This window comes from Notolabrus celidotus, chromosome 4, assembly GCF_009762535.1.
Source record: "Notolabrus celidotus isolate fNotCel1 chromosome 4, fNotCel1.pri, whole genome shotgun sequence".
NCBI classification, from domain to species: Eukaryota; Metazoa; Chordata; class Actinopteri; order Labriformes; family Labridae; genus Notolabrus; species Notolabrus celidotus.
The window spans coordinates 25287771-25512664 of record NC_048275.1 but is presented as its reverse complement, the minus strand read 5'-3'; the positions used below and the strand labels follow the sequence as shown (position 1 = coordinate 25512664).

General features: G+C 39.4%; 3 protein-coding genes and 2 long non-coding RNA genes across 17 annotated transcripts in view; 2 read left to right on the top strand and 3 right to left on the bottom strand.

The window, feature by feature from the left end:
- Positions 1–15088: 15088 nt before the first annotated feature.
- Positions 15089–136104, bottom strand: gfra1a (gdnf family receptor alpha 1a). Of its 5 annotated transcripts, XM_034681753.1 has the most exons (12): positions 136018–136104; positions 134689–134765; positions 132483–132779; positions 131215–131295; positions 112875–113012; positions 48313–48491; positions 46437–46609; positions 42953–43062; positions 40468–40602; positions 32651–32832; positions 23737–23784; positions 18765–19338 (listed from the first exon to the last, which is right to left on the bottom strand). In XM_034681753.1, the coding sequence occupies exons 1-12, from the start codon at positions 136038–136040 to the stop codon at positions 19186–19188; spliced, it is 1596 nt and encodes a 531-aa protein (XP_034537644.1). In that variant the 5' UTR covers positions 136041–136104; the 3' UTR covers positions 18765–19185. The 5 variants fall into 5 exon arrangements, with proteins under 5 accessions (XP_034537647.1, XP_034537644.1, XP_034537648.1 ...); XM_034681756.1 differs by lacking the exon at positions 112875–113012 and having other exon boundaries at positions 15089–19338; positions 133339–134765; positions 136018–136034; XM_034681757.1 differs by lacking the exon at positions 134689–134765 and having other exon boundaries at positions 136018–136074.
- Positions 63093–66505, top strand: LOC117811474. Of its 2 annotated transcripts, none has more exons than XR_004631009.1 (3): positions 63093–63361; positions 64676–64801; positions 65300–66505. It is a non-coding gene; the product is annotated as an uncharacterized LOC117811474 (long non-coding RNA). The 2 variants fall into 2 exon arrangements; XR_004631008.1 differs by having other exon boundaries at positions 64639–64801.
- Positions 136105–136263: 159 nt separating the features above from the next.
- ccdc172 (coiled-coil domain containing 172) lies at positions 136264–194728 on the top strand. 5 transcript variants are annotated; one of them, XM_034681758.1, is made up of 9 exons: positions 136264–136442; positions 136668–136753; positions 137961–138077; positions 138840–139005; positions 139782–139883; positions 141488–141590; positions 156179–156221; positions 189134–189263; positions 194691–194728. In XM_034681758.1, the coding sequence occupies exons 1-9, from the start codon at positions 136364–136366 to the stop codon at positions 194711–194713; spliced, it is 849 nt and encodes a 282-aa protein (XP_034537649.1). In that variant the 5' UTR covers positions 136264–136363; the 3' UTR covers positions 194714–194728. The 5 variants fall into 5 exon arrangements, 4 of the variants coding, with proteins under 4 accessions (XP_034537649.1, XP_034537652.1, XP_034537653.1 ...); XR_004631007.1 differs by lacking the exons at positions 156179–156221; positions 189134–189263; positions 194691–194728 and adding exons at positions 143400–143537; positions 144266–144632; XM_034681759.1 differs by lacking the exons at positions 156179–156221; positions 189134–189263; positions 194691–194728 and adding exons at positions 147915–148002; positions 148252–148575 and having other exon boundaries at positions 136266–136442.
- On the bottom strand, positions 152280–171179 carry si:ch1073-126c3.2 (uncharacterized protein LOC555816 homolog). 3 transcript variants are annotated; one of them, XM_034681765.1, is made up of 6 exons: positions 171152–171179; positions 155495–155586; positions 155234–155348; positions 153444–153556; positions 153213–153327; positions 152280–152969 (listed from the first exon to the last, which is right to left on the bottom strand). In XM_034681765.1, exons 1-6 carry the CDS (start codon positions 171162–171164, stop codon positions 152788–152790), a joined length of 630 nt encoding a protein of 209 aa, XP_034537656.1. In that variant the 5' UTR covers positions 171165–171179; the 3' UTR covers positions 152280–152787. The 3 variants fall into 3 exon arrangements, with proteins under 3 accessions (XP_034537656.1, XP_034537654.1, XP_034537655.1); XM_034681763.1 differs by lacking the exon at positions 171152–171179 and adding an exon at positions 169841–170057; XM_034681764.1 differs by lacking the exon at positions 171152–171179 and adding an exon at positions 155745–156056.
- A 27982-nt stretch (positions 194729–222710) lies between the features above and the next one.
- Positions 222711–224894, bottom strand: part of LOC117811978 — a 3010-nt gene continuing 826 nt past the window's right edge. The window contains exons 1-3 of one of the 2 annotated variants that reach the window (XR_004631100.1): positions 223605–223816; positions 223154–223511; positions 222711–222827 (exon numbers count right to left, since the gene is read on the bottom strand). This is a non-coding gene — a long non-coding RNA (uncharacterized LOC117811978). Of the gene's footprint in view, positions 222828–223153; positions 223512–223604; positions 223817–224894 lie in introns of those variants that run through there. The other variant, XR_004631101.1, reaches the window with a different exon arrangement.

Sequence of the window (224894 nt, the reverse complement as noted above, 5' to 3'; positions counted from 1 at the left end):
GTCCGTCATCAAGGTGGGAGTTCTGTGTGATCCAAACCAGATGTCTTGACAGCAAGAGGAAAGACTTAAATCTGCTGTCAAATGATGCAGTGCAGCCCCCATAATTCATCAGACGAGGAGACTCCTAGTCATTGGTTTAAGTTGCATCTTTGCACTACTGTAAGCACAGCATCAACAGCAATAAAGGCTTTAAAGTTTGCAAACCTAGCCTGCACTATGTTTGTGCATGGTTATGCTCCAATGCGCAATACTCAACTGGAAATGTTCAGCTGCCCCTGCAAAAGTACAAAATCATGTAAGAAGTCAACAAGATGATGTGTAAGTATCAAAACTGTTAAAACCCTCCCAACTGTCTTGGAAGGGAAGCATAGCCAGAAGTCTGTGCATGGTGTTTTATTTTGAAATTGACTGCATGCTATATGCTGTTCCTGTGTCTGACAGTCCAGGTTGATCTGCTCTGTTCAGCTTGATGCAGCTTTTGAAAACAGGATTGGTACATATCTTCTGCGGAGAGACACATTTCAAACGCACCGCCTGGCAGTGTGGTGGAATTCATCAATAAACTGGACACTAGACACAGAAGACTCAGGAGACTCTAATGGTTTATGCTGAAAATACTTTATGTTGAACTTGATGAAGGAGAAATGACATAACAATACACAGGCTCGAGAGTGCAGTGCAATGCCAAGTCAGTTCTGTCAGACAATCCCTCAGGCGTGGTACTTATCCCCAAAGACAACACTAAAGTTAGATACCCTTATTTGGACAAGAAGTAATAAAACAATTGGGAAGAAGAACGGTGTTCTAGTCTGGAGACACTAAGTCTGTCACAACATACCGATAAAGACAGGAGCAGGGAGAAGGACCTTGATTACTACAGTAACCCTGTCTCGCCTATCACTCAGTGGCGTCGGATGACATTGAAAGGAAGTAACTCTGCCCCTGACACTTAGACTGGCAAGATATAAGTGTTAAACATTCTTACATACATATATGAGACTACGAAAATTCCACAACAGGCAGAACCGCATCTCAAATGTTCTTTGTTTTTTTGGTTTGGTTTTTGATCTGATGCTCATGTGCAACGTTCTGACATTCAAGATTCATGTATAAATGGTATAAATGGTAAATATAGGCCACTGGGCAGGTTCCCATCAAATACGGGATAAAACATCTAACATTTTGCATGGTCCACAGAACAAGCCTAAAATTGTCAGTAAATTGGTTATTTCATCCATATATGTATATATTTTTTTCTCCGTCAAATACAGTAATTGAAGCGTTAACAATGACTGTATTCCATCAAGGTTTGCCTCCAAAGGCGCTGCTTCTGTGCACACATATAATTATACCTTTATATGCAGTGGGTATTGGAGAAGAACGTTATTTACAAACGTGGTGCCACATACAGATGCATTTTATAGACGTACATATAAAATCAGTCCGGTCTTTTTTTATGTCTGTAATGCTTCACTAACAAATGGCTGCTGCGTGCCTTAAATTGGACCACGGATTATATCCTCAGTCATGAAACGCTGGGGGCTGGATTGCAGAGGTGATCTTCGAAACATTTGATATTTTAATGCAAATGTGGTACTGTAAGCAGGAGGAAAAAACAGCAACATACATTATTTTCAGGGAACAGCAGTGGGGATCTAGTGACTCCAGCACTCAACAGTCTGGCTGCATTTCAAAGTCCTTCACAGTCTGTGATGTATTGGTAAATAAAAGCTGGGTTAACAATGCTCTCATGTCAGGAATTATTAGCATATCCTTTTTTTTAACCTTAAAATACCTCATTATCACGCCATCATTGTGCTACTGCTAACTAAGCCATTTATTCACCTGTAGATTATTTAAAATAAACTGCACGTCTGGTTAAGTACAATCTATTATTATCTGTATTGGGGGTCATATTTCCTCTGACTTCTGCTCTTGATTTGTTTCTTTAAAAGCCTACTTTGGAACTTGTAAGGGTCTCTCAACACAACATGAAGCCAATGCTGCTACTGTCGCCACCATTAGTGACCAGGAGGAGATAAGTGCTCCATTTAATGCTCTCAGCTTACTGTTATGTTGGATTTTTTTCTCAAGATAAAAGAGTGCTGCATTTAGCATTAAGTGGGCTGCTGGCATCTCCTCTGTGCTCAATACCTGCACGTCAAGAGGCTGCAGGGTGTGGTGCACTCTCCTTTTTATCCTGATCTAAGATGTTTTCAAACCAGTTCTGAGGATGAAAGGAGGGGTTTGTGTTTTTAGTGTAAAGTCAATGCGAGTCGCTCGATACCTGAGCACACAAAACGATGTCTAACATACAGGACAAAGAGGGAGAGGAGAAGAAAAGAGACCCTGCTCTTTCAGATTAATGACATTCTGCCACTGTTTGAGTGGGGTTACATGGGAGTGTTTTGGTTATCCCTTCACAGCTGTTTATCCTCATCAAGGAGACACAGAGACTCATCCTTTCAGACACAGGTCCCACATATTCACATATATGCATACAACTTGTTCTTTAATGAATGATGCTCATGTGTTCAGATAAAGGGATGGTTTGGGGTTTTGAATTTAGGTTGTATGAAGCACTAACCAAGATTAAGAACAGTACTGAAGGTATTCGTTAGCATGGTCCCTGATTAGAGAAGCTAGCTGGAGTTCCTGTATGGAAGCTAAGCCACAGCGTACTTTGGCTATTAAAAAAGTCCCATATATTAAATAAAAAAACAGTTCAACTGTATATATTATATATATTTTTATTGCATGTCACAGCCATGTATTCTTGTACATGCAGCACACAAGTCAGCTATCTGGGTCAATGGTAATTATAAGAGACAGACACAAAATAAAAGACAATGAATTATCATGGAAACAAAGCTGGTTACAATGGAGACAAGAGGACAATTAAATGAAACAGAAAACCCAGAGGAATAACGTTTACAAATGAGGGTGGCTGACAGACAGACAGGGGAAACTTCTGTAGATATTTGATGAGTTATTTTATGGAGCTGGAGCTGTGTAGTGTAGTGTTGGTGTTAGAGCAGTTCCAGCCACAGCTGTTCAATGGCATTACCATCAGAAAAAAACTCTATCACAAACCAGTTGAAAAATGAAGTCAATGTGGAGTTACAAAAAACTGCAGTTCCCCAAGTGTCCACTTGCGGCTGGTTCCAAAAGCCTGGGAAGCCCCACTGACACTCATTTCAAAATGTCCATTTCAGCATATTGTTAATGGCAGAAATGAACAAGCTTATAGCCTGGTTCAAAAACTTTGAAGGCCTCTATGGCTCATTTCTGTATTTGTAGTTAGCTGTTTTCATTTTCTACAAGTCACCTGATTTAGATATATTAAGAGCAAGAGTTATTCATAGCCAGGGCCCGCCCCAGCACCGTCTTATTGACTGTATCGGAATGTTAGGTTGAGTCAGCATGCCCAAATGGCTCCACTAGGCTTCAAAAATCCTCTTCAGAAACCCACATAGAGCTTAGCTTGGGTGTAGGACCTCATGCCTGCTTCTCCTAGTAGAGGCCAAGCTGGAAAAAATATTATTATTAGTAAGTACCTCATACAACTCCAATTCAAAAAACCCATACGATACCTTCAATGAGTAACGATCAGTGAAGCTTTGTGTGGAGATGCACCTCAAGGCTTTTGCTTAACCCAAGATCAGAAGCATTTACTGTTTTATTCTTGACTTTAGCTCCACAAATCGTTTGAACATAATCTCAGTGCTTAAAGTTACTATAAGCAACTTGTGTTGTGTGATAGCCAATTACAACTCTCATGTACTCAGTTTCAGTGTTTCTTTTCAAAGGTAAGCTCCTACTTGCATGAGTGTGTACCACAAAAAAAAAGTTAGTTATCCAGATTAGACAAAATGGTCTCAATGGCACAATGAGATTGAAAGAATAGAGACTGCTTGTTCTAATTTACATGAACAATCATAAGTACTAAAATGGTTCAAAGTAAAAAAAAAAATTCATGCAATACAATTTGATTTTCAATTTGAAAAGTAAGCTTTACCTACACTTTGTGTAACACTTCAGTTGGGTTAAAGTCCTATCTGCACACTCATGGTGTTGTATTCACAGTGGTGCCATCAAGCTAAGAGGAGGATGAATAGCATTTGTCATTTGGCCCAGGTTCAAGCCTGAATTTGTAAAACAAAGTGCAACAATGAGCCTGAGATATATCCTCAATTTCAGTAGCAAAATCCACCTCATGTCACCTCAGCCATTGCAGTTTCTGCAGGCACCAGTTATGTCCCTCAACTCAAAGGCACACAGACACACACTCTGAGCCAAGCTTTGTATCAGCACAGTGAATGTCATTTTGACTCTACCGTAAAACATACTGCATACTTCCGGTGTCTTTCTCCCTTGCTCTTCTCACAGCCTTATCCCATGCTCTCTCACCCCTCCATCCCCCTGTCTCTTACCCCCCTCTTGTCGAGGACTCAGGGTCAGCTGAGTCATGTCCTCCTGATTGATGCCCTATTCAGACCTCAATCTTTATGCCATTACTTGCCAATTGCGGCGGGTAATTTAGGCCGCAGTCTGAAGACGAGTGACCGCGTCGGGGGCTGACACAGGATTACAAAGCACACTGCTGTCCTCTACACCCCTACACACACACACACACACACACACACACACACACACACACACACACACACACACACACACACACACACACACACACACACACACACACACATATCCAACCTAACCACCAACCAGTCAGCCAGCCTCTGTGACGCTGTGAAGAATGTCGCCCCTGTCAGCTACGTCCTCTGCTCTGTCCCAGCATGCATTGCTCTGTCATAAGTGGCCTTCTGCACTAACAATGGGAGCCTTTTTTTCCCACTCAGCACACTAAGTGCAAAGACATGAAGGATGAAAGAGAGGGGGAGAAGCTATTGATGCACTGCATCAGCTTGATTATATGAGCTGTAACCGCCGACACATCATGGACGCCTGCACGAGGGTCAGCTGACAGGTCGAGGTGACCACTCTCCTGCTTTGTCACAGAGGTTTTTCCATCCAGGAGGAAAGACTGTATGTTGCACTGTAATCCTTTTTGTTGAATTGTACCTTTTTACTCCAGTGTAGCTCTATGGTCGATGGTTTTTGCTTGTTTTTGGTTAAATTTAAGCACAGGGCCAAAGAGTTTTTAAAAGCAAATCAAGGCTACATTTTTTAAAGAGGCCAAGTATGAAACAAGTGAAGTGTGTTGAACTGAGGAAAAAGTCTACTTCAATAAAGTTATTTCATAAGGGTTTATTGATGGCATGTTTTGGGTTAGTTCTAATAAACTAACACTTTTATCTGTGTCAATATCTTGCTGTAAAACGGGGCCTTGTTCTTTTACGACATCACTTAAACTAACAGCACAACAGAAATGACGACCAACACTAAAATTTGGGCATAGATTTGAATGCAAAAATTGCATTCTTATTTCAAACCATACTATAAAAAGGCGCTGAATGGTTACTCATTGACAGACACACCTTTACATTAAAATATACTGTGTATGTCAAAGCTGTGGCTCAGTGGGACGGTCGGTCGTCTCTCAATCAGAAGATCGGGAGTTGGATCCCTGCTGTCTACATGCCTTTGGGCAAGACACTTAAACCGGAACGGCTGTGCCATTGGTGTGTGAATGGGATTAATCAAAGACTCTACATAGCAGTCTCTGCCATCAGTATATGAATGTGGTGTGATTGGTTAAATCTGACATGTAATGTAAAAGCGCTTTCAGTGGTCAGAAGACTAGAGAAAGTGTTATATATACACAGTCCATTTACCATTCACTATTTTCACAGAAATGTTAAACAGTCACTAGTTTGAGCATCTCTAAAGTGAAATTTTCAACTAACTGAGTATTTAGTTTGGAACTGATACAAAATTGTCAATTATCTTTGGAAAATTCAGATGGCAAATTTTCACAATTTTTCAAATTTTCTGATAAACAAAGAAAAAAATGTTATCATTGTATGGTATTTCCCTTTGTTGATATGAACACAGAGAAAGTACTTTGTTGTATGTAAATCTCACAGACACTGTTCTAGTGCACCAAACACTACCAAGAGAATCAATTTTGGATTAATCCAATCTGAAAGTCCTCAAGTAATTTGCTATTTCTTTTGTTTGTTTTGTGAAAAGCAATATAGGTCACTAGAAATAGAATTACCTTAAAAGTGGGTGCATAAGACGCACTTGCTACTTTTGGTGCTCCAAGAAGCAATTGACTGCCTTAATGCATAAAGCATGCTGGATACATTGCAAAGGAACATCAGTCTAGTGGCACCACTCATTCTCCCTCAGTAGTCTATAATCATACATTTCAAGAAAATGGTTGTACACTTTTAAGTAAGAAAAAACCTGGTGGAGTGCTGGTTTGCTTGAAAACATTCTTAGACAACAAGTGACCGTTGGAGGGGGAGTGGCCTGAGTCTCTGCAAATGAGTCGTAGCTTGGGAGTCCATCTGTACCTTACAACTGTCAGCGTTACCACTAAGTTCAAGTTCAAATGAGTATCTGGCAGAGTGGCAGTAATATATTAATTAGAAAGAGCTACACATCTGTATGTAAACTGCACATTGCTGAATGCAACAGAAGTATTTATGCAAGAACAGCTCTCACCTTCTTCCTTGTTGGAGCCACCCAAAACAGACTGCAGTCTTTTAATCCAGTGCAACTATAATTCCAGACTGGACTGTGCTTGGACTTAAAAAAACACAACCATTACATATTTTTTTACTACTTTCAAGAAAGATATTTTTCATTAGGAGTAAACAAAAGGCTTGCAGAGTCACATAAAACAGAAGGCTAACTGAAAGAGAAAACATTTCTGATATTTTTGAAGGGATTGAACACCTGCCTTGTCCTCTAAGTGCTAAGCATAAGACATTCATTGACGTCTCTCCACTGTTTTACTGCAATCTGTCTTCAACAAACATGCAGATCATTTTTTGTATCAGCTCCTGACTTAACCAGCCCCTTTATTGTCCCAGTTACTGTCTGTTTTACAGCAGAACAGATAAAGAAAAAACTGTTCTGACATTAGTGTTGTAAACAAGCTGCCTAATTAAACTATGATCGTAAAGAACCGCAGATCATTACGACAAACACATCTATTAGTATTCATCACCTATTTATCATAGTGACATGAATTGGCCACACAGGACTTCAATGCGCTCAACAACCATTCCCTCATGATGCATTAATAGTCTTTAATTCATGCTGGTGTCAGAAAAGCCAACATGTTTATGAGAAGTTTTATGATCTCCTCTTACAAACTGTCCATAATGAATAGAGATTGGGTATTGATAAACTATAAAAATACATATAATATCTGGGAGCTCATTGTGTGTGTGGGCAGATGAGACTGCAGCATGAGGGTCAATTCTAATGATCAGTCTGGTCCATTTTTATTCCTGTTATTACTCATCATGTATCACCTGTTCTGGAGGACCTTGGAGCTTAAGTCAAGGTGTTTATGGGACTATGGTTACAAGTCTTTAAAACATGGGGGCACAGCAACATGTACAATATTACTCAATGGTAATGCTCCATCTCTATTTACTCACATAGGTCCTGTTTTCTGTGGCTTAACTACGGTGTGCCAAAAGGGACAAAATAGAATGCGATCAGAAGGAGATCACCCATTGATTTCTGTCCTTAACTATATTTCAATTAAGATGTTAATTTAATATATCTATGTATGTATCATACGTGTATCATACAAACACTGACAACTGCAAGGTAATGCATTTTTTAGAACTAATAAACCATAAAAGCAGTCCCTTAGCTTTGCTTTCTTCATTTGTTCTCTTTTTCTTAATTTTTGGGCAACAAATGCCAAAGAATCAGCAGGTGCAGTCACCATGTTTCAACTGTTTCCCATAGCTATCAACCACTATGAATCTAAAAGATAGGCCTCAGACTTTTTTTCTGCAATAGGTCTCAGGAGGGATTTCCGATGTTAAATGTCAGAAGTTTGTTATTTTCTTAATTTGGGAAAAAATCCAAGCAAACGATAAAACAGACTAAAAAACAAAATGAAGAAAGAAAGTAGTCTAAACCTCTTGATTTACAGAGATCATTCTATAAAAAGTCAACCTTCAGTGATCTTATTTCTGATTGAAATAAACCTACATGAAAATCAGGTTCTGAAGAGTCAGCAATCTTTGTTCAAAGGAGATTTCTTCTGTGTGGAGAGCAGAGATGAAACTCATTCCTGTCTATTGTATGAATGATTAAATGTACATGTATGACTAGCTGCCACTCTGTCTTCATAAGTCACTCTATTATTACTGCATAAAGGCCAGGTAATACAGAACCTGACTGTGCTCCACAGCTTTCATCACACCTCACAGTGCTCATATCTTCAGAAACCACCCCACAGTAAGAAAATAGTCCTTTAATGACTCTTAATAAGCTCAGTCTCTGCATGTGAAATGCTGCCTGCCATCAAAAAATCACATTCCCCACATTCAGTGGAAGTATTATTTGATGGCTGTCTTTACAGTTCTGTTTTGAAGCTTTGGGGGATTAATTTCAGGGTCAAATAATGTATCTGAGTGACTCTATTAGCTTTATTTTACAGCGGGGTGGTAAGTTGGCCCCTTGGAGCATATGCTGTTTGAATCTTTTCCTGCTCAAGGAGGTAAATGAAGACTGAGTACAATAATGGACATTTTATCTAACTTAGAAATCTAACTGAGAAATGATAAAGGTGGATGGTACCGTTTCAAACCTTTAAAGGTTATCGTGTCCTACTGTGTTTTTAAGGTATTAAAAAAAGCTTTAGGGTGTAAATTAGTCAAAATTTAACATTTGGGTACACAGAGGGATAGAAAAAGGTAAAAAAAAAAACAAAAAAAACAGCCTGGACAAAACTCAAAGTTTGAGCTTTTCATTGCAAAAAAAAGACATTCATTTTTAATTATATTATAAATAAGTATTGTGTTATAATTTAGGCATCTAAACCAGAACCTTTCTCTTAATGTCGTTTGTAATATACATCAACTGACATCATAACAGCTGTTGCAGTCCTCATCAGTGATCAGAGAAATGGCACAGCAAAGTTGTTCTGCCAGCATCAGAGGAAAGTAGGAAGCCAGCATGACTGTGTGTCAGCACTGAACCACGGCAGAAATATGTGTGTGTATGAGGTAATGCGCCTCTTCTATTTCCTCAATACAATAATAAAACACTGGTACACCAACATTATGCCCTTGTGTGATTCAGTGTAAAAAAAGTACAGAGGTATATGGAGCTTTGACATGGTGCTATGACAAAATCTCTATGAGAAAAGTTCTATGAGAAGAGAGAGGTGTTCTCAGTCTAAGCCTATAGCAGCTAAACTAGCTGTTAGTCTAACTCAAGCCTGAGCCAGCCCGAAGGTTTATTAAAACGAAAAATTTCAAGTCATCTCTTAAAAACAGAGAGGGTGTCTGCCACCTGGAGTCCAGGGCTCATATGCACGTCCAGCCATTACTCAAACAGGACCATTAGTCTTAACGTACCGTTATGAAACGGTCCATTTGGCCGTAGCATTAGCCGCATACACGGCTGCAAATAATCGTCCAATTAACTAATTGCGCCATGAGAGCGAGGCTTGTGCAAAACATCATATGTCCAGGGAACTTCCTGGAAAACCCCTATCAAACAAATTCAAATTGTGCATGCCTACTACGCATAAACAACAATAAACGTGGCAAGCAGTACCGATGTGACTGAGAGAAGATCAAGAAAAAACAACTTTTCAGTGGCAGAAGAAATGGACATTTTATAACAAGAATATAGAATGAACAAACAGCTATTATCAGCAAGTCAATCATCAAAGATAACAAACAAGGAGAAAGGGAAAGTTTGGCTTAAGATCTTGAACCATGGCATGTGGTGTTTCTGAGCGTACAGTAGAAGACCTAAAAAGTAAAATAAGCAACATGAAAGCGGCTTTTCACAACAAGCACCGCCACCAACGTGGTCCAGCTACCACCTGTCCCCCCCATTGAAGGAACAGGACTTGTTAATGGAGGTGTTTGGGAAGGATTCACTCCACGGTATTGCTGGTAGGTTACCTAAGAATCATGTTGCGTCTCCTAAATCTAAATTTGCTGTATATTTCGACATTGTCATACTTTTCCAAAGGATTAATTCGATCCCTAAATATCTGTTGTCTTTGCATATTTTGTCTTAAACGGTAACGCATAAGCACGATGTCCGCCATCCTTTAAACAGCCTAACAGGTGCGATAATCCTGCCGTTAGCACCTGTGATGGTGGGGTCTACCACCATTAAATTTAATGCTTTGTTGGGCAATAACCTAGCGCATGCATACCGCTAATCCATTTTTTTTTCACTATTAGTACAAATGGCCCATTTACATTGCTAATGGCTGGACGTGCATACGGGCCCAGATGATTGAAAGAGAAACCTCATAATTAAAGGCTCTACCCCCCCCATACTACTTTTGGAGATTTGAGACACCATTAGTAGGTCTTTGTTCCAGTGCAATGTTCCATAGGTGTAAGATGTGGGTCATTGTGTCTCTTATTTGATAAGAATGCATCATCATACTGAATTTCCATGTATGCATGTTCATATATTAGGTTTCCTTGAGTTAGTTAATGCAGACAATTAAAAATAAAGGAATGGGAATGAATATTGGTGAACATTATTTTGCAGTATTTAACCAGGTCTAAAGATTTTTTGACTAAGATTTTTTGTTTGGAGCTTCTTGCAATGTGACTTGGCATTTATGCACTGAATTATTTCTTGGAAATGTGGTTACACTGCAGTCACTGTTATTATAGTTCACTGTAATAGGGCTTAAGTATGTGCATTTAGTCCAAAGGCTGTGAAAGATAATGCAGAGGTATGACTAAAAAAGTATATTCAAATGTCAGACTCATTTTCCGCCATTTCATAATGATGATGTGCACGTCAGGCCATTTTCCCATCACTTCTTTCTGTTTTACATTGATGTTTTATTCATAATGTCAAGAATGCGTCAGTGAGTGTCCTTTATGACTATCAGTACCATTTTATATGACACACAGAGCCATAAATTGGCCTGTTCAAGTCATCACTTTTCTATTCAACTCATTAACATTTTCATTAAATTATGAGTGTTTTAATTAAAGACTCTCAAGCTCTCTCTGAGTGTTGCTCGTTATTGTCTTCAGTAACAATGGTGATGTTTTGACTCGCGTGGAGAATTTAGGTATAACTTGGGGAATTATCATTTCAGAAAATGTGATGAGATGTCAAACCGAGCCAATTTGCATAAACTCTTCTTCGAAAAATGAACCACATCTTTTAAGCTAGGTTTTACTCCTGTCATTTGAAATGTAAAATTGTACATGCATTTCTACAGGGGCAGTTCTTGGTTTTGTGCATCTTCCAAAGTAGATTTTTGGTGCAATCTGTGCCTGAAAAGAATGACAGTAGGTCTGCAAGCATCCTCCAACACATGCGCCTTCATGTCTTTGTTAAATATTAAGGGTGGACACATTGCACATACTGTACATACAATAAACTGCATTCAAAGATACACATATCAAACTGGTTAATGTTAAATTTTATGGCTAGAATTAAAGATCTTTTGTGGCCCAGTGAAGCTTAGATATTCTCCCACTGATCACTGAGAGAGGTCAGTTAAATAATTTTAAGAAGAAAAAAAAATTGTGAGCTAATAGAAATGATTCCAATATCACTTGTACTGTCAAACACTGAACAATTGTTTCCTTTCAGTCTTATTTAGCATTTTCCTTGAAGTCTGGAAGAGAAAGGAAGTCATTGATGGCTAATATTTGTTGTAGTGCTTTGTGTTCCATTTTTGTGATCTTTTGAAGTTTGTGATGCATTCAGTGTTGCTCTGACGTTTTGATTATGCAACGTACTCTTGATCTTTTCATTTTTATGACTCTTGGATTTTCTTGCTGCTAAAATGAGCAATCTCCATTCTAGCCCTGGCTTACATGTATTTATTGAGCCTTGTAAAGCCATGCAGACTGGTCACAACTGCATGGGACGATAACAATCAATCCATCGATTTAGTAAACTGAATTTAGTTTATTATAAAATTGTAAACTGTGTATGAGAGACAGACAGAGCCTACATGATGTCATCCACTGGTTTGTGGAAAATCATTTTGTAGCATCAAGCTTGACATTTTGGCCATAGCCATCTTGTTTTTTTGGAGCCAGATGTGATTATGTTTGGACAGGAGGGTGAAAACACATTGTGACATCCAGGTTGAAAGGCCATGAGTGACTTATCATTCACAGGTAACCATGCCTTAAAACTTAGCTCAATTGATGTTTTTTTTCCTCGCTAAAAGACCCAAATTACAAAACAGGCTTCCTATAGGGGGACAGAACCCTCAAAATTGAACAAAAAAACCACCAGCACAAAATATAACAGGTCTGTGGATGCTGCAGTGGTTAGAAACACTATTTATAAAGTACATAAATCAAATAAACCAGAACTTCCAATACAATGGCAGCAGAGTACAACTCCTGAAAGCAATATCAACAGCACGTGAAACCCATATGCATGACTTCAGAAATTCATGAAATAGCCAAGACCTGCACGTTTTTCTAAAAACTCAACAGTCAATATTTTCCTGTGAAGAGAGAGAGAATCCTTGAGTTAGTTTGTAATTGCAATAACCTGTCTAAACAGGATTCTGGCAGCTTCCACACAGTGAAGTCCTCCACAGTCTGCCTCAGGGTCCAACTTATTAGCTGGCTCGCTCTCAGTGTTTAATATAACACATTCAGTCAGCCGTTTTGTCCCGCTGCGCCCCTCAAACACTTTGGAATATTTATGAGCTGAGAATGAGATCTCAGCTCTGGCTGCAGGGATTGTTTCAAACAGCAGAGAGTCTTTGTTGGTGTCACTGCAGGTAGAAGTCACAGCTCAGAGATTCACCTTGAGTTCTCAAGTCAGGCTCAGCATGCACCTGTTAGCTGCACCACCATGGGTGTGTTTCATTTGGCTTACTTTGTGCAATGGTCGGGTGGTGCAGTGTTCACCATCAACATTCTCAGCATTAAATCATTTCAGTATTTATTGCTCAGACATACAGCGTCATCAGAAATGTTCAACAGTTGATAGACAGGTACCAAAGGTCCAGTCCAGTGGTGCCGCAAGGGGTGACATGGGCCTTCTGATTTGCAACCTCAGGGGCGAACCCAAAATTTGAAACTGTGCTTGGCTTTTTGCTTTAACAGATGTGGGGTTTTATGTTCGAACAACTATTTGGTCTACAGTTTGTAGAAAAAAACTAAATTCATCGATTTCATTGGACAGGCCAAGGACAGTACCTAGATGTTAAAATTAAATGTGTTTTTGTCAGTGACATCTTCTTTTTAAGTTCTTAAAGAATCAAGCCTAGTATATTTAAATGTTGACGCGTTCTTGAGGTGTTTCTGGATCATGTTCATTTATGGTTTCCTCTTTGCATGGACAGTTTTATCCTGCATTTGTGGATGCAGCAACAAACTGTGTTCCCAGACAATGGTTTTTGGAAGTTATTTTGAGCCCATGCAGTGATTTCCACTACTGTTCCACACTGTTTTTAATGCAGTGATGCCTGAGAGCCCAAAATTCACATGCATCCAGTATTGATTTTGGTCCTTGTCCCTTTTGAACAGGGAGTTATCCAGATTCTCTGAATCTTTTAATTATATTATGTACTGTAGATGATGAAATACCCAAATTCCCAAAAACTACTTGCTCACGTGGTCTCTCACCGAGTGATGAACCTCTTCCCATCTTTACTTCTGAGAGACTTAGCCTCTCTGGAGTGCCCTTTTTAGACCCATTCATGTTGCTTACCTGTTGGAAATTGATCTAATTATGAGAGATGTTGCTCCAGGTGTTTGTTTCTTATAGTTTTAATGCACAACTTTTCAGTTGTTGTTCCTGTCCCAACTTTTTAAAAACATGCTGTTGGCATCAAACTTAAAATAAACATCATATTTTTAATAAACAATATTTTTCCAGGTTCAAAATTTAATATTTTCAATTAAGTATAGTGTTCAAATGATTTACAAACCTTTATAAATCTGTTTAATCAACATTTTACACAGTGTTCCAACTTTTTTGAAACTGGGGTTTTACACAGGATAGTGAAGTCTGTATGTTCCTTTAATGTTAGTAGTTAAAGTAGATATGATAAGTGGTGACAAAAAGGTTACATAAATGCTAATACATGTGTGTGTGTATGTGTGCACTCACTTGTATAACCCCAGTTTGGTCAACTCAGTCACAGAAGTCTGACAATGCTCCAAATTAACAAGGTAAAAATGTAAAAAGTACAGCATACACTTAAGCTGATGTGTTTTTTAAACAGGTAAGCCTTTTTTAAGGGGCTAAAGGAGGTGTTTATGTTGGCCCCAGATGCAGCTGCTTAGCTTCTGTAGCCAGCTTCACCAAAAAGGGGCCGTGGTGACTGCTATATACTGTACATATATACTTTACTTTGACAAGTACCTCATTCAACCCTACTTCAGGAAGTGATTCCACTCTTAATAACTTTCTTACTTCAAAAGAACCCTTCTCATATCTTTTGTGCGAGACAGCTCTCAAGAAGAGTTAACAAGTATCAATAAAGTGTCGGTTATGCAGTTGTGGTATAGTCTATTCTTGCTTCACCCTCACTAAAGTGCAGTTATATTTTGACTGACATGCACTCCTGTAAGTATAACAATCACCTTCTTCTCTTTTTTATGTTGTTTTTTTTTACCTTTTATTTCTCCTCATGAAGCACTGGATGATACAGAATTGCAGTCTGTATGGATGAACTTATGCGACCCCTCTGCATCCTGCCTAAGCTACGAACCTCAGATGACTTTTTCTTTATCCAGTCTCATCTCCTTGCTCTTTAAGTTTCCTCCAGCTCGGTAACTCAAAGCCCGCAACATAAACTCATAAGCTCTTATCAGGATCAGGTCGACTCCAAACCCTCTAATCCATCATGTCACCTTTCTATCTGTCTTTTCCATGTGTCTGCCTGTTTGTCTGAAGGTTGCTTTTCAGCTCTGTTCAGTGAAATGACAAAACGTACAAACAGTGTGGGTGATTTGACAGTTTTTAATCATAACTTTTGTACAATAGATTTTACATTTTCACAAGCTAAGAAGTTAATGATGCCGGATATCTGGGGGACTCTGCATCTCCAAAAAGCCTTTTTTGGTATTTTTCAACAACACATGGGATGGAGATTGGCAGCAAACATATGTAACATCTTTAACTTTTTGGCCTAAAGTGGTATCCTTATCAGGAGGAGATGACCTCGGGAAGTCTCAACCACCTCCATACACTGTACTTTATCTAATAGGCCAGACCCAATGGAGATATGACTCTGAGATCAATATAAAATCAGTGGATGCACTGAAAGACCCAAATCTGTGAAATCTAATTCGTCCCCAGTAGAGACCTCTAAAATTGTTCCTCCATCCCAACTGCATACGTCCAACCCTCCTCTAGTCAGACTATAAAAAAGCCTTCATTGGTACCATATAGAATAAATTTGTCCTCAAAGTTTCATCTATTTTCTTTCCAACACCATGCAATGACCATTTTTGTCCTTGCTTAATTCCTAGTTATAGTGACCATAGTTATTTAAGCAGAACCAAAATAACCATAGAGACCACGCTGAGCAGTCTTTAAGAACTTGAGATTTTTAATACAATCTATCTCATTCACTTCGACTCATTCAAAAAGTAAAAATCAGTAAAATATAGAAAAATAAGCTCAAATCTTAGCCAAAAAACAAAATAACATTTATGCAATGTAATAAATGTGGCTATTTAACTAGAGTAGGAGTTTACCACTGATATCCTCTTTCACAGATGCAATAATATTCCATAATCATGTACATACAGGGAGAAATATACACAATATAAAAAACAATATTCTGGCTTCTTCAATGTAATCTATGTTGTATCTGAATGTCAAAATAGCTCACAATGCTCTGGAATAGAATATCATCAGACATTTATTTGTCCAATTTTTAGTTTCAGCCAAGTACATACAGTGCATATACCATGTTTATGCTCGGTAAATAACATTTAGGTCCTACTATACATTAATTATGTTCGAGAAGCTACATAAACCCAAGCAGCATGTTGTAAATGCTCCTGTCCAAATGGCGAAAGTAACTTTGCTGAACATGCCACAGTGATGTATGAAAACATCTTGATCATGTGTCATATGGAAGCCTGGAGAAATGAAAAGCTTGTATCTCTAAGGGGAGAATCTAAAACAATATGGCTTTATTTAAAAGGTTGATGAAAACAGATGCATCAGAAAGCGTCGAACATAAAAAGCTGATTGCAATGCTGTGGCCTTTTTTTAACTCTCCCAGCAGTCCTTTGAAGGAGACATGGAAAATGTTTTTACATACAGTATATAAGTCACATGTCCCACTTTGTCTAAAGTTGGTTGACTTGGCCATTTGCTAAACCCCTTTCTGTAAACAATGATTGTTTAACTAAAATTTAGCTTGACAGGAGATATAATGGGATGAACAGCATTAGCTTGTAGCCTCAAACATTAGCATACCTGGCTAAACAGCCCATCAAGCAGTTATACCATGTTGTTTACAAAGTTAGGGAGCACAACAAATCTAATGCCTGTAATCAGACTGTGGGGCAGCAGGTCCAGTGACTAAAGAGAACGTTTGGTCAGGTCACTTGGTCCCACTAAGTATTGCTATTACTAGCATACCTTGCTAAACAGCCTTCTAGCTGCAGTGGTACCATATCACATATCACTATCCCCAAAGTTAGAAGCATAACAAATGTATGGCTTGTGAATCAGACTGTGGGGCTTTGGGTACAGTGATACTATAGAGCAGGGGTTCCCAAAATTTTCAGCCTGTGACCCCCAAAATATAGGTGCCAAAGACTTGCGACCCCCACTGTCCCTCAGAGTCATTTAATGTGGCTTCATTTAGCTGGTCTGTGGAAATTAGCCTACCTATATGAGTATGTGGCTGTTTCCTGTGCTGTTATGAATTAACCTACTGCTACTGATGCTTTAATAATTAACTGTTCACTAACCCTAAACTTAGGAATCATCAGGCAAAAAGAAAGGCAGAAAACTCATTACATTTTCTATTTTCAAGGTTTCATTTCAAATTAAGCGACTATTTTTGTTGATATTTTGTGCTATAATGGGTAATATGTACTATTTTTAGATATCTTAAAAAAAAACAAATTCTGGAAGACATCTCACAACCCCCCGTTTGTGTTTCGCAACCCCCCATGGGGTCCAGACCCACACTTTGGGAACCCCTGCTATAGAGAGTGCACAGTGAAGAAAGCATCTCTGTTTTGTTAGGTGTAAAGATGTCTGGATAGGTTTGTCTCCACCAGCGCTTTTTTAACAGACTGTGTGAACTTTAAGGAGTGACTTAAGGACTGATTAAGAAGGTTTCCATTACACATATACAAGTGTGCTCATAAGTTTACATACACTGGCAGAACTTGTGATTTTTTTTGGGCATTTTTTCAGAGAATATGAATGATAAGAGAAAAACTTTTCTTTCACTCATGGTTAGTGGTTACGGGCAGCCGTTTACTGTCAAACAACTGTGTTTACTCTTTTTATATCGTAATGACAACAGAAACTATCCAAGAAATCATAAATTCTGCCAGGGTATGTACACTTATGAGCACAACTATAATAATCAATTAATTCAGTTAAAATTCATGCCAGTGACAGTTTTGGCTTTCAACAGGTTTGATGATCACTTGCTACAGTTAATACACAAGGACCAGTTTGTCTGCTTGTAACTTGAATTGAAGGCAAATTATGAAAAAAAGACAACCATTAGTTTTGGGAAGCAAATCTCCCACAGTTAATACATATCACACTGTATATTTGCAATTGGAATAGCTTGTTGGGTTTGGTGACAGTAACTATAAGTGGTTGGGTTTGGCAAATGGTCAATTTCAAGCTCTCACTCCCTCTCCAAACACATGCTGACAGTTTCACAACTGAGGCAACAAGTTGTAGCACTAAACTGAGAACACAGAAAATGATACTTGGAGCTCATGGGCAATGGAGCTGTACGTTTCTTTACAACACTTAGGTTTTGTTTTTCCTCAGCTCTTGTTTTTGTGGACACAGTGCAGCAGAGTACATAAAAACAAAACAAAAAAAAAAGACATAAAAAACTCCTTCAGGTGAAACTTTAGCAGCGTTCCAAAGAGAAATATGGAACATGGCTTGGACTTCTGACAATTACAAATATGTACAATCACAAATGAGTGGAGTGGGTTTCCACAGCAGCGTATAACCTACTGCCTTGTGATCACTCTGTTGGTGTAAAAAAAGATGCAGAAAGCCTGGCGCTGTGTTTGCTTTTTGTATCTGAGTGTGTGAATATGTGCAGTGTGTGTTTGTGGGTCTTTGCTTGTGTGCTTCTGCCAGCGGCGATGTTTGTTCAGTAAAGACAATTTGGGCACACATCTTCTTACTTTTCTGATGTTTTAAGTTATTGGTGTTCACCCTGAAAAACAAGGCTTTCAAGTGACTTTTTTGTAAGGTATATATCCACGACCTTTCATAAAAATGTTAAACACCAGATTACATCATTATCAAAACACACGAACCACAGAGGAGACTGAATAACACCGAAAAGGCTGCCCAAGTGATAAAATGAAGCCATTACTGAACTGACTGCAACTTTTAAGCAAAAGATCCCACCCTTAGCCTCAACACACAAACAGACACGAGTGGAAACTCTTCTGATCTTTACTCACTCACATTTTGTATGTACCTTTCCAAGAGCCACCAGCTGTGGTTTATTGGAATGTAGTCCTCGAGTATTTTTTCATTTCTGTCCAACACATAAACTTGAAATCCAATTTTTTTTTCACCAAACCCAAAGGGGACACACGGCCAAACTGAGTTAACACATAGAGTAGATCACTGTTTAAGCACACAGCTGCAATGCAAAGAAAACAGAAACATAAAACACCAAAGCTTCTCAAAAATTCATAAAAAAAACGGAGTAGGAATCAAAAGAGAGATAGAATCCAGAGGGAAATAAAAGTACAACAGGTATCACCGAGAAGGATATAATTTCTTGTTTTGCTTTTTCTTTTATACAAATGTGTTTGTCAGTCCGTTCTTGCTTGTTGCTGTGACGCAGCAAGGCTACAAGACCCCCAGCAAGGAGAGTGCATGCAGGCTGCAGTACCAAAGCAAGAGCAGCGAGGGCAGCAGAGAGGCCAGGCCTGCAGGCCGTCTGGACACAGCAGAGTCCCTCAGGATGGCGTTGGATGTGCTTGGACCATCGATCTGAGGGTCCTGAAGAAAGGCAGAGAGGGATAGGAGAGAGAGATTTTACCAAGTGTCCAAGTGAGTGATCTGAATATGTTCTCCTCATTGATTCTAATTAGCAATATAAACTTTCGATCAAACTCATTTCTTACTGGTAGCATCATTTTCAGCCTCAGCCTTGTTTATGTCTTTACAATTCAATCATTTCAGAAATGTTATATGCACAATGAATCTGCTTCATCACTCTTGGAAGTTCCTGTAAGGAACTTTTGTTTATGTCAAATTTGGTGACCCCTGTGGACAAAGTGTGTAGTGCAGTCCAGTAGTGGTGGGCACCAGATGGACAGCCAAGTCTGTTTAGTCTAAGTCTAAGGGCAAAATCAGCATTTTTCTTTGTAAGACAAATTCTCACATTGCTTTTGTTTAACAGTCAAATGTATCATGATCCATTCAACCTCCACCCACAACTCAGACCTTGTGTGATCGCAGATCAATGGAAAATATATTATCATGGTGCACAATAACAAGTTGCGACTAGCTTCTACTGTTTTCAGAAGCTTTTTCCTCTGCTTTAAATCAATACAAGCATGACAAAGATGCCTGTCTGTCTGTGTTAGCCCTGGCCCTGCATGCTCTGAGTGTGTGAGTGATAAGAGGCGGGAGCACAAACTTCAGTGTTCGATAGATGTTCGCAAAATGATTAAAACAAGAAGAACTGCTTTTTGCTGCACTGAAAGGAGTGATCATCATGCATGAAGTAATGAGATGGACAGATTAGATTTTTACTGATATAACTATAAATTGTAATGTTTTGGTCTTCTCCTCCTCCGAGCTGCTAGAAGGTACTCAATCTTTATGCCTATGGTCTTTTTTTTGCTTTTGTACATTGTAATATGGCATCAGTATTGATTTCATTCTGTTTCATAACCAGTTAAAACTCCTCACAGTAGCTTGAACAGCATGGAGAAAATTAAGGTGTAATAGATTTTCCAACCTAATACACATGTGTAACGCTGCAACAGCTAATTATGCTAGTTAAAATTTGGTATTGGCAGTCTTTTTGCAGTCATTCTGTCATTGGTGGCTGTGTAGCAAAGGCTGTTTTTGTGAAGTTGTTTGTTTTATATGAATATTGCTGAAAAATTATGCCAGGCTTTTAGTAAAAATATACAAAGCTTGGATTAAAAATTGTACAAAATGTCAAGCTTGATAATACAAATAAGGAAGGATATCACCACTTTATATAACAACTGAGCTGCAGGTTATGCACCAAAGTGACTTAAAGAAACACTAAGAAACAATATACATATGAATATATTCATATTTTTATTTAATGAGTGAAGTAAATTAATCTGTGGGATAAAATCTGACTTTGAAGCATATCCTAGGTCTCGTTACAATAAAGAGGTTCCAGCATCATCATCTTCTGGAACACTTCTAATGAGAGACATTTTTGGCACAACAGTTGTCTGGTCTCTTCACTTAGACTGAGGAATAAGGAATCTTTCATGACTCATCTGAAGCAGCTAACTCTTGGTAATAACCTCAGCTTTTTCATTAATATTTTTCGTCATCTTAATAAATCAAAAAACAAACAACAACAACAACAACAACAACAACAACAACAACAATAACAACAACAAAAAGCCCATGGAAATTTACCTCCTGTGATGCCAGGTGCAACTGTGACTCTTTTTGGTATTTGGCCTTTTTATTCAACTAGGCACCAGACTCTGGCAAAAAGCCATTTGTTGCCCTCAAAGAAATACTTTTTTGCTCCATAATCTTATACCCACTGGGACAACAGCTCTAAGTTGTACTTTATTCATGCACACAAGATGTGGAACACCACCAGACATTGGACTGTTAAATTCAACATTATCACCTATAAAAACTCCAAAATGTATTCCTCCAGATTGATGCAGTAAAAATCCAAAAGGTTATTCTAAATCTAAAATGCCACATTGGAATGCTGAAAAGTACATATGTATTCATACGTGCGAATTTGCATGTGCCCCCATGCATGTGTATGTATATAAAGACCTTCATCATAAGTCTTTGGCCTGCTAATAAAGCTGCAAGCTAACGGCTGGGTCCTCTCCTCCAGACCTGTGCCTGCCTCTATTAAATGTCAGTCCAGTGCATAACAGTGCCTTATTATTGTACAATGACATTTACTGTGAACTTTAAAAGCCAACAGATAAGCAACAATCCCATTCCAGCCTCAAAAAAACTACAAAGACCAGGAGTTTACAAAGGAGGCAGGAAGGATTGCTGTGGCAATCACTCTCTGTAGGAGGTCAGTGACTTTCAACACCAAGGTGGGATTAGAGCTTGTGATTTTTAGCAACTGAAGGAATTGCCTCGTGGTTGTGGGATAAAATTGCTCTCTGTGATAAACAGGTGAGGCAGTTTAAGAGGGCATCACCGACAACAAGTTGTGAACAGGTTTTGACATACTGTTAATTCATTAAAGAGAGAAATGGTACTTTTGCTATCACCATCTTGTTTTTTGTTTGCCTCCTTTCTTTCTTTGTAAATAGATTATATTGCTACACTTAAGTGTATGACAGGTTTCTGTGGTCGGTATCAATCTTAGGTAAACATGCTTGAAAGCACAAACATTATTTTGCTATGAAGGGTCATTCATTAACAAAAACAACATAATGTGGGAGGGAAGAAGACTTTAAAAAAGTAATATAGACCCAGTGTTGTTGTCCAGTCGCCCAACATTGAGTCTGAGTTGAGTCTCGAGTAGGGATGCACATAATTAATCGATTATCGATTAATTGATTGTTAAGCCACGAAACACACGTTTTTGTTTTCAATTTTCCATAACGTGGAACAGACAACATGTGGTCTCATATTACATTCATCTATCAGGGAGGTGTTTTAAGTTTAAAGCATGTTGCGCACAGCGGAGACGCTCAGCTGGCGGCTGCGTCTGTGCGTCAGGTCTCCATGTGCGCTTTTAAAGAGGATCAATACGCAACTGCTGCCAACAACGACACGAAGGTTGACAACTTTAAACAGGAAATTTCCCCACCTTTAGATACAAATCCAACAGACTGTTGGGAATTGCTAGTACGCTATTTTTGCAGACCAGCAGCATCAGAGCCGTCTCGGCTTTTCTGCAGCTGGACTGATTATGACCCGGTTGCGCTCCTGGCTGACACCTGACCGAATACACATGTTTATTTTCTCAATAGGAACGAGTAGACAGAAAACTGGACACTGTGGGTCTGAAGTACTTTTTGTTAGTATTTTAAGCTTCACTTTATACGATTATGTCCGCAGAGAATATTTTTATGAGCCTGATCATTGATAATCAGTGTTAAACCTGTACCTGTATTCAATACCGTCCGTTTTATGCATTTTGTTGCTGTAGAAAATACAGTTTTGATGGAAAAAACGTATTTGGCCTTGTTTTTCACATGAAAATAATATATCTATTTTTTTTAATTGATTAATCGATAATTAATCGTTGAAATTTCAAAAAATCGATCACGGAAAATACTTAAAATCTACATCCCTAGTCTCGAGTGCTCAGTGTTCAACTTCGAGTCGAGTATAAGTCATTGAAGGAGAATCTGGGTCAAGTCCAAGTCAAGTCCCTTTTACCTGAGTTCTGTCCGAGTCAAGTTCTCTAAAGTTTTCACTGTCTGAGCTTTGACTAAGTGTTTGGGACCTTTTGGGTGTGTAGAAAACACATTTAATGTACTTACTTTAGATTGTGTCTGGTTCTGTCGGCGTGCTATCACTATTTTTTCAAAACTATTTTCAAGTGTAAATTTGCATAATAGATCTCTTAGTTGGAGACACAATCATTCATTCTGCTGGAATCACCACAGGTGTATAATATACTCAAAAATACCTGTGACCCATCTGCCATTGGTCAGAGTTTCAGTTAACCACACATCTAGGATCCAGTGGTTGAGTCAACCTAAGCTTCTCACATACTTATCTGGTTCTCAGTTCAGTCTATGCATGGAACAAACCAGCTACCAGTTTGTAAATGTACTTCAGACTTCTCTTGTTAAAAAACTGTTTATGCATAGAGGGATGATCATAAAAAATTTAGTTTGCCATCTTCATTTTGATGCTCTTTTATCTGAAACAAGGTTCTCACAGAGAACAGCACAGGAAAGGTGAGTGAGAGAAAAACAGTGAAACTAATAACCCAAAGCTGCATATCTTTCGTCTAACCTTGAGGTCATTATTAAAACTAATTAAGTAATTTTGTCTTGTTCTACTGAGTCATGCAGTTACTTCAAGTTGACCGGAGGTTTAATTAGAAGGAGACTATGGTATTTGTTACTCATCGAGTATGACACAATGTCTGATGGTAAAATTGTGGATTTTTCAAAATGCAAAAAGCCACAAAGTGCATCAATTTTGGGTTTTTATCAGTGTTAATGAACTTACCACACAGAGGACCCCGTCAACAGTTGAGTTCGACTTTAACTTCTGAGCCTGCAACAGAGAGATATAAAGAATCACAATCTGAGTTACAACACAAAAACAATCACATAGACAGATTTTTGTTGGCAGAGCAAAAATCTGGTGATAAAGATGACATTTCATATTAATACATTAATGGAGCTCCAGGGTTTACTTAATAAAGTTGCTTGTTACCTCATAATGCAACAACAGTTTAGTGCTTTTACAACTTAGCATACACAGAGACTGAAATGAGAGTTGACAGAGGAGCCGCAGTAATTAATTTGCTGTGATCAACAATCGATGGAACAATCTACAATCTAATTACACTGAAAATATTCTGTCGATACATTTAAACAGCAGGTACAAACAACACACAGACATCAGTGTTCAAACACCGTGACCAAAATTCTAATAACCATCACATTCAATCGCTACATTTGTGAAAGCTGGGTGCCGATCCGATCATAAAAGCAGATTGGGGACTAAAGCCAAATTGGAAAAACTACAATAACCTTGGAGTGTTTACCCTGAGAGCCTGTTAAACTTTTAAAGCCTCTGATATTCTTTCACTCACAGGAGAAGAGGAGTGTGCCTGAGCACAGAGGGACAGTCAAACCCAGACTGTGATTTCATCTCACATTTATCATTCGGTGGTTGTAGCATGCTCAAACACACTGTCTTTGATTCTCCTGCTCTCTAATACACACACACAAAAACAGATTTCCACCGAGTGTAAGTAGAGGTTAGAGGCTGTTTTGTGTTGACGGTAATGACTGCTACTCTGATTCCTTTCTGTGTTATTTAACATTTTACATCAACTGTTGGTTTTTTTTCAATTTTGAAACTTTCCCATGAGTGTACCCCAGGTTTAGATTAGGGTAAAACCTAGATTTCACAAATAAATCACAGTCGAGGAATGGTTTTTGTTTGTCAACAAAAATTGGAAGTTTGAGTAAAAAAAACCCCAAATATTGTTATGGCTGATTTAAAGGAAAATTGCAGGTGTTAAGGTAACAAATGCAAACTCCAATCTTGTCTGACAATCTCACAGCAATCCACCAACCTTTCCTCACCACATTTTTTTCATTTTCAATCATTACAATTATAATCCTCTTATTTTCACGTTGGTACTAAGTGTGCAAAGGGGATGTAAAGGGCAGCTTCCTTAACAAGGAACAACTTCCTCTCTAGAGCAGGGGTTCCCAAACTTTTCAGCCTGTAACCCCTAAATATAGGAGCCAAAAGACTCAACCCTCCAGTGTTCCTCGAAGTGATTAAATGTTGCTACATACTTCATTTACCTGGTCTGCATAAAATATGCCTAGTTACATACCCATGTGGCTGTGTTTCCTGTGTGGTTATGTGCATCAGTAGCAGTAGGTATTAACCTGCTGCTACTGATGCTTTCGTGTTAATTGACTGTTAACTAACCACAACCTCAGGAGCGGGCTGGCAACATACCAAGGCAGAAAACGAACAATATTTTTACAACAATTGATAAAATATGCAATTTTGGATTGCTTTAAAAAAAGACAGAGAAACATTCTGGTAGACATCTATCGACCTCCCAGGGGGTCCCAACCCTCGCTTTGGGAACCCCCGCTCTAGAGAAATAGGGAACATTCAAAGGTATCTAAACACAACAGCAATTCGATTTTAAATACAAGACCTTTAAGGAAAATGTTGTTTTGAAAAAAAAAGTCAATAAAATTGGTTGGCCCCTAACAGGACACAGAATCATTCCGCACTCAGCTTTGAACAGAAAATGAATTTGCAGTTTTTAGAACATGTGAGAAGTGATTATCTCTCATGTTGATTACAAGTCCACCATGAGTTGATTTGCTTATTTGCAGCACATGCCGTGTAATCAGCAGCAGAACACGCTGTTTCTGTTGTGATTTTGCTAAGTTAAGGATCTGATTGCATGTTTGATATTTAGCCCAGAGGTTTAAAGCCTCTCTGTTGCCACTAATGACCTGCATACTTAATCTCAGTATTCACGATAAATGCTGTAAGTGAATTTACTCACAGTTTTGGCTCCTGGGTCTTACAGTGTGTATGTATGTGTGTTTGAGGTTAGTCCGTGTGACTATAAAAAATGGCTCTGGTGTACAGTATCTTGAATCCAGACCAAAAACAGGGAAATACAGGATGTGCCATACATGGTAATATAAAAAGTGAGGAACTGTGTTTTGTTATTGCACCTTTGCTTCAGCACTTAATGAAAACAGAACAGAGGCAAGGCTTAGGTGGAATGAGGTCTATAAATCACAGTGCATTTGCAGGCCTCTGCATAGAGACCTAAACAAAACAACAAGCCAACAATCCAAAAGCATGATATCCAAAAATATAAGCAGTTGTGTCATTGTTGTGAATGCTATGATTAAGCACATCTTACATCAGTTTGGGTTTCACAATGAGGTCCCATCTGTGTTTCCAGTCATTAAGATGCATTAAAAGTTTCAAGACATTTTCACACAGAGAGATTATAATGATAAAGTTTCCCCGCTTGTTTTTGTACTCTGAAATCCTGAGGGCATTTTTAGTGTTTCACAGAAAAACATTTGCAAATTTTATTACAAAATGTGACTTTAGAAAGTGGATTCCATTTATGAAGCGAGGCTCCATCTGCCACAGCATATATTTTAACTGTTATGCCTTCAATATTTACACCAAAATTCAGAAGCTTAGAAGCTGATATTGAGATGTATTGACTTGCTAATGTAAATGCCAAAATGCTCCATGCATGCAGATGTGTAAAAAAGGATAAGGGTTATGCAAGAGCCAAAAAATGCACCTTGTCACACAGTCTTTCATTTGCATAATATTTGTCAGGCCTTTAAACAAAGACAAGTACAAAACACGGGCCTGCATACAGAAAGAAGTTCCAAGCCTTTGCATGCCTGTCTCCAAATATTTGTCCAGAACTGAAAGGTACAATCCTAAGTCTTTATTAGTTATGTGATCTGTTTCTTAGATCAAACACGTCTGAATTTGATACAGTATGTTAAAACCCCATAAATAAAGCCACAACTAAATTCCATTGTTATGTTGTTTTCCATGTTTCTGTTTTTACATCATCTGTAGTGAGGGTTAAACGGACTTTATCAGATCAGCCCATTGAAACCTTCCTCGTGATCATTGAGATCTATGTAAACTTCTGTATACCCTGTAAGTCTTTATGATACTAAACACTTTAATGCTTAATACAAATTCAAAAAGATTCAGATGTCAACTAATTCAAATACATATTCTAGCCTTGTGTCCACATGTTCTGGATTTACCTAATACCTGCCTCTTCTGAAAAGTCACATTAGCATGTGCTACATTTCCATATTTGTCCAGGGCATGTCCTACCCGCTTCCGAGTCAGCTGTATTCATAAGAACAGGCTGATGGCACCCGGGGGCCCGCACACTCTGTATATGTATGTATATAGCCTCTCTGTTTTGGCATGTGTGTACATGTAGCTTTATCTGTGTTGGGTGCTGTGGGCCAAGCTTTGTCTGTTGGGTGATTGAAAAGGTAAAGCAGTCCTTCCGGTGTTTTTATCTCCTTTGGAACCTCAAGGGGAAGAACAAGAACACTGTGTGCTCACATAATAAAAGGCAAAGCAGAGAGAAATCTAAGCAAAAGTAGCTTTCAACCATCCTGTGTTGCCTGGTTGAAACTATTGACTGTATATGAAGATGGACGATGCATTTCCCCCTCCTCCCTAATCCAAAAGAGACGCAGAAATACTCCCTGATTGATGCCGATATATTGCGCTAGTGAGCTAAAGTTGGCACAGTAGAGATCAGCAAGTGGAGCTGCGGAATCAACATGTCCTTTGTTGATTGTATTATTCACTGTGAATATCCGATTTGGTAACACAAATGTAAAACCATGTTCTCATTATGCTGCCAATCATCTCGTCTGGCACCTACCTCCTTACAGGGGTTACAGCCATTAAAAAAATGCAATATAGAAATTGTCAATATCGTTGCTGATGCTTGTTTTTGTTACTCATGAAGAGGTATCCCAAAAAGTTTCAGTTTGTTTCATAACCAGCTAGAACTTCCTCATAGGACCTTTCATTTACCAGTATAATGACAGCAAACAACTTATTGTGTTGGTTAAAGGTGGACGGTTAGGCCATGAAGAGTCAAATGACTTTTGTGTTATTGTTTGCTTGGTTTTCTCTTGACATTCCCCTACACTGCTAATCTGCTTACAGACAGGAGGTGGAACAGCTGGCTCTCTGGTGTAGTCAGAACCATCTGGAGCTGAACCCGCTCAAGACGGTAGAGATGACAGTGGACTTCAGGAGAAGCCCCCCCCCACTCCCCCCCCTCACCATCCTGAACAGCACTGTGTCTACTGTGGACTCGTTCAGGTTCCTGGGATCCACTATTTCCCGGGACCTGAGGTGGACCTCCCACATAGACACAATCAGAAAAAAGGCCCAGCAGAGGATGTACTTCCTGCGTCAGCTCAGGAAGTTCAACCTTCCCCAGGAGCTGCTGATCATGTTCTACACCTCCATCATCCAGTCTGTTCTGTGTACCTCCATCACTGTCTGGTTTGGCTCTGCAACCAAACTAGACAAACACAGACTGCAGCGGACTATAAGGACTGCAGAAAAAATCATCGGTGTCGACCTGCCCCCCATCCAGGACTTGTACCGGTCCCGGGCCAGGAAACGGGCAGGTAGCATCACTGCTGACCCCTCACAACCTGGACACAAATTCTTTAAACTCCTCCCCTCCGGCAGGCGCTACAGATCACTGTGCGCCAAAACAACCCGCCATAAGAACAGTTTCTTCCCCCAGGCTGTCACTCTGATGAACACTAAACCATAACAGTGTCACACCTGTCAGATAAATACTCTCTGTAAATATACATGTAGATACACAATGCAACAATTCTCAAAGCAGAATTCCATATTTCTATTTTTTGTACTATTTAACTTCTATTTTATAATGTAAAACTACCTCTGCAACTCACCACTGCACTTTATCATATCATTTTAGCCTGTACATATTAGTCAAGCCTATTTGTTGTTTCTTTGTATTTATAGCTGATGTTATTGTTATTATATTTTTATTTTATTTTTTATTGTAGTTCTTATTCTTATTCCTATTCTGCCTTGTACAAAGAGAGCACAGTTTACTGAAGTCAAATTCCTTGTGTGTTCAAGCATACTTGGCGAATAAAGCTGATTCTGATTCTGATACAGCACCACAGGAGCTGCATTTGTCAACTGAGCCTTTTATCATGGTGTTATAACCCTTTTCATGGCTTACCAGAACTAACTGACTGACTGAATTTGTAGAGTGACCATGACCCATTTGTAAAACTCCAGCCAGTCAGTATAAGGAGCTCCAAATGTTTTGGCTTCACTTTGAGGCAGTAGTCATGTTGTCCATCTTTTTATACACTTTCTGATTAAAACCAACTCAAACCCCATCCTTTAGTACGATAGGAAACCTAGTTGGTATGATGCATTTAATGTATTGTTCAAGTTATATATGGAGCATAGGAACAAAAGGAACAAGGCCACTTAAAAAGGTGAGACCTAGTATGCTATGATTTTGACTCCGGCGATATTTATTTGTGCTGGTGTTGTCCAAAAAAGAGTTTTGGATTACAAAAGTCAGTTGGATTCCTCTTCTGGGGACCAAGAATATATTTTCAAAATTTCAGGATAACCCTTTGAAACTGCTGGTTCTGATATCCAGGTTGAACCAGTCAGCCAATCAACTAACAGACTGGTATCTCCATTAATAGATCATTTCATTTACTTGTTAAAACAGGTAATAGCTACAATCTTTATTGCAGGCATCAGAGACAAAACATTTACTGGATCACGTCACATTTGATTTGAGGCTTACTGGGAAAAGCAACTTCCTTCTGTTGTCTTTCTCACAAAGGAGTCAAAGTCAATTTGTGAACCTCAAGAAAGAGAATGGGGAAGGAGCTTGAGTCTCAGTTCAAGCTGAGGAGCTTTTCACCATCCATTTTTCTCTCAACCCTTTGACTCTTTTCTTTCAAGTAAAGGTAAATGCAGCACTGTAAGTGTTGTTGGGTTGTCATTTGCCAGAAGTGAAGAGGTTCTGAGTCACCGGTAAATGGGTATTATATTCTTCATTTGTGTGTCTGTGTCTGTGTGTGTTTGTGTATAAGTGTGTAAGTTTGTGTGAACAAAAGAGAGATCAATGAGGAGAGTGGAGGGAATCTTCTCATAGGGCTGTCCCCCGAGTGTGTCATTACAACAGCCAAGCCTGCTTTGATGCTTGCATACACACACATTCACACACACTGAGATGCATACAACTCCTCTCCAATATACAGAGAAATTGCACACTCACACACACACACACACACACACACACACACACACACACACACACACACACACACACACAAACAAAAAGTGGTTTAACACAACTCTCTCATTAACTTGTACTTGACATGCTATCAGAACAGTGCCAACAGCACACACGCACCAGTACACCAGCAAAGCTCATTATCAGTGCAGACTGTGTGAGAGTGTGGGAATGTGTGTGTCCGCAAGTAAGTTCAACTGCATCTAGTGTGTGCAGAAATAAGTGTGTAAAGGCATCTATCTACAAAATCTGGCTGTGGGAAGTAAACTTGCTAGACGGTACCCCTGCATGTTTGTGTGTTAGTAAGTGTGTGTTTATATCCTTGTGGGGCAATCCTATTAAATTCTATTCTTGTTTTTCTAAAACAGTCTGGACAGATGCAAAGCTGTGATATAAATCTAATCAAAGTGGGTTACCCAGGCCACTAATTACTTTGACTTGACTTTTATCTTTAGGTTTTCAATCAGGTGCCCAATTAAACGAGGATTTGGAACTGACCCTAACTCCAACTTTAAAGCTAATTAATATCTGCATGTTAAAAATGGGTAAACTGACCATCTGTAATGTGAAAAAGGATGACTAAAGATACTTGTTTTGCAAAATTTCCCCAATTTCAGTATCTGTCAATTGATTATTTCGTTTGATAACGGGCTTGTAGCTTTACTGTATTGCCGGCTAACTCTCACTTGGTGATATTAGAGGGCTCTGATCAACCCAGTAACAAACTGGAGGAACACAAAGTAAGTATCTAGCTGGTGAACACAGAAGTGCCTTTAGCAGCTTGGTGTCAGCGATTACCTTTAGTGAAGGGTTGAGACCCAAAACAGAGACAAAAGTTAGTTTCAATATAAAGTGTGTTTAACCAATGTCAGCACAATTAATACATTAACTAATAAACAAGGCAAACAAGTATGTCATTATTTATGGAATGTTTTGTGAGGTAACACAATGTGATAGTTTACATCTTTCAATGTGTTATTATTGGGGCCATGAGGCAGTAGGAGGCAAATAAATATGAACTAAATTTTCACAAACAAGTCAAATACTGTTTTAAAAACAATGATAACAACAAACAAAAACTGAGATTTATATATAAGATTTATTTTTGGCAAGGTTTGGCTTAGTGCTTAAATTGTACACCACATTTAAAGAGGCCATAGTATGGAAAGCAGGCTCTTTGCCAATAGTCATTCCTCTCTACACAGTTTTCTTAAAGACTAAACTTTAAAAGAACTATGGAGGATTTCCTGTGTAATAGGTAAAAACTAACTTTAGTGATTTCATGATGCTCCATCAGCTTGCAGTATTATTATATCCGAAATGGTTCGCTGAGTCTCTGTCATCACTCTGCAGGTAATGACAGTATTATTCCCACTTCCGCCCTGACCCAGGAGGAGCCCATCAACATTGTTCAGGATTGCTACTTGTGATCCCTCTGTTTCATCAGCCAGATAACTGTTGTTCCTGTGGAGCAGTGGCTGCTCCAACTGAGAAATACACTTTGACAGTCTGATTTGACGCAAAGGAAAAGTCACACGTAGGTACACATCTGCCTGATCCAGATCAGGACAAATACAGGATAAAGAAAGAGGGTGAATTACCTTTTTAAACCATAACTCAAGCTAAAGATGACCCAGGGCAGTATTTTGCAGGACCATTTGTAATTTTTTTAAATGTCAAGCCCCAATAAAGGCAATTTATCACCATTATTTTAGAGAAATTCCAATTGAAGTTGTTAAAGTTGATGGAGGAGTAAATGGTTTGTCTGTTGTTTTCCCTGTTATTCGTTGAGGCACTGTATTTAAGGAGAACTGGTGGTTTTTGACTACTAAAAGATAGAATTAACCTTGATAAAAATCAGCCCTGCTGTACTTATGACCTATATAACTGTTTTTGTTCACCAAGTAATTCTCTTCTTATTTCCACCTGTCCAGGCACAAGAACAACATATTTAGCTCTGGTTTGGTCTTTACCAACACTAGCAAAAATATCTGTCTCTGCAGCAGCTTCACTTTTCAACCATCTTTGTTGATTAAGGCTCCTCCAATAGTGTATACTGTCTACTTGTTCAGGGTTTATGCACGACATTTACCAGCATTTTCAAAATGAATTAAAAAATATATTCACTGTTTTGACATATTTGGTATGATATGGAAAAAAACAGGGACTGGCTCTGGAGTACAAAGAAATAGGGTGTGCCAGAGCAGGGTGAGGTGCTGAGGGAACTGAAACAAAGAAATAGCAGTATAACTTTACACAAAATGCCCAGGGACACTGAGACTGATGGACATGAAGTACACAAGGAAAGAAAAATCAGCAGTCCAGACAAACAGCATTGGTAACTTCCCAAACTTCTGCAAGTACGGTCTTTCCACCCCAGAAAAACATTTTAAAGTATATATATATTCATGTCATGGGATCTGATCTGCCCAAGTCTACTTGGAACCCTTCGGCCTAACAGCCATCTTCCAAACTTAAAACTACTTTTTTATTGAAAGTGTGTTTTTTGTAAATATGTGTGTGTCTTACCTGTAGGTTGCCACAGAAGTGGTAGATGCCAGGGTCTGTGTTGATGTGGTTGTCGATGGTGTTGGGGTTGCGTTCACGGTTCCTTTGGTAGGGTGTAGTAGTGGAGGTGGTGGTCTGGACAGGGGACATCGGCTGCCACACTCCAACATCTGTCCCATTCCCAAAGGCCTGGATGGCATTACCTAAAAAGTAAGAGGTTGAACTAATTAGCCATGAAAACAAAGAGAAAATGGGCAAAGTGTTTGGTAGGTATGAAATTAAAAATACAATCAAATACTTGAATACTCTCTGAACGATTCATTCAATTGGCAATCTCAGAACCGTTGGAAACCATTGTCCATCACCATTTTGAGACGCTATGCAATATATGCCTCTGGGAATAGATGACAACATTTTAGTTATTCCAGGGTAACTACCAGTTAACGTAACATGGCCCCAAACCAAGACTCCCTTTTCTGTGCAGTGAAGACGCTGTCGTTTTTGGTCCATCACATCCCCCTGAGTAGGGCCTGTTCATCTATTTTAAGTAGGTCTCTGTTCAACTTTAGGCAGTAAATTAAACCATGGCTTCACTCTGGCTTACTTCAGCAGTACGAGCCCAAAAAAAGAAATGCATGCAAATGACATTAGACACAAAAGTAAAGAGAAGTCACTACTAACCTCATTCTCTCTTTGGTAATGCTCACAATGGCAATTGGCCACCTAACTATAAACACGATGATGTGTTGTAACAAGCTTGGATGGACATTCTACCTTCAGCATATGATATATAGCTTGAATAAGATGTACTTCATTAGCTAAATTTGACTTATAAAGTTTCCAAACACATCTCTTGTCTCTCGTCTGACTCTGTGTATATGCTGAGCTGGCAAATAATGACGCACCAGAAATACTACGTTGCAATTCAAAGCAGGTCACTTTAGCACTGAGCTGGATCTCATCATGAATCACAAGCTTGTTAGTCCCCATGTTCAAATAAAGCTTTATACTGCACCAGTCTAAAACCACAATTAAAGGTGAGTTAGAAGGTACTTAAGTTTTGTTATCACTTCCCTCCATTATAAATTCACCACACAGTCAAAAACCTGAGTGCTGATGTGGCTATTTACCATTAGAGTCCATTAGTGGCCCTATTAATAGCGTCCTATGGCATTGATGTAAAAGACACACACACACACACACACACACACTCACACACATATACTCACACATCAGAGGAAAGCTGAGCTATACAGAGATGCTGTTTGAACGTAATGATATTCTTCCCTCCAACAGTGAATTATGACCCTGGTGCTGTGGTAAAGGAAAGGAGAGCTTATCTGCATAACGGCTCTTTAACCCCACTGAAATATTCATGCTACATGTGCACAGACACAGAGATATGTCTACATAATGATCAGCATATAGATAAACTGCATGAATGGACAATCTTTCCGGAATACTTTGGATGAATTAAAACAAAGGAAATTAAAATTGGTGTCATACCACTCATGTAGACTTCATTAAAAAGTAGCAACTGAAGTGAACACAAAGTCACCAGTCACGGTTTTCTGTCTGTTCATCTGTCTTGTACAGAACTCTAGGCATCTTTAACAAGTCCTACTCTCGGTTTATCAGCTTTTACTCAAAAGTGACACCATTAACTCCTTATTTTATTTCCTTAAATGACTTCTTCTTTAGTCTTAAAAAAATATTATACAGAACAAAAGATGTTGAAAGATGTTGGCATTAAAATCTTAGGCGCAATAATCAGCACAAAACGTCTATGCGTCAACATCTTGCAGTCTTTATAAGTGCAACTTTCCTCATGAGTGTGCATGTGCATATTCAGTTTTTGCTTATGCGTGTGAGCATGTGTTTTTGTAGCTGTCAGCTTTATGCAGAGACAGCAGAAGGCTGATGAGCTTATCGTAAGTGTTGATGGACTCCATTTTTTAACCTCAGGCCTAATTACACTCACAGTAGTGTCTGTGTGTGTGAAACACTGTTCAGATCTCTGATTAAGCCTCAGGATGAAATTAAATATGAAATATTGTACAAGTTTCTTTAAGGAGCCTCCCAGATATAAATGAAGCACTCTGTTATTCTTAATCAATTATTGTTATTTTTTCCTTTTTATCTTTAGGAAGATGGTAGTTGAAGGTTTTGATAAAGTTTTCATCAGGATGTTACAGAAACACTTTCACAAGTGTTAAAGTTACTGTTCACATACCGCTAACTTCATGCTTCTTTGAGATCTGCTACTTTTACAGTTACCCATAGTAATGAATAATACAAACACATTTGACCTGAAATCTTGAATATAAGCATCACATTGGTACAACAATCTATCATGGACACAGTTCTAAACACTAAAAAAAGCCCTTTTAAATAAACAGTTCTCAGACCAAATGCCCCTGTTTTCATCATTACGTCAAAGTCTTAAACTCCCCGTGGCTTTTAAAGAAATGTAAAAAAAACAACACCTACAGAGCATTTTTAAAGCATTACACCAAATAATGAAAAATGAAAATATCATGGTGCAGTTGAACAAACACAATGTCATCTTCCCACTGATGCAATGTCTGCGTTAACACCTGTTTCACTTTGCATGTACAAGGTTTGCTCTAATAATAGAATGATGTCCATGTTGGATGGTGTGACCTTTGCATATTCAGTACATCTTCCAGAAATGGGAAGGAAACACATGAAATACTTTGAATATATTAAGCCTTCAGACGAAACCAAATTTCTATGAAAAATGAACCCTTGCATAATTCTGCATAAGAACCAACTGCTGTGACATTAAAGAATGTTTGAGAAAAAGTTATGTTTGGCTATTTCATTTTCTAGTTAGACCCATATTCCATCTGTTATACAGGAGGGGGAAGGCTTTTTGACCTATGCTGCAGCCAGTCATCAGGGGGAGCGCCATAAGTTTTTGGTGTCCCTGTGAGGAAGCTGTTGTGCAGTCCATTTTTTTTCAAGTTATATTTTTTGGGCATTTTTGCTTTTATTTAACAGACAGCTATAGAGAGACAGGAAATCTGGGAAGCAGCGAAAAAACACAGTAATATAAACATGTAAGGTCATTTTTGACTGTTTTATATATGTTAGGAACATTGGAACTGACTGTTCCGCGTGTGTGTCGTCAACGGTATCTTCACGCCTACAGTGCTGTCTAGACCTGACTGCAGAACTGGGGTCTCATTTATAAAGGTTGCTTACGCACAAAACGGGGCCTGAAACTGGCGTACGCCTGTTTTCACGCCAAGTTTGTGATTTATAAAAAACAAACTTGACGTGAAAATGTGACTACCGGTAAACAAACTCTGACCCAGGCGTACGTACATTTTAGAGGCAGGGGGAAATTGGCGACGCAGTTGGTGAGAGGGAGAAGTGAAGTCAGATTATATTTTGATGCCTTTTACACATTTCATTCATTGAATAAGAACATATTAACAGACCCGCGTCATCATCATCACTAAAATATGCATATTCTATTTGAACGTGTGTTTGTTGTGAGTCGTTTCCAATAAGCTGTCATTAAAAGATAAAAGCGTGTCTTAAAGTTCATCAAATGTTTCATCAGCTTTGTCTCACCTTTACATTCCTCTGAGGTGTAGACGAAACACACGGGCTGTATCCTAACGTGTTCGTCGGGAGGTAAAAACCAAAGTTACATCAGAGGACGTAAATTGGCCGCGGAGCAAAGTGACAGTCATGTTTTCAATGTTTCTAACGCTGTCCAGAGTCACTACGTGTAGTTATACTTTTAATAAAGATTGCTGTACGACGCACACGGAGCGCACAGACACGGCCCCGGCTGCCTCACACACTGATCACATCTTCATCACCTGCATGTGTTTACTGTGTTAATGAGAAAAGTGTGGAAGTAAAGCCATGCCCGGTTCTCACAGTTATTATCTTACATATCATCATAATCAGTCAGAGCCCAGACCAAGCTGCCCGTGATGAAACCAGCACATTAAAACTTATATTCACGGATCAAACTTCTGTCAGATAATATCAGAGAGGAGATCTCTGAATGACGTGAGCTCTCTGTAATGTGAAATAAAAGTGTGTGTCCTGTAAACATGAAACACTGCAGTGAGACATGTGGGTAATGATGAATGATGGATGCTCTGGCACTGCTGACGGATACACGCTGCAGCGACGTGGAGTCACTCCATATTTTTATTTTGTTTTTATTTCTTTTGTGTCCCTCCTGCAGAAAGAAACAAACAATAAGGGCTCTCTGAACTCCGCTTCATTCACGAGGATCACGGTTTGTGTGTCAGAAACTTTATTTTCTCCGTCTTCCTCTCTGTTGTTGCCGTGATTCACCGTGAGAACCTTTGATCTTCCGGCTCATTTGTATGCATCTTCATTCATAAAGCTCTTTGCATTGACCGTATATGGTTGAATGTGGGCGTGAAAAGGGCGGAATACGAGGCTGATCTACGTGCGCATATCTCCAGGTGGTTTGTGATTTATAAACGGAACATTGCGTAAAGTTTGCGTGCGAACGGTTTTATAAATCAGAATTATTTTTGGCGCACGCCATTTCCGGGTTTTTGGAGTACGTACTCTTTTAGTAGGGATTCTACGCACTCTTTTATAAATGAGACCCCTGGTCTGGACAAGTTGGCCTTAGCCTGGGCTAGCAGTTCAGACACACACCCAATATAAAGAGGCTATGTCCTCATTGCAGTCGCAGGTTCGACTCCCAACCTCTACCATTTGCTGCATGGCTTCCCCCTCTCTCTGCTCCCCACATTTCCTGTCTATTTCACGCTTTCCTATCCAATAAAGACAAAAAATGCCCCAAAACATAACTTTAAAAGTTGTCCTTAGCCTTACCTTCTCTGGAAGAGGAACTAACTATAGACGGGCACATTCTCTATTATAAAGGTAAGCTTGTTTCATCTGATTTTTGTCACACCCTGCAGAACTGCATAGCCCTCTGTATGACTGTCACCTTCTTTGCAGAGAATAATTCACTCAAAAGACAGTTTGGTGTTCAAGTCTTTGTTTCAGATTTCACCCGACTACAACATAAAGCAAATAAACTAAAGCTATGAATAAAACAATGTTGACAGCTGGCACTGGTATCTAAGGAGTGCTCAAATCTTTTACAAAAAGTTTCAACTCTGTAGGCGTCCCCTCCTAAATGTTCTCAAAAAAGAACAACTATCTTGACCACCAATTGGTGGCAAAAACAATCCCTTTTGGTAATGTCTTGTGATTGGTGGCAGAAATTTGGCATATCGCCCAGCTGTTTTGCGAAGAATCAACTGGAAAAATTATTTTGCATGTTAGTGATTCTGATCCCACAATAATGAAAAATAGGGTGGACAGAATCCCCCTTTAAGGTTTCAAGAGTCCTAAAATGAATGAAAATGTGTTATTATGAGTCTGCCACAATTTGATTTGTGGATAAAGGGATATTCATCTCTGGCATTTCTATTTCATCCCTTAACAATAACACATCTAAAGTTTTGTCTAAGAACAAAAAGTCCTTTGCTCAGTCTTTTAGTTTTCCCTTCTTTTGTCTCTGCTCTTTCTTCCTCTCTTGAAGTTTCTCTCTAGTCATGACCCTGTAGCTGACGGTGTCAGGATCTTCTGAGTTGTCAGTTCCAGTTACTGCTGAGCAAACTTAATGAGTGTAGAAGGAGGGAGGGCATGAAAGGAGGGAGATGGAGACACAGAGATGGGATGAAGAATTTAGGTGAAGCATGAGCAGGAAACCAGGGGAAAGAAAGAGATGGTAATGGTGAAATAAGTAGGGAGATGAAAAATGAGAAATAAGACAAATAATGAAAATTTAGACAAGGCACTTTCCTACACTCTTCTCTCTGCTTGCCTCTCTACAGCTGGTAAAAGTACATGTTAAATATACATAGAGAGAGAGTGTGTATTCACCCACATTAACTTCCTGTGATCTGCAAATCTCACATCTATATACTTGAACTCACATATGCCAACCCCTGCCAACATGCAGAGGTAAAGACACATATGGCTCGCACCTCACACATAAAGTTCAGACACGCACGCACACACACCTACTAACACTGACTGTGGCAGCCCTTATTATCTTCAGCAGACCAACCCTGTTAACCCTGTTAGGTAGAAAGAGAACAAAGCAAAGACAACACGAGGACCAGGAGGGAGGAGGGTAATAGAAGAGGAGAAGAGGAAATTTAAGCTGCACTCTCAGCCTGTGTAGAGCTGAACTGCAAGAGGTAACTAATCCACCTCATTTTGACTTGGGCTCATTATTTGAGATACATCACATTCAAACATCTAGTGAGGACACACTGATCAGTTAGTGGCTTGAAATTGGTACTAATTTTAATTGCTTGGTCATTGATTACTGGCAAACAAAACTGCAAATGAACATTGTGGTTGTCAAAATGTGCTGCAACTGTACGCTTATGTATAATCTGTTACTGGTCGACTGTAAACAGCAGTCTAAAGTTATACCCACTTTACTAAACTTATGTTAGAGTTAGAGCTGATAAATGTTGAGCAGCGGTTACTCATACTGCAATTATTGCAAAGAAGAAAAGAGAGGAGACATCGAAGGAGATGGAAAATGCGTCTGTTGAATCTGTGTAGGCAGTGGTACCAGAAATGTTTTAAATGCAGGAAATTACAATGCTACACAGTGGACCAATCACAGAGCTTCTGGTCTGCATTGCTGGTTCCCAGCTAAAGAAGCCAACAGCACCACATCATCTGCAAAACAGTGAGATGAAATTCTGAGACCCTGAACTGGAAACCGTCCTCCAGATGGCAATGTCTTGGGATTCTGTCCATGGATGGTTTCACAGACAGGAAAGAGTTCTGCCTGGGGGGCTTCAATGCCCAATTACATTTTTGCGATGGGTTAATTCCCTAAATGCTCAAGCTTTACCTGTTCTATATTTGTAATTCAACCTGAAACAGTAGGTGCACTTAACAACTCAATCCAGTTGCACACATTTATCAAAATACATACATCACTTTGTATCCCTGACATTCATTTGATAACCCTTGTTAGAATAACTTATTACAAAGGGTTTCATTAAACAGACGTTCAAATACATTACACTGGATCTCAACCATCAGTCAGAGGTATGTGATTACATGTATCCATCTCAGGTGTCCTTGAGGAAGACACTCCCTATGACCCTGTGTTCTGACCTCCGTACAGCGATCAATAAGGAATCATGTTACACTTTAACCGGACGACGACTGCAGGCAGACTGACACTGTGTGGGCTATCAAAACAAAAGGAGCAGAATTAGCTCTTGTTACAGAGAAACACTGAATTCATCTGTCTCTTAACTCAACACCTCAGAACAAATGTCCTGTAATGTATTAATGGTGACTGGGAATAGGTGCGAGAGAGAGTGTGTAGGGGGGGTTGAGACAGGCAGTGCGGTTGTTAATTAAAGTCGTTGTGTAAGGAGGCTGGATGAAAAAGCGGCTTTCTGTCAAAGATGTGGAGCGGGAGTTCTGCTATGGCTTTTGGGCACGCACACACATATACACACACACACACACACACACACACACACACACACACACACACACACATTCAGGCACGGTGGTGCAATCTGACTGGATTCTCCATAATGCGGAGAGGATAACAATACAAGCATGGCAATGGGATATATTTGGTTAGAAGGGGAGACAGGGAAAGAAAAGAGGGGATAAAAAGATTCCAGCACAGTGAAGTGGGTGAAAACACAAAGTTAGAGAGCAGAACTGAAAGGCACAGATACCACTAGAGCACATTAGGACAGAGCAGAAGAACATATAGTAGAATAGTGATCAGATGGATAACTTACGGAGGCAGGTGTTCTCTGTGAAAAACTCTGTGAATTTGTCACACTCGTCCTTGTTGTTGCCACTGTTGCTGCAGTCGCAGTAAGGTGAGACGCTGATTTTGGGTGAGCGCAGGTAGTTGGGAGTCATCACGGTGCCTACAACACATGCAGGAAGAGGTTGTTACTCATGTATTATCAACTTTTGATACATAAACAAAGTGTATATGTCAATTGTTCTAGTCAAGAACCTCAATATAAAACAGACTGTCAGGAAAAATGACGATCAAAAGCCTGTAAGACTCAGTCATCATCCTCCCTCTGTGTTAAACGATAAATCCCATCATAACAGAGTTAAATGTTGTGATATTTATTTCTCTTTCTGTCCTCTCCATGTAGAGTAGTAACACAGTGTGGTGGAGTTTCTGCAGGGAGCATAATGCAGAGAAGCTGGAGTGAAGAATAGGCTTTCTCTCTGCGAGGGAAAGTAAATAGCCTCAGTCAGTGATTTCTCACTCCCCCAATGGATTGTTCCCTTGTGCTGGCTGCGCTCCAAAACAGGCCTTTTTGTTTTGCAGTAGGCAGAATGAATTGGCACTGTGTGGACTGGGTGTGCATGTGTGGTCTGGTTTAGTGAATTGTGAGGACCGATTCTTGACAGCTCATTAGGTGTTTTCGTACCAGAGGAACTTTTAGTTTAGATTAGTTCTAAGAACAGTTGCAGGACCATGTCCCTGCAAGAACTCTGAACACTCCTTAGAGGGACTTTTTCAACGCCTTTTCCAGAGTTGCTGCTCTCCAAGCAAGAGAGGCACCTTGAGTGGCACAATGCATGGTGATTGGTCGAGGCATAACTGGGGGGTCAAAATTCATAAGCCAATAACACGCAGTTATTTGCCATGCAAGGGAAATGAGAAGTTGTTTGTTTGGCTTGTCCATATTCTGACTCCCTGAGTAAACTTTAACTCAAATGACTTGCATTGATTGTGCACTTTGGATCAGTAGGAGCTTAATGCAGCTATGCCAAACAGCAACTTCGGTTGTACCTGTATATACTTAAAAAAAAAATCCTAATAATAAATGATATAAACCGGGGTCATATTTCTTGTGATTTGTTCTTGCTGTATTGTGCAGCTCCGTCTCCACCCCTGTGTAGTGTAGATGTGTGCCTATTCGGTGCTGATGCAAATGCTGCATCTGATTGGTCTGTTTAGACAGATTTGCTGCAACAGGATTGGTTGCATGTTACACATTGCTTGTTTAAACTCTAACTGCTACAGCCTGCTCTCGTCTTCTCCTGCAATTCTCAACAGACCGGCATTAGACTGTGTATTTGAACTTTTACATTGGAGTAAACTATGTTGGCCTGACATGTTAGATATTTAGTTTAGACATAAATAGATTGTTTGATGGATTGTTAGCTTGTAAGAGCACCTTCAGCAGCAGAGTGGGAGAGAGTAGCATTTTTAGTTCCTTTTTCTCCTCTTGGTTCTGTATTAGGAGCTCATGTAAGATGTTTCTCATTTGGTGAGGGACTTATTTTCTTTTAGGGAAAATTGGGCTTAATTTAGACAACTCTTGTGTATTGTTTTGGCTTTTGCTCATCTCTGAAGTTCATTAAAATTGCAGCTGTAACACTGACTTGACCTGTGCTGCTGGCTTTCTTGGGAGTGGGGAGAGTTGGGGTCACACGTGTTGTGTCTAGGTTTCCCTAAGGTCAAGAACATAATATAAAGTTCAAAATCCTGGATCAACCTTGGTTGGTTAGAACTTTCCAGATCACGTTTTTTGTTTTTTTGTTATGAAGTTCTTAAATTAACAAAACCACAGCTCCTTCACCCCCACCTCCAAAAACATGACTGTTCATGATTCAGGGTAACTATACAACAGCTTCTGAAAGGAGAACGTTTTAAAACTTTTATCACAGTTTTTCTTTATTTTTGGAACTGTGTTGAATGTGGAGATGCCAATGACCCCAAGCTCTCTTACGTCTTCCTTTGCAATGGTTTATAAAATGATAGTGTTTTTTAATTTTAACCTTTTCCCCCAACTTTTTTAATCATTGTTTCATTTTTAATCATTTTAAATGTGATGATGTCAAGGACTCCAAGCCCTCTCAATCTTTTACTGTTTTTGAATCTTTTCTTTTATGTGATCCATGTCATTGTGTTTCTCTGTGAGGCCAAAGACAGCTTTCCATTTTCTTCTTTTTACCTTGCTGGGTAAAATTGTAGCTAGCATAGCCCTGATGGAATCTGGGTTTTAAAATGCATGATCAATGATACCTTTTTTCTGATTTGCTCCCTTTTGGTTCACCTGATTACAACTAGTCTGTAAATCTCACTGCTGGTCTTACATGTCCCATCAAACTCTATCGGCTACAGAACAGTTCAATGAAAAGAAGCTGAAAAAGGAACAGTGTTTACTCTTCTTTAAGACATAGAAAGTTAGAACATTCCGCTTAACCCTGGTGCAAATGCCAAAAACAATCAAATGTCAGTGAACTCACCAATCAGCCCAGAGTATGAAAGGAGGCAGTCTGCGTAGTTCTCCTTCAGACAGCCTGACAGTGAGCGCGGCTCCGACTGGCAGTTGACAAAGAAGTCAGCCAGTCGTGACCTGAAACAAACACACGTCCCCAAAAAATGTCAGAGCCAAACATCATTAGAGCTTGGATAGATTTCATATGAGAAATATAGATGGCCAATGTGACGGGAATGTGCAGCAATATGCCTGGTCCAAATGAGCGTTCACTGGAAGTCATTTCTCTCAATGTAATTAAGCATCTTAATGGCTGCCGTCAGTGCAGTGAGATGACCCTCTTATGTACGCTGCGGCTGGTTTATATCCTGGAATGAACGAGGCTAAAGGCAATTCTCCAGCAGGTCTGCTCTCTTTCATTTAGTGCCTTCATAAATGTTTGTTTACACTTTGCTACAGGTGCAGTGGCATGTGAAATTGGAATGGAGTTTGGATTCCAAAGGAAGTCACCATAAGAAATTAGATAGAGTGTGATATACTAACTCTTTGATGCAAAGCCAAACCTTCTGATGATACTCTTAATGTAACATCTTTGTGCAGAGGTTATTTCATCAACAGTCTTTCTCAAAAGTGTCTTAAATCCTGTATTTTAGCAATGTTACCATCACTTTGGATTAATACTAGTTGAGATGCTTTCCACAATAAAACTGAAATGATCATAATCAGTATGACACCTTAGGTCCCCTCTCATCAGACCAGGGCTGTTTTGGCCCTGACCTGATGCAATATAGATTCCACTAGACCTCAGAAGGTGTGCTGAGGTATCTGGCACACAGACGTTAGCAGTAGATCCTTTAAGTCCTGGTAGTTGTGAGGGGGGGGCCACCATTGATCAGACTTCTTTGTCCAGCAAACCTCACAGGTATTTAATTAGATTGAGATCCCGGAAATTTGCAAGCCAAGTCAACACCTTGAACTCATTGTCTTTGTTCATCCAGGCCACTTTCTTTCATTGCTTTGTGGTAAAGTTCTGATGCTCATGATCCCATCATAGGTGTTTTTAGCGGTGGAAAGGGGTCAACATGAGCACCACCCTGACTGTCCTGTGGCTCCGCAACTCCACAAACACAAACTTGCAAAGTCTTTTGTGTTCTGACACCTTCCATTAGAACCAGTAACTTTCCTGTTGGATCAGACCAGAGGAACCAGCCTTAGCCAATCATGACCACTGGTTTTCCGTCCTTTTTTTCCATCCTTCCTGCTTTTTTGAAGTAAAAACTGACTGACCACTATGGACTATGGAAAACCCACTTAAGCCTGCAGTTTTGGAGACGCCCTGACCCAATCGTTCGGCAATTACAATTTGGCAGATATCAAGATCGCTCACACCCTTAAGCCAATGGTTCCAACATATCCCACCCACTGAAAGTGACCATTGTCCTGAGATTATCAGTATTATTAACCTGTGAGTGGGTATAATGTTGTGGCTGATGACAGGTGCAATTCCTCGTTTCCCAATAAAGAAGAGGTACTAAGTTGAGCAAGAGAGTCACTCTCTATAAAAACATGTTTTTATGACAAACCAAATTTGGGTGAGCTTGGTGAGTAAAGTTCTACTAACGACAATGTGAATAATCTATACAAAACTTAATAAAATAAAATAAGAGTATGGAATGAAAATAAAATGATTAAAAAAATCCTATTTCAACAAAACATGTTAATTTCCTATAAATAGAATGTCATTAATTTGTGTTTGTTTCTTTTATATGATCAACAAAATTGTAAATGAGGGCTTTGCTCTCAATAATTTTCAGGTCTAAATAAAGAGAGTTATTAATGATGCCTAAGAAAAAATAAATAATGCAAACAAGGAAGCTATTTTCCTTTTGGGTAAAATGACCTTCCATCAGGTAGACACGACTTACAGGTTAACAAATTAATATTTGCTCTCAGTATTTTCAACCAAAACTAAATTTTTGAGGCTTAACCTACAAGGTTATTGAATTTTCCTCCATTCAAAAAAAAATATTTTCAATTCTTCCTTTTACAGGCAAACTGATGGATTCTTATAATAGTCAAAAAAATATATTTTCATAGTACCAGCGTTTAAAAGAAGTAGAGCTATTTTTAAAACTCACAAGATGGTATTAAAATTCTGAAAAAAAGAGGCACTATAATTGAACAGATTTCTCTATCTATCTTAACGGGTGAAAGTTATATCTTGCTACCAGAAAAAGTTGCAGGCATGAACCAGAACTCACAAAACCTCACAAGGGTGCATTCACAATGCAGTCTATCTAACACACCAATCTGGTGCAGAGTTGACAAAAACTGTAGATAGGTGGTATAGGAGTTTTCAACGCAGCTACTGTGCTACTCATGACATACGGTGAGAAAGCTGGTGAAAATGCACAGCTTTAATCTGTCTGCGCTAACCAACAAATGGACCAGAAGAAGCTGAGCTGCAGTGAGACCTGTTTTTCAGCCCTGAGCGTATGTCTGACGGATAGAGAGCGCTGTGTAGATTAAAAAAAAAGGTAAAGATCAGAGGACAGAAAGTTGTAGTATGAATTTCCTGTTGTCATGCTGCTTGTTGTTAAGTAGAGACAGACTGTGAGGAGAAAGAGAGGGAGGAAGACCTGAGGCCATAGTCCAAATGGAGCTCATTTATGATGCCTAATGCTTCCATTTAATCCCAGAGAACCACATGACTGCTGACTGTGGGCTCCAGAGACAACATTATACACATACACACTCCAGCACCGGTGATGTCAGATGTCTATCACAGGGTTACTTTTTCGGAACCATGAATCTCTCTCACTCTCTCTATCTCTTGCCTCTGCTGTTTAGGTGACTACAGAGTACAAAATATAAAAGGGTCTCAAAAAGGGGAATGCTTGGTGTTTGCACCTGTGTGAAATGATTTATAATGTGAAGACACAGACACTTAATGCAGACACTAAAACACTAACAGTTAATGGTTAAGTCAAAGTGGTTAAGACCAGGTTTATGTTTAAGATTAGCGTCTGAGAAAGCTCTCAGTTGGATTAAGTCTCCAGGGAAATAGCTTCAGTTAATGTAGTGTCCTCAAGAGCTACTAAAGCCAGTTCATGTATGTTTAAGAGCAAGTTATATGCATTGTCATACACATGGATCTTGATCTAATTCTAAACAGTATGATTTTCTTTTCTTTTTAAAGTTGATGCATCCTTTGGGGCAATATTTTATACCCTAAGGAAGTTGTGCCAGCAGCAATTATGTCCTAATGGCACAATTGTTGGAATTAGCCAAACTCTTCATGGTGTAATCCACATGTTATGTTGTGATTTGTACCCACAAACATGTCTGCCATGTTGTCCTTGGAACACTCTAGATATAATGAAACCCAGACTTTAACATTTCTGTGCCTTGAGTTCCAATCAACCCTTTACTTTATATTTTACAATAAAAAAAACCCTTAAAAAGTAGCAGAAAAGACACTGAATATATTTTGAAGGTCCTCAGGTTCTTACCTGCAGATGTAGTTGGTCTTGCAGGAGGCCTGCAGTTCCAGACAGTTGGGCTTCTGTTTTTCTTCATAAGAGCAGACGGGGACGATTGTCTGACGCCTGCGCTCAGAACAAGCCGTCTGGTCACTGAGCGGGCATGAGCAGAACAGCATGCCATAGCTGTGCTTGGGAGGAACCTGTGCAACAAAGAATGACAAAACAACATTAAGTGAACATACCTCAAAGACTTTTCTTGTTCTTCCTTTTCTGTTGGTCGAATCATTCTGTTCTTTACTTTGTTGACCTTCCACAGCAGCTGATGGGTTTGCCCTATAAAGGAAGCCAACTGTACCAAGTTTTTTTTTTAAAGAAGCTGGCTTGACAAAGCCTGAAGTGCCTGTTAGAGACAGTAGGTTTTACTCGGATGTTATAGCTTCATGCTGTTGATTTGTAACGTAATGTTATAGTTGCAAACGTTTCCTTCTGCACATTACCTCAACTGGGGATCTCTAGTCTCCAAAGAAGAGATTGGAAAGCATTAGTCTATGAAAATATGACACTTTACAGCTAATTTAAAGCTAAAACACCGAACACAACATGCAATGCTGACGTTAGCTCCCAATTCAACTGTTCAAGGGAAAGTTAAGAGAACTGGATACTGATACAGAAGCACTATAGTCAGACACACATTCTAAGATTGAAGTAAAACCTCTATTTTATTTGTCAAAATGCAAAAAAGGGAGATTTCACTACTTTTTTTCACCTCTATATTACACTGGACCAGGTCCTGATCCAGAACCACTCTGAACTTTCTGTAGCCTCTCTATGATAATCTGCTCCAGGTCAGCAAGTCTATGTAAAGTGGTTCTGGATCAGTATGTAATTCCCTTAACTTTCCCCTTCACAAGTGAATCAGAAGCTTACCGTAACACTGTGTCCAGACCAGGATATGAATTTGGATAAGGTTACCATAGTGATATAGCTAGGTTGACATGCTTTATACTTGACTGACCCGGTTACCCATTAATCTCACAAGTTTCCTGGTGTACCCTCCTGCTAAAGCTAACTTCCTATTTACTTTGTTTATTAGAAATCAAAAAGGTCATGCTATTGCAATTTTAAATTCATGACTTCCTGCATGCTGGAAGACTTTTTCAAGAAGGATCAACCAATCCTCATTTTTCTTGCATGAAGGATCCAGATAGAAATTTAGACACTAAACCTTCAAGTAAGGGATACATTATAGTTCATATTTAACAGAAATGGTTATCAACTAAATGCAGATGTGATTATTTATTTTAAAAAAGGCCTAACAATACAGCTATGATGCAAAAAAAAACAAAAAAAAACAAAAAACAAGTGTCATCACAGTTGTATGTCAAATAGTGAAAATCAGAGCTTAAGGCTGTTTACACAGAGAACTCTGTTGTGAAAAAAGAGAAAACAATGCACATCATATTAAGATGAACACTGTCATGCAGTCTTTGTACTTTTCTATTTATTCATATTGTTGCTTATTTGAAGCAATCCCCGTTAAGTTATTCCACTGGGGCATGATGGGAGCTGGGCTGTAATTACAATGTTTCACATCATTTTTTTCAATACAGCACAGACAGCCAAAACATCTTTTGTGTTTGATGACCGAATCAATGTCAAAGCTTGCCGCTGCTGGAAAAGCAAAGCCTGGACAAAAAAGACCCACATGATTATTTATTGTTTTTTTGAAAACCTCTCTAACTTATGCACTTCAACATCATTCTGCTTTTTGAAGCAGGTCATTTGTGGTGGACATTCAGCTTTTATCAGATATCAGTGGAGTGGAAACCTCTAGTGTTGTGCTTTTTAGTGCTTTCCTTTTTTTCTTTTATTTTTTGATGAGCTTGTGTCAGAAGTGCCTTGCCTTGTCGAAGAATTGCCGCAGGGCCTTGTGGCACTTCCTCTTGTTGCAGACTTCCGCGGTGGAGACTCGGCTGGTGCAGGGACTGATGTAGGCCGAGCGGTACTTCTTACATGTGTCGTTCAGGTTGCAGGCCTTGGCTGCATTCAGACAGTTGTTCTCTCTGGCCACTGCAGGCTCACCTGAAGATGGGAAGAGAAGAAAAGGGACAACAAAGGTTAAAAAAATGAGCAGGTATCATCAATCTTATGGTGAAAATTTGTTTTTCTGTTCTTGTTTTTTTTAAATGTATTTTCTGGAGTTAAAGAGGAATATTAGTATGTCATCTTCAAATAGAGAGATTAGCAAATATAGCCAGACTAGTCTTGATTTTTACACATTAATAAAGAAGTTCTTCAAAATGCAAAAACGGACAAAAAATGCATAATGCAATTGTAAAAGTCTGGTGAGAAGTGACATATTTAAAAAAAAGAAATGCATAACATCATGTGTTCTTTGTGGTATTGAAACAAGTGTGAGCAGATTTTTTTCTCAAAAAAATCTCATGTTTCTTGGGGCTCTCTTTCCATCAAATTTCATTGAAATCTGTTCATTTATTAAGAAACTCTGCTTTCTCATGAACCAAAATCAGACTTTTTTATCTGATAGGTTTGATCAACCTGTTCCATGTCCTCAGGCAATTCTTGGTAGGTAAAATACCATATGAAACCCATAAAATAAAAAAATAATAACAATGAAACATTTTCACACATGTCCTTTTATGACACTGGGCAATTAGATATGTAAATAACTAGAGAGAAAAAAATCTGTGGTAGTCAATATTGTGCTTTGGAGGCAAACCTGAAAAGTTTCAATCTTGCCTTTATCTTGCCACCATATTTACAATATTGGACTACTACGAAAAAAAATCACTGCATCATGTTAATTCATTCGAAATCTTTATTTGTTGTGTAATACATGTCTACTGGAGATTTCAAGAGCCTTATAGTCATTCTGTGTTTGTATAAAATGAGAGTGTTTAGAAAACTTGAGGGGAAATGTGTCTTTTACTGTCTCAATAACTGACAGAGAACACTAAATATCTTTAAGTATAAAAGAAATTCTAGATCAACATAGATTTATCTCCATGTTTTTTTTGTTTAACTTTTTTTTTTAAAACGTGGGGAACTCATTCAGATTAAAACTCTCTTTTACAAGAGTGTTCTGGAGAAGATAGGCAACACATATAACAAAGATTTTGATAGACACAGAGCAGCCATACACACCAACATAATACAAGGGATAACTGTAATATATTAAAAGAACAGAACAAGTACAAAAATTGATCATAATATTAATATATAGAGCAGAACATCTACGGCCATATGTTTGCCTCTGCGTGATTAAAAAGCACTTTAAGGGGCGCTGGTGGCCTAGTGGTCTAACCGCCCCACGTACAGAGGCTAAAGTCCTCGTCGCAGGGGTTGCCGGTTTGATTCCCGGCCGGTTGACCATTTCTTGCATGTCTTCCCCCGCTATCTACTCCCCACATTTCCTGTCTCTCTTCAGCTGTCCTATAGAATAAAGGCAAAAAGCCCAAAAAATAAAAAAAATAAAAAGCACTTTAAAAACATCTAAAATAATGAGTTTGAATCTTACGTTTCAGGTCTTTTAGTAATTAATTTCAAGTAAAGGGAACTGATTTCACTTTCCAATATTGACATCTGTACCAGCCTCAAAAGCTGGAGCACTATTAGGGTTCTACAAAGCAAACTGAGAATTCACCTACAAGTCAACACAATAAAACAAAAGCAATGTGGAACCCCAGGCTGCAACATTTAAAGTACAGTGAACAAAGTTATACGCGTATAGAACGAAGCAGAGACAACTGTATAATGGTGTTTATGAAACAAGTAAATGACCCCAGCAACACATTATTCTTTCTGTATGATATTTCTGTTTGTGTGAGTGTGTGTGCATGTGTGTGTGCCTGTGTATTTGTGTGTTGGCTGACATGAATGTTTATTCTCATGTCTATCTTTTATCTGTTCAAATATATTTCCATGTGTGTGTTTATGATAAATACGAAGACGACACAGTTTGCAGGCCTGGCCTAAATCAATAGTGGCCCTCTTCCACATGGCTCTGGTGGCTAACTGAGCATGTTTCTCTGTGTGTGTTTGTGTGGAGAGATTCTCTAGGCATCACAGTATCTAGCACAGTGCCTTGCTCATCTTTCAGCCTGCACTAATTGCCACGGCTGTCCTCGATCCACTATCAGTTAACATTTTTATACACTTCCCCCTCCCTACAAATTTTAAGGCAAAAATGGAGCAAAACCAGCATTTTTTTTCTCCCTCTAATGAACACCAATTAAAAAACGAGTCAAGGCAGGCGTGACAAACATACAGAAATGTTGCAGGTCAGGCGGCAGAGGTGAACAGGGAGAGTCATGTAGGCAAATCAACAAACTGAGCAGCTGATGGAGCGTGGGCTGCGTAGTGATGGCAGAAAGATTCAACACATGAAGAGAGGGAGGAGAGGGAGATGAAAGGGACACAGAAACTTGAGTTTGGGGTCAGCTGTATTATTAAGTTACAGGGAGGATGGTGCTTGTTCTGCTTGAGAGAGGTTACTAAAAATGAGCTTACAGCAGCCTGTGAACACTTTTGGCTTGATGCTTAAGAATGGTTTGATATATAGAAAAAGAGGGATTGCTAAGTACCAAATTAAACCTTATCTAACTATGATTGTATAATGTCTTTTATAAAAACAAACAACCAAAAGACAAATAACTTTGTGAATCACCATTTGTATCAGTAGCAGTCAATCAGATTTGACATACTTCTAATTTATTAACTCAGACAAGGATTTCCAGTTATGACTTATACTATATATCAAATATTAAATGTGTTATATCATGTCAACACAATGCAGTGAGACAATTTCCTCCAAAAGTTATCAGTATCATTAAGAAAAAAAGTCATGATTTTTTTTTTCGTTGCATTTTTCAGTAATTGCAAAAAATAATGTTTTTTTACTTTAATAGACCTGCTATTTATAGAAATATTGACCTCTACTGAACAGATGAGATGTGTATTTATGGTAAAATCCTAGGACTGCAATATTAGAATCATTGTTTTAACATGTATTTATCTTATTTATTTAGCTATCTATTCATTTATTTCATTTATCTGATCTTTTTTACTTTAATTTATTTTTAATTTCGCTTTCTTTCCTTACTTATTTATTTATTTCACTTTATTGATCTTATTTTATCAATTTTTTATTATTTATTATTAGTATTTTTTTTAGGATTCTGTCTTTTATTATTTTACCCATTTCTGTTGTTTTCTGTCTTCCTGTTCTTTTGTGAAGCACTTTTGGCAACATGCTTGTATGTATGAAAGGTGTTTTACAAATAAAGTTGAAGAGAAGAAAGTGTTGAGTAAAGTTGAGGCCTCTGACATTATAATATGCCAAAAAAGCTATCTTCTTCATGTCAAGATTGACTTCTAATTTCTGTCTTCCTGGTAGAAGGGAGACTGAAAAGCCTTACCACTTTAAGAAACATGATATCTACTGATTTTCTTCTGCATTACACACCACATCTAAGCTGAAGTGACAGCCACATCAGGTGAAGAGTAGTTCAACACATCTATCAATGAGATACAGTGACTCAAAACATGGTCTCGGTCTACCAAGAGGTCAGGCATGTTTTAAAGTGTTAAGTGTAAAAAAACAGAATGTAAGGAAAACAGAATGATCGGCCTTCTCATTCTGTGCACATCTCTTCTTCTTACCATCAATATACCTGAATGGTTATTTGGTTTGGTTTGATTATCTTTGTGAAGTTAGCATTAGGTTATATTGCATACAGCCTTTGTAGTGTACTCAATGTGTTATTTAAGACCCATGACCATTGTGCTTAATGGCTTGGTTGGTAAATTGAAGCTTTGTTTTACACCTTGTGATGTACCTGTTAAATTATGATCTGTTTTGTATTTCTGGGATGGAAGCCTGCATGTCTGAATAAGCCTCTCGATGACCAGGCTGTATATTAATGTTCACACTGCACATATTTTTGTCATACAACAGTGCTGCTCACTGCCATTTAGACATTTAAACACTGAAGAATCTATTTAACAAGACAAGTTAAGCCACTTACTTGTATTCAATGATATTTTTAAACAAGGATATTTTTAAACACTGGATTTACTTTAAAATCAAGTCAAATAAACACTTTGATTCTTTCCTCAAACTTTTCTTTTCTCTCCGTCACTTCAAAACTCTCAAGCACCACTTCTTATGCACTTCTCCCACTTTCCAGCCCTCATGTCCGCCTTCTATTTTCCCCTTCCTCCTCTCCTCTGCTGTCTCTCCTATGTATGAGTGTACAGGCTTACATTTTTACTGGTCTTTCTTTCTTTTGTTTTTTCTGGCCGCCTTTGATCCACTGACTGTCTGTCATCTGCTAACCCTGCAGTCGTCTCTCAGCTGAGTAAAGTTTGTGTTGTGTGAATTTTTCTTCGTATCTTTTGCCTTTATTTGAACAGATATAGGCTGTGCACTCATGTTATATGCTTTTGCAAACAAGAACACTTGTATTTAAACAGTGTGGTGGGCTAATCCTTAACCTGATAGATTCACAGCCCAAATTTAAATAAAAGCAGATATCACTTTCTCCTTCAATGATAAAAGGTCTTTAAGATCACTTATTGAGAGCATTTTCGTCGAAGAGACAAATATATTAAAGGAAAAACTTAAATGAGAGGAGAAGAGGTAATGTAAGAGGAAGGAAAAGCAAAAGGAGGAGAACTTAAAAGCCACTTAGCCACAGCTTCAGCTTGTGTTGTAGGATTAGTTCATATCAAGAGTTTTGAAGACCCTTTGAGGTTGAAGGCGGTCCACATTTAAAACCATAAAGTCTGACTGTTTAAAGGCTTTTAATATACTTTTAATCCTTACCCTGCCCTGAGTGCCTAAAGAGCATTTTTTTCTCCTCTGTGAACATCTTCTTTTTATCTTTAAGAGCACCTTAAAAATTCCTGGACTTGATGTAAGCAAAGCCAACTGAACGCTTAGTCTCTTCATTCCCATTATATGACTACCAGTGACCAGAATTTTAAGTAATATGGTGTCAGCTCTGTAAACTCAAGATGCCTCCTGAACTTTGGGAATCTTTGAGTATATAGTGAGGTGAGAGATAGGCCAGTTTTCAAGTCACTATTAGACTCAGACCTACTCAATAAATATTGGCTGTATAATAAGATTAGGCAGGTTTAAATTAAAGGTGACATATCACGCTTTTTTCATCAATATATATTGGTCTAAGAGGTCCCCAAAACATGTCTTTAAAGTTTATGCTCAAAAAAACACTTTGAAATCAGATTTTGGCATGCCTGAAAAGCCCTCTTCTTCAGCCCTCCTCAGAACAGTCTGTTTTCCCTCTGACCACGCCCCCTCCGGAAGTGGATGTGCCCTCGGCTCTCCAGCACGTTGATCTAATGTTTACATGTTGGCTGAATATACACGGCTGCTCAGAGATCACGTTACTTCAACCCTCTGAATCTGATCCAGAATCTGATCCTGACAGAGAGGCGCCTGCAGCAGGACCTTTCTGAAGGATTGGTCACAGATTTAGTGTTTCTTGTTGTTTTATTTATCAGTATGTTGACGTGCGTCTTGGTACACAGCGACGAACATGTAGCTATGTGGCTATGCTAACTAGCGCTTGCACTTATCCATGAAAAATAAAAATCATCCACTAGATCTTCAAATCTGCAGACGTGGGGAGTAAAACCGACCTTTGTGTTTATTAAGACAGCCTACAACTAGCATGCCTCCCTCCTAAGCTCCTTGTTAGCACACATGTGTGCAGGGAATAAAAAACGGAGGAGGGGGTTCAGTATTATTTTATACAGTCTATGGGCTGAACAAGCTCTGAGCTCTGACTCCGTGACAGACCGAATATTGTTGTGACGTAACAAAAACACGGAAGTTTGAAACGGCTCGTTTCACAAACATTTACAGAAAGGTGGAGAAATCAGAACAGGGCAAAATGGATTTTTTCATTCTCTGGGGTTTTGTAGACATGCCAGGGACACATATTTCAGGTAGAGAACCATTAAAAAGTCAATTTTGCATGATACGTCACCTTTAAGATAAATTAACGTCATGTTCCAAACACTGCCAAGGAACAGACACAGGGCCTGATTTTAGCCACAAAGATATTGAACTACTATGCAAAAAATATAAAAGAAACTTTTATAAAACTGTTAAGAAGGACATCAACAATAACAGTGTGGAGCTTTATCTCCATCAAAAGCACACTGATGTTTTTCCTTGGGTTATCAGCATCAGTTTCACTGCTGGATAGCTTTGTATATATTCACATTATGGAACACAACCTCTAATTATTTGCCTTTCAGATTCATGGGAAAACTAAACGCTGTTGTGTTTTGGTACAAAACCATAAACCAAACCAATCAGTGCATCTGCTCTCATTCCCTCTAAGAGCCAGGTGCACCTGCGGACAGGCGTGTTACTATTTACTCAGTAGATTTCAATTTTCTACGTAAATATACTGGCCTCAAGCCAGCATATCTAACCTCTTGCCTTCCATTGTGCTGCTAACCACACACAGAAAACACACACAGGTCACTGTGACAGTGGAATTGATTTCTATATCCCCTGAAAGAAATACACAGGAGTGACTTTCCATTTGACAGATGTGTACATTTACGCACGAGACAAAGCAGCGTAACTTTGTAAGTTATTCTCATTCATCCTCAAGATAGTAACACACTATCCACTTTGTGCTTCACCACACTTAAGTTTAAGACAAACACACCCAATAGCGCTAATATGGGCGCAAGTTAATTTGCTGTTTACACAACTAAGGCACTGGGTGTAAAAACAAGCACTACGTAGGATAGAAAACAACACTTGAGCTGCACGCCAAGACGCTTTCCACTGGGTGTATGATAGGGCCCTTGGATTTTCATGATATAGTGTTACACAAATTTAGCAAACTTGTGTCATTTGCATCCCCAGTATGATTTGTGGTCGCACCACCAAATACAAACTATCATCTAGTCCTGCTTCTTCATATTGACATTCATTTCCTACCCCCAAATTTTTGCTTTTTTATGGACTGAGCACAACATTTCTGTCAAAATCTCTTAAATAATAAGGAGTTTATTATGTTGTATATTTCAAGGCAAACAGCCAGAACTCAACAACTTTAGCTTTTACCTCAAGGCCACAGATGTATCTTCACAAACCCTCAGTGTGTGTGATTTTGTGATGTGGGTCTTTTGGATTTGGTCTCATGGTATTAACCATCAACCAAAGCCTGTTGAAGTTTTGACACTTGTAAAGATAAATGTGTGCTGTCCTGGCATAAAGCGTCACTTATCCTTTAGTCAGTACACACACACACACACACACACACACACACACACACACACATACACACGCAAGCATGTGTGCAGCCATTGTCTATACCCCACTGCGCCCCTAGTGTCAGCAAATACATCTGCTGAACTCCCTTTGCACTCCTGGCAGATGGCATTGTCTCTCAAACACACAGAAACACACACATAAACACACACACACACACACACACACACACACACACACACACACACACACACACACACACACACACACACACACACACACACACACACACGTATATACAGTGTATGCTCTGACAGCGCCCACACGGGGTTGGGGCTGGGGCCATCTGGAGGCCTGGTAGGGGGAACGAGGCCCCCCCAGTGGCTCATGTTTCCGATCCAGCCTCAAATTGATTATCATGTCGCCTGTTTCCTCCAGTCCCACTGCACCCCTCAACCCCCACCCCCAGCCCCACCCCCTCCCAACTTCAATTACCATGGGACACCACAGGGTCGAATCCTGACCTCACCCACCTCTGTACCGCCTTACAGCACTTCTGGAGTCCCTCTCTTCATCTGCTCTCTTCGTTCCTACCCGGTACTCTGGACCTCCCTTCCTCATTCTCACAAAGTCCCCCTTTTCTGTTTTTTTTCTGTCACTGCTCTTTCATGTCTTTCTCCATGTGGCGCTGAATGTGCTTCACTCATTACCTCCCTTCCTCTTTCTCAATCATCATTATCCATCTCTACACTTCTCTCTTGTGACTTCTTTCTCTCTTATCTCTTCCTGTGTCTCTCCTCTCCTCTGCCATCTGTCCTTTATTTTGTCTTTGGAGTAACATGGAGTCATTTAATGGCCTTTGGTGGATTTTGGACTCCTGTTCAGAGCCCCCATTAACACTGAACTTCCATGTGTGTCAACAGTCAAAGTTTCAACAGGAATGTTTACCACAGATTTATTATTTTATCTCCTCTTACAGTGAGAGCAGAAAGTATTGTGTCCATACCAAGCGGCAACCTCTGGCCGCAAGAATTGAAGCCAATGCGCTTGAGGCTGGCTCTGGAAGTACCGGAAACCACATACATACAATTTCAAAAAAAGCAGATTTTTCGGAAGAAATAAACATGTTCACAGCCTAGTACAAAAAAAGAGTTCAGTCTGGAAAGCTGATTTCTCGATCGGCACACACCGTATGGGTGCAGAATTTTTTCAGAATGCAGCAATTTTGAAAACATTAAGATTCCAACATTTCCATTATGAGAGGTGCAGCTGACTTGACTGACAGGCGGGAACAATGTAGCTGTTGGCGAGGAGGCTCAAAGCCCGCCTCTTAACCTTTCACTAGCTCGACAGCAGTTAGGTTGAGTTCAGCATTTCCAATATGGCTCCCCCCGATGAGTGGCTTCAAAACAGCGCTTCAGAAACAGATGGGATATGTCACGGATATTATGTCCATTATTCATACAGAATATGGTCCATACTCCGGACACAATGAACACAGAAATGTGGCATGACAAAAATATACAGTATCTTCCCAAAGTGTTTGAACTGGAAAAATAAAGATGTGTCCGCCCCTACCCATTCAGGGAAATTTTATCTGATCTCATCACCGGTGAGCCAACTGCGTGTTTATCTAATGTAAGCACTGTTGAGGCATTTGATTCTACAATACCAAGATGGCTGCAGCTTATGTGGAATGTTCTTAGGTGAAAATTGAAGTAACTGGTCGGTGGCTCACATAACACTCAAATGGTAAATGCTAGCTTCTCATTATTGCATGCAACATGTGCATTTCTTAAACTTAAAGCCAAATCAATTGGATTTTTTAACTAGTTACCTAGCATAGCAGCTTTCTGTTGGCCTGACTGGTTGGCTTTAGCTCTGAATCTGTTCACAACGACCTTTTCAAAATACGGAAATATTCCAGACTTACTGGCGTTTGCAAATTAGTGTTGGAATGTGAAGAAGTAACCACAAAATTATGAGTGTAGAACTTACATCATTGTACTTCTACAAGCATGGCAATTTGATCTAGATGGTTGCTAACACAACCAAGCAAGGACTGAAACAATATATTGAGTACAAAGTGAAACATTCAAGGTTGACATGTAAAAAGTTCAAGAAGTACATGAGTGAGACCTCGAGCAAGTTTTGAACCCCGCCCCACCCCTACTTCCACACTTTCCTAATTCACGTGACCATCCTGTCATGAGTCTAGCTAATGTCATGGTGTGTAAATATCCGTTATGCACAGTGCTTAAAATACGATGCCATGCAACAATCCCAGTGGATCATCATCTTTTTTTACCCCAGCCCAGCAGAACCCATTTCAGCTCTGCATTCAGCCAACCGAGGGTCACTGAGGGGAAACTAGGAGCACTTGACAGGTGTATGTGTTTCCACTACTCAAAGCTCTGCAGCAGTGGAAACAGTCAGCGGCTGTATGTTGTGCCTCTGAGTGTCTGACTATAATTCACTGCCTCTTTGTTTGCTAAGTACAATAAAAGAGCAGGGATTTGTGCTGCTGGCATGGCTGCAGGGGATTACAGAACAAACAGGCTGACGCCGAGGGGTAACGAGACTTCATATACTGTGAAAGGAAACAGTTTGTATATGTGGCTTAAGATTAATATTATACATTCAGTTTAGTTATGTGCTGTACTCTCAAACTGCAGATGTCCTCTGCTAGAAGTACAGAAAACTTTTACTTATACAATGCTCCAGTCTGTCAATTAAAAAGTTACCAGACAACCTTTTGTTACTTGAGACAATTCAAAAAGTCTATTATCAAGCACAAACTCTGTGACTTCAGACTTTCGAATATAAAGACTTAAACCCTTGATATTTTCATTGCTTTTTTCTGCTTATTAAATACTTGAGGGTTCCAAAGTTAACAGAGGGCTACTTGAATTTGTACTTTTTTCAGCAGCTTTTCAGACACGTACTTATAGTCTAGAAAAAGTAATTTCAGCTATTATTTTTCCAATCAAAATGTTACTCTTTTTAAACTTATTCATTTAGCGGAAATTTATATCAAGGTTATACCAAGAGTTCACTTTTTAAAATAACATTCCTCTCTGGACATTTTTACTTCTGTCACATCTGGATTCCTTACCTTAGCTGAATAATCCAGCCTAGACTCTCCCACAATGCAATGGAAAATGAAATGCAATAAACACACCTATGTATGTTCATAAAGAAAAGGCACCTTCTCAACAGACGCTGGACACACATTAAGTTCATGACGCTCTCAGCTGCATCGTCATCTTTGATGATTTAGAGTAGATCCTAACTGTGAAACGTCTCACTAAATACACTATGTATCGCCAAGCTAGGAAACAACAAAGCTTTGAAACAGATCTATTGAAGTTAACAGCATCAAAAAACAGCATGTCAAATATTAAATTGGCCCCGGTAGCTGGTTTTGGCTTTGTCGCTGACATGCATGGGAAAGAAAATCATCAGTAACAAAGAGAAATATGCGGCAGTGTGAAGTATTTTGCCTGCAGCACAGGTATTGGGAATGATGATCTATATCTAAATTGTTATCATCTGAACTTTGTCTTGGACAAAAAGGTTGTTGATTAACATTTTTCGTAGTAATTTTCATGAACAAAACGAGCACCAGTTGAGGCATGAATTTTACTGGATGGAGCACAAGAAATTATATGAATGACCTGAAACACTTTTATTATTAGAGAGTTTATTAGAAAATGTATAGTAATTTGAGGGGAATAGAGAGTAGGGAATACTATGCCGCAAATGTTTGTGGCTGGGAGTTAAACCAGCAAACACTGCTTGACAACTGTAGCTGGTTGTCAACTGTAGCTACAGTATATGGGGCGCTTACTCTAACCATTGAGCTAATCAGCGCCATAGACTGTATAAAATATGGACGTAGGATCCGTGACGTCACCCATCTGTTTCTGAAGAGCTGTTTTGAGACCAATCGGCTGCGGCAGCCATATTGCTTCTGTCGAGCCAGTGTGACGTAAAGAGGCGGGCTTTGAGCCTCTTAGCCAACAGCTGCAGTGTTCCTGCAGGCAGCTGTGCCTCTCATTGGAAGACTGGTAATCTCAATATCTTCTAAATTACCGAATTAGAAAAAAATTCACCCCCCTCACAGTGAGAGGACATCGAGAAATTAGCTATTCAGACTACACTCATCTTTTGTACCAGGCTGTAAACATGTTTATTAATGCTGCAAAGATCGTCTTTTCCCCATTCATGTGTATGTGACTTCCGGTACTTCCGGAGCCAGCCTCAAGCGGATCCTCGATGAACTGCAGCTTCTAACACTTCCGCATTGGACTCATATTTTTAGACCGGAGGTTGCCGCTTGATCAGCGCTCAACCTTCTCTTTGTTTTCATTAATCATTGTGATTTGATTTGGAAATCCAAATGTTACTTATTTGTGTCATACATGTGGCAGGCCTGTAAATCTGTTGTCTTCCTGTAGTGTAAACACTATTGATTGAAAATGCATCGTTCAGGCCTTCATTAGAAAATGTGGCATTGGCTTTTTATCTCTCTCCAATAAATTGAAAACTAAATTTGTTCAAACTTTGTCTTCACACGCTTTTATCATTCATTGTGTAAATCATTCTCCAGCTCGTTCTCACTTTGAGGAATTGCAGCTCAGTCAGATTCCTAAGAAAAATCTAACATAATAAACAAGGTCTGAGATCTCCTCTTTCGGAGAATTTGCTCTCTCCCTCTCTCTACTTTGATTATCAGTGGTGAGTTACACTGTCATCCACTTTAATGGGCTCCACGCGTAAAAGTGCAAGACAAGCAGAAATGAAGAGAGAGTGGAGGATTGCAAGAGGAGGAATGAAGAGAGAGCCTCAAGGTTTACTCATCTTTTTTTCAGCCTCTCCCCTTTTTTCTTTCCCTTCTTAACTTTCTAACTCTCTTTCAATACTGTCTGATTTTCCGTCAGCTCTCTTTCCTTCACTTTCTCTCTCTTTTAGTGTGGTTAATAATCTCCCTCTCCCTCTCCCTCCCTTCACTGTCCCAGTGCAATAAAGCCACATGGCACTTGGTGCAGAAAATACCATAACTCACAGTTCCTAGTAATTGATCCCTGTAGTGCAACAGTCTCTTTCTCTCTTTCTTCGTTCTTTCCACACTTCCATCTATATCTCCTCCTCTTCCATCACCGCTTGCCGTCTCGACCAGCACTTTCTCTCCAATTCCGTAGAATTTATTGAGCTTTATTGGCACAGAGTCCAATAAAAATCTGCCAAAGACAATTACTTCTGTCTCTTCCATTAGCTGTTTTTTTCAGACTCCTGACATCTTATGCTATAGAAGTGTTATATTTTTCTCTTTATCAACAAAACCCCTCCACCTCACCCCATCTTTCCACTTTTACCAACATTTCCAGCTAGGTCTCGACAGGAATGCTCACCCGAATACAAAACATGCTCTCAGTACCTCATCAGCTCTTCCAATTTCATACATGAAACTTATTTCCAGTCCTGAAAATTCACTTTGGGTCCAAATTGCTCTTCCCAATACCTGGGATTCTGTGAGCTGGAACTGATGGAGGAGTAGCAAAAACGAGCCTTCGGCAAATCTTGTGAATTGGCAAAAAGTTTCACTTCTCTCAGTTTTATGTTGGCCCTCTATCCTTTCCCAAACTTGTTCCCTTTCGAACCCTCCGGTCTACCATGTGATATCAACATGGTATTAACTCTATTCCCAGTTAAGTGGCTAACTTTAAAGCCACTGCTAGAAGGTTACCTGCTGGCTCCTATACTAGCTAAGTTTATGTGTCATGATTCTCCTACTTAAAATCTGTCCAAGCTTTGATTTATGTATCATATCATTCCATTTTGAGTCAAAAACACAGTTTCTGAAATGTAGAAAAAAAAACAAGTTAGTGAGCTAAGGATTCTTTAAGCATTGCTTTCTTTTGCCGCCACTGCCTTCCTATCTTAGCTTATTTTAACTCACTTTAACCTAATTTTATTTTTGACATATTTCTAACTTTCCTTTTCTTTTCTATGTTTCTTATATTTTTCATTTTAATTGTGTTCTTTTATTCTTGTCTGAATGTTTCCAATGCTTTTAATGTTTTAATGTAAAGCACATTGAGTTGCCCTCAAGGATGAAATGCGCTATACAAATAAATTTGCCTTGCCTTGCCTTAAGCAAGTTAGCTGTGTCTCTTCTTGTAAATGTAGCAGATGTGTTGCATATATCCTCATCACAGATAGCAGTGTTTTTTCTCTAATAGTTAGCACAAACAACTAAAAGTACTGTTCATTTTTTCAAATTCATTTTTAATAGCCCAAGATTGAAGCAGAGTGCTCGAAGAAGGCTGGTAGATATCTTGGCAGATAATTACTATGGAAAATGTTCCTGATAATGCTTTGCAAGGAATTAGTTTCCTATTAAAAATAAGAAAAATAAGAATTCAAATGTTGCAATAGTCATTAGTAAGGTAATAGTCAGGTAAGTGCACTAGCGCCCTTTGGTAACTCACACACTTCACAAGCAGGTTCAAAATGTACACAATACACTACATGGTAGCATATGAACTCTAATTATCAAACTGAAACTGACTGTTAGTGATAATGCGTGATGTGCAATGCAATTAAGATCTTACATCTGTTATTTTATTCAATCCTGTGCAATGTTGTCCCTTTTGCACATCGGAGTTAAGCTGCTGCAGTGTCTTCCTGCTTCCTTTTGCCACCATGATGAAAAATAATGGCACTTTTGAATGGCACATTTCACTTTAATAAACTTCCAGACAAATCAGTTGACATGTCTTTGGTAATGAGGGAATTTAAGTATCACTGAACATACTGATGCAGCTTATCAAAGTGATGTCAGCAAGCAACTGCTAAAAAAGCAGGCAACGAACCATTTCGGAGTGTACGAATCGCCCACAGGAGACCTGTGTGTAAAACTAATTTACAGAAGTTAGCTACAGCGCTGGCTAAATGGGTGGCAACTGACTGATGGCAAGTCCACACTGTAAAAGACTCGCTTATTCTAATAAGAAATCTACACATCAAGATTACGGTACATTTCATTGCATTCATTTGGTTACCAAACCAAGAAACTGGTAAGAATTTCTTAACAATATGGACTAAGTGTTTTTACAGTATGTTTTGAAATGGCAAATCTTCATGTAGACATCTCATTCACTAGCAAGCTAACCACTCCAGCTAGCAGAGGATGAAGGGGCTGTAGGCCAAACAGCTGGAAGATGTTAGGCACCCTTTGCAAGTCTTTTTTAACAGCCAAATGGGCGTCAGAATGTGAGTTTGCATATAGTTTTCTTGCTCATAAGATAGTTAGCTTGAGTGCTGGCGGATAGACTCTGGGGGCTTTGAACCAACCAAAAGACTTCATTTACACTCTCCTGCCATGAAAGAGGAGCAGTAACTGACAGGACAGAGACAAACAGAGAGTCATGGTGTTGGGACAGAAAGTTTGACAAGATGTGAGTTTGTGTATGCTGTGTTTGAACCAAATGCACTGTAACACATTCAACAGACCAAAACTGATAAAGAGAGAGAGAAAAAAAACAGCTTGAGAAAAAGAGAAGAGTGGGAGGAAGACAGGGAGAGTATCGCCTTGGCTCTACACAGTGATGAATCTCCAGCGAGGCCTGTTTCATTACCCGTCTGCCAGAGTGGAGATCAGCCGGTAAGAGCAGGCCCTTTGGGGCTGCAGCAGAAATATATGTCTCTTTAATAATCTCCACAAACACATTCCCGTACAGTACTGTACAGTACACCGCCCCCACAATGCTCCCCGGCTGTCGGGGGCAAGAGCCCTGCACACTATCCATACTCCTACATCAGCTTTTCTGACTTCAAGTCTGTGACCGTGAGTCAGCTGCAGCAAACACAAGATTTATTTTACAAATATACAACTATTACTTCTTACAAGTTCTATCTACCATAAAGAGTAAGGGGTTTGTTTCATAATTATTTATCACCTAAAGGTTTTTTTACTTTGTTCTTTTCTGATAATTTTAGTGCCTGACTAAAACTTGTGCTACTTTTGCGTGTGCAACATATAAGTTGAATATCATCCCCATAGAAAGAAGAAAAGAGCCGATATTTGCTTTACCTGTCAAGACGTGTTGTTAAATGTGCAAGATCTGCTTCCTCCCTTTGCATCATCGCTGTTGTGAAAATGAATTTAAGTGCCCACCATTCCAACAGTCGCAACAAGACTTTATAGCGTTGAAATACTGAGAGATCACAAAGTGCCAACATCAACACTTTGTGTTTCCAATGTCTGCAGAGAGTTCAAGAGGTTGTTCAAGTCCTCTTAAGGTGCGTTTAGACTCAAAGCAAAGCAGATTATTTTCATGGCATGATAACAAACAAGAGCAGTCTAAAGAAGAGGGTGAGAAAAAAAGACTCCCTGCAGATCCTGACTGGGTAGATCAGGATCTTGATGTACTGTAATATTCCAGGTGTGACTTACATTCTGGATTTTACAGTAATACCTCCTGATCAGTTTTGAAAGGCCCAGACAAATGGTGTACATGCCACACAAGTAACTTTACTAGACGGAGCAGGCTCCATCTTTGGGTCTGATATTCATGTCTTACAAAATACATTCATGAATGAAAGATACAACTGTCCCAATTGGCGTTGTTCACTCCCAATTCCCCTCAACTGTTGGGTCCCTTCAATGAGGCACCTCAATTGGGATAGTTGTTACTGATGAAGCTACTGCTACTGTACCCTTAAAGCTAAAGAACACTACAAATACTACTGTTATAAACTGGCACAGCTCTAAACCTGTCTTGATGTTGGGTCCTACCTCCTAGAAAGTACTTCAATAGCTAATGCATCACCCCACCATCTTACCCCCAGCTGCCACCTCCATATCTGTACAAAACCCTAAGCACCCATTTCCTTGTGTTTAATATATCTCGCCATTCGCTCTCCACCATCTCTGACCAGAGGTTCCCTTCTCAAATCGCCTGTCCCTGCTCCCCAGCCTCCAATATCTCCAAGCTCTCCTGGCCTCACCGTCCCCCACCTGAGGTCCCTCTCTGAACATCAAACAGTCCGCCGCAGAGATGGATGTGGACATCTAACAACTGGATAGCCTGTTCACTCCTGTGTGAGTACAAATTGCAGCACAAGCACATGGCGCATAATTGTATTCAGTAGCCTACCTCAGAGTCTGTCAGATTGATTTACAATAGTGGCAGCGATGTGCCAATGAATTTGTTACGCATCTGGGAGTGTAGTGGAGCTGAGGGGGGGAGTTATTGTTGGTCCATAATTAGTCCTGCTGGTGCCCTTTCAGGTGTGTATGAGTGAGAGTGAAGAAGAGATAGAAAAGAGTAGGAGTAAAGGAGCTTTACACTCAGGGTAGCCATCTAACAGAAGCTTTTGACAATGCGGGAGCTCAGTTTGAGAAAGTTACCAATGAGGGAATATTTCTGTCATCATGAGCGCAAAGCTCATCAATAAAAACATCATCACATTTCCAATCCTTGCATATGATGCACTCCAAATAAAAGCGACAACACCCCGGCCTTGACTCCATGAGCAATCTTTTTTTTCCTGTCCACTAAAACAGGGTGAAATTTGTGCTGCTTTTCCTTTATGACAGGAGGAGGTGATGGCTGCTGAAAGCAATCTGGCGGCCCAGGACTTTTGAATCAATACTGAAGGACGGCAGCACAGTCAGCTAACTCTGCACACTGACAGCTGAAAGAGTAAAGAGAGAGAAAGTGTTTGTCACTGTCTGGATGGAAAGATCACCGGGATTACCAGCAGTTGGATCTAACAACTAAAGACACTGTCTGTCTTATCTGTCAGACTGACAGAGGTATCTTGGACTGAATGAGAAATAGGTAATAATTCATAGATCTGTTACCAAGGACCTAAAAATATATCTTGCGTTTGACGGAAATGATACACTCAGGAAATATCCACTTCAATGACAGGGCAGCTAAGGGGTTAATTTTGGGTCCAGTCTTTTAAACTTATATCCTTTTCAAATGCCCCGCAGCAAGACACTGAATCCCTAAGTGCTGCCCGGGTCCATAGTAAAACCTGTGCTTCAATTATTAAGTAGTCATTAATACAAAGGAGTATCAAGCTTTTTATTTAACAAAGTGCAAACCACTCTCCCAATTCCTTTAAAAATCCCTCACTACAGCATGATTTTGTTGGACTCAGGTGCCTTTATGTGTTGTCCAGAGTTTTATTCTCGTGTCTATGTTGTTGTTGTTTTTGTGTTGTCTTGGGAGTTGCTCGGTAAACGCAGTCAAATCATCATAAGAACAAGTTGATGAAAGTTCATTGGGTCATTTTTCTGAATGTATAACAGCTGACTATGAGTAAAATGTTTTGATGTTTATGTTTGACTAGCCAAGAAACAAAACCGCACAAACACTAAAAGAGTTTCAAACTCAACATTGTAAATACTGATGCCATTACAGAGCCTCAAATCTTTAATGATTCAACTATTGATACTTTTCATACTTTTACAATTACAAAGTATAAAGACAAGACAACATGCACTTTTTTACAGGACTGGTACTGCTTTTACGGATGACAATTTATTTACCTTCGCCTAATACTTATTTTACCAACCTGACCTTGATGTAACCAAATGTCACCTTGTTTAGATATTTTGATAGCTTTTATCCTGCTGATCTCAACACTGGACTACTATTTGTAACAAGATTTGCAACTCAAGTTTTTCAATCTGAAGACAGTCAAAGGTATCCTTCTGCATTTTGGTTTAATTTGATGCACAATGCTGATGTGCTTGGCCATAGAGGTTGTGTTCCCCCTAATAAAACAATATTTTGCGACTTAACTTGTCTTTTGCTTCCTCTTTATAATTTGCTTTAGCATAATGTAGCCAAACTTTAGACTTCTTTGCTTGTTCAGCCATCTTTGCAAGAAACTTACCACCAGAATTCTTTGTATATAAATGTCAGACCTGTTAGCTGACATTCAATTTTAGTCAAAAACTTTTTATGAGACCATGGATGCACTTTTTTTGACATGATATGGCTCTACCAAGCGGCAATCTCCGGCCACTGTTAAAAACAGCATTTTCTTGAGTCTCCGCTTGAGGCTGGCTCCAGAAGAACCGGAAACTACACAAATTTAAAAAAGACGATCTTTACAGCAGAAATAAACATGTTTACTGCCTGGTTAAAAAAACAAGTGTAGCCGGGGAACTAATTTCTCTATCAGCACACACTGTACGTGGGTGAATTTTTTCCATAACGCAGTCGTTTCGAGGACATTAAGATTATGAGTTTTCCATTATGAGCAGCACAACTGACTTGATTGACAGGCGGGAACCAAGTGGCAACGTCTGGTCTAAAAATATGAGTCAATGCGAAAGTGTTAAAAGCTGCAGTTCATCAAGGATCCGCTTGAGGCTGGCTCCGGAAGTACCGGAAGTCACATACACATGAATGGGAAAAAGACGATCTTTACAGCAGAAATAAACATGTTTACAGCCTGGTACAAAAGACGAGTGTAGTCTGAATAGCTCATTTCTCGATGTCCTCTCACTGTGAGGGGGGTGAATTTTTTTCTAATGCAGCAATTTCGAAGATACTGAGATTACTAGTCTTCCAATGAGAGGCACAGCTGCCTGTGGGAACACTGCAGCTGTTGGCTAGGAGGCTCAAAGCCCGCCTCTTTACGTCACACTGGCTCGACAGAAGCAATATGGCTGCTGCCGACGATTGGCTTCAAAACAGCGTTCAGAAACAGATGGATGACGTCACGGATACTACGTCCATATTTTATACAGTCTATGGCGGGAACACTGTAGCTGTTGGCTAGGAGGCTCAATGCCCACCTCTTTACCTCACACTAGCTCAACAGAAGTTAGGTCGAGTTTAGCATTTCCAATATGGCTCCCGCCGACAATTGGCTTGGGTGACGTCACGGATACCACGTCCATTATTTATACAGTCTATGGGCTCGACTTATGAGACAACATTCCATTGTAGGACCCACAAGAACCTGAGAGTAGAATGGATAAGCCCAAACATGGTGATTCTGGAAAATGCTGAACCAGCTCTGTAACTGAACCAAGTTTCAATCACCGTCCCCAATGACAAGTACCTCCAGGCATGATGTTATTATAAGCCTAAAAGATTGGGAACCACTGGCCTAACGCATCCATACTTTAAGACAAATGGTGTGACAAAATGTCTCCAAACCAAAAAAAAAACCTAGACCAGACAAAAGGACAAAAACCGCTAAATCTAGATCACTACTGCAATCTACTGAAATTAACTGGAAACGTAGAGTCTTTAAGCTACAAGCTTGTACAACTTCTGCTATCAGAGTTTCCTGCCTATGTAGATGGAGAAACCATCTATCACACCTGTTGTGATGTACAGATTAATGGATGTGCAAAAATGCAAACAGTGTCTTTCACACACACCCAGCCTTGCTATTTCAGTCTTTTGTGTGTCACCGCTCCTCAAATGTTGTACCTCTGGAGAACAAGACACACACACACACACTGTCACTGAAACAACTGGAACATCACAGAGAACTGATGACACATCCTTTTCTGTCGCTTTGGCTCGTTCCTGTGTGGTTTTATTGTTTTAAGGATGCAAATACATGTGTGTGAACTTGCAAAGTTTGTACACACAACCACCCTATAATTGGCTATTTGGTTGGCCGATGTCAGACAGCACTTTCTCCTCTACAAGCTTTTGCAAAGATGCAGGAAGCTTTTGATGGATGATGTTCATTTTCGAAGGCGTGTCTTGGACACTTTGGGTGCATACAACCCATTTTTTTTGGGCTATATGTTTTTAATTTAACATCCAGGCGTGTCAAAGTCTGGCTGCAAGATGGATGAGAACTCCTTTACCTCTGCTGGCAGGTTGAAAGCTAAAAAACACAGTAGGAGGGGTCGAGGTTTGTGTAGGAGTTGTTGTATAGATAGCAAGATAGAGAGTGTATGAGAGCAGCCTTATAAGGACTGAAAAAGAAAGTGAAGTGAGTGCTGCTGACACCATCCAGACGACTAACAAAGGCAGATGAGAGGAGAAACAAAGAAAAAGGAAGACAGGCAGAGTGAAAGAGGGAAGAGAGAGTGAGAGGAGCACAGACAAAGTGGAGTTTGGGAAGAGGAGAGAACAATCCCATTTAAAAAGTTGAAACAAAGAAAGGTAGACAACCAAGAGAAAGAGCTGATATCTTTCTCAAGCAGAGAATCAAAATTGTGTTTTAAAAAAGCCACTGTAAAATTCGCTTTGCAATGAAGCTTGACTCAACTACTGAATTTTTCAAGAGTAGAAAAATAATCCACTTTTTTATTATCATACCTTAAGTCAAGCAAAGAAGAAATACCACTTCAGCTTCTTAGAAATATGAGATTTGCAAGGGCAGCTTTTGCACCTTTGATACTGCTGTATATCTGTTTGGTCATCAGTAAGGCTGTATCATACATGTGCAGTGATCTGAGCTTGTGATGTCTGTAAAACAATCTGGTTCTGATGGTTGCATGGGTGTGCATGGGGGGGTGAGGTCATGATTAAATGAGATTAGTTAATGATTACTTAATGACTTGACAGGCGACCCCAGGCTCATTTACTGACCGATGACTTCCCCTTCATGCTCATTATTTGGAAACATGAGAACAATGGGTCAGTGTGCTCAGGCGCGCACTTATTGCATCCACTCTGGACGCCGTCTCCAAAAAGAGTCACCAAAACAGAGAAAACAGACCAAAGACGACTACAACTGTTATTTTCCCAAAGCAGTTTTTTTTGTCAGCTTGCATGATTAAGTCTGACTCAAAACGCTGTTTCATCACTAGGTTTTTAGTTCATTGAAGATATTTTGCATTTTAAAGATGATTTCAAGCTTTGCAACTCACTGCATCATCTCATGTTGTTGTCTTTACCATCATCTGTTTTATTTTTTTTGCTCTCTCTGTATCTCTCTTCGTCTCTCACTGTCCATGTTTAGTTCAACCACTCCATCCAGTTCCTTTCAATAAAATCAACGGAAACAGAAAGCACTCAAAGGAAATAAACCGTGGCCTCCAGCGTCTTGGTTGTCCATTTGACTTTAGTGCAACAGCTACAACACATTGCCTTCACTTATTTCATACAGAGAGGAAGCCTGCTGAGTTAATCAGGATCTGTTATCTTTTTCTATCCATCACAACAATGTTGAGTGAATTTGGTAGATATAAAAGGCGAAATGCTCTGCAAAGTTGTCTTGAGTGTGTCTGACAGTGGTATATAGTTAGTTGGCCTTTTCTAAACTGTTACAGGAAGTCTGGAAATCTAGAAATGTGATTTTTACCTTTGCCTTAAGACCCATCTTGATTCACTTAGTTTAAAGTTCTAAGTTGTTTGACTTGTCATGTGTAAGTTTCCTCTGTATCCACCTTGTACCTGAAAAGTTAACTTTTTAAAGTAATCTATTCATTGAAAAGAACAGCTGAAGAGCGACAGGAAGTGTGGGGAGAAGTGCACATTAGCAGAGTAAAAGTTAGGAGTGACAAATGAGACATTAACTTTTTCCCCATTCCAAACTTTCAGAGTTTCACCCAAACTAACCACTTCCACGCCAACACTGTCTTAACAACCAACCAAGAATCCAGCTGAAGTGCCACATTAATTTACTGTTACTAGGTAACGAAAGTCCAAAAAAAGGTACTTCCACGTCCCGTTAGGTCTGTTTTAAAATGCTCTGTATGGTTCATACATGCTTTCATTCAATGGCATTTTAAAATGAAACTTTAAAAAATATTGATAGAAATCGTGTAGGAGCAGATCTAAACCAGGAAATTATATCTTGACAAAACAAGTGTGATGACTTCTCTCCTCCGCACGGACCTCCGCCATTCTGTTGACAAAGATGATTGCAGAAGTCCCAACTCTTCTTGATTCTGATTGGTCGGTGATCAAGAGGTGACATTGATGAGCACGGTGATGTTCCAAAAGTTGAACTAATTTCAAATGAGAGCGCTGTGACAAAAATCAGCTGACACTGAGGGCACTGAGTGCTGAAAATGCTGAATCACATTGAGTTTGAAAAGAAAAACAGTGTTGCCAGCACCAAAAACGCCAGCAGTGGACATGCTCCTTAATGGTTACTGCCATAATGTTATAATGCGCTTCTACTCAGATGTAAGCAAGCACAGATAGCAGATGGCATCTCATAGTGTGGCACGGTTTGAAAGTATCTAGACCGAAGGCTTGTAGTGCTTGCTCTGCTAACGTTAGCCACACTCAGCAAAACAATTTGACATCATTTTCCTGCAGATGCTGTGATCAAATGTTTAGCCGTGTTAAATAAATTGTGCTGATATCGTGAGTGTTTTCTCAAGACTTGACTTGCTGGTTTGTCGTAAATTAAATTTCAGTTTAAATGACTAGGAAATGAGTCACCTTGGCAAATTCCTAGTTCAGACTGAGTTTAAAGATCACTTCCCACCAAACAAACCATAGGACAGGTGCACACAAAAACAAACAGGACTGTGAATTAACAAAAATTGTCTGCATTAGTAAATTACTTGACAATTATTTAAGTGGAAGGCTAGCATAAAATTTATAGATTTAATAACTGAGTTAGTATGATCCAGATAATGCAGCCTCACCTCTCTGGTGTCCAACAACATCGTTTTATTGCTATTTTAGTTATCTTTTTACCGTCACAGCACATAACGTATTTTGGATTTGCTAAATAGGGATGTAATGGTATTTCATGAGACAATTCAAAAATCTATACATATGACAGACAGCGCAAATTAAAGATACATTAAAACCAGTTTTTGAACAGTAGAGGGCACTAACTTTGACATCTCTTGTAAGACCTCATTATGCATCTGCTATTGCCCTCAAAGATGTACCACAAGTAGCTCCCACTCATTGACTATACCTGAGGGGCCTTCCAAGCTGACTGCTCTAGCATTTATCTTTTGTTTCCCCCACAATTGAGATCACCATCTGCTATTAAAGAACTAGTAAACAACCTTTCACAAGTCTCTAATCCTTGTGGGGGAAACGTGCAGCTAGTAGCTTAGAGAGACGTAATGAAGAACTTTAGGAACTTAGAGCTTAGACCTCTTTTGGGAATGGTAATACGTCCAACCTTTTCTACTGTTGATCTTTTTTTTCCCGGCTGTTGTTATTTGCTCATGTAACTTGAGGATCTAACGGAAGAACCTTTTGTGTCCTTTCAAAATAAAAGCACATTTATATTGAAAAAGGAAATGTAGTTTAGAGGTAGGGCAGCTAAAGGGGGAAAAATAATCACAAATAAGGGGAGTTTTTTTGTTTTTGAGTCAAAGGTACACATACATAGTTCACAGTTGTAGCTTTGAGCGTTTTTTCTCTTAGTGGTTATACGTGTACATTTGTAAACCTGTATTTTCATCCAGGTTTGTGTGAGCATGGCAATGTGTATGTGTAGGTGTGTGTACGGATGCCTGCCTGTGGTTTATGGATATTCATTACAGAACCATTACAGCAGAGGTTACACGGGGCGGCAGGAATGTTTTATCTACTAATGCATAAAATACAATCACACACATACACACACACAAATGTCCATATCTCTTGACATCTGAGGAATGAAAGCATCTATCAGCCTGCATGGCAGATCGACCTGTGCGTCTGCAGAGGCTGTGTTGTGAGATGATGAGAAACAAATCAAACAAACACACTCCTATCTGCTACTTTCCGGACTATTGAATCACAGGAAGTCACAGTGGCGAATCGCAGCCTCGCAGACATGCCATTAGTAAAGAAGACTCACTCGTAATTGAGCTTTATTAGAATGAGAGTGTCAACAATGAACAGATTACAGGCACGGGCAAACTTTCATCACGTTCAACTATCATTCCCTACCATGGGGGATCAATCCCATATCCCTCGCCTGATCAATAGCATTGATCACAATGCCTGATTGCATCATGTGACAGTAACTGCCAGCAGATGTCCTGCCTGAGGTGCTGTCAGATGAAATAATGGCTGTTTTTATTTACTACTCACTCCATTAAAATGAAATATAACAACGATGTGCGTCAAACGTTCACCTTTGATGGTGATCATTGGAAACCTAGACAGCATGTTACAGCAGTTATGGGAATATAAATCAAGTTAAATATTACGCCTTCAATTAAGGAGCTACTTAAATCAGATCACAAGTGGAAATTGGTGTTTTTTTCACTGGTTAAAAATGGCGCCCATCAAAGAGCTAATGCAGTTTCTGAAGGCCGTTTTTTTCAACAGCTTCTTCAAAAGCACAGATGAAACTGTGTCAGGCTATTAATAATGCAGACATGTGTTCCTTAAATGTTCTTCCAACAGTCCTGTAAGTGCTCAACCATGACACAGATTGCAAAAAAGAGAGACTGACAAAATAACCCAAAAGTGTTACTTAGTTAGTTTGTTAGAGCCCAAACAAGAAAAGCAAATTAATTATGGGGTAGACCCAGTTTCTTGAAAAGTAGGTCTCTCAAACAAAATAATACCAGGTTTATCATTCTTGCTGAGCTCGCAGTGTTATTCAGCTCTTTGTTTAAAGAAACTTTTTACAAATAAGGCTGAGGCTTTGTTTGAGTGCAGAGGATGGGAGGAAGTGAGCTCCCAGTGTGCCTGTGGTCATGTTCAGGAGATTAATACAGGACATTAGCCTTAGGCTGGATGAGCCTCAGGGGCTACATGAACTAATCTGCTCTAATAGACAGCACACATTCACTCATTTAACCCAGAGTGTTCACAGTGTTGGTCACTTCATCACTGTTTGAGCTGTGCAAACAAGAGAAGGGCAAGGGAAGAAAAAGAGAGGCTAAGTAAGCCCCTGGCAAGGACACCAGGCGGTAATCAGTGCCAGAGATTGCGCTTTATGATTTAGAAAAAATCTTCAGAGTAAAAACTCAGTTTTTTTTTTCCAGCCTAACCTTGACACGCTTCAGAAACACTCACATTCTGAGTTTGAACTCTTGTAAGGTAAATGTTAAAAACCCTGCAGCCAAGTTATTGAATGAACAATGAAGCTGGATAACAAGTAGTGCTGCAGTTTGAAATTCAATATCACATACCGAATAAAAACTGCAAAAAAATACTCCACACAGATCTGAAGATCATTTGCAAACAAATGCAAGTAAAAATGAAATACTATAAACTGTATTAAGATACAATGGGGTATAGATAATTACAGTCTCTATCTCACGACACACTATGGAAGCAAAATAGATCTCAGCCTTTCAGAATGCCATTCTTCTCTTCAGTTTCAAACTTATTAAAATGTATATATGTATGTAATATATTTAACTCATATAGACTGTGCATATAAAGTGGTTTGTGGACTTTCATTCAAAAACCTTGAGTTTTCCATTGTGGCCCAGCCATCTTTGTTATTTGTAGCCAGAGGTCACTGTTATTTGAATAACAATGTTGACACCAAGCGGCAACCACTGGTCTCAAAATATGAAGCCCATGCTGAAGTGTTATAAACTGCAGTTCATTGAGTGTCCGCTTGAGGCTGGCTGCAGAAACACCAGAAAACACATACACACCAATTCAAAAAAGACAATCTTTATAGCATAAATAAACATGTTTACAGCCTGGTTCAAAAAACAGTTTTGGTCTGAGTAGCTAATTTCTCTATCCCCACACACTGTACAGGGGTAAATTTATTCATAACACGACAGTTTAGAAGCTATTTACATTGCGAGTTTTGCTCAAATAAGGACGACTGACTTGACTGACAGGCGGGAACACTGTAGCTGTTAGTGAGGAGGCTCAAAGCCCGCCTCTTTACCTCACACTAGCTCGACAACAGGTTCAGCATTTCCAATATGGTTTCTGCCAACGATTGGCTTCAAAACAGCGCTCAGGAACATATGGGTGACTTCACGGATACTACGTCCATATTTTATACAGTCTATGGGTGATACCCATTGCTACACTTCTAAAACTTCTAACTTGGGGATTAAAACCAATCAACATCTTAATAAAATGTGTATTGGGTTGACAAATGAATGCAGACAAAGACATATTTCTGGTGATCTTCTGTACAAACAGACTTTTCCTACAGCCACTTGAATTGCCCTTTGCCTATAAGACATGTTCAAGTGCATGTTCAATGGAACCTACTATGGCTTTACTCTTGAATCCAAGATGCTAGGTCAACTTATTATGTGTCTTCGTTGGTTTTGAGAATGTTTCACCTCTTAAACTACAAATCAGTTGGTGTCAGGGAATCTGCTCTCTGGCAATCCTTTAAATAAACATGGTCGGAGAAGACAGTCAAACTTTGGTGGAGTTTCTCAAAACCCACAGACATAAAACCTGCGAGAGGTCTGAGCCAGCTTCGGGCTGCGACTCAACGCAGAAAAGATTCAATGTGTGAATCTTAACCCTTGGGAAGAAGTTCTGAGATTAATCGAATGAATAAAGATTCATTTCAGTGAAGACAAGACCAGTTGTGATTCTGTATCCGGCGGGACAGTAAGACTCTGCAAGTTACGGACTTCAGAGCAGCGAAGGGGGGTGATTATTTAGTTATTTGTTAAGTTACATAAGTACAGAGAGAGAGAGAGAGTAGATCAAACATAATTGGCGGCATATAACATTTAAATGTCTTAAGTGTTTTCTGTATGTTTATGTTGATTGTTACTGTTCCGGTTTTTGTTTTTAACTCTGTAAAGCACTTTGAATTGCTCTTGTATGAATGGTGCTTTATAAATAAACTTGCCTTGACTTGTGACAGGAGATCAAGCAGCATCGGGGCTAAAAGGTTGGAAACTACTGCCTTCTGTCTGCCTTTGTTCTAATGTGAAAAGGCTTTTGCTTCAACGGACAGCTGCTGACACTGAGGCATTAGTTTTAGCCTTGTACTGGAGACAGTGACGACAAGACTGAGGCAGAGAGTGACGGTGTGACAGTGACAAGGAGAGGGGCAGGCAAAGTGAGACAGAGATGGATCGGGAAAGACACTGATGGAGAAAAAAGAGAAGTGACAGGAAGCTTTCTTTAAGGTTTCAATTGAAGAGAGATATTTTATTTGTACTCATAAGCACAAAGCCAAGACAGACAACAATGCATATTTAGCCTTTTGTTTTCTAACTTGTTTGAGTTTAAGGTGTTATGCCTCTTCTGTATGCATGCGCATCAAAGAAGCTGTGCTGAAATTCAAAGGAGTAACTGTGCTGCAGGTCACATGCGTATTCAAAGTGAAAAGCACATTACACCCGCAGTGATTGACCACATTTCCCCTGGAAGGAAACGTAATGTCTGAGCGTCGCAGCATGCATCACCCAGTGAGCCGAGAGCCCGCCAATAAACCTGCAACAGCCTGATTACCTGCCCGCTAGATTCACTCACTCAACAAATCCCGCTGAGGCCGAGGCCATGTTGCAGATTTGTATTCATCAACACACACTTTACCCAGAGTCAATCTCGGAGGTGTGCGCTAATCAGGACCTTCACAACAGCACTGGAGACTATTAAGTAGGACTCAACACAGTCGAGTCCACTCCATTTCTTAAAGTACGCCCGGAGAGGCACGGATGGAGCCGTCACCTCTAGCTGTTGTTAATTCACTCCTTTTCACTCTGTTGCTCCCTGTCTCTTGGTAAGTCTTTTTTTCTGTTTGTCTTTTTGCCTCTCTCTCTCTTGCTAACCGCTCCTTAGCGACTCGCTCATGCCAGTTTTGTCTCCTGTGAACTTTCCTCCTGTCCTACTGCATTTCTTATGGCTGATTCTCTCAACCCCCCCCCCCCCCCCCCCTGCCCACCTCTCTCTTGTTGATAAGAGGAACTCTATCGAGTGCTGTGGCTGTATTAATCAGGGACACATGGAGCCATTCCAGAGGCTCTCGACCCATTACTGAAACGATTAATAATTGATCAAGAAACTCAGAAACACATAAGAGTGTACACACATAGACACAAGTAAGTACTTGCTCAGATGAACTGCGTTTCCAAACTTTGTCAGCACTGCAGTATGTCTTACTCATTGATTGGATACGATGCTGCCAGGTATAGAGTGGACATAAACAACATCTTAACTTACAAACATTCACATAAAAGTTTGAAATGGCCACAGTTTCACATCTTTAAAATATGAAAGGTAGAAGTTGAATGTGAAAAATGCAGGCCTTTGCTTTCAGGTGTTTTCACATATCGAAAGGGTTTTAAGGACAGTAGACAAACACAGAACAAGAAGTAGAAGTAAGGCTTTTCGTATTGACTGCACCTGCCTAAACTTAAAAAACAGTAATGAAATATGATTTGTAGGAATACAGAAAATCATAAGCCAATTTGAATACCTTTTGGACTCATTCAGTGCCCTATTGGTAACAGAAGAAAATGTGCACAAGGTAAAAAGTGTGACCATTATAGTCTAGTCTCTAGTAGTGTAGGTCAAACATCACAGAACCTTCCCAAGACACCAGGGTTCAACTTTTGTCTGCTGAAACACAAAGTCACCATTGAATGTAAAAAACTCAAAAAAGTCAACCCAAGTGGTTTTGCTTGCCTAAACCTTACCAACCAGACTGCTTCACATGAACTATTTCAAGAAACAAATACTACAAATAGGCTAACATTGGATAAATGAGAACACTTTGACCATTCATATGAAACATCTTAAGCAGATATGTTTGAGTAAGGTTATCTTGGCCATGATGCTTCAATTATAACCATCCGTCGTCCATCAAAAATGCTTTAACTTAGTGGAGGTGCAGGTTAAAATCACTACAATTAGTAGAATTAGCATTCCAAACTATCAGATAAGCATAAAATGTTGATAAAACCAGGTAATTGTATACAAGTAAACTAAATTTTATTACATTGGGGGTCTGAATTCCATTGGTCCTGTTTCAGCTGAGAAGAACCTGTTCCTATGTTTCCAGTGAGTCTCAGTTTCACTGTATATAGTCATATAGCCTAAGTCATACAGAGGCTGCACTGAGGCCAACTTTAATTAAATGTAATTAACTAGTCAAAACTTTGTTGAAATGGCATCTTGATCTACATTTGTTAGTAAAAGTGCAAGCTTCATCAGGTCTGTCTGTGAGGATAAGAAATACTAAATCATCAATGAATGTTCATGTTTAGTTGAAATGTCAGAATTTCCACGAGGACACAAATTGATTTAATTTCATGTGTTCGCAATGAGTTGTTCGTAATAACCAAGGCCAAACTCCAGCCAAGTTAAATAATTCACAACTCTTTTGCTCTTCCATTTTTTCTTCTTCTTCTCCTCGGTTTTAATTTATTGAAACTTTCTTCAAGATGCCATTATGACACAATCAAGTTTACTGTCTAAGACCTTTTTAGTTTTTTTCTATATAGTGATAGAAAACTTATTTTACAGGCTGACTGACTCAAAAATCATCTTAGCTTGTAGTTTGTTTGGGTTGCCCTATTTTGTTCAAAAGATGTCGTTCCAAAGGGCCTTAAGCAAACTGTTAAGACTGAATCTTGTGAGGACAGTTTGAGATTTATGTAACTGAAACATTGGTTGAGGCTTGGTAAGTACAACTCATTAAATACAGTTGTTGGTCATGAATAATGAATAAATAAAAAACACCAGAGAAGAAGAAAACTTAACAATCCTCTTGCCTGACTTAGAACTGAGAACAGATGTATGAACACCCACCCACCACTCTGACACATCACCCTTACTTTCCTCAGCATTATTTCTCTGAAATTTTTCCCCCAGTTTTGTCTGCTGTAGAATCGTTTTATGGATATTTTTCTTCTTTTTTTCTAATTTGTTTTGCACTCCAAAGCTTGAACACCTTATTTGCATTTTGAGATTTTTTGCTCATTTATGAATACCTCCAGGAGGCCACACTGCCGAGAGACAATGAGGAAGGACAGAAAGACTGAACATTTCAGATGGTAGGAGTCTCAAACACCCTTGGAGGATCGTGAAGGGGATGGAAACCCTTGTACCTGACTTCCAGTGACACCCTCCCCCTTCTCAAAATGACTCCTCAGTGTTCAGGGTAGAAGACATTTAAACTACTAACCCTTTTTTTTTGCCCAGCAGGTGGAGAGAAAGGAGACTGTTACATAAACATTGTCAGGATTAGACTAGTCACAGCTGGAAATGTTCAGGCTTGCACTAGTTGCCCCAAAATACAATCTAACCAATCAATCAACCATTATTTATAATTTAGACCCTCACTGACGATGAAACCGAGTCAATTGTAAAATCAAATTGAAGGACAACAACAGCATGGAGATATAGAAACAGAAATCTCTTGCGTTTGCTTCAAAAATGTGTAAAACTTTAAATCTCTCTTTTTTCTTCAAAGCATAATACAGTTTGTATTAATGGAAAAAAATAGAACAATCTGTATGTCTGTGCCAAAAAATCGAAGGGTTTTGCAGGGTGCAGTTTTGATTCTCTAAGTCTAAAGAGACTGTATGAAACATGGACATAGTTTCAGAGATGTCACCCATTGGTTGAGGCTGGCCTTAAAGGTGACATATCACGCTTTTTTCATCAACATATATTGGTCTAAGACATCCCCAAAACACGTCTTTAAAGTTTATGCTCAAAAAAACACTTTGAAATCAGATTTTGGCAAGCCTGAAGAACCCTCTTCTTCAGCCCTGTTCAGAACGGTCTGTTTTCCCTCTGACCACGCCCCCTCCGGAAGTGGATGTGCCATCGGCTCTCCAGCACGTTCATCTAATGTTTACATGTTGGCTGAATATACACGGCTGCTCAGAGACCCTCATTACTTCAACCCTCTTAATTTGATCCAGAATCTGATCCTGACGGATAGGCACCTGCAGCAGGACCTTTCTGAAAGATTGGTCACAGATTTTGTGTTTCTTGTTGTTTTTTTGTCAGTATGTCGACGTGTGTCTTGGTACACAGCTACGAACATGTAGCTATGTGGCTATGCTAACTAGCGCTAGCACTTTTCCATGAAAAATAAAAATCATCCACTAAATCTTCAAATCTGCAGACGTGGGGAGTAAAACCGACCTTTGTGTTTATTAAGACAGCCTACAACTAGCATGCCTCCCTCCTAAGCTCCTTGTTAGCACATTTGTGCAGGTAATGAAAAACGGAGGAGGAGTTGAGTTGTATTTTATACAGTCTATGAGCTGAACAAGCTCCGAGCTCTGACTCCGTGACAGACCGGATATTGTTGTGACGTAACAAAAACACGGAAGTCTGAAACAGCTTGTTTCAGCACACATTTACAGAAAGGTGTAGAAATCAAAACAGGGGCAGAATGGATTTTTTTCATTTTCGGTGGGTTTGTAGACATGCCAGGGAAACATATTTCAGGTAGAGAACCATTAAAAAGTTGATTTTGCATGATATGTCACCTTTAAGCCTTCTGGCAGCTACATCCTGCCCACCTGTCAGTCATCTCAGCTGGGCCTCTAAGTACGCTAATTTAAAGAAAACCTTTAATCTTAATATTTTCAAAATAGATGAGGTATGACAAAGTTGCGATAAAAACAGGCTTTTTAACATGGGACCTAACTGAAATTCCTTGGCTTTTGGAGCCAGCTCCAAGTGGACACTCTAGGAACTCCAGTTTCTGGCACTTCAGCAATGGCTCCATTTCTCAACACTGGAGGTTGCCGCTTGATCTAAACATAGTTTGGCTTAAACACAAAGAAATGCCACACTGATTCAGTTTTTGTTTTGTTTTTTTTCTTAAGTAAAAATCCTCTCTGAAAAAAAAATGGAATCAAAACACCCCAAGCCACTTCACTCCAGCACAGATTGTACAACATGACAAAGTAATAAATACGGCTTCATGTGCTTGAGAGAATTTGTCACTAGACATTTATTAGGTGTGTTGAGGGAAGTTGCTTTGCTCAAAGGGTCTGACTGTGGGTATGTTTCACAGTCCTAACAAACTGGTTCAATATCTGTTATTACTCTGAGAGTTCCCCTGGCAGACGCCATCTTTCATTTTAATTATGATCTGTCATTACAAAATCAAATGATGTAATATTACTTATGGCTTGTGGACTTCACTGTTTCTTTCTTAACAAATTTAATTCAGGGGAATTTTGTGGACAAGAAGCAGCTTACCTAAATGTTCTACTTAATTTAATCCGACTGTCTGTAACCTGTTATGTGTTTCGACATTTAATACTATCTTGGTAATAAATAGTTTTGTAGTAGTTTAAAGTTTCATTACCAAAATAAAGAAAAGGTTCTTGACTTAATATGTATATACGTAGAACAAGAGAGCACTGTCAACCTTTCATTATATATTTAAATATGTAATCATGCAGATGGCCACAGAGAACCATACAACACTACACAGATCCAACTGTTGATGTCCACCAGGATAATGTCATAATACTGATCCTATCTGTTTATAAGAGGAAGACTCCACACAGACACACACACACACTTGTGGCGTAATGTGTAAAACCTGCTTTATCATCCATCAGCCATGATAGCAGAGCTTCACCTCGCTGACAGTGTTTAAAAACACTGTCCGAACAAATCTGTGAGGATGGGAGAGCGACCGCTCTGTGAATCCTCATGTGATCTTTGACCTCACAGAGATACTCCAGATAACATTGATTGCCCCTGTGGTATGCATCATTTTGTCAACAGTAAAGAGAGAGAGAGCTATAGAGGAAAAGGCTGGTATTTGTCCCTTTAATTGTTTGCTTTCATCACTTTTTCTTTTATTCATCATTCTCTTGCCACATAATTCAGTTACAATAAATAAAAACAAAAACATAGTGCAGAACCAGTTCGTAGCAACCCAACGACAAGTCAAGATTTGGATTAGATTTACTCAACAAAAGTGGAGATAAGAAAAACGAATCATACATTATGACTGCTTTAATATAACTTGTGTACTTAACTTTTTCTGATTGTATGTGGTTGAATGAGTTTAAGTGGTTATTAAATTGTTGTAAATTTTATGGCATTGAATTTTATAACTGTAGCATGAGCCTCAAGAAGCTGATGTTCATCCAACTCAGTGAGAAAAAGCGAGACAAATTTACTTATGGGGACAATGAAGTGTCCTGTGTTGCGATGGGTCGCATCTTAATGTACTGCACTGTATCTTACTGTATCATATTGTATGGTATGATATGGTGTGGTATAGAGATGGGATTAATCAGGCAGATTAATGGAATTTTGATATTATCTGCGTCAGAAGGTGTCTTCACTCACAAGGTTTATTATAATAAAAAATCAATTAATGTCTGCCGATACTGCAGGCGGTCTTGTCAGTGTGGCTACTGTCATGCATTGTTAACATTTTTCCATATTCCCCATTCCACATTCTGATGTAAGCTTCCTGAGTCACAATTTTGTTTTCTAAATGACAATCTTTTCCCATCCTAATCGACTGCAAATCAAATGTAAAACACTGGCTAGTGTTTAATATAAAATCTGTTATGATGTAAAGAATAATGCAGTTTAATATAAGTCATGTTCTGAAATCTACAGCATAATCTAATGTATTTTCATATTCGATAAATTAATAAAAGATCCATCCACCAAAAAATGTTACTGGCTAAGATAACCATGTATATTGGATTGTAATGTGCATGGACTAATGGATGTTATTATTCATTTGTTGTTGATATCGACATTTATTAGCCATTGGCCAACCTTTCTAAGAATCAGCATCGGCCTTTGAAAAAAACTTTATTGGATGACTTCTGGTATGGTAACTTAAATTCTGGTGAACAATAAAACAGGGAAGTTTAAGTCAACTTGCTCAAGCTCAATATTTTTTTGCGGACTAAAAGAACAGAAATGTTAAACGTTAATATTAAAACAATGGAAATGTAGCATGAATGCCCTGAATTGACCTCATAGGTGCTTATAGCAAAGCCTCTCCCAAAGTGCATGAACTGTATTTTTAAAAATAGGTTCCAAAATTCCCATCAAATCTTACAATTTCCTATCTCAACGACACTGTTGCTCCTACCAGATGTTTAATTTCCTTGACAACTTATCTTTCAGTGGAGCAACACATTGTCTTCATCAGTGTCCAGGCTCACCCTCTCCATCTTCTGGACACAGTCCAGATGTCTGATTCTCTCAACGCCAGTGAAAAGTGAGGATGTTCCCAGGTTGTAAACATGATGGGAAAGATAAACAACATGGAGAGGCAACCAGGGAGCGGGAAGGGGAAAGCAGGGTCCCCTGTTGTTTTGCTTGAGCGGCCATTCATCAGGTGCTCAAGTTGTTGGGCAATTTATTTCGCTATCCTTATAGTCATGTCATTGAGCTATGGTCTGGCAGACCTGTGGGCAAAGGAAATGGGCTGTGTGTCTGTTCCCTCAGGGTAGCTGAGTTTATTTCCTTTCGAATAAAATAGGATTCTATATAACCCAAGGTCTTTGCTACAACAGACCTAGGTGGGCAAACAAACTACTGACTTAGATCAGAGTTTTCTTCCTATTAAACATTGGAGTTGCAAGTCAATTATATGAGAACAGAGACCACAAGATTAAAACTGCACTTGCTTTAATAACTACTGTACTGGAAACTACCAATGCATGACCTATAGAGGCCTGAGGATGACCTTTGGCAGTCATGCCTGTAATAGTCACACTCTTTAAGAATCAATGGGGAAGGTAGCCTTGCTTTTTATGGCCCTGAAACCATTTAGGAAGGAACTTCAGAGCTTGGTTGGAAGTTTAATCTCCCACTCTTATCTTTAAACCATCAAGGAGTTTATTCCTGAACCACAACGTATCACTTTGTGTTGCTTTAACTCAGTTGAACCTGGAAGGTAGAGTTGAAAGAGGAAACCTTGAAACTGCATGGGGACTATTTGCATTAGTACTATTAGAGTTTTGAGCCTGAACCCAGCACCTAAAAATAAAGACAAGAATATGAAGAAACAGAGACAAAAGCACCTCTTGCCTCTGAAAAAATCCAAACACATTCACCTGTGTTTTCTATAAAGAAGCATGTTCCAGCATCAATGGTTTTAGAGTAACTGAGGGAGGAAGAAAAATCCAGCCTTAGATTCAAAATGCTGAAGTACCAAGCTGATTCATGGGAGAGAAAGTCTCCCCAAAATGAAACGCGGCAAGCTGTGCTCCTCTTGAACGCTGGCTAAAACACCTGACTTATCGTTGCACTTTTGCAGCATTGGATAGCACTTAAATAATATGTTTCCCCTGACCATTTATAAAGGGAGGGCTGCTCTTGTTCCTGAGACATAACATCTCAGGACATGGTTTCCAGCTGTGAAATATGATTTCAATCTATCCAAGTATCTACTTTCTCTTCTCTCTCTCTCTGTACCTTTGCTTCAGAGGTGGCAGTGTCAGGGGGGCTAGTGATGGAAGCAGAGAAAATTGAGGTAGTGGATGACGGTTTCACGATCCCCTGCTGGGCTTTTGATGTGTTTGAGTGGTCGTGTGAACGTGATGGGAGCTAAGGGGAACAATGGAGGTGAACTTTAGAACAGGAGGATGACAGGGGTTGGCGATTAAAGAACAGGTAAAGGCTTTTTGACCCACAGGTGGGCCACAGTGAAAGGCTAAGCAAGACTAAGAGGAACAAAGGTAAGAAGGGAGGAGGGGGAGCAAACACATGCAGCGAAAGGAAAAATACATAACATATAAAACACAGACAAGGAAATGAATCTGTTCTGTTTCCTTATGAGCGGGATGAAAGACAAAACAGATCAGAAGAAGAGGAAATTTTAGAATAACTTCCGTTATATCCATTTCCTTTTATGCTATTAAAGCAAGAGCGCTAATCAAACTTACCTTTCATTAACATGGTTAGCTCAAATAATTACTCTGTGAAAAAAAATCCATTTGAGCAAGAAACAGCTTTATTTATTCAATTAAAAGAGACAATGTTGAAGTGGAGAATTAATTCTCTTTTAACTGCTGCCAGCACAATATGGCTCAACCGACATCCATATTAAACACCCAAGTGCATTAATTAAAATCTGAAGCAACCAGTGCACTCAACTGCAATTTGAGCACACAAAAGAATTCATTCATTTGGCCTAAAATAATCATTAAAAAGCAGCATATCCTGTTCCACTAACTCACTGTTGGGTTTTCCTGTTATTTATTCATTGAATGTCTATTAACCTGAAGGCATTTCACAGAGAGGGTAATTTATTATTCAATAAGGTTGATATTGCGGCGCCAATGCTCGGAAACAATACTTATTTGAGACAAATGCGAAATAAATCTGTGGTTAAAAGATGGAGAGACGGCAGGGAAGGCAGAGAAGGAGAGAGAAGTTTGAGAGAGAGACAATAATGTGAGTGTTACTGATTGATAGTGTCTTACAACAAATCACACACACTTTTTTATGTCTCTTTTTGCCGCTGGCAAACATTTTAACAACAATGTGGATTTCAGCCCTCAGGCTAAGACTGGCACACGCATAGTTTCACAACTTATTGACTGTCTAATTCTGTGGACCTAGGTTGACCTTGAATGGCACCAACAGATCTGGGTCAAACAGATCCACATGCTCATACACATGCAGCGTACACGCATACACAGAGTTGTAGAGGCCAAAGAAACACGCCCCTACTCTGCCCTGTAACCTAATGTTTGCTTCCAGCTTTTGAACATCAGAGCATCTACACTCTGTGACACCTTGTGCATCAAAGGGATATACTATTTACTCATACCTTATTTCATTTAATTCTAATGTATTTCGGCACACACTCACAATGCAACAAAAGCTGTAACCTGAGCTACTCTTGGCTCATCCGTCAGTACAGAGATCTTTTCTCACTGTGTTATAATGCAAACTTACAGATACTTAACACACTATTTGACTCCCTGGGGGACTTTCCTCAAGGGTTTCAGTCTTTAAAAGGAAGAGTTTTTCATTGCTACTGTTGTAAAGTGGTGTCTCATACTAGGAATTATTGGATCCCTGAACATAATAATATTAATATGGTCCACATGTGCTGAATATGGCAATAGCATGTGTTGGATTTCACCATTACACCAGTATTTGTTCCCTCTTCAGTTGGAGCTCTATTATCTTTTTAAAGAAAATGGAAAACAAGTTGAGGTACATCTGTATGTGTGTGACTATTATTCTCAAAAATACAATATTTGAGTGAAAAACACTCATACAGGAACTATTTATTTAATGCAACTACAGTAACTGCGCTCAGATTGTAAATAGATAGCTAACATTGCTTAAGGGAAATTGAAGCTAGTGGTTCAGTTCGATCATGTAGACATCCATGAGAAAAATGACTACACTCATCATTTGATTTGAACCTCAATAACCATTTTAGCAATGAGTGTATGGCCTCGTTGCAGAAAGTTTTGAGCCTTCTTAGATGAAGCTTAATCTTCATTTAATAAAGGATTGGGCACACTCAGCACACGGCTAGTTTGTTGTTGAGGATTATATAACAGGTTGGCCTTTACAGAGTATAGAGGTGAAGCAACACACCTTTATTCAAGATTCAAGAGATTCAAAGGTTTTTATTGTCAATTTTCACTGTATATACGAGACATACAGGAAAAACGAGATGCTGTTTCTCTCTTCCAGCTTTTTAATATCTAAAATTTAAATAGAAAATACAATAAAATATAATAAAATACAATTTCATAAAAACAGCCTATGTACACAGTGCAGGTAGTGCAGTGACAGTTATCAACCCTCTCTACCAAATAGGCTAAGTTCTGGCTATGAAAGCAAGACGGTGATGGCTGGAATGGCATTCTTGAGGCTTCATATTTAGCCCCCATATGAGAGTGAACTCATAGTCACATGCATCCAACTCCAAAATGCTATAGACCCCCTTACTGTTCATAAACAGTTATAGCTGCACAACTGAAGTACTGCGGAGTACAGAAGTTGCCAAGCTACGCAATTGTTACCTCTCAAAACTGAGTCTCAATAGTCTTATTTGGTCATAACCTTGGCACAAAACCAACTTTTTACGGTGAAAACTGGGTTCACATGTTCAGCAGTTAATATCATTTAATTACAGTCAAACTTGATTGAACCAAGGTGGGGTAAAGAAGACATTTAATAGCTTACAGTCACAGCCGCTGGTGTTTCAGTATAAAGTGTGACCCTGTAAACTGCTGACTGTACAAATGCTTGTAGTTTTCATTCACATATCTGATGAGTTTATTTTTATATTACAATACTCAATAAACTAGGATGCATTTGCGAGGACTCTTTTCATGTTTCAACAGCTGTTGTAATTGAGACAATCACTGACACGTTTGGTTGAACGTCACTAGTTAGCATGGTCACTCTTAAACGAAACACTGGTTGCTCAAAATGGTCGTAATCCTGTGTGAATCATGCAGCTTGAGTCCGTGGTGAACCACGGAACAACCAGACACTTTGAAGCAACTCAGTGCTTACAGCTCACTAAACGCTGCTTCTGTTGGCAAAATGCGCACGTACCTCTTCGATGGCGTAGGCTGTGGAGGGGTCTATAGATGCCAAGCTAAGCAAATAATAGGAGTAGATTTACAGTTTTCCATTTGGTTATACATAATTTACACAAAGTAAATTATGTAGGATATAAGTGGCTTGGAATTCATCAGTCCTGTATACCTATAATTACATCTAATTTACAGAACATGTTTAAAAGGTCTGTTAAAAGCACAAATCTGATTTTGAAAGACTATTATAATTACAGAGGTAGCCTTTCAAAAAAATATCCTTATCCTGCATCTAAGCTACAATTATCTTCAAGCGGTTCTAAAACAGCCTCTATGCCAACCATTATTCAATTTTCTGATAGAGCTGAGTTCATGCATTGTCCCAGAAAGAGGCAATCTTTAAAGCCACAGAAGAACCTGACGGAGGGTTTCTGGTACCTTTTAACGGCTGAAAATGCTTAAACCAAAGTTTTCTCAGTGGTAAAGGATCAATCACAGCAAAGTGTAAAAAGTCAGCCTCAGCACTGCTTATAAGTAAAGTGCAATCCTTATCATTTTTGATAGTTTCCTGCAGACAAATGCAAGTCATCCCACCCAAGTGCACTCCGAGTGGACTGTAGTAAAGAATAAAAAAAATCAGCTCCTCAGACTCCATTATTTTCTTGGCTTTCTCCCAGCATGTGGATATTTTTCAGCGTTTAGCGAGTGGAGATAAAACAAGCACACACCAAGTGGTTGCCGTCAAATTTCCATCACGCTGTATGATAGCTGCAGGTGTAGAACACAGCCAGCGTGTTTCTCTCTGGAAATCTTCCTGTTTAATTTCCCTGTCCGCCCGCCCGCCTGCCTGCCATCCTGAGAGGATATGTTAAATGTGCTTGGCCTGGGGATGTTTGATTTCTCTCTGCTGTGCTCCCTTCCATCTGACAGATTGGAATAATAAGGAGAGCTAATTGGAGAGGCTGCTCATATGCTGATTAAATGTTTTCTTGTTTTTTTTAGGAACATTTGCCTCTTTCTTTCGCTCTCTCTCTACATATTCCTCTCTGTCTCCTTTTTGATTTCACACATGGGAGTGTGTGCTTGTACGACAGCAGATATACTGCAGTGGAGCGTGCCATTATATATGTCCTGGGCATTGCCTTGACTCTCTCCAGCCAGCTGATAACAGCATATCAGGACACATTTCCAATTCCGACTGCTTAGCATTACGACGCCTCTTAATCCGGGGGAAAATCAATGCCTAATAACATATGAAAATGTACATTTGCTGTTTTTACCATTGCCAGAGGCCTCATCTGCCTCCCCTGGGTGCTTGGCTATAAATATGCCTGCATTAGCACTCAAAAAAAAAAAAACACAGGATCTGGCCAAAGTTTCAGCTGAAACTGAAAACTTGAGAGGGGGAAAGCAAACAGCTCCTTTTGCTTTAAATCACTACAGAGCTTTTGTACAGCTTCTATTTGAGTTGTAATTTCAAATTTTAGTGTGCAGATGTGAAAGGGTGTGTTTGTGTGTGTAAGGCAGAAAAGGAGACAGACAGTGATCACCCATCAGGAGGAGCGTTCCTAATGCTCTCTGTTTGCTGCTACTGTGTTCACTTCATACTGCATATATGGAGTCTGCAAACTACTTTGAAAAGAGTCCTAATACTCGAGACGTCCAGACTTGAACACATTTCACATCATATGCTCCACTGTTGAGCAGTTTCAAACCAGTAATCTTCATCCGAGCAAGAACAAGGAACAAGCAGCACTTTAAGACGAGCTTATGTTCCCAATATGGAATATTCTTTTTAACTGAGTTTTCAAATTCCCCTGTGGGAGCTTTGATTTTTAATTTCACTGGATGGAAGACGGATGCCTCGCCTGAGAGGAGCAAACAAAAGGAGATATTATTTTTTTACAAATCTTTCACTCTATAGCTTTAACTTCTGTTGTTCATCTCAAATGGAGTTAGCATTGACTTATATTCAACAAACTCAACTTTTCATTAAGACTTTTTAAATCTAACCATGTGTGGATTAAGCCTACACATTGCTGTTACAGTCATGTAGTTTGGAATACCTGTTGACTTTAACAGATAGAGATGTTTCTTTGTGGCGGTTTCGTCCCATCCTGCCACTTCCTTTGAATTTCAGCAGGGTATATAACGTATTCTTTCATCTTCATGTGGTATGCAGGCAAGTACAGATTTTAAAAATCTGCTCACTTGACATCCTCAATCTTTTTTGTATGGCTTAAACACTGTTACGGTACACCACTCATCAGTCAGATTCTCTATGCGTATCTGAGCTAATACATGTTCCCCTCACGTATGTATGTACTTATTACTTACATGTTGAGATCTCTCCAGCGGTATATCTGCCCTGCTGTTGAGATAATTTGTCACTGCTGGTTGCTGAGCATGGGAAAGCCTGACCTTGCTGGATGTAAACAGCTTCAGATGAATACAGGGGCTTAGCAAGCAGGCTGGCTAGAAGGATGAAAGACTGCAGGGCTTAGCTACGTCCTCCATCGACATACCTACACACACACACAAACACACACACACACACACACACACACACACACACACACATATACAGTTCACACATATCACAAATAATTGCCACCATTCCTGTGACCGAAGCTCTCCATCTTGGAGTTCAATTTTGCTCAGTCCTGCTCTCATGAATGCATATAGATGCGTTGAGCTGATCGCTAGCAGCCATGATATTAAATCCATAAGACTGCCTCTGCCTCAAGTGGAAAATATTCACCTGAGCACAAACAAAAAGATAAACAAACAAGGGAGGCCCCAACATTTGCAACCTCAAATGAAGGGGTGTATCTCGTTCCTTAAATGAGTTGTTGGACTGAGCATCAACAGTCAAAAATTACCCAGCATTCTTTTCCCTCCATATTTTATGGACAACTAATGATGAAAATAATGCTGCAACTACAACAAAGATAATTCATACAGTCAAAGCTGCATGCAAAACACACACACACACACACACACACACACACACACACACACACACACACACACACACACACACACACACACACACACACACACACAAAGTGTCTGTGTTGTTGTGTCATCCGTCTTTTTATTTTCTTGTTGCCTTCCTTCCAGAAGCATCTTCTTAATAACGTTCATAACTTGTGCCTGGCGAGAGCACTTCTGCCTGGCCTTGACAACTCCGATAGCTCTTTGGAAAATCAATGCTCAGATAGGACTGAATCAGAGCCTGAGGGTGAAAGGAGAGGAGGGCGTGCTGGCTAAGTGAACTTTTGAAAGAAAAGGTAGCGAGGAAGACAGTCAGGAGATGAGAGGAATTAAGATATCAGATGAGAAAAAAAGAGGAAAGGAAAAGTTAAACACTAAGAGCTGATGTCGTGCCTCTGAAACACTGTCCTTTTTCTTTGTTTCTAAATGCATCCATTCAACTTAAATATACGTATATTGCATTGCAGGTGGAATAACAAAGCAAAAACAGCTGTTCCTGCCTTTGAACTACAGCTCTGAATAAACTTACTGCAGCATGAACCTAGAGCATAACCAACATCTTCCAGATTTTCAAATAACCATGTTTGATTTGATCAGCCAGTAATCATTGATTCAACCAAAGCAAGCCAAAAGAGACCTGACAGAACAAGCTCTTAGTAGGACAAAGATCTGGAATAAAAAAATTGTGGTGCAGGTGTATGTTGGTGGGTCTGATCTGCATGTTGAGTAAAACTGAATCAAGTTGTATCGCCACTTGGACAACCATTTAGTAAAGAAGGAGGGTCAAAAGTGAGGTCATAACTTCACTATAGTTACAGTGTCCTTTTTAGGGACACATTTAGTCGACTAAACAAAAATTGTTGGCAGGGCGCTGATGGCCTTGCGGTCTAAGCACCCCACATACAGAGGCTATTAGTCCTCATTGCAGAGGTTGCCGATTTGACTCCCGGCTGCGTCCATTTGCTGCATGTCTTCCCCCTCTCTCTACTCCCCACATTTCCTGTTTCTCTTCAGCTGTCCTATCAATAAAGGACGAAATGCCCCAAAAATATAACTTAAAAAAATAAATAAATGTTGTCATCCTTGCTAGGTGGCATCAAAATCACTAGTTGGTGGTCGTGGCTTTAGCCTGATGGTTAAGTTGCACACACATATGGAGGGTGGCCCGGGTTCCATTCTGGCCTGTGACCCCTTTCCTGCATGTCACTCCTCCACTGTCTCCCAGTTTCATGCTAAGTAAAGATGTAAAAGCCACAAAATATAACTTTAAGAAAATAATAATTTCTTGTTGGTTTAACAAATGATTATCTTTATTATTGTAGGAACAAAAAATGAAGGTAATTTGTTTGTAATCTGTAGCAGTCACATGTCTAGCCAGGGATGTAGCTTTGGTTAGAGGCTACTACCATAATGCTATACTGCTCTGTTACACGGATGTAAACAGGCGCAGATGATAGATGACATTTTGTAGTGAAGCACAGTTTGTCAGTACTTCAATCTAGAAAATAGAGATAAAGTTGTATGTTGGCTATCTTTGGTTAAACTGGCATATAGACACTCGACCAGGGGCGTGGTCTAAACGGCCTACATACAGGGGCGCAGAGGTCGCCGGTTCGACTCCCGGCTGCGTCCATTTGCTGCATGTCTTCCCCCTCTCTCTACTCCCCATGTTTCCTGTCTCTCTTCAGCTGCCCTATCCAATAAAGACGAAAAATGTCCAAAAAATATAACTTTAAACACTCGACCAGAGCCATGTGTAACCTGCACAGCATGTTCATGTTAATCTGCAAGGAGGTTAAACGTCCACTCTGGAAACCAATTTGGCATTGTACCCACAGTGGGAGTGACATTTCCACAAAAATGTCATGTATTTGCCTAAATAATAATTACAAAGAGATGCTGGGAAATATTAGCACAATTCAAACCAATCTAGTGTAAAGGTTTGTCGGCTTTTGTTAGGGCCAAAAAAAATGTACTCTATTAATTCCAACTTGTGCAAAATTACAACTGAATGATGAATTGAATCCACTTTAAAAGGACAAATTCAAACTATTCTACATCGCAATTGTCATTGAACTGAACATAGAATATATCATTCTGCTTTTAATTTTTCATCAAGGTGTCATCCAGAGGTGCTGGCATACAGGATGGATAAGTTATGCTCTAAAGGAAGAAGGACAAATGCTAATTCTGGCAGGATTTCGGGGCAGTATCGATGAATGATTAATGACTCAGGATTTACTATCAGCAGAGGATAAAGGAATACAATTTTTATACAGAGGAACTGTCTTTCTGCAGTGAGTGATAATTAATCATTGTCAGTTCCTTTCAAAAGAAAGTGGGCAAACTGAAGACTTCAAGAGAGTTCTACTTATAAGCTGGCCACAAACGCTGTACAAGATGATCGTTGAGAAAACTCATGGTTAATGGATGTAAGAACAACAAGAATGAAATACTTGTCAAAGTTCTCATTGAGTGACTTTTGTCCTTTTGACAGTAGATGCACATTCAGGAAAAAATATCTAGAACAATCGTTTTAAAAATAGCATAAGTGCTTATCTAGGTTTCAGAAGTCCAGCATACACTGTTAAAACAAATATGGGTGTAAAAAAAATATTCATACCCAGAAAACTACACTGCATGTAAACCCACCCAGGAGATGGTCCACATTACTGGAACAAGCAGGTAGATGGACCTAACATACAAGGTCTAGATTGGAATGTGACACATTATTTGTGCAATCCTGGAACTCATCAGCTATCATCTACAAACAATATTTTATTCAGTTAGCAACAGCGACGTTTTTTGGACTTCCCAAGTAAGCCAGCAGATAACAATTTAAGACTTCTGGCAAAGATTTCAGATTCCATGTGTGTCAATGTTTACAGTCAGACAGACAGTACAGACCAGGCATTCCAAAACAACACTCAGGAAGGGGCTGTTAGCTTCAATTGCGTGCAGATATGTTTTTATAGACATTAATTAAGGCTAAACTGTCATTAAATGACTGCCATTAGGTTGTTAGGATTACATTACAGCTGATGCATCCCACACAGACTGTTTCCCTGAGCGCAACTAATGCCAGCTGAAACGTTTGAGTGGACAGTACCACTCTTGTGGGCTACAAACTTAAACCAAAACACTTCAGACACTTGAATGCAGCGTCTGAAGCTGCACTCTTCAGTGTTGAAAAATGAAGTCAATATGGAAATGCAAATCTACAGTCTAAGAAGGGCTTTAATGACGTTTTCATTGGCTTTTGGAGCCATTCTCAAGTAAACACCTATTTCTACAGTAGGAATGTTAACAGTTACGAATTACGATTATTGCTCTACATACCTTGTAGTTTTATTGGTGAAATCTAATAACTTGGGGCATGATTTGACTGACAGGTGGGCTTGTTAAAACGTTTTGCCTGGAGGAAAGGCGATTGCCAAAACTATAACTATTGGCTGGTTTCTACATCAGGCAGAAGTTAGTTGGAGTCAGCGTTTTCAGCATGGCGACCACCATCATTGCACTTCATTGCACCTCTTCAGGAACCATTAGATGATGCCACTGAGACTGCATCCATCTGATACACAGTCTATTGTCTTGCACCTACAGATTTAGCATCTTATGCAATATCTGTAAATAGAGATTATGCTTTGTGCAAGGAGGCTGAACATGCTGGTAAACTTCTCCAACTGTAGTTCACTAACTGGCTTTACATGCAAAACACAATCACTTGTTCAGGACACAAGGTGAAGAGGGCACGCATGTGGTAATACAACTGCAATATATCCTCAGTGTGAAGATCTATCTAATGTGAGTGAGTAACCAACAGAGATCACACAGAGGCTAAATCTAGTAAATAACCCACATATCACAAGCCTTAAGTCTATTACCGTGATGTTAGCGGTGATCAGGCATGATTTGAGACTTTGGATATGGCTGATGGCTTCTGGGAAAAGCCATTATTTAGTTTCTCTGAAAAGCCATTATACTCTGAGTCATGGTGACACAAACCCCAGGTCAAATAATTGCACCAGATGAAATGATGTAACTTTGAGCTATGTAGTTTTATCCTAGAGAGGTTGTCATAGTTATAATCTGCTCTTTTGGGACTTATCTGATCTGTAAGCAAACTTCCTGTGTCCTAATATAAAAAATACTTCCTGGAGCCCAGGACACTTAGTTCCAACTTGTTTTAGAGTACCACATAATTCTGCTCCACCTCATACACGCAAATGCATATGCTAATGAAATCTGGAGCTTAGCAGGGTTACCACAGCAACCGCCTCCTCAGATGTGTTTCTCCCTCTCCTTCCTTAAATGAGAGTCACCCACATGGAAATGTCTGTGAAGTATCGTTCCTGACAGAGGAGGACAAATAGTGCTAAACAAACAGTGCATTACACTGTCTCCTTACCTGTGAGCAGTAGATATAATGCACACAAATGATTCCTGCCACTGCGCCTGTTGGGAAATCCACAGGAATTTTAGCCTGAGTTGACTTCTCCAGTTGAGTTTTTATGCAAGTGATTGTGTATCTGAGAGTCTGTACGTGCACGTATGTGTCCGTAAATCTATATTTGTGTTTTATGTGTTTTAATCTAACTTTGAGACGGTGATATTTTTTCTTGATTCACAGTGCTTTCTCTGCGTGGACGTAAATGTGCCGCTCCTCGTCCGTCTATCAGGCGACTGATTAGATCTAGTGTCAGCGCCTAAACAGATTACTCGGGCAAGAGGCAAGAAACAAAGCAATAACACACTCCCAGCCTCAATCTGTTGATGTTTAACTTCATTTCACAAACACACTCCTCTCACTTTCAATATCTGCAGCAGCATCACAGTTTCAGCTGAGAGCAACGAGAGCTTTCGCAGGATGAATGGGTCTGCAGCTGACTGACAGACATATGTAGTGTGAGCAGAGGGCTGAGAACACGCATGCAGCCCAGAGAGGTGTCACTCAAAGCTACGAGAGCTGGCAAAAAGCATTGTGTCATCAAAACACATGTAACAGTGTGAGATTGATGAAATCATGTTTTTTTTTAAACTTCCGCCCAGAAAACAAATGAGTTTCTACAGAATTTGAATCATCTTTTTGTTGTTGAGTGCAGACAGAGGAGAAAGCAAAAGAAAACCAATATGCACTCTTATGTCATGTCATTATTCAATTCTCATCAGCATAAATAAATAAAAAGTCTCATGCTCTGACTCTCTCTCTCTCTCTCTCTCTCTCTACTAGTTGCCCATTTATTGCTTTCAATGAGCTATTGCCACATCAGGCGTTATGTTCACCTGATGTCTGCCAAGACCTACTTCATTTCCTCTCAATCTTCTTCCTCTGTGTTGCAGCCATGATAATGGGCACAGGTACGGTGTGTTTTACTCACAGACTGTATAAAATATGGACGTAGTATCTGTGACGCCACCCATCTGTTTCTGAAGAGCTGTTGTGAGGCCAATCGTCGACGGCAGCCATATTGCTGCTGTCGAGTGATTGTGACATAAAGAGGCGGGCTTTGAGCCTCCTAGCCAACAGGTACAGTGTTCCTGCAGTCAGCTGTGCCTCTCATTGGAAGACTCGGAATCTCAATATCTTCAAATTTGCCGCGTTAGAAAAAAATTCACCCTCCCCTACAGTGTGTGCCTATTGAGAAATGAGCTACCCAGACCACACTCGTCTTTTGTACCAGGCTGTAAACATGTTTATTTCTGCAGTAAAGATCGGCTTTTTGCAATTGGTGTGTATGTGGCTTGGTGCGCTTGGTTTTACTACATGTTTTGTTCGTTGTTTTATAACTGTCTTCAAATTATATCTGACAGGGCTAGCCACATCATGGAGCCACATTGTGTACTGTATTTATGCATACATTTGAACATCAGTCAAAGCAACACAAAATGTGGGTAGCGGTAACCTAATCAGGCTGCAATTAAGAAAACTACAGATATGAATGTAAGGTATAGTTAGGATGGTTAAGTAAAACAGAATAACCACAGGGTGAGACAAGAGCTTGACAGGAAGTGGAGAGGTCTTATCTACCCTGAAGTTTTTACCCAGCTACCAACTAAAGACACAAACAAGTTGACAAGTTTTTTACTCTCAAAATAAACAAAGAGTGATATTAAAATATCCTCCATGTTGTATACTGATGTTACATTACTAGAAAGAAATGTTTTTGCCACATGGTCAACAGGAAGAGGTAAAATCTTGAGCTTGACTAACTTGCAGGACTCCTTTCAACAGATTGATCTGACATCACTTGTTTGATGTGGTTGTCCCTTGCGACCCTCTTGCTATTAAGAATTAAAAAATCCTTGTTATGGACACGGATTAAGCCGAATGGTTAAAATCTGTGCCCATGTAGCCAGCCTGTGACCTCTTTCCCACATGTCATTCCCCGCTGTCTCCCAGTTTCCTGCTCTATCTACTGTCCTCTTCTCTCTGGAAAAAGATGTAAAAAGCCCCAGAAAAATAACAACAAAAACAATCATTGTTATGGGGTTGTGACCAATCAGAATCAAGTATTCAAACACAGGTAAAATTATTAAAATTAGATAATTACAACAATTCACAAAAAAATAAGTAAATGGAAATAAATCAAAAGTAAAAGCAAAGCTTTCCAGACACTTTTTTTACAACCTAAAAAGTAAAATTGTGAGCATTTGTGCTAACCCAGCGCTAGTAAAGCTGTCTGAACCTTTAAAGATAGGTCTAACAAAAAGAAGAAGAGGATCTGGCTTCACTCTGCACACACTGTGCTGCCACAGGAGTGTGATAACGTCTTTGTTTTGGCAACAAAATTCAGTGCCATAATCTCAACATTTCCCCCCACATAGCTGCCAAAGTTAAACTCAATACCTCTAAATTGCAGCTGCCACTTCTTTTATTGGATATCACCTTTCAGTAAATACTTGTGTTGCATGTCTGTGGAGAGTGCAGGACTTTTTTCCTGAAAGAGCAGCACAATTATGATCAGGACCATGTGATTTGTAAATCAGAATATCTCATTAACGTGGACAAGAATGTTGTCCTCACAAAACAACAACAACAACAAAGAGAATCTGAAAATGAAGGTCATATACCCATGATGCCCAGGCAGAGTTGAGAGACACAAATTAATTGCCCTTGCGAGACTTCACGCTGGCTTTGTGTAATTACCTTCAGCCATGTCTGCGGCCACTGGAGCTGCCATATGATCTAGTGTGTAGACAATCAGATTAGCTGCAGTCACAGACATGCCAGGCCAGGCTTGAACGGGTAACATCTGTTCTCTACATCCAGATTTATGGCTTAGGAATTAAGCTTTCCTACACCGAGGCTCTAAAGACACACAGGGGAGAGTTTCAGGGTCTATTTCCCTCAGTGGGACAATGTCGAGCCTGGGTTTAGCTGCAACAACAGGTTTCATGTTGGCGAGGGATTCTGGTAAACGTGAAGAAAATAAGAGTTTCTTCTTAAAAAACAACTTAACACATTTAGTTCCGTCTCCTCTGCTTGGATTTTAACATGCATGCTAGGATATGAAGGCTCAAATATGTGATTAATAAGGAAATGCTTTTCCTCTTCCCCACGTTTGATGCACAAAATGAATTGAAACAGGCGCCTTCGCCATCTATTTGAGAAACCAAATCTTCATATTCATAACTCTTCCAGAGCTTAATATTAGGAAATAGTTTCAGGCCTTCCTCCAACTGATTCAATTCCTTGTGTAAATAGGCCGTAGGCCAAGAGGCGTAGAGCGAGCAAGCCTAGCATAACTGGCAGCCTGAGCACATAATCCCAACTACAACATGGCACAAAGCAGAGAGGAGGAGAGGAGGGGATTGTGGAGGAAAGAGGAAAAATATAAAAAAAGAAGGGAGGGGTAGAGACTGCAGAGTTGAGCGGAGAAAATACGAGAGCAGATCATTTGGAGATGATGGAATGTAAAAGACAAACAGGAAAACAAGTTATGGGGTGTGTAATTGATCTACAACACCATTGACAAACAGAGGAATTATCGTGTCGTCACTTTAATTGAACATTTGCATGTTTTACCTGAACTTTCTGCGCTTCACTCAGACTTAAGTATTGGCTTCAGGAGAATAAATGGCTGTAGCATTAAAACACATGAACAATGCACTATGGATGTGCTTTACATATGTATTCCCACATTCTGCATAACAATAAACTGTTGCTTTCATAGACAGCTAGACAGACTGAGTTGAATTATCCCAGAGGGGAGATTAGATACATCTCTTATTGTGTTTCTAGTTTTGCCAGCAGTACGTTTTCCTGCTATTGAGCTCTTAAACATTTCAGTGACCTTCCACTCTAAAAGTTTCAGAGTGAGTCATCCTAACACATGACAAATCAAAGCACAAGTACAGAGTCTGACCCTGGAAATAAACTCTATCAGATACACTTTCAACAACTTCCTGAAAGCAGACGGCTGCAGATTTTTGTTGGAATAAAAAGTATTCTGAATAAATATGGAACAGAAATGTATGTCATGCCAAGTAATCAATAAATGAATAACTGCCTTGTTGTTGTATGCTCTCTGACAAAGCCAAGTTGCCGTTTACATTCATCAGTGTTTCCCACAGATTTATGGCATAACTAACAGCATAAGTAGGCCTTAACTGAGGCCTACGCGGTCTCATCACAATAATAAGAGGGAAATAAAACCATATAATGTCTCTCTCTTCCTATTTCTGCCGTTCCTTCTCTCTCTCTCTTTTTCTTTCAGAGTGAGTAACTGTCAGTAGACCCTTTTCAAAACAAAGGAATAAACAGGAATGTAAGGTAGTATGAGCCAGCTATGGATAGAGGAAGGTTTTCTCTCTCAAACAGATTGAACAAATAAAAGTAAAACAGACGGAAGACCGACAAATTATAATCACTTCATGTTTTAGACATGGTGGACCTTTCTGTCACAGATCTGTTTTCTACAAGGCTGTATAGAGATAACTGGGGCTGTCACCTTAAACAGACAGAAATGAACCCTCCTGTTATGTTGCGGGTCAAATTGACCCTTTTTAAAGTCTATTTTAGGCAATATATGCCTTCCAAACCAGCTAAATGCAGCATACAAATCTGGGCAGCATGTGACAGAAGAGGAGTCGTGTTAATCTATCAACATCACTTAATAAAAAACAAAAAAATAAAAAATGTAAAATAAAATAAACAAAAATCAATGTCAATGTAAAACTATTGTATTTACATTCAGGGCTTTTCAATGCACATTAAAAAAAGTTTTAACTTTAATTTAAATGAAAAATGAGTGAGTTATTTTCATTGAACCATGATCTGTGAGAATTAGAGAACATCATTGCACTAAATCTGGATTTAAATTGTTATTAATGGAGTTAAAAAATAGATTTAAAAAAATGGGTCTTGGGATTTTTTGGGTTCTGACACACTGTTCCAGAGAAACGAACATAACAGGAGGGTTAAAGTGTGCGGTAACGACATCACTGGGCTTTACTTTGTGTAAAACAGAATTAAATTGTCACCAAAATATTTCAAGTTTGAGCTACCACCTTTGAGCTAAGCATACAGGTGCAGCTAATTAGATTGATGTGGGTAACCACATCACCAAAATGGCAGCAATCACATAACCACACAAAAGGCTGCAACTTGCGTGTGTGTGTGTATGTGTGTGTGTGTGTGTGTGTGTGTGTGTGTATGTGTGCGTGTGTGTGTGTGTGTGTGTGCGCGTCTGTAAATGTGTCTGTAAAACCTCTCCACTGATTGTTCTGAGCCTGTTTGGTTTCGCCCATCAGCTGTACTGAAGGTTTGTATATGCATGTGTGTGTGGCAGCATGTTTGTTTGGTTAAATGTCTATGCAGTAGCAGAGCACAGAGTGACTAAAACAGATGCCGACCAGCAGGAGCATGGCAAGCAAGCAGCTACTGAACTAGTTCCGAAAAAGAAACATCTGCTAAAAAGGAAAATTTGGATTCAGTAAGAAGTGCTGTGCAAAAACTTACAAAGATAAAGTTGCTACATCGCGTGACACAGAGAGAAGTATGATGAGTGCATGGCAGTGAAGGTCCAGGCCAGTAAAGACAAAATACCACAAAGTAAAACCACAGCAGAGCACAGTTACAGAGAGTCAGGAGTCATTTACACCTGCTTTCAACATGCCTCCTGGGTGATCAGATCATGGGCAGCTCTGAGTACAGGTAGTAAAAATGTACATTAACATACAACTCCACTGAGTCTCCAGTGTGCTTTTGTTCATAGTCAGAAAATCATGTACATCATTTCTGCTTTGTATTTTAAAAATGCAAATCGTATTTACTTAATATTTGTATGTTTTAAATGTAAAATGCCTCCATACATGGGGCGCCTGCTCCACCAACCAAATCAAATTGGTGTACCAATGAATGAATTGTTGAACGTGTTGCATGATCAGAGTTACATTCAATCTCGGACCACATAAAGTCTAATCAGTTTGAGTTAATTGGAGATTTTTATTGAAAAACACATCATTGCCTCCAGATGCCTCAGAATTCCACAATGGCTGTCCGAACTGAAGGGCATCACAACACTTTTACAGATCTCAAATTAAGATCCATACACAGAGTCTTTATCATAAGTATGACCCCACAATACACGACTTTATCGCCTCTAATTCACCTAGTATGTAATATGTGCTGCTCAGATTTGACTTTTACTTTGAATTATTAAACTACTTAATATGATAATGTAAGAGCTGGCTGAGAAGCAAAGGGCAACATACCTGACTTTGATTCTTCAAGTTTCAAATACACTTGTTCTCCCCACTTGAAATAACTTTCTTGCACATTTCACCTTAATCTGAAGAAAGGCTTGAAAGTTTTAAAATTAAAGAGCTCTGCTCCCTCGTGAAAGCCAAGCCAAATTACAAAAATGACCTCGGACTCCATCGGGATCAAATTTGCTCTCATCCAACAAATGAACCACTGCATTAATATATACTTTCAGGTTCATTTACACAGGAACACCTTTCTCCTTCTTTTTATCCGTATAACCCCACTGCAACCCTGAGGACAAGTGTACTTAACATGATGTCGGCTTGTAAGACATGTCAGACTCAAGTACTTCATATAAATGGGAATATAAGATAAAAAATGTTCATCACAGAGTGTCTGCACTGTAAAATTCCTTACTAAGTGTGCACAGGGCGGCTAATTCTGCCTCAAAGTGCATCTGCCAAACAGCTGTGGATAAAATTAACTTATCATATCCCTGCCTTGTTATTCTGGGGTGTAAATCTCTTTCCCTACAAAAACAAGTCAAACATCTTAAGATGGAGTGCGGTTGAGTGTGCGAATACATTACTTTGAGTTCCCACTTGTAAATGAAATTGGTTTCCTCGCTAGTGGTAAGCGCATTTGCACTGAGTACTTTTCAACCTTCACTTCCCCAAGTTAAGATGCAGGAGCACCGGCGCTTTGCATGTAAATCTCTCAAGTTTAAGCACACAGCCTACGCTCACTGGCTCTCTCTGTCTCTTTCTTTCTCAAACACACTCTCTCTCCATCTCTCTCTCTCTCTCATGCCCCCACTCTCACAAAGCTGCACAGCAAATCCAACTCTGACTTAAACTCTCTAAAACCCTATAACTTGTATTCCCTGTGAAATTCACTGTGGGGCAATTCCTAAACGAGTCACTGGCGGAGATGCAAATTCAAGCGCGCACACACACTCTCAGTACCACACCTGCAAGCCTAAGTCACTGGCAAGTATACACATACACGCCTACACACACAAATCAATATTCTCCTGTAATCTTAAAGTGCCAATATCTTATTTTCTCCAGACTAAACATACACTGTCTCGCAGAATATGGTAGAAACATAAGAGTGCTTTTAACTCTAACTGATACAATGTTTCAGTTACTGAAGACCAGAAATATATTTCACAAATGTGGTGGGTTGACAATGAAAATAAAACATGATTGTTTTCTGCTTGCCAGAGGTCAGCAGACTTCTTTAAAATGTTAATTCTCATATTGCAAAATTTCAGGAAAATGTAATGTTTTATTCACATAATCGAGAAAGCAAATAAAGAAAAAAGTGAAAGTTTTACCACACCTTTAGTGACTTCAAGTCACTAATGAAGGAAATGTCTTTTGTTCACTTTTCCAGCAAAGCCACGATTTACAAATCCAGGCCTCTGACATATAAAACCTGCACATTGAATCTCCACAGGTCTGACATCATAGAAACCTGGACTTGATTTGAGTGACAGGACCACACATGCTAAGCACAGAAAAAATAAACCATGTTCTGTAATGATACTCACATGTCTGTACACAGCAGAGCTCCAAACCAGACCAGAGAATGACTCCAAACACTCAATGCAGCACATTTCAAGAGTTTATGCAGCAAAATAACCACATTGTGGGTCGAAACATTCACTACTTATATCATTATCCACTCCATCTTCTTCTCCACTTCCAGAGCTCAACCAGCCCTGCAGCAATCTGGCACAAGCCGCTTTATGCCGTCTTGATAAGTAACAACACTGGATAAGACATTTTGACGTTTTTAAAATGTGCAAAAGGGACCAAAAACTCTGTGCTTGTTGTTGTAGTTTTGTAAACAACCTCCAGAACTGAAGCCTATGCGGAAGTGTTAAAAACTGCAGTTTCTCGAGTGTCCACTTGAGGCTAGCTCTGGAAGTACCGGAAACCACATACACACCAATTCAAAAAAGACGACGATTAACGATTAACGATTAACGATTAAAGATTAAAGATTAAAGATTAAAGATTAACAGCAGAAATAAACGTATTTACAGCCTGGTACAAAAATGTGTTTAGTCTGGATAGTTAATTTCTCGATCGGCACACACTGTACGGGGGGGGGTGAATTTCTCAGAACGCGGTAGTTTCGGAGGTATTAAGATTACGAGTTTTCCATTATTAGAGGCACAGCTGACTTGACTGACAGGTGGGAGCACTGTAGCTGTTGGCGAGGAGGCTCAAAGCCCGCCTCTTTACCTCTTTACCACCTACAGATGGGTGACGTCACGGATTCTACATCCATTATTTATACAGTCTATGATGACACATAGCCTCTCAATCGAAGCAATGCGTAACCACCACAGGCATGTGGATGTCAATATTATGTTGTGGGGACAAGAGGTGTTGTGGTATATACATCAGAGGAAAGGTTTACTTACTTTTTAAAACAGGCTCAGTGTAAAGTGAATGTCCCTAAACGCTTCTTATACACAAAGAAGAATGTCTCTTTATGATGGGTCAGAGTCTAAAATGGGAAAATATTGTCTCATTTAAACCAATTACAGTGCAGAGCTGTCTGAAGCTGAATTTACCCAAAAGCCCACTTACATTGTGTTGAGCCACAGTGAGAAATGAACACATTTAATGGTCTCCCCGTGGAGGAGAGGTATCTGTGATTTAGGTGCATTCTCTAAACTTTGATGCTTGTTATATGAAGAATTACAACTTCTAATTTTGAGACTGTAGTTTCATCTCTGCCATTCATTTTGAGTGAAAGTAAAGTTTAATGTGAAAAGTTGAGTTTTGCGTTGTTTCATCACTCTTGCTGTATGTTTGATGTCTTATTCCCTTAAAAATAAAAATAAAAAGCTGCAAATCAGCTCTGCTTCCTGCACACTGAAATACCACCACTCCTCTGCCAAGTCCTCCAGCTTGTCTTCAAGAGCGCAATGTGCCGAGTCAAAACAGCTCGTCAAACTACCCGCCGGGGTCCGAGCCACTGCCCGCATTCCACTATCGCTGCATACTGGGAGCAGTGGGAAGGAAATGCCCCCGCTCATTTTTCAGTCCGCAGAACAGAACGGTGGCAGCACTCTGATTGTCGTACGTGAATGTGTGTGTGTGTGTGTGTGTGTGTGTGTGTGTGTGTGTGTGTGTGTGTCAGCATTGGCGATTTAAATGGATGCTCTCCACAGGCACGACAGCAGAGTAATGTGAATCACACATCGGGACACCTGGCTCTCTGCAGCACGCACAACACAGCTGACTAGATGCTTACAAACACATAAACACCTGCACACACACACACGCACACATTAGTGCAGTTGGCCATGGTATTGCACATTACGTCCCTTTCACCTCTCCCTCCCTCTGGCTGGACTGTGATAAGTCCCTCACTCTCAGTCAATGTGGAGCTGTGAATAATGGATGAAGTACAAGTTGTGAGCGACCGCAGCAGAGCGCTCACATGATGGACGCAGACACAAAAGGAGACATGGCAGGGACAGCGGGCATCTGTCTCTGCCTTTTTTTTTACTGCCTCTGTCCTCCCATCTTTGACTCTCGCTCTCTATCACCACAAATCAGCGGGATAATACTCGTCTTTTTACTTGATAATAACACGCTTCACATTTCTGAAAAACTAATTTCACCCTGCGAGTGGTCCTCTCTGACAGCCTCAAGTGATTTTTTTGACCCCTGGGTCGCTCAGCTTCACTGTTTACCGCCTCTTTTGACCTTAAAACCACTCACACCGTGTCTGTCTCCATCTATGAATAATAGCACCGCCAACACACACAGCTACACTCACACACCGCTCTCCATCCCCTCAAGGTGGCACGATCATGCCAGCTCCGATTCTCATAATGCTCTTTCTGTGTGTTATTTCGAGCTCTCCTGGAATGCTCTCTCTGTCATTATCTTTTATTTTTTCTCAGCAGGCATGTGTACAGAGAACACGTGTGGCCATCAGAGGAGACATGATCGCAGAGTGGTGAACAGTCAGTGATATTTTGCGAGGTGTTCGTGGCTCAGTGCCAGTAACCTCTGGGGGGGAAGTGGTGGGGTATCTCGCTCCCGCCTGGTTAGTCGACTGCCATGGTTTCCTTCAGGGCTCAGCCCAGGCTCAGTGACCTGTGCTTTGCTGCTTGAAGAAACAACACAGACGGAGGTGAAGAAGGAGGGAGAGGAAGACGGTCTGAAGAAGATGAAAATTACATCTTATAGTGTAATGTTATTGACCCTACCTTTATTTTAAAGAGGCTATTGATGAAGTTTGAGAATTTGGTCTGCTTATCCTCTTTAAATAAGTGTTTATGAATTTCTCATGAAATGTTTTAGTACAGACAACGACAAGAGTGAAATGTAATACTTGCTCTAGATACATAGTGCTCTGTTTTGGAGCCTTTAATGGCAATTTTAAGCCAAGTGGTATCGATCTATGTTCCTCAAATAGATAATGGTTGTATTCATAATGTCCCAATTAATTATTTCAAACTGCAATTTCATTGGGCAAATTGGTCATCCATATTTTGCTCAGTTTTTTTTTGCAACATCTCAGCTAATGATAACATGACTCAGACACATGTTGAAGGTAATGCATATAAAGTCGAATACAGTTTGCAAAAGAAGTTGATTTCCAGGCTCATTAGTACTCTTATTTGTGCTTACTGTAAAACTTCATTATGTTTCCTCAAATGAAAAATCTTAATGGACAGTGTACAGGATTCTGGTTAATTTCAATCCAGTTTTTGAAAAAAGTTGTTTATATGCAGGTCACTTAAACGTGTAAAGTAATTCTGAAATGCCAGAAAATAACAGATTTTCAAATAATGCCAGCGAAAGTTGTAAAAAGAGTTGCTCACATGCTCTCACTGATCATGAGCAAAACAAGCTGAAAGAGCTGCATGTGGCTGCCGACTTAAAGCACCTCATTTGTGTGCAACCAAAAGTGAGACTATCAGTTTCCCATCTTCCATAGTGGTACACTATGAACAAGGTTTTGACTTCACACACAGCTGGAAATGTTGCAAGGTGTTATTCTGACATCTGTGAATGGAGGGGGCATAACAGTTTCATCGGTTTCAGTGAAAATGAATACAAACTCTGAATAAAAACTCTTTTGCTGGAGGTGCACAAGCTGTTGAGGCTGTTCTACACTGTTCCAATCCCCACTGCTAGTACTGAAAGGTCCCTTAATCTAAAAACATCTGAGGTCAACAATGACACAAGACAGAGGTGGATATTTGGAAGACTTCGAGGGACCACCCACAGCTTGACAATACACAGACAACTGCTCCTGTTGAGTTTGACATTACATTTTAAACTTTCAAATCTATTTACAGGTCTAATTATACTTTTACCTGTAAAATACACATTATACATTTCTGTTTGCGTTATTGTTCCTCACTTCTCACCTCAACATCTTTCCTATCTTTTCTTCTCGCTGTATTTTTGCTTATTTTATGCAGATTAGATATATTTGCATTATTATGAGGTGTAATAAGTTTTCTCTAAAAATGCAAATTTAAAACATTTAACACCGGTACAGGGCTAAATAATATATTAACCTTAAAGCTCTGTTTTTAATTAATCATCAGTATTTCATATTAACTCTATGAGAAGTTGCAAAGTTTCCAAGAATGGAATAAGAGGATAAACGCTCTGGGCGTGGCCCATCTTAAGCTCCTCTGACTAAAAATGCTGATTTGAAATAAGCTCTCTCTTTCAGACAGTCATGACTCATTTGGTTCCGGAGAAGATTTTCAGCTTCCTCATTTAATGATAATGCTTCATCCAAGAGACGACGGGCTTTTGGCCAAATCTCCTGAGCTGATGAGACTACAAGATGACGGCAGTTTATGTCTGGGCGGTGGGAAGAATGATGGGGGATATCACAGGTTTGATTCCTGGGGTGGAAATCACAGTATGCTTAACCTGCGTTGTGTGTTTTAAATCTTAATATGAGTCCTAAATATAAAAAACAACTTCATTTAGAATCATGCAAGTCATCTGATAAAAAATATGTCCCATGTTGCAGGTAAAAGTTCAACGAACAATGCTTCCTTCAGCAAAATTACTTCAATATTTTAAGACCAGTGTGATGGGGAAAATACAGACATGATAGTATGTTGTTCTTGCTTTGATTAGAAGCTAGAAACATTCACACATACCAGACCTTCTGTGATTTGCATACTGTTATCTGTTCCCATGGCTGAGGAGCAGACCAAAGGGTGAGAAGTCAGGAAGGTGACCAGGAAGCAAGAGGTCGTAAAAAGCTCTCTTGTTTGTCTTACAGTTCTTTGAAGATGTTTAATGATGTGTTAATCTTATTCTCTGAAGAGAATAAGTAACGTGTTGTATCTTCACTCTGGGTCAGTTGAGCAGACCTTGTCTCGGTTGTAAGATCACTCTGCCAGCTGACCGCTTTGCAAAGCTCACTGAAGCCCGGAATAAAGCTCACAAAAACAAACCGTTGTTGTTTGAGTCTATCATTTCCAGGTTTCCACCACATCAGTTAAAGTTGTAAGGTCTCCTAAAGGTTAAAGGTTAAATATGTCAATGCACTCAAGTTAAACTCAAGAGTATTGTTGTTATTAGTGGTAGTTCTATCAAAGCTTATACATCTTTGATTGACACACTGCATTTTCCTTCTAAGAAAATTAATAGTTCGTGGACATTTTATTTCCATGTTCAACCCAAGATGTTTTAAACCCTGCATTTCAAGGGCCAATTGGCCCAGCGATCTAAGCACACCCCATATACAGAGACAAGAGCGCTCGTCGCAGCGGTCGCAGGTTCAGCTCCTGGCCCCTACCATTTGTGGTCTGTTTTCCCCCACTCTCTACCACGCACATTTCTCCTCTCTCTTCAGCATTCCTATCTAATAAAGACAAAAATGCACAAAAACACAACTTAAAAAAACCCTGCATTTCCAATCCAATAAAAACTCAACAAAGGCTAACTCTCAGATAATGCTGAGGATTATGAAGAACAATGTTAACTAATGATATGTAGTGGTGATCACGCATTATATCTTGGTACCTGTTACACAAAAATGCATGTGGTGTCGTGTTTGAATCGGTTACAGAACCGCACACATGTATGTAATGAAATAACTTTTACAATTTTGATTAATCAAAAAACTGCTTCACTGCACTGAGTCTACAATCTACTGTCTTACTTTTCTTCCTATTCTCATTTTCAATATTGCTGTTTTCCAGTCTTATTAGATCAGTGACAACCAGAAATTTAACTTAACTATTTCAATCTGCCTGAAAATCTCTAATCAAAGCCCACGGTGAAGCTGTTCTGCAGTGGGTTTGCTTTTCATCTGACATATCATTGTTCTCCATGTGACAGACTTTGGGAATATGAAGCATTTGAACGTGAAAAAAAATCATCTGTCAGTTTGGTTCATGTGTTACATTTAAAAAAAAAGGCTATTTGACTTCTTTGTCAGAGGGTCTCCACGGACATAACATGCAACTCTGATCTCTGATCCAATCTGATTACACAGACCTCACTGTACTCAGATTTTGATCCACCAGTCCTCTCCTACCAGAATCTTCGATGTTTTATAGCAGAGCTGATACGTTACATGCTCATCTGGTTAACCTATAGTGACATTTGTCTCCTGCTTTCAATGCAAATAAACAACTCTCATACATTTGTATGATTTGAGATGATGCATGTTTACTCTTTGATCTGTTTGAGTGTTTAAATATTTAAGGTTCAGTAAAACCTAATATTATATAATCTTATATATAACCTAATATGTCTTTATAGAAGGTCAGTTGACACTGTTTGTCAGGCGGGGACAGCAGTTGTACTCAAAGAAGAAGGTTAAAACTATAATAACCTGATAAAGAATAAATCTGATCTTGGATGGTTGCACGTTTACTCTTTGTCTCAAGATTATTTCAAATAAGGGATACTACAGGAGGTGCTGAAAGGCAATTTATTAAGTCCATTTATGTATTCCTGTTCAATTCCTCACTGTAGTGCTTTATACAATAAGTACTACCTGTCAGAGACTTTGAATCTTTTTAAATTACTATTTTGGAGGAACAGTATTTACAGTTAAACCACAGGCGGCATCCATACTCCTGTCAGAAAACAGGGGGATGGAAGTTTTTAATTAATCTGAACGCTGTGATCCCCCAAGGTACACAGTAGTACTCACTCCCTCTCTTCTATACAAAAACATACACAGACAGAAACACTAACCCAGGCACAAACTCCCATGGTGCAGACTATGTAAAGGTTTATTAGGACTTTGCAACTTTGGAGCATTCACGCCAAAAATGGTTGAGCTTAAAGATCTCACTGAGATACTTTGTTAAGATTAAGTGTCTGAAGATTGGCCAATGCTAAGTACCCAAGGCTTGTGCTATTCCGTCTCTGGAACTCATTGCCACCTCAACTCAGAAACACAGATTCTTTCCCCCATTTCAAATCACAACTCAAAACATATCTGTTCAAAACCGCTTACTCCGTCTGACTCCAATTGCTCTGTCATTTTGTTATTGTTTCTATTTTCTTCTTACCCCTTGTTAGTTTATATTGTTTTCATTTCTGACTCTGATCTTGTTTCCTTTAATGTGAAATTCGTGTATATATATATTTCTATCTGTGCGGTGTCCTTGAGTGCCGAGAAAGGCGCCTTTAAATAAAATTTATTATTATTATTATTATTATTATTAAAAACACTGGTTGGAAAAAAACCTTTTTGATAGCAACACAGTTTTTGTCTATTGTTATGCAATCACTATGTTTCGGCAGGGTGTGGATTTGTCCTTGGGAACTACCAATTTACTTTAGTGTTCTTTGAATTGCAATGCAGAACTTCTCTATGTTTATCTCTTTTTCATATTGTATACCATTCATTCTAGTCATCCTGTAAATTTGTCTGTGATATTATATCCTGAATTGAATTGACAATATTCAACTTGAGTTTGTGCCAGCACTGAAAAGGCAACAAGTTCTTCAGTAAGTCCATGCCTTCAGTAGAAAAATATTTTGGGTAGGATACTACAGCTTTAAGTCTTTTTGTGGCTCAGTGTTGGCAGTTATTTTTTGCATTTAATTGTATTATTCAAGTTAGGTATTCCTTTTTTAAAACATCTATTCTGCTTTAATGTAATGTGTCATCAGCAGCTGTAATGTAGAGCTCTATGACCAGCTGAAAACCCTTGATAAATATGTATTCTAATTTTTTTCCTGGATCCTGACTTACTTAATCATTTGTGAAGTGAAGCAACTGTTAAATTCAGTCTCACCTTTGAAAAACAAAACAAAACAAAACAGAGTCTTTAAATGTTTTTTTGTTCCCTTTCTTCCTTTGTCGTAGGTGACCGTGATGCAGTCTTTGCTTATACAATCATATTCACCATATTGTATGAGAAATGTAACACAACAACATGTTATGACGTGATGACAGAATCAGAACACTGTAACTGCCTTAAGATAAATATGAAGCATGCATGCCCAAAGGAACTAGTCTGAAAGCTTGTAAGGGCGGAACACTTGCACCATGGATGTTTTTTATGGTTGCAAGATGAGATGGATTTGATTCAGAGTTATGAAGAGTGAGAAAAAGATGCATTTTAGTCTTTAAATAAAGCACCATTAAAACTCTGGAGAGAATATTCAATAAATGTTAATCAAGTCATGTTTCTTTAAATGATGGTGGTCCATGATTAACATTTTTACTATGTAATAAGGGTTTATTGTGAGGCTCATTTTGGGGATGCTGCAGTAATGTAGTAGCAACTTAAAACACCAGGCCTCATGGTACCGGGTCTCTTTTCATCCTTAACTTTTTAGTCTTCCTGCCATAGACTATAAATAATGGACGTAGTATCCGTGACGTCACCCATCTGTTGCTGCAGCACTGTTTTGAATCTGATCGTCGGAGAGAGCCATATTGGAAATGCTGAACTCACCCTAATCTCTGTCGAGCTAGTGTGAGGTAAAATGGCGGGCTTTGAGCCTCCTAGCCAACAGCTCCAGTGTTCCTGCCTGTCAGTCAGGTTTTCTGTACTTCCGGAGCCAGTCTCAAGTGGACACTCGAGAAACTGCAGTTTTTAACAATTCCGCATTGGTTTCATTTCTCGTGGCCGGAGGTTGCCGCTTGCTTCCTGCCCAGTAAAACATGTGATAGTAGGTGAACTTGGGAGATTTGTACTCTGTTTAGGAAGATGGTAACATGTATCACATTAATGTTTGCTGCAGTTGCATGTACCATATCTGCTCTTGATGAATGAAACTTGGAATTCAGGCACATTTCAGAACCACTTTGGATTTTCAGCCATGTGAACACTTTTAAAGTTGAAAAAGTGCAAAAAAACAGGTGAATGGAAATGCAGCTAGTGAAACTGAGAGTAAAGCTTGGAGACTGTGTGGGCCTCCCCTCAGGTTTTAGTCAGAAAGATTCAGCATGGTTCAACCTCAAAACCTTGTTGATATAATCCCTCTTCAACAAGACTCACAGTGGGAAATGTGCCCTCATGTTTGCTTTTAGGCTGCATTCAAGAAGAAGAAGTGTACCAATACACCTGATGGATTGTGTGTGTGTGTGTGTGTGTGTGTGTGTGTGTGTGTGTGTGTGTGTGTGTGTTCACAAGGAAAGCTTTTTGCAGTCCAGCAACAGATTGTATCAGTGTGCCTGTGTTTGGTGTGTGCACACTTTAGGCACATGTGCATCTAAATTGGAACATTGCAGCGATTTACTAAATAATTACTGAATTTGTTAACACAGGCATAGCAAGTTAATTTTTCAGAACGCCAAATGCAACAATTCCCACGCAGCATCACAGCCAGCAATAAGCTGTTTTTGGCCATAAAACTAATGTAGCAGTCACAGACATTGACTGCCCTCTAAAATGGAAATTTATAAGCCAAAATGGCACAGAGGGAATATCAAAATATGACATATCCTCTCCTTTTTTCTACACCCCCACTTTTCAATGTCTCTCGCCGCCTCCATCCCCAGAGTTTTTCAACAGAGAGCACATCTGCTGTAGAAACTCCTCTGAAGGACATGTCAACCCTCCTTGACACAGCTGACTAAGCAGACAGACGGACAGACAGAGAAGTGGTCCGACACCACCCTCACATGGTCCCAAGAGAATCAAAATCTATAAGTGGCGTAATCTGCTACCAAGAAGGCAACAGTCAATGTGGACAGATCGAATGATCAAGAAAAACAGAGATGACAAGCCCTGTATCTCAATCTGTAGACTAACACGTAAGCTTCTGAAATGTGACTGTGAGTTTGGGTATCAGTTACAAGGCCAGCTAAATAGGCCACCTAAATTATTTGGTGCTAGTCTAGTTTAGATGCCTTCTTTGTCTTAACTGACTGCAAGAAAACAACCCTACAATGTTGCTTTCTGAGTACAAACATGCAGATATTAAGAGAAATGTGCAAAGCACAGAGTGAGTACATCACAATTTGATGTGACCCAGTGGTTTAAAACTGCTTTTAACCTGCAAGTCCTTCTCATGGACGGGCAAAGGGCATCTCTAAAGGTAATAACAAGCAGTCCAAATGTGGAGACGTAGATAAGAAAATGACCCCACTCCTCACTTGATTTTTTACCTCAGTGAACAGAGTGGTTTTAAATCTTCTCCAATACAGTAAGAAATGTTTGTTTTAAGAGTGTAATAGACCAAAGAGGATGATGGGCTTCCTGGTGTGGCCACCTTTAAATTACAAGCTGCCACTACAATGGCATTCCAATTAAGGGCCTTGCAATGTGTGTCCAAACTCTTCAAATATGGACACCTCTGGCTTAAAAACCAAGATGGCAGCCGCTATATGGAAGGCTTCCAACTGCACAGTCCGTCAATGAACGGGTTTCAAAACAGTGGTTACTACAACAAACGAAAAAAGTCTTGCTTTTGGGTTGAAGTCTGAAACCTCATATGAAGACAACTACATCAAGAGCAACTATCTTAAAAATAAGTACAGTAATTCTGCAGCAAACTACATATAAAAAAAACTGACTGCCATATGGCTCATATTTAAGTACTATAAACAATGTGTGTATTCTATCTCTGACTACATAAAGACATTGAACATGCACTATCAAGTACACACAAGAACACAGCTCAAATTTGTTACCCAGTATGGCCCAATTGGGATGAGCTCTCCTGTTTCTACTGGGATCCTGGAGTTCCGTGGAGGAGGGGCTCCCTCTGCCCTGGGCGCCCCCCCTGCTTGGAGCCGAAGTGGCCGAGCTGCTCCAAGGTTCCCCACCCTCTGTAAGAGATGCGCTTCATTCAGGACCACCAACCACCAAAACAGCCATCTGGGGTCATCACAGGAAGGTCAAGACTCCAAATGATAAAAAAAAAAAAAAAGGGGATACTCACAGGTCAGAGGGGGGGAAAGGTCAAACAAGAGCCGGAAAGAGTGCATTCAGATCAGTCAGCTGACAGGGGGGGAAGTTGCATTCTGGGTGTTTTCCAGGTAGGGGAAAAGTGAAGGCAGAGAGGGCACACAGGAGCGAGGTTTAGACAGATCCTGAGTTTCTTTGAAAGAATATTTGTAGAAGATCAGAGTGCTACAGAGAAGAAAAAAGGAAAGAGGAACTGTTGCCTGTAACATCGCTGAGGGAGTATAGTTCTTATCTGCAGGGGAGAGGAAGATGTAAGCCTTTTAATTTACTGCCAGAGTCAATCAGTGAAATCACAGCTGAGACTGAGCACGATCCCTACCTGACATCTTTCCACACCAGTCTTTTCTGAATGTCTCTCACAAACTCAAATCAAGGCAGGTACGCTTAAACTGCAAATAAAACAACGTGACTACAACAAAAGATCAACTCCAGTGGTGTTTACTGATCGACAAACTGCATAGTCCATGTGGGGAAAAGATCACTGTTTAGCCCACTTATGTGTGAAGGGAGGGAACACACACCAAATCGATTGACAGTCACGCTACACTCACATAAACACAATGGTAGCATCTGAAGCTGCCTGGCAAATTGGGGGCATGCAGTTATAGATTTTTAGTTAGCAGGACTGTGCGGATGAAACAAATGCAAATTTATGTATCAATGCCCTCATTTAACATCTCCGAGAACAAGACTGGCACGGAACAAGAGCTCAGCTGGATGCCGTTTCTGTGTATATGTGTTTTTGGATGCCAGTGGGTGCATGTACACTCTAGGCTGTGTGTGTATGTGTGTGTGTGTGTGTGTGTGTGTGTGTGTGTGTGTGTGTGTTAAAGGCTGTGTTTGCTTTTCAGGGATGCTGCTGTTCTGTGATCAAAAGAAGAGGCACAAAGGGAGAAGGGAGAGGAGAAAAAGGGTGAAGCTATTATTCTCCACAAAGCGGGGTTTGTTCGTTAGAGGCACTGCTTTAATCAGACACACTGTGACTGTTGACAAACGTGATAACAGGGGAGAAGGCTGTAAATACCAATCAAGTGGAGGAGACATTTAAAGTGTGCTAAGCAAGAAAAAGAACATGTAGGTAGCGGGAATGTCTTGAAAAACTCCAAAAAAACTGATAAAAACTATAAAAACTGTGTGTGATGACAACAAACTTCTCCAGTTAACCCTTGTTCATACACTAGAATATAATATAAACATAATAAAGACATATTTAACACAGCACTACTACAAAGGGAACTGCTTGAACCATCAAACAGAATAAGCTAAGGCCCCATGGAGAAGGAAAATAAGACAATATCAAAATAAGACATTCATGTCCTTTATAAATTAATGAGTACAGGAAAGCCAATGTGCTGTACAAAGACAGAACCAACCAGCTGTTGTGACAGAAACACTATCCTACATTAGCATTCACATTGTTGTGTCGATGCATTTTTGAACCAAATACATAAATTCACAGCGTGTACTGGATGTACTAGAATAACAGTCTTGGCTCGTACAGTAGAGTGAGATGTTACACTCCCTACCAGGACATCTTATTATTGTAATTATTGCAGAACTACTACTATGCTAATATTGTCCTAGTTGAAGTGTGCTGATGAAAGCTGTCTCGCATACATTCAACAACATCCATGATGTTACAAAACTTTGGCAAAAGAGGTCAAACAGTGAGACTCAGCTGAAAGCAGAGCTTTTGCATTATTCTTCATATCACAACATGTGACGGACAACCTTCATGACTGACTGAAAGACACATTCCAGCATTTTCATTAGGGGAAGAAGAATAACTTGACAAATCCACGTCTAGAGAAGAATGAAACAGTGTAGCTCAGTGTAGTGCGGTTCAGTTTGTAAGAGTATGTAATTCTATTAAGACACAAGTGAAAGTCCTTATGGCCGGACCTGACTGTATTAATCCTGCAGAGTTGACTGTGTGCAGCTGAGGGCTTAAGAAGAAGATTAACACAAGGCCGCGGCTTCAGCGCACCTGCCAGCGGTCAGTCATGCCCACAGACAGCCAAATCAAACACAATGAGAGGATAAGACGTTGGAATTAACTAAATCGTGCTAAAATAATCTTCTCCTAATTACCCAAAGGTAGTTATTATTGAGTGGAGTATATAAACAAGGGCTGCATAATGCTGACAGTGCAATATATCTATATTTTTTAATGCTACAAATACAGTTACGTCATGTATCATTTGTATCAACACAACAGAAACATGCAATTTGTTTCACATCTAAAGATTTACATTTATAAATCCCAACTGAGATCATTAAAGCTCTGGTGAGGAACTTTTGATCTGTGTTGATTTTGGCGCCCCCTATGAACCTGATTTTGCCTCGTACATATGTAAACCATAGACAGTATAATAAATTGATGCAGATTTTGTGATGTCAGCTATTCGTTTATGAAGCAGAGATTTGAAGCCTACTGTCGTTGGAAATGCTGACTCAAGCTAACTTCCATCGACCTAGCGTGACGCAAAGACATGGAGTTGAGGCGGGCCTTTAGCCTCCTTCCTAACAGCTACATGGTGCACACCTATCAGTTAAGTCAGCCATGCTCTTATTTAGACAAAACATGTAAGTTTCATATTTTTAAAAAAAATAACGAGTTATAAAAAATAATTACCTCAACACTGTGAGTGCAGAGAGAGAAATTAGCTATCCAAAACCGTTTCTTTAACCAGGCTGTAAACGTGTTTATTTTTGCTGTAAAGATTGTCTTTTTGAATGGGTGTGTATGTGGTTTCCGGTGTTTCTGCATCCAGCCTCAAGAAGACACTTGATGAATTGCAGTTTTTAACACTGCCTCATTGGCTGCATATTTTAAGACCAGAGGTTGACACTTGATGCTAATCTTTCTCTGACACCTACCACCTCTGCAGTTATTTCTGGCATTATTAATAACACTATTAAAATAATGAATCACGTACTTAACATTCTTGTTTTCTTCCACAGCTCATATTATTTTCAGTCTGTTTCATAACAAGAATAAAATGGAGCTTTAAGGTGCTTTAAAATGTTTCCCAACCCCATTTTGCTAACATGGTTCCACCATCTGCCAGCGGTTCTGACAATAGCAGAGAAGAGTGGAAGGAATTAAACATTACAATGAACGTATTTGTCTCACTTTTCTTATTCTTATTTTACCTACCATTTCTGTCAATCTCTAAATGTATGTTTAATCTGTGCGGTTAAAGATAAACACACGTCTTCACAGCTGAGCGGGTAAGACTCTCAAAGTTCTGCATGTGCCATTAGGATTACATGTTTCTTAGATAGGGCCTGGAGCCAGTCCTGTGACAGTAGGGTTTTAAATGAAAGCTTACCCTCCTTGTATACGCTGTGACTCAAAAAACTGTACACTGCATGTTCACAACAAGTGAAGCAACAAAAGACTTCAGTTTTGCAGAACATCATCCAAACAAGCAAACCACCTATGCAGCCGCAGCATTAAACAGCACTGCAACAAGGTGGAAAACATGCACTGGGAAATAGCTTAGTGTAACTGATCGCCTGACTTGATCATTGAAGTGACATAAGTTGTGAAAGTGCCCAGATAAAGTACATGTATTGAGACATAGGACATGAAGACTCAAGGCTGATTTATACTTCTGCGTCTCCCCTACGCAGCAGGGGCTGACGCAGACATGAGCACCACATACATGTGCGTCGGTGTGTCCGTGTCGCGCAGCAATTCTCCGCCGAAACGCCTGAGGGCAGTGCGGTCTCTCTGATAGCCGGCCGCCTGCTTCCGGTCCCGCTACGATCTCTGTTTACTTTTCCACAGAGTTTCAGAGCGTGTTATGTTAATCTACAGCTGATACATGTTGCTGTTTATCATACAGACATGATTACATGAAGAATAGAGAGGAGGAGATGAAATACACGGCCGATGTGCGGCCGATGTCCGGGATCCCGGAAGTGTTGTAAATGCGGGAAAGACAAAGCCGCCGAGCGGACCAATCACAGAGCTTGCGGTCCGTGTCGGCTCTACAGGGAGTTACATTTTGGAGGAGGTGCACGTCAGCTACGTGCGTAGGCCACGGCGTAGGTACGGGAGCTACGCGGACCCCCGGGGTCGCCGTTGATTCAACGCAGAAGTATAAATCAGCCTTCACACTACACAATTTGATTACTTGAGTTTGCACCATCAGCAGCTTGCCTTTAGCGCTCATTGTGATGTCTTTACTGAAAAAACACATCATGCAGCCCTAATGCAGAGTGTATATAAGTACAGGATTTAAACCTAGGCTGAGGCGAGTCTGCATGGATTGATATTATGATTTTCAGGTCAAATCCTACCTTGACTTTTTAGCGAAACAGTCTTGAAAAGGAACGGATGGTTTGAAATGTCCACAAATTCACGTCACATATAAAAAAATGTAACTACGCCATCTTCAGCATTCAGTATTTGCTCCTTATTAAACTATAAATCAAATCAACCTGAAGTTGTGTTCATAGTGCATAAAAGAGGTCCTTTGTTTTTTTTGTTTTTTAACACACAATAAAGTTTTTGACAAACTGTTTGTCAAACTCAAAAGTTCCACCAAAGAATATGGCTGTTATGAACTTGAGCAGTACATCTTCCTCTGCGAGACGTGCCTTACTGTATGTGCACACATAAGTGTCCATAACTCTATCAGCGTAGGTGTCTGAAACTGTGTATGCGAAAAGTTAATTGTCCGTATTTGCATGCATTATAAAGCAGCGGGGAGACGCAGACCTGGCACATGCTCCCTCCTGCTGATTTGAGCTGTCAGCCACATTTATTAAGTATGATGAATCACCCCTCCAGTTCACATCCAATCAAAGGCCTCTCAGAGGGACTCAAAGCTGGTCACCTTTAACTAAATGATTTTCTTGGCCCATGGTGCGCCAGCCAGCGATTGGACTGGCAACCTGATGATATGGCTGCTGTTAGAATTATTCTGCCAATGTCCCACAGCTGGATCAGTCATTTCTGAAACAGTGTGCTGAATTAAGTGGCCTGCTGACATGTAGCTGCATGGGAAAGGAGAATTTTAAATAGGCTGGTTTGCAGGAGGAAATGTAAAAATAAAGTCAGGGATACATACAATATAAGGTGTTCTCTTGACCTTGCCTTGAGGATATGGATTAAATCTGAACTAGGTTCAGCCTCCGCTGCATAATAAAGCATATTTTATAATGCAAACTGACAGCTACCGGTGAATCAGAATAATTTTTCTCCAACAATGAAGAGGAATTTCCCCTAAGCCCTGCCATTCTGCCCAAACCGCATAGAACGCCTATCCATCTCTATTGGACTAAAAATACCTCATTCATCTCCAAGAATCGCTGTCTGGTTCACACTTTATGCTAAAAATCAGCTGTACAGTACGTAGACAAGGTCAGTGAAAACACAAATCCCCAAACAGGCAGCGTCCTCCTCTCAGAACATGAGAGCAGAGCGGAGTCTGGAATCGTACACCTTAAACCTTGCTGAAGGAGAAATCCTTTGATCCCAGCCTGAGCGGAAGAGTTTAGGTGGAAAAGGAGGAGAGAACAGCGGAAAAAGGGAGGGGAATCAATATATTCTTGTAGACACAGCCTCAAGTTTCCAATCTAACACAGTGCTTCATTGATTGGGGTTCATACGAGACAAGGCACAGGGACTCTAATGTCAGCGGTGGATTAACAATCTCAAATGCAAGGCACTGAACAAGGAGGTATTTATTATTTTCAAATGTTTGAAAACAGAGGACAGATTGTAGATTAAGGCTTGCATTATGTAAAGAATAGATATGGCATAAGACCTGAGTTAGACTACAGAGAACTGAAACAGTAAAAGACATTACTAGAAGTCTACAGATATACTGACATTACACGCAAGAAAACAAGAGACCTACAACTAAAGACAGGGTGTCCCGGATATCAGCATAGCTATTCTTCATCATAGCAGACTGAGAATGTTTTTGTAAAATAGTTTTACAGGTATTTCAATTTAGATTGAACTGCTGTGTTCAAACCCAATGTGAACTGAACTTCCTGTTAGCGTCACCCTTCACAATTAGTTGGAAATCACACACACACAGCTCGCTTAATTCCACCGACATGTCTTCTAAGTGACAAATAAAGTTTCTGTGAGTCAGACTGGACTGAACTTGGTCTGTGATTGACACACAAGGAAAGGAAAAGCATATACTTTAATGGAGCAGCCTTAGTCAAATTTGCCTCTCAGAACTGAGTCATATAGCTTACATTGTGAGGGAAAGCCTTCCAGAAACTGACACACAAAGGGTTTAATAAGTGAATTGATGAGGTCAGAAGTGCATGACTGTGACACTAAACACCAATCTGGGAACCTCATGACTTCACCGGCCTGTTCCAAGAAAAGCAGATCATCATGTGTTATTTAAGCACCGTCACTCTTGGCTGGCATGAGGATTAAATAATGGTGAGTGCCACTTTTTCAGTCAAATCAGATTGGGCCGCTCAATGCTAAGTTTTGACTACGTAGTTGTTGTTTTTTTCACCTCAAAGCCACACCAAAGTCCTTAATCAGCCTAAATGACTTTCACGACACATCAGCTGTAAGAAGCTACTTCATCAGAGTTTCAAATAAGCCTTGGACGTTTCAACTTTTCCAACAGACTACTTCTTTGGCGTTTCTACACAAGTCTTTTTCATCTTAAGTTATATCATTTGAGCAGATGAAGGAATTAATTCATCAGATAACTTGATCTTGAGTTGTTAGAGGAACAAGCCAAGATACATTTAGCAGTAGCACTGTTGCAGCCCCCTAAGAAACTGAGAAAAACTAAAATTTTGAATTTTTTTTATCCCCTGACATGTAGCTGTTGTCACCAAGTATATCTGTTTTAAAGGTGAGGAGACCTGACTTAAGATAATCTGGCACCTGGTGAAATCATGAAGGATCATTTTCTGACTCAGGGCTTGATTATGTCACTGTGCACCTGGGTTGTTAGTATGCAATTAAATGAGCCGTTTCACATATGCATGGGGCTAAATGTGCCCATTTCGATGCGACTGAGTAATGGCCCTTTTCCACTTTACAGTTCCAGCCCTACTTGACTCGACTCGGCTCTACTCGACTCGACTCGACTTGGTTTGGGTACCTTCTCCACCAGCCCCAGTACCGTCTCACGGTGGGCGGGGTCGTCATAACACAGCTGCGCGAAACCGAGTTCACGTCATTTTGAATGCTGCACAAACAACAATCACAAACAATGGAGGCAATGGTGTACTTGCTGCTCGGTCTGTGGCTTTTTGTCGCAGGCCAAGCGAGAGAGGAAAGCAAAAGAAGAGCAAAAGAGTACTGATGCCGCTTTTTAAGAAGGGCGGGTTTGATTCCTGTGTTGGGCTTCGCGCTCATGACTCTTCAATGACAACATTCTCTGACCAATCAGTGGCCGGCAGTCCGTCGACGTCACCTTTTAGTATCGGCTCAGCTCGCTTGGAACCAGAGCAGAGCAAGTACGGACAATTGGTATCTGACACGAGGTACCGAGCCTGTGGAAACGGAACACAAACCAAGTAGAGTCGAGTAAAGTCGAGTAGAGTAGGGCTAAGACGGGCCGGTGGAAAAGAGCCATTAGATCACCTCTTTCACAAACAACACAGCTTACAGCCCCAAGGGTTTCATATTATAGGAGATTGCAGTTTTGGACCCCTGAACTTTAATGAAAGCGCGAGTATTTTTGCACACTCATCGGGCCTGGTGAAAATTGCAAGTTATTATAGGTCTCGTAAAAAAAATTATGTAGCGCCCCCTAGAGGTAAAAATAACACCCTACGCATCGAGTTTTTTGAGCTACATGCATGAAAAATCTTACACATATTTATGGCACCAGAACGCACAAAAAAGTCAGTGGCACCCGTATTCAAAACTCAACAGGAAGAGCGCCACCTAGCTTTGAAAATGAAAAAATGGGCCAAAATGGGTCCATGCAAGGGTGCATACTTTTGCTAATTTCTCCTAAAGCTTTTCTCCGATTCAGTCCAAACTAGACACATTCTATAGTAAACCCATTGACGATTAATACAAAGTAAAGGCATTCCGTTCAGACGAAAGATGTGGGCGTGTCAGACTTTGGGGCGGGGCATAAAAAAAAAACGTTGGAAAATTGATTTTTGTGACTTTTAAAATGCACGTAATCTCACCTCATCCAACACACTCATCAGTCCTGGGGAAAATTGCGACATTTTATGCGTTTCGCAAAAAAAGTCGAAAAAATGTGCTCACTAGCGCCCCCTACAGTTTTCAAAAAGCCCTCCACATAGGGGTTATTTTGAGCTACATGCTTGAAAAATTGTACACATATTCATGGCAACAGGACACACAAAAAAGCCACTTGCACCCATATCCCAAACTCAACAGGAAGAGCGCCACCTAGCTTTCAACATGAAAAATGGTGTCAAAATAAGGGTGCATACAAACGCTATTAACTCCGAGAGCTTTACTCCAATTCAGTCCAAACCAAGGGCAACATATAGTGGACACCTTGACAAGAAAAAATTATCAGAACAAATTTTGATCAGACAAAAAATGTGGGCGTGGCATGCGTTGAGGCTGGGCATCAAACGCACATACAGCTTTGAATGTGAAAAACAGGGCCAAAATAAGGGTGCATACTTTTGAGAGCTCCTCCTAGAGTTTTACTCCGATTCAGTCCAAACAAGGCACATTCTATAGCAGACATATTGACGATTAAATTAGAGTTAAAGGAATTCTGTTCAGACTAAAATTGTGGGCGTGGCACTCTGTCAAGTTTGGAGCCAGTATATACTCTCAAATCTAGCTTTCGCATCCTGTGGTGGCAAATATCAGACGGCGGTTTACATGTGGCGGCGGCTCGCATAGGTGGCGGCTGCGGGTGTGCAAGGGCCCGTTCATCGCCGCTTGCGGCTTTAATTATTATTATTATTATTATTATTATTATTATTATTATTATTATTATTATCATTACTATTATTACATTCATTGAATATTATCATTATTGTTCTTATATCGTTATTACAATCATTTTTTATAATTATTAATATTATTTAATTTATCAGTATTATTATCATTATTATTACCATTTATCAATATTATCATTATTTTAAGTAGTAGTTGTATTAGTAGTAGTAGTATTATAATTGTTATTGTTATTATTATTATTATTATTATTATTATTATTATTATTATTATTATTATTATATTTATTATTTGTGTCACATCTGCCATAAATCAGCGCCACTGAAAACTGATAAGAAGCTCCATACAGCTCAGAGTTTAGTTACGACAACTGATCTCTACACTCAGACGCAGATGAAGGGCAAGCTGTACAGAGCTGAAAACTTCATAAGCATTTTTTTGGTTGATTATAATTAGTCTAATATAAGTATAAATAGTTTATATACTTTGTAAATTGGACCTTGATATGGAGCAGACAGCTGGTGCAAGCAATGCCCAATACTTTATGCTAGTGGTGGTCACAATCCACTCTGAGTAAAGTTAGAGCCTGCCATGCTATCTGTGTTCTTCTCTCAGGCTAAAACCAGAAGTGCAGACTTTCAGCTGACAAATAAAAGTTTGACTCAAATCGGTGATTCAACTTGTCAACATTAAGGGCTAAGTCCTTATCTGATTTTTGCATCTCTGGGCTAAAGGCTAAAAAAAAGTGAGGAAACGCCCACTCCTTCTATAACTTCTACAAAGAAAAGAAGTAAATGTGGCAGAGAGTCCAGGACTTTTTATACATACAGAGCAGCTACCAGCTCCAAATACATTTGACTGAGAAAGCGTGAAGCGGGGAATGGCAGTGTGTGCTCAGTCAACCAAATCTGGATGAATAAAAGCAGTAAATAAAGTTAAGAGAACATGCCGGATACTCTCTCTCCGAAAGATACAACACAATAAACTATGTTGCTTGCATCTGTAACTCCTCTGCATTCCCCGCCTGACTCTATCATACACACACACGCACACACGCGCACACACACACATACACACACAAACACAAACACAAGCAGGAGAAGAGATAGCGGCAGACTCTCTTATCTTTAAACATTGGCAGCTCATAATGAGAGTGACTTCCTCTGCAGCCAGTGGTTGAGTGGTGCTGACAGCCTCTCAGCACCCGGGTGTCAGCACGCTGGGATTTGAAGCGCTGCCTTTGCTTGACAGCCGGGGCCACGCACTTACAGATGTTTTCACACTCGCACATATGCACACACTGGCGCAACTGCTCTTCAGGGTTGACTTCGGTAGTGGGAGGGGAGGAGGAAAAAGATGTGTTTGATGTCTTGACACATGGAAGAGACACAATATTGAGCTTTGGTGTATTGGGGCTTATGAGTCGTGAGTGGGTGATACGTAGAGAGCCAACTGGGAAGAGGACGCAGCTTAAGAGGAGCGTTTAAGCCAAGCAGACATCAATACCGAAATTCATTACAAGCTTGGGAACACAGTCTCTGATTTCTGCAGAGCTGCCTGCGGAAAATCTGAAACATGCACAGGTTGGAGATAAGTAAACTTAATTGAGACATATTCTTTGAGGATTGGAGCTTTTTTTTAACATTTCATGACGGCCCTGGAAGGTAAAAACATGGGGAAGGACATGGAGGAAGAGTTTATACAAACTTCAGAATGCTGTGCGCAATCACTGACCTGTTTACAACAAAGTTTTAAAGGGAAGAGTGTTTTAAGATCAGTCCTGCAAACCTAAATGCCACATTATCACCTCAAGTGCCACACAGCTGGAAAAGGTCAAATGAAAAGGTCCAAATGATAGACATATATGCTCATCTTTATTCATAGGTCACACCTCTTGTGAATCTGCGATGTTCTTGCGTGTTTCATTGCCCCATCATTTAAGCACAGATGCTGCCTTTACGTTGAGTCACATTTGGCTGCAGCCCACAGTGTTGATCGTGGTTCACGTCACTTTTATTACCGGTGTTACATTACGCAGACCTCTCATCTTTTACTTGTTGCTCACACAATAAAACATTGTCTTTCCTGAAAACACTGCAGTCATATGCAGTGATTATTGTTGCTGAAGTCCAAAGCAATGTTTGGTAATTCAAGCATACCTCGGTTGTGCTTTGAATAAAAAAGGAAATACACAAAAGAGGTCATGGTGATGGGGCACGCTGAGGATGCAACTTCTTTTATTTGAACGTTAAAGATGCTGCACAGGAGGACCAGGGAGCTGAAGCCAAATAGAGGAAATGGGTTGAAATGCACACAGGAAAAAAAATCACCTTGTACAGCAAGTGTTCATAAATAAAGTCAAGCAAAGCTACCAAGGCTGTGTAGTCATCCATTTCTAGCACCGCTTTGATTTCCTAGCCGCCCGGGCCAAATGGTCTGGCAGTAATTCCAAGTCCACTTTAATCTCAGAATAATGCTCTCTGTTTCTGTGTTGCTCCCTCCTGCATGGATCAGTGACTCATAAACATGGGTGGCCATTTCATCTAAACTCTGCTCTCTCCTTCTCTAAAGCTAACATCAACTCATGAGGTGCAATGGGATATATTATTGTTTTTCTGCTCAGCGTGACGGCTACCTTTTTTTGTTTGCTGATTTACGAAGCTGGCACAGTATTATGCTGACATCTCCCAAAGTTCAAAGCGAGGTTATACATCAAGATGTGCAGATATACACACGGGTAATTTAAATGCTGCACATGCAATATGAGGAGGTTGTGCAGAGTTGGGGGTTTGTACGTTAAATCCAACGTGAGAATAAAACACTTGAGCACTTTTAGAAAACAGTGAGAGTTGAAAGTTGAGTTAGGGGCACAAGTTTTTGAATCACAGTTGCAGATTGCAACAGATATGAAACTGTGAACTTTTGGGGCAAATATGCATGATCAGAGTGTTGGCCCCAGAGGTGTTTGTTTTGCATCTGTTAGGCTGAGGTTTTTATTCTAAGGGTCTTATAACACACCAGCTGGATCCCTACAAAGCTGGATCTTTTTTTGAGAGGTAACAGAAATAGATGTTGCATCGCTCATCCAAAAGAAAAAGTCCTTGCAGAACATGGGAGTTCCTCATCCACTGCTGCCATAATCACTTAGTTTTTCGTACTTCTTAAACACAAGGTATAGAATCTGGGCTAAATGATCTAATAGCACATTTTTCACATGTATAAACTGTATATATATTGCAAGAAAGGAACTGATTCTGGCCCCGGCTGAACGATTCGATTGGAGAAATTCCCAAATCCTTGGGTACTTCTTAGTTCTCCATGCCATGCGTATAAACAGGGCCCAGGTCAAAAACTTACACTTAATGAAATAAAACAGAAGCATTGTAACAGATACAGCTTCTTAAAGGGGTAGCATATAAAGGGACTGAACATGAGGTTATTTATTTAGTGGGAAAAAATTAGGAGAAAAATCAACAGGTCACAACTGGAAAGGAAATAATGAGGAAGCGCAGATGCACATGCGTCATTATATCCTCAAACACAGTGAGTGTTGTTCACCTAAGTAACAAGTGCATCATGCAAAATATGAGTTTGAAATAATTCTCACAGTTGTTATCAGTTTTTAACAGCAATTCTGAAAGTTATTCCCAGGGTTTATGAAATCTATTTTCCACAGTACTTGTTGTTAGAGAGGTTAAAGTAGTGGCAACACCAGTTTTTACCGATCACACCAGATGTAGGATATACACATTTTTGACATTTGACATGACTGCCACTGACGCTCATCTTCAATGAGACTTATGTTGCTTTCTCATGGGTACAGGCAAGCCAGATGTCATGTTACTGCACATCACTGCAGATCTGTGATGGTAGACGCTGTTGCTGAATATTTCGTAGCTCACTCCCACCTGAAGAAAACACAGATGATCTGTGAAACAAAGAGGCTAATCCGTAACTGTTTTTTTGTTGTATTTTCAGACACTCTCAAAAAGGTACGTTGTCCGTCTGCCATCTGTTTGAGAGAGAATGCAGTGAACGTTAAACGTTAAAGGTCCTCTGACACTCTCAGGTCTTTCTCCTGCCTGTTTAGGTCAACTCTCCTTACTCTATGCTTTTGATCACTTAAATTAGACTACTAATTTGATGCAGTTGTGCTGAGTGCACACTTTCAGTTAATCATTATAGCATCTATTGTCCAGCTATTTAAATAACATAGTAAAAAATAGCAAAAGCCAAATGATGATTGTTGTGGGAGGGACATGCAATGTGTACTCCTCAAAATTCTGCAACACCTATAACACAGACTACAGGGCAAGCCTTGTTATTGTATGAACAGTATCACAAAAGAAGCCTTTTTTATTTGTTATTCTCTGATTCATCACGCCATATATATAGAGAGAAACAGCTTTGTCACTGAAGCACTGACCATCACAGATCACGACAGCAGTCGTTGTGTTTTGTGTATTTTTGGTGCAGAGAAGAGGGCTGATCACACCTGACTGTGACTCACTGGACTGAGCCCGAGGGACAGAGACGCTCTGTCTCTGAGAGAGACCTGAAAATACAAGTAATTGGCTAAGATGAACCAGAGAACTGCTGTGATTTTACATAAAAGCTCTGTTAGAGTCTATTGAAAAAAAAAGCTTGCTTTAATATTTGATGTAATTTCTTTTCAAAGTAGTTTTAAGTATTAATACAAACTCTCCTGACACTATTAAACATGATAAGGCCAGCTCCACAGTCCATATCTCTGTTAATTATACATGAATGATTTTCTGTAAATAAACATGACTATGCATACAAAGCAAAGACAACACTCTACACGTCTTAATGAAATCAGACTGACGCCAATCAGCATTTCACTGCAAACAGGTGTTCAGGGCACAGCAGTGCACGTGCATCTGTGCCCTGTATGTGCGGGTGTCACTATGGATTAGTTGCTTCAGTCAGAGACACAGGGTCGTTCTCGGCATTACAGGATCACTGAGGCTATCTATTGTTCCTATAGCCGGGGATCACCAAGTCACACTGCCACTCTGAGATAAACATGGGACACATTCAGAGGACCTCCTGAAATAGTGGGCTGACCACAGAGTTATTCTTTGAGGACCTGAAAGCATCCACTAAAGTAAAGTTTTGAAATGGAATCAATGTTATTCATATCTTATCTTCAAGACAGAAATTCAGGTTGTGGAGGACCTCAAAAAATACACACTATACAAGGACTTAGAAAGAAGGATCAAAGTCCAACCCTGACCTCCAAAACAAAGGTCTTTACAAAAAGAGTTATTTCAAATTGTCCGTCTCAAATAATGCATGTATTGTGGCTTTTCTGTATCCGTCTCCTCCTCTGCTCAGTTTAGCGTGCCGTAGCGCAGAACGGAAAGGCCGTCTGAGTGATCAAAAACAAGTTCTAAGCTCCAATCATTTCTGCCTCGGTCCCCCTCCTGCCACCTTGCCCTTTAGTTTCCACAAAAAGAGCAGCGGAGGCAGAGTGATCTCATGCATTCTGTTTCAGAGCCCGGTGTCCTCTTAGTCTCACCCGTGCTATTCACTGATTAACCCTCAACCCCTGCAGCCTTCTCCTCCCATCCTCCATCCCCAGCTCCATGAGTCTCCTCTAATGATCAGTCCCTGTTCTCTGTCCAGCTTGGTCTCCGTCTGCTTTGTCATGCTCTACATGAGTGGACTAGGATGAGCGGTCAAACAACTTTGTACTACGACAGTTTATTAGTCCTGTGGTTCTCAGCAGAAGGGTTTGGACGTGCTAAGAGGTGCAAGTCTAAAAGCCAGGTGTCAAAAGATGAGAAGGACAAGAAAAAAGCAGCAATTTATTAAAAAGCTACACAAGATTATGTTTGATTTTGAACTCTCTCAGACTTTTCTTAACTGTTGACTACTCTTTTAAAATTACCTTATGGGGAAGGCAGACAAGAGAATCCTGTTTTAACTGATCTGCAATGAAAACATGACAGCTACAGCAGGACTTACATATTCTTTTAGGAACCTATTGTGAGCTAACTGTAGGGATATGAAGCAGCTATTGAAAGAGATAACATCACAAAAACACAGAAGTAGGCCCTCTACTTTTTTTAATAGCAGTTGAAACTATTAAAAAAGCTTTGCAGTACTCTTCTAAAGATGAACATATCAGGAAAACTTGAATGCTTCTTAACTAAAAATGTGTCTGTATCAATATGTGTTAATTAAAGCTACTGTGAGAAACTTTGTGTAGATTTTCGACCCCCCTTATGCACCAACTGCTATCTGTTATCTATCTCACCCGGTACATGTGTGAGTAGTGTTTTCTAACTTACATAAATAAAAATCTCCTCCAGCTGTCTTTGAACAGTCGAATGCATCACTCACTGTGAATCTTTGCTGTTTAAAAAGTAATAATAGGCTACTTTTTTGGCATGCTGTCAATCATCTGGTCTGACACCTACCCCCCAACAACACTTGCAGGCATTGAAGACTACTTAAATAAATAGTAAGACCTTGTTCTGATGGTCTTGTTTGCTCTTGTAGGTCATATACTGATATGTTGGTCCATGTTTCATTGGCCCAACTCCGGACATATCTCTTGATTATGCTGAACGGCACTTCAATGCGCTTACTTGCACTTTTGTATAATTTATGCTACTGTGATGTATTGTTGTTTCCATTGTCATGCTATCATGTACTGTTTCCATCAGTTATTTATCTTTCTTGTTTGTTATGAACTCTGTTTTGACCTCCCGGGGACTAAGGATGAAAATTAGCCTTATGGCTAACTGGCATATTAACATGAATGCTACGCTGAAATGTTCATTAATATGCACTGTCCCTTTAAATAAATTAAATCCATAAAGGTGTCACTGTTGAAAACTCCTCAGAGGAGCTTTAAGAAAAATTTGATGAAAATTTTTTTTTTTCACTTTTTTTTTATTTTCAAAAAAGAACATAATTTCAGCAATTATTATGGTTTGTTGACTTCACCAAATTCATACTTTAGAAATTCTCCGGATATAAAGTATTTGAAAAATTTCGAAGAGATGGCCCAACAATTAGCCAATATTCCAGGCTGTCTAATACAGTGATGTGACCACTAAATTCAGTATATGGTTAACTCTTAAGGCTGATTTATACTTCTGCGTCAAATCGACGGCATAACCTACGCCCGGGGGGGTCCGAGTAGCTCCTGTAACTACGCAGATGCCGCAAGCTCTGTGATTGGTCCACCCGGTGGCATTGTGTTTCCTGCATTTACAGGACTTCCGGAATCCGGCTCATCGGCCACACATCGGCCGTGTATTTCATCTCCTCCTCTCTATTCTTCATGTAATCATGTCTGTATGATAAACAGCAACATGTATCCGCTGTAGATTAACATAACACGCTCTGAATCGCTGTGGAAAAGTAAACAGAGATCGTAGCGGGGCCGGAAGCAGGAGACCGGCTATCAGAGAGACCACACTGCCCTCAAGAGTTTCAGTGGAGAATTGCTGCGCGACACGGACACATAGACGCACAAGTATGTGGTGCTCATGTCCGCGTCAGCCCCTGCTGCGTAGGGGCAACGCAGAAGTATAAATCAGCCTTTAGGCAGACAAAAGTGACATCCGACAGTTTAAGGAGAAAAAAAATCACTCATCTTAAGCCAAGGATGAGGACAGGGGAGCCCTTTCCTCATTTTTATAAGGGCACATAAGCCAAATAGGTAAAAATGTAAAAGGAATTAAGTTCATGAAGTTCATTGAAAATGTTATATTAATATTAAAATCACGAAGAAAAAAATTGTTTCCTGATCCTATGTACGTATATGAAATTTGTTAGATTTAAGGATTTTGATTTATACTATTGTGAACTGAACGGGGCAACACTCATACAATAAATACACATGTCTGGTCACTGCTGTTCTCATAAAAAGATATACTGCTTACGCAAAGCCATCAATAAACATAAAAATGCATTTATATATCATATAAGTTCCTGCCTCCGCTGTAAGAATGGCACAATAAATCTGTCTGCTCTCGCTCCTGAATCCTCCAGCTCACACTGTGGAGTCATGTCACCTGCCTGTAATGTGAACTATGATCCCGTGCTACAAATGCTTCAGCGCTGACGGCCCGTGGGTGTCTCGTCCTCGCTGGGACCGGCTGGCATATTAAGGGTCGGAGACATATATAGTGTGACATGATCATCCCTTGAAAGTACTCGGCGAGGGAGAGCAGCAGGAGGAGAGAACAGGCTTTAGAAAACAACCTGCATTTTCAGCCGGTGATTTTTTAGAAGCAAATTGGCCATGAAACAGCTACCCGGTCCAAGATTTTGTTTATCCGCACCTCACCACCCACATTATGATCTAACCAGACTGTGGGAGAAGCTTTGGTTTGGGGGCAAATCAGCCTATTGAGGGATAAAAATGACAGAGGAAAAGGAAAGAAAAGACTCGTCTCTGTCAAAAGGGGTCAAAATATCAGCCTTGTTCTTTGAAAATGTGGAGGCAGAGTGTGTCTGTTTAATTTGACACGCCACTCATCACCTGCAGTGTAATAATGAAAATGTAAGCAGCAACATGATTGCACCACATTCATAGATCAGGGCTCTCAAATAGCAACAACAGTGGGACCAAGGAGTACCTGAGCAGCTGTGAAGAAGGGAATAACATCGCCATCTAGAGGCCAGAGTCTACATTGCTCAAATGCAGATTTAAAACGAAAAAAAAAAATGCCTGTCATGCTCTATCCCATCAGAGCTCCTCACTCACTCCTTTCAACAAGTGGAACCAAGCTGTCCACAACCCACAGTGAAACACACGAGCAGCAACAGAGGCCCTCCTTCAGCGTCTGAAGCACTTTTTTCCACTGCTTGATGAGACTCAGAACTATAGCTCCCCATGCAAGGTCACTTCCAACTGGCATGCAAGTGTTGCTGGGGTGAGAGAGGAACGAGCGGAGAGAAGGATGGACAGATAGCAGAGTGAGAAAGGATGAGGAGGGAGGAGAAAAATACTTGACACACAGATAACCTTCAGAGAGAGCATGCACAGCTTGGAGCTTTAACCGTATCTCAACTCAGACGGATGGACCAATGAAAAAATGGAGTAAACAAAAACTGAGGGATAGAGAGAAAACCTCCGGTCAGAAAGTTTTATTATTTTTAAATAGTCTTACCTATGATGGGAGCCAGGCGGAAAATGTCAGATAGACGGCTGTTGACAGGTTCGTATGGAGAATCTTCCAAGAAATCATTACCTTTGGAGAAAGAAACAAGTATTAGACAGACTGAGGAAGGTAGGTAAGTGGGTGGATAGGAAGGTAGGAAGGTCTTGGAAGATGGTTGTCTACCAATAAGTCAGGTTGTACTCAAGGTTTCTGCCTGTAAAAGGGAAGTATACCCTTAGCACTGTTGCAGAGTGCTGGCACCTTGAATTAACATTATGTCTTGCTAAAAATGTAACAAAGACTATGGCATGCACCTGCTCTTTGTAAAGTGCCCTGAGATAACTTCTGCTATGATGAGGTCCTGTGTTTGTAAGAAATTGATTTATAGAAGGATGGATTTGTTTTTGAAACCCCCCATCCCCCTCCTGTTTTGTTTACCCTCCTCTCACCCTTCACATTAGCCTGCATGTGACACGGGTTATTTGGGTCAGTCGATATCCACGCTGGCACACAGCGCCACGCTTGATTAGGCCGGTTGGTCAGCTGTGTTGCACCACTGGAAGTGGACTGTCCAGCCATGGTCTGGACACAGTTAAGGAACAAAAAAGAAAAAAGGGCCCTCCTGCTATGATCTCAAGCCTTTAAGATGGCACTGCCAGCTAGTCAGCCAGTCAGCCAGCCAGCCAGCCAGCGCTGAGGGGCTTCATGCTCCATTACCTTGGAGGATGATGATTATGGAGGTCAAAAAGTATCTCGGTTCTGCAAGACTGAGACCAGGGGCCAAATCTGAAGGACCAATGAGTGATTTTGTATGACCTTAATGGAACATTTTAAGACAGAAATCCGTGTGGGCTACTGTTTTTTGTTTTGTTTTGTTTTGTTTTTTTTGTTGTTGTGGGGGGGTTGCAGGCTGCAGGGATGAGTGTCAGAAAGCTGGAGGGGTATGGAGGGTGATGGTCCCTCCTCTTTCCACGTAGAGAGATTAGGAGTGGCTCTGGCAACAAATTATGTCCACCCCTTTACAAAACTTATTAGAAAATATTAATTTCATGTTAGCTATGGTTTCACAGTGTTCTCCGAATCTAGCAAACTAAAAAGTCTGACAGAATTAACGGCTTTATAACAGCCCCAGGAAAAAAAAGGTGAAATTGCTCAAATCAGTTATTAAAAAAACAATAAATGTAAAACTTCACAATCTGAATCAGACAAAGGGCCAGTGATTTGTATGTGTTTTCATATGAGAAAAAATAATTGTAAGTCTTAAGAACTAAACCCACCTTGTAATGTCTGATAGATCCCCCAGTATATGCGCAGGCAGTTCTTCTCTTTCTTCATACCCCTTTTACACCGGCAGTTGTACAGCGGGCTCTGTTTGAGCGCATCCATGGCGCTCCGGCACTCGTCTTTGGCCTCTTGGCCGGCCACCATGCTGAAGTTGCTTTCCCTGCCACCGGCCACGCACTGCCTCATAGTGCGGTACTTGGTGCTGCACGCCTGCTCCTTCAGACACTGCTCACTGGCCCTCACACAGTCCAGCCGGGCGCGCAGGTTCTCCTCGGCATAACACAACACATCTGGAAGCCAAAGCCACAATCATTTAGGCATTATTAAAACATAATCAGTCAAAAATTTAAGGTTGTTTTGTCATTTATCCGGAGTGTTTATTTGAAGCTTAAGCACTTTAAGAGCTGCTTCCAGGGATTAAAATATTACAATACGAGCGCTTTGATGCTGTCCGATAACATCAGAACGAATCTACGTTACCACATGAAGGATAAAGGGTTTCAGTGAATAAAACCACAGCCTGCGAACAATTTCATACTACGAGACAACTTCCTGACCCGCGCTCCCGGGTTATACGCAGATTAATTCAAACGATCGGCTCACTGATCCACTGATCCAGCTCTCACGTTCACTTTAGCATGATCAGATAGTGACAGTTTACATCCTCTTTGTTCTTTTGGAACAGTTTGGACCACTGTGCTGTATCCTCATAAGAGTCCCGGAACACAGCCGCTACATCTGGCAGGCTACTTTCAACTACCTTTTAATCCCTTAACACAATATGCACCTATGGAATGATATAGTATGAAACGGAGCGCTGCTGCTACTGAAACACAAAGTCAAACTTACCCAAAAGAGGCAGAAGGACATACAGTACAGCGAGGATCATTGTCTTCCTCTCCGTGTGAGACATAAACCCTTGATGGAAGGAAATCTGCAAACTAAAAGCGACTTAATAAGAGTTTAATTCCCAGGGTACCTCCGCAATACTGGAATCCATTGAAAAGACGTAATAAGCAATGTGCGCTCCGCTGTACACAACTCATCCAGCTCGCCTCATGCGAGAAATAACTTCCCCCCTGCAAAAAGTCCCGATTTCCCTCAGTCTCTACAAAAAGAAGCGCTTCTTTATTCCTTTCCCCTCCCGTGCGGGTGGTCTTCTCACCGCCGGGAGTCAGAAGAGACAGCGGATCAGAGCAGCGGTGGAAGCGAAACGGCCGAGTGTCCTCCAACTCCAGCCAGTGTGGATGCTTTGCGTCTGTGCGTCTGAGCGCACACAGCCAACTGGAGCCCCACTGCTGTCTACAGCGCATTCAGCAGAAGGAGTGTGCCAGCTTCCCCCTCGCTGTGAACTACAGTAATCTGATCGTAAATTAACAAAGATATAAGCCATCTATCACAGTACAATCAAAGCACGGGGAATTATGCAGTTTAAGATCACTTTACTCACACAGGAGCAAGGGAGACACAAAGACTATTATTTTGAAAGGTTACTGTCCCTGGTGAGTTTGACACTCCCTCTAAATCTCTTATGGGTTATTATAACAGTCGTTTTATTGTGCTTAGGCTACTTTTAACAAACTCACATGCTCACCAGAAAAGAATAAAATAAAGTAATAATCACTTTTCCAGTCCATTAAAACCTGCTGGTTGTAAAACCACTGAGGGCATGTGGTTGCATTTAAACCTCAAGTAAAACCTGCACTATCATCTTTTTGTGTGTGGGCTGGTTTTACAATAGACTCTAGCTGTGCTGACATGCAGAGGGCAAAGAGCATGACTCAAGTGCATTTTTATGACATGATTAATATACTAAGATAAGATACTCCTTTATTCATCCCACAACGGGGATATTCAATTGAATAGCCTACGGTAACATGTGCAGCAGCTTATATGGCGATTTGTCAGATCTGGGTCCACTTCTAAACTGGAGAGCCACTTGAACAACAAAATGAATAGACATAGTATTTCTGCTGCACTATGCATATGGTATTTCAAGCATATGTGTGTGTGTATGTGTGTGTGTAGCTCCTCCCAGTGTGCCATGATAATAATCCAATTTCTGAATGAAAAAAAGGGTTATGCAACAGTGGCTGCCAACTCTGAAGAGGCTGGGTTGTTTGATGGGCTTGGCTGATGAAACACTTTAGGGGTTGTATTATAAAATACAGCCTGGGAATAAAAATGTGTTTCTGATACTTGCTAAGTGAAGCAGCCTGTCAGCGCTGCGCTCAGACCAAACGCAGCAGAGGTAGACACTGTGGGACTGTCGCCATCTGTTGGTGAGAAGAGAAAAGGTCCCACTTAAAAGTAATAATATGAAAGCCTGTCAGATCATACTAGATATTTCATATTTAATTTTGGCATCTTATTTCAAGCACTACTGTCAGAACAGCTGGATTCAAAGAGCTACACATGTACCAACAACATGAGTGTAATAGCAGAGAAAATACATCATGTAACTTGTAACTCATCTGTAGCTAATTGATTGCCTTTAAGGTCAATTTATAGCCTAATCCACTTCGCTAAACACACGGGATCAGACTATGTCAAGCAGTCTCCATCTATAGTAAAGACTGATAAATCAATCGAGGATGCATGGTGTCCATTGCAGTAAATCAACCTAAACACACCACACAGAGAGAGGGAGAGGAGAGATTAGGTTAAATTGCTTTTCTAAATTCAAGTGAATAATCCTGAAATGGGAAGCTGTGATAAAGAGGGTGAGATTAAACAATTTTGAAAGGTGCACTCCTTATTCACATTGACTTTCACTTTTGATACAAGAGGCTTTAAAACGGACCAGCGTCCAGATGAACGACGGGCGCAGGCTACTTTCTGGGATAATTGTCTGCTTGCAATTTGATGACTTTGCTGTTATTAAGTCTCCGAAGGGAGCCTTGCCAGTCAGGGGGAAGGCTCAGTCTGGTGATTTATGAAAAGGCTCAATCAATACGTAATATTAATTTTGCAAATGAATGTCAGAATGATGTAGTCTTCGGGTCATTGAACGTTTCACACTGTAATGTGCTTCATGGCACCGGATCAGATGTTTTTTTTTTTTTTTTGTCCCTGTGGTGAAACGAAAAAATTGGTCAAAGTGAGGCATTGTGTGACAAATGTACGGAGTGGGTCTCAATGGATTACTGTTGGGAAAGCTGACTGTGCCGATACAGCGATGCAGCACTTCATTTAACACTTAAGTGAGAGGGTATTTTTGCCAGTGTGGTTTATGGGACCAGCTAGCTTATGCAGCTGGGGATTCATTAACAGCACACCAGACACGAACCTGGCTCCAAAAAGGTGAAACGTTAATTATATAACTTTTATCAGGATTTTTTCTCCATAGGAAACCATCAATCTCAGCTCAGATGGAACGAAAACATATGACCCAGTGCTAATATAGGGAGACTGGAATGCTATCTGAGCTAGCAGTTTACAGGCTCTTGCAGTTTCGGAACTTTTTCAGATTATTTTTTTTGTGTGTTAAAAAAAACCGCAAGTGTTGTGTGTGTTTCTGTTTATCACCTTATCCTCAACTTTGTGGTCATTTCAAATTATTTGCATTGATGAAACCCACCGGTGTCGGCCCAGAGGCAGGGGGTTAACTTGAAGTGCGCATGTCGGGAAAAACTACGACATGGCCCGACCTACTCTGCCTCTGATTGGTTTGTGGTCGTCCCACGTGTCTTTCTGATTGGTTTATTGAAAGCGGCATAAATGTGATTGGTCACAGTTAGCAATTGAATCTTAGAGTCAGCCAATCAGGTACAGAGAGACATTTGTTTGAATTTTGCGGCTGTTTGTTTAACTTTATGCAAAGTTTGATTTATTCCTTGTTTTATCTTACTTTGTGTTGCCAGCTAATAACAAAATGAGTTTGGATTCCCTCTTTCAGCAAATACTACTCACCGAACAACAGTTAACTGAACAGACACAGAGATTTAAAGAAGGTAATTTTAATGTGGGTTAGCATTATAGCTTTAATATTAGTTATGTTAATCCTCGTCACACTGCACACTTTCAGCACTGAATTGCTAGTGGCAATGCTACCTAGTTATGTCTGCTATATGCTGCTTTACATAAATTGAGGTGTATTTTCTAATATAGGCCTAGTAAAGTCAAATGAATATGAACAACGTTTCTGTAACTAATAATCCTTATCTTTCATCTTCCAGTGAAAGTAGCCATCATCAGATGCAATGAACAGATCAAGAGCCATACTGACAATCTTGAAAGAACCAAAGAAGAACGTGATCAGAAAGTGAGAATATATAATAACTTGGGTATAGTTAATTATTATTTTGCTAGTGTGTGAATTTGAAATATGTGACTATGGGAGCAACTGTACAGTGTTGTGTGCCTATACAAATGCCTTTAAATTATGCAAGTGATATATTGTTTCATGTTAAACTGTTCTGGCTCATATTGTCACAGCCTGGTAGTTTGAATTTAAGCTATGTGAGTGTTTATCTGGAAGTCTAGTACTGAGAACAACAACATCATGCACCATAGCATTAGTCCTCCAAACGTATATTTTATGTCATACATTTATACTGTTAACTTTTTTTTTCACTTTTTTGTAAAACACAAGATGCTTACCCTGAAGCTGCATAAGTTATAAGGTGCATGGACTCCAGGGGTTAAGAAGTGCATATTGGCATATTGATCAGTTGATCTGCTTTATGATTGAAAACACTAATCACCTCCATTCATTTCATCAACTGTGTAAATTGCAAGGGCCACTGTAAAATCAATGGCCAATTTCCACAGGATAACATTAGCAAAACCTTTTAGCATGTGTGAGATATGATGTCAAAGGCTAGCTCATTGACCTCTCAGGAATATTGCTAACTTCTTCCTGTGCTTGTAAAAGTGGGCATTTGATGAAAAGAGCCAAACACAAAGAAAAGCTGCTGACTCCTACACAAAGGCTGAGTGTGATCTGTGTGGAAGCACACAACAGGGATACCTTTCCTGAGCTTGTAGAATGGAGTAGCGAGTGTTTACATGATACAGATATGCAGGGTGTTTACCTCAGTGTGTTTACAGCTCTCGTGATGTGATGTCTCACCGTTTATGAGAAATGTCTTAAGATAATTACAGTGTTTACAAAACTTGGATTGTGCTTACTGAGCTCCTCCACTTACATATATGACACAATAAACTCACTTCCTTACTGATAGCTGAAATTACAGACTCAGGACTGTACAAACAGTCATGCCTGAAGCATGTTAGCATTAATTCAACTTTCTATATAATTAGGTAATTTTCTTTGTTGGGTTAAATCATATAATCAAGAAGTTGAGGACTTAACATACATGTATATGAATGTTCTGTCCTTAGCTATAAAGGTACCTGTCTCTATAATTCACTTTGCAGCATTTTAAAAAGAATCACTGCTTGTATGTCTTTCAGTATATTTGTTACAGATTGTGTCTGAACTGCCCCCTCATCTCTGTGTGCTCCAGGCTCAGCAGTCATCTGTGATGAGGCTGCAGCGTGGTCTGATGAAGAAACACGAAAACCAGATGTTGCTGAAAATTGAGGAGCTGCTCTGCCAGACGAACCAACTACAGCAACGTCTCGTGGGTTAAATCCTGAATCAATATTTACATCTTATATCACTGAGAGCTTGTCAACTTTGATAGTCAAAAAACTACACAGATAAACACAAATTGACTCACACCTCTGTTTGGAATAGAAGCTCCAGCCGGGTGGAACAAAAACAAATTACGGTTTCAAGTATGTAAACAAGGAGAGGGGTGTTACAAACATATTTTGTATAACCTGCCATTGTGTCTATTTCAACTCCACCAGTTTGTGTACAAAGTGTCAAAACAGGGAAAGTGCTTGTTACATTTTTATCCAGAGAGTAAAGTGAGATTTCCATGTTTCTTGTTTTGTCCAAACTCTAAGAAACATTATTTGTGCAATTATTGAACTAAAACCTAACATGTGCACACTTAGAAAAGCACATAGTAGGACATGTTCAGTATTTTATCTTGATGAATGATCAAGTAACAATAAGTAACTATATCATTTTTTTAGCCCATTCCAGATCCTAACTGGTGTTGTGACAGAAGTTATACAGGTCCTGACAACACCCAATGTCTAGTGAGCACATAGAGACTGAGACAGAAAAGATTACTGGTGTTAAACTCGCTCCAAAGTGGAAACTCGCTCTCTTAACAAATACTCTTTGCTCTTGACCTCATGATGAATATTTCATCCACACTGTATCATTTATATCACTTGCAGCAGCATTTAGGGAGGTCATTGAAACTAAATAGAGGCTTTGTAAGTGTTATCCCTGGGAGCAATTCTCACCATCCATCTTTTCATACCAGGTCACCATAAAGAAGGAGTCCATGGAGGAAAAGGAAAAATTCCTTTTAGAAATCTCAAGGTTCAACAGCGACTTCAGTCTCGGACGAAGCAAAGAGATCCAGTCTGAGAGCCACACACAGACTGAGATCCTGGACCTGGAGAGGGAGGCAGAATCCTTATATAAAGGTCAGTAAATACTTTTAATTATACTGTTGCCTGCCTGGTCTTGGGCTATATGCTGTAGATGAGTCTCTGACTTTTCATCTTAACAGCATTTTATATTTCTAAGTATATTATGAACCAAATTAATGTGTAGATAAAAAGATAGAGATACAGCAAAGAAGTTTGATAGGGAATCAGGTTTTGATTTATCGATGCTTTGTGGAGAATAAAAGTAAAACGGCAAAGTGATACCATAATCCGTCTTCAGATTCATTACTGAATGGAGTGAAAATGAAAAGCTGCTTTTGAAAACGATTGGAATCAAATGGTATTAAAGGTCCAGTATGATCTGAAATAATACTTATTATCAAGGGGGGGACAACATATCAGTACTACAACATATTGATCCGTGTGGCACAATTCTCCTATCCATCTGGCATTAAAGATCCATATTTTAATTTGTAAATATTACAACTCTTTAAAACAGATGTCCTTTCACATTTGACTCACGCCGTCACTATATCATGACACCTTATTTGAACAGTTTTCATTAGTCCTACAAGATGGAGGGTAAAGCTGCCATGACCATTGAGGGGTAGTGATATCACATATAATGTATGAACTCAAAGGATCAGCTGCCTTTATGTATAGTTAAAGTGAATTCCAACCATGCACATGTTGCTGTCCTTTTTATACTTAGCAATATAAATCCATTATGAATGTAAGCCCTTTCAGTGTTTTTTCTCTCTTGATCATTTATTAAGCTTAATCTGGTTCTTGTTCTCTTTCTCTTTATTCAGAGATGAAGCTGATGGGCCACAGGAACAGGCACATGAACTCAATGCAGGAACAGAAGAGAGTGCTCCAGGTCAAACTACACAGCCTGGAAAATTCACAGAAAGGTGAATCCTTAGATGATGTGGCTCTGATACATTGACTCTGTCTTGTGTTTTTCTGCAACACTCGACACACGTGACAAATCCCTAGTTGTTTGATTCACACTGCCTGTAGCAGGGCACCAGTTTGTCAGCTTATTTTTAACATCCTCTTTGACAGAAATCAGATCTAGAGAATATGAACCAGTATTACAGAGTCTTGAACCAGATGTTCTATATTATTTTCTGGCTCCAAGACCAAGTTGAACGGTAGGTTATTAATGGTTTGAAAATGGATGTGTTGCCACAGGTAGTAGTAGTTTTGAGGATGAAATACCATTCAGAAGTCCAGGTTGTCACGTGTACAGTAAAAATCTGTTGTAAACCTGTCTTGATAAACCTTCTATTAACTAACTAATTGACTAAACAATAGATGGCAAACCCAGCATCCAATGGTGCACTGATGAATGACAGCAATTTGTAATGTGCACTGAACTCTCTTGAGGGCTGACTCTGAGATTTCTTGAGTCCTTTATCTCCGGTCTCCCACTTTTCTGAAGATTCTTTTTACAAAGCACTTATGTTGAACTGTTACCAGCTCAGTCGCAGGTATCCCCTTTGGACAGGGGAATGTTCAGTGCCTCAGGCTGGATGGGCTCGGACCACAGCAGTCAAAAAACATTGTTGAGATGGGGTTGCATCATGAACACAAGGAGAAACTTCAGAGATATACTTCATGCGTTATTTTAAGACAAGTCTCAGGAGCCAGGAGCAGCAAGGTACCTCCTCACATGATCTATATGATCTTAAATCAGAATCAGCTTTATTGGCCAGGTATGCTTGAACACACAAGGAATTTGACTTAGGTAAACTGTGCTCTCTTTGTACAAGGCATAAGAATAAGACCTACAAATAAAAATAAAATAAAAATAATAACAATAACATCAGCTATAGATACAAAATAACAACAAATAGGCTTGACTAATATGTACAGGCTAAAATTGCCTAAATGATCGCACATGCCTAGATTTAGACAGAATAGAAACTGATATTGTGGGATAACTAGCTGATTTGATGTACAAAGAAAAAGGCTAAATATGTTTGGATGAGAACATTCTTTCAATTGCCTTCTTTAGTTTTTCCAGCAAGAACTGGAGGTGATCATTTTAATTTTCTAACCCTTTGTGAGAAGTAGTTATGTTAGCCTCAGGGCTTGACAGTGTTATACCTTGGCATTACTGTAAGCAGCTCTTTCTCCTTGGGAACGGGTTTTTCAACTTGGATCCAACGTGGACCCTGAGTATGAAACATGTTTTATATCACTGGGTTTGCCTGGATGAGTTTGTGAGCTGCACAGGAGGTTTGAGACTGGATCAGAGAGCCGCTCATATCACTGGATACCTGGGCCAAACATCAGTGCTGTCCATGATCCCAGGCTGGACATCTCCTAAAATTGTTGCAAGGGAGAATCTGGTTTAAACCAGCCCAAAAATCATGTAGTCTGAGCTGGGCATGACAGTAGGATCATCCCAAACTTAGTAAATCAGCAAATAATATAACAATGTAGGTACAGCATGTCTGTCTTGTCAGAGGAGAGTCATTTTGTGTTTGATTATTACTCTTGACTACAGACTTGGACCGGCAGTTGTGGGAGGCTGAAGCAGTGACAGGATCTTTGAAAGCGGAGAGCCTGTTTGTGAGTCAGAAACCTCTCACTGACAGCACCTGTCTGAGGTACGTGTCACCAGCTCTCTGCACACTGACAGAGGTTTTTATTGGATGCTCAGACACAGAATAAAACACCTGACTTACTTGAAATGATATTGTGCTTACAATATGTTTCTTATGAGACACAAACAAGTGAGAGCTAATAAAAGACACAAGTGAACAAAACAAAATCTATTCAAAGCTATTTAAAAGCTCATAAAACGCGCTGAAACATTCCTTTGAGCTTTCTGATATTTAAATACACCTTACTGAGCTGCTGTGGTGTTTACCTATTTAAGCATTTTCAATTATGTGAGGATGCGATTTAGAAAAGTGCAATTATCAACCTTCCAGGTTTCTTTTGGAGTAATATTAACAAAAATAACTCCTAAGTAGTAGCTAATCACTGCAGTTGCTCTTACACTTAGTGTGATGCTCTTTTTGTGTATTTCTATTAACAACTCAATTCAACGCAGCAATCTGCAGGCCCATTAAATAGAAGGTGTTATTTATGACGGGCAGAAGTGAATCATGTCGTGAGAAGTGCTGAATAAACTGTGTTTCCCTCTCTGTATCCTGCTGGCTGGACTCCAAATTTAGAAGTGTAAATAACAGAGCATTAAGACCATTTGGCTTAATTAATGCTTTGATCTGCAGTGTATTTCATTCAGTCAACAAGTGGCAGAGAGACTGAGGCTAATGTGATTGATGCAGGGAGGTTTGTAAAGGGAAATGAATGAGTGACGAAGACTTAAGCATTTACACTGAAATGATTATCGAACTTCTTACAAACAGGGAAGTACACTGCTTATTTGGTGTCATACATTACATTTTAAATGGAAAATCTGACTTTTTCATTTACCCTGATGTTCAGTATTCAATAGAATACACATCTACCTAATACAGTAAACTGCATATATATTAACCATAGACTGTATAAAATATGTACGTAGTATCTTTGACGTCACCCATCTGTGTCTGAAGCGCTGTTTTGAGGCCAATCGGCGGCGGCAGCCATATTGCTGCTATCTAGTGATTGTGATGTAAAGAGGCGGGCTTTGAGCCTCCTAGCCAACAGCTACTGTGTTCACTCCTGTCAATCACGTCAGCTGTGCCTCTTATTGGAAGACTAGTAATCTCAATATCTTCGAAATTGCCGCGTTAGAAAAAATTTCACCCCCCCCCCCCTACAGTGTGTGTCGATTGAGAAATGAGCCATCCAGACTACGCTTGTTTTTTGTACCAGGCTGTAAACATGTTTATTTCTGCTGTAAAAATCAGCTTTTTTAAATTGGTGTGTATGTGGTTTCCGGTACTTCCGGAGCCAGCCTAAAGCAGTTTTTAACACTTCCGCATTGGACTCATATCTTTAGACCAGAGGTTGCCGCTTGATATTGACCTACTAGGTACAGTATGTTGAATTCAGTCTGAAAAGTGTATGCAAAATCTCTGAAGCAGTTGATTTATAGAATCCAACTGAGTGCAGGAAATGTAAATTGAAACATTTGTGCTTACAGTGAGCTTTTTATACTGTTGAGTGTTCCCTCATTAAGGTGTGAAATATACTATTCTTCAGCTATATGTGCACATATCACCACCTAGAGGTGTGTCATTATGTTTTTATTTTTAGCTGTGACTGTTCTTCAGACATATTGTTAATTGTAATTATCTGTCTAAGTGCCTCATCAGACAGTTAATTAAATTGCTCTCTTCAAAACCACCAGACTCCATTAACTCAAGCAATAAGTTAACATTGTAAAGTGAGGGAGTTGCTGAACTACCGATGAAAATAGGTTTTAAAAGTGATTTTATGTTTATTTTTTATCTTTTTTAAAGCCACTGCGAGGAGTCTTTAGCTGGTTATGAAACAGAAAGCATTGCCATCGCCTCTAAATGATGTGCAAAGCGAAGGACACCTTCAGGATTAATACTGAATATTTCTTGATACGTATGGTGGTATAGGGCTGGTATCAGGTAAGACATATTTACTGCATGCTGCTGAAACAGCCTTTTTTTATTCACATATCAAAGAAAATTTCTAGTGTGAGTTACATGTTGGGCATTTGAAGAAAAGCAGGATGAGATTGTTTATTTTTTATTTTTTACAAAAACACTGCCTACACATGTACAGGATAGAATCAGCAAAGAGATAAGATGTATCGCTTTGTCAACTTGGGTCCACAAGACTGACACACAATTAAATGAGAGATCAAGGCAGTGGCAGACCGACAGCTCCTGTTTTCACTGAGGTTCAATTACTATTTCTGAATGGCTTTCATACATGTGTTGTAAGAGCTGTCTTTTTTAATATATCAGGGAACATTTTACACTTAGAATTAAAAATCTTATTTAAAAATCCTTTCTGAAATGCTGATGGACAGCTTTATTAAAACATCTGAGCCTGTTAGTGACTTTTGTGCACTTTAGGTGGATTCATTATGAATTTGCCACAAAGGATTTCACAACTGTTGGATGCAATCCATTTAGAGAAACAATGAAAACAGGGCTCAGGTCTAAAATTAATGGAATAATGCTATAAATTATGACACAAAGATATCTGTGTTGAAAGATTATGTCTGGAAATGCGCCGGAAATTGAACCGGCAAGTTTAATTAAATGCTATTATATTACATTTAAAATTATTTATTTATTTTGATGCATTATTTCATTGGAATTTCATTTTTTTCTTCCAATTCTGACAGAAACATTAAGACTATTAACTCTGAGGTCAAACACCCATACAATGTACTCGTCTGAGAACTGCAAGCACAGGTCTGCAAAAACATCTCAGACATCTGTCATCTCTTCACAGTACAGTATTAGCCAGTTGTATATCATGAATCAAGGACCTCCTCTCTATTGAAACATGACTGGGAGGAGAGTCCTCCCTGTTTCTCCACAAAGAGACTTCCTTTATGTGATTAAAGACTGGAGATCAATAGCGTCCAGGAAGGAAGGGTCATTGTTATTGCTGATGCCACTACTTTGGATAATGTCTTCTCTACAATACTGTGGATGTAAAGTGATTAAAAAACCCAACCAATGAAGTCAACGGTTATTCTAATCAAATGTTGACCAAGTATTTATTTACTATGACACCTTTTAATTCTCCATTTTCTCCAGTATTTGGTTAAATGAGTCTGTTATGAGTAAAATGCATGTGTCATAATTCCTGTCTTGGCTCTGTTTGTTTTACACATAATTTATTTGTCCCTGTTCTTTACTGCTCCTGCATGCATGTTCAGCTCTTGGCCTTTTCCTCTGCCTCTCCCAGCACTACCTTAAATCATGCATGTGGATAGCATGTCCTGTTCATCCATCAGCCTCATTAAACATACTCGGTCCTTCATTACTCCCCAGCTTATTAGCCTCAGGAAGTGCTGAGGATGTGGCTTTAGAGGAGAGAGCCTCCTCTCACTCATTCTTATGATCATCCATTGGAACTGAGACCATCAATCCTCTTCTCAACCACTGCAGTGTCTCTTTAAAACGCATATTTAACTCTCCGCTCATTGATTGTTGGAAATTGAATGCATGTCAATTTGAATGAGTGCTACAGCCATTTAAAAAGTGTTCAGTGTGCAAAACAGGGTGGCCGCCGCGATACAAAGGTACCTGAAATATACAGCGCTCTGGATTGATGATTTAGGAGTTGTGTGGATTTTATGATGTGTGGGATTTTCTTGGTTGATATATTACTGCTACATTTTTTCTGAAGGCTCATTTTAAGATGTCATTGCAGTGCAGAAATCTGATTTTAGACTACAGATATCTCAAGCGCCGTCCTGGGTGTCTAGCTGTTGGAAGCATCATTCTGCTGTTGAGGAAACAGCATGCTCGCCTGAAAAATCTAATTTGTAAGTTATACAGAAGGAGTGGAAAGTTTAAAAAACTGCTGTGTAAATGCAATTTAAGCTCAGTTGTTTTATTGTTTCATTTAGTTCCAATAAAAAAAAGGTAGGATAGATGGTGTAGAGCCCTGGAACACCTGGCATAACACTTAAATCACAGCCAGGGAATGAAGCATGCTAGACCCAGGTCAAATACTTTTCTCTGAGCAAACTGAACTGGATAATACAATTTTATATATGTCTGTGATAGAACAGTTGTACAGTTTCTTAACCAAAAAAGGAAAGAAACGCAGTTACTTCTGCCCTCCATAAATCGGTTTGCTGTTACAGGATTATTTTGGAGCTGTCTTGGCTTCTTTAAACCAGCCTTGTCTAATAATCTGTATGCAAATTTATTTTAATCAACAAAGGCACATTTTGTATCTCAGATACATTATTATTGTTAGATTTTCTAAATGAGGCATTATTGCAAAAGGACTGGGGGAATATTTAGACTGCTCAGAGATAGTGGCCTCAGTTGTAGCTCTAATTTTTATGTTGAATATAATAATAATAATCTGAAGCATCATTGTTATGCTTTATCTGCAGTAGCTGAGCAGATCTTAGTGAATTGCTCCACTCGGGTGATATCAAGAGAAAAGTCTAAATTTCATTTATCACTGTCAGTTCGCTCTGTGCTTCATAATTTGTCCCTCAGGGGCCTCTATATACCTTCACCCCTGTGCAGCAGGGCCTTGTGGATAACATAATTAAATGCAGAATAAAAGGAACCTGACAAAGTTGACTGCAGCCTGTTAGGGCGGGAGGCTATCAGGCTGCTTCCCCTGAACAGTGGTGATTGGTAATGCTGCTCTGTACTCTACCCTCTTCAGAAGCCATTTCAAAAGATGATCTTTAGACCTTTAGCATTTACAGAGCTGTGTGTCTCCCAAGCGGCAACCTCCGGTCTCAAACGAGGAAGCCCATGCGGAAGTATTATAAACTGCAATACATAGAGAATCCGCTTGAGGCTGTCTGCAGAAACACCGGAAACCACATAGACATGAATGGGAAAAAGATGATCTTTACAGCATTAATAAACATGTTTACAGCCTGGTTCAAAAAACGGCTTGTCTCTACGTAGCTAATTTCTCTATCGGCACACACTGTACGGTGGGTGATTTTTTTTTTCTAACGCAACGGTTCAGAAGATATTGAGCTTACGAGTTTTTGCCCAAATAAGGACATGAATGACTGGACTCCCGGTCGGAAACACATAGCTGTTGGCTAGGAGGCTCAAACTCCGCCCCTTTACGTCACACTCTGCCTGGTTGAGTTCCGCAATTCCAATATGGCTGCCATCGTCGATTGGCTTGAAAGCAGCGCTCAGGAACAGATGGGTGACTTCACGGATACTACGTCCTTATTTTATACAGTCTATGGTGTCTCCTCAAAATAGATCAGTAATCAGGTACAGTAGTTTTCTCCTTTTTTCTTTTAGCTGGTCAGTTGAGCAGGTGTGCCATAACCTTTAACAATATACAATGATGGAAAGAATTAAAAACAGCATGCATGAAGAGGCGACAAACAGGCCTATGGGATTTATAAGATCAGTACTGATTTGTAGATTCAATCAGTAAACCATATGAAAACCTTTATTTATTTATTTGTCTATTTATCTATTTATATGGGATATGTGAAGTTGAATAAACATCCTCACCCTCGCTAGTCAACACCAGATATACTAGTTGGTTAAACAAGTTACTATTTTATTTTTGTAGGCCTGAAATACCAGGCATTTGTTGTGTCTGAGCTGTATCGCAGCCACCAACTGCTTGCAGGGGCTGTAGCTCCGGTTGATGACGGCTACTATCTGGTTGTAAACAAGCACAGATGAAGGATTGGCATCTTGTAGTGATTAAGTTGTATAAAGGCTATGTCTGTTAACTCGTCTCGTCACGTCACGACACGTCACGTCACGTCACGCCAAGCCACGCCACGCCACACCACGCCACGTCACGTCACGCCACGTCACGCCACGCCACGCCACGTCACGTCACGTCACGTCACGTCACATTTCCGTTTACCTACTGTGGAAATGGCTTATTAACCATCAGGAATACTACACAACAGGTTTGAGTGTTATGTGAATGTAAGCATACTTACAGTCTGAAACATCGGTTACACACTTGAAACACATTCTCCCTAACCTTTGTCTGAATACATCAAACCAGTCCGTCGCTTGTTTATGAGATTTATTTAAATATATTGTGCATAAGTTTTCTCTTTCCCAATCAGCATGAATATCAAAGTTAAAATAGGTTTTAGTTTCATGAAGTTCCTTTTTTATTTCCTTCCCTTATGGATAAGAAAATAAATAAACATCAAGTATAGCGATGCAAATAAAAACATCAGTCGGTCTAAACTTCATGCACAGATCAAGCTCCTTTGAAGCTTCTCTTTATGTTGTCTCTTACATATTGTTTTGTAACAACTGATAAGGGTTTCTTGTTTTTACCAGGCTGAGAAAGGAGCTAGAGATGCATAAAGAAGGAGAGCTGGAGCTTCTTAGAGAGGCACTCAGCTCAGAAATACAGTTCCTGAAGTCAGTAAGTTGCTATCTAATGAACAAGGCTTTTAGTCAGGCTTATACAATCTATTTTAGATAGGACAACATGATTCATATCTTACCAGAATTAGACAGCGTTCACTGCATGTTGGAGGAGGACAGAAATAATAATTTCTTTGAAATACAGATACATTTTTATTCATTTTCAAAACATAAAAATGGGTAAAGGAGATTTATTCTTTTGAGTGTTCTTCAGAGTCTTTCATTCAATGTTCTTTTCTATTTTCAGAAGATGGAAAGCAGCCAGGGAAGTGAGCAGCATTAGGTTTCCCACAATGGAGACGCAGGAGGGTTTCACTGGTTCACATACCTGTTCTGTAAAATAAAAACACATACATGGTGGTGAATAGAGAGCAGGGCAGAGATGAAAAAGACAGGAAGGAACTAATAGAGAAATATTATAAACTGTGTTCGTTATTATTCACCTTGAAAGTTGCTTATAAAGAGCGAACCTTTTATAGACTGTCTTTATTGTGTTAATAGGTGTAACCTGTTTCTGAGGGAGTTGAAACAAAACACACATTTATTACAATTAAAATATTTTGAAAAGGAACCTTTGTTTTCCTTCATCCTCCAATCATCCAACCACAAAATACAGCAGGTTGATTCTTACCTTCTACAAGATGATATGATTGATAAATAATACCTTTTATATGTATGTATGTATGTATTTATTTATTTATTCATATGCACTGGACGAATAACAAATCACAAGCGTACTGGATGGATTTATGTATGCGTTCTGCTGCTGGCAAATGACACATCAAAAAGTGATAAAATACTTCCCTCTAGTGGACAAAGAGTAACATTGCTGTGAAAAAGGTCCAACACAAAGAATACTGATTTATTCTAAATTAGCATTTAAAAGCATTAACATGTAGATAACCATTATTTGGTTTTATTATTTGATGGTAGTTGTAGCCTGAATAAATTTGATTGGTTAACTGTAAGTCAATTACTGATATTGAATTTTTCAGTCATCTTTTTTTTTTTAATGTTATTGTAAAAAGGACTAAACCAACACCTTGCTAACACACCTAATGTCTGAGTTAATGGCTGATGCTTGTCCAATGATGTGCTTTGAAAAGCACAAAAATACACAACCAATACACAAGAGAGACTTAAAACAGAAACTCAACAATATGTAGAAATACAGAGAGCATAAAACCTTTCAATATTACAGGAAGAACAGTTTAAGTAAAAAAAACTTTGACAAAATAAAGCACCCAAGAACTGTAGGCAACAATATTAATTAACTTTACCCTTTTCAACAACTGCTACAATACAAGTTCAAATCCAGTGTGAGTTCTGCCATTAATGTATTCTTCATTTTGATCCATCAAACAGATGAAGCTGTTGCTCCAAGTGGGAATAAATCTAAGGCCACAATTTCCAAAGTCCTTATTATTTGGACCCTAGAAACTCCACACAGTCTTGTTCATTGTTGTTAGCTCAGGATGGAGCATCCAAACCCCCTCTAAAACAAGATGGCTCATATCAAGGGGTTTATCCCAATAAAATACATTTCTTCTTAAACATGGGACAAAAAGTCAAAACAAGCATTAAGTAGCATGATCAAAACTAGAGAAAAATATTTGCTTTTTGGACAGGGTGATTAAGATAATGCTAGATACCGAGTAGGTGGAAGTTAAGGTTGAGAAAATATAGTTCTTAGACTTTTACAGGTGCAATCAAAGCCACCAGGTAAAAAAAACAGGATGCAATAATTTGATGTGTGTGTCTGTGGCCACCTAGTGGTGGATCTTTGACATTACAGCTACCCACTGTTAATCTCTCCACCCACAGACTGTTACTCCCGTAATTGATGATTAGACGGTCTGTGGGCCTGCAACAGAGGGTCATTCAGCGGGTCATTCTCTCTCTGATTAGAGTGATTCCTAATAGAATGATGTGGAATGTCAATGTCTACCTAATGAGATCCTGCAATCTGGTTTTGACTTCTTAACCCTGACCTCTGTGAATAACGTCTGGATGTGTTGGCAAAACCTGAGAGCAGACAGAACAGCAAACAAAGCAGTCCATCTGGCAGAGTGGTTAAGTTTATTGCCATTGCAGCTTTCATCTACATCTTGCCATTAGAGATGTAAATGGAGAGTGACTATAAGTAAAATGAAGTCAGAGGGAAGCAGTGAAGAAGGCACTCCGATCCAATGGAGGTGTATCAATGCTTTTGTTTGCTTTTCACCTGCAGAGAAATATCACCTTTCATCCAAAGTTATCCTATGTGACACATTTCAGTGTCAGCTGAAGTGATGTAGTTGTGTTTCCCTTGTTTGCCAGTTGTCTTTGGTTAGAATAACATGATCCTAAACAGAGCAAAGACGGCCCATGGGAGATTCTGCTCTCAGTGTAGCAGTATGTTTAGAAGTAAAGCCCAAACTTGCACTACATGTTATAAATGATAGCTATATCACAAAAAGGATTAAGACAAAGCATTTTTGTTTTTGCTTGTAATCCAATTTTTTTTTAAACTTTCCCATTTAAACAGGATTTGGTTGTCTGTAGGACATGCATCAACTGTAATGCAGTATCAAAACTAAATGGTGATTAATAGAAAACAATCTCACTTCATAAGGATCAGATTAAACACAGTCAGAATTTAAATACAAAATACAGGCAAGTCTCATTCAGGCATCTCAAATTTAAAGTCTGTAAATGACCAGCTTTGGGAAAGGAGGTCTTTACTCTAGTATTCCTTTTTTGAAACACCAAATTCCTGACACATTGTCCATTGCCCTCTGATTCCAAATTTTCATCAGACCAGATATTGGGGCACATCTTGTTTCCCCAAATCAAATGTGCAAATCATGATTTAACAATAGTGTAAAAAAAAAACATTGTTCAGTAAGACAAGTCTCACAAATGTACATTGTTGGAGATTTTGTAAATGTTTGATTAAAAAAAAGAAGAAAGGAAGCTATTAAAACTTGGTAAGAGACAACGTACAGGGAGCGGGTGGTTATGCAAATTAAAATCCCAACAGGGTAAGACATGGCCCCTTTCCACTGAGGTCTTGTCTCACTGCAGGGATTCTAATTCGCATAACCATCCATCACTACATTATCCTGCTTATTACCTAATAAAAACTCAAGCATGACACAAAGTGTTGATTTAAAGATGATTTTATTTCTACTGCTAAAAAAAAGTGGCCCTCAGATTCCATGGTTGGGAACACCTGCATGGCAACAGTATTCTTATCATCCTACATTTGGGTTGAATTAACATTGTAGTTAAAATTGTCATTCACAGCAAAGCATAGATTACAGCCATCTTTTCTTTTATGAATCAAATTAAACTGAGCATTTTAATTCAGGGTAAAGTCAAAATATAAGCAATTTTTGTTGTTGGCATTCTTCAGATGCAGAAATAACAGCACATTTATACGTTCCTTTACCCTGTCACTTTTCTGTGGGCATTTACTTTGCATTCAAACAGTCCTACAACACTGACGGATCCAGTACCGTGTTGTCGTTTGTGGTTGCTTTATCTGTTTTCTTCAGCCTGGTTAAATTGCCGTCTTGACTCTTCTCCTTGAATGCTTTAACATCCCCATTTAGTTCTTGAGCAGTTTTCCTCCTCTTGTCTTCTTTTAGTGAGTGGTCAGCCATTAACCACCATTCTACAGTTTGGTGCTCTCCAAATATATTTAAAGTAATGGTAAAAATATCCACATGTTGTCTGCCTATGAGAAACTAATGTGTTTGCCACATAGTCAACAGGAAGAGGTGAAATCATAAACTATGAATGTGTGCTGGACTTCTTTCTGCAGTTTGATTTAATTTGACTCTGTTGCTGAGAAATAATTACTGTTGTCATGGGGTTTTGACCAATCAGAATCAAGTATTTAACACAGCTGGGTATTAATTATACTAAATTGCCTCTTGAATGACAGGCAATTAAAAGATAATGAGACAAAGAAAATCTGAAGGGACACTGATCAAGATTAAACATCTTTTATCAGCTTTAGCTACACTTAGAACTAATATTAGACAACACTGATGTTATAGTTACAGGAAGATGAAAGCTATCATATTTTTTTTTCATAACGTTATCTTTGCAATGGTTTGGATTACAAGGTAGAAGTAGTGAAAATGCCAAGCCAACCATAAAGTGGCCATGTGGATGGTGAATTGAAAATTCCCCAAGTTTGTTATAAAACTTGGACTTTTTAATTTATTTAGTTTATCAAAGTAAAAATCAGTTTACTTTTTGTATGCCAGCTAAAATTCAGTTATGCAAGTAGGAAGTTCTTTTAATCATTGCTGGGAACCTTGAAACACTATGTAGTCAGAGGAAATGGCTGCAGTGTACAGACTCTTTCGACATTGATAAGAACCTGACTTGTACTCCGGCCATCCACAGCACACACTTTTTATTTTTTGTGCCAGTCAACGAGAAACACACAAGTGCTAAATATTCCTAAGTCACCCACAGCTTTGTAATTTTCTATGTAAGAACCAAGCAGAGCTGCTAGTGTAGCAAAAGTAGTCTATACAAATGTGATTGTAGTGGCTCCATTAGTAGACAACAGTCAAAGGCAGACATTTCTAAAAGCTAACTGCTCCCCCGCCTCTAAGGGGGTGAAGATGAAAAACTAATTCCCACCCATAGTCAACAAAGGAAACAGCTGAGGTTCAGATACATGAAACTTGAAGTCATTTTAATTTTATACACACTAAACTTATGACAAATCTTTAGTTTTTCAATGCAACATGGAGGGACATTTTCCCAGACTTCTGTTAACTCACAGGGCTCCACATACGAGACACTCATGCATTGGCTGTCCCTGTATGCCCTGATTCTGCAGCTCTAAGGTAAAAAGTTCAATGATGCTTTTCTGCTGTTGGCTGCTGCTCTTGGTTGTTAGGCAGTCCTGATATTTGGGAAAATAGGCCGTCGCTGCCCCAGAAACTTGAATAGATGCTTCTAGAAATGGAAAAGTGGGAAAAGTTAAGTTCAACTTCTCAACTTAACATCCTACATAAAGTGCCACTGTATAAATATGTAATGTGCGTTTTTGGTGTACAGAGAGTTAAGAACATTAAAAAGTAATCAAACATAACTGAACTGAGAAAATCAGGAGCTCACATGAAGAAGGCGCAAGCTGAAGTTCACTGCAGGAACAAATGTGCAAATAGCTCAGAGTTAGCGGATGAAATACAGTCTTACCGTTACACACAGCCAGTTTGTTTCCTCCTATGTACTGAGTGTTCCATTTAAATCCTGTCTGCTCACTGCATTCATCATACACACGACTCCTCCTTATGAAACCAAAGTCATAACCCTGAGGGAAAAGACTCAAGGTTTATTTAAAGAACTTTACAGAAAAGTGCCTTTACTTATTATTATAAAGGTTTTTTTTATTCATATGCAGTATAAAGAGTTGTGTGTAACACTTACATCGTTGCACAGAGGTTTGCAGTAGCGCTTATTGGCAACTGTGACGCACACTAACCCTCCATTGTGGGGGACTTCAGCATCAGGGCATTGGTTTGGCTCAGCACCTTGACATTCTATGAATCATTTATTGAAAGAGAAAAAAGAAACATTGAATTTGTTAGACAGCTTATTTGAGGACACTTACGTAATGTATATTGCTTCTAGTCTTTTGGGCTTGAGCCCTACACTGTTGTGACTATCATGAGAAAGTCTCAAACAGCTGTTTTGTTTTCAGAACATTTAGTCCGTGCATGAACAGCCACTTCAGCAATTACTGCCTACAAGAGTCCATCAGCGGAAATTACGCAAAAAATGTATCTTCATCAGTGATGAGCGGATCTTAAGTAGAAGATAATTTTTCTGTTATTGAGGAAAATTTCACCTCATTCAGTGATCGACTTCAAGTGTTTTGTGAAATGAAATACAGCTGGTAAACTCTACTGCTCTCCACGAGCTGACAAAGTCAATGTTCTTTAGTCCAAAAATTATTAACTACCTTTCTTTGCACTTCTAATTTAAAGAGGGATATTGGGGCCAAAGGGGACAATTGAGTCAGTTAGTTATTTTGTCTGTTTTATATTTATATTTATTTATTTAGGGAAATAAACCTGAATCTTCACTATTAGTGTCTGCTAAAAGAAAAAAAAGTCAGTCGTTTCCTTTTCTTATTTTGACTTTATTCCTAAAATTGTATTTCAACTTAAAGCTCCTGTGAAGACTTTTACGTCTGTATGGATTTTGCTGATCTTGATATGCACATGTGTGAGTTAAGTTTTCAGAAGAAAAACACGTCATCCTGCTGCTTTAAGCAGTTACTGATCATGATGTTTCCTATAGAAAGAGTGAAGAGTTTTCCTTCACTATGCTGTAGATCCTCTCGACCCTACCCCCCTGTGGCGGTTGCAGCCATTACAAATTGTTTAACAGAAGTTGTCAGTCTTCTTTCTAATGATCTAGTTTGCTTTTGTTCATCATAAAGATGCATTAATGTTGATTCAACTCTTTTTTTATAACCAGAGAAAAACTCCTCACATGAGCTTTAAAATCAACTCGAGCATTTCTTTTTAAAAAGGTCTGGTGTTTGACAATTTTTTAACATAGGATCACCTTGTTCTATTTAATGAGGTACTAAATTAGTGATTACCTGACAAGCCATCAAACAAAACCAAGCTGCTTGAGTTTTTGCATCAAGAGCGTCGTAATGTCACCCAACAGCAATGTGACAGAATGATGGAGAGCATGGTAAGATGCATGACAGCAGTAATTAACATCAAGGTTATTTCTCAACTCTTCATAATGTTAAAATATTAGTGTTTTGTTGTTTAAAAATTATTTACTTTTTTCTTTGCATCATCTGCTGTTTGAAAAATACTGCATCTTTGTGATATGTTGACCGGCTTTCACTTTCTGTGAATAGAAGACTGATTAAGAACATTTTATTTTGTAGTTGGACAATTGGGAAACATGCTAAAAGTTAGACTTTATTATCTGACTTTTTTGCATTTTTTATTTTGTTATTCAGTTTAGCCTGATCCCAGTACCTCAGTTAAAACATGTCTACATACATACAGATTATTTATATCATCATCAGAGACCTTGGTAGGTCTGTTGTGTATTGCATGAAAAGAAGGATTCAGGTAAATATTGCTTGATTTTATAGCTCTACACTTTGGAAAACTGTCCTCACACTTTGATGACCTTACACTTATTACAACACAACTCACAAACATGTCTCTGGCATGCCCTCCTACCTTTGAGCAGCTGTTTGTGCAGAGCATCAGTCCCATTCTTAAGGGAGAGTAGTAGTGAAGCTGTCCGCTGTGCACTCAAAGTAGACGGCAGGTTCTCACTGCACTCTGCAGCCACCTGTTGGTTAATGTCAGACACAACACTTGCTTTGCTTCTTTGAAAATGTGGAAAGTGAAATCATACAAACACACGAAAAGGACTGACATGCAGAGCAACTGAGGCACTCGTGAATGCTGTAGCAGCTAACTTCTTTTATTCTTTACCTTGAGATCAGCTGATAGTCGGTCCACGAGCTCAGTTTGTAAGTTGCAGTCCTGAAGAAGCGTATCATCATGAGGTGCAGAGAGAGACAAGACTGCAAGAAAACACTGCTTATAAATTCCACAGTTATATCTATCTAGGATTTTTTTTTTGCCTCCTGCCTTTTCCCTGTGTTCCCTCCCTCTCATGAAAATGGATATGTGAATATATAAAGGATACACAGATACATGGATAATTAAATCTTGACATTACCTGCAAATGTGCATGTGCACAGCCAAGTGAATGTTCCCTGTAATCCCATCACCTCTGAATTGGATTTATTCTGACCCAAAACTGTGAGCAGAAAGCTATGACAGGTGAATTTATTGACTCAGTCTGGAGGGGCAAAGTTTACAGAATTGGCCAATATTATGGTCTGGGGCCAAGCTTTGAGTCACTGGGGTGCCCAAATTTCCCAAATTTTCACTTCAGTCTCATGATGTAACATGGACTTCGGCTCTGCAGATGTGGATGAAAGGTTTATATGCAGTTCCTTTTTTTTTGTTTGTTTTGAACCACAAACTGTGTCCTAGTTTCCCCTAAGTCGTTGTTGCACTTTGTACTGTATGTCCCAGCTCTGCACTGCTGGGGGAGCTGGTAGTACATGCTAACTTGTGTAATTATCCTTACTGTTTGTCTTCTCACAGGTTGTCATTACCTCTTAGATGTGAGCCCATTATGAAGCCAAATGTCAGTATCAAAACGCACACACACACACACACACACACACACACACACACACACAAACACTGGGTGACTCAGTGTCAGTCAGTAAGTTGTGCCGAGAAGAATGACAGTGTAAATAATTCACTGTGGGTGTTATTCATTATGGATGTCTGACAATCTGGGAGAGAATGAATTATTGAAGCTCTTAGAAAAAGTCGTTGAAGCTCATTAACTTGGAGAATTGCCTTTTCATGTTTGATTTGACGAACAAAGATTAGTCCTCCAAAATGGACCTCAAGAGCTGTCATTGTGTTATTACCAACAAGTCCCCATCATGTTCTTAAGTTCTGCATGTCTGTGTGGAATTTTTCTCTGGTCATCAAATAAATAATAGACAGTGTTCTTTAATTCGACAATGACATGTTGTACACTATATACAGAATGCCCAGGTTACAGTTGAATATTGCATGCTTTAGTTGGATAAGAATGATGATAAATGAATAGAGGATAAATCTGTAACACTCAACATGTTACAGTAGTTCAGAGAACTTCAGGGCAGGCCTGCCGTTTCTTGAGAAGACAGCGATTGTGAAGTATATAAAAAGCACCAGGTGGTACAGTGTGAAAATAGTAGAGTATGCATGCAATTATATTGATGCATGAAGTCAATAAATGAAAAAGTCAAATCTTGAAGGCACAAAAGTCCCAGATTTTGCAGTGTTGGTAGTTGTTAAATGGGACTTGGACTTTATAGTCTGTTTACATTTCCTTTCTCCCACCACATGAGAAATTTGATGTCACTTCCAACTAAAATAGATGCAAGGATGCAAAGAGACATCCCTTGTTCTTCTACCTCAACTTCCAATGTGTATTTTTTCATACAATGTCAAACAAGTGTTAACAGCAGAGGAGGAATTAGGTTAGGATTGATGAAAAACTGTGTTTGGTTAAGGTCAAGAAAATGTCATGGTTTGTTCATGTCTTTGGTTGACAGGTTTACTAGTACTCACTACTAACACCAAGAAAAATTCTTCACGTGTGTAAAACTTACTTAATTCTGAACTACTCACTAAGTGGTCAATGTCAGAACCAGGTTTTTGAGGAACCAAACCTCAAAGCTAAGTTGAGACTCAAGTCTCAAGTGTACAAGTCTGAGTCGAACTCCCATCACCTGCAGATTTATAAACAGGACAGCTGTTTCACTCTAAACTATTCACAGTCCTTCAGCAGCTTCACTGGTTACTGGTAAAAACTTGCATCCATTTCATGATTCTGATCCTCCTCCATCCATCCATAACCTCGCTCTTCCATACCTCTCTGAACTTCTGCAAATCAACACACTGAGCCGCACTCTAAGGTCTTCTTCTTCCGTTCAACTCACTACACCAACCGTCCGCTTGACCATGTGGGGTCCAAAGCCTTCAGCCGCTCTGCCCACCATCTCTGGAACTCTATCCCACCAGACATCAGTAACATCGACTCTATTTACATTTTCAAATCCCATCACACCTCTTCACTGCACTGCATCTTATCCTGTTCATTTTACTTATTATTTACACTGTATCATGTCTTGTTGATTTTATCAGCCTAATTTTTATATTGTTCTTTTTTTATAAACTCTGCCCTGTATGATGACCTTGAGTGCTCTGAAAGGCAATATTATTATTATTATTATTATTATTATTATTATTATTATTATTATTATTATTATTATTATTATTATTATTATTATTATTATTATTATTACAGTATGACCTCCACTGACTGTGTGAGGATCTTCAGGTATGTAGAAAACTTGTTTAATTTACGAACATCAGAGTTTGATTAACCCTGCAAGCTTGTCTGGAGATTTAAGTCATCACTGAAGTTACAGTTTCCTAATAGGGAGATGCTCTCATTGATTCAGCTGGGGTAGGATCACAACAGGTGTTTAATCAACCCAAAACACCTGCGATCCACCTGCTGTTGATTAGAATCTTAAATGAACAAGCATGTTGGATTTTTACTGTTAGCCAGCAGCGTGCTAACAGTAACATTAGCAATAGTCCAGTATAGCGTCTCATGCTTTTGTGAGTACCTCCTTGACAGATGTCTGTTAAAGTGTCACAATATATGACACTTCTCTATTGCTGAACAAGACGGCACATGAACGGCCATGCAGATGAACACACGGGGCGTTTTTCTTGCATGGTTGGGTTCTCTAGTTTTTGCCAGAGAGAAGGTCTGTTGCACACGGATAAAGTTTTTCTGAGTATTATAGGATAAAACATTTTTTAAACTAAAGTGAATGCTCTCCAAAGTATGACAATGCATGCATCCTTTTGATGTAAGTGCCCACCGGCTGTAACCCCCCCCTGCCTGAGGACCTCTTTTAAAATCTCTTTATAAAATTCCCTTTTATCCCGTGTTTATCTTCAACTGATGTTATTTTTGTTATTGTTCAAGAGAGAGGTGGGCCCCTCCAGGGGGACTTGGTAAACACAGTTGAAGAAATATTTCATTAGCTTCCAAAAAGTGATGTCAGCGATAGACAAAATGTGTGCGAGGTTGTTATGAGATAGTTCACAGATACAAAAGTTTGGGGGAATTTCTACAGTTTTAACACTTAACCAGAGAAAGAGGCTTTGTCCGAGGGAAGTCCTACAGTCTTAGATAATTAAAGCCAGGGGATTTTCCGATCTGTCTTTTAATTTAGGGTTTTTACTCAAGAAATAAGGAGGGGTCCATGCATAGATGAGGTTATTATTAAAGTTCCTTTAATTTGAAAAATTCCTATTTCACTAAATTACAGCTTGTCGCACACCTCATGTCTCACAGCATCTGGTTTGCTCTTGTAAAAATCACAGATTCAGAAGTCCCACATGAATGCAGACATATAAAAAGGGCCATCTACACCTGCACACCAGCAGATACAGACCTACAGCAGCCCTTTCTGTGTGGTATAAAATCAATGATGAATGGTGTTTATGATAGCGACATGCTTTCCTCTGCTGTCTAACCTTTCTCAAGTAATCGTGACATTCTCCTCACGGCACTGCTTGGCTTGTTTGCCTCCCTCAGAGGCATTGTGCTGAATTAGCCAGCCGTGGAAAATGGCTACTCTGTTGTCAAACGTTTCACGCGGTTAAGCCGCAGACACCCCAGTGCAGTTGGATCTAATTGGTATTCAGGAGGGTTCCGCGCCACCTGTATCAAAGACTTTTCTGTTTGGGAGGATCACTGTGCCTCAAGGGAACGTTTCAATGCAATCACAGCTGACGAATAGCTAATAGCATCTATTAGTTCATTTTAATTACCCCTTTGCTTTTATCACAGGGCTGATTTACTGTCTTAACACAGAGAAGCTGGAGCAGTTGCACATCATTTGAAGGTGCAACACACTGACTTGTGAGAGACTTTTGGAAGATTAATGTGCAAATGCCTTCAGAATCAAAGGCTTAACACTGATAATCAACTCTGAGCTTGTAAAGATACAAACACACTATCCTGTCAGTTGAAAATGGCTTTTCTGTCAACACGGAAATCAAAGGGAGGGAAAGTGAGATACAAGCAGGGAACAGGGCAGTTGAAAGTGGGCTGATAAGTCAAGCTGTGCGGTATCAAACAGTAAAAGCATGGCAGGAGGCTCCATAAAGAGGCTCTCCTCTCCTGGTATCACCCAACCTCAAACACTCATTTACAAACTGGTGGGAGAAAAATATCTGCTGGTGGGATGATAGTCGGCTGACAGCTTCTCTCATCTTTCATCGCCTTTTTTTTTTTAAAGTGTACATCATTGATTGTAGACAAAGATGAATGACTTTGCTGCATCCGCCAGTTGTACAGAAGTGATGTTGTGATATCCCCACCAGTGGGCACAGACGTCTTGTGCTGGTGACATTATTTGAAGTGAGAGTCTGTGCGGCAGGGAGGCTCTCAAAGCCACGTTATTGATGTCCCACCTCTTCCACAAACCAGATCCCACTTTTCGCTTACTGATAAAAGGACAAAAATCCCTCAGGTCAGTACAGTCCATGGCAAAAGAGATTCTTGTGTCAGGTGGAAGGGGCCGCTCACATTCATGGAAAGTTCAATGTATCTTGTGTCAGTTTTCACTCGCTGTCACCCCCTTTACTCTTTGAATCATGTACAGAAGGCTGTTGAAGCAACATTTGTCACCAAATCTGGCAATCCAATTCTTTTTTAAGAGCATCAAATATCCGATCGAAATAAAAATACTGTGAAGAACAACAACAATTACGGAAACGTTGTTAGATAACACTTATTTGACGTGTTTTCATTTAACATCTTGGCCCTTGATGGAGGAGGCAGGGTTTATGACCTATACTGCAACCATTCAGTATGGGGAATTCCAACTACTTTGGCTTCATTTTTGGAGCACTGAAATGTCTTCCATAATTGTATACAGCCTATGGTGTCCATAGTTGAATGTTAGAGTATTTACAAGGGAGGTAGAACAAGTACGGGATAATGTATAGTGAGCAGGTTATTCTAGCAGAATGGAACACCAACATGGTGATAAGGTCCCTGATACCAAGTGCAGGGGTCCTGCAAAAATCTGGTCTGACTATTGCTACATAGACCAATCAGGATGAAGTACGTAACAGTCATGTAATGATGGTAGTAAAATGCCATCTTTACTTTTTATTACTACTGCAACAGGCCAGACTTCCTCTCAGTCATCCAGTATATCACTCACTCAAATAAACATGACGATTGATCTACACCCACTGAGACAGAGGGAACATCCATGAACAGAAGCAACAGCCCAGAACACACACCAGATGGAGGAATCTATGTATTTATCAAATATTTATAAGATGCAAATGTGAATGAAAAAAAAAAGATGCCTTCCCCGAACACCTGTTTTCCTGCCGGCTTACCAAGCTCTTGTTTACCACCTGTCTCTTCAGAAACTTTCCCCTCTCCTGAACGTCAGCACATCTGTGATTTTTTCCAAGTGTCTCACTGCATACTGCTTCTGGAGTTGGTTGGCAAGCTTGTTTTAATGCTACATGTTTCGTTTTCCTGTAAAAACACCTGTTCACTCTTTCTTCTTGGCTGCATGACTGTGTGATTTTTTGCCGGCCAATTACCGTTACCATATCACAACTCTTTGCTTCCTGTTTTCTTACCAGACGTCCATTAATTTCAAAGGTTACAACCTAGCTGACCCCTGATCTTTATGTCAGAATTAGCAGCTGTTCTTTTTTTGATTTTCTGTCTATTCCAATCCACTATCTTATAAAAAAATAGTCTTATGTAAGCATATGAAGTACTGTCATATTCATAGAAAAATTGGTATGTTTAAATAAAGTTACAATATTCATGCAGTTTTGTTTTGTTGTAGCATATAATTTTTTTTTAATTATTATTTTTTGCCTGGCATTTTCGCCTATAATGGACAGGACAGCTGAAGAGAGACAGGTAATGTGGGGAGTAGAGAGTGGGAGAGGACATGCAGTAAATGGTCAAGGCTGGAATCAAATCTGCGACCTCTGCGACGAGGGCTATAGCCTCCGCACATGGGGCGCACGCTTAGACTGCTAGGCCAATGCGCCCCCAGCTTAATTTTTTATTTTTCTTTCACACACAGAATAGAGGTTCAACTATATTATAAACACCTCTCAGTACTGCACATTTAGGACTGTTCTCATTCAGTGAGTAGTCGAAAGGCTGATAGTCCACTTTGGATACAACAACTTTTCTAATACAATGGGACTACTGAGAATGATCATATACATGTGATAGATACAGTACCTAATGTTTATTTTTATGTATGATCAAATTAATTAAGCGTTAGGAATCACTTTATTTCTCAGTAACTTAAACCTATCTAATGCTTTTAAGCTAAGAAAAAAAACCTCCACATATTTTCTGACTGCAGACTTTTAAAGTACAACTCAAAAAAACGCCTGCTGCATCAACCAGAGGGGATCTGTTTGATGGGGACACGCTTTGTAGCTTCATGACAGAGAGGCACTCAGGAAGAGCAAATGTTCCTTGTTCGTGTCTTTAGAGGGTTAGCACTACCTCTAAAAGATAACAAGAGGCCTAAAACCCGGCTTCTGTTTTTCCTCATCCCTTTTTCCTTTCAAGAGCCAGAGAGCCAGCGGTAGAGCTTTTAAACGTGGGGGGAGCTTTTTTTTTTTTTATCAGTATTTGCTTGAATCAAGTCAAAGTTTATTTATATAGCACATTAAAACAAGCACTTGTATATTTTGACACCAAACATCAATGAATGAGTAAAACAAAAAGAAAACAACAACCACTTGTTGAAGTAACATTTTTGCATTTTCATTCATTTCCCCCTTTCCAAGAGACAGGAATGCCTCTAATGAGCACTGGTGCAGTCAGATTTTTTGAGATAAATTCTCCAAAGCAGATTTGGGATTATTTCCAATCCCAGCTGCTGGACCCCTCACTGTTGGGTGTTTTGTCTCTACAATGTTATGTCATTTAAGTAAGCTCAAGTCAGAATACCTTAGGTAAGCTTTAAGAATTTAATAGTGATGTCAAAATATTGTGTTGTAATGTATTGTGAATATTAAATGGCACGGTGTGCATGTCTGTGATCAAGTTATAGGTTTAATTTCCCTCTTTATGAGGCTGTAAATGAATTATATTTAAATAAGGCAACTGATGCTCATAAAAGTGCCCTTTGTTGAGATAGTGGATCGAGTTAAGTTCATTCCCACATCAAAGACATTTTTTCCACTGCCCTGCTTCAGTTGTGATATCTGTAGAATCGGATTCACACTGTCTGTTATATATATATCCCTTAGCTTTTCCTGTGAAATTACACTTAAAGCTGACCTGAAACCCCAAAACAGGAACACTAGAGAAAATCTACAGCATAATGTGGGTGGAGGCTTAGTCGGTCAACTACACACATCCACATTTCTAGTCTGGCTGCAAATTTATTCCCATTACTTATTGTTCTTCTCTTTTTTAAGACCACTATGGGTAGGGAAAAACAGACGTGGAAAAAGACCCAGTCCAACACAATATAACAATTTCTAAAAGGGTGCTATTTGACATTCATAAGACAATTTTGCTGCAACAGAGGTGATTACAAAACCAGAAACAGAATCAATTTGTAAGGGAATCTCTTAAAATGAGTCTTCTGAGCACTTATCATGTCGTAATTATGTGTTGATTTATTCATGCAACCTCATTTTGAGTTGTAAGTGTTCAAATTTTCATGCTAGGCAACAAAGTAGCTTCAGGTTTACTGCAAAGATCTGTACCGTGTTGTCTTTTTGTAGTTTTGATGAGATCCCCCATCAGATATGACTGCATTGACACATTTTGATTCACATGGGAGAGATTTTAAGGTCACAAGATGTTCCATACAGAAAGGGTGGCACAAGTTTTAACAGTAAATCTGCATGTTGTAGTGCAGAACATAAATAAATAACATGGAAGTGTTAACTTCAATGATATGATTCCCATCCCGCAGCCACACTGTTCATCTAACATTCACTACAACAACACGCTCTAAGAATTCAACAGAGTAAAGCAGTTCACTTTTTCTACTGAAAAATAAGGAACATAAACAGTTATATTAAGCATAAAAGACATTCTTCTTAGTAATAATAGCTGCTTATTACAATGACCGAATATCCTCTTGATCAAATACAGCCTTCAAGACTCAGCTGGAATGAGGATTATTTTATGAAACTACCCCATTGACTCGAATAAAAGACGCTCTTTTTCCCTGGAAATACATCTGAAAAAAGTGGGATCATCTTGTATTTAGTGTCATCCCATATTAGGCTTATTATGGTTTATCTCTAGCTGTTTACTTTCAATGAATCAGAATGATTAAGTAAGGGATAATGTATGGTTAGCAGGTTGTTATGGGAAAAAGAATCCCTGGGAAAAACCTGGGCTGAGTCTGAAATCACCCACCATCGGTGCTCGAGCCCTAATTGAAACCGCAAGCAGATATGTGCAGGCCCTCGTACAAGCACCGCCTGATGTAAGCCACAGCCTGATGTGCTGCAGGTGTTGCTGTGCTGCCTAGGCTGAAACTGTGAGCATACTCGTGCAGTTATCAGCACAGTGTGCATTGCAGTGCTGCCTGTCACTAGTAGGTGCTGCTGTGACTTTAATTATGTTCTGAAGGATTGTTCATCACAGATCATTATAGAAAGAGTTGTGATCACAAGCATGTTAAAAACATGTTCTGAGAGTAAATACGCATTGTGTCCAATAGGTGGTGCTATTCATATGACAAACATGTGTATGTATATGAGTTCAGGCTGGGTCCATGATGAAACATGTCAAATGTGGAAGAGATCGGGTATTGTACGTAAATGTCAGTACCATGTATTTCCTGTCGGTGGCGCTATGGCTGTAGTAGATAAATGAGTCCATAGGTGTGTTGAGGGATGGACCCTGATCATGTGAATGTAAGTTCAAACAGATTGAACGCTGTATGAAGGAGCTATAAGTACTTCCTGTTTCATGGTGAGACATCAGAGTTTGAGGTATCGCCACGCCCACATCCAATGATTTAGGAAGATTCATTTAGCAAATGTTCATCTCCAGTGTGACAACAACATTGTGAGCGAAGCAGGAGTTGATTGGATAAAAACTGTAGGAAATGTGATTTTCTGCTGCCAGTATGGGGCGCTATATTATATTGGTGACTATTTGCCTATAGAGGCGTTCAGGCTGGGGCACTTATCATGCATGACCGGCCTGAGCCTGATCCATTATTGCAAATGAGAGATATTATTGTTTAGAGTTTTTCAAAATGTCCTCCAAATGTAGCGAGGTGCCACGCCCACACCAATTGACTTAGAGAAATTCTGTCTAATAACTTTTAATCTTCAATGTGTCTACTTCAAAATGTGCATGGTTGGGAGTTGACCGGAGCAAAATTGTAGGACCAGATCTCTTAAACACGTACCCTCAAAAGGACAAAATCTGGCCTTCACCATAAATTTGTGCACTTCCTGTTGGGTTTAGACCATGACCATAATGGACTTTATTTTTGTCTTGACATGATAGACATGCAAAAAAAATAATTCATCCATGTAAGTCTTTCCCAGTGGTGGGTCTGACTTTCATGGGTGTAGGGGGCGCTATAGAGCGGATTTTGAGAAAGGAACTACAGAATATGAGACTTTCTCTCAAGGCTGAATTTTGGGCAAAGTTTCGTGACTTTTGGGGCACGTTGAGGCATACAAATTTGATTCAAACGGCGGAAGAGGGCCTTCACCGACCTTGTCGGTGCTCGGGCCCTAATAATAATCCCTTGGGTTACAAGAGGGCCTTCGCCGACCTTGTCGGTGCTCGGGCCCTAATAATAATCACTCGGGTTTCAAGAAGGCCTTCGCCGACCTTGTCGGTGCTGGGGCCCTTATAACAATCACTCGGGTTTCAAAAGGGCCTTCGCCGACCTTGTCGGTGCTCAGGCCCTAATAATCACTCGGGTTTCAAGAAGGCCTTCGCCGACCTTGTCGGTGCTCGGGCCCTAATAATAATCCCTCGGGTTACAAAAGGGCCTTCGCCGACCTTGTCGGTGCTCAGGCCCTAATAATCACTCGGGTTTCAAGAAGGCCTTCGCCGACCTTGTCGGTGCTGGGGCCCTAATAACAATCACTCGGGTTTCAAAAGGGCCTTCGCCGACCTTGTCGGTGCTCAGGCCCTAATAATCACTCGGGTTTCAAGAAGGCCTTCGCCGACCTTGTCGGTGCTGGGGCCCTAATAACAATCACTCGGGTTTCAAAAGGGCCTTCGCCGACCTTGTCGGTGCTCGGGCCCTAAAAATAAATCCCAGTGATTCCACGTCAGTTAGTGTTCCATGGTGATGGATTCTTTTCTCCCTGTTAAATGTGACGGAACTCTTCTCATCGGATTGTTTTGACATAAATGCATGCGATCAGTTTGACTCTGGTGTCGCTCATGTTAGTGAATGTTAATAACCACTTTCAAGGGGTTGTCAAGGGGTTTTGACCAATCAAAATCAAGCTTCTTACACAACCGCAAAGAAGCCTGGTAATAATTGAAAGTAATCTGGCCTTCACCATAAATTTGTGCACTTCCTGTTGGGTTTAGACCATGACCATAATGGACTTTATTTTTGTCTTGACATGATAGACATGCAAAAAAAATAATTCATCCATGTAAGTCTTTCCCAGTGGTGGGTCTGACTTTCATGGGTGTAGGGGGCGCTATAGAGCGGATTTTGAGAAAGGAACTACAGAATATGAGACTTTCTCTCAAGGCTGAATTTTGGGCAAAGTTTCGTGACTTTTGGGGCACGTTGAGGCATACAAATTTGATTCAAACGGCGGAAGAGGGCCTTCACCGACCTTGTCGGTGCTCGGGCCCTAATAATAATCCCTTGGGTTACAAGAGGGCCTTCGCCGACCTTGTCGGTGCTCGGGCCCTAATAATAATCACTCGGGTTTCAAGAAGGCCTTCGCCGACCTTGTCGGTGCTGGGGCCCTTATAACAATCACTCGGGTTTCAAAAGGGCCTTCGCCGACCTTGTCGGTGCTCAGGCCCTAATAATCACTCGGGTTTCAAGAAGGCCTTCGCCGACCTTGTCGGTGCTCGGGCCCTAATAATAATCCCTCGGGTTACAAAAGGGCCTTCGCCGACCTTGTCGGTGCTCAGGCCCTAATAATCACTCGGGTTTCAAGAAGGCCTTCGCCGACCTTGTCGGTGCTGGGGCCCTAATAACAATCACTCGGGTTTCAAAAGGGCCTTCGCCGACCTTGTCGGTGCTCAGGCCCTAATAATCACTCGGGTTTCAAGAAGGCCTTCGCCGACCTTGTCGGTGCTGGGGCCCTAATAACAATCACTCGGGTTTCAAAAGGGCCTTCGCCGACCTTGTCGGTGCTCGGGCCCTAAAAATAAATCCCAGTGATTCCACGTCAGTTAGTGTTCCATGGTGATGGATTCTTTTCTCCCTGTTAAATGTGACGGAACTCTTCTCATCGGATTGTTTTGACATAAATGCATGCGATCAGTTTGACTCTGGTGTCGCTCATGTTAGTGAATGTTAATAACCACTTTCAAGGGGTTGTCAAGGGGTTTTGACCAATCAAAATCAAGCTTCTTACACAACCGCAAAGAAGCCTGGTAATAATTGAAAGTAAAACTGTCAGATTGGTCAGACTTTCAGGACAAGGTTCAGTTGAGTTATTCTTGAGCACCATCACTGTCAACATTAAAGCTGAGTAATGATGATCAGTGGTGGATTGATGCAAGAAAATAAAAACTAATATTCCTCATCCCTTCACATCAGATCTCCTCTCAGTGCTCAGCAAATTCATACAACTTTTTGGAGTAGATTTAAACTTTGATAAACTAAAAATGATCATCGTTTGGACTTTGCAGTAATACAGCTTTCACTGTGCTTATCTAGGAGAAACCAGAAAAGGAGTCCAAAAGAGGCTTAACCACACAATTAAAAAAAAACAGGTTTGAAGGAATTTTCAATTTGGACTGAAAGTCATTTTTTATACTGGAAGATATTGACCTTCATTGATGTGTTAAGTTTCCCCTAAATTACAACCTGAAGGACACAGGCTGCAGTTTGGGAAACTAACAAAAAATTAAAGACAAAAGGGCCCTTGTGGTTTCTTAAAGGTGTTGGTGGATTAATGATGCTCCACAGACACCCACCAATTCCATCAAAATGATAGACTAACAAAGAACTGGGCCAAAAAAAGGAAGATAAACGATTGATAAGCAGAAAGAAATTAAACAGAACTCAAACTTTAATACAAATGAAAAGAAAGAAAGCCAATCAATGGTGTTTACCTTCAGGTGAGCAGAAACCCAACTGAACAAGGAGACCTTAACCTCCTTATGTAGCCTCCCTCAGCTGAAGACTGTCAGCTACATAAGTGTTCCCAATATCTGCTGATTAGGGAGAAAGCCTGTGACCTTAATTTGGATCTCTTTCCAATCAAACACTTTCATTTGATTTAACACCAGATCTGTCCATAGCAATATGTAAGCCCAAAACTATTGTGCAAACAGGCGCAGCGGCTTAAAAAAGATAATTACATACAGGCATAGATTTCCTTCTTTTTCTGAACCTCACAATTATTTCATGCATTATTTGTGCGGTCATCATCTGTGTTTACAGTCTTGCCCTCTGATTCCACAACCAGTAGCACTAGCATATGAGTCAGAGCATCAGAGGATGACACATGTTCCAGCATTTAGCTCCATGCAAAATGTGCAGAGCAGCGAATGACAGCTGGCTTATGTGTCAGGTGTCATTTACCTCAAAACCTTCACTGTGTGAGTGCCGACAGAAGTGTGGGAGTCAGAGAAGGTTTGTGTGTGTGTATGTGTCAGTGTTAACCCCACAAGGCCAGAGCAGATGCTTCACTAAACATCAGAGAGGGCAACTCTTTCCTTCATTATTTTTAAATGTCACTGTTGTTGTATTGTTTTTTTTTAACATTTAACCCTGTCCACTGAAAATGCCACTGGCTTAGCACAGTGTCTGTTTTCTGTTAGCCCTTTTAGTGTTTTTGACTCCAGCACAAAAATCAATACCTGCAACGTTTGACAGGCAAAGTAAATAAGAGCCTCTGTCCCTATTCAGGTGCTTTAAAAAGATGCCTCAAGCCAAGGAGCTCAAACCCAATTTACTCCATTAAAACAAAGGAAGCCTTGATAAACTGAGGAGTGCACAGCTGTTTAACTGTGTGAATGTGATAAGTGGTGTTGTGAAAACAAGCATTCATCCTCCCTCATGCTTGGTGTAGAAAAGGAAACAGTTCTGAATAAACCATACCCCATGAAAAAAGAATATCATTAAACATTCAAACGTTTTACACATTAAGTTGCGTCTGTTCTCTTATCATGTTATCATACTCCAAATTATTTTAGACGTATAATAGCTCTTTGAGGTCTTTTTCACACTCATACTCCTCACATCTCCTGCCCATCACTGGAGCATGTGCGTACTATTATGGGCCCGATCTACTAAAGATTTGCGTGTATAAAAACACGTGCAAACTTGATAGTGCGCGCAAAGCTGACGTACTAACCGGGAGCACATTGGATTGCGTCTTTCAAATGAGCAAAACAGCACTCGCAAAACATTTAGCGTGTTTGCCTTCATGAATATGCAGAATACATGTAGATCATCAGGACGCGCAAAATACTGGGAGGAGGAGATGCAAATGTAATCATTTAGCACACGCAATGTGATTTATCAAAACTGAAGCAGATAGCGCACGCTGTATTTGCGTCTATATTTAGCACGTTTGAAAGGCAGGTGCAAACTGGCACAGCGTTACGCACAAATGGCTGCGGTCACTGTAAAGCTCATCATAACATCGCTTTACAACATGCCCTCAACAGTGGGGCTTACAAGCATTACTAAATGTTTTAGTCAATCAAACCAAGAGAACAAAATAATAATAATAATAATAATAATAATAATAATAATAATAATAATAAAACAACGCAAATTCAAAGCAGTTCAGCACCACGGATAGCGACCGCATCATTCTGACACCCACTTTAACTTTTTCATATAATGAGAGCACAGTAGGTCACTGTATCAACAACTATACAGTTTAGTAAAATTGGCACAGCGGCCCACATGTTCACATACAAACAAAAAATCCATATGAAGTACTCGGCCTACTCACCACTGTTTGGACGAGCCTTAAGCTCCGCGGACATGTCTGTGATGCACTGTATGTCCATTTTCTTTGATCTGTCATTCTCAATAGATATCACGACATGTCCACTCAGTCTATCCTGTCCCATTGTGCTCATCAAGGGTCTTTTAGTTAGTTTTAACTTGGAGAATGAGCGCTCACTGAGCTGCGCCAGGCAGCTCTGCGTAACTCCTCATCTCGTGCTTGCAGCAGTGTGTTGGGGGGAATTGCCTCAAACATGTTCCCAGTTCCATTTAAGCTGGTGAATCTTTGGGACAGTTGCTGGATGATGATATCAGGCATTAAAAACGTTCACCCGAAAGTTGCTCTCTGCGTCAGTGAGGCGACTGTCTTCATCAAAGTGACGCCTACCTTTTCTAGAGCAAGACTGGCAGACTAAGCCTCATCAAATCGCTCTCTAAACTCCATCAAAACACTGATTGCGTTTTGGAGTAGAGTAGATGCGTTTATTTCATTGGCAGATCTTCTGTTTATTCTCACAGCATTCACCTTTTCACAGATGGCCTCCCAAATTGTGTTTTTAACGCTGAGATGTCTCTGCTGGAGTTCACCAATGTGTTTATTTCCCTCCTCCACAAAGACCTCCAACTCCATGACTTCAAACTTCATTTATCGCTTAAGGCCACTCTGCTCTCTCAAACTCTACATGGTGACAGCCGATAGCACACGCAAAATCCTCGTAAAATAGGGCGGTCCGCATCACTTTTGCACTCGTTATCATTTGCGCACGCAGTCTTAGTAGATCACCTGCAACACGCCCAGAAATAGCACGTGCAAAATTATTAATTGCACACGCAAATTAGCGCTCGTTATTTGGGATTTTAGTAGATCAGGCCCTATGAGCAGCAATTTGTTTGCATAGTAAAGGGCATGTTGTGTTGCAGTTTTTATAACCTCTGCAGGGTAAATGACGTGGAATGAGTGAATCAGCAGCATGTGAGCTCAAGCACAGATGATTACACCACCTGAAGCTTGGTGACTAATTGATTGATTGTTTGTCTGCAAGCAACAGCAGCTGGTGTCAATGTTCAAGGTGCAACAGAACCAAAGCTATCATGGAAATACGTGGCTGTCACTTTGTTTAGAAAGTGGTTGGATTAAGTTGCCTTATACTCTGTTTATGCTAAGATGTGGGAAATGTAACCTTTGCCATATATATTTTTCCATTAATATTCTGAATGAATTAAACAAAGCAGACAAAAACATTACCTCATGCATGGAGGTCAAACTACGCCTAAACCTTTAAGATTCAAGCCCCAACTTTGTTGAAAGAAGTACCTTTTTTACCCATTTTGTGTATATGTCATTCTTGGAATTCGAAGGATAGAAAACTGCCTGACTTTTCATCTAGCCTCACACAGGGTTGACATTTTTTCCTTGTCAAACAGACTAGCCAGGTCTAATTTCTAAGATGTCCAATGCAAGAGCTTTAACCCTTGGCATTCAACTGGACCAATATGCTGCCTGCACACTTTCTAAATTCAAATGCAGATTATCGGTTCCCAGTTATCAACCATGTGAGAAAGAAAACAGACAGAGACTATGTGCATGACAAGCTGAAGGACCTGGGAAATAAACGCATTGGCATGACATGGTTTGACAACCAGTTGATGGAACCCAATAACATTTGGGTAATACTATACTTGGAATTAAAAAAAACTCATGATATTCCCTTAACTAGTAATTTGTGTTTAATGAGTTGATAAGCCTGCTCCACCCCTTTTATGCTGTGTCTGATTTTACCGGTGTCATATAGTGTAACTGATGTTCGCTCTGTTCTGTACCCCTGGGGGTCTTTGTTGCTGCTGCTCTCCATGCCTTGGGTCTTCATATATGAAGATGGTGAGCCCAAAAAGATAGTCTTTGACAGGGCATGAGGATTTTACTTAGAAACAAAATTAGGTTTGCACATTAGCAAATAAATAATAAAAAAAGTGTTTCATTTACATGTAATCACATTTTATTACATTCAAATGTGACAACTTGATGAAAACATACAACATACAGCTGTCAGAATGATTAATGGAAAGCTGTCTGTCCTGAACAGCAGCAAAATCTATCCCCACTTGGAGTCCAGTCGCTGGTGGTGGAGGTTTTTGCTGATGATGTTGGCTGAGGCTGATGGAGATGGAAGGAGGAGGGATTGCTAGTAATGGTGACATGAAAGAAATGGAAGAAGAGGAGGCCTTATTTTAAAATTGCTAGATGATAGATTAATAATGAGGGTGTGGAGCTGTGCTTTTGGATGAATATGACCAGGTGACGAGAACAGCGGATGACGACAGGAAAATAGGAGCAAACATGTGTGAAGAAGTGAATTCAATAGTGATGATAAATCAGCATGGAGAATGTCTTCCTCCTGACTTAACTTTCACTAGTGCTCCAATAAATCACATTTAGAGCTTGTTGGTATAATAACACCCTCACTTTGCAGAAAAATAAGTTGTTCTTTTAATTTATTTAGCCCAATACCACAAATCACAAATGTGCCTCAAGGGGCTCAGTCTGTTCAGCACACAACACCCTCTACCTTGAATATTCAATTTGTATAAGGAGCTCTTTATTAAAAGAAAATAAAGAGTAAAAACATGGAAGCATTGTTTTCCGAACATAGATGACAGATTTTTTTGACAGCTCAAGTATTCTATCAATACATTTTATTCCTTTTGATCTGTACATGATTGCCACATACAATCTGAGGTTTAGAAGATCCCTTGTCACTCTGTGCCTCTTCCGCCTGATAACCTGCAGCGTCTGACATAAGTGATCAAAGAGAAAGAGAGAAAGAGGTCTTTCAGTTCATCCCTCCTTATGATGCTGCATGTTAAACACAAACCTTCTCATACCCCTGTTTTAAAAGGGTTATGTGCAGGTTGATGCCACGTCATTGTGCACTTTCTGATACTTTGTTATGTCAAATAGGTTGCTCATAAAACTCATGACATCAAAAGATTAAATTTTTTGGTCAAAGTTGGGATACTTGACTCAGTTTTATTTTAATTCACAGTAAAAAGTTGCTTATTCTTACAGACATGTAACATTTAATACGCTTTTTTTACTGCGATGGTCCTTTTAATTTAAATCAATATGTGTCTGTAGTTTTTGACTTCAAGGTTTTCCACTGAATTAAACAGGACTTCAGAGGAAAAGAGAAGTGATTCAGACTAAACACAAGTTTTCAGACAATGTTAGGATATTTTTTATGGCCCCACTTCTTTTTTGTGTCTTTATAGAGTAATGGTGAGATGAGCTTAATAGGCCTGATGACATGAAAGATAAATCACGAGCTGATGTCAGAGTCATTTAGCACTTTATGGGGCTACATGCTTCATGGGCTGCTATCTGGGAAAGTTTTATTACCTCATGTGGCAGGTCTGTGAGGGATTCTCTCCTGATGCATTTATTCAGCCTGAAACTAAATGTTAACAATTATTTAAAGTTATTATTTCCCACTTCAGACTGAAGAACAAAGACTGAAGCCTTTGGATTTTATTCAAAGGCAGCACTGCAGTATTTTGGAGGCGTATTAATTTGACGTTTAGTTCAAAAGCTGACAAATGATCAGAGGTGTCAAAAGTATTTACATTCATTACTCAAGTAGAAGTATAGATACTAGGGTTTAAAAATACTTCTGTAGAAGTTGAAGTATCAACTCAAGCTTTTTACTCAAGTAAAAGTGTAAAGTACTGGTTTCAAAACTACTTAAAGGCCCTGTGAGGAGTTTTGAACTGACTGAGAAACAGACTGAAAATGATACTGATGCCTCTTTATAACCTTCAATAGCAAACAAGTCCATCAGCAGCAACACTGGCACCTTCTCTGCTGTAATTTTTAATGCCTGAAACCGCCCTGGGGGGGTAGGTGTCAGACCATGATGATGGACATCTTGCTTCAGAAACACCCTTTATTGCACTGTTTTCATGGAAAATAATCACATTGCCTGACAAAGTTGACTGTTGAACACAACAGGATGAGGCTTTTGTTGAAAACACTAATTTTGCATGTATAGGACAAGAGATAAGAGGTATCACTTTGTCCACAAGGGGGGCGCCAGAATCGATACGAAACAAAAGTTCCTCACAGCATCTTTAAAGTTTAAAAGTAAAAGTAAAAGTAATGTAAAGGGAAAAAATGCCATTAAGGACAAAAGCTTAGGCTGCACCACAGGGGCCTATAGTGCACTACTCTACCTCCCAAAAAAATCATTTGTCTAAAGGCCATAATGACTATAATGTTATATTAATATGTTAATGTTGAAATATTGGAGTTGCACCTGTTTCATCCGTATTTATGCCCATTGAAAATGAAGGCATTTTCATACAATGCAAATACATTAAAGAACCATATTATACAGTTGCAAGGAAAAACTTCATTTTAAACATACATGTGCATGTAAAGTTTTATTATGTTTGTTGTACAGCAAAGTTTCAAATGTCAGAAACCTTTGTCTCTGTTTTAATCCTTGATTTTTAAAGGTGTTCTCATCTCTTAAGGTTTATTTATTCATGTATTCAGATCTCTGGAGGCAAAAACAGAAATAAAGAGGTTAATAGAGAGAGGTAAATATTATGTAGTGAGTGAGTTACCTCTTTAAAAGTTAACAAAAACTGATTTTGATGGTTTGCAAATCATTTAAAATCTTTATTTGTGAAGTTATTTGTGAATGTTTAGAGCTCTCCCTAGTGACTGGCTGCAGTATGACGTGGTTCATTCATACTACAAAATTAAAACACAATACACATGAACTTTTCTCCAACATGCTTTCTTCATAGTAATAGTGATATACAGCTCCCTCACAGAGAGAAACATCACCAGGCGCTATGTTTCTTGAGTCCTGATGAGTGTTTAGGTACAGAGTGGAAATTGGAGTCAGCATCTCTGCATTAAGAGTTTTATATAAGAGACCAAAGTTCCCTCTAATGACTCCTCCTCATGTCTTTAACTGAACAGACTGAAGAGACGTTTCTATTTTAAGGTAGTATTATCAAATGATTAAACTATGTTACAATGGTGCTTAATTGTAGCAATTTCAACAAGTCAGAAGATAGATTGAACTTGATAGACTGGAGTTGGGATGTAACTTCATTTCAAACCAAAGATGGTTATATAAAAAGGTTCCAGTTAAAAGAGAGCTTTTGCACTTATGTTCATCTTAAGGTTGAAATAGATTCTAAAACAGGGTATGAGTGTGCAGCTTTCCCTCCTCTTCTTTTGATATCTCCCTGCAACCCAGCAGCTCACAGGAATATGTGTGTTTTCCCTCAATATTGTTCAAAATTAGTTGGAAGGACCCTCTCTGGGGCAGGAGTGGAACTTGAGCACAACTGAAAGCTGTTATTTATCAGACTGAGCACCTCAAAAACGGTACACTTTATTGTGGTTAAATGAACTGAGGCTTTCTGACCCATGGAAGAACAAAAAGAACAATTAAGCTGTTGGATTAACAGTTAATTATGAGGATCATGCAGATGTCGACTAATCAACTTTACAAATGAGAAAGCAGTACAATGATAATCAACAATTTATTTTGGTACAGCAAAAGTGTCAGAATGACTTTGGATTTATCATAACTTGCGCTTCAAGGTGTGCTCATTTGTCCGCAGCTATAGCTGCAATTATAGCTTGATATAACTAATATGTCTCCTCAAATGGTTCACAATTAAGAGTGAACTGCAAACAGCTTAGGTCACTGAAGTTAAATGATGCAACAAGGTGTTATGGGTGCTGCTAAATTACAGCTATTCTTTTTTTTAAAGGGAATGTTCTATATCAAAGCAGCTTGATTTATGCGCTATTTAGTTCTGCCCAGTTGAGCTCACCGACCATTGCCTCGATAGCACCAGAGCTGCAGGACCCGAGCAGACATGGGCCTTCAGTTGTTTGGGTAATGTTTGGCTCAATTTTGACTGAGTGCATATAAGATAAGACAAACAAAGAAAAAATGTTAATGGCAATGGAGATTTTGTCTTATAAAACTTTCTGAACACATTGGAAACACAAGTGACAATTGCAGGACCTTTTAAAGTAATGGATAATGTGAGCAGGGTTATTGTAGATTGGATCCCTGACCTGGTGAGCAGGATCCCTTTTATTGATTTAAATGACTAGGTTTTTTCTTCTGAAAATAGTCTGTTACACTCAAAATTTGAGCTGCCTCCATAGACTGTATAATAACATGGACGTTGTCAGTTTGTATGTGGTTGAAGCCAAGAGATTTGCAGTACCCCCTGCTGACTGGCTGCAGTATAGGTCATAAACCGCGCCTCCACCGTTATTCCAGAGGGAACATCGGCCAAACTATAAAAGTAAGATACAGGTCAAATTATTTTTTTACAATCACGGATTAGATCATGATAATTTGTTCTTATCACATTGATTCATGTCCGAGTGCTAATATTTCTCTCAACTTTAGTTTTAATTACACATTTTACTTTGAAAGGCAGGATGTGACACCATGATTGGAAAGCTCTTTCTGTACCGAATTAGAGGGTAGAAACAGTGAGAGACAACGCAACAAACACTACCACAAGATTAATTTCACTTTCCAAAGCCATACGTGTCAGCTTGAAATTAGCACACTATTCTGTTCTGCTGTGGACTGTACCCACCTTCCGCAACTCATCCAGCCGGTCACACGTGCCATGGCTCTTGAAGCGCAAATATCTACACCTGTGGAGGTGATCTTTTGGGTTCAAAGCTCACAATTGGCAGAAATGAAGTGATGCAGTCCATTCTATAAACAGTCAATGGAAATAGCATTGGTTAGTTCTATAGCTTTTTCATAAATTAGTTAATTTAGCTATTTTTTAAATCACATTAAACTGAACGTTTCCACTGATGGTGAACATGAATAATTGCACTACCTGATTGAGTTTTTCTACCCCCCTCACTGTCTGACGGTAACACCCATAAAATGTTCAGTTACTTCATGCGCAATCCTTTGCAGGTTTCTCATAGCCAACTGTTTTGTATCTGCAAACTCTTCTCCCCCATGTTCTTTTGCCCCACATTGACAAACTATTAAAAGGTAAGATGACAGTTGCAACAGTGCAATCATGTAATCAGAATTTTGGGATTGAGACTGCAGTATTCAGCTAAATTTAGCTAGTGTTGGACTGCATAGGCCACAAATCAAAGACCAAATAAGGCAGTAGATGTAAAACACCAAAGGCTATTGATAAAACAAGTTTTGGAATTAGAGCGTATTGAAGGGAAGCCAGATCTTGTGTTTGTTCCTTAATTAAAGCTTTTCTATTTATTTTTTAATTAATCTTTAACTGTCTTTAAGCAGCTCCTAGAACAAGGATGGTAACTTCAAGCCAGGCACACAATGTCAAATAAAAAGTTTGTCTTATTTATTCTCCAGTGTATTTCTTCTGCTGCTTTCTATTAATGGTTGGCCAATCTTCATAGAGGTGCATCTCTGCCACTAACTATACTGGAGAGGAACAGAGGCAAGGGATTTTTAAAGGCAGTGAAACTTTGGCGCAGCGGTTAAAAGAAGGGCTGGCAGTCAAGTATGACTGTTGGTCTTGTTTGTACCAAAGAGCTGTTGAAAGGATTTGGAATTGAAACAGTGCTGAAAACAAGGGTGGATTTATCAGATTATTTTACTGCTCTCAAAAGTTGCTGCAACCTTATAGTATTGTCAAGAGTTAGCTTTGGTTATGGGTCAAATGAATATATAATAGCATCAAGTTTTGGAGTCTAGTTCCTGTAAAACCAATGTAGTTTCATGCAAAAGTTTGGTGCTACAAAAAGAGTGGCCCTTTTTGAGCATTAATTAAGCTTACATCAAAATAAGACTGCAAATTGAATGTTACCTTCTTACCCTTTGGTCTGGGCCCTTTGGTGGTAACAGAACCACTGAAACACATTTATTTTTCATTTCTTGGACCTATGTATTTGTGGAAACAGTTTGAAACATCCCTTGTAATTGCTGAAATTCTCAGCTGAGAGCAGAATGAAGGAATCCCTATTTAAAAAGAAATACATGACATTGAATCCCATTATTGAATCATGTTGGAGAACCACTGGTTAGTCAGGGACTGGCCCTCAGGTGGACCATCTGTCCAGACAGACAGGCAGACGGCCAGATGGCCTAACATATTTACTGGCCTCGGAGCTCCAGCAACAGACAGACCAGGAGGGAAAACTGGAGGCTTTCCACATCAGAATAAACACACACAAACAGATGAGCACACAGAGCAGAATGGAATGTGATTTTCTAATCACAGATATTGATATCATCTGAAAGAAAGGAAACTGAAGCTGGGGAAATCTTCTCTTAACCATCTGAAACTGGTATACAGATTGATTGACTGTGTTGTATTACACTGGAAACATATAAATAATGTATTTTGTTGTACAATGACAATAAAGATATATTCTATATTCTATTCTAAAATATTCTCTGAGTGATCAATTGAAGGCTGATAAGAGATTTTGGTCATCTGACCAAGTAAAAAAAGGACAGAGTGATGTCTTGTAAGTTTCAGGATTGATAATTTCCTGCGGGCTCTCATCCACAACACGGTTTGATTGTCTGTTAATTATGTTTTTCTACGGTGATAAAAAAGCTTCCAAAAATATCTCCACACCGGAAATTAAGGTCAGGTGTCAAAGCAACTTTGCTTTAGGTCTTACTAAAAGTTTGGACCAACCATAATGAGAAATAAAAGTCTGGTTTCCTGAATTCCTTAAGCCGAACTATTTTCAAAATGTTTAGACCTGTTGCGTTTCCTTAATCCATTAACAATGCTACAAGCTGCCTTGTTTAAGAGAAACACATGTAATTCAAAAGTGAAATTGAACTTTAACCGGTTTTGGTTTCATATGGTTGAAAACAGGGTGTGCTTCGAGTACTTTTGGGGACAAGTTTGAGAGGTAAAATGGGCAAGATACTGGAAACTGGATACTCGTATTGACTTCTCAACATGTCTATTTGGAATATTTCCATAATTCAGAAATGTTGTCCATTTTTTGTTTGTTTTGGTGCCCTTGTGGACAATTTAGTATTTTCTAACAATCGTTTCATCTTTCCTTTTTACAGTCAAAAGTTCTACTCATTACCTTTGCAATGGAAAAGGAAAGAGAGTCTGTTTCTGCAGTGTTCAGGTACTTGATTCACCTGGCACCCACCCACAGCAGCGATTTCAGGCATAAATAAAAACAAAATAGAAATAATTAATATTGTCAATCATGGTCTTTGCCTTTTTAAATCATTAAGAGGAATCTATACTAATGTCAGTCTGTTTCATTACCATCAAAAAATCCTCGCAGGAGCTTTAACACAAGCTCATTAAATTTGTAACAATCCTCTAAAACCCATAACTCTCTAATAGAAAGTAGTTCTAAAAAAACATCTGAGTACTATGTTTTTTACATATATCTGTGCTCCACTAGTCTAAAAACAACATAGAAATATGTGACACCAAAACATAATTCTGTATTATATGTTGGATAACTTTTACTATGATCTTGATATGAAGTCTTTCTATTACAAAAGCCATCCTTCTCTCAGTTCTCTGACCCGTGTTCTGTCTGCTAAAGTGTCTTTTACAGCTTCTAAACTCCTCTTCTACTTATCTGTAAGTCATTTTCCTTTCACTGATTTTGTAATCAGCTCCTCATCACGACTTTCTCCAGCCTAGTCTTAATGGGTTTCCCTGTGGCTAATATCAGCTCCTCGACTTGGTTCGCCATTAGCCTCTTTAATGAAAGTATGACCCCTATCTGCTTCCTGGCCTCCGACTGTCTCCCTTTAGACCCATCCAAAGCTCTAGACAACACACAGAAAGGTGATAGAAAATGTCACTTCTCGTCCTTATTCAATTTGATATTAGCGGTTATGGCTTCTCAGAGGCTAACACACAACTACTGCTGGAAAAAGTGACTAAAGCAAGACTATTAGAGTGTTCTCCTGCATACAGTCTTAAAACTTTAGTTTGTGATATTTCCTTGGAGTTTCTTTAAAGTGGTGGAATTGTAGTAAAGCCATAACACATCTTTTGAGGGAGTAAGGATAGTATGGAAAGTATGGATAAGAAGGGATTTTGGTTTGGTAAAGTGTGGATGCTTTTCATATTTTTGAGAAAGGTTGCTTATATGGATATCAAAAATTACTCTAAGTTGTCTAGTCAAGGTGTGATCATGCTTGAAAGTACAGTAAACATCATGTTCCTACTTGTTACATATATTATGTTTGACTTATTTAGATTTAACAGAGTAGTTTTTTATTTTATTTTATTTTTTTTAAAAATTCTGAATTGCTATTTTAAGCGTATAAAAAAGATAATTCTCTAAAAGGACCTCTTTACCAATGTGTTCAGAGGACAGATGTGCTTTTCTTGAGACTAGGAACAGGCATGACATTGCTTTTTTTTTTCTTTCTAAATAACTACCAGACTTCAGTAGAAAAGAAAATTATAGTAATTCACCTCACAGAAGAGGGGGTATTTTTCCTTCTACTGCCATGTTTGGTAAGTTTCTGTGTAATTTGTGTTAAACTAACTTTTATATATACCAAAAAAGGTCTACAATGTTATGGGTACTTATGGGTAATTTACTTTTACTGCTAGCTGAAGCGACAGTCACATGCTGTCCTCGGAGTATGTCAAGTTAGGGCCCAGGATTACAATACTGGCATTCCCTTTAAGCAATACAAATAGGATTTAGCTTAGAGCTTTTTCGAAGGACAAGATATTAAACTATCCAATGAAAAGAGAGAAGCAGTGACGGATGAGATGTAACATGTTATGGCCAAAATCACAATAGGTCTTTAGACTTATATGACAAGGTGTTGGTTGAAGCCTGCCTATATCTAGGCAGTCCATATGGAAAACATTGGTTGGTATTTTGCTTTCAGAGCCAGGATCTTTGTGTGAGTAGAAGACACTTGTGTCCTCTGCAAATAAGATGTTTGACAATTTATCCAAGACAGGAGGTCCTTAATATAAAACAAAAATTACAGGGGCCCAAGAACTGAGCCTTGGGGGATGCCGCAGAGTATTGGAAGAAATTGAGACTAAGACTGTTGTCTATCCTTAAAGCTAGAGTTGGTAGTCACGGAAAACTAGCATGAATTTGAATGTAGCATTTCCTCAGGACTCCGTCTAACCCCATCCCCCCCTCCCCTCAAAGCTCCTCCAAAACGACACACCCACTCACATGCATGAGTGCCGCTGCTTCGCGACCATATGATCGTGACTGATTCAAAACCGTGACTCAGAGGTTTAACAATATACTTACAGATGGATCTCAGACTTTTATTGTCAATATTGTCTAAACCTGGAGATAAATCTTTTTGGTTTCTCTCGGTTTCCTGAACCTTGTTTTCTGAAATTTGTGAAAAATTCAAATCATCTATCATCAATAGTAAATTTCTTAAACCGAAGAGCCAGAGTAGGACCAACATCTATTGGTTTATGATTGAAATGCTTTAATTTTAATCACTTGCAGCTTGTTTAGCACATACAACATGTGTGTAGGCAGGACAAGGTCAGAGTGTTCGTCACCGTTGAGTTAAAATGTTCAGGGAAATTAAGGATCAACTGAATTGTAGAGAAGGTCTGTACCTTTAGTGGACTATCCTGATTCAAATGTCATTGTTCCAGCATATTTTACAGATGCTTTTTGAAGAGAGTAATCTCTTGTGCCTCTGTAACACTGTATTTTCCAAATGTTAGATTTCAAAACTCTTCTGTCCACCAGTACGATGACTGTGTGAACAATTAGCCTGTTTTGCACTAATAGCTGCTGTGGAAGTCTCTCCAGGATAAACACCTGAAACAGTGAACACATACACAGTATCTTCTTCCTAGTTTCCAGATACAGAAACCTGTTTTGTAGTGTATTCTTGAAGAAAACGACATCAAGTTTAAACCCTATGTTTAGGTTTCTAATCACTGCCTGCTATGTGCACAGTTTGCCTTTGAGTTAAGTTTGTAATTAATCAGACAATGTGATGATTAATGATATCATTCTGGCTTCAGGGTTAGCCTGATGCATGTTGAAGTTGATTACATGTTACGTGTTTCATTAGTGATGATTGAATGGAGAAGCCATGTGACGGTGTCAAAGCTCAGTGGTGCCAACAGTGTGTTTAACCGTTTAGACAAGGTCATGCAAACAAAAATTAAAGAGGGAGGCAGAATTCTGAAGGATTCTGTTGAGACTGTTATGTCAGATGGTAATTATAACCAAACATGTGGGTCATGGTGGACACAATGCTCCAAACTAACCTGATTACTCAACATACCAAATATGCAGTTGTGTTTTTATTTCTTTCTAAATCCATATCATTACAGGCTCCAGCCCTGAAAGTCTGTAAGGCCATTATTTGCTTGAAACCTGTCCTCCCAGCTGTATCATTACTCCCTCGTTCCATTGGAGCTGTAATCGTTAGGACTTCAATAATTAATGGCAAACCATTCTTCTAAGTGCTGCTCTGGAGCTGTGGCTCCAACCACAGGACTTTATTACAAACATGTCCAAACCGCCATTTAAAGGCACAATGATTGTTCTAACAAATGTTACGATTTCAGCCAGCAGCACTTTTGGGAACTGCCTATTGGAAAGTGGTTATCTCCTAATCTTTAAGTTGTTAAAAGGGGCTTTACCCTCATTTCCGTGCAATGAGAAATCTATCCTTGTTCTTGTTTCCCTTACCCATACAATGGTTTTTAGTGCATCCTCTGTGGAGAGCAGTATCCAAATGAGCTTTTTGTGTGGTTGGAAATGCAGACTAAAAGAGAAAACAGAGAAAAAAAATGCATTTTAAGCAAGGCTGCATTAGTGTGGACACAGACCAAACCAGTGGTTGTTCAGCTGTGGGTTGGACCTCTTAGAGGATGCAGAACTCATATCAAGGATGTCTCACAAAGTAGGGAAAAAATTGGACCGTAAATTAAATCTATTTCTTTTTCAGACATTGGGTTTCTCTGAGGTGAAACAGTGTCTTTCCTTTTTCTCTCTCTCTCTTGTTTTTCTTTCTTCTAGTCTTTCCCCTGAGACCTTGTCTCAGTTGGCTTATCTCATTCTGTGTGAAAAGGATCCTTAGAGCCCCTACTGTTGCAAATGTGTAGCCTATCCTTCTACTACGTCTTTGGAATGCAGATGAGGTGGGAACCCATGAGTGCATGTAGACACCTGGAAGTTGTGCATGACTTTTAGATTTCCAAATCCCCAACACTTTAATGCTAAGTAATTTTGGTAATTATTGCATTTGTGCTTCTGCAAATCTTGGACAACGATGATATATAAACATATTTGTATGGAGAAGGTAAAGAGTACACTGGAGTCAGACATTCTGCTGACTGAGCCCTTATCTCCAAATTCTTACAAAGTCCTGCACTGCCTCCAATGACAGACATGGTGGCACCAGCCCCTGTGTCTGTACTGTTTGTGACTCTACTGCATAACCTTCAGTTTTATCATTCATCCAGTTTGCTCCTTGATGTACGTGTGATGTGTCTTAAGAGGGCTGAGTTTTGATTGATGACAATGTTTACATAATTTACTTTCACTGCATTAGTTAAATCCAAGGACGTCACAATACACTTACTTCACAACACAACACGTTTTTTGATTTTGGGTTGATATTATAATTTGAATTTCCATAACTTTTAAAGAAATGAGATTGAAGTCAAATGATCAAATAACGTCATTTCATTTCAGTTCCCTGACAAACAAAAAATCTTTTTTTTTCTGATGTTTCCTTCATAAATTGAGTACAGTATTCCATTTTATTAAAAGTTGGAAACAATGCATATTTTACTTCATCAAAAGTGACTATCTTATAAAAATAAATGTCTTGAAAGTTTGTTAAAATAACCAAAAATAACCAAAGTATTTAAATACAAATCCCAAATCAAACAAATACACCAATATTGAAAATAGATAAAAAGTAATAATAATAATAATAATAATAATAATAATAATAATAATAATAATAATAATAATATCTCTGATTTTGTTTCAGATCAGCGATGCAGCCTGTTTCCCTGAATCAAAGAACAGAAAGCTTTAAAAATACATTTTCCTCCTCAAGTGATTGTCAGGCTTTTATTTATGTTTTTTGAAAAACTGAGAAATAACAGCTTTTAACCATAAATAGCAGTGTTTTGGTTCTAATGCGTTACGCAGCAACAATAACTTAAAGCAAATTTGCACTCAGAGGTATCCTTGGCTCTTGCACTCATTCAGGTAAATGGAGCCTTACCAGTCTGTTATAAAAATAAACATATGTTTTGGCTGTCTTGAGCTTGCCAGCGGGGTGCCCTTTATATGCTGCTGTTGGTTGTGCTATCCCCACTTCCTTCCACCATGTCTTTTTGGCTATTGTTGCAAGAGACATCCAAATATTGAAGAAAGGCAGATACATTTGAATCACCCATTTTCAACTAACTTGAAAGTTCCTTTGGTGGATGGATGGCATTTTCTCCATTAGTTATGGCACCATCAAATCCATGTGCTAATCTTTAGGACGCCTCACTGAAAAGTCATGCATGTATTGCATGTCTTCCTGTCCTTAAAGGTGACATATTATGCAAAATCGACTTTTTAATGGTTCTCCACCTGAAATATGTGTCCCAGACATGTCTAGAAACCCCCTGAAAATGAAAAAAATCCATTCTGCCCCTGTTTTGATTTCTCCATTTTCTGTAAATGTGTGCTAAAACGAGCCATTTCAGACTTCCGTGTTTTTGTTACATCACAACAACATCTGGTCTGTCACGGAGTCAGTGCTCGGAGCTTGTTCAGCCCATAGACTGTATAAAATAATACTGAACCCCTCCCCGTTTTTCATTACCTGCACAAATGTGTGCTAACAAGGAGCTAAGGAGGGAGGCATGCTAGTTGTAGGCTGTCTTAATAAACACAAAGGTCGGTTTTACTCCCCACGTCTGCAGAATTGAAGATCTAGTGGATGATTTTTATTTTTCATGGAAAAGTGCTAGCGCTAGTTAGCATAGCCACATAGCTACATGTTCGTAGCTGTGTACCAAGATACACGTCGACATACTGACAAATAAAACAAGAAACACTAAATCTGTGACCAATCGTTCAAAATGGTCCTGCTGCAGGCGTCTCTCTGTTAGGATCAGATTCTGGATCAAATTCAGAGGGTTGAAGTCTGTAAGCAGTGTGTCTATTCAGCTAACATGTCAACATTAGATCAACCTGCTGGAGAGCCGAGGCCACATCCACTTCCTGAGGGGTCGTGGTCAGAGGGAAAACAGACCGTTCTGAACAGGGCTGAAGAAGAGGGTTTTTCAGGCATGACTAAATCTGATTTCAAAGTGTTTTTTTCAGCATAAACTTTCAAGACTTCAAAGATGTTTTGGGGACCTCTTAGACCAATATATTTTGATGAAAAAAGTGTAATATGTCACCTTTAAGGATTGCCAGTTCTGTCGCTTTTCAAATGTAGTACAGGTTGCTAAAGAAAGCACATTTACAATTGATGGAATGATGAAATAAAACTTTGCAGTAAAGTCCAAAATAATGTTTTCCTTTGGTTCATAGAAGAAGCAGAATTTCATGGTCTGCAGAATTTCTTTGAATGAGATTGAACTCCTCTAATCTGCAGTGTTGGTAATCTTAGCTGGCAAATGTAAACAGCTTGCTTTTTTTTCTCTCAGAAGCATTTTGTAGACATTAACAACAACATCTTTATATCCCCAGGTTGTATTTTATCAGAGCCCAAAAAAGAGATCACAAGAGAAGAAACAGGACAATGATGATAAAGGCTGACACTGACACAGCATGTGGTCTTTATCTTCTTGTGTCTCTCAGAATCACAACTGCACACACTCTCCTGTTCTCCCTCTATCTCCTCTGTGCCAGCCACCCACATCAAACACAGCAACACACACACACTTTCCACACTCCTCCTGTCTTCCTTCTCTGCATTCTCTCTCTCCCTCCCACCCTTCTTCTCTGCGGGTGCTGATACAGTGCACTAATCACCAGCTCGATAAATCAATGGCCCAGCCAATAACCATTACTTCAAATTAGAGCTGCTCGCTCCTGTGAGGGAAAGCAGCTGACACCTTCATAAAGGCGCCTTTCATTAGCGGCTATCGACCTGGCCGAGCTAGCACAGAACCTGCAGGACAACACACACGGCAGGGGAGGGACGGAACAGCGGGAGAGGGGAGTGGGAGTGAAAAAGAGAAGAAAGAGACAGACTGCCAGAGAAAGAGGAAACCCAAAGTTGTGTCCAGTAAATACATCTTGGCTGTAGATAAATTCCCTTCTGCCAGAATTTATCCTCCTTGAACAGATGGGATTGGGTTCAGTGCATCAGAGAGAGGCAGAATTACTGTACCCATGTATGTGTTTGTATGAGTGTGTGTATGCTTTTTTGGAGGCAGAGAAGGGATTGGTGGGTGCATAAAATGGCAGCCTCTCTGTCTCTCTTTTCCTTCCATCTCTTTCACTCCCCCTTGATTTGCCGGAAGCACCAAAGTAGTGCACGGATGTGGGTCACATGTAAATCGGCATAGCAGGTCGAGCTGGCGTTGTCTCGCTTGTGGAATCCCCCCAGCTGAGCTTCATCTCAGCTGAGCTTCATCTCAGCTTGCTTATTGTAAGGAAGCTGCTCACACTGCTGGTTTATAGATCACTTATGTAAGGGCAGACTTGTGATTTTTTCCTCTCTGTATTTGGTTTTCACTCACTGACCAACAGATGGCAGTGTGGGATAGACAGCCTGAGCCTTAAGTGCTGGTCATCACTGACCGGTCTGCTGCTTGAGACAGAAAAAAGGTAGGTTCAGGTCAATACAAACATACACTCGCACATTAAATGTGTGCCTCTGTTTCTCCACAGCCAGCTGTGTATGATGAATCTAGAGACCCACAGAGAAATAAAACAAGTGATATTAAAAGGGCTTTAAAAAGGATCTTCTAATCCTACTGGAGCAGAACACAGATGTACCATATTTAGCTTTAATGATTTAAGTCCCACTAACAGTTCATGCTTTTCCAGAGTCTTTTTCTCCACTTCTGCTCAGTTTATCTTAGTGGTAGGTTCCTTGGAGTAGCTTCTGCTTATGTGAAGATACCAGGAAGTAGAGAGCACCGATTGACCATCCAGTGCTCTACATATCTCTGTCACACTATAGCTCACCTTTATTTTGTTGATGTGTCATATAGTGTGCTTAAGGCATGTCAAATATTGGCTTTGGCTAGAGGTTATAATCATAAAAGGAATTAATCAGTGACGCTACTCATCGCTTCTCAACTGTCTTTTTGTGTTCTGCATTCTGCAGCCAGAAATGACTATATTTGGTGAAGAGGGTGCTGCTCAAGAGGATTGTTTGACAACTCTAAATTAAAAGCGAACAGTCAACACCTGTGGCTAATTCATTAGTGTGTAAATAAGCTTGTTAGGCTCATGTTTCCAACAGAGTGAGAATTTAAATGTCGTTTTCATTTATCAGACTAAAGAAGAGATCTTTGAACTTAATGACTCACAGCTTGCTTGCCCACATCTCAGTAGGGCGAGCAGGTGAAGGCATGAACCAGATGATGTTAAATGAGCAATCTTTATATCACAATGTCTCATTGTCCCCTCTGCAGGGTTAAGCCAGCAATAACTCCTATGCACTATAGCTGCCACAATGAATCAACATATTCCCAAAAGGCAGCAACAGACAAAGCCCCAAATTATAACTGTGATGGTCAAAGGGGTTGTTTCCATCCATCCATCCATCCATCCATCCATCCATCCATCCATCCATCCATCCATCCATCCATCCATACATCCATCCATACATACATCCATTTTCAATATCACCAACCACAAAATCCCTATAACTGATCAAGTTTGATAGTTCAACCTTTGATTCAGTACACCAGTATGCCAAAATTAGGACGGATCTCAAGAGCCTGGTTTTAGAGAGGTGCAGATTTTTTTTGAAAAAGGATAGTTCACTTAAGCTTTGTTTGTACAGTGTTTCTTAAGCCCCAGCCATTTTATTTAAGTGGCTATTTCAACAAAGAGAGCAGATATTCCCTGTGTGTTTAGATGATAAAGTCAGAGCCTTTAGCCAAATTTTCAGCCAACAAAGTATAGTTATATGTGTGTTTCTAAGTTTTCAAGGCTGCAGTTTTTTTAACCGTGTTTAGGTGGGGTTTTCTTGGCTTTCATACTTATACATACATATTTTTCTGATTCTATAGTATAACAGTAATTCATTTAGTTTAGGAAATACCAAGTGACTGAGGGCTGATGATTGAAGCACAGGGGTCTCTACTGAAAAATGCATTAGGAGCAGCTAGAAAAATGAACATGAAGTATTTAATTTTAGTCTGTGTAAGTGAACTTTTTAGTGTGAACATTTCAAAAGGTCAAAACAATAACAATATGGAAAAACTGCCCCCTTCTGGCTATTAGATGTATTGCTAAGAACCAAAGCTGGAGGGGCTAGACGACCCACAAGACTGACAGACCACACCCTTAAGTTTAGACCAGTTTTGCATTCAAACACACTTGTGTATTTTCTTTATTCGACACTTTTGTAGTTCAAATACAGTCTATATGTGGCAGTAGAAATCATGGCAAGCCAAATGATGAACAGTGTGTGAGTATAAATGTGAGTATTACCATGTGTGAAACTTAATTTAGAATTTAGTCCCACTTTATTAAAGAAAGAATCCCTCCTGTCTTCCTGGCACAGTGGTATAACATCAAATTTCATGGTTAATTATATCTTAGGTAGGACGGAAATGTAACTTGTTAAACAAGCCACTTTCAAAGCAAAATATTTTAAATGAGCCAATTTGAAAGTGCGTTAAAGATGTTGGATGGTGTCCTATATAAAGTCCCAGGGTTTCCTCACAGATTAGGCGGAACACTCAGGTAAATGTGATTTATTTTGGCTGAGAGAAGCTCTGTCTCTGTGGTGAGTCGAAGCTTAACTGATGTGGAATAATGTATGTGTAGTTCTGATGGATGTTTTCAAATCGGCTGAGATCATGAATTAGTATGCATTCTACTTAAGGAGATGTTTTTCCTTCTGCTTAAACATTTCGTCCTCCTTCAGCTCCCTTCTACAAGCGATGGGCTCATACATTAACACACAATGGTCCGTTTGAGAGAACTTTTGAATGTGTTTGAGGTGGGACCCAATTAGAAAAAAAAGTGTCCTCTATAATACCTCTACGCAACAATCTGTTTTCAGCTATATAATCTATAACTATAACATGATTTAGTTTTATTTTATGTCTCTACCTTCATACCTCTATACAGGAATCTGTGCAGCAAACAGTTCACGCTTCAACATCTTCCATTAACACAAACTCCATTCTTGGCTTGGCAACAAACAAAACAGAAAGTCTTCGTCACTGCACCTGGTTTCCATTGACATACATGAACAGAGGTGAGTCAACCAGAAATTCATTTATTACTAAAGTTATCTCTGTGAACTTTTTCACTGTACCCCCAAAACTCCTCCCCTCCATAATATTTCAGTCTGGGATCCGCCTCAATTGTGTTAAAAAAATGAACTTTTGCAGTTGTTTTGGAGAGAACTTATGACAGTGTGCTAACTTAGTTAATGAGCTAGCTAGAGCTCACGTATCTAGTTATAACACACTGTAAACCTGACCAATGCTACTCTGCAAAAAAAAAAGTATTATATATATATATATATATATATATATATATATATATATATATATATATATATATATAATACTTTTTTTTGTGTGGTCTCTCGAACCTGTAGCTATTTCATTTTACAAGTTAAATTAATAGTTAATATTTCCCAGGGCTGAAATTCCCCCGGGTGGCGTTGCCGATTCACATGCAAGCCCGGTGCTTCACGTCACACTAGCACAGGCCGGTTGAAGCAGATTAGCTTATCTTGTGATCTAAAAAACACCCCATGTATTATCTCCTAGGTTTTGTTTTTTCTTCTTTGGTTATGTTTGCTGTTTGTTTAGTCATTCATGTTCAATTTGGAAAAAACGTTCCTTTTATTTGAAACTAAGTTTATGATCAGTGTTTATTTCCTGTAAAGCAATTATGAGGAGCCTTCATACTGTGTGTCACCTTAGTGGCCCTCTTTGGACAAAACGATATTTCCTACAAGGATCTTGAACTTTAGTGAAATGAAAGTAATCACAGGATCAGTTTTTTTCATCCTGAAAGTAATACAATGATTAAACATCTTGGAGATAAATTGGATTTCCTTTACATGATGAGAGAAGCTCAAAATCAATATGCTTGTTTATTGAATTGCAGAGCTCTAGTCAGGCTATGTTCATGCTAATGTAGCATAACCACAGGGGAAATCAGACAGACGACAAAAAGTAAAGTTTAATCTTATTTTATTCCCTTATGTGAAACTTTTTATTCAGTGCTCTGCTGCAATCGAAACAACATCATACTGTCAAAAACAGTTGAGGAGACATTTCTCAGACAGCACTACCAACATGCATCCAACATGACTAATTTCCATTCACATTGACTGTAAAAACAGTCTGCCTTGTCCTCTTGTTGTTTCTTTTTTAAAGGGTAAACATCATCTCTTCTTTTTCTCTCTTGGGCTGTTTATCTTCCCTCTTCAGCATGGTGTCGACCATTTGTCTCTATTTGAGCAGCTAAATTGCAATGTTAAACATAACTCAAGTCTCTGTAATGGAGACGACGACCCAGTTCCTCACAGATTGGCAGTCTACCAGTGACTTCAGCTCATCACATTTTCCTACCGACTGGCTTCCCTGTCCCCTGCCTGTCTCACAGCTAATTTTATTGATGGTGCCGTCTTACACAAGACAGAAGAGTGAGTCAGTTCGATTTTCTGCAGCAATCTTGTGCAATTTTAACACTTTTTCTCCTCTTCCAGGGTAGTCAAAGTAAGCAGTTAGTATATCATAATTAAAGGAAAATTGGCAATAGTCGAATGAAAATTGAAAAAAAATAAAATTAAAATAGCTATCAGATGAACTGAGTGAGCCTGGCTCAATCTATGGAAACAGCAGGGGTTCTTTATTGTAAAGATAAATCATGTATCAAAAAAGGACCATCATTTTATAACTCCAGCTCTCCCGTCTCAATGTAGGTGGCTGCTCTGGATGAGTAATTTCTGCTTTAAGATATGAGGGCACATGGAAAGAAAGTCAGGAGTGGAGGTGAGAGGAAGGTGGATGAAATAGAGAGAGGTGCTGGAAGATGGGAGCTGCCAAAGTGAAGGCACTTAAGGACTATTTTTATCGTCCATCCTACCCGCACTTACAGGTGTCTTTGTCTCCCCTGCTTAGCTTTAGATTTACAGAAATAATAGGCCAATGAAAACCCAGATTTTAGGTTTGCGGGAGCCTAATGCTGCTCTTTCCATACATTTGCTTGTCGCCTACAGCATTGTCCGCAGGCACTTAAAAGAGTTATCTTTATCTTGTTTGATGGCTTACTCAGAAACATAGAATCAGCTATATAAAAACTTCATGTGTTTCACTAACTCCGCAGGCTCTTCTCCCTTTACTGTTTTTATTTATACCCTTGGAAAAGAATGCACAGTAGACCCCCAAAAACCTGCATAATCAGAGGAGGGATGCTGACATAGTATTAAGTCTGATTCAGTTCACTTGGGATGGCGGCTGATGGTAGTGGATGGGCTAACAACCCAGAACTTTCACTCAGAAAGTGTGGGTTCAGGTCCTGAGTGAAATGAAAGTCAACCTGACTGAAACCAAGGTAAACCAACCAAACAGACTCTCTCACATTAATCTCATATGAATGAAGAAAACAGACCTCTAGTGTGTATCTGCCTTGTGTGTAAAGACCCCAAGAGGCTGTAACAAGGTAGAATTTGACAACAGTGGTTGAAAATATTATGCATACATTTTTAAACATGTATAAACTTTGGTAAAAAGACATTTTAAACTCTGTGCCAATATCTGACTTAAAGCTCCTGTGAGGAACTTTTGTATTGTGTTGTGTTTTCATTTTGGTGCCCTCTCTGGACAAAGTAGGATTTTTCTTTTTTTTTTCTCTGCTGATCCGGTCTTGTACACATTCAAGTCATGTTTCCAGATGAAAAATCTCATCCTTTTTTATTTAAAATGTCTGACATCCAATTCACATTAAATCTTTGGCGTCAAATGATTTAGGAAAGCCTGATTTAGCACCGTTAATCCCCTTATCTGACGCCGACCTTGTGGCAGGGGTAACAGATGTAAAATAACAATAGAATAAGTAATCAATCTTGTTCCTGGTGCTTTTGTTTACTTTTTTGGCTCATAATGAGGCACACTGGTATTCATGTCAGTCTGTTTCATTACTATCTAAAAAATACTCACAGGAGCTTTAACATATTATTGAATCTTGAGCGCTTAACTGAAAATTGGCAGCACTGAAATGACTGTATGTGACAGAAATGCTCGAGAAACTTCATAAGTTTAATTATTCAGATGGACACATCATCTGACATTAAATGTGGCATCATACCACTAATAAAAGCAACTATGAGGAACTTTAATTGTGCTGATTTCAGCAACCTCTATAGAGAGGTGATACATCTTATTGCACTACTATTCTTTCCTGCATCATCATTAAAGAAAATTGATTTCCTGTTTCCCTTTCAATGGCTAACTAAGTACTCCCTATGAAACTTAGCAGGGGAAAATGTAACCAATGGCTGTTTCACTCCATATGATGTATATACCTGGCAGTTTTAACATGTATTAATAATAACTCTATAGATATATTCCTTTTAGCTGATGATCTAGTGGTCTCTTTTCAGTCACATACAGGCAGCAATATTGTATAAAACCTGAATATCATGTATAACTCCTCACTGTGTATCCATTAAAGGAATACAATAGGAAACAAACAAAAATACATAAAAATTACAACTCACTAACCAACTCTCAACATCCACATTCCCTTCTACCCATCTAATGGCATACAACAGCTGATTGCCCCAACTTCAGTTTCTGTTACATCTCCTGTTGCTTTTACAGTTGTCAGGCCAACGCCCCTTAAAAAGTGAGAGGAAGATGAATAGTCGCAGAGTAAATCAGATCATTTTCAGAAATAAAACAGTATTAACTTGTTTTTTTGGCATGGTGGCATCATGTGTAGAGGGAAAGCAGTGATACTGCTTCAGTCTGTCTGCATCCTAACACTTGGCTTCTAGTCAATGAATGGCTATGACATTTGGTAAATAGAATCCCAGAGAGGTAACCACAGAATGAATCATAGTGACTTTGATGAACCCCAGACCACTCCAGTTGCACCAACATTAAGTTTAGATTGGACAATTTTCCATGTTTGATTTTAAAAAATGTCAAAAAAAAATAAGAAATTGAGCAACTAAGCTAAAGTATAAGTTATTGATGTGGTTACAAAAAGGGCTGAAATAGCACCATAAATTAATTTTCTTTTTGTGCTGCTCTCGGTGACCCTCTGTGGACAAAGCGCTACAGGTTAGCTCCTTGCCAATTCTGTACAAAACACATTGTATTGTTTTGCTCATGCATATTGTGGTTTGCTTTTTGAAAAAAATGATCCTGCTATCTTTTAGTTGTGAAACATGATTCCGAATCTAGTTTGTGCAAAAATGCAAACAAAGACATTTCTGATCTGAGTGCTAAAAATAGCATCTGATGAGCCCCGGTAGCAGAGCTAACAGGCAGAAAAAATAACTGTAAAGGAATAGGGAATCTTCTTACTGATGGTCTTCTTTGCTTTTGTCAGTCACTTAGAGGCATCAGTATTAATTACTGTCTGATTCGTAAGCAGTTAGAACTCCTTATAGTCTTTTTAAATATATGGAAACAAGCTGTCTTTTGCCCTACCGACCCAAATACTGATTTTTCATCAAACAACCGTTGTGAATGCAAAACATCCAGGAGCTGTGGGAACAAGGGAACAAGGGAACAAGCTTATATGCAGTATTAATTTATTTCATAATGCATAACACAAGCACTCACAGGTGCACCACAGATGGGCTCCTTTGCTGCTTTGGCTCAAAACTACATCACAAGGAAAATTAAATGATGGCTCAATTAGGCTAAAAACTTCAGGCCACATGCTGAGATCATAAATGCAACTTTTCGTAATTTCTTCTATGAGCAAAATGCACAAGCAAAAAAATGCCATCTGTAAAGCCACTGTTTTGTGGTGTCTACCCTGTCTTTGAACTGATTGCCTCTAAGCTCTTCTTTTTGTTTTGCTCTCTTACATCTTTGACTTGCTAAAAGCCACTTTGCACAAATCCACAGAATGCAGAACACTAAGCACATGATTGCTCGAACACATGAAATATGAATGTAATTTTTTGGTTTTATGTGCAAGTACCGCCAGCAGTGAATGACTTTTTATTCATTTATTCAAATAATATTCCCGCTTTTGGAATAATTTGAGTTTTGATGTAAACACTCTTTAAAAGTCGTTGTCTGGTGTGTGTGAGCGTCCTTGATGTGCCCAGCTGGAACAGACACGGTAAGTGGCGTTCTGAGGGGTGTGTCTATGGGACGGTGATGAGGTGGAAGTGTACAACAACAAAAAACTTTGAGGGCAATCATACAATGATTATACAATTAGACTAAACTGTCAAGTCACAGTACGTAATGTGTCACGTTAGTGCTTATCTCACTGTCTTCAATTGTTTGTCTTGCAGGGATATAAAAAAGAAAATATCCTTGTTTACAGGAAAAAAAAAAGTTTTTATTTAAGAACCTAAGAACCTTGGTTTATAGCAGTAAGTATAGCAGTAATATGCTTGCAAGTAACTATTAAATTGATAACATCAGTCTTTCTTTTCTTGCATCTTCCTCTATCCCATTTTCTGACATTATAGCAGCAGATGGCTGTGCATCATGACTTTGGTTCTGCTCAAGCTTTCTACCTGCTAAAAGAAAGTTTTTCCCTTGCCACTGTTACTTGCCTTTATGCTCTCCTCATGGTGGATGAATGTTGATCTTTGAAAAAAGACTGTAATCCTTGTTTCATGATTTATTTTAAAGTGTCATGGGTGAATGTTGGTAATGACTCTGCACTACAAAGATAAAGATTGATGGATTGAATTTGACTTAATCACTGTTAAACATTGTGTTCCTAGCTTTGTCTTGCGCTACTTACTACCTGAGTCTTTAGATGGCTTGAGTTTGAATTGTATAGTTTAATAATGTTGTGGAACAACATGATTTTTGCATGGACCACTTTGCCAGTCTTGTAAATAATAAACTGCACCTTGCAGCCGTGGGCCAAAGGTATGTCATAATGCTTTCATAATTCATTCATCAGGTATGGTTCGTCAAAATGAATAAACATGTAAGCATCTATATTTTATTGCAGTCTTTTGCCTATGCGTGCTGGGCAGTTCAATGTAAAAAAAAATGTTGTATAAGTCAAAAGAATGACTGATAGCCTGGGCCCTGCCATACATATCAGATGCTTGGCGGGTTATTTTCCTCTGGCCCCGTGACTGCTGCAGACAGAGGTTCAACAGCCTTTGACTGCATTTGTTTTGTTTGAAAGGGAGATACATAGCTAATATGTAGCTTACATTTAATACCAAGGAGACAGACTTTATTTTCATTGGGATTTATTATCACTGTTTAAATATTAGTTATGCTTCAAGGGGAAGAAACAGTTTAAGTCAGAGGGCCACCTAGAAATTCTTTCCACCACGTTTCCAATTTAAAAGGGAGAGACAGACTTTCTTTATCTTTGTTATTTTACACTGTCTATTTGTGTTCAAAAGGCTGCATAAGAAACACCAAACAATCCAAGTAATCCTGCGGTTTTATATATTAGTAATGTGGTGAAACGAAACTGTGATACTTACTCAGAATATAATCTTACCATCAAAATCTCTAACTAGTGCATCACTATATGTCATGGGTTTTCCATGTTAGATCAAAAATCAAACTTGTTTTTTATTTCCTCTTTCTTTGAAATGTTTTCCATTTTTGAGCCCCCAAAGATACAGATTTGTATACCATTAAGAATTTGTCCTGGCCATGGACTACAGGTGTCATTTCCAAGCCTCACTCATGGTAAGATTTTGTATTGCTAGATTGTAACACAAGAAATGAAGTCACAAGTGTATTATGCTGAACAATATATGAAATCAGGAAACAAAAGCTTACATCAAGTCTATGAGTGCTGATGCATAAATTCTTAAGCTGAAATGTATGTTCCCAGTTCCCAATTCTGCTAACCTCCAGGAGAAACATTGCAACTTATAATACTACATTTCCATCACTGCTATCAAATTTTGTTGGAGTCAGGAATTCATTGCTGTTGGTCCAGACGATGTCAGATTGGATTAGATGCTGGACATGGAGAAGTGTTCCATGGCTGCAATCACACTGCGGTTTATTAAGCATTTTAATAAAGTTTTCAATTACTATTTCTTCAGCTACAACACCCCCTATAGCATCCCTTCCTTTCTGAGCCTTGCCGTCAGCCAAATGATTGTGTGCTGTGCTGGACAGCCAAGCAAAATGCTGCAGGATATAGGGCTAAGTCCCCATTCTCTTCTTTTCTCTCCCCCTCTCTCTCACTTTATCCACAGTAATCCCCGAGAGCCCCAGATGATAATGGGTAATGGATCCCTAGGCCCATCCCTTCCAGAAAAAAAAAACACACACACACACACACACACCCCTACATTCAGTGGTGATGCTGAGGGTGCAAGTTCCTGTGTCTAACATTCTGCGTTCCTGTACCTTGTATCCGTTGCGATTAGCTGGCTAACGGGATTACCTCATCCTCCATATCTGAGTCCATACGTTCCACTATTTGTTATCCACTCCTATAGTGGTGCAGGTTTTAAACTTAGGTATTGATAGAAGGTAACACCAGAAATACTGAGGTGTTTAAAAGATAGAAAAATAATGAGCTACTTTCTCTGCAGGAAAGTTGATTAAGTTGGTGAGTCAGATATATGACACTCATGGACTGTGGTGTAATCAACACTTTGTGAGACTGTCTATTCTTGTCCTCAGTAATGACTTAAGTGTTCAAGTATTACACGGGCCTGTGCCCCACAGTAAAATTAACATTATATCTATTAATCTCACAGTTAACATTTTTTTATTCTGAAATATAATGGTGTTTCCCAAAACCTAACCAAAGTTCTGGCTTGCATCACTGGATTTGATGACTTTTATGGCAAGTGTATACAGCTGACTCAAATCTGCAGCAGCACTGAGAACACACTGAACTAGTTGCATGATTTCTTTAATGGATGAATCCAGCAGGAGTTAGTCCTATACAATCTCTAGCATTTCAAAGATATGATAAGATACAATTGGACCTTTCAACTGCTCATCGAGGAAATTAAATGTGTCATTTACTTGCTGTTTGCCATACTATTTTGCTGCTTTTGCCACTACCTGACATGTGGCATGGCTGCAAAGCCATATATAGTGCAACCAATCTAGCTCAGTGTTTCTTATAAGCATTCTTATTCATCTTTCAATAGCCTTTGATAACCTTTCATTGATTTTTAGAATATCTGTCTTTACAGAAAGTTGTGTTGTAGTCGAGTCACTAAAGCTAGAGTCAGGGTCAAGTCTGAAGTACTCAGTGTTCCAGTACAGTTACCTTCAACCCACCAGCTTTTTTATCAGAATTTCTACTAACCAAACACCTTGGACCCATTGTTTGAGACATTTCAGTGGCTAACATTACTGATAGTTAACAAAACAATCCAAGTGACTAGCATCTAACTTTTCTGGGTGCATCCAAGACAAATGTGTGTTAATGCTTAAGAATTTCCCCATCTTCTCCAAGAATAGTATTTTACATTTATGGCACAGGTTGTGCTGTTCTTGTTTGCATTTGCTGTAAAATCTGAAAAAGTTGAGCAATTTGTTGCTCCTCTTAGTGCATCCTATCAGGAACTGTTGCTGAACAAGACAGCATGAGAGGATGCTTGAGTATGAACACGTGTGCTACCCCTTGCAGGAAACTGAATTAGTACAAGTCCATTAACCATTTGAATTAAGTCCTACTTTACATCTATTGAGTCCCCATGCAGTCAATACTTAAGACAGTCTGAGCCCTAGACTAGCCGACGACTAGTACTGACAGGAACATAAAAAAAGAGTATCATCAGCATAGCAGTAGAAACATAATTCTTAGACTGCTTATGATTTGTCCAAAAAGTGAAATCTAAAAAAGAAAAGCAAAGAGCTAACAAAAGAGTCTTGATGTAGTAATTTTTTTTACATGAGCATTCTGTTAGATGAGAAGGACTAACCTTCTGTAGCATGGGCAGAAATGGAAAAGTGCATGGGAGCAGGTTTATTATCAGCAACATGTCTATTATTAAGAATTTGATTGCAGTTATCTGAACTGGCCATGACATCTAAGGTTATGTTAGACAATATGCGCTTGATATGTCTCTCTGGATTCCCAATCCAACCAGGTAAAATGGTTAACTTACTGTAGCAACACAGACATGGTCCTGATTGGCTTGTTTCAAAAATAAACAGTAGCTAGTTCAATTTCGTCTGAACTTAACAAAGACAGGATAATGGAGAAGATAAAAAAAGGTTGGTGTTCAATTATGAGAATTAAATAGAGTCATGGGAAGAAGAGTAGACAAGCTTATGTAGCCATTATGTGCTCCCTCTCGTGGCTAATGTGTTGAACCTAAGCATTTACTTCAGGCACCAGAATGCAATTAACTCTTCTACAACATCATTTTAAGTCTTTCACAGCCACTTCTGTGGTAACAAGCTTCAGCAGTTACGAAAACACAGAGAGAAAATATTGTGCTAACTGTTTGTCATGAGGGTGCACCACGGACCTTAATGAAGGCACGTTTTAGCTAACAAAATATAACAAGCTTAAATTTCTCCTCAACAAAGCAACAATGTCACAGAAGTGTTCGATTTTAAACTCAGATTCTCCTCAGCATACCACGTGGTTGAAAAAAAACAACTTATTTTGATGATTTCTAATGTAGCTTATTATACATCAGTCTCCACATTAGCATGTTGCAGCACACTGGAAATTAAATACAGGGTACACCGCTCAAGTCTGCAGGGGCCAAGGCAGGGAGCACGCATGCAAAGTACCATTATCAGTGGTAAGCTGATAAGATGACACTATAAGTAGTATTTACACAATAAAAATATCAAAATGAGGTCAATGAGTGTCAAATTATGGCAAAATATGAAAGAAAAAAAAAAGCGGCAAGTGGAATCATCACTGCCATAGTTAGTCAACCTCATTGATGACAATGTGTGTCACTAGATGCAGCATTAAAATGTCAAAGCAGCTGCAACTGGAACAGTGTTTCTATCCAAGCTTGAACTTCTCCCACAATAAGAGATGTGCAAAGCTTTATCTCTTCTATAAATTTCTCTGGTTGAGGATTTAGGTTCCAGTGGATGATTGGAATACGGATGAAAGGCTGCACTGTGTTGCTGCCTTGACCCAGCCTGGTGGTCAATATCCTGACCAAGACAAATCAAACGCCCCCCGATGTCCAGTTGCCTGGGGCCATTCAACGCATTTCAAAGTGCTTGGATCTCAAACCTTTGCAGAGCCATGAGCAACTCCTTTTAACTGATGCCCAGCAGCAACATCCCACAGAGCTGCAGAATAATTCGACTCATCCACAGTAGGGGCCCACACTCAAATTGCTCTCTATCAGGAATCACATTCTTAGGTTCAAAACCTGTTGAAATACACATTTCCCAGGTATCCCTCTGCCTTTGTTCTCCTCTTCAGAGTCAGCTAGCAGAAGCCTACCTTGTTAACCACACTGAAGAACAAATGACTAACCTCTCACTTCCTTGTGTCACATCACGGCGGGATCAACACACACCCATGACGCCTGGGCTTGCTACTCTCTGAGGCTAAACTTGCATTGCTCAACACATTGCAGCCAATTTCTTTCCTGCAAGTTTCTTTATATATAATTGTAAGACTAAAATAATAGATGCTTACTACTACAATCTTACATGAGGCCACTATATATTTATTGTCTTTTTGATTAATTTGTTGCTGCAAAGAATGTTGTCTCTTGTTTTAAGATTTGCTCTACCTTAGACAAAATTAGGCTTGAGTATGATGGATGGTCAACTAACATACCTATTTCCTTTTACATACTATTGTGGGGAAATTCAAACTTCAATCTGCATCACAAAAATGAACACCAACCAATTAAAACTTGGTGGACACAGGTCTCGTCTCATGTGGTCTTGGGCCTCAAGGCAGTTATCCTTGAGTCATCTAATCGGTAATATATATATATATATATATTAAAGATTGTGAATTAAGTAACTGATGTGCAATGCATTTTAGTTCACACTACAAGTGGGATTTTATCTCCAAATCTACTCTTAACCAGTGTTTAGGCTTTAATTATTTTGAGTGTCTGTCAGTACAAATCAAAAAATAGTTTAGTATTAGGAGAATATTTGTTCGTAAGTAAAATATAACTGGAGGCCATTACCTAAAGTAGCTTAGCATCAAACACAATAAGTATTCAAACATTAAAAAACACCATCTAGTACCTACAAGCTTAAGGATGTCACAAGTGTGTAATTTTTTTTAAAGAAACAAAGTTTGGTTTTGGGAGGAGTTGAACAGAGGAACAACTTTTACATAAGTTTGATCTGCTTAAAGTCACTGCTTAAGAAGAACATTCATGGTGGTGAAGGTGGCAATACTGTTTGAGTTGCGGTGGTCAACAATAGAGATATGGTAGGCTATGTTAGTTATCAGTGGGGCAAAAGCACTGGGATGAGGGTGCAGTGGTGGTTGGGTCGAGGGTGGAAGCTCTTTCTTTTTCATCAGGGCACAAGTATCATGTCTTTATTTAAGATTATTGAATTAGTCATTACAGTCACAACACTGATGTTTCTTTATAATTGCTATGTGGGTCGTAGAGTTAATAACAATTTTTGGGTCACAGTTCATTTACAAATTCGAATGCTTACTCGTCACGAAAGATAACTGACAATACTGTTCTTAGAAGCTAGCCAGAGATTCTAGATAACAAGCCATGTACTGCTTAAGATGGGACCACAAGTACCATAGCCTTTAGCCACTTAGGATAGTCCTACATTTAAAGGGGACATATCACGCTTTTTTCATCAATATATATTGGTCTAAGAGGTCCCCAAAACATGTCTTTAAAGTTTATGCTCAAAAAAACACTTTGAAATCAGATTTTGGCATGCCTGAAAAGTCCTCTTCTTCATTCCTCATCAGAACACTCTGTTTTCCCTCTGACCACGCCCCCTCCGGAAGTGGATGTGCCTCGGCTCTCCAGCACGTTGATCTAATGTTTACATGTTGGCTGAATATACACGGCTGCTCAGAGATCGCGTTACTTCAACCCTCTGAATCTGATCCTGACGCCTGTAGCAGGACCTTTCTAAATGATTGGTCATAGATTTAGTGTTTCTTGTTGTTTTATTTATCAGAATGTAGACGTGTGTCTTGGTACACAGCTACGAAAATGTAGCTATGTGGCTATGCTAACTAGTGCTAGCACTTATCCATGATAAATAAAAATCATCCACTAGATCTTCAAATCTGCAGGTGTGGGGAGTAAAACCAACCTTTGTGTTTATTAAGACAGCCTACAACTAGAATGCCTCCCTCCTAAGCTCCTTGTTAGCACACATTTGTGCAGGTAATGAAAAACGGGGGAGGGATTCAGTATTATTTTATACAGTCTATGGGCTGAACAAGCTCCGAGCTCTGACTCCGTGACAGACCGGATATTGTTGTTACGTAACAAAAACACGGAAGTCTGAAACGGCTCGTTTCACACACATTTACAGAAAGGTGTAGAAATCAAAACAGGGGCAGAATGGATTTTTTTCATTCTCGGGGGGTTTGTAGACATGTCAGGGAAACATATTTCAGGTAAAGAACCATTAAAAAGTAAATTTTGCATGATATGTCACCTTTAAAAAACATTGTGCTCATTTTTTTTTTTTTTTTCACTGCTTCACCTTCATGCAAGAGATATCAGTGTTGATAAAAAAAATGCAGAGGGAATCGCTGACCCTGCATTTAGTTTTAATTAAGGAATCTACTGTACACTCATTGCAATTAGTATTTCAGTTTATAATCCCAATACCGGTCTTGTGTAGTTCAAACTATGTTTTCTGCAATAATCCTAAAGTTGTTAACTTCATAGGTGTAAAAAGCTGTAATGGAGCCACATTTACTTGAGCTGCATGTGTTTAGGATTGAGTACTGTGGCTAAATACCTCTTCAGAATACTAAATCTGTGCTGAGAAGATCTAAGACAGAAGTGATGGAAACAGTTGTGTCGTCCTTCGAGACAGAGAAATAACAGAGCCTAAAGGTGTCATTCATAACTGCCCTGTACCTCCCACATGCCTGTGTAGGAGAGGACAGCTCAGGTATCTATGGATCATACGATGACAAATTCACCAGCATCCCACGCTGCTGTTGCAGTATTGACAGTGTTGGCAGCATGTAAGGTCTGAGATTGATGAGTTCAAGCTTAACTGATCCATAGCACTGACATAAAGCACCAGCAGAGAGGAGTTTTTTTCCCCTCTACCCTCCAGCTCTCTTCGCATGAAATATCAGCAGGCTGTCTTATCTGTTCTGGGACAAATCATGCTGAGAGAATCTGTGCTTCATAGATAATAAGCATACAATTTCCCTGACAGCAATTAGTGCTTCCCTCATGTCCTGGTCTAGAGTTAATCCCATCATTATTCTGTAGTTTCTGGTATCAACAAATGTCTATCTGATCCAAAAATCACGTTTTGATGTAGATATCTCAATTTGACAGGTGCTCTGCTTGATGTGACGTTTGATATTTGTGTAAAACACCACAATTTACCTAGACAGTTGCAGCAGAGGAACAAGCACTGATGCTTTGCATGATAATGAAACACAAAGCAACTACAACACCAAAAAAATGTCTTCAAATTGGTAGAAACTAGCACAGCAGGACCAGCTGAACATGAGTTTAATAGTCTATCCCTGTGATTTCTTTCCAGAGAGAACAATTGAGTAATTTGATTGGATACCTAAGTAATCATTTCTATAATGTAGTCTGCTGAGCTTTTACAAATGCAGCAGTTTGATGCCATCAACGCAATCAGTGTTTAAATTGTATGCGACCAACCACTTCAGGTCTGGCAGAGTGGAGGACCTGTGCTCTGGTTTATTTCCATATTATCTGAGGTGTAATAAATTATTGAATTAAGTTGGCCTCTTAGGGCACTGTGAGGAACCCCAGATTTAAATTTTGTATAGTGTCATAAATATCTGGGCCCGGCTTTGATTCTGCTTCCATTATCAAGGAGGTCTGAGGTACTCTGTATTCTTCGGCCCACCTGGCTCTGACCTCTGTAAGACTAAAATCAAAACGAAAAGTAACAATACTGACTGACCGCCTTCAGCTTTAACATGTGGTTTAAGGTTTAGGTATTGTATGGAATGTTAAAAGGTACAGATTTGAATGGAATTATGGAGTAGTGTTTTTTTAAAGATGGCAATTTCAGATTTGTGGATATAACATAATCTATCTTGCTTTAAACTTTTATTTAAGGAGTGCTGTGATTTTTCTATTTGGTCCATGGGAAGCACTTTGGGTTGTATTCCTGAAAGGGGTATTACAAATAATGCTGCTTTGGATTGGATTGTACATCACTGCAAGAATTATTACAAAGTGTAGGCCTTTAAGGTAGGAACAGGATCCTCCAAAGTAAATACAAGGTGAGGGAAATGAAAAAATGTCAATTTATTTACTAGTTTGTAATTCTAGTCATGTCTGATGGCTTTAAAATGCCTTCTCTTGTGAACAAAAAATGCAGAGAGAGGTTTTTATTGTGTTATAGTATTTCAGCCAGAGAATGGCACTCAAAGAAGTGTTTTGTTGTGCAGAGCATGCTGGGTACACGGTGAGGCAGACCAGCCTAGTGGCGCCACTTTCTAACAGCTTTTCTACCTCATTAAGTTATAATCTGGCATTTTAAGAAAACAATGGTATAGTATAAAGTTAATAAACCTTTGTGGAGCAAGGTTTGATTGAACAGACTCTTTAGCTTAAGACAAGTGACCAGGAAAAGTGGCTGACGCAAGTCTCTGACAATTGTGAGGTATGGACCCTTGAACAATTACCCAAGTTATTTTTGGCTGAGCTCAACGACCACACTGGTAGCTGGCAGGATTGCAAAATCCTCATGGCAAAAGCAAATTACTCCAAAAAATGCTCCACTAACTCTCAACAACTACACATCGTCGACGTCGTTGAAAGCAATGGAAGTTGACAAAAATAGGAAGACATGTTAAACCTTTGCCCTCTTAGGGACCTGCAAAAATAGAATGCATTCATCTTGGACTCATGTTGGAATAATCTGTTAAGGCTCTTTCTAAAAACATTTTTGTTCTAATTTCTTCCTATTCTTCTGACGTGAAACATGCAAATTACAGCTTAGCATTTGATTGATGGCTGCTGGAGCTGATGAATTTCTAAATTGATGGAGAGCACATGTAGAGGAAAAGCTGTAAACAAAGCGTCGAACAGTAAGACAATATGCAGTATCAGCTTTATTACATTGTACACCCTTAATGCAGTTTTTCTCTGTATTATGACAATTTGATCATAATTTAATTTTGTATTTTTTGCTTTATTGGATAGGAAAGCTGAGGAGGAACAGGGCATGTGGGGAGTAGAGAGTGAGGAAAGCAATGCAGCAAATGGTCAAGGCCGGGAGTTGAACCTGCAGCAGCTGCTACAAGGACTACAACCTCTGTATATGGGGCTTGTGCTTAAACCGCTAGGCCAACTGCGGCCTTGATCATTTGTATTTTAAATATCTTGTTACCTTTCAAATCTATTACCTTGTCAAAGAAAAAAACATTCTTTTATATTTATAGATTGACATTTAGTTCTTCATTTGCTGTCTCAAAGTAACTTAAAATTTTAATTTTTGGTATTAAAATAAAAAGATAGGCGACATAATATGTACTAAAAAAAAGGCAATGTACTTTTGATAATTAGATAGGATGTTAAACCCTCCTGTTATGTTCGTTTCTTAGGGACAGCAATAATGTTCGTGGGTCGACTTGACCCGGGGCATGTTTAATTATCCAGAAGTGTCAGAACTAAAAAAAATCCCAATAAACATTTTTTAATCTCATTATTAACTCCATTACTAACCATTTAAATCAATATTTAGTGCAATGGTTTTCTTTAATCCTCAAAGATCATGGTTCAATGAGGATAACTCACTCGTTTTTTATGAAAATTCATGTCAAAGCTTTTTTTAATGTACATTTGAAAGACCTAAATATAAGTACAATAGTTTAACATGACATAGATTTGTGATTTATTTATTTATTTATTTTTATGAAGTGATTTTGATAAATTAACAGTAGACACCTCTTCTGTCACATGCTGCCAAGATTTTGATGTTGTATTTATCTGGCTTGGAAGTTGCCTAAAATGGAAGGAACCTCTTAATGCCTCTAGCCTTTCATCCACTGTGACATTAGGGCCTGGGTTATAGAGTAGTTGCTCTACCTACTTGTCCCTCACTGTTCTAATGGCTGACAGCTTGTCTCTATTCGATCTCAGCTCCTGCAGTCAAATGCCGAAGTGTCCTTGGGCAAGACACTGAACCCCAAACTGCTCCCTCAGTTGTTCAGCGGTGTATGAATGTCTAGAATAAGATTAGCTAATACTGATGGTCCCTTACTATAACAGCCTTACTATTGGCAGCATGGCCGCCATGCTGACCAATCAAAACAGAGTTCTGCTGTGAGCAGATCTGGGGCTGAGCACTGTGAGAGCTAAGCAGGGAAAGGAAAAAAACTGGGAGCCGGCTCTCTCTCGATGCGAGACGGCTCTTCTGATTCACTATAAAGCACCGGCTCTCAGAGCCGCAGCTTTTGATCATGACACATCACCACCCTGCTGAGAGTCCCCTCAATGTGGGTGGAGTTTGCCCACGGGAACAGAGAAGGTTCCCGCCAAAAGTCATGCCAACAACTGCATTCGCGCACTTTACAGATGAGGTCAAGAGATAGGAAGAGGGTGTGCGTATGTGTGCATATGTGGGTGTGTGTGTGTGTGTGTGTGTGTGTGTGTGTATTTGTTGTGATTTGGCGCTATACAAATAAAGATTGATTGATTGATTGATGTGATTGGGGTGAAATATGTCACACAGTTGCAAAGAAACAATTAGTATTTGACACTTCTGGCTCCTTTTGGCCTCCACTTTGACTGCCGGGTCAAATTGACCCACAAACAGTATCTATGCAATATAAACATGCAGGGGGGGTTGCAAATATGTGAAAGGAACCATTTTTATTTTATATGTTGATTATGCTAATTAAGGCAAGTAGAAGCAGTTTCATACTGAAAAACACTTTTAACATTTTTGTTATGATTTTTGAATTTTGAAAAGGGTCAATCTGACATAACATAACAGGAGGGTTAAAATAGGAAAGAAAAGCTTAATATATATGACAGTAGTGAGTATTCTGTGAGTGTGCATAGCAGCTGCTGGTCATTAAGTACAGCTTGTACTGGTCAGCATGTGTCAGTAGTCTGATTGTGCAGAGTGCATACTAACAGTTTTACCCTTACACAGCACACCACTTTGCTGTCTCTTGGGCTATATCATCTTAGTCATCAAGCCCACTTTGCACCATACTTTGACTAACATATGCTGGAATCTAACTCCTATTTTTAATTCACAGTTTAAATGAGGCAGGAGTTCTGCACTTTTAAAAAGATGCAGCGTGTCACTGCAGTCAGAGGAGTGGTGCTCAGTGGATCAGCTGGTAAAGGCACATTTACTTTGTGTTTTCGAGTTTTAAGTCAAGGTCTGGAGTTATGTTTCATAAAACAGCATGCGTTTGTGCAGCTACATCAAAGTAAAAGGGCAAAATGAGGAGCAGTGGGAACAAAGACAATCCAAATCTGAGAGGTTTCTTCTGATCCACAGCAGCCTAATTTATCATATTAGGAGACGAACACAAACAAAAAGCCTCTAGATCCTTGCGGGAAAACCACTTTTTACTGCAATTAGGACTGATTTGTAATTAGTCTGCAGACACACTTGGCTGTCCTGCACCAAGCCGTGTATATCATTCTTGTGAATGCCCAGAAGCACAAGGTTTTATATGTCAGAGCAAAGTACAAAGAATGGAATAAAGTATTTCTTTGCATTTTTTTTGCCTTACATCCTAATAAAACTGAACAATAATGGAATATAAAACCTTTTTTAAAGACAGAAAGCTGTAGCTGTCATCACTTTAATGTAAATCACTTAAAGCAGGTTGTTTGTTAACCTTGAATACGGAACTAAAGCATTTTAAGAAAATGTTGCGGCATTCATCTGACATGCATTTATTTTAATCGTGGCATCTTCTCAGATTAAATCACTGATAAAGCATAGGTGCGTGTGTGTGTGTGTGTGTGTGTGTGTGTGTGTTTGGGTGTGTGATGAAAGAGAGTGTTTAATGATTGAAGAAGGCTGCAAAGCAAAAGCCAGACATCTTTGATGTGCTAAATGTTGCTCTCAGTGAGGAAACACAGGTGTTGGTAGACCTCTATTTGTATAAGTTTGGTATAAAAAAAACAAAAAACGAATAAAATCTTGCGTCATATACATGATTGGGGAAAAAAATGCATCGCACACATTCTAGCACAGAAAATCCTTACACACAAACTTGTGAGCGACCTGTGTGACTTGCTGGAATGAGATGACTGCTTCTGGCATATCAGTTTGACCCCAGTCTCATCAGGGTCTCCAGTGTCATGGGCTGCAAATGTGTGTGTGTGAGTGTGGTGTCAAGGCTAATGTGGCATAGGCTGACATTCTGATAAATCTCCAGGCAGCTTGCGCTCTGCCCTTTCACAGCTGCTGACTATGTTAATGCAGAGTGCAGAGAGAGGATATGCTCGGTGTCCCTCTGCTGTCCCACCCACTCTGCTCACACTTACAGTCAAGACGGATTCGATACTTCAGCCAATACAGACTGCAGTCTCCACCTCAGGGACAAAGCCTTTGGTTAAGTTTAAATGTGCTGTGATAGGAAACAAAATTGGTGAATTGATTTTCTTGCACTCTGCTTGAAAGTAGCAGAATTTCACCAATGTCCACAGAGCAGCCATTTTCCTTTGAAAACTCAGGGTTGGAACTGAAATGCTAACTACATACTCAGTTTTAGATCAAACAAATGAAGACAATTGTTGTCATTATTTCACTAAAAGTCCATAAAAGTGGCAGTGAAAATAATCAAATAGCTTTAACTATACATCAAAGTGAAACTACATATTTAATGATCCAATAACTTGGCAGCAGAGACTTCCATAAAATGACTTCCTAGATATAATTACCTAAGCTAAGGTTACGTTAGCTAGAAAGAATGTAAGCTATACAACTTTATCTGACAAGGAATTCAAGCATTTTCTGTCACAAAGTGTTAAACCCCCCACCCTCCGCTACTTACTATCTAACTGTAAAATGATCTCACGTCATGTGGCTTCATGTTAGCTATTATCTGACTGCTGCCAGTAGTGTATTTGATACAATGTGTAATCAATAAATATGACCAGATGTCCTCATTAACTTTTACTATTCGTTCTCTTTTTTGTCACTGATAAAAAAGTTTTTATACAACTAACAACGTGTGACACAGCAGTACAACAGCTTTTGAGCCTCCTACCCTCAGTTTGACCGCAGAGGAAAATGGTCACCGTGTGAACATGGTCAATGTGCCACAGAGCTGGAAATCCTCCACTGTTCTGAGGGCAAACAGCCTCGGGAAATAAGTTACATTGTCACCGGTTAACAAATAACAGCTGCAGTGTCCTCAGTCAGGTAATTGCTGCATACAAAATTAATAGTCTATTCATTTAAAGACAAGCTAAAAATACTGGAAACTGTGATTGCCTCTCATGGATTTCTTTCATGGTTCACATACATCAAAGCTGCTGTTCTTGTCATCATCATTTATGCCTCTTCAAATGTCAAAGGTGTCTTCTGTTCTTCTATTCTCTTTATTGTCAGACCTCTACATCCTTTTCTTTCTCTGTAGAGATGAAAATGGTTACTTTGATTTTCACAGTGCACACATACCAGCGTATATGAACAGTTGATGTGCTGCAATTCATTTTAATTAGTAACAGTTATAACAATCGTAAAAATCTGTTCCAGTAGACTTTTTGAAGTAATAACATTCTGAAAAAAGGATCTGATTGTTACGGGTGTGTAAGGAGAGCCAGAACCCAGATGCCGAGTCGAACAAAAAAACAGTTTATTTACAAAAAAGGTAACAAACAGAAAATCACCTTGACGGGAAACGAGAACAAAAGGTCAGAAATAACTAAGGGTGTCCAGGAGGGAAAAAACTCACTAGAAAAGAAAAACCAGAGTAACTACGCTGAGCACAATACTTAGACAGAAGATCTTTACGAAAGCGAGGACACACGAGACACAAGCATGAGCGGTAATCTTCTGGCACTGAGGAGAATTTGGAGCAGGCTTAAGAAGCCGGGCTGATTGCGGGATGAGAGGCAGGTGTGTCTTGTGAGCCTCGCTCCCGTGGAGATCGGCCCCGCCCCTCTGCATGTACCTGCTGAGGGAGAAAGGAAAAGGATCAGGAGGGAGGGCAAAACACAAAAAAATAAACCAGACCATGACACTGATGTTAAAAACCTCACCAAATAACTTGACATCTGAATATTTGTGGATGTGATTGCAAGTCTACACACTGCTGTTTTTTCCTCATCCTTGTCTGTTCCTTTAATGAAAAGCAAATGAAGCATCCAACATTCCCAAATTTATGATAGAGCTTTGAGCTTCTGTTTTATCATAGCATTCAAGTCACATGTATCTGTTTTCTCCGCGATAAAAACCCATGAAACTCAAGACTTTGACTTTCAAAGATACCTTCAAACATGTGGCAAGTCTAAAAGTAAATATGCACTACTGACAGCTCATATGAAAAATTCTGTGTCCAGTACATAATATTAAACAACAAAACAAAAAAACTGAATTTGTTTCTTTGACGTAAGTGGGAGGGACTTAAAATGTTGGCATGATTGGTGTAGGGCGTAGAGAGCTAGTAATATTTAGCAGTTAGCAGAAACTTGGGATAGCAGGTTAACATCAGAGAGTTGACAGACAACAAAGTGGGGATTTCCACACAACAGTTTTATTCTTCAGTACTTAACGCCAACCAGATATGTCAGGTCTCTCTGGTCAGATCCTATCCCTGTCACAAGTGGCGTTATTTAGTCCTACAGTAATACTACATAAACCAGACTTTGTATAATCCATGTGATGGAGATGTGGATGGATGAAAAAAATACAAGAAAAATATTGTGGTATGAAGAAATATAATGTGTCCTGTGTTTGTTAGATCCCTTCACCAGCCCTGAGCTTTACTTTAAATAGACTTTACATTACCTGCCTGACAGCTCATCAAACCATTGAGCGAGAGGATGGGGAGTCCTGTTTGTACCGTTGTTCCACTGACAAACTGTTGTGTATTACATGATGAAAATGAGCAAAGGCTGCACAGTGAGCTTTTAAAAAAAATAAAAAGGCAATTGCTTCAAAGACTAATGACCCCAAAAAACACCAAAAAAACCTGCATGGATTTAACCTTTAGTATATATGGATGACCTTATCCAGCAAATGGAGGGAAAATGTTGCCAGAGGCAACCACAACGTCCACAAAAGCCTGATGTGTCAATAATGGAAAGTAGTGTTGACAAGGGTAATTAGTCACAGTGCAACGTTGGCCAGGAGTAAAGAGTAGAAAATGTTAAAACGAAGGAAGATAAGAGGAGAGCAGGCACTAGGAGAGGCCGTAAGGAAGGGAGGAGGTGAGAGATTCAAGAGGCGAGAAGATAATGAGGAAAGGGTGAAAAGGTGAAAAACACAACCGGGAAGCGGTTAAAGAACTGTAGAGAGGAGGCTTTGAGAAGGAAAAGGGAAATAGGGTCATAATGGAAAAGATAAAGAAGGAGGGATGATGAAGGAAAATACAATGAAAAAGACACTGAAGAGGCAGACCAGCACTGATTGAGAAGAGAAACTAAGCAGAGGTGCTCAGGAGAGGTGAGGCACAAGGTCATATTGTAAATATTGAAGCTGTAACTATATGCTGCAGCTTTGTCAGTAATGATAAATAAACAACAAATAAATGAAGAGTAGTCTATATAGAAAGCACCATAAAACACATTCAGTTAATGGTTTGTGACAACTTTCAGATGTATTGACTTGGATTGCAAATATATGAAGATGGTAACAGATCACGAAGATAAGTGGACAGTGGACTAAATATATATTTTCCTATTGGAAATGTACAGAAAGGCTGGTAGTTCAGCATGCTGTCAATCCCCTGGTCTAAGACTTAGCCCTTCAGTGGTTTTAGGCACTAAAAATCACAAAATAGAAATTGTCAGTCTTGTTGCTGATGGTCTTGTTCTCTTTAGTGGGTCATTAAAAGGCATTAGTATCAATTTCCATCTGTTTCACAACCAGTTAAAAACTCCCCACAGGGACTGTAATTACAACATTTTGCTGTTTATGTAAACACTACAGCTGTAATTCAGGATTCAGTATAATGATAATAAATCCAGGTGAAAATGTAATGTTAAAAGGCTTACTGAGTGTTAATTAAGTGTGGAATATGGCCAAAATCATCTTCAGGTCTCTCACAAGGCCTCCCCTCTTTATTTCCATCATAGAATTTAAACTTGACTAAATGTTGGTGAGTTTGCTGAGAGGAAGGTGCACATTTCTCCCTCATCTTTACAAAACAATATTTTAGAGACATTTTTCAATCAAGTCTTTGTGTCTAATTCCTTATTTCAGCTATTCTGTAAGATTGCAAATATAGACAAATAAAGTATACATAAAATCCACAGATTAAAATCCTGCTGACCCAAGATTGAGAGCAGAGGGAGCAATAATAGGCAAAGTTTCCATATGCAAACCTGCAACAATCAGTGAATGATTCAAAGTGTAAATGGTGGTGGGACCAACGGCAACCTCCGGTCTCAAAATATGAAGCCCATTCGGAAGTGTTATAAACTGCAGCTAATCAAGTGTCCACTTGAGGCTGGCTGAAGAAACACAGGAAACCACATACACACCCATTCAAAAAAGACGATTTTTGCAGTAGAAATAAACATGTTTAGAGCCTGGTTCAAAAAACAGCTTGGGTCTACGCGGCTAATTTCTCTATCTGCACACACTGTACGGGGGTGATTTTTTTCTAACGCGACAGTTCAGAAGATAGTGAGATTACGAGTTTTGCCCAAATAAAGACATGGCTGACTTGACTGACAGGCGGGAACACATAGCTGTTGGCTAGGGGGCTCAAACTCCGCCTCTTTACCTCACACTAAGTTTGGTTGAGCTCAGCATTACCAATATGGCTCCTGCCGACGATTGGCTTTAAAACAGCGCTCAGGAACAGATGGGTGACGTCAAGGATATTACGTCCATTATTTATACAGTCTATGGGTGGCAGTAACTTTTCTGCAAGTGTATTATTGTATTTATAACTCTCATATGCATTCTTAACTTCAGTAAATCATATTTATTCAATAAGCAAGATGCAGAAGCTGGATTTTTTCTCCCTATTTTCTTTCATTTAACTTTTATCAAGGTGTTTTCATCTGTAAGTTATGGAGTCTGTATCTTCATGACATCTATTTGCTGTTGTCTGTGTCCTTACATGCATCCAACTCTTTGTGTTTTTATCACACTCCCCCTCTATATCCTATCACCAAGGTGTTTCTAACATCAAAGGTGTTTCAGGTTGCTCATGTGCTTGTTTGGTAAAAGTATGAGATCCATGTACCTCCGGAGCTACCCCGGCAAACCAGGATGTAATCATCACTGTAAGGCAGTTTAGATCAAACTGTAACCCTGCTATTACAGGATAATGGACAATCATCAGTCTCTCCAGGAAAGTCAAGAATGAACAGCTATTTCTTCCCATTCTCAATCGTTACAGTCTTTTTCTGTTTCATTCTTTGACTCATGATTCTCCCTCTCTCTGTTCTGACTTCTTTGGATTCTGTTCCTTCTTACCACAACTCTGCTTACTTAGTAATGCCCATGTTTAATACTATTCATGTTCCTTTACGTATGAATGGAGTATATGGACCCAACATAATGACAGTGCTGATGGTCTCTTTTGCCTTTGTAGTTCAAATTGAAATATCAGAATTAACTTCAGGCAGTTTATTACCAGCCGGAACCTCCTCACAGAAGCTCAAACTAGTGGAAATGAATACATTTTGATCCAGCAAACAGCAGCTATACAAACAGTAAACACCTGTCCACTTAACAGCAGCATCCAGCTTAGCCTTGGTGGTTGCACACAGCTCTCCAGAGGTCCAGGGGCCTGTACCACAAGGCAGAATTTATGGTTGTCAATGTCACTTCATTGTTAACTCTAGGTTTTCAGTAACACAAAGGTTGTTTATCTCTTCAACACCTAACCTGATCTAGAGTAGGATATGTTTAGGATTTATGAGATCAGTTGAGTTGATTCTGCCTGCTCACAGTGACAGCAGCATATAAAGTTAGACCATAGACATTGAACAAGCGCTGATGGAGATATCTTGATCAGATATTATTTGATGTAAAATAATGGGCATTGGTTACAACAACAGCATGACAACATTTCACATGGAGAAATAGGGAAACAGTTGACCACCCACCACATTTGTGACAAAGTCATACCTTTATTCTTGTGCTAGCTGTGTGAATCAAACAACAGATACAGTCAAACATCAGAGATAATGGGGTTGCTGGTGGCCTAGCGGTCTAAGCACCCCATGTACAGAGGCTGCAGTCCTGGTCGCAGGGGTCGTCGGTTCGATTCCCAGCCAGTCGACCATTTCCTGCATGTCTTCCCCCACTCTCTACTCCCCACATTTCCTGTCTCTCTTCAGCTGTACTATCTAATAAAGGCAAAAAGGCCAAAAACATAACTTTAAAAAAAAAAAAAAAAAAAAGAAACATCAGAGATAATCTGCATTGGTAAATATGTTTCTATGCATTCAATAAGCAAATATTTTCAATGCATTTGCTAATTAGCTAATGCTAATTGCTAATGCAACTGAACTGAAATGATTACATGCCACTCTTACTTGTTCAGCTTGCTTTTTAAAGAAACATTATTTTGTTTTATTTATAGCCTAGAGATGAACAACAAAAAACAATCTCCAAGTCACAAAGAGAGGGACACAATGGCTTATATTTAATTACTACTGATTTTCCTCTGAAGACTATCTTAGTCCTCTGCACAGCTAGGAAATCTATGTAAAGTGTCTGCTCTTATACAATGGGACTCTCCACCCTAATTGGATTGTGGAATACAATGAGTCCACAAAAAGTGTTAAATGTCTCACACTACACAATCTGACACACCACAAAACTACTCAGTACAGTAGACTGTAAATAGTATTTGGGGAATTCAGTAAACTTTGAAGTTAACCTCATAATGTAAGTTTACCTGTTGCTAATGTTAGCATGCCAGATAAGAACAAATGAAAATGCTGAAGCTCTTTTGTATTGAATTCCTATAATTAAATGAAATATAAATCAATGAAGTTCAATCAATTAAAAGAGAGTACGAGATGTAAGCCTACGCTGTAACTCCTAGTAAATCAACAAGTTAAACTTAACTTTTCAAAAATACTAACTGCTCGTACTTTTAAAAACTAGGTTCATATTTTTGCTGTTTCATGAGAAGTTTCCCATCACTTTTGAGTTGACTTTTCTTCCACAGCAGCTCATGTTCAGTGATGCATATGTATGTAGCCAGCTAGATGGACTGCAGTGCAACAGCAGAGAGAAGTCTGCTTTCTTTCATGTATTCTGGGCTCTTGTACTGTGAGTTTGGAACCTTTCATAAGAACTGGATGGGAAAGAAAGAAGCGTGTGGTTGAAATATGTTTAGATAGCTATAGGTTCTGTGCAGCTGGGTTGTGTATTAAAAGCTTTCTTGTTTGTCTTGCCTGTCAAAACTCAAAATGAGAAATATTAGTCTGCTTTGACCTTACAGTAAAGTGCCTTTTCGTGACATCCCACCCACTCTCAAATCATAACTGTGACAAACACCAGATGCAGGTGTATGTTTGAAGGGATGCTACATGTCATGTTTTCTAGTGTTCAAAAGCTGAGAAAATGCTGTAGAGAAATTCCTCACAGATTCTCACACCTGCAAAACGTCTTCAGAGCATTTGTATGTGTGTTAGCACGCTCAGATCTTTCCCTCCATGCCAAGTGTGAATCTGCTTTCTAAGAGAATATTGTTGTCAAAAATAGACTTCTGTAAATGCAAACGTGTTGAAAAACCATCTGACTTTTTCAGAGTGTACAAACATCTTCTTCACTTGGCATGATGAAAAAATAATGGGTTACGTCCCCATATGTTTGTAAATAAAGGTGTGTATGTATCTGCACATCACTAAACTTGTTTCTGTGTATGCATATTCCTTTCACCTTGTCCAAACTCTCATCAACTCAATTGGTACTTAAATGACAATTAAGGGTGTTGTACCTACTGGTTTGCTCTTGGTAGCAGAGACTATGCCTATCTTGACAGCTGCCTGCAGCTTCCAGATTTGCAGGGTCAAGCTGCCAAAATTGCAGCGGAAGCCGTTCCACTTACTTCTTCCGGTAGCTACTTGATGTACTGCGGCAAGCTACCACTTCCATAATTGAGCCAACCCTAGCTGAAACCATGTCGCTGGCAGAACGCACACACTTGTTGTGGAACCGCAATGTGATTACATGTCTTGACACACCAACTAGCCTATATACTGGGCAACTTGGTGGCAACAAAACAAGTAGCTTAGATGTACCACATCACCTTGAACATGAAGTTGGATCACAAAGATGGTTTGTTTATGCAAGAAAGTATTTGTAGTTGTTTTTTGTTTAATTTATGTATTTCTTGGTCCTTTTTTTCCCCACAAACAAAGCTCATATCTGTAAATCTTTTTTTGTTTTTGTAGTCTGGTTTGATAACCTGAGTGTGATTTTTTTCAGTTGGATACCTGGATAATTCTCTCAGATCTCACAAAGCATCCCCATAAGCACATGAGACATTTTTTACAGGCTGTATTCTCCTCATGATGAGTAAATGTCTTTGGGCATGTAAAACCCAGGGAGTGCATTATTAAAGTCAGCGTTTTTGCTTTTATCAAATCAAGAAGTTGTTAGGTTTTGATCCCTCATAATCATTTATTCAAATATTTAGTTTTAAGCTTGAATTTTCCACAAACAGGCAACAGCAAAAAAGACATAGAGTAAAAGACTGAGGCACTGGGAGCCTTCCTTTCAGTCTTGTTTGCTGTTTATTATGGAGCCAAATGAAACAAGGTGGCAGCCGGGTGAGAGGCTTCACTGCTCTGAGATCCAGCTCCATTCATCTGCATTAGAGCCACTTATTATAAAGGCAGTAATTTATTTTCTCTGGCATCTTTTTTTTCTGCAAGGTTAAATAAGTGAGAGTAGTGAGAGAGAAAAATGTGAGAAAGGAAGGGTTAGGGGAATTGATTTTGCAGGATGAATGGAGTTAATGCTGTACAATATTTATCTCCTCTAGATTAACAGACCACAGAGTTGCAAAAAAGAAAGGGGAGGGGGGGGGTAATTGAACATCTCCAGCATCCCTCTTTTACTGGCTGTCGTCGGCTCACCGCACGTTTTTTTCTCTCTTTTCATTCCTCTCCTCTGCCAGGACTCTGACAGTACAGATGAAATGTCTGCAGTCATTTAAGGATGGAAGAGAGAAATAAAGAGAGGATAAATACTGGTGGTTGAAAACGCTGGCATTTTTACAACTATTGGCATAATATTCGTGCAGATTTGGAGCATTTTTCAACTCCAATGGAGATGCACAAGGGCACACACACCATGACAGACATGAAAGGATGAAACTCATTCGCACACTCAATTGGCAACACGGCAGACTCGCAGCATTCACACTAGAAACGTCACTCATGAGACTGGCAGCAGCTTGGAAACTGAGTGTGAAGAGTGCTACTGCTGTTAAAAAGTACATGTGCATTATACACCTACTGATACAATTTGTGATCATGCGTGCAACAGGCTTGGTCCTGGGTTCATTTTAACATTTGTGAGTACAAAAACTCTCATGCAGTATGTATGTAAATATTTAAACAAGCTTGGATTTATTTAAATATCCTCATGTAACAATGTCCACTGTCATCTAATACCAACGCCTTAAGCATAGGAGTGTTTGGTTTAAGATAGTATTTCTTTCTGCTGGGTGGCTATCAAGAATTGATGCGTTTGATTAGGTTTACACATAAATACTACTAGGTTAAGTTCAGGAAACGTGACTGTGGGTTGACATAAAACATGTTAACTTTTGATTCACCCAGGACCCTAATCCCAGACTCCCACTTGGGTGAAAGTCATGCATTATAGAAGGTAACCCCTTCAAGCTGACTGTATTAGCCTTTTGCTGTTACCTGAATACCCACATGCTGGACGCCAGGATTAGTTACTGTGTGTACTAAATATCTCCAGATGAGCGAACATAATTCCCACTGTGTTGATATTCGGTACAACAGCATGATTTGGGTGTGATGCTGTTATTATATTACAGTTTTACAAGTAGCACACAACTAAACAGTAATATGCAACACTATATTTTCTTCTCTGAAACATGTAGACACTGAACAACTTAGTCTGACATTAAGTTGGTTTCATTTTTGATTCTGAAGTACCAGCTTTACCCGTTTGCACCTTTGCAAAACCATTAGGAGTGATGCTAGTTAAAAGTCAGGGTAATGATGTACTATGTATTATAGGTAATGCATTCCAGAAAATTAGAGTATTATGAAAAAAATGTGCTTTCATCAGAACTCAAAATTTGAAAGTAGATCAAATGAGATAGTCTCATAATTTAAGAAGTTTTTGCTTCTCAGCTGTAGGCCATAATTATCAAATTTAAGTTGAAAAAATTCTTGAAACATTTGTTTCTCAGTGTAATGAGTCTAGAATATATTTAATTCTGACTTTCTTAATAAACTTTTGGAAATATTGAACTTGTTTACAATATTCTAGGACTAATTGAGGTGTTATTCATATTTAAAATTGGAAACTGTTGCAGCCTTACACTACATCTTGTAACTGAGTAGCACATTGGATTTTTCACAACATAGCACAAACCTGAAACAGCATGCTGTCTTGTGAGCTTCAAGAAAAAGGCTTATAATAACTTGTGACAGCAGACCTTCAACTGCAGTCAAACTAAAGTTTGCAGGCGGAAAATTACTTTGGAGCCAGAATTTGTAGCATACTTGAGTTTTACATTTGACAGTAGTTAACCTCTGAAACGGTTGCCACCATTTTCTCAAAAATAAATGATAGTAGCTGAATCAAAAACTGGATTGACCGCCCCATTTAATCAGGGGCTACCAACCAGAAACCAATTGTTTTCCTCGTACAACCATCACAATAATTTTGAATCAGCCAATCACAGCAATTCACCTGCAGTTCAGCAAAGAAAAAACCATGTGGGAAGTCCTAGATGCTGAATAATAATCATCCAACTTCAAATGTGTTACGATACCTGATGTACCTTGTGTTACCTGAACACTACTTTGTTTTCAGGTAGTATGATAATCCAGAGATACAATTAGAGACACATTTAAAGCAATAATCAAAGCCTCAACAATAACAGCTCTGTTTTACATTTCCTGTCATGCCTCATAGTTTCTGCAGTGCTTCATCAGTCCTTCCAGGAGTGGTTAGAGATGGCAGAAACCTTGCAGACACTTTGTCAGTGTGTGTGTGACTCTTTTTTTTAATCATCAGTATTTGTTAGAAGGTTACTAGAGGGAGCAGTCTCATAGCTTCCAGCATGAGGCAATCCCACACACACACTTGGCTCTTGTGCTTCCATCTTAGTGAGGACCACTTCTTGTGTTAAGTTATTCTAAAATTGCACCAAAGCAAAACCCACTTAATAAAACTAAAGTAATAAAATCGTCCTAAAAAGCCTTTGCTAAAAGTGGGTTAAAAGAGAGAAGTAAAAGACAGATAAAACAAGAGAGGCTAAAAGTCCATCACTTAAAATGTATGCACTAAAAAGTCACACTAGAAGGAACAGTGAGCCATTTACCCCAACGTCTGCGACCACCTCGCCTGCTGTCTCCCTCGCAGGGTCTCCTCTTGTTGCTCACTCACACTGCCAGACGGAACTGCCGAAACAGGAAAAGACTGCCAGTATTGTGTACACACAAACACAATGAGTTAACCGCTGCACTTCCAAACCAAGAGTGTTACTAATGTCCCTTAGGGATACTCATAACACCCCTCTCCCCTTTCTTCCATGTACCTGTGTTTTTGACCCTCCCCTCAGCCACCGAGTCTGGATTGGACGAGAGTCGGGTCAGTTTGGCTCCTCATTTGTCCATCAAAACTGTCCATCAAAAGTAAGTAAGTTACACCGGTGTGGGCAATTGATAATCAGTCTCTCGAGGCAAAAGGTTTAATCATAATAAAAACATGCATAAAACCACCACCATAAATAAATAGTAAACAAATGTAATAAGTAAAAGCACATCACAAATAGAACCCAAAGTATAAAAGCATGCTTAAAAGAATGTGCAATAGATTCATGATAGAACCAATATTTCTGCCTTGTGACACTGCACTGTGTTCTCTCTGAAGGCACTAAATTGTATCCATAGAGTCTACATGATGAGCTGGATGAAGAGGGGAAAGTCCTGACCATATTACTATGGAGTCGATTCATGACAGATATCAATCAAATTTCACAGTTTGTTTTCAGGTTACCTCCTGAAGTGAGCTGAAAACGCCACAGACAGCTAGACTGTTATAACATATTGTTATTACTAAGTAATAGTAATGTCAAATTGATATTAAAAGACTATGGACAGATATATTATCCCAGAAGTGGAATTGCTGTCTTTATCACTAAAGAGTCTGAGCGTGACAATGCTTATAAATACTCCAGCGCAAATACCACTAGCCCTCAGCAGACAGTAAATATTTCACTCTGACTGTGCATGGCTGTTGTTTTTTGCTGTGAGACTTGTTTGGATAGTAAGGGATACATTCTGCTCCAAATTAATGCATAATGACTCGTTTAAATGTAAGCAAACAACACTGGCACAAAGAAAAACTATTTGCTAGGCAGTAGAGTCCATGAAGCATTTAACCCTTTGTGCGTGCTTTATGAGATACACAATGTCTATTCGACTCGTTTACACAGGTTTAGCGGGTGCAAGAGCAATGCATAAGGCCATCAGTCTTTCTTTGCAAATAAGCTGCTAAATGCTAAAATGAATAGGGTAAGCACATGCCTGGATTCGGGTAAACCCTGCGACAACACTTGGCTGGATGTATACAAAAACTGCATTTAATTTGTCATAAGAACTACACTGTAGGTATTCATACCACAGCTCCTACCATGCCTCCTTTTTTATATTAATCATTCGTTTGGGCCTTTTGTTCTAATCTTCATTCCTCTCCAGATACTTTGTTTACCATGCGCTGAAAAGACAAGCACATTTGATTACTGATAGTAACTATTAACCCTGTGATACTAACACCTTTGACACAATGGCTTCGAAATCAAACTCTTAAGTGATGCAAAAGATGCTGCAGGTAGCTGGATACATCTCCCAGTAACACTCTTTTCCTTTATTTCTGTCTCTTTAAATGTAAATATACTACAGGAAAAGTTTGTATTCAGTTTACACCAAGGAATCTGTAAAGAAATAGACTTTTTTCTCCTCCCTCTCCCTCACACTGTGATGATGATGACATTATGAAAGGGCAATAGGGTTGTGTGGCTGTGGATATGTTTTTCTTTGTTACTGTCCCCACAAGCAAATGAAAGGCCGTGGTGTTTGCATCATCCTTTCGTCTCTCCTCCCACTCTCATCCCCTCTGGTTATACTTTGATCAAGCATAATGAGTTTTTCCCTTATGTACAAAATGTACACACTCTTCCAAGTTCTCTTTAAGAGGGCTTTGTTCTGACTCATGTATAAACAAAATTATACTATCATAATAACTTAATTTCATGCTGCTCAAGACCTTTTGAAGTGTAAGGCCTTATAGCTTGGTCTGAGTAGCATAAACACCTTGCAGGTGAATTTCAGAAGCAGTAATCTTAGAACACGCCAAGTTCTTTGTGTCCAAACTGTTCCTCTAAAGGACTACATTTACTCTGTTAATTAAAGATGAAAAGAAAAATATCTTGGACAAAAGATGCAGGTCCTACTTCTGTCAAAGTTACTGGAAACAATACATTGTATGATGTTTATGCGCCTCATAACCTTGTGCTTTTTGATGAGATTACAGAAAGAGATTTTTTTCTGGCTGGCTCTTTTACTCTCTAACAGAGTCAACCTATTCAGCTCTATAGTATCCTGTAACACAAGTTTGGATGGAATCAACGTTTCATACAGTGTTATTGATTTGTTGATTTACAATAACAATTACTTAGCTCAGCCTAAACATAAAGTGATTGTTTTCCAAGTCAGTAGTTTTCAAGAGTGCGCAGTCTTTCAAATTGAGACCTTGAGTTAGGTTCCTTCATCATGTCCACCCCCACTCTCTTATGCCTGTTTCCAACTCTATCTGCTGTCCTGTAAAATAAAATAAAAGCATAAAGAGCCCAAAAATATCAGAATCACAATAGTACGCCCTATTTGACCTGTGACAAGAAAGCATAACAGCCAGAATTATTTCAATATATTTTGTTAAAAATAAAAATGGTAAGAACATTTTGGAAATGTTGAGGTTTACTATAAAACCATTGCAACCATTAAACACTGTCCTCAATGCTTATGAAATAACATTACTTTAACAACTATTAACATTTTTCAAACAAGACATAACATATTGCTTGCTGCAAACAAGTCCATTCATTCATAACAGTGATAGGAAACCTTACATGTGTGTGACTCCACTATTTGTTTCCTACAAATCAGTATCTGCTTCGTCATCTTGGAGTATCAGATCAATGGCTTCTTGCTTGCTAAGTCTTGCTGTCATAAATTGTGTCACTGAAAAAGGGAGCTCAGGTACCTCTATAACCTGTTTGATTGCAATCGGATCAGAATGACTGAATTCTACTTTGTTTGTTTTTAGATTATTTTGTCACATTGCAGGTTCTTGTGCTTGCAGGTGCAGGACTCATGACTGTGTTAAGGCACCCTCGGACCTCTGCATGACCCCTGTTCCTATGAGCACCATAAGATTATTCCTGTGCAGTTTTACTCTCACTGTATCAAGATTCACCCATGATTCTTCAAAGACCAACAGGTGCCTCTCTTTGTGGGAACCTGCACACGTGGGCTATTTTGTCACAAGGGACTTCTGGATATATGTCTAGCCATCTAGAAAAAAAAAAACAATGTTTCCACAGTTCTCAGACCACATTCCTTTGTCCCATTGTCTCACAGTTATAGTCTGCCCAATCTTGGTACCCAATGACTATCATCCATTGACGATACAGCCTCTTGGAGCTACAGCCAACTCTCCAGGGTATCCAGTTTGGCTGATAGATCCTGTTCAAAGACTTCCCATGAGACCTTCAATCAATGCATTGCCATTGTTTACACTCCGACTAGCAACTCAAGAAGCATTGAAAGAAGAACGTAGCTAGCATTAAGATATGTGGTCTCAAGTGAATTTTTAGTTGCATGCAGATGTTTGTTTATAACCACTAAATACAGTTAACTCTTTAAAGGGCACTCATTGAAATACTTTGAAATTCAAAATTTCAACATTTATTTAACAACATTAGAACATAAGAACATAACATAGAACATGGGGCGGGGGGCAATATCCAGGTTGCAGGTGGGTGTGACAAAGTTAGGGTCTGTCACATCATCATCATCGTCACTGTTGGCAGGGTGGGCTAGCACAACAACATTCTCCTTCCTTTTGCCATAAAACATCTGTGCAGGCATGCGTAAAATTTAGACACATGCAATAAACATAAATTGTATTAAAACGTATGTGCAGTTCACGTCACCTCAGGTTTCTGTGGAACTGTTTCTTACTACATTTGTGCACTCAACTCTGACACAAGGAGGGCGTATCTCCAAAAATGTCAATATCATACTAACTAGTTATTACTTGAACAGGGCATATGATCAAATATGATGCCTACATTTTTCATGCCCTAACTTCACTTATTTCACCAATTTCTCTGCAAACAACATGCGTGTCATCACTTAGCACAACTACTTTAGCATAAAATGCTTGAGTTTTGTCAACTTACCATGGTTTGTTTTGATGTTGCGCCTTATTTACTGAAGTGGGCGGAGCCGATAAAGCGTCTTTTTCCAACTTCAGAGTAAAAAGGAAGTTTGATGTGTTCCACGACTCTGCTGATTGGTCAAATTCCATGTTGGGGCATTCTTTGACGTGGAGTGATTTTTGCTGATTGGATGGGTGTAAATCACATGCCTCTCAACCTCACTGTGAAGAAGGGGTGTGCCATTTTGGGTGTGTGTGGAAGTTACCAAATATGGTTCCTCGCCCCATAAAAGTCTTTTTCAAATGACAGCCAATGAGTTTCCGGATTGCTCTCCAGTAGTTTGTGTTGCTCTCCACGTGGACTGCTTTCCTGCCAATGCCTGCCGAAACACAGGTGGTTGAAACTTCTACTGGTACTGCAAATGATGACTGGTACATGCTGTGACTTTTGATTCTCAACCTAACCTGCTCACCTGACTCTACTACACCTTCGCTCCTCCACTTCACAGTCTTACTCCATATACCAGGCATTTTCCATCTAGTTTCCAGTTGGATGTGTAGCTTTGCATTTTTCATTGATATGTTCTAGTGCCCTCAACCTACCTTGCCTGCCAACTTACTTATTTAAACATTTTTTACCTGTCTTTCTACCAAACCTGCCTGGCAATCATCTGTTCACAATGAATTGCACTTGTCTACCTGTCACCACCTGTGCTTGGGTCCTATCGTCCAGCCTGCAACACCAGTGGTGACACCCTTCAGTAATATGTGGCCCACAGTAGATGCATCCATGACACTTTCTCTAAACCCACTGGCTTTTCCTGTGAGCCCCAAATGGACATTCTGTTACTCTGTCAACTTCTTTAAGAAGAATCTACAAATGACTCATCATTTAGCTTTCAAATGTCATCATCATAAAAAGTTAACGTGCTGTTTTAGGGCAGATATTTAAGTTTCATAAACAGGCATATTTTATAATGGGAAATCGTTTTTGGGCCATAGGAAGCATTTTCTTGCTGCACTGCATATTGACCCCTATATGACATATTGATTGTGGCCGACTGTTGCACTATATGCTGATCAATTAATAACGTCTACTCTTTCATAAAGGCCTTAAGGACATCTAGGCACACCCACTAAATACTTACAAACATGTTTTCAAATGGCCACAGAATATGTTTGTGGAGGATGTTATAAAAAGAGCTGTAAGATTTAGGGGAGGATTTTTTGGGATTCTGTACTTACTCTACTGACGGTTTTGGCCTAAGTGACCTAAACTGGTAAGATGGATGGATGGATACAAACTAAGACGAGAAGACTCATGCATGCTTTAATACTTTCTGTTTTCCTCAATAAAAGCTTTTGGCTTCTCTCAACTCTGATCTTTTCTTTAAAGGAAAGAGCTTTTAGCCGTCACAGTGATGTTGTCTCCTGAACTACAACACTCAGAGAAAGGGCATGGAGGTCAGCATTAATGTGTCTCCTTCTGAGCTTTGTTCTGGGCTTTACTTGTACAGGATGTAAAAATGGAGTGCTTTCCAAAAAGGGAGTCTAATGGGAAGTCCCAAAAGGCCATTCTAAAACCAGAGCATTTATTCTTCCATCATACAGTAACATTTGTATGCCACTAATGCAAAAAATTACACTGAAAGTGCTTTTAATAAAACATAATGCCGTAAGATGAATGAATCTCCTATGTTATTTAACTTGGACAATAATCCTGGGGTCCCTTTTATGGTTTGTTCTGGGAGGCACAAAAAGTG

Excerpts from the sequence above, each read along its gene's own strand:
- gfra1a (XM_034681753.1), bottom strand. The coding sequence starts at position 136,040 with ATGACCACAAAGTTGAGGATAAG. Across the intron at positions 113,013-131,214 it reads CCGCCTGGCTCCCATCATAG|AGGGTGGGGAACCTTGGAGC; the intron begins GTAAGACTATTT and ends CATCTCTTACAG. Across the intron at positions 23,785-32,650 it reads ACTTCTGTGGCAACCTACAG|GCTCAGAAGTTAAAGTCGAA; the intron begins GTAAGACACACA and ends TCTCTGTTGCAG.
- ccdc172 (XM_034681758.1), top strand. The coding sequence starts at position 136,364 with ATGAGTTTGGATTCCCTCTTTCAGCAAATACTACTCACCGAACAACAG. Across the intron at positions 136,443-136,667 it reads GACACAGAGATTTAAAGAAG|TGAAAGTAGCCATCATCAGA; the intron begins GTAATTTTAATG and ends TTCATCTTCCAG. Across the intron at positions 136,754-137,960 it reads AAGAAGAACGTGATCAGAAA|GCTCAGCAGTCATCTGTGAT; the intron begins GTGAGAATATAT and ends TGTGTGCTCCAG.
- si:ch1073-126c3.2 (XM_034681763.1), bottom strand. The coding sequence starts at position 169,970 with ATGAGCACAATGGGACAGGATAGACTGAGTGGACATGTCGTGATATCT. Across the intron at positions 155,587-169,840 it reads TAAGGCTCGTCCAAACAGTG|TCTTGTCTCTCTCTGCACCT; the intron begins GTGAGTAGGCCG and ends GTTTTCTTGCAG. Across the intron at positions 153,557-155,233 it reads GCACAAACAGCTGCTCAAAG|AATGTCAAGGTGCTGAGCCA; the intron begins GTAGGAGGGCAT and ends AATGATTCATAG.